Genomic DNA, 265,037 nt, shown 5'->3' on the forward strand with positions numbered 1-265,037 from the left:
ACTATAGGAATGATGTGGGTATGATAGATGCTGTCCTAGGTTTCTAGACTATAGGAAAGATGTGGATATGATGGATACTGTCCCAGGTCTCCAGACTATAGGAATGATGTGGATATGATAGATGCTGTCCTAGGTTTCTAGACTATAGAAAAGTTGTGGGTATGATAGATGCTGCCCCAGGTCACCAGACTATAGGAAAGATGTGGATATGATGGATACTGTCCCATGTCTCCAGACTATAGGAATGATGTGGGTATGATAGATGCTGTCCTAGGTTTCTAGACTATAGAAAAGATGTGGATATGATGGATACTGTCCCAGGTCTCCAGACTATAGGAATGTTGTGGATATGATAGATGCTGTCCTAGGTCTCAATACTATAGAAAAGTTGTGGGTATGATAGATGCTGCCCCAGGTCACCAGACTATAGGAAAGATGTGGATATGATGGATACTGTCCCATGTCTCCAGACTATAGGAATGATGTGGGTATGATAGATGCTGTCCTAGGTTTCTAGACTATAGGAACGATGTGGATATGATCATATGGATACTGTCCCATGTCTCCAGACTATTGGAATGATGTGGATATGATAGATGCTGTCCTAGGTTTCTAGACTATAGGAAAGGTGTGGATATGATGGATACTGTCCCAGGTCTCCAGACTATAGGAATAAAGTGGATATGATATAGATGCTGTCCTAGGTCTCAATACTATAGGAAAGAAGTGGGTTTGATAGATGCTGCCCAACGTATCCAGACTATAGGAAAGAAGTGGGTTTGATAGATGCTGCCCAAGGTCTCAATACTATAGGAAAGGTGTGGATATGATGGATACTGTCCCAGGTCTCCAGACTATAGGAATGATGTGGATATGATAGATGCTGTCCTAGGTTTCCAGACTATAGGAAAGATGTGGATATGATGGACACTGTCCCAGGTCTCCAGACTATAGGAATAAAGTGGATATGATATAGATGCTGTCCTAGGTCTCAATACTATAGAAAAGTTGTGGGTATGATAGATGCTGCCCCAGGTCACCAGACTATAGAAAAGTTGTGGGTATGATAGATGCTGCCCCAGGTCTCCAGACTATAGGAAAGATGTGGATCTGATATAGATGCTGTCCTAGGTCTCAATACTATAGAAAAGTTGTGGGTATGATAGATGCTGCCCCAGGTCACCAGACTATAGGAAAGATGTGGATATGATGGATACTGTCCCATGTCTCCAGACTATAGGAATGATATGGGTATGATAGATGCTGCCCCAGGTCTCCAGACTATAGGAAAGATGTGGATATGATGGATATTGTCCCAGGTCTCCAGACTATAGGAATGATGTGGGTATGATAGATGCTGCCCCAGGTCACCAGACTATAGGAAAGATGTGGATATGATGGATACTGTCCCATGTCTCCAGACTATAGGAATGATGTGGGTATGATAGATGCTGTCCTAGGTTTCTAGACTATAGGAACGATGTGGATATGATCATATGGATACTGTCCCATGTCTCCAGACTATAGGAATGATGTGGATATGATAGATGCTGTCCTAGGTTTCTAGACTATAGGAAAGGTGTGGATATGATGGATACTGTCCCAGGTCTCCAGACTATAGGAATAAAGTGGATATGATATAGATGCTGTCCTAGGTCTCAATACTATAGAAAAGTTGTGGGTATGATAGATGCTGCCCCATGTCACCAGACTATAGAAAAGTTGTGGGTATGATAGATGCTGCCCCAGGTCTCCAGACTATAGGAAAGATGTGGATCTGATATAGATGCTGTCCTAGGTCTCAATACTATAGAAAAGTTGTGGGTATGATAGATGCTGCCCCATGTCTCCAGACTATAGGAATGATGTGGGTATGATAGATGCTGTCCTAGGTTTCTAGACTATAGGAAAGATGTGGATATGATGGATACTGTCCCAGGTCTCCAGACTATAGGAATGATGTGGATATGATAGATGCTGTCCTAGGTTTCTAGACTATAGAAAAGTTGTGGGTATGATAGATGCTGCCCCAGGTCACCAGACTATAGGAAAGATGTGGATATGATGGATACTGTCCCATGTCTCCAGACTATAGGAATGATGTGGGTATGATAGATGCTGTCCTAGGTTTCTAGACTATAGAAAAGATGTGGATATGATGGATACTGTCCCAGGTCTCCAGACTATAGGAATAAAGTGGATATGATATAGATGCTGTCCTAGGTCTCAATACTATAGAAAAGTTGTGGGTATGATAGATGCTGCCCCATGTCACCAGACTATAGAAAAGTTGTGGGTATGATAGATGCTGCCCCAGGTCTCCAGACTATAGGAAAGATGTGGATCTGATATAGATGCTGTCCTAGGTCTCAATACTATAGAAAAGTTGTGGGTATGATAGATGCTGCCCCATGTCTCCAGACTATAGGAATGATGTGGGTATGATAGATGCTGTCCTAGGTTTCTAGACTATAGGAAAGATGTGGATATGATGGATACTGTCCCAGGTCTCCAGACTATAGGAATGATGTGGATATGATAGATGCTGTCCTAGGTTTCTAGACTATAGAAAAGTTGTGGGTATGATAGATGCTGCCCCAGGTCACCAGACTATAGGAAAGATGTGGATATGATGGATACTGTCCCATGTCTCCAGACTATAGGAATGATGTGGGTATGATAGATGCTGTCCTAGGTTTCTAGACTATAAAAAAGATGTGGATATGATAGATACTGTCCCAGGTCTCCAGACTATAGGAATGATGTGGATATGATAGATGCTGTCCTAGGTCTCAATACTATAGAAAAGTTGTTGGAATGATAGATGCTGCGCCAGGTCACCAGACTATAGGAAAGATGTGGATATGATGGATACTGTCCCATGTCTCCAGACTATAGGAATGATGTGGGTATGATAGATGCTGTCCTAGGTTTCTAGACTATAGGAACGATGTGGATATGATCATATGGATACTGTCCCATGTCTCCAGACTATAGGAATGATGTGGATATGATAGATGCTGTCCTAGGTTTCTAGACTATAGGAAAGGTGTGGATATGATGGATACTGTCCCAGGTCTCCAGACTATAGGAATAAAGTGGATATGATATGGATGCTGTCCTAGGTCTCAATACTATAGAAAAGTTGTGGGTATGATAGATGCTGCCCCATGTCACCAGACTATAGAAAAGTTGTGGGTATGATAGATGCTGCCGCAGGTCTCCAGACTATAGGAAAGATGTGGATCTGATATAGATGCTGTCCTAGGTCTCAATACTATAGAAAAGTTGTGGGTATGATAGATGCTGCCCCATGTCTCCAGACTATAGGAATGATGTGGGTATGATAGATGCTGTCCTAGGTTTCTAGACTATAGGAAAGATGTGGATATGATGGATACTGTCCCAGGTCTCCAGACTATAGGAATGATGTGGATATGATAGATGCTGTCCTAGGTTTCTAGACTATAGAAAAGTTGTGGGTATGATAGATGCTGCCCCAGGTCACCAGACTATAGGAAAGATGTGGATATGATGGATACTGTCCCATGTCTCCAGACTATAGGAATGATGTGGGTATGATAGATGCTGTCCTAGGTTTCTAGACTATAGAAAAGATGTGGATATGATGGATACTGTCCCAGGTCTCCAGACTATATGAATGTTGTGGATATGATAGATGCTGTCCTAGGTCTCAATACTATAGAAAAGTTGTGGGTATGATAGATGCTGCCCCAGGTCACCAGACTATAGGAAAGATGTGGATATGATGGATACTGTCCCATGTCTCCAGACTATAGGAATGATGTGGGTATGATAGATGCTGTCCTAGGTTTCTAGACTATAGGAACGATGTGGATATGATCATATGGATACTGTCCCATGTCTCCAGACTATTGGAATGATGTGGATATGATAGATGCTGTCCTAGGTTTCTAGACTATAGGAAAGGTGTGGATATGATGGATACTGTCCCAGGTCTCCAGACTATAGGAATAAAGTGGATATGATATAGATGCTGTCTTAGGTCTCAATACTATAGAAAAGTTGTGGGTATGATAGATGCTGCCCCAGGTCACAAGACTATAGGAAAGATGTGGATCTGATATAGATGCTGTCCTAGGTCTCAATACTATAGAAAAGTTGTGGGTATGATAGATGCTGCCCCGGGTCACCAGACTATAGGAAAGATGTGGATATGATATAGATGCTGTCCTAGGTCTCAATACTATAGGAAAAGTTGTGGGTATGATAGATGCTGCCTCGGGTCACCAGACTATAGGAAAGATGTGGGTATGATAGATACTGCAACTGGTATCCAGATTATAGGAAATATGTGCGTATGATAGATACTGCCCAAAGTCTCCAGACTATAGGAAAGATGTGGGTATGATAGATGCTGCTCAAGGTCTCTAGACCATGGGAAAGTTGAGAGCATTATAGAGTCTGCCTTAGGTATCCAGACTATAGGAAAGATGTGGGTATGATAGATGCTGCCCCAGGTCTATAAACTATAGGAAATATGTGGGTATGATAGATGCTGTCCTAGGTATTCAGACTATAGGAAAGATGTGGGTATGATAGATACTGCCACAGGTCTCCAGACTATAGGGAAGATGTGTGTATGATAGATACTGCCACAGGTCTTCAGACTATAGGAAAGATGTGGGTATGATAGATGGTGCCCTAGGTCCTCAGACTATAGGAAAGATGTGGGTAAAATGGATGCTGCCTCAGGTCTCCAGACTATAGGAAAGTTGTGGGTATGGTTGATACTGCCCTAGGTCTCTAAACTACAGGAAAGATGTGGGTATGATAGATGGTGCCCTACGTCTCCAGTCTATAGGAAAGTTGTGGGTATGGTGGATACTGCCCCAGGTATCCAGACTATAGGAAAGATGTGGGTAAGATGGATGCTGCCCTAGGTATCCAGACTATAGGAAAGTTGTGGGTATGGTTGATACTGCCTTAGGTCTCTAAACTAGAGGAAAGATGTGGGTATGATAGATGGTGCCCTACGTCTCCAGACTATAGGAAAGATGTGGGTAAGATGGATGCTGCCCCAGGTCTCCAGACTATAGGAAAGTTGTGGGTATGGTTGATACTGCCCTAGGTCTCTAAACTATAGGAAAGATGTGGGTATGATGGATGCTGCCCTAGGTATCCAGACTATAGTAAGGTGTGGGTATGATAGATACTGCCTCAGGTCTGCAGACTATAAGGAAATATGGGTATGAAAGATAGTGCTCCAAGTCTCAAGACGATGAGAAAGATTTGTGTATGATAAATGCTGCCCCAGGTCTCATGACTGTGTGAAAGATGTGGGTATGATAGATGCTGCCCGTTCGTCTCCAGACTATAGTGAGGTGTGGGTATGATAGATACTGCCTCAGGTCTGCAGACTATAGAGAAATCTGGGCATGATAGATGCTGCTTCAAGTCTCCAGACGATGAGAAAGATTTGTGTATGATAGATGCTGTCCCAGGTCTGCAGACTATAGTAAGGTGTTGGTATGACAGATACTGGCCCAGGTCTGCAGACTATAGAGAAATCTGGGTATGATAGATACTGCTCCAAGTCTCCAGACGATGAGAAAGATTTGTGTATGATAGATGCTGTCCCAGGTCTCATGACTGTGTGAAAGACGTTGCTATGATAGATGCTTTCCAAGGTCTCATGACTGTGTGAAAGACGTTGCTATGATATACGCTGCTGGACTAGTATTTGTCTCGACGTCAACCTTGAAGGGTTTATTTGTTTGGTTCTATCTCATTTTTTCTGGTCATTTGAGACGGGTGGGCCTACAGTATTGCTCTTTGTGGCACTTCCCTTGTGAACATCTCGCGTCTTTGTTGCACACATGCGTTTCAACTACTAGTATCTATCATAAATATAGTCGCGGTACACATATCATATATATGCCGCGTAATAGTCTGTTGTTTTCAATGGTCTGAGATGAAAAAACGCCTTGAATAACGTATTACATGAACAATAGCTATATAATAGCATTACGAAACACATGAGTTATAAACCACACTTTAGATTTACATAAAGCCTGAGAAACTTTGGTGTAATCGATTGCGAGTTAAATACTTCTACTTAGTTCAAAGGTTGCCGTGACGTCACACTATTTAAGACAGTCTGATGTGTACATGTTCAGTTTGAATGTTGCTTCCAGGAAACGTATTGTTTGTACTCATGTGTGACACACCTTACCTCGCACCCACGAGATCGTCAGATTACTGGTTTGTTACATTACTAGTATAGATCAAGCCGTCTTAAATCTGTACTTTGGGATTTCAATATTATTGCTAATATATCATGCCAAGCTACGAGTCTATGGTTGTTGCTGCTGTCGTTCTCGCATTGAGTCTTCCGGGTCATGTACAGAACTCGGACATTATCTGCCAACCACATAGTAATGTAAAGGAAAAAGGAACCACACCCATCAAACTCACGTGTACATGCGTAAATGAAGTATCCAATGATGGTATTAAACTTCATTGGAACAGTTCCAGTCTTAAAGGAGAGTGTTACATTGATTTTGAGGGAACTACCGGAAAACTGGAAAGTAGTTGTGGTAATTTTGCAATAGTTCCGGAAGGCGATTTTGTTGTTGCCGCCAACTGCGTATCCAACGGTGGGAACACCCTTCCTCAGTTAGGAAAAGAATACGAGACACTTACGAAGGTTATTAACAAAGATGTAACGAATTCCACGACTGTGGAACTGAATTTGACTCGACAAGTTACTACGGAAGACCATGGAGTATCACTCCGCTGTGTGCGAAGTCATCCGTTATTATCGAATGAAAGGGAGTGTGTCATTGGTCCTCTCAATGCTTTCTACAAACCGAAGGTTGAAGTAAAACCAATGGAATACAATGTTACAGACAATAATACCGTTATCACTGCAGAAACTATGTATAAATGTGTAGCTGATGCGTTTCCTTCTGTAACCATCTATGATTGGTTCGTTGACGGTGTAAAAATTGACAAAGCAAATGTTGCTGATGAATTTATTATTGAATCTAGTGGGACCATTCTACATGTTTTACATACGCGCCGACAGGACGTTAAACATGAGGACTTTGTTGTAATACAGTGTATGGCATATAACTTACGAGGTTCCGGAAAAGGAAATGTAACCCACAGAACAGTAACTTTTGAAACTTTACAAAAATCGACACTGAATACTGTTAGTGTTGTTTTGGGTAGTTTTTTTGGCGGATTCCTATTGGCTGCAATTATCGTATCCATCGTATTCTTGTGCAAATCTAGATTGTCATTTGGAGAACGTCGAGCTCGGCCCGGGTGGGCTCAGTGGAGAGCACATGGGCTTTCGTCGATGGTCGCCAACAGACGAAAAAGACGAGAAAATCGCTACGAGATGACACCGGTCTCTGATCCCAAGGAAAAAACACAACCAAGTTCTTCTGAAGCCAAGGATGGAAATTATGAGGATTTAGTTAAGGAGAAAGAAGGCAGAGATACAACCTATCAACCACTGGCACAACGTCCAAGTTCAATCGAACAACCTGTCTACGAAAATGTACAAGATACGTTATAGAGTCGCTGATACAAACGCGGAATTGATCGCATGTGTATGTATATATTTACTGGTAAGATTAGGGACTCACAGTGCAGTGTCGGCTCGCATATGCGATCATGTAATAATATAGACAGAAAAATAAAAGTACAATACATTTATTTTCACTGCTTAATAATTGTGTACTACATATTCAATTCAGCTTGCGGATTTCTTACTACTTGCAATCAATACATTGCCAAACATTATTTGGTAATACTATATGAGAAGAATTGTCAACGTTCCAAATCCCTTAGGAATGAATCAGATGTCATCAACGTCTTACGTAACTGATCAATTACCTGTCCTTGTCAAAATTACTAAACCCTCAACTGTTAAAAAGCACTGTAGTATTTCACGACCGAAACGTACTGGGCATTTGAAGGGACATTATTCTCGACAAAATATAACATAAGACTGGCATATAATTAGTAACTAGTCACACTGATTTTTTTACATCTTATCTTATTCAACAGAAAATTGAAATTGAATTTAGAAGCTTACCTTAAAATAAATAAAATAAAATAAAACGACCTTGAATAAAGCCATGCTAGAGGGGACTTCGATTGATAAATAGGTATATACTAATATAACTTCACAGACACAGTATCAACAAAGTTACAATACATATCACTATTATTGGGGTTAATCATTAATTCTATTCTGTGGAGCGTTGATTTATGATACGAATGTTGAACTAAGCAAACTTGAATTTTAATGCAAACATTGTAAAAAAATAAGTATATATATTTCATTGCGAGTTCGTTGGATGTTATGATGCGTTATTCATGTAAGTGTCATGAATTTGTTTTCGCGTATCTGTTGACCGACTTAATTAACTGATTATTAGCGAATTGCTGTGTTATGTCTGTCATCGTGTAGGCCTATTTGAAGTTTTGGACGGAACTTGGCTCAGTGATTTGGAACTAATTACAAGATACCGTCGCTATTCTGACATCCGTAGTTATTAATGTAGTGAACGATTAATCAAAAGATATGACGTATTCAGTACTTAGTTTGATTGGCTTTATGATTGAAGTTTACGCCTTAGAGTCTTTTTACTGCTTTGTAATTGGTTAGAGTTTTGAAAATGAATAAAGAGAGTTTGAGTTGGTCTTGGCGAATACTCCACGACAGACGCAGTCCAGTCCGAGAGAGTCCAGGGGCGAGCCTTGAGGCAGTCCAGTCTTGGGCGAGTCTTGGGTCAGCCTTGCGAGAGTCTTGGGGATTTTTTCCCCAGGGCGCTGTGTCTTATAGAGTGCTCGATTGATCGACTAAGACGAGAGCTGAAACGTATTTCGTTGTGTGTGCCTTATTTGACTGTACAGTTAAAGTGACTTTCCCGATCCCGTACCTCAAGGGGACGAGATATAGAGACGAGACGAGTTCCCCCCCCCCTGACAAGTGTGGAGAACCCCAGAGAGAAAAGATTTCCCCCTGATATAAGTATCATTGATGCATAGTATTTTACAATGAGTACCGAGGATATTTGATATAATATCATAGTGTCTCATTCCGAAAAAAAAAAATTTCGAGTTGCGAACATCGAGTTACGTAAACATTGAGTTATAAAAATGTCCACGCCCGTATTTTCAAAAAACCTACCCACTTTTGCAACTTGAACCACGCCCATAACTCGAACTGTAATTATCTGTTAACAGAACTTCGAGTAACCGGCAACATAGATTGTTTGTTTTGTTTAACGTTCAAATTTTTTGCCAACCTAGATTTGTAATGTTTTTACATTTGCGCCCAGCGACTACAGCCAAAAGTTGCAATGACCATGCTTACCACAAATCTGGGTTGTCAATAATCCAATATTCATATTAATCCGATGGGGTGCTGATTTTGATGTTACATGGGCGCTTAATATTGCGTTTACCTCCAATTTAGCTTAAATCCAGTTTACGACAAAGTATCATAAAATAAAGCCAGTAAGCGGGTGGCGTGTCAAACGGGGGGGGGGGTAAAATATATTTGAAATATATTTGAAATATATTTGAAATATAGGCTTGAAACCCGACTTCTAGTGCATTCTATCGTGGTTGACAACATTCCTAGCCGGGTGACACCTCTCTCTTGTTCCCAGAAAAACAAGTATTAGTACTTCATTAGTGGGTTGCGGTCTTTCTTCACGCCTCTCCTAATTACTACTGCCGTTGGTGGCGTTTTCGTACACCTATACTACGTACGTAATGTGTGATAATTGAAGAATGCGGTATAATGTGATATCTTTGACCGAGTACATTCTCAAAGTGATTCTCCTCACCGTAGCTATGTTGTTCTGTATTGTGCTATGGTACACCTTAGCTATGCTGTGCTATTCTGTATTACATTGTGTTGTGCTTTATGATGCCGCGCGCTGTGCTGTCCTCAATACTCCCCTAAATTATCATCCACCACATGACTTCAAAGGTGCTAGGACAAGTTTACTTTAGAGTACGTAGCGCTTGAAAATGCATTTTAATTAGCAGGAAAGGTGAGCTACCAAAATAGTATCAAGCCTCCTAGCCCTACGACATAATAACTTGGATGAATATTTAAACTCTTCCAGACACATACTTTTGAGAGTATAATATTGCATGTAAAGATCTGGAGTTGTGACCAAGAAAAGCGATCAACTCGTTCATACGAAGTTACGCGATATAATTGTGTTTTGGATCATCCTGTCCGTATTCGTTTTATTTTGAATACGAAAACATATTATTGGGTAAGTTAGCTCGATTAAAGTTGTATTGTCGACAAAACTGCATTGCAATCATTTTCGATATTGATTGACTTAACTGAGCGTCATAACTGAAAGTTGTTATGGCGTTCGTGAGTCATACTAATCGAAATATAACATACATTGCGTCATGTATCAATTCAGCCATTATTTGTCTACACTACAATCAATCCCGCCATGCATTGCTGTTCGAATTCTGCTTCGGGCGCGTAAACACAACCGACCACAATCTCCTCTCTATGGAAAGCCATGACTGTCTTAAGTAGCAAACTAGATTATCGTGATGCTCATTGGCATGTTATGATGTCCATTAAATATAACATGATGCCCATTCATCATATTATGATGTCCATTTACCCTATTATGATGCCCATTCACTATATTATGATGTTCATATACCATATTATTATGCCCATTCACTATATTGTGATGCCCATTCACTATATTATGATGTCCATTTACCATATTATGATGCCCATTCACTATATTGTGATGTTCATTTACCATATTATTATGCCCATTCACTATATTATGTCCATTTACCACATTATGATGCCCATTCACTATATTGTGATGTTCATTCACCATATTATGATGCCCATTCACCATATTATGATGCCCATTCACCATATTATGATGCCCATTCACTATATTATGATGCCCATTCACCATATTATGCCCATTCACCATATTATGATGTCTATTTACCATATTATGATGTCCATTTACTATATCGTGACGCTTATTTACTATATTGTGATGTTCATTCACCATATTATGATGCCCATTCACCATATTACGATGCCCATTCACTATATTATGATGCCCATTCACCATATTATGATGCCCATTCACCATATTATGATGCTCATTCACTATATTATGATGCCCATTCACCATATTATGATGCCCATTCACTATATTATGATGCCCATTTACCATATTATGATGTCCATTCACCATATTATGATGCCCATTCACCATATTATGATGCCCATTCACTATATTATGATGCCCATTCACTATATTATGATGCCCATTCACCATATTATGATGCCTATTCACCATATTATGGTGCCTATTCACTATATTATGATGCCTATTCACTATATTATGATGCCCATTTATCAAATTGTGATGTATAATCACAATATTATGTCCATTAGCCATATTGTGATGTGAATTCATCACAATTTCTTAAAGTATACACATATATAATCATGATGTGCACTCACAATTTCATATCTTGATACCAATGATTTTCCCATAATGCATTGCTCTGCACAAAGACAGCCATATTGAAAGCAGGACTGTAAATTTGATCTGTTGAATAGTAGTGTAATCATGGAAAAGCAGCATAGTATGTCAACCATTTTGGGTCAACTAAATCTAGGTGATTTAACTCATTTGTTTGAAGAAGAGGATGTAACTCCAGATATTGTGGGCTACTTATCCAGCTATGAACTAGATTGTCTTGGTGTACACAACCGTGCAGATCAAATGGCTCTACGCACAGCATGTGTCACATTTGGATATGAGAAACCGTCCAGGAGTAGACAAGGCTGTGGTGCACCACAATTCTCAATACCCAAAGACATACTGGAAACACATTTGGAAGAAGGATTCACAATACTTGAAATATCATCAATGTTATCTGTGTCAGAGAGCACTATTTACCGCAGAATGCGACAATATGGCCTTAGTAAAATGCTTTTTACAGATATTGATGATGACGGTCTTGATCTTTATGTTATGGAACTGACTAAAGACTTTCCATACTGTGGAGAAAACATGTTAAAACACATGTTACTGACAAGATTTGGTATCAGAGTGCAACGCATGAGACTCCGTGATAGTATCCACCGAAAGGATCAAAATGGTGTGGAAGCGAGGAAGAGAGGTCGATTACATCGACGAGTTTACAATGTCCAAGGCCCAAACCACCTGTGGCACATCGATACAAACCATAAACTTATTCGTTGGATTTTGTTGTAATTGGAGGTATTGATGGATTTAGTCGTCTTCCTGTAATGCTGCGATGTGAGGATAATAATAGAGCAGCAACGTTGATGCAGTATTTCTTGGATGCTGTGCATACTTATGGAATTCCAAGCAGAGTACGGTCTGATAAAGGCATGGAGAATGTAGATATTGCCGATTTCATGTTAGAGAAGCGAGGAGTGAACAGAGGAAGCATGATAACTGGCAAGAGTGTCCATAACCAAAGGATCGAAAGATTATGGCGTGACGTATTTGAAGGTGTTCTAGCCCTGTATTATCGTCTCTTTTATTTCATGGAGGAGGAAGGCTATTTAGATCCCTTAAATACCTCTCATCTAGCTGCTCTTCATTATGTTTTTTTAAGCAGAATCAATGAAAAATTGGAACTATGGAGGGATGCTTGGTGTAGACACAGAATGCGTACAACTAGGTCATCCCCCCTTCGTCTGTGGGTTGCTGGCCAGCTACAGAATCCAGTCATGTTGGAGTTAGATGAGAGTGACATAATGCATTATGGTATTGAAGGGGTTGTTGATGATGCTAGTGAAAACCACTTGGATTCAAGACCATTACTCGAACCACTGACATTTCAATTATCTGCAGTAAGTTGTCGAGTAAGAACTACTTTCACATTCGTAGAATTTGTCACGTGAGTTGTGTTACATGCATTCAAATGTGATTCGCAGTCCCATCTTAATTGAGGAAGAGGAGTACCACCGCTGGATACGCAGTTGGCAACAACAAAGTCTCCTTCCGGAACTGAGTATTTTAACTGACGCCCCTGCAGTGAACATTGTGGTGGCATGGGGGGATACACCACTTCCAAATGTACCCTCTCAGACCGACTAGTAGGCAGCCAGTTCGACGAGCCACAACTATACAATCCATCATGTTCCGGTCTGACATTGTCTATACACAACGTAAACTCAACAATTGTTTCGTTTTCGTTCGATAACGTCGCCCTTATGTTGGTAAAATTGCCACAATTTTCTTTCTTCTCGGTAGTTCCGTCATAGTCAATATGGCACCCATCTTTAAGATTGGCACTGTACCAGTGAAGCCTAATACCAACCTCGAATACTCTCATTACACAAGTTAGTTCAACGCGCGTCCCTTCATTTGCAGTAACATTGCGTGGTTGGTCTATAATGATTGTTTTCTGTAAGTTGACTGGCAGGGTCAACGCTAGCACGACCACCGCAAATAATATGAATCCGTTGTCTGACATAATTCACCGATAGTGTATCGTCACAGCGATATACAAGTCCCTGGTCGCAAATTTAGGACCAGCTGTAGTCTCTTCTACGTCGCATGTGTCTCTGTCATTCCGGTAATGGTTTGATGTACATTACTCAGTAGGTACATTGCTTTCATACTACGTCACAGGAAGCGTCACGCGGACTTTGAGTAAATGGTAAACTCCGATTTCCTGACTTCGGAGAAAGTGTTCAAATAAGCTTTGGATACGCCGTATATATTATACTTGCCGGTATAATGACTTGTGCAGAATTGAATGCAAACAAACAAACAAACAAACCAATTTTCTGTGTTCAACGCAAACTCGCCCAAATACTTAGAAAAGTCTCTAGTAGTATCCGTGCTCTGTGAACTTTTAACTTTGAACTACCGGGTAAACAAATCGAGGTCGCCTCGTGTTTATTTGTGTGTCCCTTTCGTTTACTCTCATAATAGAGTTACGGTGGACTCGGTTCCAGTCTCTTGCCGCCGGCTGCGGTTACTACAATTTGCCTGGAACGCCAGGTAAGCCGCTTGTGGCGTGTGTCCCAGTCTATTATTAAGGTAGAGATGCACTTTATTTGTGAATTTCAATCAAAAATAGTTTTTTTCGTTTTTTATATAGATTTTTATCTAAAGAACATTCTGTGAAAATTTGACCAATGAATTCTTATTGGAACACCGTTAACATTGCTGTTTATTTTCTGGTTAAAAATAAAAAACACTCACACGTGGCAATGTTTATGTCCAATTGCCTAATTTGCATGAGTAACCAAATAACAAGACCTTTGATTGACAATATGCAAATCGAGATTGTCCGGGTCATAGTTCATTCAATTCACGCGCATGTGCAATTATTCTCAAATCAGTTCTCGCTCGCTAGCAAACCAAACATTATATTTCCTCAGCGTTTTTTCTTAATTTTTATCATTACATTATGCGTGGTGTGAAAAGAAAGAAAGGTAGAAAGAAGATTCAGATGATTTCTATGTCGGAAGATGCAAAAGCTACACCGAAGGCATCAGCCCACCGAACGAAAAACAAATCGATGTGAGCGTCCAAACATGACTTTCCCTGAAGGCATGAATCCGAGTTTCTGATTGACTGAGAGATTTTATTTTTAAATAATTGTTCTCAAAAAATAAACTGAGCATGTGAAGAATAATTTAACATTGTTTACAGTGATAACAGCTCATTGTCGAAACGAAGCTTACCCATTCACGCTAGTCACAATAAACATCATACTCTTGAATAGGCGTCAATGACTACGGTAAAACTTAGACTCTATTTTAGGCATTAGGAATGATTGAAATTACGCCAAAATACACCTTAAAAGTCCCATTTTATTTTTTTTCTAAATCCCATCCCGAATTTACGGCAGAATCTGGTCCCTCAAATAAGGGACACGTGAGCTTTGATTCTAACCGGATATATTGCACTGGGTCGGGGAGATACAAACTTTTGTGTATCTTTCAAGTTGTCCAATGGGTACCTGTACTTCGATCATTCGCAAGTTTTGCTCGGTGGTGCGAGACAGCTTTGTTTGCAACCGGACGAACTCCGTTTAATTCAATGAAGCAAACAACTGACAATGCTAAAATAAATTGCAAAGGTACGCTAAAATTAATTGAAAACAACCAAATAATTTCAATGAAAAATAAATCACAGGGAGAGGTAACTTGATACATTACGGTAACAACTCTTTCGACGCGCTGACCGCTTCTCCGCGTCTGATGTTTTGCTTTCCTTGTCATAATACTTACTGATTGATGATTTTGTTTTGATTTTTGAGTTTTTTAGCCTGCAACACGGCCACGACCTTTGCTTTTTCCGTGAAAAATGGGGAAGTTTACGTAAATTTGACGGACATTCCATTTTTTTAAACTACCGAAGCACACTGTTTAGCACTCCTGTTTTTTTCATTTGCCGATTTCTATTCAGAAAAATTCGACCGCTCGAAAATGCACCTTAATTTTGCACTCTTAAAACATGTCAGATTTCCAACACTAATTATTTAAAACCGGTCGAAATTTTAAAACTTTTACGTTAGGAGCTGGAGCTCTCTTCTTGCAGGCGACCGTCGCCGGTAGTACAACAGCATGTTTTGTACGTACATCCGTGCGTCTTAGAAAATCCCTGAATAAGGCGTTGCCAAAATCGGAAAAATAAAAAAATGCCTCCTTAAAAAACGAACATAATTCAAATATTTCTTTTAACAAATATGTTGCAGTGGGAAAAATGGGATTGGAAACGATGAACAAAACTTCTGTGCCTCGCGTTTCGATTCTAGGATTACGCGATTATTCATTATTGTGCGTTCGCTTCCTGGAGTTGGTTCTCAATACTACATAAAAATCATCAAGGATAAATAATTTAATATCCCACTTTGTACTCTTCACAACTCAGAGGAGATGCCAACCCGCGCCAGATTTCTTCAATATCCATATTTAGATTTTAGTCTTTAATGTATTTTATTTTGTGTGTGTACTTGTATTTTATTATATTTAATGTCTTTTGACCTGTATTGGGATTACAATTACGATCTCTACTCGATACTTGTACTTATGTTGTGATTATATATATATAATTATATATGCTGTGACCTTTAATTTTCATTAAGTTCCTAGCCATTACCCCTTGTAGCCCAGTACAAAACATATACAAACACATACGTGATCAAACATTTTCCCGAAAATCTGTTCAGATGTTGTTAGTCGTATGTGGAACATATCCGTCATGCATTGAGGCACTGGCTATTTTCCCCCTGTAGCAAACACACATAAACTCATGCTGTGACCTTGACCTTTAACCTAAACATGTAGCAAGGTCTTATTAATCGCACATAGAATATTGTGTGCAAATTTTATTGACTCTGGCTATTTTTATTTTTCTTATGTAGTTATATGGTACAAAAAAACCCTGTGCTTTTGTCACAAAAAGTTTGCTCTACGACATATGCCAAAAGATGTGCCACGTTTTGTGTTATAATACGGATTGACATACATACATTTCAGTTTTTATTATATGTGTAATAATATAACATCCTCTATTTACATATTCAAATCTCAGACTGTTAATACAAAACCTATTAGGTATCAATATTTGATTACGAAATATTACGAGTATATATCACATTATGAATTAATCCATACAGGCATCATATAAAGCATAATAATATAATTATTAAGTACAGTATATGAAATAGAATTCGTAAAATTATAACAATGTAAAATAAGTTAATACAATAATAATATTTAAAAACACTACAATATTTATTAATAGCATATTGTCTTATTTTTTCCGCCACCGTGACTATCCAGTACATCAAAAACGTGGTATCTATCTATCCAGCACTGTACGGTGCCATTTGTACGCCACTGTGCTTCAAACACAACCATAGTTATAGGAACCAGAACTAGAAAATGATGACGTTCACTGAAGCAGATACTTCTAATACCTGGATGGATGGAGATGTCAGACTTTGGTAGTGAGAAGATACATTGAACAATAAAGAAATCTCTCACTAGGTGGAAGTGTAGATGTAGATCCATATATTTGGCCAACATTTTTTATTATTAACTACACTGAACAGATGACCCAAGTTTGCGTCGAGTATGTGGCATTAGTTTCCAGATCGTCGAACACTTTGTACCAATTACTATACCCCGGAACTGTCATGCATGTGTTATGGAATACAAAAGAACGACCCGAAGCGTTCACACTGCGTACACAATGTGCTGATAACTTTAATGAGGTTATGACGTAGACATATCTCATGAATATTATTTTAAGGTGCAATTATTAATAGAAAGCATTTAGTATGAAACGCCGCAAGCACATATTTTCGGTCTTAGCTTCCACCCTGTCGATTGTGGTTATTAGAAGACTGTACACGCTTTCTACCATACTCAGCTAGTCACCAGATTTAACAAATGCTGCTGTGTCTTATACTATAAGTCTGCCTTTGCGAGTCACTGCTGATTTCGAAACTATACAGCGCCACCTGTGGCTGTTCCCGGCTCTATATGTGCCCAGCGACTTGGTGAGCATATGGTAATTGTAGTCTCCCGTAATTCTGTGTTAGGCGAGTAGTGGGGCATTGTACCACATATACATCAGAATCATCATTAACTTTCTTATCTCTTGTAATGTGAATCGCAGTTTTCACCGCCACACAAAGGTAACATAGAATACAATTTGTTTGTGTTATTGCGTAACGTTTTGGCGGACCAAGAACGTAGTAGGAGACGGGTGCACTATCCAAACAAAACATAATAAGGACAATTGATATGAAAATGACAAAGATTCGTTTCAGTTCGCGGCATTCAAGAAAAATATGTAGCAAATCTTTTTCACAAAAACAGCAATTGTTAGTTTCTTGGATATGGGATATTTGCAAGAAGCTACTCGTGGGAGAGTCGTCACTGTAAGTCGCCATCATTTATACTATAGGTGTTAACTTAAATATCAATCGTAAAAAATATATATTTCTGTCCAAAAATAACTTATTTTTGTAACTTAAAAGAGTTGATAACGCAAAGGAATATCTTTTTCTACATCCTTGTACAATAATATAGAGAATTGGTGACAACGTGGGAGATAAAATTATCCCCGAGTTTTGCCAATAACAGAGTTAGTAGTATTAGTTGTGTAGTGATTCTCAAAAATGTTGGTAATTTTGCGTAAATTGTGCTGTTTTGATTATTATTGTATTTTCTGCCGGTGAAGTGAAGTGAAGTTGCGAGAAAACACTGTTTGAGGCGGTATAGTTCTGTGCAGTATATCAAATGAAACATGAAATAGCCTTCTCGAATATTGCAACAAACCCTGCATACCACTCGCAGTTCGCAATTTATGAAGCAATGGTTCCAATACACAGATAGAATACCGCTATCCGGATAATGAACAGCCTTTACTATAAGCAGTAAGATTGCTGTTCACTCGAACAAGAGACTGAGTTTGGTAGTATAGAAGTCTGATATATTTAGTGAAATTCTCACCAAACCAAAACGCCTTGAGATTGTTGAACAAGTACTCGTCAGTGGTGTACACGGTCAAAAGCGTTTTCCCAATCCAAGGACACAATGCCAAGAGATGAGTTGATATCATTAGCATACGTGATGACGTCACGTACAAGGTGAGAGCTTTGGACAGTATCTTTTAATCAGAGCATAGTATACTGGCCGGACGCCAATTCTTTAACAAATTATTATTTCCATTTTAGGTAAAAGAGTGATGACGGCTCGTCATCATGAAAACGGTAGCTCTTCATCTTCGATCGAGACTAGAATGACTTCACTCAAGTAGATGGGCCAAGCAATTGTTATACAATTCGCCTGGAAGCCCTTATATACCTGGCTTTTTAGCCGAATAAATTGATAAAACTGACGCAGTAAGCTATTAAAACGTGAGCTCCATGTCACACTTTCCTTTTAATCATCGTCATCAATATAAATATCTCGTTTCACAGCTACAACAAAAAATATTTGCCCCCAACAATAACAGATATTGCCTGTACACAAGCTTTCATTCCTACTTGCCATCAACATACTCGCACTCGTGCTTTCCGTGGGAGCGCCTATCTAGTAAAAATAAATTCAAAGCGAAAATAAAGTATTTCCCAGTACGCGGGGATAGATAGATACATGGACTGGAAATCGAGTCTTGAATTACAGTAAAGCCAAATCTACGTCATCCTCAAGAAAGAACGCGTGTTTCCGAGAAAGAAAATATTAACCTATTTATCATGAATAAGATATCATCTACTTTCTATAGAAAGTTGGGGGTGCAATCTTCATAATAGGAGAGGCTGTATTAATATAAATGTATGTTTATTACATTAATAAAAAACTATCAACGTCACAATTTACATTCATTACTTCAAAACTCGTCCACGTCACCTTAACAACGGTGGTTACAGGTCCGCTGTACGTCACGTGCTACGTCATTCCTAACAAAATCATTAAATATATGACATATTGGTATAAATGGACCAATTCTAATCAAATCGAAAATCTATCCACTGGCGTCATGATATTTCGCCAAGTTTGTGTATATCATGGCACAGTGACGTCGAGTGCAAACCCGTTCTGATTAGTCACTAGTTTAACCATATTTATAACAATAATATTGATATTTTCTTTAATCTCCTTGTGGACTCATGCTGTTTAAAATTCCGACCAAGTTGTTTATGTTTATTTTGGGAATTATAATCATGGGTACTACACCAATTCGAACTTCAAGACCTATCGACATATCCCTGAGCAAGATTGTTTTCCAGGCAATACAAAATGCGTAGATAAATGACAGATGTGTTTTAAAACAGTTCAATTTTAAAAAGGGTAGTAATCTTATTCCGGACTTCAGATTACTTAATGGTTAATACGTAATTGAGTCGCTCAAAAAAATTCTTGTAGTTGCGTTAGGGGTTAGAAATAAGATATCGTATACAGTAATACAGTGCACAGGACTGTGTACAGTGGTTATGTTAACCTACTACGTGACATGGAGCAGCAAATTAAGACACTGTATGATTGTATCTAGGTTGCATGATGTCATACCTATGTAAATTAGTCTGTACGGTCTTACGCGCAAAGTGTTTCTTGAATATATTAACGGTTTGATGAATATGCGTCATACGTCGTCGTCTGCATTTGTTTCAAAGATCGGATCTTCGTACTCGGCACCATCTGCGTTCTGATCTTCCACCAAGTCCTGATATACATTCGAGTTTGTCTGTTTGCGGAGAAGTGCGGTGTAGCCACTACTATCTGGCCCCTTTCGAATGATGACGGTCGGTTCAGTTTCCTCGCGACCTGGGTCTTCGTATATATGCTGGTCATCATCATCATCACTACGTTTAGATTCAGGTTGCTTAGTCTGGTTTTGTTCCCGATGGATGTACCCAACGTGGTACGGGGTCGCCGCATCAGTTGATCCGTTAGACGGCGGTGATGATGGTTGCGTGTATATATTTTCATTGCGTTTATTCCTTCGACGGAAAGAAACGTTCCTGGTTTTTAATAAGAACACAATGACTATTATTATAAATACCAGACAGATGCCGGCAAAAAAGGCACCTAGTAAGGGACCGATCAGTGATTGTGATGTCATTTTCTCAATTAGTGGTAATGGAGTTGCTCCTTCACTGAAATTAGACAAATTGTTAATCGGGTATTTGGCGTACCCACTGCCCACGATATTGCTAGCTTCGCAAACTACCACCGAAGAAGACAAACGAAGGTCACTGACAAAGGGAAGTATCAATTCGATTATATGGGGACTGTTCGAGTCAATTTGCATAGAAGTAACAATAACGTTATTCACACTCCATTTAAATTGGGTTGATTTTGGAGTGGCATCCACTTCACATAAAATTCTCATAAATATTGTGTTATTTTTCTCGCTGTAATCTATAGATGCAGTTTGTACACTTACTCGCGGGGCGTAGAAAACCGTCATCGGTCCCACCGTACAAACGTGGCTTTCGTCGAAGGTAGGATGTGACGCCACACATGTGTAAGTGGCATCCATGTCATCCATTGTTATTATGCGAGACAATGTCGCATTGTTTGTATGTAAGATGCCACTGACATTCTCGAGCATTTCACCGCTCTTTGCCGACGTCCGGTACCACTGTAGTTCAGGAAATGGCGATCCGCCGGGTAGATTGCAATTCAGTTCGGTCTCCATGCCTTTAATAAAACTGCCATTACTGGACGTAAACGTACACACTGGGTATTCCGCTGCTGGCCGTTGCATTGCCACTATCATCACCGGTCTGCCAATAGAAACATCGCCCTCCGTCGAACATGAATACACCCCGTCGTCACTGGAGTCCTGGAAGTTTTTTATGTGTAACGTATAGTTGAATGGAAGCAACGCGTCAATGTTACTCTTGTCATATCCACTGATCTCCAACTCGTGTTTACTAGGGGCTCGATCACATCGTCTGCTAAATTTACGAAACGGTAACCGCAGAGTACAGACTATCTGCCCGTCCATATTCCAATAAAATTCGGTCAAATCAGAGTTCGTATTAAGTGGCCCAGCTGTACACACCAAGTATACATCGCCTGTCATTGGAACATAATATGTACTCTTCGTGGCAGTGTCAGTGAGAACAACCAGCTGGCTGATCGACTCCCCAAACGCCAATTCTGCAAGTAATACGAGCACCGCTACAAGCAACATGATTTATCACCGGCCCAAACCATGGTGCGAACGGTACGATACGTAGGTGGACACTGCGCAGTCTCAGAACAACAGGAAAATCGGGGTCGTGACAAGCACCAATGGAATGTTTGTCTGGTATGACCTCTGACCCAATAGCTTACTTTGGTCTACTATCATGATTTATATTTCAGTCAGTTTGACAGTGGTTGTCATGACATATACTGATAAAGGTTAATGACAGACCAGATGGCGAGCTGGTCGAAATCAACCAAAAACATCTTATGACTCTGCAGTTTTTAAGATACAAGACAGTAGCTGTAATTCTAAACCAATGTTGTTTGTGATTTTAAATAAGGTAGTATCTTTGTGGAATGTTAGTGCGAGATTATTACCCCATCAATATTAGTTAGCGTTGACAATGTATAGAAATGTTTTCTCTAGACAGCTTGACGAGTAATTAATTGATTATGATGTGTAAAACTTTCATGTGATTGGTTGTTTGTTGGAAGGCAAGGCCTTGGAGTCTCTTATACTGATTGTAATTGGTTAAGGGGTGACAAGAAATAAAGATGGATTTAATGCTGTCTCGGGTGAAAACCAGGGACTTGGCAGAGAATCGTTTTGGGAACATGAACGAAGCTTGTGTGTGTCTTTTGTTAGCCTAGCGTGGAAACGACCGAATCCCGGTTACCTAAGTGAAAGGTTTTTAACCATCAAAAATACCTATCACACTACACTCAATAATAGCCTTTTGTTAAAACGGTATACCCAAATATACTTACAACCACCATTTCATTTTTATGTATGTACATAAAATACACTAAATAAAATACACTATAAAAATAAATATATAAATTATAATATAGTTTGCTAATATTTAAAATATTGTTACCAAACTCGCCCTGCCCTGATTGTTGACAATATTATGTCATTGACCTGTAGCTGTAGAGCAGTAGAGTCTAAAGTTCACATTTTGTTGCCAACGGAGATATTAAAATGAGGTTCCATATAGGTATAGCTAACTTAGCAAGTCTTATTATCATCAGGAATACACTGAATGTTGACACCCGGATTTGGGGGTTATCATAATGGCCTGGTCAGTTGCAGTCTATTGAATGTTTGTTTCATTTTTGAAAATCTATATATTAAAGCGCGGTAGTCGTCGCGCTGCGCATGTGCCACATTTGTGTTGATAAACATTGATTTTCCCACAATCCAATGCGCTCTTCAAATGGAAATCACAAGTATGAGGTTTGACCTGGGCGTGTCTTGCACTGATTACCACCGGTGACTCCTTCAATACCTTCCAATAACATGAAAATTACTTAATTAAAGCTTGGAAACGTCTCAGTTCGGACTTGTTCACCTGCGCAACAGTCGAAGTCGCCATCATCTCTTCCCTATAGTTTCTTCTAAAATAGTCGTACAAAGTTTTACGGAACAGTCTTAGGAGATTGTATTGCAAAATATAAAACAGAGCCAATTTTCAGATACAAAGAAAGATGATCCCTTGGGTCTTCACCACATAGTTCTCTGTGTTCGAGAGGAGATACAAATACGCCAGGCCTTACAAGAGGGGAGGCAAGGGGGTAGCTGGTACGGTTTTACGGGAAATAAAAAGGGCTTTTCACAATTTACGAAGAAAAAAAAGACGTTTTTACAGTTTACAGTGTTAACAAATGGAACATTGAATGGTCCGAAGAGCTCTCCGACTCAAATTCTCCGCCATTGCCGCGCCGTGTGAAGAGACGCATGCGCATATTACCCTCGTAATGCTCTTCATTCGGCTAGAGGGCCTTTTACGTCTTGACATTCAATTTTGTAGTGAATTGTGTCATCTAGTCGTTTTACAGTTTCTAAAATGTAATTTCCCTGGATTATTCTTTACGATTTTTTTATTTGGATGTGAATTTTTGTACGTACGAGAAAAATGACACATTTTTACAGTGTACGAAAAAAATATTTGATTGATTACGTTGTACGTCTAGCCTGTGATTACAGAATTACGGAATTTATTTTTTCTATTTACGTTGTACGAACAAAAAAATATTGCAATTACGTTGAACGAAAATAACCCTTGCCCCCCTCTTACAAATTGTGCTGCTATGAGCAGGACATTGAACATGATCAAATGAGACGTCTTCAAGCAACACTTGCAAAACATAATATAGATCTATGAAACCCTTGATGGAATGGATAAATTCCATGCTACACAAATAGCATTCCAGAGAGGAAAAGTGCAGCAACAACATAAACCAGATTTGGCACTGTGCCAGGAAGGGTTATTTGAGGTACCTGAGCTTTTTCACCAATTAGAAAATGCTTCCTACTCTTCTTCTCGTGTGCAACCAAAGTTTCATAAAGAGGTGCACACCAGGCAAAAGACATAGCATGGGTACACAGCAAATAACTTCCTGCAGTCCTTATGCATTGCATCAGAATATCCAGTATATTGAACCAAGGTCAATATACAGTGATAACTTTAGACCAATTGTACTGTGAAGCCAAAGAACTCGAGTGGTCCAACAATGAATTGTGTAAAACAATCTTTATTTTTTCTGTAAGTGTCCATTGGTAGGCATTTATCCGATTCTGGCCATCAAGAAATCTGGACAAAGAGTATTGAATTTGATAAAAACACAGCAACATTTAAGCTAAATCCTACAACAGAGCTATGCCTGCACACAAACTCACATTTGAGGCACTCCAGAGTCTACTATGGCTCAAGATAATCGATTTGAACAAAGAGTTTAAAGAGAACCAACTAAAATAAGCATAAACTCTTGCAGTACAGTCACTAGAGAATAATGAAGATTCTGAAGTGTTAGTGAATCTAATAGATTATTTAGCTATCAACTGACCAGGCACTAGAACATGTAGAAAAAGTAGAAAAAGTCGCTCGTGGCCTCATTGGGATAACCAGATTAGAAAGTGCAGGAGACTAATGGTGCCCTACATTCAATAAACGTAGCCACATTGTTAATGAGACTTTGGCAATGCTTGACATTAATGAAGAAGAATGTTGAATACTCGCCTTCAATAAATGATAGTGGACTTTCTAGAATATAGCGCGATAACCAGGATGTGCAAAATATTAATACTCAACTTGAAAGGGTTGGGGTCTACAACGAAGTTAACAAAGATGTAGTGAGTATGGCTACCCGTGGTATTGCCACTTTTAAAATCACTCCTGCATTATTGACTGCATATACATGTGGTGCAGTAAAGATGAATCACTTATTAAATAGGATCACAAAATATAGGATTACAACAATCCAAAAGTCCAACTTTGAAAACCATGTGTCAAGCTCAAAGCAAATCAGTGACTTACAAAATGGAGAAAACTATTAACGTATTGTTCCAGCGTTTAATAGTATCACAAGATGCTTGCCATGAAGTAGATCCAAAGCAAATTCTCTGTCATGAACTGTCACCAGTTCCACTTTCACTAGCGGATACTGCAGTGGAGCTACAGTACCAGAAAACATTCTTCAGTCGACAACAGATATTCTCCCTTCAACAGATTTCAATACATGTACCAAAAAAAGATGACCAAGTGCTAATACAAGCAATTGGTAAGCCATCAGATGTAGGATCATTTGGAGATCTTGCTGACATATTTACACCAGCTGTGTTCAATCACTTCACTGGTACTTATTTTAGAGTGGATGTAGAATTTGATGGCTATGATCCACACATGATTAAATATGTCACATAAGTTCGAAGAGCTGGCAGTTGCAAGCAAATTTGGCACAAAATAGAGAGCTGAATCATCTCATGGTACTGATATCAGCTTCTTAATGTCAAATCACGATGAAGCAGATACATGTATTATTTTGCATACTATAGAAGTAACAAGAACAAGTAATGTACGGACCATAATCGCATGCAGAGATACTGATGTATTGGTGTTGCTAGTGCACTTTTCGTTCTGATTTCACTCTGTTCGGGAACTGCAAATAAACAGTGATATATTCCAGTACAATACGCAGAAACCTGCACTAGCTTATCGCACAGTAACAAGATTTGACACTGTCAGTCTCTATCACTGTTATGTGGTCTTGGTAAAACGTCCACTTGGAAAATATTCCTTGAATATGCTGATTTGTTAGATGATCTTGGTGTTGTGCCCTGACTGATACGACAATGGTCAAGGTTTGTCTGTAGACTGGAACAACCAAATCAACAGATGACTCAATTAATGATGTCCGCTACAGACTCTTTCTTAGGGGTAGCAAATATCATGCTTGCAACTATGCTTGCAACAGCACATCAAACGTGCACACTACCAGAGCATGGTTTTGGTGTGCATCCAACATTCCACGGCCACTTATCTGTTCACCAGTAGGCACTGGATGGTATGCTAAAACTAGTGGTCAGTTGGAACTAATGGCCGATGTTCCTGCACAGAGCAATTGTCTTGCATTAATACATTGCAACTATAGAAGCTGTGACACAGTTACGTGTAGCTGTCGTGTTAAGAAACTGCAGTGTACTGGGCCTGTGGTTGTAGTGACTGTTTATGACTAGGAACATATAGCCACTACTGCTGCAATGATATTATCTGCACATGAAAGAACAATTTGAATATATATATGTATATACCATCATATTTTGTACATCATCAATTTAATTTTGTTGTGGGAAATAATATGTAAACATGCCACTAGTATAGATTAGTGATAACTATAAATGTTTGTTTGTAATGAATATGAATTTTATGTATTTCTGAAATTTAGCTGATATTTTTTTTGAAATAATGATTGGCTACTAGAATATCATGCATAACGCTGTTCGCTATTTTGAATTTGCTCTAATTTTCTCAATAGGGTTAAATTTGAGTGTCATCCGGGCTTAATGTATTCAGTATTGATCAAAGTCAATAACTAGCATGGATCACACCTGCTAACATTCCGTTCCCCCTAAAGTGAATTCTAGGGTCTTTTTCAGATTTCCAGTCTATATACATGAATTTATCTATTTAGAATAAATCAAAACAAGCCGCCCATGCGGCATTATACTGTCATGGCTGTGGTCGTACTTGAACACATCAAAATGTGGGTATCAATTGATACACATCATTATAGTGCAGAGTTAGATCCAGAGCCATCATTGGACAATGTCACACTACACTGTGCTCAATGAGCGATTATGACAGCTTTATCGCACGATAACATCTGCATCTGACTGTTATTTATACCTATATCCACAATACGAATGGATGATGCGATATCTGGAATGTACCGAATATTTATTAAATGCAATGTATTAGTAGATGCATTACAAACAGAATATAATATAAAACATTAAATTAGCTGGGAAGGCGGTGTCTGTATGATGCACGGACCCGTTCTAGCATTAATACGTTGTTTTTAACGTGTGTAGTTACACCTCCATACATACTATTAATATCTCATTGAAAGCACAACCCAGAAAAGCTAAATTATGCACGCGTGTAATCTTGGGTATATGTTTGTTACGTAACTTCTTTTGTATATAATGACAATAGGCAAACCTGATTTATGTTTATTAAAACACAACTCATTTGCTAAACTCGCTATGTGATTATGCGTCCACGTAGCTTGTCGATCTGAAAATTGGGTCCAGAGTACTGCTGCTCAAAAGAAAAACATCAACCACAGCAGCTAGAGTCGATTTCTGAATCTTTCAATTTTATTGTGTGTTATTTGGTTATATAATTCCAAAACACTCGCTCGGAAGAGTGGGTTTACAGATATAAACCTACATATTTGGTTTGTCTTGTAAATTGCACTCGAGCTGGCGCAATCGTGCATTTTTTGTTCTTTAGTTTGCGTATTAAAGCGGGAGGGTCGTCACTTGCGCACGCGCAGGAATTGAGTCCCAAGCGACGATAACAACACACGCTAAAACCGCAAAGGCTCATGGGTAGACACTTGTTTGTAAACAAAAACACGCTATGGCCATCTGACGCATGCGCAGGTGACGACACCCCAGTTGTAGCTCCATCATCAATTCACAATGAAACACTGCCCAACAAACAACACAACATCACTGTACAGTGCAATTCCTAAAATATTGAATAATTTAATATAAATAAATTCTACAGATTAGGTTTTGACCGCTCTAGAAACACTATTGTGAAATAAAACTACTTTAAAGAATATTTCATTATATTTAAAATGCTTGGCTCTCAATGAAAACCAGTTAAACGCTGATTTAAAATATTCTCTTTACGATAACCTAACCATATATTAGGTACCTGCAACTAGGACAACACACATGGCGGGGAGTAGCGTTGTACATTCACAACTTATTGTTATCCTGTCAAAACTCACTTTTAAGTATGCAATATAAATCAATCGTTGTGGAAAGTCAGACCGGCAACGCCAAAGTTAACCATAAATAAAACAAATCTGTTAATTATTAATAAAACAAATAGAATACAAAATAACTGCCATTGCAATAAAATATAAATAGTACAGAAACGTCTGCTCTCTGTTTCCAAAAAGGCTGTATCAATTCATTTCTAATGGTAGTAACACGAATATAACATGGAAAGTGATTTATGCGATTTTAAACCAAACTAAAACTTGAGTACCGTGAAATATAAAATGCATTCATATCGATTTTCGTTTTGTGTACTAAATTCCTTTTTGTATACTTTTGTGAGTGCCGGATATAATTACTATTTTTTGGAACTTACGTTACCTTCCTATTGACATACATAGAATAGCCACTCTATAGGAAACAAAAATCATGTTTTCTAACCCACGGAGCTTAATGTCAATTTGGGATACGATACGATTCGCCTAATTAACCAATCAGGGGTCGTTAATTTGGACCAATCATTAATGATATAATTAATAGGCGAATTACAATTGAGATTAAGATTTTCCACCACTTACCGAAGGTCATTTTAACCTATATAATCTGTGTACATGTATAATGTTTATTAGAAGATTTGCTGTCTCTACGTAATACACATTTCACCGTTTTCTATTGTACGAGACGAGACGCGATGTTCGTAAAAAGGTATAGCAGGCTGATCCGTGGTACATCGTGGCCATTTCACAATGTAATCTCATCCTTACAATTAATTAAATAAAAATTTAGTATATTAGTCTTATTTTTGACTCGTTGTTAACATAACTCTGTACTATGGTATTGGTGATATATGAATTGAGTGCCATAGGATGGTACTTGATGGCCAACCAACCTAATCAAATATGTATTTTGCATTGCACGAGTGCAAAATAAGTTATTAGGAAATTAGGATATTAGTACTAGCTGTTTTATACGCATGCGCATTGGCCGATCCTATCAAATCCTGTCATCTGTATCGGGGCGTGTCTGGTCGATGCAAAATTGCTTCAGCCATTGGGTAACGGAATTAACTGATGTCTGTGTGAAAACCGCTGTAAAGTGGCGTTAAAATGAATTTTCCGAATGATTTGGAGCAGCAAAGGAAGCCAACCATTTAATTGATAAAAATCTTGTCCAGAATATGATTTTAAATAGCCGACCTTATAGAGAAATCAGTCTCGTATTGGAAAGCATGTTTCCGGGTTGCTGCAGTTTATGCAGCTCTCTTGGTCGTGGTATACCTTGCGGGCGACCAGAGAGCTGCAGTTCCCTTCCCTAAAGAAATGCACAGATTTTTAAATATGCCAGTTATGTATCATTAAAATTGTGATTGTAATAAAATTACCTCGACTTGCAGGAAAAAATAGACAAATATGTTCTCACAAATATATCTGTTACTGATTACAGCAAGCTTTAAGCAAATTTGCCCGTGTAAATGAGACTATTTCACGTTAAAACTGTGCCGAAGTGAAACCTCCGATTGAACGCCACCATTTTGAAGCCGACCTCTATCACGTGACTTGGCTCTTTTAGTGACGAGTGTAATCACGTGACTACAGCAGACGGCCATCGGCGCCTGTCTGGGACAGCGCTTCATGTGACGAAACAACGGCAGACGGCTTTTTATAATTTTAATTTCATTTCACCATTAAGTGACTCATCTTTTTTTGAAAAAATCAAATCAAATAAAGTACATTATTAAAAATATTTTTTTCAAGCAGTTTTATTTATATATTGTGAAAAATCTAAAAATAATCTTGTAACTTGCCAAAGAGTGTTACAAGTGACAGGAGCAGACAGCAGACAGCATGGAATTCACAAAGGACAAAATTGTTGAGTCTTTTGACCAGAATCTGAAAGATATTTTTAAATTTGACCTAAAAGCTCAACAAGTAGAAGGTACTACTTGTATTTTAAATAATATACACACATTGGCCATATTACCAACAGGGTATGGCAAAAGTATGATGTATATTTTACCACCAATGCTCCTCAATATTATGCGGAAAGAGACAACAAGCCAACAGGGTAATGGGTTTCAGCTTTAGAACATTCACTAATGCATTGTCAACAGTTTCTGAGGTTTTAAGTCTAGATGCAATGGATTGCCTGCGATACCCTTTAACTTTCTTCTGGAACTCATCTCCACAATGAATGCAAGAACCTGCCATTCTCAATTTTCAGTTAAAATGTCAACTGCGCATGCTTCGTCATTGTCATGTGATCAGGTCACATGACAGAGGTCATCTTGAAATCCGTCGTTCAATCGATTAAATTACGTTCGGTCTAATTATACACAGAAATATATACTTTTCAAGAAGAAATAGTCCTTCATTTTCGGTCAGTAGATACCTAAGATGTTTGTGTTTGCAAGGATAACTTTTATTCGTTTTAAATTTCATTGAAATCGTTCGATAACATCAAAAATAGCGTGCGCCCCGGGATCCCGGGGCGGCGAACTGTGTGGTTCTCAATGGACGCGATCTGCAGCTCTATGGCCGCAACGTAATATCAAAATAGCTTAAGCAGCCAATAAGAGCTGCTAAACTGCAGCAAGTTTCCGGGAAGATTTATCGAGGTGGCATGGCAAGTAGATTTCCTCCCCAAGACGCCGAGTTGGGCGTCGGTGCCGAGAGGGTGGCGGTGAATATGGTTCGAGCGACCAACATAGTAAACCAAACTTAGAACTCGCGATACTGGTGCAGACGACTATGGCCGAAGAACCATGAAAAATAAATGGCGGAACTTTGGTGTTGCACATTTAGCACTGAAATAAAAGACACGCCCACAGTTGGACAACCAATCATTTTATTATTGGTCATGATTTATCATCGATCATCTCCTCATCCTTTGTAAACACCACATACACGATGTGCCGCCATCCAACGGCGGGATGAGCGGCTTCCGTTGTGCACAATCAGCGTCAACTTCATGAGAGAAACACGACGCACTTGCTAAGCCAGACCGTCTGGTGGCGCCCTACTATTTCATCAATAACCAAATATACTATTATCCTGTTCCCGAATTGGACATTTGTTTATTTGGAGTAATTTCCAATTCTACGCTAGGTCCTTAGTAATTAATGATTCCACGTATTTATTTGGCCGTTATTTGACAGACGTAAAATGCCATAATGTTAATTCGCGGAAATTTAAACACACTGATACTAATAGTGAATTAAAAAATTTTCAAAAAATACTAAATTTGTTATCCCATGGAAATAATTGAAATCAAAATATTTGGCAATATATTAAGTTTTGCATCGCATGCACACGATTGAAATATCATATAAAATGGCCCTAATATATTAATGTTGTATTTATTTAATTGTAAGAATGAGTTTACATCCTGGAATGGCCACGATGTACCACGGATCATTGACCCGCTCCATGCATATTTTGCCTCTTATTCGATTATCAGCCATTTTATTTAAATTGGACAGGCTGTAAGTTACTCGATACAGGACATTACACAACTCATTATAGATAAGACGCCCATTCAAGCTGGTATATTGAACATACAGTTATGCCGATTTTGATTAATATTGTTGTTGTTGTTTAAATTCATTTTTAAATGGACTTTTACCTGATGATCTCCGAATCACTGTCATTCGAACGGAGACTTGCAACGACACAAGTGTAGTATCCATTCATATAAAACATATTTAACTTAAATTTGTAAACACTGTATATTATTAGTCGTATTGATCACTGGAATGTATAACACATTGGGTTGGATAATACGAATCGACTTTTAAAAAAATAAAAAGTACCCTTTTCAGGTAATTCACGCATGCGTTCATATTTATTTTCGGTGTGTCGGTTTTATATTTAAGGACACACTGATTTAATTGTATGGATGACATCCTCTGCAGACCCCAAAACTAATGCGAGAGTTTTTGAGATTCAACATATCTGACTATTCACCATTAAACTAGAAAGCATTGAGAATATATAGATTGAGAATAAAACTTAACCGTACATTTTTTTAAGTAGAGTATTTTTATTTTTACGACTGCGAGAGGGCGAAAAAAAAATCCTGCCAAAAAAAAATGTTGCTAAAACCACAGGACTACAGAACTGTTATTACGAATTAAACCACAGTGTTTCAAAAAACAACAAGTCTTTATTTGTAGGAGGCACATGTTGATGTACACATCTCGTACTGTACTACTATCACAGGTATCATGACTTTTGATTTTGAAAAGGCAAGAGGACAAGGCAGATGTTAGCTTTGCCAAAGGCATACACATCAACTCAATAATAAAGAAAAATTTACTGTGTTGTATTTAAAAAAATAATTAAAAATGAACAATAAGTTTGTCAACATCAACCTGGAAATTGACTTCTTTGACATTCAAACTACAGCTTTTAAAGTGACACTTCAAATAGACTAAGTGTAGACACAAATGCTCTAGAACTACTTCAACTATGTAACTAATTATAAGAGGCTAGGTATTGAAAAAAAACCACCAACAGAGTGTCAACACAAAATTGGATGCAGAAAATTATGTACATGTGTCTTGATGAAAATTTGTCATATGATCAAAATATTACTGACTGTGTGTGCAAGCAAATTATCCGAATCAGATAATAAAACTAATGCGCGAGTGGATGTTATCCATAAAATTAAGTCGGTGTGGCCTTAGATGGATCGAACTAATTCTGTATGTTTTATTATTAGGTAAAACATTACAAAATGCTTTCTGTGCTACGCGCTTCAACACCTGTTTTGCCAAGGGCCAAGGTTAGTCATTGCTTTTCTCCACTAGTGTGTTGTTTTATTTTTGCAGATTTCTGCTACAACTAATGAAATGACTGTCGGGATTAACTGTACTGGCGCTGCGCATAGTGTGTGCACTAATATAACCCAGGGTTCGATGGCAGTGCAGAGTAAATGATTTGTTTACGATGACGGTAACATTGACACGCTATCTAGACTTTTAATTATTGTACGTGGATATAAAGTATTCAGTTATAAAGGACACATAAATACAGGCTGTGCTTTTTTATAGGTTATTCAACATATCTGACTATTCACCATTAAACTAGAAAGCATTGAGAATATATAGATTGAGAATAAAACTTACCCGTACATTCGTTTAAGTAGAGTATTTTTATTTTTCCGACTGAAATCGGGTAAAAATAAATGTGTATTTTTTACTATCAAAAATGAACAGGGGGAGCAGACTGGATTGAGATATGTTTTACCATATGGCATATGGTATGGTAACTTAGTTTAGCTTCATTTATTAAAATTACCTTCCTTGGTGACTGATTTGTCTGGTTGTTTATTAGTTCACATTCGACGTAGTCCGAAAACGTTGACTTATGGATTGTCCGCCCTGTGTCCGTATTCACTTGTTCAAACACAAAGATTAGTCGTTGCATTAAAAAGAGAGCACTTGTAATTGTTTCAAAATGCGATTTAAGGTAGCGGAACTATTATTTGCATACTTGTTTTCATCTTCTAATTGTGACTAAATGACTACAAATAGACCCGGGAAAGTATATATTTTTAGAATCGCCACACTTCAAGCTTTTCACAAGTGTATTTTGCATGCCCGTATCTGCATTCTATGACACGTTACTCAACCAAAAGTGAAAAATTACTTTTTCTGTAAAAAAAATAATTACGCATTCATGCTGGCGATAAGAAGTATTTTTTTCACTTTTCCTAGTTGTTCAATAGTCTGGTAAATTGAATGTGTCTGGTCAGTTTTATTCAAGCAACGCGTTTTAAAAAATAGTGTGCTGAATTTCAATTACTGTTTTAGTCGCATTGCCCCCAACTCAAACCACAACTCGTTGGTAAATAATCGATGAAATAGTTCCTCTCATTGTCACCTTAAAGCTGTGAAAATATGGTGTTAATCCAACGACAATAAGTATGAGTTATATTTTGTTAAAGACCTTGTATTTTGAAAAACATAAACTCCTAGAAAACGTCCATGAAGTAACAGCAAAGATTTTCAAGCTTGTTTATCGGCACAATCAATTTGTTTTCCCATCAAGGTCTGTTTTAACATGTGAAGGGACTGTCATGAATTTGTTTTTGCGTATCTGTTAATCGACTTAATTAGCTGGTTATTAGCTGAATTGCTGTGTTATGTCTGTCATTGTTTAGGCCTATTTGAAGTTTTGGACGGAACTTGGCTCAGTGATTTGGAACTAATTACCAGATAACCGTCGCGATTCTGACAGTTGGTATCCATAGTTATTAATGTAGTGAACGATTAATCAAAAGATATGACGTATTCAGTGCTTAGTGTGATTGGCTTTATGATTGAAGGTTACGCCCTAGAGTCTTTTTACTGCATTGTAATTGGTTAGAGTTTTGAAAATGAATAAAGAGAGTTTGAGTTGGTCTTGGGGAGCACAGCACGATAGACGAGTCGAGAGAGCAGTCCTGGAGAGCCTTGGGGCGAATGTTGACGCAGTCTAAAAGAGTCTTGGGCCAGCCTTGCGATAGTCTTGGGGACTTTTCCCCAGGGCGCTGTGTCTTATAGAGTGCTCGATTGACCGACTAAGACGAGAGCTGAAACGTATTTCTTTGTGTGTGTTTTATTTGACTGTAAAGTATAAGTGACTTTCCTGATCCCGCACCTCAAGGGGACGCGATATAGAGATGAGACGAGTTTCCCCCCTGACAAGTGTGGAGAACCCCGTGGAGAAGAATTTCCCCCTGATACGTGGTGTGAGAACCCTGGGCAGGTGTTTAACACACATTGACATCCTGTGAAGAAAAGTGAATGGCGAAGGTGTGTCTTTCTTGCGAACCAAACTAACTGGCTCGATGGCAGAGACGAAACCGTGCTTGACGACTAACACCGTTAACAGTATGGCACCTATGTACAACGCAGAAGAGATGAAGATTTCAGAGCCCCTTCGGAAGGACGAGTATCGTATAGGACAGTATAATTAAGAATTGAGCGACATTAAAGACAAGAAGATGAAGAAAAAGAATGACCCGGACTAACGCGACGACAAGAGAGATGACGCTTATAGACTTTGATTAGAACTTTAGCTATTTGCTTAGAGAACCGCTCGTTGGACACTGTAACTGACACTGTGTAACTCAAGGACGTTGAACTCTTTTCACAATCCTAACCCTATTGCTCAGTAATGTAATGTATTGCTTGCTTTTCCTATCGTTTTTACCGTTTTTTTTTGTTTTGTTTTTTGTGGTATTGAATTGTATGTTATGTAAGCGCCCAGATCTTTGTTTTGATCTGATATTTAGTGACGTGCGAGGTCCTTTACAACGATTTAAGCGCGCCTCAGTGGACAAGTATTTGCAACACAGTGTTATGAGTTTTGTGAAGTTTTATGGAGTTTTAATGAGTTTATGAGTATGGGATATGATGGGAGGAATGATGCCCCCACGTGTTTTTTTAAAGAGTTTTGAGATTTGTCGAGTACAGAGATACCGACGTTTTAAGAGTTGTTTTTGTTTATGTGTTGTTTCCGGAATACTTCTGACGCTTTTGGAGTTTAGAGCACCTTTGTAACGTTTTTTAATGTCTTTTTAAGGTGAGAGTTTGGTGCGCTTATATACGTATTGTTTGATATCGCAAGCTTTTGTTCATGATTGACAGGATTATATGTAACATAGTAGTTTCTATTGTTTTGCATTTTCCCGTCTTTTTGCCAGAGGAGTAATATGTGTTATGAAAGCGACATTGTCTTTGCATTCTGTTTCCACGCCGTATGACTTGTGTTTAGATTAACGACTTTTGAGTTCAGTTGAAGTTTATAAGCGTATGTGACAGGAGTTTGATTAATAGCTTTTTTTTCATTGTTTATTAGTTACCGCTTTGCAATACTTTAACTGAGAGACGCATCCCTGGTAATCACGTGATCATGCTGTCGACTGCAGCGATTGGCTGATTGCTTGGTTACACTGCCACGCCTTAGTTTTTTTTGACCTTTTGATATAGAGTTTGTAACCTTAGTAATGGAGACAGTGCAGCGAAGGGTTACCCTCAGCGAACTGTTTGAGAAAAGCGAGTCAATTGGTAGCCTTTCCCTTGTTTTTTTATTTATAACCATTGTATTTAGACTTTATAATCATTGTACTTAATCAGTGTGTTTTACTCTTTTGATTTATACCTTTTATCAGTATTGTATTTAACCCTATGACGATGAGTGGCTGACGGTATCTTTGATTTATGAACGTGTTATTCCAGGAGGCACAATCTCAGTTTGGGTGAAGGGATGTGTCATGAATTTGTTTTTGCGTATCTGTTAATCGACTTAATTAGCTGATTATTAGCTGAATTGCTGTGTTATGTCTGTCATCGTTTAGGCCTATTTGAAGTTTTGGACGGAACTTGGCTCAGTGATTTGGAACTAATTACCAGATAACCGCCGCTATTTAGACTATTAATTCTGACAGTTTATATCCATAGTTATTAATGTAGTGAACGATTAATCAAAAGATATGACGTATTCAGTACTTAGTGTGATTGGCTTTATGATTGAAGGTTACGCCCTAGAGTCTTTTTACTGCATTGTAATTGGTTAGAGTTTTGAAAATGAATAAAGAGAGTTTGAGTTGGTCTTGGGGAGCACAGCACGATAGACGAGTCGAGAGAGCAGTCCTGGAGAGCCTTGGGGCGAATGTTGACGCAGTCTAAAAGAGTCTTGGGCCAGCCTTGCGATAGTCTTGGGGACTTTTCCCCAGGGCGCTGTGTTTTATACAGTGCTCGATTGACCGACTAAGACGAGAGCTGAAACGTATTTCGTTGTGTGTGTCTTATTTGACTGTAAAGTATAAGTGACTTTCCCGATCCCGTACCTCAATATTCGATATAGAAACGAGACGAGTTTCCCCCCTGACAAGTGTGGAGAACCCCGTGGAGAAGAATTTCCCCCTGATAGGACATCCAAATGTGTAAGGCTATTGGAAACCAAAAAAATAAAGAAATGGGATAGCTATAATTGGATAAATTGGGCATATGAAAACACCAAAATCAATGATTTTTTTCAGTGGTTGTGTGACCTTGTGTCTGACACATTCATATGCAAATGACTAATCTGTGAAACAAACAGGGGCGGAGACAAACCACTCAAATGTTTGGAAACACTCATTGTGTGTCAGATAGCTACTGATAACACATCCTAACATTGCTTTGTCTTGAGTTTATCTTTGAAACTTATAGGCACACGGATTAAACCTGTGTTGTTGATTTTGGAAAACACTACTGAGGCTGCCTTGCTTCCCTTCAGAAAATTTACATTTTAACCAACTTACATGACATTCTATGTTATGTTGATTTTATTCTATGAAAGTTTATAGTGCATTTCATCAATTAATAAATAAATGTGAAAATCGTAATTTTCAACACAAATAATAGTCTCGCTACCTTAAGATGACTGAATGGCAGCAAGTTTAAGGTAGAGATGCAGTTTACCTGACAGGTATTTTAATTAGTTAATTAGGAACCAAGATGACCTCCCTTATTCACAAAAACTATATATTTTCGGAAAGCTTATTTTATGAATTTTATTGTTTTGTTAGTATTTTATTTTTATGAACACTGTAGTTTGGAATATGCACAAAAGTGATTTAAAAAAAATAGCTTCTAAACCATGCTTCTGCTTCCTGTCAAAATCGGTTTATGGGTACTTCTGTTTACTTTGAATAAAGTGCCGTCTTGAAAACTGTCAACCAGTTGTCAATTTTGCAGGGCGGCAGCTTAAATTTCACTACTTCAAGTTTATGCATAAATTAACACCCAGGCTAGTTGTCTGTACGATTGTTGTAACACTATTCAACTAAAAACAATGCCCCAACGGCGTTTTGAAGATAACCACATTGTTCCTCATTTGTAAAAATTTCGAAACAAAAGTCAAAGCGTCTAGTAGCTATTTTTTTCTAAAGTTCTGGAATGTGCACTAAAAAGAAGCTGAGATAATTGCTAATTTGCATACCAATTTACTCAGTAAGAAATTTGCTAATGCTCATAATTAAAATGGCTGTTACAGTTCTAAATTTAAATGTATTATCGTTTTGTAAAAAGTAAAATACAGTGCATAATATGGAGATCCCGTCATTTCTTTTTTTCACCATGATTTTTTTTATTATTTATGTACAGCCTTGCAAAATCTTGCTAAGCATTCAAAAGAGATAATGTTTGCACCTGTTATCTATATTTTAAAATCGTTTTTTTTTAGTATGTTACACTATTCACAATTCTACAAAATTTCAACAGTTCATAGCCAAGACATTTTGAATAATAAAAAGCAATTCACTCCCAAGTGCCCACGAACCTGCATCTCTACCTAAAGAACAAAATGCATAAAAACGCACATTTTCACCATTCCGGAACCGGATCTCAGTTGTGTGTTTTAAACTTAGCACATGCGTTGAACACACTAGAATCTTGATGCACGTCATTTTATTTTTTGGACCGGGTTCGAAATGGACGACTAGCGGCCATTTTTCAACACAAAGTGCAACTCAAGATTCATACATCTGAGATGCCTTGACTTGACTCAATCACTATGTATTAGTGTCTTAATTGTTCATACCTGTTTCTGAGTAGTGCCTCAACTGACGAGAATAAATAATAATGAATAATAAAGCACAACTGACACTATTGTGTATCATGTCTGTCAAATAAATGTCAATCAAAATAAATAATTCAACAATATCAAACTTTTGTGAAACCATATTTGGTTCAAATCTGTTGCATAAAAAAACAATTAATATGTAATACATTTCGACAGATTGCATGCACGAGACATACATGGTATGTATGTCAAATATACTTTACTTCAAATACACTACGCAACCTGTCAGTTAACAAGCACTACAATTAAAGTTTCACTCAAAAACAGCTTGGTATGATAAATGTTACCTTGCATACTTTACAATCTAAGTATAATATTTTTATTTCTTGCAGGCATCATTACCAGTACTTTCTTCATTTATCAGACATGTACATGCTGATAATACTGTAAGTATGGATTGTATAATGAACTCTTATCTCTGCAATTTTTTATCCTAACCATTATATATAATATATTATATAAGTGAGTATATCATGTCGTTAAAATAGATCAGACTACTTCGTATCTGCCTAGGGCGGAATGGCATTTTCTTCTCATTTCCTAGTTTAGAAACTAGTTTTCTGGAATGATCGGATTTCCACATACTACAGAAATTGTCATGTATGATTTCTAATGAACTCCCTTTATTGTCTTTAGTGTGTGCTTGTAAAAAGATTGCGTGGTGGTGTTAGAACCTGCAGTCATATGCAAATTCTGTGTCTACGACATCGACAGTGCTGAAAAAAGTTCGTGTGTGGGGTATCTACGTTTCATGTTCCATCCAAAATAAGAAAATTTTGGTCGGTTTAAGTGCTGAATTTGCTTTCTTGATACACAATATCAGATAGTCCCTTCGTTTCTGATACGATTACGATGATAGCCACGTTTTAACTCATAACAGCACCCTAACAGCATCGACAATATTTCAACCTACTACAACCTTGCTATGAAAATACCGTTCTTAAAATAGCCGTTCTTGATTAAAACTTGCTGAAAAATTACCGTCGAGATTCTAACCTCTCATGTTTATCCAAAACACTAGAACGTATTGCAGCTTATACCTTATTCCAATTCATCGTCTCCATCATCGTTTTGGTGTTACAAGCACAGTTCTACAATGGTACATTTCCTACCTTACAGATCGTTCATTTAATATCTCGTGTGACTCCTTGTCATAATCGTCACCATCTAATTTTTTATTCGGTGTCTCTCACGGTTCTGTCCTTGGCCCGATTCTGTTTACACTTTACACGGCCCCCTTAAAGGGGCACTTCCAGTTAAGCCTAATCTCACAACAAATTTACTTTCTGGATTAAAATTACAATGAATAACAAAAGAAAGATTAATTTTGTCCCATGATTCTTTGGCAATCCCTGGGTTTGGAAGTTTCCTCGTTAAGACATTTTTATTCGTTATGATATTGATTTTATGCTACATGCCGATGATTGAAACTTGTAATAAGCCATCTGATTCAATTAATCGCATCAAGATGTGTATTGAAAATATTCGTACGTGGCTGAAATCGAACATGTTGATTCTCAACCCTGGCAAGACGGAAGTTATACACTTTTTCAAAAGAACATTGAGATGTTGAACTCATTAAGAATCGGTGGGTCTTACACAAATCTTTCTAGTTCAGGCCGTAATCTTGGAGTCCATTTTGAAACTTATGGCGATTTGGGGCACCATATTAATCAGATTTGTAAGTCAGCCAGGCCCATAGTTTGGGGGGGGGGGTTCGGGGGGTTCGGTCGAACCCCCTAAATTTTGGAAGTGAATATATTTATTATCGTAGATTAGAACATAATAAAACAAACAGTATTACTAGTTAAAATAATTATCATCGTTTAAATCACTTGACTCAGTGAGGTAACTATCAGATTCAGCAGCTGATGTTAAATATTAAAACAACATTGAAACAATAATGTAATGGTAGTCACTCTCTGAATGATTTGGTGGTCCTGAATAGGGCCGTTTGTCTTGTGCGAGTGTTCGCTCAGTTAGTAAAGTGTCACGGTGAGGATCAAACGGAAGTGACACAACACGACACTGTACTTTCTTAGTTTGGTTCATTAGTTTTGTATTCTTAAATGATGGCATATATCCTGTTTTGTTTGAAGTATATCAGCCAAATGTAGTCAACTTATTGTATTAGTACGTGTAGCCTGTGTTATTGGACAATAGTGTATAGCTACGGATTCAACAGATCATTAAAAAAATGCCGAAGATTTATCATCACGAGTTGTATAGGTCGAAGAGCTCCTTGCAGCCAACAATTTACCCCCATGGTGTTTTTTCAGCACTAAAACTATGCGACGAATCATATTTTTCAAACATATTTTTTACACGTTTTTTGTTTTGATGTCTTAGAAAATTTACTATATTTTTAGTGAGTTCATAAAAATGAGATGTAGTCATTGAAGTCTATTGAGACCGCTGCTAAACTGCCACTATATGTATATTATTTTACCGCTCTCTAAAAACAGATTTACAATGAACCAAAACATTTACATACTGTAAGAAACTTGGTGGTATGACATTGGTTAGTGCATTTAATTTGTTTGATGCAATCATTGTGCCAGCTATTTCTTATACCGGTAGTAGCGATATGGGGGTACGAAAAATCGGAAATCGAGAGGGTACAGACAACATTTTGCAGATATCTACTTAGCGTTAATAGTTGTACTAACAATGTAGCGATGTTGGATGAATGTGGAAGGCTGCCATTATGCTGTCGTTATTTTAAGTGTTATATCTCATATTGGTTAAAATTAGTTGAAGTAAAAAATAGCTGGAACCCCAAAACATGTTATATCATGCTTAAACGATTAGACAAAACCGGCAGACTTACTTGGGATACCCACATAAAAATCGCCTGTTCAAATATGGTTTCGGCATTGTCTGGTTTGTAAAACAAGTTGGAGATACTATAGAGATATTTACTCAAACAATAAAAACAATTTGTCAGCAAGAACGCCATGCCTCAATTTTACAATCATCCAGGCTGTGTACTTTAGGAAAAATCAAAGTAGTATTATAACCTGGGAGATTTATTGGCAAGCAATTACAGACTAAAATATATACTGACGAGTTTTCGCTGTTTTGGCCATTAACATAATGTTGAATTAGGTATACACACAAAAATATAGTTAGATCAATAAATTTTTAGTTTTTGCAGTGATATGCTTGAATTTAGCATGGTAGAAAATGGAATTCACTTTGTTTTCATATGTCCATTTTAAATGATCTAAGGGTTGATCTTTTGTCAAATAATGCAATATGCAATTTTGCAAATACTGATAGTTTGGGCTTACTTCGTCGCTACACAAACAGCCACACTATATATCAACTAGTTCTGTATCTTTTAAAAGTTTTCAAGCGACGAGATGAATAGTAATCCAGCTTAGCTTAGTACCATATGTTTACATGGATGTTGTATTGTCTTTTCATAAAACGTGCTATGCACTTTTCTACTCATTACATTTTCTACGATGGGCTGAGGCCCTGTACAAAAATAAAATTACATAATACAAAATTGACCAAATACTAAAATGAATAATTGTAGACAGATTTCGACATGAAATCGTGTCACTTTTATGTGCGCTAACATCTGCGAAGAGCGAAACAACTCGTGAGTAGCATTCTACCTTAAAATGCTTAGACAATAATGCTAAGATACGTATAGTCTTGTCTTTTTGTGTTCAACATTTTGCCGTAGTGGATCTAGGGTGTCGGTGCGTTTGTCTGTGGGTGGGGAATAGCTCAGAACCCCCTTCTCTAAAATCATATGGTAAAATAGTTCAAAGACGTTATGTGAAATAACTTACCAACGTATCACAAAGTAAACCAATTGAATTTAAAAACGAGAATATAAAAATGTCTGTAACAGAGCTCATAGACACTTTTTTTAATATTATAAAATTCACACGTTTCACGTCAAATATATTTGTTTGTTTTCGAACCCCCTATTCAAAAGTGCTGGCTACAGGCCTGTCAGCTTACTTTGCACCTTTTCGCATAGTAATATCAGGGGGAAATCTTCTCCACGGGGTTTTCCACACTTGCCAGGGGAGAAACTCGTCTCGTCTCTATATCTCGTCCCCTTGAGGTACGGGATCGGGAAAGTCACTTATACTTTACAGTCAAATAAGACACACACAACGAAATACGTTTCAGCTCTCGTCTTAGTCGGTCAATCGAGCACTCTATAAGACACGGCGCCCTGGGGAAAAATCCCCAGGGCTATCGCAAGGCTGACCCAAGACTCTTTTAGACTGCGTCAACACTCGTCCCAAGGCTCTCCAGGACTGGACTCGACTCTCGACTGCGTCTATCGTGCTGTGCTCTTCAAGACCAACTCAAAACTCTCTTTATTCATTTTCAAAACTCTAACCAATTACAATGCAGTAAAAAGACTCTAGGGCGTAACCTTCAATCATAAAGCCAATCACACTAAGCACTGAATGCGTCATATCTTTTGATTAATCGTTCACTACATTAATAACTATGGATACCAACTGTCAGAATCGCGACGGTTATCTGGTAATTAGTTCCAAATCACTGAGCCAAGTTCCGTCCAAAACTTCAAATAGGCCTAAACGATGACAGACATAACACAGTAATTCGCTAATAATCAACTAATTAAGTCGGTTAACAGATACGCGAAAACAAATTCATGACAGTAAAATTCGGACTCTATTGGATAAAGCGGCTACGATAAAGTTAGTCCATGCATTTGTGACGTCCAGATTAGCTTATTACAGTAATATTATATTTTATGGTTGCCCTCAATTCCAGCTAGACAAACTTCAATCTGTTCAAAATGCAGCAGCACTCGTCAATTGTAAATAAAATATGACCACATTACATTTACACTTTATGGATATGCATTTATGAAATAATAAATTTAAATGTTGGCTGTCTAAAATTTGTAATAATTCTGCTCCAATTTATTTATGTGACTTGGTTGACCGTTGTGAACCGGGTCATACTGGCCTCAGGTCATCTAACACTGATCTTGTGTTAATGACAAGACATGATTGGAGTTCTTTTAGCAATTATGCCCCTTTTGTGAAATGAACTCTCCATTCCCCAGGCAATCAATATCAATGTTTTAAGAGAAGTCTGACAACGCATCTGTTTAGAAGACAGTTCTTCAATTAAATCCGATTTAATGGTTATGTTATTTTTAAAGTATTTTGTAAACTTTTTTTTAAATATGTTTATATGTTTATTTTTCTCTTAATGTGATTTGTACTCATGTATTGCACAGCGGTGTGTGTTTCAGTGAACATCGCTTAAGAAAATGTGTATTATTATTTATTATTATTTACTTTGTAAACAGTTCTATTACCCAATCATGTACAGTTTATAGACGCATGCATTTGTTACATGACTCTGACTTTGTGGCAAATGTTAAAATTGTTTCATTTTGTATTCATTGCATGTGCATGCAAAAGTGTTGAACCTATGTGAGAAAGTGTCATGAATTAGTTTTCGCGTATCTGTTGACTGACTTAATTAGCTGATTATTAGCGAATTGATGTGTTATGTCTGTCATCGTTTAGACCTATTTAAAGTTTTGGACGGAACTTGGCTCAGTGATTTGGAACTAATTACGAGATAACCGTCGCTATTCTGACTACGATTTCTGACAGTTGGTATCCGTAGTTATTAATGTAGTGAACGATTAATCAAAAGATATGACGTATTCAGTACTTAGTGTGATTGGCTTTATGATTGAAGGTTACGCCCTAGAGTCTTTTTACTGCTTTGTAATTGGTTAGAGTTTTGAAAATGAATAAAGAGAGTTTTAGTTGGTCTTGGTGAGTAGACCAGGACAAGTCCAGTCCTGGAGAGCCTTGGGGCGAGTGTTGACGCAGTCTAAGAGAGTCTTGGGTCAGCCTTGCGATAGTCTTGGGGATTTTTCCCCAGGGCGCTGTGTAAGACCGTATTTCGCTGTGTGTGTCTTATTTGACTGTAAAGTTAAAGTGACTTTCCCGATCCCGTACCTCAAGGGGACACGATAGAGAGACGAGACGAGATTCCCCCCTGGCACGTGTGGAGGACCCCCGAGAGGAGAAGAATCCTCCCCCTGATAAAAGCATCAATGCTGTAACTTTGCAACTGTAGAATACAGCAGATTTCAAAATCATTCAGAATATAGATTCATAATCTGTATGAGATATGGTACTCTTCAGAAAATGTGTGCAGTAACCAAGCTGACTATACTGTACTGGCATCAGTGGCCATAGTTGTATTTTATTTGCTGCTAAATGCCTGCGTGTTCTTTCCAAGGGAAACTTTTTCAGCTATAGATGCCAAAAAAGGACTTTATGTTGTCTACTGTAGACTGTTCACTTTATGTGTCACCAGTCTCGGAACTATCAGTATGTGGTACAAGGAAATCATGAAAGTTCACATTTGCATAATATGGACATTTGTTTGTAAATGCAGTTAGCCTGACATTATCGGCGATGGTTATTGTGCCCTCGCTGACACATTTACTCAGGCGTAAACACTACCATAGTTTTCCGTTATCACTAACACGACCTAGTCAGCACCAATAAAATTTCTGTTGATATAACAGCAATCACATAATAGTTCCTCTTGTTGACATATAGTCTGACACTCGTCCACAACTAATCCCTGTGAACAAATGAAAAAATAAATAGTCTGCTGACAATTGTCATGAGCCTGTGGATAGAATTGTTTTGAAATCAGTAGTCTGGTTATAAAAAAATCTATCCGTCAACAGAGCTCGGTTTACCGTGTTGTTAACCCCTGTGCACATCGTCAAATTTCGAGATAATGTAATAACGTGAACTCAACCAAGTCATCATAAATATTTTCTCCCTAGGACCTCAAAGATGAATTGCGTCCTTTAATCCTAAAACATTCTGAGGAAGTACGAGAATTTCGTCAAAAACATGGCAGCAAAGTTGTGGGAGAAGTCACTATTGATATGGTAAGAACATCTAAAGCGGGAGGGTCGTCACCTGCGCACGCGCGGGAATTGAGTCTCAAGCGATGATAACAACACACGCTAAAAACGCAAAGGCTCATGCGCAGACGCCTGTTTGTAAACATTGACACGCTATGCCCATCTGACACATGCGCAGGTGACGACCCCCCCTCGCTTTAATCAAGTTTCTTCACCAGACAGAATGTATACAATTTCATTAATGGTATACCATGTAAAATTTACTTAGCCAATAATATATTTTACAGATTAAATTGCAGAGATAGAACTCTGATGTGAAACTTGTTGTACAACATCTTAGAAGTCCAGTTCAGGCCTATACTTTTTAAGGAAGCACATAGTAGCACTTGTGAAATAACTGGAAATAAAATAATCGAGTAATTAAGATATGCATGTAGCCAAGGAAATATGTATCTGGTTCACTCTAGTTCAACCCTCGATGAATTTATATAGAATGATCTAAGCACTGTTGAGAATACACTGATATCACTTGATTAAATTCGGAATCAGTATTTCCAGTGCTTCAGCCCATCATACAAAATAACAATAATGTTGTTCAAGAAAGGTAAACACTAGTTTACAATATTGAATTAAAAAGTTATCGTTTTTGCGTTTGAAAGGATTGTGGGTAGTAACAATCATGCAATGCAATCATCTTGATTTTCAGATGTATGGCGGTATGCGTGGTATTAAAGGCCTTATCTGCGAAACTTCAGTGCTGGATCCAGATGAAGGTATTCGTTTCCGTGGACACAGCATCGCAAATTGTCAACTGGTATTGCCAAAAATACCTCGTGGTGAAGAACCGTTACCGGAAGGTTTGTTCTGGCTGTTAGTGACCGGTGAAGTGCCTACTGATGATCAGGTAAATATTAAGTCCTTTGTTCACCAATTGCGTGTTCATCAGCAATAAATTGTCAAGCACCATTTGAATGACTAGAAGTAAACTGACCATCTCAAGTTGAACAAGTTGATATGATGTTCTAAACATGCATTCAATTATTATTTTTGCAGGTCAAAGCTATCTCTAGAGAATGGGCAAAGAGAGCTGATTTGCCCTCACATGTTGTTACTATGCTGAATAACTTTCCGCCTACTGTGCATCCAATGGCACAGTTAAGTGCAACACTTACAACACTTAGTAGTCAAAGTCATTTTGCTAAGGCATACGCAGAGGGCAAACCTAAGAAATTATATTGGGAGGTAAGATTTGTCATTCCTTACTAATATCCCACTCTGATATGATCATATCAGCTGTAGACATATTGTGTGGTCCAGTCTCAAGTGTCTGTAGAGTTGATTCTCTTCAACTTCTCTTAATTCTCAGACATGGGGATATTGTGAAATATTTTAATAATGTGCATATGCATGTTTGTTTTGTGCATGAGATTGAACACTGCTTCAGCTTCATCATTTCTCTAACGTCTACAGTCTGTTGTTTCAAAATAAGTTTAAGTTCCAATGTACGAGGAGACAGCTATCTTAGGTCGGACAATATTATCTTATTACCAAACGCTTCAGTGTGGTATTAAGAATTTGTTTTCAGGGTTGGGTGATACCAAGGTGGAAAATGGTTGCACATATGGGGGTAATTCCTGGAATTGCAATAGAGAGGGTTCAGGCCAAAATACAATATATAGTGTTTTTATGTTTCGGCTGATATTTCTGTGGTATTCTGCTGCTGTAACTAATGCAAGATTTGTTCCGAAATTCAGTGTATTGTGTGCACTCAAGGGTTATTCGTTTTTTGCTGAAAAGACCCCTATTTTTTAATGGCAGATTCGAACTAGGTTCGCTCTTACTGGGAAATATACATTGTCGCTTGAATGAGAGCTAATTAAACACATTTTCCAGACCGGCGAAAGAGTATGTAACAGCCAATTGTAACAGCCTATCACGTGATTTTACTCAGAATGTCAACATGGAAAGAGGCTATTCCATTTTACGCAGGAATAATTGGGAGTAGAATATGTGAAGGATTGTATAAACAGAGATGTGTATACTGAAAAGTAATATCTATCCTTCTTTTGCATCGCTGAGCATTTCTTTTTTAGTATACTTGTTTAAAAATGCTATATTTGCATGATTTGCGATGTTTTTTTTTATTAAAACGACCCCAATGGTTGAATCCCGGGTTTGAAGGAGAATGTAACAGCACACCACATGGTTCGTTTGAATACAATGGTGAAGGGATGGCACGATAGGGCACCGTCCGATCTCGATAGAATGTTTCGAATCAGTCATACGTAGTTTAAATTGAGTTAAAAGTTCCTCCACAGAATTGTGCATTGGCAAACATGCCGTCACAATTGCGGTACTCTACTGACGGAATGACTTTCGTCGACAGCGGTCGTCGATGAGCTGCACGCTACAACTTCGCTTGTGATGTTGCTTGCTAGCCGTGGATTGAATGAATCTTGATTTCCGGTTAAAATGTCGCTCATTTGGCGTTGGTATCTTTATTTGGAACTGGGTAACGCCGCAACTTCGCCAGCAGAAACCTCCTGGTACTTTGATGTTGATGGTCTATGATAAGGTCTATGATGAAGCTCATTCAACATACATCAAATCCAAGTGCTCATGGGTAATTAACTCCGCCTCGGAAGAAGTGGGTGTGGGCAGCTACCCTTTCAAAAACTACAAAATACGTGAGCAAAACTAAAAGCAAAAATAAAATAAAAATTACCATGAATTCTAGCTATATATCTTATGGTCATTTTCTGAAAATTGCAACCCATTGCGAGTGGCCGTTTTGACAACACGGTAGAATAAAAATTGAAATATTTGAAAATCCTGGCAAGCGTCGTGAACGCGAGCGTGACCTCCAAATTTAACCCGGTGTTCTAAATCCAGTAAAGTTTGCTGCGTTTTCCCCGCGTTGGAATGGACCGTACGATTTTGAAAATGCCACTCAAATCAAGTAGGGGATGACAGCTATAGAATGAGAGGTGATAGGTGAGAATCGGCCGAAAATTGGCGAAACGGCAGTAAAAACAAAAGTTAAACGGCAATTTTCGTATCGACTTAGAAATTTCTGGCATATCTGTCATTCATAATTTGAAAAAATATATATTTTAATAGACAAAAATCTAGGTTTTGTGAGTGTGACATAAATTTAAAGAGTGCGACAAGCCCATTTTACAGCAATTCCAGGCACTGATTTGACGCTGAAGTAGTGCTAGATGTTGATAACTTATAGGTTACACACTTTGTTTTCAAATTTATATAAGTTGTAACTAGAAATATAAACATCGGCTACAAATCAGAGGAATGATTGACAGATATTGCCCACAATGTTTTCTATTTTTGCTACAAAGTCAGGTACACATATACTTTGAGGCGCGTCTGTCTTTCATTCACTTTTGGTCGGTCATCGTGTCGACTGCGTGTCTACAAATCGGCATTTGTCCAAGTTGTTTTAATAAGCACCACGATGGAAAAGCAAGGAGTCAAAAAACCAGTTGAAGTGAGAACAAGAGTTGTCGATTTGTATTTTCGTGGACTGTCATTTGCTGAGATTGGAGATCGAAATGGTGTTTCAAAGCAGACAGCTTGAATTTTAGAATATCGTCAAATGGTTTGTTACCACCGAGAGTATCCTGCGCGGAAACTGACAACGTTATAGACTATGTCGAATATTATAAAACATTGCGACCGCACATTTACTTGTGTGCGGGCTACGGCGGCAACCCTCCCCGGACGTGTGATCGTGTGTTGCCAGTGATAAGCTTTTTAAAGCGATTATTTGGTGGCACATCAACCTTTTGGTTCTCATCGTCGAGAACTAATCGAATAACACCCCCTTCTATGTATTCAATTTCATTATTGATATAGTGGATGAAGTCTTCATAGGACATTTGTTGCAGGCGTGATACGTATACTTCGATAGTAGGAATAATGCACTTTGATCAATAATTCTGTCATGATCAGTCGGTCAGCTGGTTCTGTAAAATAACGTTCTTTATAGTGCCACCACTTTATGCGCCCCTCTCACTGAAATAACATGTGACGCAAATTGAAGTACGAAACTAAGTCGAGAGCCTCGATAGTTTATTGGAGGAGAAATTCAAAACTAATGTACAGCCACTTTTATGGGCGGAGCTTTCTTCCGGCGCGCTTCAAATTGCAGACATGCTGTCTGCATTATTTGTAACAACTTCTATAAATTTGAAAACAAAGTGTGTAACCTATTGTAGTAAGTTATCAACATCTAGCACTATTTCAGCGTCAAATCAGTGCCTGGAATTGCTGTAAAAGTGGTACCTCCAACCCGATACTTTGTTTACATGGACTCCATTTTCATGTACGAAGAGAATGTTTCACTCCTTCACTTTTATATACGGCAAAATACGTTTATTTTGTTTTTAACATGTCGAAAATGCAGAGTAAATGCAAAGTAAAACAAATTGTACATTGTACAGCTGTAGAATTGAGATGATTCATTGGTTATTTTGATCATTTGAACACTGCTATTACAAGACTGGTAGGAAGTAATAAATTTGGGACGAAAGTATTAAAAAAAACAGATTTTGGCTGTTGCCATGGTAGTGGTGGGTCAGGATTGTTTTTCCAATTAGTGATGGTACAACCTACCTGTCAAGTATGAACAAAATCAGCCAAGCCACACAAAAAAATCACAGAAGAGTTAGTTAAAAAGCCATACCTGGTGAACAGTTACTCTAAATTTGGGGTCAACTTTCTCATTGATGAAAAAAGATATCAAAAATTCAAATAGTATCATTGTGCCCCCACTCAGGCCGAGTACAATGAGCTATGTCTGAGGTGTTGTATCCTAAATTTGTAGGAGATACATTTAGCTCGAAGCTATCCAAAAATCATTTTTTTACTGTTGCTATGGCAACGATGGACCAACATTTTTTTGCAGATTTTTCCTAATAACTAGGGTGAAGGTGTGACCCACCTTCCATGTTTTAGCGAAATCGGCCAAGCCAAAAAAATCACAGAAGAACTAATACGTGAAAACACTGGAAATCACACACACAAATGATTTGAGGGACAATCCTATTGGAGCGGATCGCCAATACCATGTTCACCTTGATAATAGCATATTGACCTTGAAAATACAGAAAACATTATTGCATGGGTGATATGCAAATTAGTTTTAGTCAAAATAAGTGACTGCCATTACTGTTGTTCAAATTTCATTTCACTCGGCAAGTATATTCATGTACCCCAAAAGAAAATATCGCACTTCTAAATATTGTTTATTTCTGCTATGTTTCGAAAACGCTACTCTTGAAAGGACTACTTTATTTGCATATGGGGTGTGGAAATACCGATTTCATAGACGAATCAAAATAAACTGCAGTACATAAGTAATAATGTGGTATACTTCATTTTCACTGAAAACATTTTTCCCCTGAAATAAATTCCAGTGAAAATGCCATTTACCTCATACTCTATTGAGACACAGCACAGGGAAAATCGGATTCACATGTAATGCTTGAAAACGTTTCAGCGAAAATAAATTAAGTGAAATTGTATGTGACTTCATAAGAGTTGGAAATGAACAAATTATGTGACGCCCGACCCTACCACTTCATACACAATGTAGACTATACCCCCAAGACATCCTTTCACTCACGGTTTCACCAGTGCATTCTATTTGACTTCAGAAGAAATTGAAATAAACAAATTATATGACAACGCACTTAATTATAATTTCAGCACTGATTAAATAAACTACCTCATCTTCATGCCAACTTGAAGTTATCATTCATTGCCTACATCAGTGACTTCAAAATACATGTTTCAATCCCAGGAATTTCACTTGCTATTAATTGCATGGGACTGCCAGTCTTTCATGATTTTCTATTGTAATATCAATTTTGCGATTACTCTGACCATGAAGCTGTAACCACAGATCGTCTAGGTGATGTAATTAAATCCTTGTATAAGCACCGGTTAGGCAGGCTTGAACTATGCATGTGAAGCCAGCCGAGAGGTATATTCAATCCTATAGATTTCTCATTGTTTGGTAACTATTTGCTGCAAATGCAACAAAAATCAATATAAAAATATTACCCACACAGCATTCTACAGGTTACTTGTGTAGTGCATTTTTCGAAGAACGTGGTGCATTTACCATGTTATGTAGTGCATTTACCATGTTATGTAGTGCATTCACCATGTTATGTAGTGTATTCATTATGTTATGTAGTGTATTCACCATGTTATGTAGTGCATTCACCATGTTATGTAGTGCATTCATCATGTTATGTAGTGCATTCACCATGTTATGTAGTGCATTCATCATGTTATGTAGAACATTCATCATGTTATGTAGTACATTCACCATGTTATGTAGTACATTCATCATGTTATGTAGTGCATTCGCCATGTTATGTAGTGCATTCATGATGTTATGTAGTACATTCACAATGTTATGTAGTGCATTCACCATTTTATGTAGTGCATTCACCATGTTATGTAGTACATTTACCATGTTATGCAGTGCATTCACGATGTTATGTAGTACATTCACCATGTCATTGCATTCGAATATAACTTGGTAAAAAAAGTACCTGGAAACAATGCATTAGTTTTGGATTGAAATTCAAGCATACTAATTTGCACAACGTGCATAATCATCACATTTTATTAAAATTTGGTTCAAAGATGCTTTGGGATAATCCACAGACGTGATTATTTTAATAATAAAAAACATGAATATCTAATTATTATTAGCCATTTTCTGGTATCACAAAATGTGTATCAACTAATGTATTTTCTGTAAGTATAATAAACTTATTACAATATTGTTGATCACATTGTACATCTCAAATAGCAGACTAAAATTAATTGCCAAGCTTCTTGTTTGGGAGGCTAATTAATTTATAATGTCTCACTAGAGTTCTTCCTATGCTTTGTTTGATTATTATATCATTTTTCAGAGAGGAATGCTATTGTTATTGTGGCCTGCCATCACTATTCCCAATGGAAAGGGACTTTGATACGTGTTATGTGATCAGGAAAGAATTCTTTTGATTTCATGACCCTCTTTAAAATTTGCCAGGTTCAAACAAATCGAAAAAGAATTGTTGAGAATATACGAGTTGAAAAACAAATTTGTACATTCACGCCTCCCCTTAGATTTTTTAATGTTTGACCTCTAATAAAGCCCTTCTATGTGACCTTGACACTGACTAGATTGGTATACCCACAAGACTGAAATAATATAAACCAAAGCAGAGAAAATTTCTTATATTTGACAGTTTGTGTATGAAGATGCAATGGATTTAATCGGTAAACTACCAATTATAGCTGCTACTATTTATCGTAATTTATTCCGTGATGGTTCACCAGTTTGTCCTATTGATGTTAAAAAAGACTGGTCTTGGAATTTCACTGATATGCTGGGATATGATGATCCTATGTTTACAGAACTGATGAGAATGTATTTGACGTTGCTCGGGTAGGTACAGTGCATGTATTTACACTGTAAATCTTGGAAGCACTTTCACGTTTTTTATTAAAACATACCGTTTTAATTGAAAGCACGCTGTTGCAATTGACAACATGTATAAAACACCTGTATTTTCTATCAAAACGGTAGTGTTTTAGAATTTTTAGAAAAGTGTTTTGCGGTGTTATTAAAATACTTTTGATGAAAATTAAGCACATTGTAAACACACTTTTTGTGTTTTACGGGTACATAAATGTGTTATTGAAGTGTTATTGATATGACATTTATGCATCCAACTTTATGCGAGCAGTATTAACACAATTGAGTGAAAAGTCTGGGGGATCGTAAGTAAACATTATGGTATATATACCAACTAGACAATCACAGAAGGTGACGTAATTCAACGCATGGTCATGACATTATCTTCAGAAAATAGTGTTATTTTAATTAATTTTATGTACGTTTATATGGTCTTACCAACCTATAAGTACAACTGCAAAACGAGACACGTGGTGAATTACTTAGTGGCCTAATGGATTTTGACACTCCGCATTTGGTGAAAGGTGGTTGTTTCAATTGCATTAGAGCAATCTCACAAGTGATTTAAACATTTTTCCCGAAAACTTTTCAATTTGAAACACTTCAGAAAGCAAAATCAAAAGCAAAGTGTTAATGTCTAAGACACATTTGTGTTCATGCGAATAATTAAAACACTTCTCTTTGTTTTACCTTGAAGCACTTCCTAAAACAAACACACATGTAATGTTTCAAGATAAAACACCCGACTATGCATGTTTTATAAGTGTTTGTGTACACGACATGTACACAAGTTCATAAGAGTAACTAAAACACTTCCAAACTGTTTCATTTTGAAGCACCTTCTAAAAAATGACCCCCCCATGTCACCATTGACAGCAGACATACTGTGCATGTAGCGATAAATTTATTGATGTTAGTATTTTCAATAATAAACAGCTTTATATATTCATATATTTTTCGAGTGTGCATGTACCTGTCACAAGTTTAATAACCAATGGAATTAAATATACGCGATGTTGTCAATACTTGAGTTAGTAAGCTAGATGACGTAGCACTAGACAGACGTTAATTCCCTATGATGTAATCATTAGATTCATTAAGATTTCTCCATAGCTATTATTCTATTGGCGGAGCGTCAATGTTGAATTCCATCTAATATGGTGATTACCACACACCTGCGCAAATTTGTGTAGAATTTAAACAAGCTCGTCCAAGTCTCTAATAATATATAACCATTTAACTGATATTTAGAAATTTCATAAATACAATATGAAAACAAATATTGAACAAAATTTTGAGATACCTTTCGTAAACGACGGTGTTCACGATGAACACTATTATATGTTACGTGTTCAAGTAACTCAATCAAATATTGAATTATACTATCGGGAGAAGCAACAACAACTTGGACCGAAGGATGCCTTTTAGATTTTCTGAGGAAAGAAGGGTACCGGAAGTTAACCTAAATGAAACTGAAGGTATGATGATATTGTTACTCCGTTACGAAACGTGTTAAGTTAAATTGATAGAGCCAGCGTCGGCAGTGTACTACATTGTTATTATGTGCAGGATAACTGATTAAAGGCAAGTTTATGCATTAACAGGACCAGAGCATTCCATCCTGCATAACTTCCTTACCGACTTCCCCCACGAGACATGATCTGAGTTACCAAATAAAATCATAGAAAAGTTGCAGAAATTAACAGACAGGAAAATGCAGTTCAATTCGTGTTAATGGTGTGTAGTCATATTTGGTAAATGTAGTTTTAAAACTACCCGTTTGAGGGAGTGATTTTAAAAGTGGTGAAAATAAGCAATCAGCCCATTTGACGGATAGAAAAGTGAAAGATGAATGAAATAGAATAGTGCATATATGCAGATTCGAGGATTGAGTGAGAATCTGATTGCAATATAGTGAATTTATTGCTACGGCGCATGTTTCTCTGAAACTAATGATTTTTTTCCCCATGAATTTGATGTGCGTGTAGAGACTACATTCGAGACAATACCACATGGGAAAAGATTGGACACTTTCATTTATGTAAATGAAGAAAGGGTTTAAAGATGTTATTGTTCGTTTCAGTTCATTACTCGTCTGTTTTTAAGTGCCAATGTTCACAATTATTGGGTATTGTATCTACAGTTTCACGAAAGGTTTGAATTTCAGTAAACACACTTATTCAGCTGCACTTAATTCTAGGACACTTCCTCTTGCGATTGATAATATTTTTTACAACAACTATATATATTTTAAATGTTATACTTATCTTATTAATGTTTATATTTAGGAATAAATACTACTTGATTATGTGATATGTTTATTGTATATTATGATTGCTGTATGTTATCAGTGGAAAGACATTTTAAAATGTGTCTCTGTTACAAGCACTTGTGGGTATGCGATGATAAACACATACATATTTCTGGTGGAGCACTTTTCAAAATGTGTGTCTTGTGAGATAACTTTTCAAAGTACTGTGATTGTAACCACTTCATTAAAACATGTCCTCGTGGAAACACTTTTCAATATGTGTTTCTATTGGAAACACTTTACATAATGTGTTATGTGCAATAATATCACTGAAATGTTGCAATAAAAACACTGACTGCAAGTGTTTCCATCATATACACTTTTCGCAATTATCCAGATAATATATTTTAAGGGGACAAGCTTATAAACACTTTAAATGTTTTTCCACAAAACAGTAAAAATGTTTTATTTTAAAACAGTGGTGTGTCACATTTTTAATAAAAGACTTAGATTTATATTGTATACAAGTAGGCTTTCCATATTATATCACTGCTGTATTGCAATGTACTATATTTTCAACAACATTTGAACCTTGTTATGCTGTCATCGCCAAATTTGGTGACACTTTATATTAAAAAAAAACAATATTTTTTTCACTTCTCATAATGATTATTAGATCGTTTACCATTCAAAAATCAGTTGTGATTCAGTCTTGACTTGAACGATATCATAACAATATCTATGATTACCAGCAGAGTTATATCAGCTTATGGGCTTCTATTTTGTTTTTTTATCCAGTATACCTAGTTGAGAGTTAAACGTTTTGGTCAAGGTTTTGTATAATAAATTCGTTATGATTTCATGAAAATGCTCTTGCTAATTTCAGTGAAACATATCTTTAGCTAAGTGGTTGCGTAGATTAATCTATTGGATTTGCTGTTGCATTCTGGTCAGACTTCTTCAAAGTAGTTTAGTTTTACATTCAAAATTTCCAGGTAATAACAAAATAACACTTTTAGATAAAAATTAAGACACCCATTTTTAGAGTAAAACTAGTGTAAAGAAAGGCCAATGATCAAGTGACACATACCTAGGAGTTAGGTTGGTCAAGACAGGGATCAGTATCTTGAAATTAGTTGCTTCACCAATTTACAGTATTCATGGTAATTCTCGTAATCTCTTCATAGTGATCATGAAGGTGGTAATGTATGTTCACATACATGTCATCTAGTTGGCAGTGCACTGTCAGATCCATATCTCTCATATGCAGCAGGTCTAAATGGTCTTGCTGGACCACTCCATGGGTTAGCAAGCCAGGTAAGTGATCATAATAATGTGGCACATGGGTATGGTACAGTGGCTAGCATGTTCACCTCACATCAGCCGCACACTCACTTAACATTGAAATAGAGTATGTTCACAGAAACAATATTCGGTTTGGAAGGATCATGGCATCCAATTGGATGGGCCAATAAGAACTCATCATGATTTGATGAACTTGATCATGTGCGCCGTTCACGTACTCTGTACACGTAAACCAACGTGGGATCTTTGCCTGTTTATTTGGGTAATAAATAAAATTAATCAAACAAGCAAGCAAGCTAGCAAGCAATAGTACTCGTTAGCACTAAACAACTTGTGTTATAAATTTGGGTTTTAGTCCCCTGGTAATGCCACATTTTAAAGAAATCCTTGATGCATAAGAAATTGAAGCTGGTACCATTGTATTCTACATTAAAACAAATATTTGATTGCTTCAATTGATATATCAAATGATGATATATATATATATGATTTATCACTTTATCTTGAATTATAGGAAGTGCTCTTGTGGTTGAACAAGCTTCAACAAGATATTGGAGTTGATGTGTCTGATGAGGAGATGCATGCTTTTATCTGGGATACTCTTCAGTCTGGACAGGTAGGTTGTTCCCATGTGCTAGATATCTCTTGTCTTTTTTATGCTGTGTACTTGTTTGTATACTAATTCGACTCATTCGACTTCATGATTTTGCTTTATTTATCCTATTCCCAATGCAATGGAAGGTTTGATTGCTTATTTTTATTTCTACTCTTTCCTTTTAGGTTGTTCCTGGTTATGGTCATGCTGTGCTGAGAAAGACAGATCCACGTCATTTGGTACTACGCGAGTTTGCTTTGAAACATCTCCCAGAAGATAAACTGTTTCGTCTTGTATCACAACTGTACAAAATTGTTCCAGACATCTTGATCGAACAAGGAAAAGCAAAGAATCCATGGCCCAATGTGGATGCTTGTAGTGGTGTATTATTCACAGTGAGTTTATATTATATGTTAATGACTTTATACCCTGGTAGCAAATCAGAAATTTAATATACAAAGTTAAATGTATCAAAAAGAGGTGTATGTGACCATAGCTATTTTGTTAGAGACAATTCATAAGCTCGTAGATTATTTAAAGGGGGACATACAATGGAGCTACAATACAGTGCAATTGTGACTGTTCAGTCCATATGGCTGGTTTGTGTGTTAGTGTACGATTCATGCCTGTTGGGTTGCATATTTATAAAATAAATATTAGTGATACAAATTCTGGCAGGATTACTGTGTTAGCAATTATGCTTACTAAACTAAAAAAAAATGCCATCAATTGAGAGCATTTTACATTTTTATATTTTTCCTTTACAGCATTATGGTATGACAGAGATGAGTTATCATACTGTACTGTTAGGAATCTCTCGTGCACTTGGTTGCATGGCATCAATGATTTGGTCAAGAGCATTGGGCTTCCCCATTGAACGTCCCAAGTCAATGAGCACAACAGGTCTTAAAAAACTTTGCCATTCAAACTAGGAATTAACTAAAAATATTATTTTGATGGTCTAAAACATTACGAACGTTATCATGAGTTAATAGCTTTCTTAGATATACTAGTATATGCCGTCATCAGATTGTGTCTAAATGGTAGTTGAGCAAATATAATTGACTGGGTGTGGATTTATTGATATACACTTGAGCAACGTGCAACCATTAATATTTGTAATCGTGTCATATTGAATTTAGAATGTGACCTGTCGAGGTCGTTATTGATAGGTACAAACACACTAGTTCGCCATGTCAGTTTCAAAATTCCTGCTATGACACAATTTGCTGTTAATAATGTCAATAGAAATATCAATGAATTATGATGAGTTGAGTCATTTTCATGTGATAGGCTAGTAGAACTTAAGATGGTGGCGTGTATGTCTTCTCAATGTATAGTGTTATATTCTGCTGGGAATTGTAATAAAAAGATGGGCTTCTAGCTCTGCCCAAAGCAGACAATAGACTAAACCGATGGAGTTGTGAGTATGAACGAGTTTTATCCCTAAGAAATATACCCAGTTGTTTGATAGTGTCCAGAATCCATCTGCTGTCAACAGTACAGTGTTAGCTGGCCAATCCGAAAAATCGATTTCACTTTACAATCAGTGAATCCAACACAACTTAGTCTACTGCCATAAGCATCTGTAACAATTCAAAGTCTATAGACAACGACAGTCCGCCAGACTGTCAACAGCAAACTATATACCAACAACTACCATTCTTTGGGATACAGCATTATGAGCAAATCGGTCAACAACCAGTAACCAGACCATTTAAGCTGAATTCAGCTACTTGTTTTATTTAATCACATTGCTGAATCTATCAACTGAATAGATAATATTCTTCATTATTTGGATGATTACCTTATTGCAAGCAACCTATCTCTCCTAACATGTGCTGAAAACTTAAATTCAATGGTGTCAGGCTGTAAAGACTTTCGTGTCCCTATTGCACCAGAGTAGCTTAAAAGTCCCACTACTGTACTAACATTCTTATGCATTGAACTATACACTGTGGACACGGTTTTATGCTTAGCATCTGACAGATTGCATGAAGTGAACTCTATCATTTAGAAATAATCTTTTCAGTCGGATCCGAACATGAACTCTTATCCTTAATTAGAAAACTCGGTTTTGTATGTATATGTGTCCCAGCTGGGTGAGAATCTTTTTAAGACGAATGATAAACAGCCACAGTTTTCCCTCTATGACAAATTGTCAGCAGCCTTCCACCTAGATCTACAGTTACGTACTGGCCCATTTATACCCCCTCCCAATCACCAAGATTTAAAGAGGAAAATCACCAATCACCAGGAATTGTTGAATATAAAAGCATTTATTGAAGATATTTGACATTAACTATTGCTGGTAAGACATAGTAGTTAGACATACATTTATAAACTGATCTTTCTGTTTAAAACTATCTATCTCCTCCGTTTCTAAACTGCTGTTCTCGTCATTACTGTAGTCGTCTCTTTGTGCAACAGTTTCCCTAGTTGCTTTCTGTTCAGGAGCCAACCTATCTTGCACACACTGTTTCTCTTTGTTCAGCAATTCATGAAATGTCACTTCTTTCGTGTTATCTACTTCCTCATTTTCTGAATCACTAGTTTTCATCACCACTATATTCTTCTCTTTGCTCATCAGTTTTCTCAGATGTGTCCTTCTCAACAGCTGACCCATCTGACAAATCATGTCTCTCTCTATGCAATGTTTCACCAATTGGTATCTCCTCGTATAGATTCAGTGGCCTTATACTTTGTGTTTTCTTGTCGGATTGATCTTTGTCTAACAACTTTCCCATTGTCAACAGCCCAATTTCTCATTTTCTCTTGATCCTCTTATCTCATGTTAAACTGGTAATGGTTGGAGCTTTGGACTGTCCCAAAATGAAACTATTTGTGGCTGGTGGATAAAATGATGACGGACTGGTGAAGTAATAGACTGACCAATTATATGACCTTTCAAACTTTCTTTAATTGTGTTCCCAAATGATCTGACATACTGATACAAAATAAACAACTAAATTAAGTAAAGATAACGAAAAGTAGTTTGTCAAATAAATATCAAAGAAAGCTTACAAAAACTCTTGTGTGCTGAGTAATGGAGACACATTAAAAATTAATTCAAAATTACTTGTACTTGAGATATTGATGGAAAAGCTTAAAACTAATTATGCAAAACAGATAATTAATATGAACAGATTTCAGTGTAAAACTAATAAGGTCTGTGCAATGTAACAGACCATCCATGTAGCAAGTTTCATTTAAATGAGATTAAAACCCAAATAAAATATTATGCTTATCACGAAATTAATATCAACAGATTTTAACCTAAAACTAATCAAGTTTGTAAATTGCATATATAGCCAAATAATGACTTTAACTTAAATTTAGAAATTAGTAAATATGAGGGGAAGGGGGTTCATAAGTATGAAAATAATTTGCACATTAAAAAATTTTCTCAAATGAATAATTCAAAATTAATTCTAATAATATACGTCCCTGTAGAACAGGGGAAAAACGCTTTGACATTTTTCCCTATCTACTATACATTATTAAAAGTTGTGAACCTTTTAATATTCCATTGGAAAACTATGAAATATTAAGGAAGCAATAAAACAATTTAGAAGAAAATTATAATTCATCATGTAATAAAGCGTATATGAAACCTCAAGTATTTCCTAGACACACCAGCAAACCACAGGCGCTCGAAACGTTTCGTGGATAATAAAAAGTGACCTAAAGTTGGGTCGGCATAGTTCAGTTGCCGGTACATTCGCCTACCACTCATATAATAACAAGACGGCGCCAGCGAAATTCGAAAGCCAACTGTTTAGTCAAATCCCAGGCAGTTAGCCAATTCGCTAGCGAGTTTGCAAATTGGCTGCCCCAATACTTCAGAGACTTGCTGTAATCATTATAGAACAGTAGATTTGATTGGCAAAAGATCACACTTCGAAGAATTGACCAATGGGAAGAACTCTCGCATACTACAAGTACACGAGTGTATAAAAACACTCAGGTGTACCGATTTTAAACTATTGGTGGCGCAATTCAGCGTACAATACAGAGAACGGAAAAGTCAAAGAACGCATAACGCGAAATTAAAAGTTGCGAGAACGTATCACCGGAAATTTTTTACAACCAATAACGAAGAACGAGAAATTAGCTGAGAACGAATCACCATGAATTAAAAATCCAGAGAACGCATCACCAGGAATTAAAAAGCCCTCATAACGGATAACGAAAAAAGTATAAAGGGGCCTGTACGTACCGTCCTACTTTCCAGCTTAATGTGCGACAATTCTTTGTTTGGTAAATGCATTATGTTTAATTGTGACAATGAGAGTGTGGTAGATATCTAGATTTCCATGTCATGATCATTCAGATCAAAAGAACTAATAACTTTATTGGTGATCTCGCCTACCTACATTTCAAGCGGTTTTACAGAGTCACTTCATAGCAAAAAAACATCATGTCAACACCAAAGTGCACATCTTCTTTCACTGAAAGAAAGTATCATGCATGCCATTCCCCTACAGGGTCAACTCGCCAGACATATGCAACAGATCATACTTGATACACATACTTTTGTCGAGCACATAGGATTTCTTCTAGCATGCTTGTAACACTTTTCATTACATACCTGGCATTTTTTTTGTGTGTCATACAATACCATCAAATTGTATTTCACTGCCACAATCGACTCCCCGTTATCTTTAATTTAATACGTTCTGTTGTTTGTATGCAGTCACCCTTTTAAGTTGTTCAACTTTTGATGTGGTCATCGTTTACCCTTGCCTTAGTTGGATTTCTTTGTGTAAGTGAATTTACTGCCCATTCACCGACAAACAACAATGATCCACTCAGATATTCACATTGACTACCAATGCAACAATCTCAACATCCACATCAAAGATTCTGAGACTGAACCATTCCAAATCGGAGAATATATTATCATTGCGGGTTTAGAAACATTTTGTCAACACAGTGCGTGTGTACCATCGATATTCCTCGATTTCCTTGCATCCAGCTCATACTCTCACCTTCTAATTCATTGATAGGTCCTTTTTAACGAGGCCCTAAATCAAACTTAAGATGAAAAGTATATTTGCACAAGCAGGCATACACAATTGTTGATATAATTTTGTGATATTTATAATGTCCCACTGTAGTAATTTAGTAAATTTTTTTGGGTAATTATTTTAACATTCCTGTCCTGCAACAAAAGTTAATATCTTTTTAAGGTAAGAGGGAACCAATACAGGGTATCACACTCCGTCGCACGTACCAGAGCCAGCAATCATCGTCATATGATATTATTAATATTTTTCAAACTCTTGAAAAAGGGGGTTGGGGCAAATTTTGAAATATTTTAAGGCTATTACAACAATACAAAGTATAGCATTAGATTGAAACAGGGAGTCACACCTTATGTTTCTTCTTACCTTAGTGTGAAACAGGGATGCAACGTCAATCCTACTCTATTTAACACTTACATAAATGGCTTTTGTGAAGAATGATGTTAAATTTAATTGTATTTTATATGTTGATGATCTATTAATACTGCCTACAAGTCAAGGGGGCTGCAACACGAATTAATGTTCTTTGTAAATATTGTCAAAGGTGGCAACTCAAAGTTAAAAAGAGCAAAGTGATGATTTTCAATGGATCAGGTAAAAATCTGAAGAATGAATTTCAGTTTTTCCTGAATTCAATGCCAATCAAGTATGATGATAATTACAATTATCTTAGAATTATTTTCCCGTCTAATAGTAAATTTAGTGCAGCTACCTCTTCATGACAAGGCTGAAAAAGCACTTCATCTGTAGAAACTGCTATGGGATTGTAATGAATGTTTTCTGTGGGATTAGCTAACAAGCTTTTTGACTCTGTGGTCAAACCCACTTGACTGTATGGGGCAAATATATGGTGAATTTTCCATGTGAATATATTTAACTGTTCAGGCAAAAATAAACCAGTTATTGAAAATTTTTCTGACAAGTTGCTACCTGAAAAGTTCCACATACAATTCGGTTTGGGTGTTCATAGAAAGTCTCCTAACAGTGCTTGCCGTGGTGAAATATGTCGATATCCTATCATGGTTGACATTTGTAGTTTGGTAATGAAATGTTATTGTCAACAAACTAATAATAGTATGCCTTTGTAGAAATTAGTTTGAGTCAGAATGATCCCTGGGTTCTACTGATGTAAAAATTCAATGTTCTTTTCAGAGAAAGAATAAGGAATGTGTATCAAAATAAGTTGCAAACATATGTACAGTATAACAAATACGTAGACATATACAAAAACATTAGGAATGATAAATATGTTTTTGAAAAGTATTTAGATGACATTACAAATAAAAAACACAGTTTGTTCGACACATTTCTTACCAGTTGAATCTGGGAGACATTAGTAATTAAGAGAAAGGAATCTATGATTGTACAATATTGTATAGTCAAAATAGCATTATCAAAGCATGTAGACAGAAATTTCTCCCAGCTCTTATGAGCCTCTTTTTCTAAATTTCAGTATTCGTTATATATTCATTGAAATTCTGTCCAGTTGTATTTTGGATCTATTTTAGTCTTTTAGTGATATATTTGGCTTTTGTGGACATTACCTTACTTTTGTTTGTGTACGTTCCAAAAAATATATATATAAAGTAAAATAATACAGCACAAGATAACACAACACAATACATATCGTCAACAGTGTTAAACAAGGAGTAACTTGTCTAGGTAGGAAAAAGTCAATTAAGGGCCAATTGTACACGAACGTGCATCTACACCTTAATTTGCTTATGAAAATTTCAGCTTACAACTTTTTCAAGGGGGATTTGGATCATAACACGAGATTAAGCTGTTTCTATTACATTGAGAGGTTTTTTTTTATACAGATCCATTGAACTTCAGTATCGAACGTACTGAGAAGCTGGCAGGATTGGTAGGTAGATTTGGAAGTTTGGCGAATTTTTTAAAAGGTGCAAAAGTCTATTACCGACAAAAAAATAAATATAAAATTCATTACAAACCTAACAACAATTTCGAATTACTCATAATATTACTTATAATAATACTCATGATGAACTTTTTTGATTCGCTCTGATGACTGAACCATGAATGGCAAATGTTAATTCAATATATATTTTAGAGACAGTACCGGTAAGATAAAATAAATAGAACAGCAGTATCAAACGCTGCTCTCTCGACTGGAGATACGTGTTGAAAAGTAATTCCGTATTGTTGTGGTGTACCCAAGATGATGATGAAAAACACACATTAACGATCTACTCCTGGACGTGATAATTTCATCTCAATTGTAAACAAATGTAAATCTTTCACAAATTGTTGTGTTATGATTCACATACATGCAAGTCATTCATGTTTAAAGTGTTTACGTAGAAAGTCTTCTAGAAACCGTGCATAATTATCCAAAAAGCGGCCATTTTAGAACATTTTCCATAGAAATCAATGTAAACATATTATTCCATGGATAACTTATAATATTCAAAAGCATTTTCCTGACAGCTATATGTAGCCGCATAACACTACATATCATTTTTGTTAGCATAGGTTACCGAACAAAATTTAGATATGATGGAATGTTTCTTTCATAGGAACCAATTGTAAACTTCTCAAAATACGCATTTTCGATGACCCTATATTTCAGAATTTTGAACATTACATTGACCAAATCCATCTTGCTGGATTTCGGCATAAGATGTGTTAATGGTCGCGAACTACCTTAAGTACTGCTGCTTATTTTACTAATTCTTTATTATACAAGTTCATCGTTCTATTTTAGTATTTTATTAGCTGTTTCGTATGAAAATGTGGAGTGGATGTTCCCCTAACTCTCTGTATATGGCCACTGTAGTGATGTTTCTACCCACTACTAGAACATATCTGCAAAAATGTAAATAAATAACTTCGACCACAGATTTGTACGCATTTTCATCTTTCTCTCTCTCTAAAGGTCGTATAGTAATAGTTGAGACCAAGTAACGATTTGTCGCGATGACGGTAACAAAACATCGCTACGATCCGGTTAGTGATAGAAAACACATTGCCTACCTTCTCAGTTGTCTTTGAAATTTCGAACTTTCCATAAAACAACATTTCAAAACTAATATAGCAGTCTGAAAAAAACATTTGCTCTCTTTGTTGGTGTTGAAGTAAGCAGAATAGGAGGAGGAATAGACATCTAAAAATTAAGTTTCTTGGATATTCGGAGAACCGAATTATTTGAGACTAGGTTACTCGACGGAAAAAATAGAACTGGTCACTTGGGGGCGCTAGGGTAAAAAAAGTGAAAATGTTAACGATTATATTGGCACCTGGAGGCCATTATTGCCTAACAAGGGACAAGCTCGGACGATAGTTGAAATGATTTCAGCTAGTTAGCTAAAAACATTCGGGCAAAAAAAACTAAAAACTAAAACAATGAACAATAATGAATTGTATAAAAGTTTCCAAACAGTACAGCAATATATCTAACAACAAAACTGCCTGAACTTTATTGGGGAATAGGTTTTATACTACATAATGGAAATAATATATGGGGTTAATACTGCAATGACTAGATTTTGTATTAGTTCATCTGTGATAGATATACATGTCAAAATTACATTAAATGTAAACTGGATCATTCAAATATTACTTATTTTGACCATGAAAAATTTGTCTCTCATTAATGTAAGCACATGAACTACTAATAGAGCAAATACACATCTTGGAGAAAGAGAAAGTTTAAACAAGTAATGCCATTACATGGTGCCTCTGAGTTCTCAAGTTTAAGAAATATATAAAGTTTGAACATGAACAGAGAATTCAGTGATATGGCTCCAAAACTGCATCGTTCATTTTGAATCTGAAAACACCGACTGCCATCTTGGATGTGGATGGGACTTGTTTAGATCTACTAAGAAGCCCAACTGGTGTAGTAAATCCTGTGTTAGTCTCACTTGCACGGCCAACAACCCCTTTTTTTTAATTGTATAACAACCAGTCGTCTAGGTACGGGTTGATAGTACCGAGGACTGATGCAGCAGCAGCACCACCACCTGATTCCACATTCTGGTGAACAGCCGTGCATAGCCCGAAGCGGAGAACCTTGAACCTTTTTTTAATTGTGTAACAACCAGTCGTCTAGGTACGGGTTGATGTGTACCGAGGACTGATGCAGCAGCAGCACCTAACTAACTAACTAAGACTAACAAGGCTAACTAATCAAAACGATGCCCGGAGAGTAAATCTGTGCTTGGTGTCTCCATGCGGAACCGATCAAGGGATACATGCTGATTTAGCTTGCTTAAGTCCAGAACTGGACACCAGCCACTTTTTTATCTTTTTTTTGTAGCTTTTGGACTACAACACATGTGAGTAGAAGTCTGGACTTGTCGCCTGGTCCTCTATCCTGTGTATAGTGCCCCTTCGTAAGCAAATTGTCTACCTCCTGTCGGATTGCTTCCGCTTAAGGGGATCCCCTGGCAGCGCCACCAATGGGGGATGGGGGGCGCCCTGTTGACAGGGGGTGGAGATAGCAGCGGTTCTACATTGGGGCGATCTATCCCATGATGAAGTGAGTCCCATCGAGGTTTGTAGGAGTTGAAAAGTTCATAGTCGGCCCCTTGTCGAACGTATGCTCACCCCCTTGTCGCAGACGGAAGTGTCAAACTAGCTTCAACCTTAACCTGGGTGGGAAACCACCCGAGGAAGAGGATTCACCACCTGGTCCCTTCTTCCTGGGGGCGCACCCCTTTCCTTTCTGCTTGCCCTTGGTAGCAGCCAAATTGACTTGGGGATTTCACCTGTACCATCTGTTCCATCTGGTCGGTGGCAACCCGAAGCACCGAGACTGCACCACACCAATCAGGTAGCGATTGATCCAGCGGTTAAGCAGGTTAAGCGCGAGATTGCCGCACCCTAGGGACTTAGGTCTATATTTTGCAGGGGACCAACATCCGCCCATCAACACCGTCTGTGTGTTCTCTGCTACGTCCAGCACTGGGTCGGACCAGGGGAGCCACGCAGTCGGTGTTGCTTTGGATACCCTCGTCTGGATCCCAGAAGCGACAGCACAACAGAGAGCAACTGCTTCAGGAGCGAGGGTGGGGGTATGTACATTGGGTCAATAGGATCGATGATTCCCTGCATCACCCCCATGCAGTGGCTCACAGAGTCGTTACGAAGAACAGACTCTGCGGGGCCACCAAAGGTTGTACCAACCGAATCAGATACACCCCCCCCCCCCCCCGTTACCAACGGTCACAGGAGTACCTCAGAAAACTCAGTCAAAAAAAAATAAAGACTGAATCGCCCTGTTTTGCAGAAACAGGAGAGTGATCATAGGGCGAGATGGCGCTGTCCTCTTAACCTTGGTCACGTTTTGCGTGACGTAGAAGAAAATCTATGAGGTTATGGGGCTGCCCCTGACCTAGATTTCTCTCTCCTTCATTGCCTGAATCGCAGATCACCTGCAGTTCAAAATTAGTCATTTTGACTGGAGTCTATGGTGGGTAACTGAACGTAGTGAAGTGACAGAAATGTTTTATTTTGATGAATTTTCAACATTAAAAATGGTTGCCATTCAGTCTTCTTGAATCTGATTATCTAACAATTATTAAATTGCATTGTATAACATGATGTACATATAAAGTTTGAATATGACCGGTCAAGGAATACTAGAGATAAAGATTATGAAAAGCATTTGGTCATTTTGAATGGGATCTCTAAAACAATATGATGTGCATCAAAGCCCCCATAACAAAATCTGTACATACACATCCAAGATACGGTTACAGAAGCAAGAAATGTTCGACTTTGATAAATTTTAGCATAAAAAAAAACGCCATTTGGCCATCTTGAATCAGATCATAAAATTATTGGACAGGCATATACCAGAACAGGTATGCCTGAGATACAGGTGGAGGTGCATGCATGTACAGATGTCAAAATACAAGTCCTTGTTTTCAGACCAGTTACGAACAGGAACTAATTAAAGACTACGATTTCTTGAACTCATGAAACAATCCATAAAATTAATAAATTTCAAATTACAATTAAATAATTAATCCTTTGAGCACCAAAGCCAACTACAGACATCATTCAAAAAATAGTTCCATTTGAATTTTCTCTTTTTTATACAGAAAATATTCAGAAAAATTTTAACTTTTTTTTTATCAGAATGTCACATTTTGCCTGTCTAAAACTGAGATTGAATTCTGTGAAAATTACAGATAATGTAAAAAAAATTTCCTCGATTTGAAGCATCTAGTTTGAAAAAATAAATATCAAATTGGATTAAAAAATTTACATAATGAGTAAAAACAAACTGTTTTAATGAAACTTCCCTTATACGCATATGTTCCAGTTTTTTTAGTATGTATAAAAGCCCCAACAGAACACAAGGTATAGTATATCATTTTTTTTCATTTGTACGGAACATCAATTTTAGTTTACAGGAAATCATAAACTAATTTGGCAATCATGTAATATTGAACAACAATTTGCATATTTCATCATAAAGGTGCATTATGGATGTATCAAGTATTTTTCAATAGTGTTGAGGACCAAAGTTGATTATTATATATCATAAACTAAAAACATTGCTCTTGCAAAACACTATAATATAACATGAATAACATTAGTACACATGTACAATAATTGTTACTGGTAGTACCAAAACATTCAGTACACAAACATATTAGCGACCTTCATTGTTCCATGGAATGAATACTTAACTATGTGCAACAAGAACAATGTTTCATTTCACGATAAATCATAATCTAATATATTCATCAACAGCACTATAACAATTCCTGACCTTTGACATTTATTGTATCTACAAAGGTTAACAGTCAAACCATATATATATATCTATAGTGCCAACTTTGTAACAATGGGGCTATTGGCAATGAAATCCATGCACTTTTAGACTGCAACCATACTGGAATAACAAATGCTCGTACTGAATTTATGAATGCATTTAATATTTATAATGAAAGTATACTTGAATTATCAAAACAACAAATGTTTGCAGAAATTTTAAGTTTGAGAGATGGGTTCATTGCCAATAGTGCTAGCAAATTTATTGACAGCATATTATTTCACTATAAGTAATTTTACTTAGACTTCAGTCTAGATTGTATTTCCTTTTGTCCCGTGTGTGTAATTGTGTTTTATTATATTTAATGTCTTTTGACCACAGATAATGTAACAAAATATATTATTTAGTATCAAATTAAATATACTATATTATACTCTACAATTTAGTATGCTTAAAAATACCTGTCAACAAACAAGCTGCTTTCTGATTGGTCTGACTGTCAGGTTTTAGTGTTGGTTAGCCAATCAGACACAGTCTTGTAAGTAGCTTCACATTGACTCCATATTGCAACAGAATATGACCACGTATATCATGGATTTGGTAATATATGATGCAATGACTAACTTTTGGAGGTTTATCATTTAATTTTTCTCAAAAACCACTAAACCACATTCCCATGAACACATAAATTAAAACAAAATTCATTATTCCATTTTTCTAAGAATATAAAACCAATAAATTTACTCAACATAGCAAAATAAGAAATTAAAGCCCGGTGAATATTCAAATATCAGTAACCATTAATGCCAAATCCAAACTGCAATATCTAAACAAAACTTCAATGGTATAACTAATAATTTGTGAAAAATGGCAAAACCTTTTTTAATTTGATGGGCAGCATAAATCGACAAAATTATAAGCTGTTCAAATGCATCTGCATGCACTAGAAAAGAAGAATGATACTCCAGTGTTTATAAAAGCTGATTGAATAAATACAAATTATTTTCAATTTAAGTTACATAATTATTCATATGGACTATTTCTTGTGATCAAATAATAATTGCCCACGTTCAACCCTCTTACTCCTAAAACAAACACCGTCATCCATCAAATGGTTTAAGTCATCCATACAGTGGTTATACAGTGTTTAATACCATTGTGTGACTCTCTTGTAAGATAAAACATCAAAGGCCATAGAATGAAATTTCTAACGTGGTGGTGATTTTTTTTGTCTCACACAAGCCATTAGTATAAACAAACCACGATACACATGCAAGTCATTTTCAAATGAACAGAATATAGTAAGTGATACAAGAAATGAAACAGAGGATTAAAAAAATAATTAGGTAGACACTTCCTGCATCTATTAAGCATTTTTATAAAAGTTATAAATTGTTAGTAGTTAATTTATATTACATATTGACATTCATGTTGTGGCAGGATTGTATGTTATTATTGTAGTTTTGACAGGTATGTATGTGAGGTTATTTATCCGCCCCAAATATGCCAATTTTACCTGAAGAAGTCTTACCTTCACTACCAAAAAAACCCTCACTTACACTCAGAAATTAATTTTACTAATATACTACTATCATAAGGGGGTGATGAAGAGCCATGATTTTTTAAAAACACCTAATAGTGTGATAATTTTGAAAACATAATCACCTGATTTTCACTATATTGTGTTATATAATTTCCATTTGGATTTGGGGTGTTACCCGGTATTTGTGTAAACTGGCATTTTGAGGGGTAATAATTTGCCTGTTGTGTAATGCGCGTTATAGATTTTGCATTCTGTAGAACATACACGTAGAGTACACGATTTTTTTAGTTGATATTTTTTGAAAACAGATATTTTTATGAAACAGGTGGCAGGCTTGGGGAGTGGCAACAATGTACATGTTGATGTCACATGTATCACTTGAATGCTGCACAGTAATGAACGCACACATTCCTCACAGGGAGTTTTCTCGCAACATGCATAATAAGTCTTCTAGTGCCAGATACAAGACCTTCCTTAAGCCAATCAGATTGCTAGATTCATACCAAGTTATGATGTCATAGCTTTCAACCACTCTTTTCTAAATTGTAATTTCTTGTTTATGAAATCATTATTTCTTGAACACAGTTTACTGACAGTTTATCATCAATGATTAAGGACATCATTCAGAGAAACATCAAACAATAATTTAAAAAAAAAAACAGATGTGGGAGTAATGTATCTGCGCATACGTAAATTATAAAATATGTTCAATGAAAACACACTGGTTGGTTCCTAAAAATACCAGAAATTTCTGAATTTCTACAATTTCAAATGATTTTAAAAGTAGAATACTGTAGTTTTTAGAAGAGTATCTTCAGTAGAAGCATACACAAACCAATAATTGCTTTTTTTTGCCGGACAGATCATATACTATAAAAGGGTTCACTGGGTTTTAATTTTTGGCTGACTGGAATATTATGCTATTTATTAAAACCCAGTGAATATGTAAAATTGAGCACAGAACACATTATCTAAATGATAAAACCGTGAATTTAAAACCCATTGAATATCCATGAAATGCTAAATCAGCGAAATTTAAACCCAGTGAAAATGAGTCATTTTACAGTATCTTATTTCAATTATAGCCTTGACTTTTATAGAAAAATTACAGCATTGTGACATTATCAAAAGTATATTATAGATGTTGTTATAAAAATTACAATAAAAGTTCAAACTGCTTTGAAGGACCAATAAGATGTAATAATATCTCAAGTATACATGAACTAAATAACCTGTCAATAACTATAGGTTTTATTCTAACAGTTTGGCACAGTCATTCATATCATTTTCTACAAAAATTTTATACAGATTGCCAATAGTAGCATCTGTTCTGCCTTGCCATGTCTGCAGAACTTGTTCTCCTCCATTACCCTTCTGTTGCCAGAGTTGAATTAAATTCTGGTAGTCGGGAAATTTAGCTATTTCAGCAATGATGCGCCAGTCAGAACCATCTGAAAACAAACAGATCAAACAATGAAGCTCAAGCCCTAATGTTCTTAAAGAATAATTATGAGACAGTTTATCTGAGGGAAAGGACTGGTTTGTTTATTTAACCAACTGATGACTGCTCCTGGTTGCTAGGCGCTACTGAGCATGCCCACATAATTAATTAGAAGACAAGGTCACAATAATACAGAAGTAGAATACTGCAGAAGCCTTGATTTTTTAGGTATCAAAATGAAAACAACAGGTCGCAAACAATTTTACTGTAGGTCAATTTACAATACTTGACTAGCAGTGTATGACATGATTTGAAATAATATACATGTATTTGTATTACTTAGGACAATTTAATAAAAGGACTTAGAAAAGTTTTTTAGAATTTATTATTTTTGAATTTATTATTACGCTATCTTGGGAAGTACACTTGTTCATTGTGAGACAAATTACATGTGGTCAAGGGTGGTTAAAGGTACTATAGGCGCAAGACAACCGTTTCTGCAGCAGCATCAACCAACAAAGTAGGATGCACTAAACTATACACATTTTGTGATTGAATGATGCCTTTGCTTGTACAAACTTGTCTAAGTTTTCATTCGATAAAAACATGTTATGTAAAACGATGTTTGATTTCAAGTATGAAGGCAAACTATGATTTAAGAAGCAAAAATGACAGGATATGAAAAACATTGCATTGGTGGTTTTGCATGTTATAGTTTTACCAAACCTCAACGGATGTTGAAAAGTACAAATATGCAGACTAATAAGGTCACAAATGAATACCAATGGGGAAACCTGAGTTTACTTATCGTCAAAACGTATTATTTTCCAGAAAAAGCCGACATAAGTCATGGATTGGTCGAGATATACCTGGCATATCTTTGAATTATCAAAAGAAGAAACCTGTACGTGGAAAGTGATTGTCATTGAGGGGGAATCAATACAATGCCTTTAAAGGTTCTCTCAACACCACAGAGGATTCATGTACCATTGCGTTAAGGGACAGTGTCAAAATATAAAAACCCACATACAGTTATTTCTTCATTTCTCATCCAGTTTTACTCAAATCATGTTCTTATTTATATTCAATATAATAATAGATGTGTTATGTTTGTATTGGGTATTGCCACTGTAAATCGTGTCCACCCTTCCACGCGGCTGACACCAGACTGACAGTATCACTCCAGTCACATTCAATGAACGACGATAAAAGTCAGTTATCAAGAACAAATGTGCCACTTAATCAGTGAGTTCTATTTTATTCCTTGATACAAAGGAAATCAATGCCTGGCCAATGCTGATATGATAAAGATCTTGTTGTTGAACTTGCATGTTTTATAAACGTGCACAAATTAGATATTATTCAGATAATGTGTGCATGTTGAAGCGGATGTATGAGTAGTGTCGTAATAGTATTTTGGGAAATGATCGACATAACTGTGAATATAATAATTTTTACATTGACATTCGCTGATTGTATGAATGTCAATTTGTCAGCCCTTCTTAATAAATTGGTAACTTGGATATAGATTGCTGTAGTTTTTACATTCACTAATTGTGATATTTGTCGTAAAACAGTGTAAATGTCTTTATTTCTACACTTACTAGTAATTTTTTAGGTCTAACAAATGTTTTATTTTAAGACAAATTTTCATGTACATCTTGAATAATATACATGCTAGTTTAAATTACAGCAAATAGGAAACCCAGAAAGTGTTAACGACAATCGACGATCACAACAACAGATGTGTTAACCTCTATACTTCATTTTTATTAAGTATATTTGAAAATTAATGAAATGATGATTTCAACTCACTGGGCTTTTCGATTGATAGCTGATTATTTAATTTGTTCCTCGTTGAAAATGGGATTTTCTGGAATGATGTCATGTTTGACATTGAAGGACCTGTGAACAAATAAAAAGATTATAGATTCTGTAGTACAGGGTAATAAATCATCAACAACCTCCAGTGGACACAAATTACAATCCTTGTGAATGTATTCAACAGCAGCGGATATAAGTTCTGTGTAAATCTTTTTTTTACCTTTTCACCACTAGAGTTTCTCGCCCAATTTTGTCTAATAATTCTTATAATATACATTGTGTATTTCTGGAAATGAACCTTAAATTCGGAGCCAACAGACAGAATTTTTACTCAAAAAAATTGGCTATTGCCAATCTTCTGAAGGAAAGTGCAGACTATGAACAGCACTTTCTGTGAATTTGTGATGAAAAGAGGGAATGGTGGTGAGAGGGTTAAGCTGATGATCAAAAATTAACAATAAGGGGACTGGGGGGTTGGAATACAAACTAGATGAATGGCTTAAGGACGTAGTCAAGGTTTTCAGGAAGTACAATTATTTTAATAGAAGAATTGTTTTAAACCATATCAAATAAATTATGAAATAAAAAATGTTATGACATACATAATATTAAAAGTGCAAACATACAGCAATGTTATTCAAAATATAATTATTAACAGTAATATCAGTGAAGCATACCTATGAGACCATTACCAGACCAGTATTTCTTCAAAACATCAACAATATCTTCTCTGGGAAGGTCTCTCATAACCCGAACAAAAAAATTGGTCTTTTTTCGTCGCTCAATTAGTGGCATTGTCATCGGTTTGTAGACCTTCTCCCATTCTGTACACACTTCAAATATTGGTACATCACTATCAAGCTACATAAGACATATATACAAGTCATTTAGTTTAGAATGTAAGCACTATAATGTCACTGGCAAAAGTAAAGGTTTCAAGGCAGTGTGTCAAAAGTTTGATCAGAATCATTAATTGTGATTGATACAAAGATTATCCCTGATCTAAACAAGTAATATTTGTCTTTATTTGCAAGTAACATTATCATTCTCATAAAAGTTTTAACAAGCAACCTGTCGGCTGAGATAGCTTCGCTGTTAGCAATGCACATTTCAATTAAAGAACAGAAGATATCATTAGAAAATGAACAATATGTATTGTATCAATGCACCAATAATGACAAAAATACTTATCAAAATTAGAGAATTGAAGATATCATCATGAAATGAACAAATCTGAGAGAGGTCCACATGTAGTACCTACATATGTAATATCAAAGCAATTGGATTTGTGGTTTTTAACAAGAAGTCAAAAATATTACTTTTTACCAAAAATGACAAAAATATTCATCAAAATTAGAGAATTACAAATATCATTACAAAATGAACAAATCTGAAAGAGGTCCACATGTAGTACCTATATATGTAATATCAAAGCAATTGGACTTGCGGTTTTTAACAAGAAGTTGAAAATATCACTTTTTACCAAAAATGTAAAAAAAATATTCACCAAAATTAGAGAATTAAAGATATCATTACAAAATGAACAAATCTGAAAGAGGTCCACATGTAGTACCTATAAATGTAATATCAAAGCAATTGGACTTGCGATTTTTAACAAGAAGTTGAAAATATCACTTTTTACCAAAAATGACAAAAATATTCACTAAAATTAGAGAATTAAAAATATGCATGCAAATTATAGCTAACTAGTATGCACAGGCGAATCTTAATAAAGTGATTGTTATACATTAAAACACCTAGGAAGTACATCGTAAGTTCTAATTCATTTGAGCACTATTAGAACACAAATAAAGCATGGTTGTCATTCCATGTTAGAAACATTCAGAATAAAAAAAAGAAGATACACTCGTATAAAAAAACTAAACTAAACTAAACAAAACTACAATATAACAACTTACAGTCAATTTTAGCCTTTTCTGCACTTTCCTCATTTCTTCTTTGTTAAAATATTCCCTATCCAAGGTCTCTAAGTCATCACAAATTTCGTCAGTAAATAGCAGAGGCTCAGATTCCGGTTCTTCAACTAAAACCAAAGTGACAATATGTGACAAAACTAGTATACATCATTTTTTTTTTCATTTTTTAGTAGGATTACTTTAGGGTTTGATAACATGTTCCTTCCATTAAACAAATCATTATCACTGACACAGTCCCAGTATGTATAGGGGGGGAATTAATATTTAAGGACACACAATTATGTCCTATCCCAACTTTGATTAAAAGCTTACAACGCAAAAAAAAATGGACACATTAAAAGAAAAAAAAACATGGCCACTAGTTAATGCGTGTGGTTGTTGGGACTCAATTCTCGTGTGTGCTCATGCGACAGCCCCTTCGCTTGAAACATTTTTAATCAAATCACAAAAGAAAATATCACATGGGTTGTACCTACCAAGTTTGAATAAAATTGGCCAAGGCAGACTCTGTTTAGAGTGAGATTTCAAAAAATTCCATGGCTAAATACTATCATATCATAATCCCAAAATACTGTTTTCAGATATCATGTTCAATTTGTGTACACTGTGAACCCTTTCTATTCAAATCTTTAATAAGGAAAGTTTGAAAGGTCAACAATATAATACAAAGAATGAAAACTTTAAAAATCAACAAACGTACCTTGTATACAGAAGTCTCCGCTACCACCAATAGCAGCCATGTTAGTACTCAGTGTTGATTTTTCTGAAAATGTAAAGATGCAATCATTAGAAGAGTTCCCACTGATTTTCACATGTTGAATACAGTCCTTGGTTATTTGCCCTCAAAGGGATGTATGTATGAAACCAACATTTAATAATTTATATTTTGTCCTGCATCCTGTGTGTATACAAATCAAAAATATGATTTTATACTTTATAACACTGGTTGAATATCAATATCTGTATAGTGTTCTAGATATGATAGTTATGCCTTTTTAATGAAGACACATGACCTGTGCTTATTAAATATGTTGATTAAATCTACTAGTACAAACATACAGACAGACATATGTACGGACACTGGTAATGACTATATCAACTGCTGACAATATGCAACGAGATAATTAAATCATCACAGTTGTCAAGCAGTGTGTGTTCAAATTTTGTGTAAACAAATAACATTTCAAACATGTGTTGTACACTTTGCATTGGACCAATAGCAAACACAGCATGGATCAATACCTGTGGGATACCGGTACTAGAAAGCTTTGAAGAAATGAGAATAAAGTTAATGCATACAGTCTTTACCTGAGATATTGAACTCCATGCAAACTTTGTCTGCTAACTGATTTAATTTGCATTCACGCATACCCATTACTATTCTAGTGCCAGTACATTTATCTAAATTTTCTTTTCTCCTCCATTTCACTAAGGCATTGCGTTTAGTTTCTCGTAAGTCACTTCGCGTATTTTCCTCCACTTCTTCAATTTCTACATCAGATAGGCCGAGACATCTCACAAGTGGCCTCCAATCGTTCTTAGGTAACTCATTCACAACAAACTCAATGATTTTATTATCTTCCTGCAAGACAAATAGGATATTTTTACTGTCATCAAGAACATTTCTGGTTAGGTCAACCCAAAATCAAAGGGAGACATCAAATGACTGAAGGACATTTTGAATAACAACACAGCTGGTCATTGTAGTCATTCCATGCTCCGTTTCTATAAATATAGCCAATTATGACAGTTTCATAAATATGTTATTCAACCATCTCATTCATTCAAGAGTGATTTAATAAAAATTAAGGATGTTTTCATGTGCAAGGGAACAGAACGATATAAAGTATTAAAAACAACTTGAGAATTTTACATGTATATTGGATCAGTGATGATGAATTGAAACGAAGCATTCCAGGAACACATGTTTGATGTTAACCACTTCAAATTAATAAACAATATAATATACCTTTGAAGAAGATGTGGAGGAACTGTCAATAGTAGCTTGTTTCTGTTGCATTAACACATTTAATTCCCTTTTTTTTATCAGCTTTAATTGTCTCTGCAAGATACCCACTTCTGATTCTGGTTCTGACTCTGGGATAGGTAATGCTAGTGATTCCTCTCGAGAAACAGCTTCTGAATCTTGGACAGGTTGTACTTCTGATTTCTCTTCAGAAACCGGATGGTACATTTTTGTTGTTACGCTAGCATTCATACCTGGCTTTTGAGTTTCACAAGTAATTATGGTTTCGCCTACAGGCTTCTCATCTACATTATTGTTGCTCAATCCTTCTTGACTGTGTACTGAAGCATCTTCAGTTTCCTCAGTAATTATTGGCTCTTCTTTCGACTCAATATTATATGCACCCTCGGTTTCAGTAGTTACTTTTACTTTTTTAGGGGGCTTTGAATTCCCTGACTCAATGTTACTAATTTCTTGCTTATTTTGTTCTGTTGCTTGATGAGAATATGGCTCTTCTTGCGACTCAACATCATTTCGCTTATTGTTATTCTGTTCTGATGAAGCTAAACTCTGGGTTAGTGGCTTCTCATCTTGCTGTTTATTGCTGACCAAGCTATCTTTACTTGATACAAATACATCCTGGGTTTCAGTAGAACCTACCAGCTTTGGATTCCCTGTCTCAATCTTGCTAGCTTCTTGCTTATTTTGCTCTGTTGCTTGATGAGAATGTTTCTCTAAATAATTTTCATAAAATTCAGCTGTCTCCTTCTCTTTCTTCAGCTCATAAGCCAAAGATACTTCAGTATTTTGGGAGCTTTCTATCCATTCTTCGTCTGGAGTTTTAATATTCTGCATTTTTTTCAGTTTGTCGTCTGCATCTTTTGAGTATTCAGCGCCAAGGGCATTGATATTTTTTTCATAGGTACCTCTTTTGAATTTTTGCCTCTCCAGCTGCAATCTCAACTCTTCTATTTTTTTTTTGTTATCATCTGATACTCCACTATCTTTCTGTGTGACAGCATTGTCTTCTGGCTGCACAGATGAGAAAGCTTTTAATTTCTCTTTGTTGTCTTGGTTACCAAAAGATGTAGTATCCACATCTAGTGTTCTATTATCTTCCTGTGAGGCAGCAGAATCTTCTGGTTGCACAGCCGAGGAAGAGGCTTCTGATTCGTCATTGTTGCCATGGCTACCAAAAGATTCAGTATCTACCTGTAGATCATCAGACGGCAATACATGTAGACCATCATTATCTTTAGTTTCCATCACAGCTTTTTTTACAGTTGGCTTGATTTCACTGGACACGCTTTTTTCTTCAGAACTGTCTTTTATGTTCAATTTGTTCATATCACTATCTAAAGTACTGTTAGCAATCACTTTCTTAAGCTCATGGTTTTCATTTTCAACTCTCTTTGTATTTTCTCTCAGTTCACTGTTTTCAATTTTGAGACATTCAACTTTGTTTTCCAATTCAACAAATAATTTTCTTGCACTTTTTTTCTCATCAGACATTTGTTTTCTCGTATCTTGTGTAGCTCGTAATTGTACTTTAAAATGTAGTATAAGCTGAGCGAGTAGCTCATCTTGAAAACTGTGATGTGGTGTTCTGTAAAACTCAGCACAACTGCTTTGAATGTACTCTGAAAAAAACAAAGATAGCGGGAATTTTTACTTTGTTTTCAGTATTTTGAAAGGCTACAGAATGGCACTATATCTGTTTATATATGTATTCTCTCAAACAGTTTAATATTTTCGCTGAAACTGAAAACCACATTAACTTTTTGAGTGCCACAATTTTCCTTACCACAAAGTATATGTATTGTTGATAATTTTGGACCAAATAAACACAATTCCCTATTGGTTATGGGTCTTGATATCATAGCATATTACAACCATTCCCATTGAGAAGTAAATGATAGACTTTGCGTTCAATACTGACAATAAAATGAACGATAATTCTTGGACAGCGTTTGTTAAAAGATTATTCACATTAACTAAAATTAGTGATGAATCTAACACTATAGAATTCAAAACCAAATTCAAACAAATTTACTATAATAAAGTCTTGCTGCCATCGGTATTTAAACCAGAAAAGAATAAGCTATGTACGTATCCATCCATCCCTCTATCCCTCCCTCCCTCCCTCCCAAACCCACTCAATATCTTGAGAATTGCACTTGTTACACAAAAATTTAACTTAGTTATCATTTCATAGTGATCCTCAAATAAAAACAGTTTGCATTATTGTAACCATAAGAAGAATTTTTACAACAGAGTTAATTACAACATCAGCGACAACATCAACAACAACAAGGACAGACATTTTCCTCTAATATACCTTGACCTTCATCTACAACGATATCAACAAGGCAAAAGGCAAAAATGAAACACATTTTACCTTATGAATAGCGACAAAATTTGAATTTAGCAATCAGAAAGTTTAGGGGGGGGGGGAGTTCTGAAACAGCAATACTAGTACCGGTATATGAAAAGATTTATGATAAAGAAGACTAATAATACAATAACCTATTCAATAAATTGTTATTATTATACATCTGTCACCATAACGCCATAGGTTACAGAATGCCATAATTTTGCGGTATTTTACGGGGTATTTTCATCCTACTATATTAGGAAATGCAAATTCCAGTGTAAGTGTCCTCTAATAATAAAAACAAACATGGCTGCCACCAGGATTTAACCAGACTCCATACAAAGAAGTTCGCTGATTCTGTTCTAAACATTTTAGATTTCAGCATTCCCATGATGTATCCTTGGTAGGAAAAGATGTATAATAATAAGGTTATTACGAAGATACCTCAAAGTATGCACTCAGACAGTACGCTGTCGCATCGATCTCCACTGCGTGTCGGTCAATACTGCCGTTGTACTGTCTTTGTGCATACTTTGAGGTATCTTCGTAATAACCTCATAGTATAACTCAGAGTTGCTCTAATTTTCAGACTTAATTTTTGGCCATGTTTTCAAAATTGATTTCAACTAAATTTTCATTGCTACATAATTACCTAAATCTCTATAACATGCGAAATTCACAAAAGAATTATTACATTAAAGCAATTCAATTAATTAAATAAAAAAAAATTAAATTGGGGATGTAGGTGGGCAATGTCATCATAACAAACCAAATAAACAGCAAGCTGTATATAAAGAAATGCACATACTGAAATGCACATACTGCACACCGGAAATTAACATGACAAAAAGACAGAGGAAGTAACAGAATGAGGAAGTAGAAACAAGTATAGCTGCTTAGCTTAAAAAAAAAAAAATAGGGTATATGTATTGGTATATCTTGAATACTAGCAATTAAAAGGAAATGATAACAGAATTATTCTTTTTATAAACTTGACTTCTCATTTAAACGCATTAAATGTATCATGCAGCGGAAATTACTGTAAATTCTGTCCGCATCTCTAATAGAAGTCGCACCCATTCTTTTTGAATAATTGAGAATCAAAAAATCATCATTTCTCATAAGGGTAGATGCTCTAATAGAAGCCGCATCCCCTCTGTTGCATTGTACCATTTTAATAGAAGCCGCGGCTTCTAATACAGATTTTACAGTAATATGCCATGTAAACTAATAAATGTATTTTATGGATGTTGTATACATCACATGATGCCACGATAACTGATTTACGATTATAAAATTTATAACTATGATTACTATCTGACCTGCAGTATTACACTGTGTTTTCAGGGTCTGCTTGTAATCTTCACCAATTTTGATACTGGTCACTCCAAGTTCTCTAAACACTGACTGCTTAGAGCTGGACAATATATGCTTCAACACAGGAACGGCTGTTTGGGAAATCCCAAATTTTATACTCGCTGAATCATTCCGATTTTTATTCTTAATGCTTACTGGATCATGATGACCTGCAAAAGGTCAAAGGTTAAGGTCAAACAGAAGTTACTTGAATAATAGAAAAAACTCAAGTAGGTCAAGAATACAGTGATTGAGATTTTTTTTAAATGTCCTAATTTTGTTAATCATTTCAGACAAAAAGCCTGTTAAATTTTTGTTAAATTTACTGTTTCACAACTAAAATACGGCAAATAATTAGAAATGTCTCATGATGCCAGTTACCATTTTAAACAAAATGTTCTAAGCTAATTTTGGAAAAAAATGAACCACTGGGAACATCATGAAATGATTCATCATAAACTTCCAAATATTAAGCAAATGATAGATATATTGTGTGCTCTTTACTTGCAATTATTTACTTACATAATGTACATGTATATTTCACGGTGGTTCTGAGAATTATTTGACGCATCAGTCAGAAAAAATGGCTTGAAACATTTGGATTTTGCAGTGTTATAGACTTGATTCAGTATTTTATGAGGATTATCAATATGATGATTATGCTAAACTAGTGTATGTATTAAATAACTATCTTTCTTGAGTATCTACATTTTTTTTGTGATTCAAGAATGGTTAAACAAATCAAAATAATTTACTGTAAAATGACTAATTTTCACTTGGTTTAAATTTCACTGATTTAGCATTTCAGGTTTTAAATTCATGGTTTTATCATTTAGATAGTGTGTTCTATGCTCAATTTTACATATTCACTGGGTTTTATTTTTAGCGCATTTTCCAGTCAGCGAAATAATCAAAATTATAACCCAGTGAATAATTAACCCTTTTACAGAATTCATATATTCAAATGAGTATGCACATAATTTTGAAAAACTGTGATTTAGCCTTGTCTAGTACGGTAATGGAATGGCGTCAAGTCTAGTTTGGAGCAAAACCAAAGTGTTTTTCAAAGTTGTAAATCATCTCGCTAACTGACTGTCAGAATTATACTCAGAATCGCTGTAAGACTATTGTTTGATTAGCAAAGCATAAACCAAACATACTGCTTTGGCAGCACTCTGTATAGTAATCGTTTGATGATCAAAGAAAAAAAAATAATGTTGTTATTGTGTACCAAAACAATAAGTGCACATCATCACATGTGTGATGTAGAAATTCATTTTTAGCACATGATAAAAACATAAACCAATGTATAAATAAACATACAGTGTCAAACTTTTCTCAATATTATCGATTTTGCAACTTTAAAAATAATCCTAATTATTAATACTTTACTGGGAAGAAGAAGAGTTGAGATTTATTTCCATCTATTCTACCTAAGGAAAGGTTTCGTAGTGATTAAAAAAAAAAAAAACAATTTTATCAACTTTACTGAGGAGAAGAAGAGGTGAGATTTATTTCCATATATTCTACCTAAGCAAAGGTTTTGTAGGGATTGAAAAGACCAATTAAATTAAAGTACATACACAACACTGAAATTGGATCTCATTCCCTGTATGTATGTGTATTACAGAAATAACAACAAAGGTGATAGTTACCTTCAGCACCAAGAATAAGTTGAAAGATAATTTGTACAGCATGTGGTGTTGATAATTCAACATCCCACTCTTTTAAAGTAAATACCACTTCCACACTGTCCGCCATGTTCTCAAATACTGTGAAACGCAAATAGAAGAAAACAAATACATTTGATATTGAGAAATAAAACAATTTTGGCAAGGTAAATCGTAACATTCATTTGAACACTTCATAAAATACAAATTGTTTATATGACAAATTTTGGTCCATTCTCACTTTCATGGCCATTATTTGGCATTTTTAATAACTGAAAATACAGGAAGAATGAATTTCTATAAAATGACTGCAGCAGTCCGAATGTTTTTAAGATCAATTGCCAATATACAGATGACGTTGTCTGGATGGCAGGTTAGAATTCAGAATAGTGCCAATATACAGGCTATACCACTCAATACAATACAATGTATTCCAATCACTGTAACATGTATTTTTATGGGCTCTGTGCGAGCTCCTGTGGAACGCCGGCCAAAGAGCAGGTGCAAAAGGCTATTAGCCTTTTTCATCTGCTCTCCAGTCAGCGTTCCAGCATGGGAAGATCCCTCAGCTATAGTCAAGAAAACAGCACAAAGTCAAATTTGAAGTAATCTTGTTACCCTGCTCAGTAGAGTCTCAACAACTATCCCAAAGTATTGTTTTCTGGGAATTTTCGGCCTTTTTTTTCACTGTGATGGTTGCTGATGGTGAAAATGCCTAGATATCTGACCTGAGGATACAGGACATTTATGGCAAAAAACAACTAATATCTCATCTAGCCATTATTTCAAGGTCACAACAGATATAAATATGTCTGTTTTAGTTTGTCCTAGTAGAACTTCCCCATAAATAATGTATTTTAAACAAAAGCTATCATTGAGCCAGGACCTTGCACTTTGGACTTAGCAAACTAAAATCTTGATACACAGCCAACATTTGCTGGCAACTTTGATTGCCGAATTCTCAAACATCTTTCACACAACCAGACCTGTATACTTGTTATTAGAACTATTCAAAAAACTTAAACCACATCTGTAGTCAGTGCGAAATAATTTCCAAAATTAACAATTAAAATGTTAGGAACACTCTAAATAGCATTTCAATTGACAGTTTTATTATTATTTTATCTTCCTAATTCCTAAATGGAATTCCTAAATGGAGTAAATTTGTGTAGTTTTCTTGATTTATTCTGCAGATATCGGTAAAATATAGGTAAGGTTTTGGCGTAATTTGAAGAAGCAACTAATATTCTTCAACCTGTTATTTTTTTATATTTTATTTTTCATTCTTTTCGTCTGTTTTTTCGAGTTTAAAAAATGTGAGCTGGCTGGAGCCTTCATCCCTTGTCTATTTTTTACACTAGATACCAGCCGATACCCCCCACCCCTCCCCCGCTCATAGAGACTGCGTATTACAGTTGATTTTCGTTCCTGGGCTCCCTGTGCTGTTATTGCAAAAAAATACTACGCGTAAGTCGTGAGAAAAAATTGTACATCTTACCTACTGTTTGTTTTCTGAACTCCGAAACAAAACGCGGTGAAATTGTAGAAAACTGTCAGGAATTACGTCGCACATTACTAGCTTTATCTTCTTTCTGTGAAAAATAGAAGTGGGGATTTCCCAAAAACACCTAAAACGTCACTTCCGCAAGCAAGGGTCAACGTTGGTGGCGTATACCTCATGACTTAAGCATGGCCACTGGTGGAAGTGATGCAGATTCGATTAAAAGACCACAATTTGGAACAAGATTACTTACAGACCGCAGTAAAGTGTTTGAACATAATGCTTGGTAACTATTAATCTCGTTATATATCAGTTACCCAATTTAAACACAGCTAATACGTCTGCTGTTGACCAGGAATTGGCTTAATTGGGGTGTACACAAGAAAAAAACTTAAACCTTGTAAGTTGTATCATGGAGGTAGAAAAGAGATTGGCACATATCTAGAAGCAGTACCTACACACGAATTGGTGACGTCATAAAATACATGACCTTCAATCGGGGTCGTTTCCTCGGTATATACGAATTGGTATATGCAAATTACAATAAAGATACTTAAGACATTACACATAAGGTAAAACAAATCACGTGACAATATAATGATAATAACGGTGATAAATCCTAGCTTAACAGTTGAACAGAACGATCATATAGCCAGTCGGGTCACGCCAAGGGTCACGAACTGTGTTCCAAAATGGCCGTGTGGTTGAAACTGGGTCATGGCGTGACGGGTGAGGCATCATTGTACACTCACAAAATCATAATAAAACGGGGAAGTGGTTGCATATTACGGCATAGCCAACATGGGAAATGAAAAACCGCCCAATACAAACGACATGGGTTCGAATCACACTAGATACACACTTACCAGAACCGAAGCAATCGAAAACTAGCAATCGTTTTGGCTTTTCCCTTCAACTCATCAGAACATTGAAGTAGTTAGCAAAATGAACACCACTCAACGACCAACGTCGTGGCGTGGTACACAAGCGTGCCGCATCATACTTAAACAAAATAGTAAAATGTTAGATCGTTCTAACCCCATCGTGAAAACAACCACGATAAAAATCAAACTAGGAAAAAATAAAACAAAACCGTCAACAATGTCAAATACACAAGATAAATAACACAGCGAAAACAAGATAAAATACACGAGATAAATAACACAGCGAAAATAAGATAAAACACACGAGATAAATAACAACAAAAACAAAACGTTTTAACTGCCGCCTCAGAGGTTTGCTATTTGTAACAAGTCAATTGATAAGGTTTAAGTAACACTTCGAAACTCCTGTCTCCAGCGACAACGTCGTGGCATAGTACACAAGCGTGCTATTAAAACGAAATAAAAAGCGAATAACGTGGTGGGTTCGAGTCCCGTCAAATAAAAAAGAAAGAAATCGAACACATTAAAATTAATACAAATTAACCATCATCGCAGTCTTCGACAGTTCAAGTTACGACCAAGCTAAAGCAAGAAAATAGAAGATCGACACAAGGTAAGTTTTGGCAAAGACAAGTAATAGTATTTTCAAACACATTGGAAAATTTTACAAATATACATAAACGATTTACTACTTAGACTTCAGTAAGCACTAAGTTCGTGAGAAAGTATTTTATTGCATTGTTTTGGAAAAATAGTGATGGCAATACAGGAGTAATTAGTAGTACCAACCAGTTGTATATTACGCCTCAAAACTGACAACATTGATTTCGCAATATTGACTATTTACTGTCAAAGTTTCATTTATGTGGATGTAATACAGTGAGTTAACACACGTATAACGAAATCGTCGTTTCAGGAGAATAGTACAATCGCTTGCAGTGTTTAGTGCAAGCATTTCTTACGCCTTAGAAATCACTTTTGGTAATGTTGGCTCCAGTGACCTTTTAACCATCAGAACTAACAACACAAGAACAACAAACCTGGTCAGCAATAAATAAATAGATAGATATGCGTCTGCTGCGGTTAGTCCGGCACGTATCAAGTTCAAACTATTATATTATTAATTAGCAGTCAAATAGCAAACAGACATTCGGACGCCACAAACAATGTACTTAGAAGTGGGGTGGGATAACTGATGTTCATTGGTCCAGCCCCGCAAACAGATCAGGCCACAAATAATAGAAACACTTGCCAAACAGATGCAACGAATTGCAGGGGCACATGTCACAGACGCACAGATATATAAAGCATCGACAAACAAGTAACTTTCGTTGCATCAGAAATAGAAACTTATTTCATGTTCAAGTTCTATACTACTACAGCAAGGACCAGTCTCACTCAAAAATGGCTCAAGCATCCATCAACAAGATTGGCCAGATCGACGGAAAACAGCCTACTCTGCCTGTTCTGTTTTCACTAACTTCTAACCCGCAGAGAACTGTGGAATGGTGTCAGCAAAACGGACTGATTGCGAAATCACGTTCCTGTGATGCATGTGGCAGAAACATGACTCTCTGCAAGCGCACACCAGCTCTGGAACCACTGGAGTGGCGGTGTAACCATCGCGCTTGCGGAAAGCGTGTTTCTGCTCGCAACGGAACGTGGTTTTCAAACAGCCATCTTTCTGTTGCTACATGTACCACTCTACAGTTACTGTATTTTTGGTGTATTAAGTTTCCGGTTACTGCGACTAAAACTCACTTGGGTGTTTCTGTTACTACTGCTATTGACTATTATAATTTCTGCAGAGAGGTTTGTTTCGCGATTCTGGCCGATGAAACGTACAATCACCAGTATTTTGCGGAGAACCCGGTGCAATTAGGAGGCCCTGGTTGTATTGTCGAAATCGACGAATCCAAATTCGGCAAAAACAAATACAACCGGGGCAGATGGCGAGAGGGGCAGTGAGTTTTTGGCGCCATTGAACGGGGGACGGGTCGTTGTATTTTAGTTCCCGTCAAACAACAGGACGCTGATACTCTCATTCCTCTTATTAACAAATTTATTTTACCGGGTACTACAATCATGTCCGACCAATGGAAGGCTTATTCTGCTTTGAGTTCTCCTGATTCTCCGTATTATCATTTAACTGTTAACCATTCAATGCATTATGTAGATCCGAACAGCGGCGCATGTACCAACACCGCCGAGGGCATGTGGAGTCATGTCAAAAAACATGTCACGACTACCTCTAAGGCATTGTTTCCTTCTTATTTATATGAGTTTATGTGGCGAAAATGTTTTGGTAATAATATCGAAGCGTGGTCGCCACTTCTTCAGCATATCCGTTTTCTTTATCCTCTTCATTCTTTGGAGGATGAGAGTTCAGACTAGTTTTTGTTCTAGTTATTGGCTATACAAATTGTATAGCCCTGTCAAGGTCCAGTTGGCCCGGCTGGTAGTCCCTTGTTCCGGGTCCCTACTCGGGGTTACGAGTTGTATATATATATATGGGGCCGTTTTAGGTCCCAAGCCCGTCTCCCAAACAATAAAGCCTTAACCCCCCCCCCCCAAACAAGAACGCACACGCAAACACACGCGGTTTCACCCAGAGGGTGGCCACACCAAATCAAATCCAAAAATAGAGTATAAATAACACAAGTTCATTAAGGTGCTTTGCATCCACATTTCCATTACATTAAATCCAAACGCGCACACACACACACACACACACACACTCACTCACTCACTCACTCACTCACTGAAAACAACTGCATTACATAAAGTCTCACGCAAGTAACATGAAATTAACACCGAATTTATACACAACTATAGAATAAGTGTAAGTGGCCATATTAAACATTTGCCCAAAGTTGAATTCCATCTCAAACAACACACAATAGGTTTATTCTCACAACCTGCAATGGTGACAATTAATTAAACATTGTGTCTACACCCAAATAAGTTCAAATTATGTCCACACATTTAGTGTCACAATTTAACCACTTGTTAATGGTTGAAATTAATTAAACGAGAGTTGTCTACACCAAAATCAGTCTCAAATATGTGTCCACTTATTTAGTCTCACAATTTAACCAGTTGTTAATAGTGGAAATTGCTTAAACGCAACTTGTTTAATCAGTTGACATCAATGCAACTTACTCACAGACAGTGCACAACAGAGTATCATTATTGAGCAATTATTAACAGGAACGTGTCTTGGCATTAGGATTAGGGTCGGGTCAGGTATGGGCAACGCAAATAGCAAACACCCAATTGGCAAGATGTACACTAACGGGTTATGGCATGCATATAGTTTACACAAGTAAAAACACAATATTGGCAATTTTTTGGACAATTGAAACTCAATAATAGAAATATGTTGTATTTCTATATATATACACACTATATAGTCTTATCAAATGCAAACACATCCAGTCAATCCATTGTGGTCTTGTGGGTCAGTTCTCTACATAGTGATCAGGAGGACCTGGGTTCAATTCCTTTGCCTGCCCATCTTTTTCTGGCAAACACCATTTGGCAATAAAGCTAAATATGACAACAAATTATTTAATTTGCATGACTACCCACATAGCTCAGTTGATTTGTACTATGTCAGCAATGTGAGCGATCGCTGGTTCGAATCCAGTATGTTTAGTTAGATTTTTGAATGCTAGTGAAGACAGTGCTCCTATGAATAGGACTTAAATCCTAATTCCTGTGTGAAGACACTCGTGGTACAGTGGACAAGACAGTGCGCTGGGAACTCAAAGATCGCAAGTTCGAATCACGGATTGGACACTCCTACAAAAGACATGAAAGACGTTAAAAACACAAACAGCGGATTCAAAAATTCAAGTCAGAAAAACAGAACACAAGAATACTACCCCACATGGAAGTCGTCGAAGAACGAACACAGTCGAAGAACGAACACAGTTGACAGCTGTAGGTCACGTGCAACAACAGACACGAGGAGCTGCTCTCCAAATGGGTCCCTTCTTTTGTATTGACCCCCTAAGGATTGCTAATCCCCCTTTCTAACTCTTCCCCCAAAAATAATATATCGCCCCTTTTAAAATGTATTGATTGACCCACAAATTAATGAATATTCATGAGCACAGAAACTGCTACGTCATGAATAAATTAGCATAATTTAAAAAAAAAATTGCATAAAGTGTAGGTACTCCTTCTGGAGCTCTGCCAAGAGATTCAATTTTATAGACGATGTTTAAACGGAATTTATTTTTTTCAGTTCTACTCTCGTTTTCTGTGTGTAAATAAGTGGCTCTCATCGTGTAGATAAAACGACTTCTAAACAAAAACAAAAACAATAAGTGGCTTAACCAGAGCGAAGATAAAGGATGTTTATAAGATTAACATGGGCTTAAATAGCGTCCTCACTCCTTCTCTTTTCTACCTCCATGGTTGTATGTTCTCTTATAAACCAAACTGTTTTCATCAGTTTCATTCAACTTCGAATTAAATGATTCGTGTTTCATGCTAAGAAAAGTAAACAAAAATTTGAAAAAAAAAAATATGAAGGGGGTTCCAGAGATTGTAATTTTTCAGAAAAATATAGTAAATGATTGAGTTCCATCTGCTTTCATTTGCTCAAGTGAACATGGTAGTCCAGATAACTGCATTTTTGTACCTCTTGGTTCACCATACATCCATATCACGTTCACTACAGGATTGAAAAATAACCTCATTGTTGATTAAAAATGGAAGTGGCTGGAATTACAGCAAAACCACGAAAGCTAATAAACTGTAGCTACGGTACTAAATAGTGGCTGTAGGCTAAGATAATATTAAGCAATGAAAAACATTATGTAATTAAAAAAAAAAATTATGAGACAGCTAGGTCTATGGCTAATGATGGCCAAGTGAATTTTTAATATTTTATTAAGCAATGAAAAACATTATGTAATTAAAAAAAAAAATTATGAGACAGCTAGGTCCATGGCTAATGATGGCCAAGTGAATTTCTAATATTTTTTGAAATCTAACATTTTGGTTTTTGACGTAGTTTTAATTTATAAATTGGCGGTATTTAATCACAATTTAGATTTTAGCTGTGATCCTAGATGTTATACCTGTGGTGGCAACATTTATTTTTTGAACGAACGAAGTATAACCAAACTTCACATTCCTATCTTACCAATATTCTAAAACACCCATATGATTCGGTTAATGTGATTGTCGTAGCTACGACATTGCAATAAAATGACTTGGTCGAAAAACATTTAGTTACTTCAGTCCAGGATCTTAGTCTACAAATTATTACGCACATAGAGCAAGTCAAAAGCGAAGGTTGTCTGATTGCAAAGGTGTAAAGTCATCATTCATCCCCTATTATCAAACAATTCAGAAAATTTTAGACAGCAAAATTAAAAACAGCTGGAGACATGAAAGTGCTGCGCAATGCTCAGGTGATCACGTCACTATCGAAATATTTGTACGGGATCTAGGAAGTCACAAACTAAACAGTCACCAGAAAGATAGTCAGAATCACTAAATAGCCAAGTGATTTTGTTGACGTATCCTTATTAGTCCCAGTTTGGACACAGTCCGAAAACGGGGACTTATGTTTTGACCTCTGTGTGTGTGTGTGTGTGTGTGCGTGCGTCTGTGCGTGCGTCCGGACCTGTATCTTAGAAATGCCTGGACCAATCACAATCAAACTTCATACATACATCATACATGATATTATACATATGAACGTCAATTTGTTTCAAGATGGCCGAATGGCGGCCATTTTTGTGCTAAAAATCATCAAAAGCAAGCATTTCTCAGCTGTTTACTAATGGATTTTGTTCAATCTTGGTATATACATTAGACATTATAGGACCTTGATGCACATCATTTTGTTTTACGATCTGATTCAAGATGGCCGAATGGCAGCCATTTTTGTGTTAAAAAATCCTAAAAATCAACCATTTCTTGGCTGTTTACAGATGGAGTTTGTTCAAACTTGGTATATACATTAGACATTATGGGACCTTGATGCAAATAATTTTGTTTTTCAGATAAGATTCAAAATGGCTGACTGGCTGCCATTTTGTATTAATGAATGTGGTTCTCGTGCCATATCTCTGACTTGCTTTCACTGATTATGTTCAAATTTTAAATATTCATTATACATCATGTCATAGATAGACAGATATATTGGTTTGACGATACTATTCAAAATGGCCAAATGGTGGCCATTTTTGTGCTAAAAAATGGTGGCCATTTTTGTGCTAACAAATCATCAAATATCAAGCATTTATGGCATTTATGGATGGATTTTGTTCAAACTTGGTACATATATTAGACATTACAGGTTCCTGATGCACATCATTCATTTTTCAGATTGGATTAAAAATGGCTGTCTGGCGGCCATTTTGTTTTAATGATTGGGCTTCTAGAGCCATGTCTCTTAAATGCTTTGACTGATTATGTTCAAATTTTATATATTCGTTATACATCATGTTATATATATACATGTTCCAGAGCAATATCTCTCAATATGGACAAGTACTTGTTTGACGATCAGATACAAATGTCAATCATTTTAATGTTAAAAAATCATATTTCTGACATGGTTATATTCCAGCTATATTACTATAAACAAAACTATATATCTTAAATTTGATAACTAACGGGGACTGTGCCATGCATGGCTTGTTTTCTGTAATCCACCGTGACAATGTGCTGGTCCGGAATCTGGGTCTTTAAAATGTGTCAGTGCTGAGCTTGAAACCTAAGTTGTTCTAAAAATTTTCACAAATGAGAACAGTCATAAGGTGAAAGGATTTGTAAGGAGAGGCCCGTCTCATTTGAACCATTGTAAATATATTCTTTGAAAAAAAAACTGCTGAAATATATATATTATTAAATGACTCAGTATTGTAAAAGTATGGTTTCCTGCCATATTTTGATATTTGGTGGCACATTTTTCAGAGGGGAGTCAGAAAAACTTGAAACAGTTAACTGTGCATGAATACAACACAAGAAATATCTGAAATTTACTTGAATATGTTTTATTATTTTTAAAAACAAATTAATAAATGTGCATTTCAGAGGGACACAGATCGAAAATGAGAAACATGTTTGTGGGCATTTCATCAACACTTTAAATTTTGTCAGACACAACTATTTGCTATGTGCATCTCAAGATCATTAACCTTTCACCACCAGTTCCCTCTTTTGATCATTTGGAGAGAAAAGGTCTGATAGTGAAAAAGTTAAGGATTTAGATGGTGCGTTGTTTGGCACTTGTAATGGTACATGTACTTGTGTTATGCCAGGTACTATACATGCACCAGTATTCTGACAAGTGAGACTGCATCAGTACTTACATTTTATTTATTCGCTGGAATCCTATTTGTTACACTGCAATTTAAATGATTGGACGGAAATTGTATGTAAATTAGTACTGTAAAATCTGTATTAAAAGCCGCGGCTTCTAGTAAAATAGTACAATGCAACAGAGAGGATGCGACTTCTATTAGAGCATCTACACATATGGGAAATGGTGAATTTTTGGGTCTTAATTGTTTCAAAAGAATGGATGCGGCTTTTATCAGGGATGCGGTTTTTAATACAGATTTTACGGTATTAATCTGTTGGTGTTGTTTTGCAGGGGTTTTTCTAGAAAAAAACTGTAAGTGGGGGAGATAGGGTTCTCCCTACCAGGGTGTGGAGTTTTTGATATTTTTAAGTTAAAATGGAGCATTCTATGACTTCCTTGGGGCCAAAATTACTATCAGACAGGTCACAGTTGAAGACTGTGGCCACATGTGGTCAATCCCAATCCCTGGTCAATCAGAATTTTATGGTTGCCAGAGGATCTGCTTCCGAGCGTAAAGGGGTGCATGGCCATGGCATGAGAGCCCTGCGCCCCTGTTCCCTTGTTTAAAAAAAATCCCTGTAAAGTCTCAATAACATATTGATCTTTAGACATGTCTAACAAACCAGTCAGCAACTTTCCTGGCAATGTTGCTCATTTTGGTGTCTGAAACAATGCATCAATGACAGTAAATTATCATCATTTCACAAATACAGCCAAGTTAGGAACTATTTTTAATAAATCAAAGTACTTTGTGTGAAATCCGTATTTTTAATTAACAATAGTTTTTATTTTTACAACAGATGTTGTAGTTGTTGAAACTTATTATGAGGAATTCACCGTGGCAGGCTGTGGTTAAAAGACGTAGTTTATTTTACATTCTAATGAACCAAAGACACTCTCCAAGGCTATATAGCAACAATAAACAAAAGTCATTAATTATTCGAAGTAATCGACCTAAAGGTGGCGCCAGACTACTAACAAATCATAAATACGTATTTCATTACAATAATTGGTAAGATTTTTGATTTGCAATATCCTCTCATAAAATTTGTAGGGTAAAACTGATTGGCTAGCTTTGTAAATTTTAAAATCCCTGTCAGTTGTCATGGTGACAATGTAATATTTCTCCAATGTTTTTATCATTTACACTTTTTTTTATTTTTTGTTCTCAAGAATAATATTGTAATTTATTACATACTGTAAAATGATAAATTTGTGCTTCTGGGAATTTTTTCCAATATTTCCAATATGATTTTATGACATTTGTGAAGACAATATTCGTGAAAGTTTGTTCCGTAGGAACCAGAGAGAAATTTTTACTGCTACTAAATGTATCGATTTTCACTGACAAAGAGTTGTCTCTTGTGAAATTAATGTATGTACTGGAGTATTCATAGTTACAAGTTTGCTTTTTATATTAAATCACATTCACTGGTTTTTAAATTCATAAATTTGCGCATTCATCAATGAGTTCTATCATAATTTTATAATTTGTATTGGTTTAATTTTGTGGATTTCATTTATGACTGACAGTAGCAAAATTAAAATCTAGCACTTGAGAGACTTGAGAAACCATCATTTAATATATACACATTTTTATTATACAATTTTTTTTATTTACACTAGTAGAAACTTTTGGAGTTTGACCTCAGATTCAAAATAGGTCTAATTAATTTTGTGTGAATGAAAATAAACAGTGCCCCCACCCACAATCATTTGATGAACAGTAGGTAAAAATGAGGTCATTACTGATTATATTTGGTTTTTACCTGTCAATAGGTGATTTTCCGTTTAACTGCAAGATCTCACGAGATGCATGAAAGACGCACGTCGAACGTCTGCCGCAAAAATCGAATGATTTTGTAGCTCACAACGACCGACCGATCTTCGACAGAGGAATATTGCTTTCGAATACCATTACTTCGTCAAAATTGTCTAGCATCAAATGTGTACAGCACATTATTAAGAATGGAAATATCCCCCAAAATACTTTCGCATTTGTCGAATCCCACGCGATATTTGACGCCGCTATGACCTTTGTTTGTCCTGTTTTTACGTTCGATTTCACACATAACGCGTGATTCTCGCAGTGAACGGAAAATGGTCAATTTGAAGACATTGTATTCTAATTTTTGTTCTTGAAGCCACTAATGTGTAATTTCAATTCAGTTGCTTTGCAGACACCATTGAGTTGGTTAGGTATTGACTGAGGTTTGGTCCACAACCACTCAAACTATATATGTTATTTATTTATTTGTTTGTTTATTTGTTTGTTCAAACAGGGATCATGTAGAGTGGAATGAAGAACAAGAAAATGCAGCTAAACTCAAAGTTGAAGAAAACTCAAAATCTGTAGTCGAGGATGCAATGAAAGGTACTATAGTATTCAAAGTCCTGATATTCACTTTAAAAATCACTTGATGAACAGTAGGTGAAAGTAATGAATCATTTGATGAACAGTAGGTGAAAGTAATGAATCATTTGATGAACTGTGGGTGAAAATAATGAATCATTTGATGAACTGTGGGTGAAAATAATGAATCATTTGATGAACTGTGGGTGAAAATAATGAATCATTTGATGAACTGTGGGTGAAAATAATGAATCATTTGATGAACTGTGGGTGAAAATAATGAATCATTTGATGAACTGTGGGTGAAAATAATGAATCATTTGATGAACTGTGAGTGAAAATAATGAATCATTTGATGAACTGTGGGTGAAAATAATGAATCATTTGATGAACTGTGGGTGAAAATAATGAATCATTTGATGAACTGTGGGTGAAAATAATGAATCATTTGATAACTGTGGGTGAAAATAATGAATCATTTGATGAACTGTGGGTGAAAATAATGAATCATTTGATGAACTGTGGGTGAAAATAATGAATCATTTGATGAACTGTGGGTGAAAATAATGAATCATTTGATGAACTGTGGGTGAAAATAATGAATCATTTGATGAACTGTGGGTAAAAATAATAAATCATTTGATGAACTGTGGGTGAAAATAATGAATCATTTGATGAACTGTGGGTGATAATAATGAATCATTTGATGAACTGTGGGTGAAAATAGTGAATCATTTGATGAACTGTGGGTGAAAATAATGAATCATTTGATGAACTGTGGGTGAAAATAATGAATCATTTGATGAACAGTGGGTGAAAATAATGAATCATTTGATGAACTGTGGGTGAAAATAATGAATCATTTGATGAACAGTGGGTGAAAATAATGGATCATTTGATGAACAGTAGGTGAAAATAATGAATCATTTGATGAACAGTAGGTGAAAATAATGAATCATTTGATGAACTGTGGGTGAAAATAATAAATCATTTGAAAAGTAGGTGAAAATAATGAATCATTTGAAAAGTAGGTAAAAATAATGAATCATTTGATGAACAGTAGGTAAAAACAATGAATCATTTGATGAACAGTAGGTAAAAATAATGAATCATTTGATGAACAGTGGATGAAAATAATGAATCATTTGATGAACAGTAGATGAAAATAATGAATCATGTGATGAACAGTAGGTGAAAATAATGAATCATTTGATGAACAGTAGGTGAAAATAATGAATCATTTGATGAACTGTGGGTGAAAATAATAAATCATTTGATGAACAGTAGGTGAAAATAATGAATCATTTGATGAACTGTGGGTGAAAATAATAAATCATTTGATGAACAGTAGATGAAAATAATGAATCATTTGATGAACAGTAGGTGAAAATAATGAATCATTTAATGAACTGTGGGTGAAAATAATGAATCATTTGATGAACTGTAGGTGAAAATAATGAATCATTTGATGAACAGTAGGTGAAAATAATGAATCATTTGATGAACTGTGGGTGAAAATAATGAATCATTTGATGAACTGTGGGTGAAAATAATGAATCATTTGATGAACAGTAGGTGAAAATAATGAATCATGTGATGAACAGTAGGTAAAAATAATGAATCATTTGATGAACAGTAGGTGAAAATAATGAATCATTTAATGAACAGTAGGTGAAAATAATGAATCATTTGAAAAGTAGGTAAAATAATGAATCATTTGATGAACAGTAGGTGAAAATAATGAATCATTTGATGAACAGTAGGTGAAAATAATGAATCATTTAATGAACTGTGGGTGAAAATAATGAATCATTTGATGAACTGTAGGTGAAAATAATGAATCATTTGATGAACAGTAGGTGAAAATAATGAATCATTTGATGAACTGTGGGTGAAAATAATGAATCATTTGATGAACTGTGGGTGAAAATAATGAATCATTTGATGAACAGTAGGTGAAAATAATGAATCATGTGATGAACAGTAGGTAAAAATAATGAATCATTTGATGAACAGTAGGTGAAAATAATGAATCATTTAATGAACAGTAGGTGAAAATAATGAATCATTTGAAAAGTAGGTAAAATAATGAATCATTTGATGAACAGTAGGTGAAAATAATGAATCATTTGATGATATCATGTGACAGCTTGTGACCTGTTAACAACAATTACACTAACTCATAACTATGCCAACTTTGTCTTTTTAACATGTATCAAAATAAACGTGATAATAAATTATGATTAGACATTGTGTTGAATTAGCATAAATTATGTGCTTCTTAAGAATAGTTCCGAGAATTTTACATTTCCATTTTTGACGATCAAAGTTGGCCATGTGATAAGAAGGATTTCACCACCTGATATATCACTTCTTTAAAGAGCTGGTGAAAACATCATCGACTCACCATTGGTTCATGGATAATAACAGCTCATGATATATCCCATGTCAACCAACTAACATCACCTATACCTATACCACACCTAGATTCTGCATCAGGGGTCACCTATACCTATACCACACCTAGATTCTGCTACTTTCAGAGATTACTTTGCAATGCCAATGTGCAAGTTACATTGAGAAGCCAGGTTTACTTATTCTTGTGATACTGTTTGATAGTGTTTGTTTAAATTAAATTAAAAAGAAATTATCTTTCCTACAGACCTGTATGAAACTGATGCAGGACGATACTGGGATGAATTTTACACACAGCATCAGAACAGATTCTTCAAAGACCGACACTGGTTGTTTACTGAGTTCCCGGAATTAGCACCGAAAGAATCAACCGAAACTGAAAGCATTGTCAAATGTGAAAGCAAAGAAATTGAACACGCTGATAACAATTGTTTTCCTGGAAGTACTTCAAACACGAGAATTTTGGAAGTAGGATGTGGCGTTGGAAACACTGTGTTTCCTGTTCTCCAGACAAATAAGTAAGCTATACGTTAGTATCAATTTATATCGTCTTCAGGTACACTGATAACCATACATACAAGAGCTGCATAATATATACAGTTGATGTTTCCTGTTGGAAGGGTGTCTTTAAACAATTTCAAAAGAGCTTACAGAATGGTTCTCCTGTACACATTATTGCAAGCAATTAGTCAAGCTATGCTATTAAAATCTATTCATTCATCAACGGTATTTTCAATTAAGAAAGCGATAATTATCTCCCATGTCTTGAGTTGTGAGAGTGATAGACAAGTGGAGTGATCATTCTCCTGATTCTGCCCTGATTACCGGTATTACAAGTTTTATCCAACCATTTATATGTCAACATCAAATCTTGTTAGACATCGTCATACTAGTATAGTGTCCTAGACGAACCTTAAAAGATGAATTTCTCATTACTTATCCACAATCACAAAATTTCATGGTATGTAAATTTGATGGCTTATCACAGATCTGCAAATTTAGTATCATTGTCGTTATCCTTGTTCTGATGACATTTGTCAAGCAGATACATTCAAACATTAATATTTATTGTTTTTTTCTTTCTTTCCTTTGTTTTCAGTGATCCAAACTTGTTTGTTTACTGTTGTGACTTTTCAAGTACAGCAATTGAACTGGTTAAAGTGAGTTTTCCTTTCTACAACAAATATACCTGGGTAGCATTTATTCTTTTTCATGGCATTTCACTATTTTTACATACATGTATTCTGTGCTATACCCGTATATTCTATGTATGCTGATGCTTGTTGTGACTGCTCAAAGTTGATTGATGAAAGAATGGGTGGGGTACATTTATAACAAAATCATTATTCATTAATAATTAAGTAAACAATAATTTTATTTTTGAAAATCAATACCTGTTTCACTGCAGGGATTGCGTTAACCCCATATTTTGCTTCCCTGACTCCAATTATTGAAGAGGGACCCAGTTTTACAGGCAAGCTGGGGTCCAATCTCTAATAAGGTTATCCAGGAAAAAAATTCTATTTCTTACAATTTTGTAAGTGGGACTCGTCTTGTCGAGACACTAGTGCAAACCCTGTGTTTGTATTTCATATTTGCTGTGATTTACATTTGCTGTGTTCACTTTGCATTTTTTTTCAGTAAAAAATATAAGTAAAAAATACATGCAATTGAATAATGCTTATGGCCCAAAATTTGAACTTAGAGGAATTAAAAACAAACTCTCCAGTCATTGGCTACTGTACTCAAGAATATCTCCATAATGAAATGTTTACTTGATAGAATAATGATATTCTTTTCCAAGCAAGTTTAAATGTTTGACATTTTTAGGAAATAAAAAGGTATGAGCTTATAGCTCAAGCAATAATTGTTTGAAATTAAAATAAATCTGAATATTTTATAGTATCTGCTATAGTGCACTTTTATTTTTTGTATTTCAGGACACCAATATTTCTATTTCTCCCAACTATAACAAGGCATTATGCACACATTATTTTTGACTCCCATGTGCGAAGCACATAATGGGAGTCTTTGCAGTTAGTGTGTCTGTGTGTGTGTATGTGTGTTCGACTGTTCCACTGCTATCTCAAGAACCATACATCGGTTTTTGATGAAACTTGGTGCATAGATGCTCTGGGCCAATGTGCAGATTTGATTAGGTTTTGGTAAAAATCCATGCTCGTTAATTACCTAATTTGCATGATAATTAGCTAATTTTTTAGCTGTCCTATGACTGTTCCACTGATATCTAAAGAACCACTCATTGGATTTTGATGAAACTTGGTACATAGATGCTCTGAACATATGCGCAGATTTGATTAGTTTTTGGTAAAAATCCGTGCATATTAATTACCTAATTTGCATGATAATTAGCTGATTTTTAGCTGTTCCATGATTGTTCCACTGATATCTAAACAACCACTCATTGGATTTTGATGAAACTTTGTACATACATGCTCTGAACTAATGCTAGGTTTTGATTAGTTTTTGGTAATAATCTGTGGATACTAATTACCTAATTTGCATAATGATTAGTCAATTTTCGGGTTTTCCACTGATATCTAAAGTACTAATCATCACATTTCAATGAATCTAGAATTATGCAGACCCAATTAGTTTCCGGTAAATATTTGTGCATATTAATCACCTAATTTGCATAATTAACCAACTTTCACTCTGATATCTCGGGTACTAAACATCACATACCAATTAATGTACATGGATCACATACCAATGAATGTACATGGATGCTGTAGGACAATAGACAGACCTTGATAATTGTGGGTTAAAATCTGTACATATTAATTACCTAATTTGCATAATTAACCAATTTTAAGCTTTCACTTTGATATTAATTCCCTAATAAGCATAATAATTCATAATTTTTTGGTTCTAATCACTTTTCAATTAAACTTGGAAACATAGATTTTCTGTTACATTGCGCAGACCTCATTAGTTTTACACTCAAATCTGTTCATATTAATTTTCTGATTTGCATAATTAGTTTTCAGCTAAGTAATTTCGAATTATATTTAATGCGTCTCCATTACTCTCAGCACATGGGAGTTCTTTCTAAGCTTTCTTTGATTTAATTTTTATTTTCTATGTAAGGGTTCCCTTGACAGATGATGAACATGTTATTATTGTGTCTTTGAAACTGAACATATCATGATGGTTTCGTAAATAAACATATTCAATAATCACAGGCAGATAAACTTGAACTATGTTCAAAAAACAACAATTTTGTACCGGTATGCTAATTATTCTTCAGATAAACAAGTTACCAAAAGCTCAGAGCAAATGAAAATTACTGTATATGTATCATAAATCTGATATTATAGTGTCACTCATGAGATATCCTCTATATATCTGTTGTTTAGAGTCATCCAGATTACCATAGCAACAGATGTCATGCATTTGTATGTGATATTGTAGATGATTCTACCACTCTACCTTTCCCAGAAAACAGCTTAGATATAATAGTATTGATATTTGTATTGTCTGCCATACATCCAAACAAGTGAGTATGAATGGTTGCTTTCAATTTATTATATCAATGAATTATTTGTAAAAATCTGACAACTATTTATGTCTCATTTTTTTGAGAAAAATTACACATTTATGATATTTTTTGTTTGCATGTAGTTTTAAATTCTGATTCCTTTTAGGTAAAACATACACTTAATATGTTTTGGGTTCTATCCATGCATCTGTGTACTCCTCTGTCTCGCATCATTTATTGGACATGCTGGGACCATTTTTGTTAGTAAAGTCACAGCACTGAACTTTGACCTTCCTTTTTGTTATTATCATTAATTAATTTCATTCAAATTAGATATTGACATTACCGATACTCGTGGTGGTTACTGATGTGCAGCATTTTGTTTTGTGATTTGATTAAAAATGGCAGACTGGTGGCCATTTTTTTTTTCATGTTCTGCTTGTCTTTCAGATACGCTTTCACAGATTTTGTTAAAAATTGTGGTAAAAAAGCATGCAGTTTTTTTTAAAATGTTTTTTCTTTTTGTAAGTGCAAATTGCAAGTACTAGTGCTGACACAGAAGTGGTTTCCTGTTTGAGACTACATGACAGGGCTGTGTGGCCATCTCCCTATCAAATAGCAATTTTAATGCGCTACCCTGGCATCAACCAGGCTCGGTTGAACACATGCACCTGTGGACCTTAACCAAGGTTCCTCCAAAGTCACATTCGTTAGTGAATGAATCTTGGCCAGTGGAATTGGCCTTCCCATTGAGTCTGTGGCACACTCACCCAGGGTAGGGGTCGACCCTTTTGATGTTCAGCCTAAGGTAGGACTTGAAATTGGGTCTACCAATCATGAGTCTGATGCGACAACCACTATGCTACCAGTGACCAGTCGCAGCAATAGTTTGCATATAGAGTTCCGACACCTATTCTTGTTCAAAAAAAAAAAAAAATTAAAATCATGTCTGTGTTAAAGGTGTATAATTTATGTTGTATATTTTAGTACTATGGCTACACACTATAGTTAATGGTTTCTTGGTAGGAGAACATGATCAATTGCGTATGTAACTCGTTGCAAAGTGCCTCATAGTTTTACCATTTCAAGTGTAATATTTGTTTCAAATGATTAGTCTACCTATTCTATGTGACATGATGTTTTTGTATATTCTATTACAGAATGCAGTATGCACTCAATAGATTATCCAAGCATCTAAAGCCAGGTGGATTAATACTATTCAGGGATTACGGCAGATATGATTTAGCTCAGCTCAGATTCAAGAAGGGTAAGTGGTACAACGCCCCCTATAGCTGACATTTATGGAACGTCCATAGCAAGTCTGCCAATAGAGGGCGCACCACACCATGTATGGCAAGTTGTAAATTAATGTTCAGCTGTTTGTAAGATACTTGCATAAATTACCCAGAAACTGAGAATAAAATGTGTCTATTTGATACTCAGACATAATACATTAAAGCCCAGTTTCTCCACAAAGGAAGGGATTGTGATTAATGGTTTTTGGAAGTCTTAAAATTTCTGTTTTGTCTAAAAATAGTAATTTAAGAATAATTTATTTTAGCTAGAATTAATTTTCGCTGTATAGAGTTTTTGGGTGTTTTGTATGGATTTTCACTGATTTTCGACAAGTTGAATGTAAAATATAAGAACAACGGTATATTCACAGAATTTTATTTTCACTGAATCATTTCTTCAGCGAAAACAGTGGAAATTAATTCCAAGCAAAAATAAGCATTCTACAGTATTCACAATGATATATGTCAATAATTTGCTATTTGACTTCAGTGACATGTTTGTTTTTTCTAATGGGTACCATGCGAGTTAACTATACTCCAATATAATGAATCAAATCAATCACAATGTGTGTTACAAATTAACAGTAAACAAGAAGCCCCAATCCTTGGAGAGGCATACACCTGCCCCCAAAATCCTCCCCTTGGACACTAATTTGCCTCGTTCATTGCACTATTTGGTCTTAAAAATGTCATACCAGGATATAAGGAAAAGAAAAACATTTTGAAATCTAAAATCTACATACATCTACATTCTAGTGCAAATTTATTATGACACATGTAGAATGAATTCAGGCGAAACCTTACGTAGCGGCATTTCTACCATGCTTGTTTATGTGTAAATAGCGCGAGTCATGACTATTGATAAGACAAGTCGCAAATGTCCTCTATGATGTTAAAGCAGTTCAGACCAAATTAAAGAATATTTGTCATTGTTTTCATTATATTAGACATTATGATACTGAAAATGAAAAAAAATTGTGGTTATCAAGCAATTTTTCGAACCTGAAATGTTGTGTCATAGTAAAAATTGGCATTTTTACACTGGTTTCCATGGTGAAATTATTTCTTTAATTCTCATCTTGGTGTCATATTATTATCCTAATATTGTTATTTCAAAATTTCAAAAAATATACATTCAATTTAATTACTCGTGCTCAATAGCGCAATATTCGGTTGAAACTGCCTTCAGTTTAGTCATGATATTTAGTAATCTGTCGATAAATAAAAAAAAAAAAATTCTTTTAATATTTTACAATTGCATTCTAGATGATGAACGACCAGAACCAACAAAAGTTGTTACTTTGAATGACATTGCTTTTTTATCATTTTAACGTCACAAAAGCGGTTCATACTTAAAGAGGGCACTGAACTCTTGTTCTGGGAGTAAACTTACCTTTGTTTTGGTATACAGGTAAATGTTTGTCTGATAACTTTTATGTCAGAGGTGATGGTACTCGAGTATATTTCTTCACTCAAGGTGAGAATTAATAAATCAACCGTAATACATGACTCTCATGTTCATCTTTTTGGGTAACTCACGATATGGAGGTGACTCTTGATAGTTCGCGATATGGGAGTGACTCTCGATAGTTCACGTTATGGAGGTGACTCTCGATAGTTTACGTTATGGAGGTGACTCTCGATAGTTTACGTTATGGAGGTGACTCTCGATAGTTTACGTTATGGAGGTGACTCTCGATAGTTTACGTTATGGAGGCGACTCTCGATAGTTCATGTTATGGAGGTGACTCTCGATAGTTTACGTTATGGAGGTGACTCTCGATAGTTTACATTATGGAGGTGACTCTCGATAGTTTACGTTATGGAGGTGACTCTCGATAGTTTACGTTATGGAGGTGACTCTCGATAGTTTACGTTATGGAGGTGACTCTTGATAGTTCGCGATATGGAGGTGACTCTTGATAGTTCACGTTATGGAGGTGACTCTCGATAGTTTACGTTATGGAGGTGACTCTCGATAGTTTACGTTATGGAGGTGACTCTCGATAGTTTACGTTATGGAGGTGACTCTCGATAGTTTACGTTATGGAGGTGACTCCCGATAGTTTACGTTATGGAGGTGACTCTCGATAGTTTACGTTATGGAGGTGACTCTCGATAGTTTACGTTATGGAGGTGACTCTCGATAGTTTACGTTATGGAGGTGACTCTCGATAGTTTACGTTATGGAGGTGACTCTCGATAGTTTACGTTATGGAGGTGACTCTCGATAGTTTACGTTATGGAGGTGACTCTCGATAGTTTACGTTATGGAGGTGACTCTCGATAGTTTACGTTATGGAGGTGACTCTCGATAGTTTACGTTATGGAGGTGACTCTCGATAGTTTACGTTATGGAGGTGACTCTCGATAGTTTACGTTATGGAGGTGACTCTCGATAGTTTACGTTATGGAGGTGACTCGATAGTTCACGTTATGGAGGTGACTCGATAGTTCACGTTATGGAGGTGACTCGATAGTTTACGTTATGGAGGTGACTCTCGATAGTTTACGTTATGGAGGTGACTCTCGATAGTTTACGTTATGGAGGTGACTCTCGATAGTTTACGTTATGGAGGTGACTCTCGATAGTTTACGTTATGGAGGTGACTCTCGATAGTTTACGTTATGGAGGTGACTCTCGATAGTTTACGTTATGGAGGTGACTCTCGATAGTTTACGTTATGGAGGTGACTCTCGATAGTTTACGTTATGGAGGTGACTCTCGATAGTTCACGTTATGGAGGTGACTCTCGATAGTTCACGTTATGGAGGTGACTCTCGATAGTTTACGTTATGGAGGTGACTCTCGATAGTTTACGTTATGGAGGTGACTCTCGATAGTTCATGTTATGGAGGTGACTCTCGATAGTTTACGTTATGGAGGTGACTCTTGATAGTTTACGTTATGGAGGTGACTCTTGATAGTTTACGTTATGGAGGTGACTCTCGATAGTTCATGTTATGGAGGTGACTCTTGACAGTTTACGTTATGGAGGTGACTCTTGATAGTTCACGATATGGAGGTGACTCTTGATAGTTCGCGATATGGAGGTGACTCTCAATAGTTCACGTTATAGAGGTGACTCTTGACAGTTTACGTTATGGAGGTGACTCTTGATAGTTTACGTTATGGAGGTGACTCTCGATAGTTTACGTTATGGAGGTGACTCTTGATAGTTCGCGATATGGAGGTGACTCTCGATAGTTCACGTTATGGAGGTGACTCTTGATAGTTCGCGATATGGAGGTGACTCTTGATAGTTCGCGATATGGGGGTGACTCTCGATAGTTCACGTTATGGAGGTGACTCGATAGTTTACGTTATGGAGGTGACTCTCGATAGTTTACGTTATGGAGGTGACTCTCGATAGTTTACGTTATGGAGGTGACTCTCGATAGTTTACGTTATGGAGGTGACTCCCGATAGTTTACGTTATGGAGGTGACTCTCGATAGTTTACGTTATGGAGGTGACTCTCGATAGTTTACGTTATGGAGGTGACTCTCGATAGTTTACGTTATGGAGGTGACTCTCAATAGTTCACGTTATGAAGGCTACCCTCGATTATTCATGTTATGGTGGCGAATTTTGATAGTTATTGGGGCAACATCACTAAGATTCACAATATGGAGGTGACTCTTGCATAGTTCTGTATTTTCTGTAGTTCTTGAATTTTCAAAATATTTTTTACAAAATTATTGACTTATTGCACAAGTTTCAAAGCAGAATAATATATTGAAGATTGTCGATAAAATAGCATGACAATACATACTTCTAACAACATTAGTCTCTGTTTTGAACTTCTTGAATAAAATGACAAATTACAACTGTCAAATCTTCTAGAAAAATTAACTAGAAAAATTAATTTCCAGTCAAGTTTGCATTCCTTTATTTCAATGTAACTTTGTACCCCAGTCACCATTTCTACCTTAGTCTTACATTGATATATGCAGTGTCAGGTTAGTCTGGTTGAACACATATCTAGAAATACTTATTTATCTTTTTATATCTGGGGACAGCAATCAACAACATTTCTAAATGTGTGCTGTACTTGTATCCAATTTATTGTATTTATTATTTTAGATGAACTACGAGAAATGATGACATCGGCTGGTTTGATAGAAGAACAAAACACAATAGATAGAAGACTGCAAGTGAACAGAGGTCGTCAGTTAACCATGTACCGTGTATGGATTCAGTGCAAATACAGGAAGCCTGTCAAAACGTGACATTTCAGAGTACACACCTACTCATACTAGGTGTCAATATTTCACAATTTAAAACTAGATCCATTCATTGTAAATGGCAACATCAAAGTGTACTAACTTTTTGTTCTGAATCTGTCATGCTTTTCCTAAGACATACAAATTATAATTATACAAATGTAACAGCCAGTTCGCAGAAAGTTTTTAATGTGTATTTATTGCCTTACATGGAAATACATTTATAATAATGAATAAAGAAATTTTAAGGAATATGCTTTCATTGTATTATTTAATAAGATAATACTGTTTGTCCAAACAGAGTAAGAAAGCGCAGTTGTATAACGTTAAAAGAAAGCCTTTATTTCTTGCATACCAGCAAACAAAATTCTGAAATCAAGTTATAGGCAAGACTTTCTCATCACCACTGTGATACATGTGACTGTAGTTTGTATCACATTTATTCATACCGGTATTGATACACTCGCTCATAAAAACCCTTTTATCCGCTTGAATAATTATGATACCATATTAACCTTTTCACCACCAGTTAATACCGTTTATAGTCTGCACTTTTCTTTAGAATATTGATACAAAAATAGGCTAATGTTTAAAGTGAAAATTATAATTTGCCAAATTTTTTTTGTTAGCTCCAAAAATTAGGGTTCATTTCCAGAAGTATTGATCTTCTTAAAAACTGCTGTTTTCAATAAAATATATCAGTATATATTAAATTGTTAAATGCCTTTGCCTTTGCATGTAATTTGGTCACCATGTGTTAGCTAATTAACATACTATATACCGGTATGTATATATATATATATGCGTACAAAAACAATAAAACTACAGCTAAAACTGAAAATGTTTATTTTGGGAACAGTATTTGCATGTATATCAATACCTTGCTGACATCACAGCACTTGTTGTGGTATGTTCAGTCTCTGGTCAGGTGGTTGATTGTTTTTACTCCAAATATGGGTAACTGAAATACCGAAGTAAGCTATAATGCATGTATAGCAGTGAGAATAATGGGGAAAAAACAAGCCTTGAAAACAACTTTCTGCCACTATGCATTCAATGTTTTATTTGATTGTGTATATTTCTTAGAAAACAAGGACAGCGAGTAATGTTTAATGACTAATTAGCTTACACAACGTAACGACAACGTGCGATTAGACAAACACAAAATTATTTTGGGGGATATTTCTATGTTTAATAATGTGCTGTACACATTTGATGATGGTCAATTTTGATGAAGTAAGGGTATTCTAACGGAATATTCCCCTGTCAAAGATCGGCCTTTCGATGTGAGCTACGAAAAAAGAAATTAGAGTTCAAAATCAAATCACCGATTGATTGCAGGAAAACAGTCATAAATTTAAGCACTTCAAAAATCAGTAAATCATTTTTGAGCTAAGGTATCTATCTACCTTAATGCATCAAATGCTGACACCATTTTTTGTGTAGGCTTTCACAAGGCGTATTTTGGTAGTAACTACAAAATGTATTTTGTAAGACCGACATGAATAGCTATCTTCTATACTTATAATTCTCAAGCTTTTTTGTGAAAATTAATGACCTACAGTCCTGATTTTTATAATATTTGGAATGAGAGTTTCAGAAAATATATATAATGTAAAATATTAGATGACAGACAAAACATATGAATATAATATCACACAAGTCCACAGTATCTTTAAGAAATATGTACATGTTAACAAGTGTGAAAAATTATATCTTATATCTTGTCCCAAAAAGTGCAATATGCTTAATCTTGGCTATATATATATATATGTATATACCTGTGATTACCAAAATAATTGCCAACGACGTCAACGACAACGGCAGACAGAAATTTGTCCCTTAATATATCTTTGATGGTATGGGCAAGGTAAAAACATACTCGTAGGAACATCACCAGTGGTGTATGTTATGATTTTGAAATGTATAATATTAATCTCTGAGGGTTACTGGCTGGCAGAAATATGTTGTGAGGTACAACAATTCCTGTAGATGATTGTACAAAATGAAGTCATAACAAGCGTCATCAATGTTCCTAGGAAACAGGTTTTCATCAATGCCTGCTGTAGCAGTGTGTCAATCTCTACATGTGCACACAGCAACACTACTGGGTAATGTATTTCAGTACAGCTTCATTTATATCCATCTGAGCATTTTTGATATACTCCTTGGCTACATCATCATCGTCCTCTCCAGTACACTCCTTAAACTGTGCTACCAGGGAGTCCATCACTTGTTTCACAGGATCATCTTCTACCACGCTATGAAATGAGCGTATTCCAGTCAAAGCGTTTGTTGTTGATTGAGTTGCGTATTCACCTAGAAATTTGAGAACATACAGTAGAACAAGAATTTGAAAATAAGAATAAATTTCACAACAGAAAAAGCCACATTGCTCTTCACGTTCATAAAATGTTTTTTTCTAGGGCAAAGTCGCGCAATAATTGTTGACTTTTAAATATGCAATAAAGGGAAAAAACATTTTTTGGATTTGAAAAATTGGATAATGATTATTCATAATCTAAACGTATTGCTTTTGAATGTCTAGCTCATTTGGAAAATGTGCGTCACTTTTACAATCATTTGTTCACTTTTTTTTGTTTACATTAGATGCAGAGCGCTATAATATGGGATGGAAATAGAATCCACCCATAACGTTTTTTGTTGTTATTTTGGACTTTTATTTCTACTAGCAGGAGAATGATTTATAATAACAAGGGTATCACAAAAATACCGCAAAATATGCACTCAGTAGAGGAATGCCTTTGTGCATATTTTGTGTAATTCCCGTAATAACCTCATGTCTGCTCAACAAAGAGTTTAAATTACTCATTGGCAATTATTAGTTCATGCACGGTGACAGTGGTATTCATAATCCTGAGAATGGTAACCAGTAGGATATAAAGCAGTTAGTTGTGCGTGTTTTTTATGTCAATATCTTTATCACAACAAGTACCAGATTACTGTGAGACAAACTTACTCTAATGAACTATCAATAAATAAAAATAATCACAAGGTTTCAAGTCGAAAGATAAATTACTGGTAGTTATTAAAGTTACAATCGCTGATTTCTGTTGAATATCGTTTATGCAACGGGAACACACCAGCTTTATGTGATGTCGCTATTATGTGTAGACATTAATAAATCGTAAATGCAAGTAAAACGTGGTAACACTAAATAGCAGTTACTGGGTCATTTTGTTGGTAATTGAGTCCCAAGCGACAATAACAACACACGCTAAAAACACAAAGGCTCGTAGGTAGACGCTTGTTAGTAAACAATGACACACTATGGCCATCTGACGCATGCGCAGGTGACGACACCCCCGCCTTAAACATAATCCTGCTACATTAACAACAATGTAGAATATCAATGGCAAAAAAACCTGAATTTTTTATCTGAACTTCTGAGATCTTCATCTATCTTTCTATAAAGTTTGATGCAATGAAGTACACTAGATATAAACCAAATGTACTCACTTTTATCAATCACATTATCATCATCAGCAGTGAAGAGTTGAAGATTTTCAGATGTATCATCTATGGTTTCTGCTACCTGTATTTCATCTTCTTCTTCTTCTTCCTCTTCATCTTCCTCCTCCTCTTCCTCTGGTTTCTTTTTACCATGTTTTCTTCCTATAGGTTTAGGCGGTGTGTCAGGAGTAAGGACAGCAGGTACTGGTGCAGAGGCCGGGTCGTCGATTGAACCATACGTCTCAGAGTAAGCAATTAGAAGGTTTTCAACCTGTTGTCATAAAATGCATTAAGGCATATGACTGCCATGTCATGCCATGTATGATAAGGGTCTCATGCGATGTATGTGTAAGTTGTATGTCCACACAAAATGTTAACGTGTGCTTTGCAGTGACCACAACCCTGTAATTCAACCTCAAGTAACGTGATTTTGTATCCACTCATATTTATCTTGATCAATTGTTATGGTATAATTTTTACTGCTTTCATCAATTTTTGAAACTTTCAACAAATAGTTCTGTCCAAAATGTTCTAGTTTTCAGGGAATTTTAATCAAATTTTTTTAATTTTGGGGGGGGGGTGTTTTTATAGTCAGTATCATAATAGGACTACAAAATTACACATGAATAAAGAGGTTATTACAGAAAATTTGCAAATATTGGCATGAATATATCATTATTTTCGGAGTAAGTCTTTGTGCACACACACAATATATAAATTTCAAAATGGCCAAGACTTTCTGGGTATCTGTGAATGTTATTATTTTTCTTTTCAAGATTGTACAAGGTGAATAAAATACGATGCGATGTATTTATCATTACTTGGTAGCTATTTCTGTTGACTGGGATGAATGGAAACTTTTATTATTCAAACTTGTTAGCAAATTTTCCCACCATCTCCATATTGTACAATCACATGCATCCATAATAACATTATTATATCTAAGACAATAAATGTGACGGCAGGCTGTGTCTTGGGACTCTTTAGTGAAATATTTATTGGTGTAAATTTGTATGAAATGTGGGGAATATGTACTAAACATCTAACTTTCATTGAGTTACTGCACATCCAATTTTTGGCAATCATTATAGACAGCTCTAGGAGTGATCTCAGAGAGCAGATGACAATGTATACAGACCTTGTTCAAAGCTTGGTCATCTGCTCCTTGCTGCTGTAATCGTAAATGATGACTTTTCAAATACTTTCGAATTTCATCAACTTGATGATCAGATGCTTGAACACACTTTCGTCTGTAAGCTTCTCTTTTGGGAGTTTCATTTGGGAACAATGACTCACTTGCCTAGGCACAAACAACAGGTTGTCATGACTACAATCATACAATGCAATATAACACTACCAGTACCACTATTACGTATCAAATGAATTAATATTCATGTTCCTAAAATAGTACTACATGTACAATATTAATCTCAATGTCCCTCATAGAATAATATAAGATGAATTATAAAAGTTCCTGAACGAATAATAGTACATCAAAATATCTAAGCTACAGTCCCTTTGGGACAATGCTAATGATATGCACGCTAATCTGCAGGTGGGAATCGTTTATTTACCCGCGACGAGCACTGTTTCAAAGAAATATGGTCAGTTTCCAGACAGGTCTACAGAGGGACTGTGTCTAAGCTAAAATACCAGCCAGATTTGAAAAGGGCAGAGAAACACAGAACATCATTTTTTATTTATACTCCTAACAACACATCAGTTTACTATACTTTACTATTTATTTGACACATACCAAAATTGCAAACTGGTTAATACAATACTCAAGTTTGAAAGAAATTGTTTGAGTTATTGTAACCATAAGAACAAGTCAATGACAACAACAATGGGGACTGACACTTCATCTACAGTGATATGGAAAAGGTATACATACATTAGACTATCAAACTCAAGGTACTGTAAAATAATTTACCGTATTTTAGCTGGAATTAATTTTGGGTGTTTTGTATGGAATTTATTTTCACTGATTTTTTATTGTAAAATGTGAAATACAAGAAAAAAGATATATTTGCTGGATTTTATTTTCATTGAATCATTCCTTCAGCGAAAATTAATTCCAAGCAAAAATAAAATATTTCACAGTAACTTAGGTTCAAGCAACCATGGTGCTTTCTGAGCAATGACATAAGTATAATAAATACCTCATCTTTGGTGGCTTTTTTTTTCTTCTTTTTCTTCAGTGTTTTTCTTACTTCTTCTAGTTTCTCATCATGTGATAAGGGAAGAGCAGACGCAGATGTCTGTCTCTGCACATTGGAACTTAAACTGCCCCCTTTATTCTTTGATCTCAATTGTTTTCTGACTTCCTCTAGTTTGCGGTCATGTTCATCAGCAGTTTGCACATCCCAGACAAGTCTTTTTGAATTACCAACAGCTGATTCATTTTGTGCCCTGGAGGATGCTCCAGGGGGTCCCCCTGCACCCTCAGTGGATGAGGCATTATAACTAAGCTCAGCTGAGAGGTCCTCGTTCTGCACAGGATAAAGACTAGCCTCAACTTCTGCTGAGATAGCGTCATCTTGATTAAACATCCATAGCTCATTGGACACTTCTTCAGCAACTTCATCCTGGATGGTTGTTATGGAAACTTCTTTTTTTGCACTAGCATCAACAATAGTTGAAACAGAGACACTGTTTGTTGCTATATTTTCAGAAGTTGTGCTGTTTAACTTGGATGTTGTCTCAACTGAGGCGCTTTGGTTGGTGTTGTTTTTCCTTGTAGTTGGCTTATAAGTGATTATATATTCTGGCATAACTCTGTTGTTATTATATAGAATATATTCATCATCTCCCATGATATTACCCTTGGAGGAATTAAGAATAAAATATTAGTATAATAATTTCCATTTTTCATGCCTGAAATCGAACATAAAATGGGACAAAGAAAGGTCATAGTGATATAGTGACATCATAACAGAGTATTTCAATTTTTGATAATGTGCTATACCGGTACACATTTAATGAGAACCATATTCCTGATTGAAAAATTAAAGAAAAAAAGGAATTCAAGTTCAAACTCAAGTCGTTCGATTTTTGCAGCAGAAATTCCGTCTTCACCTTTCGCATATTCACACAGTGAACAAAAATCATTTATTGTCACTTAGTTCAATGTGTGTTATAAATCATCTTGCCAAATAAAGCTAGCTTATTATGTCTGACAAAATATGCAATTGTAAAGTCAAGATTAAATTAACCAGAATGAAATGTACACACCAGCTGGCTTGCAAACTCGGCATTTTTATGTTTATAATTTCACCTGCTGAAGCCATTTTTTTCCCATATATTATGAACATCTGAGGAGAAGTTCAGCCGGTGGTGTACATTCTAGTCACATTATCAAAAATTAATTTACATTTTCATTCAATTTTGTTATTTGGATAAGTTGAACAGTTTTATATTTACATATTTTCTATATTCGATAATAAAAAAATTAAGATACAGGGTCAGCGAACGCAACATTTAAATTCAAACAGTAACTGACGGTTCTACATGAATGTTGTATCTTTGACTTTGCTATGCGTTTCTTGTACTTTTATTCATTGAGTTAGGGTTACATAATCACGTGTCATGACAATGACCTTATTAGCTAATCACATTACGCCATGTATGTTGTCATGAGCTGATCACAATACGCAATAAAAAGTGGCACTTCACCGCTAACCTACAACCCGGTAACAACGAGCTACAAAAATTAAAATAGACGATAATTCATACATTCTCCTTTAAGATATTTCAACCACAAAACTATGTACATAAAGCTCACATAAATAATCAGTTTCCCAGAGGGGTTCTTACAAACTTTTCGGCAATTTTTCATGGCTATATAGTGTTTATCTCTAGAATCACTCAGGGTGAATTGCATTCAGGCTTCTAACATGTTAAAATTTTTACAACATTTATTGAATAAATGCTAAATACCCTTATAACATAATTTTTTTATTGTCTGAATCTAAGCTACTGTAACAATGTTTAGTTTTTGTTTTCTGATTCAGTGACTTCTTTCCATATTTATAGAGCTTCACTCTATCAAACTTGATCAAATACTTTGGCCAAAATTGTTAAACAGTAACTGCGAAGTGTTTTCACTGATCTTCAACTTTGTGACCAGGTATTTCAGTGATGGCTTTTTATAATGGAATGCAATTTTTAAAGTTTAAAGATATAATATACAACAACATTTCTGACCACAAGATTTCAGCATTAATTTTTCATAAAACCAAACAAAAACCAGACTGTGGTCCATTTCTGTCACTGATTCAAATCAAGGTCATGACGCCACTGAAAACTACAGCATTACCATCTAACCGAACTATTTATTCTGAGCATGCTCAGTTGTTCTCCCAGTGTTGTTGGAAGAGGTAATTGGATGGATGGATGAAAATCACAAAAAAAACACTTAGGATTTTCAGATTTTGGAAAAAAAATTATGCGCATATTCAACAGAGACTTGTTCATCAACCTGTTAAGTTTCATTGATATCTGCTGCAGAATTTCTGAGAAAATGTTAGAGATGTAAAGGAAACAGGACAGACGGAAACTGGAAATAAAAAACTCGTATACTCCCCTTTTTAGTTTGCACCTGAACAGTTACTAATAAATACACATTATTGGTGTTCTTAAAATATTTCGCCATAGATCACAAACATAATTTTTTTTAAAGTTAATTCTGCAATGTTTTTACATTATGCACTTTTGCATTATTTGATTCTTCTATTTTCAAAGAAAATGCAATCTTCAATTTTGTTAGTTTCACTTTTTTTCACAAAATCTTTCATCCACAAGAATTTTTGGTGATTTTCTTCTGCCTTGTTCAATATCTAAATTGTGGTAACTGAGTTATGAAAAACTTGAACCTACCTTCACAGAATCATAATACTTTGGTTGCCCAGGTAACCGATTTTCTCGTATTGGTTCTGTTTTCAAATCTGGATTTTTCTCTCCAGGGGCATATTCCTGTGTGAAATTAAAAAAAATTGTTATAACAAAAAAAAGTTCTATGATTCAGACATTCTCTTTTTAAATTAATCATGCTACCGGTATTTTAACAATCTATACACCATCTGAAAGCTTGACCAACTCAAAAACTAGATAACTACAGGCATGTTACCGAAAATCAATGGTAGTTATTCAGTTAAAGTTTTAAAATAAGCCAGATAAAGAAAACAGCGATGCAATTGCCTGTTCTACAGTGTTACTAATATCTTGTGTAATTCACAGGTCAATCACATGTGCTTTCAATAGTCAGAATAGTTAAAAAAAACACAATACCAATACTGGCCATCACATAATCCCTTAAACATTGCTTATGCTTATGCACAGGTGTATTTGTCTATATTTTAGCTTTCAGGTGATATATAGGTTGTTACAGTAGAATACTATATCTTTTAGGAACTTTTAAAGAATGTTCCAATCACAGTTTAATTTTTTAAGTTGTGTTTAAACCCTGCTGCTACCTTAATTTCATGAAAGGCAAATATTCACAAATTTTGTACAATTTGATACCACTGTATCCAGTATCCAGTATTCTTGCTCAAGACTGTTTACATATATGACTTTTAATGCCGAAGGAAAGATGGGTCTAAGGCTGAGGAAGAACACACTAAAGGATAATGGATGCTAGCTCCCAAACAAAAATATAGAATCAACGAAGATGTTAATGAGCACAAATAACTCACTCAGAATAACTCACCTTAGTATCACCAAGCAGAACTCTACATTTTAGAATATATGGAAACTTAGATGGACAGCTTCCGTCTGGATTAACTGAATATAACATACACTTATTTACATTATCACTGAAATAAAAAAAACATCAGTACACAGTAAGATTTAGTAGATAGACCAACAAACAACTGTGTTTCATACACTATCATTAATAAAAAAAAATCTTAGAAAAAACACTGATGTGCTGAAGGTATTAGAGGCATGAAGTAAAAATAAAAAATACTGTACCTACTATATTAGAAGCACACAGTCCAGAAACAATGTAAACTGGATATTATGATCCATATTACAATATCCCAATTGGAACAATGGGCCTAGTGTAAAACACTTTAGTTTTGGACAAATTTTTTGAAAGTCAGTGAAAATCACAACGTTCTGTAGCAGTGACAATTTATTTAATGTTCTATGATATCTAGGGGAGATTTGATGCTTTTGACATTGAATCCATTACTTATTATTATAGTTGGTGCATTCATATTACATGTAGTTTTCTAATGAATTTATGATATCATCTCACCTGAAATATATTCCTCTGCCAAAAAATCCAATTTTTCCTCTTCTTAAATCCAGTCCATCACTACATATCTCAGCTATGTCAACCATAGAACCATGATACAAGTAACATTCATTCAAGTTAAATTCTGTAGACACATAATATATAGTAAGTACTTTGTACGCACTTTGTTTTAAAATATGTGCATCCTTCCCAGTGATAAATAAATATGATTTTGGGAGTCATTGTTCAATACAATGTCTTCAAATCTAGTGCACCAACAGTGAGATGTCATCAAATACAGTGCACCAATAGTGAGATGTCATCAAATACAGTGCACCAATAGTGAGATGTCATCAAATACAGTGCACCAACATTGAGATGTCATTAACACTAGTGTATCAAATGAGATGTCATCAAATCCAGTGCACCAACAGCAAGATGTCATCACATACAGTGTACCAATAGTGAGATGTCATCAAATACAGTGCGCCAATATAGAGATGTCATCAATACTAGTGTATCAAATGAGATGACATCAACTCCAGTGTACTAAAAGTAGATGTCATTAAATACAGTGCACCACGATGAGGTGTCATCAAATCCAGTGCACCAACAGTGAGATTTCATCAAATCTAGTCCACTAAGAATGAGATGTTATCAATATTAGTGCACCAAAAAGTGAGATGTCACAGTCACCTACATGAAAAACTATCATACATGTCATCAATTTGAGCATAGCCTACAAAACCACAATTGAATTCACCTATTGGTCTGTTCTTTGACATGCGCTCCCTTTCAAACTGAAACTTCCCCCATAAATCCAGATTTTCCAATCTTTCAATCCGATTGATTTGTACATTGGTGTTAGTAAACTCTGTCCGAATACTACAATATTCATAAGAACTGGTTTCCAAGGTGACCAGATAATATCCCTCTTCGCTTGACCATCCATCGGTCTTCCAGTTTGACGGGTGATCACTGTCACCCGTTTCAAATGGTTTAAGTGGTTTGTAATGTGTTATAGCCTTGACCTTTGAATCAGAATCAGATTCTACAGTGTCAACAAGAGGGGCAGATGCCTTCTCTGTAAATTGTTTCTTTTTAACTTTGTCACTGTGATTTACAACATCAGTAACGTTACTTTCCCATGATGAAGAAGACCAGGCGTTGACTGGGGAAATATGCCAGCCTGAGTTCTGATCAGTGTCGAATTCATTTGAACTACTCGCTTCATTCTCAATATCCAGATTCACATCAGAAGTTACAACTTTCCACTTCTTTTTCTTGGGATGAGTTTTATGTTTATCTTCAGCACTCAGCATCATGTTTTTTTCCAAAGCAACAGTCGATGCTGCTCCTCTGCACAATAGAGTCTTGTTTTCTAAACTGCCTTTTGGTATACTAGTATGATTTTTCAATTTTTTATTGTTTTTTAAATCATTTAAAAACCGTTCTGTTTCCATGGCTTTTTTTTGAAGTTCTTCCTTTTTCACTAATCTCTCTATTTCATCATTATCATCATCAGCATTAGTTGTAATTTCTATGCTATCACCATGGTTACCACTTAATCCAGTATATGGTATTTGCTGCCAACCAGTACCAGTCAGGGAGCCAAGGCTGTGTTCCATATCTATTGATAAAAATTTACATAAAAATGTTAATGTTATGGTAATTGCATCATATTGTTAATTCAAAATTATATCTCTGGGTAAAACCATGTGCTTAAATTAATATAATTACATAAATGCTACATATGCATGCAAAAGAAAGATTATAATAACATAATAAATATATATAATAAATATTTCAAATTTTTGAATTTTTTAGCCTCATCGGTAATACCGTTCATGATGCTTATTAAATCTTGACAGTTTTCAATCATACCCAGCACCTAGTCAGAGCTTATATGCGTATACTGATTTTTGTTATTATATTGTTTATATAATATATAACTAGTACTATATATGACCATTTACCTACACAAATCACATTCAAATCTTGAAACATCTACCAATCAAAAATCGTGTCAAAGAGTGCTCTAATTGGTTAAAAAATCGCCTTTTGAGATGAATTGCCTGTACATGATTTGTACAGTTATTTTGTAAGATGTAATTTGAGGTGATCATGAAATTCCACAACCAAAATGACCACAGCCTTTAATCAGATTGTACATGTAGTAGTATAATAAATGTATTGTATATATATATATACACTTGTACCTTCACTATTAGCTGAATTAGACAATAAACTTTCACCCTTGACTTGTTCCACAAGTGTCTGGTCATTTAAATCCCCATACCGGTACTCTAAATCAACCCCTCTCAAAGGAAGAATATCAACTTCATTGCTAGCATCATATAACCTGTCATCACATGCTTCCTGCAATAGTTCTTTATCATAAGACATTGCAGTTCAATGTTTAAAGCTCTCTGAAAAGTAAAAAAAAAAAAAAAATGATAACTACTTAAAATTGTTCAATTTCAATTTTTTACCTGCTACATATTTTCACTGACAGAAATGTTTACTTGTAAAAGTAAGACAGTTTACATATTCTGTAAATGCGTTAATTATTCACATGTTTTAATTTTTTCTGGCAAGTAAAATCCGCTAAATTAGATTCACATGAACCTAAAAAATTACAATAGAAAGCATTGTTCCACTGAATTTGCTCAAAAATAGCAAAATTAAATGCCAGTGAAAATAACTAGTATTACAGTATTAGTTCCAAGACCTAAACATGCATAACAAATTAAAATACAACACTTTATATATTTTTTATGTATGTAGAATGTATCAACATTATATTGAGTGTCGTCTAATACTACTTCAAAGGAATTTTGTAAATAAAGAATTACAATTAGCATTTAGTGGAATGACCATAACTAATTAGATAACTTTAGGCTAATTTGCATAAAATATATGATGGCATGGTTGGTTTACTGGAAACACAAGATTTATTTTTATTGGCCTTAATACGTACATGTAGTACAGTGTAGTTCCATTTGACCAGATAATGGAATGCCGGGAATAGTCTTCTGGATGTACCTTGAGGAAAAGTGAATCTTTATGCAAATTTATAACAGTAACTCATTTTGCATAATATTTAGATGATCAATAAATGATGCATTTACTGGGTGGTGGCGAACACTACCGAAAAGGTGGGCTCGATTGTCTTGTTCACAAAATGTAGAAAAATGTTTGTTAGTTTGTGCATTGTCTGTTATATATTTTTATCATGTATATGTAGACTTTGTACCTGTGACGTTGGGCCTATAGGTTTTATGATTCTTGGCAACAATATACATTTAAAAACAATTGTATGACTTTTATTCAATTATTAATTTACCAGTAATACTATAAACTAATTTACAATATGTTTAAATTCACGCCAAAGGTGTTGTGTAAGCGACAAAGTGAAATCAAAGCCGGATGTGTATTAAATGCAAGTGCTGCCATTGCTGGCACCTCCGGAAGTACACCTAAACTCGAGCCATGTAAGGCGGTGATGCGATTTCCATCACGACACAATGTCGGTTAATGTTGTATTTATGTTCAAAAACGCTTATAATTTACCCATTTGTGCATACATATATATGTGTGTGCGTGATAACGTCAAATGTTTACCTGGGCTTGTCCAAACAACTAACGACACAACTTATACCCGGAAGTAAATACTCGGGAAACTCCTGGTCACAGATACTCAACTCTGATTGGATGATAAATTTAGATTCAACTTGACAAGTTGAAAAAAAAAGGTTACCACATGCCGAAAATGACCGACTAGAACCGATTTCTTCCAAGTGCATTTATAAGACTTAAAATTCATATTTTTCTTCGGATAACCTTCTGTTGTAAGGAGAATTCACACAATATTTTGAATATATGAGACTAGGTTCGCTGTGCTTATTTGACGAGCATACCACTTTTCCCTGAAACGGTTTCCGGAAACAACCGAACACGCGATGAATTCCGACGATGACGTCATTTGGCTAGGTGATTTGTGATAAATACACCAAGAGCGAAAAAAACAAATGAATTTGAAGAAAATTGTTGCAGGTGAGATTTGCATATTATTTTCGTTGCTTTTCAAAAAGTGGGCGACCATGCTGTCAACAGCTCATCAGATTCAATTTTCGGTGTTTGTGTTCAGTTGAGTACCGGTAGCCTGTGCAGCTATGTCGTGAATGTGGGGGGTACTTTGGGGCATGACACTAGATGGGTACGCGCCATCTTGGAAAACGTGAAGTGTGGACATCCCACAAGATAGCTATCGCATTCGACGTTGTTCATATGCGAAATCGATGACTATAACACATACAACTCGCCTTCCTTCCCACCGTTAAAGACCGAGTTTCTCGATTTGTTTGTCCACTGTCGGATCGGCTGTGAGGTATGTTGTCATCAAGAAAGTGACCAGCTTTTATTTATGTTGAATATTGTTGACAATAGAGTAATTTACATTCACCAGTCATCCTTTAAATGAACTTTGTATTCAACATATCACTTTCTATGGCCGTAGTAATGCAATTGTCACGTATTTTTTATCATCAGTCTGGTTTTTCATAGACTGCATTTGCTCGCATTGTGTCAATTTTCGGTGGCAAAATCTGTTTTTTATCACCGCTATCATTATATGCAAAACAAGACTAATGTAAACAAATTATTTTGCCACGTTGTTTACCAGCATCGTAGATGAATAATTTTTGCGCAAGGACATTTTTGACTGACAATAATTGCTTTGGTTGGATATTCCTTTCTGAATTATTTAAAAAAAACTGTATCGGCAGTGTATTCTTGTATGGATTCCACAATGTTAAATAATGGGTGCAATATATTTGGGGAAAACCTTTAGGACTAACTACTTGGGGATTATGCATTTTTATGTATGCATATTTCATTTAATTATGAAATATTTTACATGGGTCATGCTGTGCATTGCTGAAACTGCACTCAGCTTGATTACAGGTTTATTCAATGTTTGATTGTGCAAGAAGTGTATGCACTTATTATCTGTACTGTACAGTGATAAAATAATACACATTCTTGTATTTAGTCAGTATTTCAATCATGAAAATTCCCCTGGTGTAATAAAATAATGATAATAAAAACATTTCTAAACTTGATTGTTCAGTTCAGTGAATAATCCATACTGCAATTTCTAGATTCATATTATTATTTTCTGTTTGTAAATTTTGTGATTGTTGATTCTTAAAAATCAATCTTTTTTTACAAAATGGAAGTGGTTTTCAGCAATTTTAAACTTTTCATTACATGTATCGGTAATTACAAATGTGTGTTATTCTCTGTTTTTTTCAGAATAAGTATTATATGTAGCATTTCTAAATTACAATAGATTTTGAAACAAATACGTTTGTGCATAGACCTTAATGTCTTTTAAGGTCTATGGTTTGTGGTACTGATTACTCATTCAAATATGTTTATATTTCACAAATCCTCTGTGATGTATACTGATTTCCATGCAGTGTTCTGTTATGTGCATCTTTTTATTTTAAAAGCACATGTTAGGGTTAGGGCTTTCTGTGTTGCAATTATGCAGTCGGGTGGGGAACTGTGGTTACTGTATGTGCATTGTATGTAAAAGTAATCACCATTGGGTTTAATATATAATTGAATATAAACCATAATAGGAATACACTTTCTTTTTTTTACCTTATATTATACTATGAATATTCAACTTTTATTCATATTACTGGATATTTAATGGGAATGATAATTATATAAAAACTAGTCATGTTGGTACATGTAACTACAAACATCAAATCGACTAATTCTTCAATGTAAATTATTTCTTTTTTAGACTTAGCGTGACTATCAAGTTGAATTATATTATTTAAATCTTAGCATGGAGGAGCTAAGGAACTTTGATCCACAGAAACTGGAACTATTAGAAGCAAGATTTTTAGGTTCTGGTACAAGTAGGAGTTCCATGCGGGATGGAAATTCTCTTTACTCCAAAGAAGATTCTAATCTTAGTCATACCAGTCAAGGTTCAAATAGTGATATCGATGTAAGTCAAGTGCTCAGCTTTATCTCCTATTTTTTTTATTGTATATATTTTGTGTTTTCCAACAAGTGTAATCAGTAGTGTTTCTACATGTAGTTACGTAACAGTGCTTTGGTAGTATGAATTTTACATTTCAGTCATATGAATGTCGCCTTTCTCCCCATCTCTATATGGTAAAAAAGAATAATATTCACTGGTTTAGATGTTGCTAAGTTTGTTAAGGTCCCATTCACATTCACCACAATCTAAACTCTGTATTTTGTTATGCCAGGCATATTAACTTGTTTCAGTTTTGCCAAACAAGACAAATTTAAACACATTGTCTGCTGAAAGCCTTTATGATAGCCAATTTAAATATAAAAAATACAGAGTCACTAGGTGACGTGTTAACCCAGTGTGCAGTTGATGACTCATTTTTGCTGATGTTGATGTATTTTTATTACAATAATAAGATTTGTGTGTCTGAAAGTTTGTTGTTTTTCTTGAACAGTTATCAGAGTGAAACAAAAGCCTTATAATCCATTCCCTCTATAGAAATGTCTCGCACCCCTCAAACAATGAACATATCAGGACTGGTCTGTAAAGTCAATGTGCTATTGTTCAGTTAAAAAAAGTTCTCACACTTAGAACAATGTACCTTGAGAATGATTGCAAGATTGACAGTCTCTCTATTACTGATAGAGCCTAGAGCGACTGTGGTAAAATATCCTATTAGAATGTCAATCATGTAGTGTTATGTTTATGTGCACTTTATTCTCAAAGTCTTTGAGAATTACTGAAGCCCAACAACATGTTTGCAATCATTCTTTTGTCTGTGTTTATCTTGCTTGTTATGTGCCCAATTTCCTGTTGTGAAAGACAATAGAATTTGGCAACATTTGTCAACATCTATTGTCTTCCTCTGAAGGTGGATAATCCCTCTATTGTTCACATAAATGATATACACAATCGGAGTACCATAATGTACATTCTGTAAGACCATGGAGGTTATCCATGGTAAGACAGAGCTATGTAATGGTCCCACAAGATTGCCAGCACCACAAACAAGATCTTGCAATGATTTTTTGGATTAACCTTTTCACTTACCACTCGGTAACCAACTTTCTCACCACAGTAGCGCAAAAATCTGTTGTTTTGGTACTTTGTATTCCTGCCTGTCTTAGTTACAGTGGATAGGGCTCCATTTATTAATGTAGTGGTAGCTACATCCAGCACATTAGGGTACTTGCACAGCTGAGGGTGTTGAAGGGCAATTAGCCAGTACACAAACGCATGTACACGTAACTACTGTGTATCAATTTTAGATCTAAAAAGGTAATTGGCACTTATTGCACATTGTAATTATGATATGATATATCTTTGCAGACACCAGAAAAGAGACCTGGTTCAGAAAGGAAACGAAAGAGAAGGGCAGATAATTTTGACCACACAGCTGCAGGTAAGTCAAAGTAAAGTTCATAGTGAGTGAATGCAACCATACGTGTAATATAACAAGCATCATCCCTAGCTTAATTTGCTCACAATACAGGCTTTTCTGGGAATCTTTTCAAGAAAGGACACTGGTAGTTACGTAGGGAACTACTAGTATATCTACAAACTGTTGACAATTAGAGAAACAAATGTCTAAATAAATCCTAATGTTATTTTGTAGGTCAAGCAAAGAAAATTAATGAATATTTTAGGGTATGTACAATATAAATTGTTATTTCATATTTCTTTAATTTGAGAATGTAGACCTAGATGTATAATCAGGTCATAATATTGAAAAGTTACTGCACATGTCGTATATACACTCACTCAGTTAACAAGTTGGCCAACAACTGTAAAATACTTTATTTTAGCTAGAATTAATTTTTGCCCAAAAAACATTTTTGGTGTTTGTATGTTATTTATTTTCACTGATTTTTGACAAGTTGAAAATAAAATATAGGAAAAAAAATATATTCTCTGGTTTTTATTTTCACTGAATCATTCCTTTAGCGAAAATTGTAAAAATTATTTTCCAAGTGAAAATAAAATATTCTACAGTATGTCAATTGACATCTGATAATTACCCCCCCCCCTCCCCAGCATTTGTAGATAAAACTATAATTATAAATACAGCTTAATTTGTTTGTTCTATATATATATATAGTGTGTATGTTTGTTCACAGCATTCTTCAACAAGCCCCAGTAGGAATCCAGTTATGATGGGCAATCCCAAGTCACCTAGCAGTAGCTTTCATATGGTACGTATGTCAGCACAACCTAACCTGTATACTGTAAATGAATAAATAAATAAATGAATGAATGAATAAATAAATAATTAATGAATAATAACCTTCCATGTTTCTATCTTATTTGCAGTTTCAAAATTCACCTCCTAGTAACAGTTATTCGCTTGCTAATAGTTATCCCCATAGCAACAACTTTCCGGACAATAGCGTTGATCTCAGTAATTTTTCACCACACCATCTCTCTCAAAGGCGAATGACTGAAATGTATTCAGTAGAAACTCAGGTTTGTAAATATTTATGTGTCTCTTTACTCCCTCAGTAGATCAAGATAAATTGGTGAAAATCCAGATCTCTTAATTCCACAGCCACAATGTAACAAAACAAGAATGATTCTGTAGAATTCTTATTTGTTTTTGTAGCTGAATTGATGATGCCATGCATTTCACTTTCCAGCAATGTAAGGACATGTTTCAGTATGACAATTTTTGTTTGGTTTGGTTTTCAGAGTGATCTTTCAATTCATGATATTCATCATTTAGAAACCAAGGTATCTAATGACTTACAGAAGAAAGAAAGTAGAATTGATGAATTACTTAGGGTGAGTTTTGAATGCAGATGTAATATTTTTCATGAACAGTAGCTTCTAAGTCTAATTCTAATTTTCCTGTCATGGAGACATTTCACACGCACTCAAACATGCTGGAACAGCTGTTTTACAACATTACATTAGGTCATTTATGAGATATCAGTCAATGTGAAGTTATTTACAAGATTGTGCCTGATTGGATTGCTAACTCTAACAGTTGGACCAATGAGAGAGCACCTTGTTTGTTGACAGGTATCAAATTCTACCTTGTATATGTGTTTTGACTCATCTGCCATCTTGAGGTGATTAGTGATTTCCAACTGCATAATAGCTAATTTTCATTGATCACATGTGATGTGTCGGTGATTCCCTCAGATATTTGTTCCAATCATGTTTGTTTCAAAAATAGGGCAGGAAAGGTTAACCATTAAAATGACTACTCTCATTTTCAGGCAGCATTTTTTAGTTGTGAACTTTTGTTGGTATTCATTTGCCAGCATGTTGTACGTTACACACATTTGTTACTTTTATCACACAGACGAATGTACAGTTACGACAAAGGATTGACTCGCTAGAAAAAGATTTAGAGAAACAGAAAGACACATGCAAAAAGTGTGTGGCAATGAATAAACAATTGTTATTAGAAAAGGTGAGTTATATGATGTGTGTGCAAGATGCAGTTGTGTGAGCTGTGTTACATCATTGATTCTGTCTTTAATCACAGTCATTATTATGTACAGTCAGTGTTATCAATCAATAATACCAGCAAATGCACTTGAGTGTTAATGGATATACTCTTAAAGGCCCAATTCACTTGCCCTGGGCAAGTGTGAATTGGAGGTGTGGCTATGTTAATGAGTGTTGTTAATCACTTGCATAGCCTATGACGCATCCTGTTTCAGCGGTCCAATATCACGTGACTTTGACTGACAGTAGTTAATTATTCAAGATTACTGGTAGTAGCGCGTCCCTTTCCCCGGTTCGTGTTTTATCCGCCAAAATCTCAGCTCGTACACTATTTATTGTCATAAATACTACACACAGTCACTGCTGTGATATTTATAGTCACATACATCCACTTTGGCATGACATAATCGACCTGTAAGTTTGAGAAAACGCGTTTTTATCTGAGCTTGGCTGGAGCTGTTTACTACAGCGTGACAAGCAAGGAAATAATCCCTATTGTTTAGGGGCGTATTTATAGTATACCTGGGCCTTTAAAGGGAAACCTTCCAAGCCCAAAAATTCATGGGACACTATTGTTTCAATGTTTGTGTTATTTACAAAGTTAATCTATCCTTTGTTATCCATTGTAATTTTAATCCAGAAAGTAAATTTGTTGTGAGATTGGCTTAACTGGAAGTGCCTCTTTAGCCACATTAATTTTGTTAGCGACAAAACGTCGTAAGCTTTGCCAGTCAGTGAAAATTCCTCAGGCATTCTATAACACGTATTTTCATTGACATTTGTGAAATTTTGTCTTCACAAATGCCATAAAAGTCTTGAAAATTCCTATCAGCAAAAATTAAGCGGTTTGCAGTAGATTTCACTCAGTGTTCTCCCCAGAAAAATGTATCAGAGTGGCGGCTAATTTGCATATAATTTACATATCATTAGCATTTGTCTGAAGATAAAGAAAACAATAATGACAGGCTTGCATGGATGAAAATGTGTCTTTATTTTTTAACAAATGTATGTAGAAGATTAAATGAATCTGCTGCTGTGTGATTTCTATGTAATGTTGATTCTTCGGACTTTCATGGAAGCCCAGTGATCTGCAGCTTTTGAGAACGCCGTGATTTTCTTTGCTTCCCACTTCTATTAAATGACATGGCCTTCTTGTGCATCTCCGAGTGTGCGTGTTTATCGATAGCATATTTCGTAATAGTTATACATGGCATAGAATTCCATACCAAAGAACTATTTCTGGATGTTTTTAAGTTGAATTTTCCACATATGTGTCACAGCATTCCTAAAAGATAAGAAATAGGAGCGAATCAATACTTGTATTTAAAAAATATCGTCACGATCAACACGAAAATAAACAAATTGCCGCCATTTTGAAAAGTCGCTAAACTTAAAAATTGCCACGATAAACTTTACCCAACTATTTCAAAACACAATACTAGTATTAGTTACTTTGATAAATCGTAGCCAACAATTTTTGAACTTCCAGAAAGAAGGTCGTTTCCAAAAAAATGTTTCGACGATCGGCAAAAAATGAAGCCATACAAAAATTTACTAAACTAGGTCAAAACTCGCTTCCAAGTAAAACGCTACAAATAAATACTTTTTTAGCTCCGCTGTCGACTTTGTCGAGCGGAGCTTATCATATGAGTGATTGTCCGTCGTCGTCCGTCGTCGTCGTCCGTGTCAATGTTTTACTTTTTCGACTTCTTCTTGAAAACTACAAGCCTGAATGCTTTGATACTTGGTGTATATGTACCTTGGGTAGACCTCTCTTAGATTTGTTCATTTCATGTTGATATCTTCAATTCTCTAATTTTGGTGAATATTTTTGTCATTTTTAGTAAAAAGTGATATTTTCGACTTCTTGTTGAAAACCGCAAGTGCAATTGCTTTGATATTACATATATAGGTACTACATGTGGACCTCTCTCAGATTTGTTCATTTCATGATGATATCTTCAATTCTCTAATTTTGGTGAATATTTTTGTCATTTTTAGTAAAAAGTGATATTTTCGACTTCTTGTTGAAAACCGCAAGTGCAATTGCTTTGATATTACATATATAGGTACTACATGTGGACCTCTCTCAGATTTGTTCATTTCATAATGATATCTTTAATTCTCTAATTTTGATGAATATTTTTGTAATTTTTGGTAAAAAGTGATATTTTCGACTTCTTGTTGAAAACCGCAAGTCCGATTGCTTTGATATATTATACATATAGGTACTACATGTGGACCTCTCTCAGATTTGTTCATTTTCTAATGATATCTTCTGTTCTTTAATTGCCATGTGCATTGCTAACAGCGGAGCTATCTCAGCCGACAGGCTGCTTGTTTACCTTTGCCATCGGATGTTTCTCTCAGCCACGTATATTTTGTTGTCCATTGTGCATTAAATCTAGAGTTTATTTTTTTGCACTTTTCGTTGTAACATCATCTTGGACACGTTTAGTACCACTGCCGACAGGGGTACCGGTGACCGCGTTGCTGGTGGGTTTATCGCTCGCAACCAGGGGCCCAGCAGGGTGTTCTACGCGGAACCACAACGTAATATTTCTGCTGTTTGACATCGTTGCTTCTTCCAGCCAAATATGCTACTGAGAAAATACTCGCTATTACCCCAATTAAATAGGGCGAAAGTGTTTATTGTCGAAGTACGAAGCTGTATTAGTCCATTGTCTTTGCGTAATCACTGACATGTTTCCATTCACACCTGATTTGGCTCACAGTACCGGACGCTGATGACGCTGACTAACAGATTCGCACATGTATTAACAAGATAAAAGAAAGAGTAACAGGAAATGCCACAGAGTAGCGGGCAATCTCTCAGAGTAGCGGCATAAATAATGGAGTAGCGGCCCCGCTACGCTAAAACGCTTTGGGGAGAACACTGTCACTATAGCTGTGTTTCCTTCATATTGCACTGCTTGGATTTGAATCATTTTGCTTCTTTAATATCAGTCATAATAAAAATAATTTCAGCTTGTGTTATTTAAGTAGTGAGCGTTGTAGGCTTCTCTTCAGAACCACTACTGCAGACAAAATTGTCAGCTGAATCATTGATATGTATTTGGTTTTGCATTTCAGTCATTACAAGAAAAAAAAGAAGTGAGGAAACGGAGCATGGAGAATAGACTACGACTTGGACAATTTACAACCCAACGGCAGGGGGCATCGTTTGTTGAAAGCTGGCAAGATGGCTTTGCATTTACTGACCTCATGAAGTATGTGTGCTTTTGAATATCTTATTAGTGTAGGAAATTTGTCCAGATTACATACCAGACATCAGGGCTGGTAACTTTCAAAAGTTACAAGCCCTGCTAAAATGTTACCAGTCCCGCACATTTTTTCAATTATTTTCGCACACACACACACACACACACAAATAAACACAAGTTGTATACAATATACTATGCACGGTTTATTTTAACAACAAAGTAGCTGTAGAGAACATGCATATTTAGAACATGATATATCAGACGTCTGTGTCACTGTTGCTCTCGGCTAGATCAGAAAAATCTGAACCATATTCAGAATCTAATCCAGCTACCAAATGAGCATCACCATCACCATCTGTTTCAGCTTCTGCAACTTCCTCCTCATCAAGTGCTTCAGCAGCTCTCTGCTGCTCTACTGCTTCATCTACTGCCTGTATAGCACTCAACTTCTTTCTCCTCTGTCCTTCCATAAAACTTGGTTTTTTAAAAAATTTAGTATTTATTGATTTTCAGCCCCCAAGTGACTGTGGGTGGAGCATTCTTTGCGTCGAATATCGATTTCGCTTGTTTATGACCAATTGACATTTCATGGCATGTGAGGGCATCATGTCTTAAATTGGTACAGCCGGTTACAAACGATCCCTTTCCGTACTTATGGAGTTTGTCTGGTATTTTGCGGTTTGATAACGGCCCGTAAATAGCCCAGCAGATACGGCAATACACCGTATGATTACCGGTGTCATCGGTGACTAGCCCTGCGTACAGTGCTGTGTGTACGGGGACGCGTTCGGTAAACACAGCACTGTACGCAGGGCTACATCGGTGACCAGCCATTCTTTGAACTCCGTCTTCCAGCTTGGAACGATTTTGCGAGTACGTTTTGACTGGTCATACTCCTTATTTGCCGCAATTCTATCGATGCTCGACTTCTGTTTCTTTGTTGGAGGGTCTATCCCCAAAAAACGATACATGTTGTACGCGAAATGAAAACTTTGTAAACAAACTACTCAACGATAGAACTGGTCAGGGGTCACCGGAAGTGTCACTGCACCATGGGAGGTCACGTACCTATTATTATGTTAATAAGTCAATGGATTCCGTGTTGTGGGTTGAGAATGCGTGTCGGCAAGTCGCGATGTGCGACGGCAGTGCAATATTTTCATAGTTTTGGCTGATCACGTTTCTGTTTAAAATGTTTAGAGCACATATAAAGAATGGTAGCTTGTTTTTATTTTAATTTCGGCGGAAGAATGTGGTAACATGTTACCCGACCACCGGACAGGGAAGTTTGAAATTCAACCAGTCCGATACGAAAGTTACCCGTCTCGGGCGTGCGGACGGGCAGGAATTTCCTACACTGATCTTATTGTCTTGTATTGTCGGTAAACACCTCATTAGTTTGCAGCCGTTGGCTTTATGCCTACACAAGTAAATTTGCAAGAATTGTAGTAAATATTTGATGATTCATTATTGCTCTTGATTACTGTGGGCCGTAATCGGTGTTCTCCAGAGAATTTTAGGGCAGCAGTCAGGCAGCATTATATGGTAACAGGGTCACTACTTTGAGATCTTTCCCATAAAAAGAAATTCTACCTCAACTAATCTAACCTATGATTGTCAAGCTGTTATTTAACATATATAGCTAAGCATAAAAGCGGTACTGGTACTCGCTAGCTGGATATCAAATTAACATGGTTATGCGCTATGCTGGAATAATCGCTGAACTCAAGACTGCTTGAAGTCGATTATAAATTTGTGAAGTAAATTCAGTATCAATGAGTCTGTCATCACTTTTTAATTAGTTTTGAAATATATAGAATACTTAAGAGAGACAGTGTCAGAGAGGTCATACTACCACCACATCCAAGACTGACAATGCATGCATGTTTCTATAAATGACTGTAACTTACTGATCAAGCCGGCAATTCAGTTAAAATGTTTAGTAAGCACAATTAACCTGCATATTGAATGAGGAAAATAAATCACAAATGTACTATGTCCGAAACTAAAACAACTGCCATTTTTAGCTCCGCTGTCGACTTTGTCGAGCGGAGCTTATCATATGAGTGATTGTCCGTCGTCGTCGTCGTCCGTGTCAATGTTTTACTTTTTCGACTTCTTCTTGAAAACTACAAGCCTAAATGCTTTGATACTTGGTGTATATGTACCTTGGGTAGACCTCTCTTAGGTTTGTTCATTTCATGTTGATATCTTTAATTCTCTAATTTTGGTGAATATTTTTGTCATTTTTGGTAAAAACTGATATTTTCGACTTCTTGTTAAAAACCGCAAGTGCAATTGCTTTGATATTACATATATAGGTACTACATGTGGACCTCTCTCAGATTTGTTCATTTCGTGATGATATCTTCAATTCTCTAATTTTGGTGAATATTTTTGTCATTTTTGGTAAAAACTGATATTTTCGACTTCTTGTTAAAAACCGCAAGTGCAATTGCTTTGACATTACATATATAGGTACTACATGTGGACCTCTCTCAGATTTGTTCATTTTGTAATGATATCTTTAATTCTCTAATTTTGGTGAATATTTTTGTCATTTTTGGTAAAAACTGATATTTTCGACTTCTTGTTAAAAACCACAAGTGCAATTGCTTTGATATTACATATATAGGTACTACATGTGGACCTCTCTCAGATTTGTTCATTTTGTAATGATATCTTTAATTCTCTAATTTTGGTGAATATTTTTGTCATTTTTGGTAAAAACTGATATTTTCGACTTCTTGTAAAAAACCGCAAGTGCAAATGCTTTGATATTACATATATAGGTACTACATGTGGACCTCTCTCAGATTTGTTCATTTTGTAATGATATCTTTAATTCTCTATTTTTGGTGAATATTTTTGTCAATTTTTGGTGAAAAGTGATATTTTCGACTTCTTGTTAAAAACCGCAAGTCCAATTGCTTTGATACTACATATATAGGTACTACATGTGGACCTCTCTCAGATTTGTTTATTTCGTGATGATATCTTCAATTCTCTAATTTTGGTGAATATTTTTGTCATTTTTGGTAAAAAGTGATATTTTCGACTTCTTGTTGAAAACTGTAAGTCCGATTGCTTTGATACTATTCATATTGTTCATTTTCTAATGATGTCTTCAGTTCTTTAATTGAAATGTGCATTGCTAACAGCGGAGCTATCTCAGCCGATAGGCTGCTTGTTTTTACTGTTGACATGTGGTAATGCAAATTACCAGCACTTGCATAAAGCTGTTAAGGGGGAAAGTAAAACAAAGGATATGTTGATTTATATTGATGATTGTATAGTAATGAGTATTCATAAGTACAAAGTATTGTAACCAATTATAATAATATAAAACAATATTTTTTTAATTTAAAGGGTGTCATTAAATATAGTTTATCAATTTTTTTTTTCGTACGTTATGTTAATTTGTATGCAAATTAGCATAAGACAGTTTTTTGGGGAGAACATTGCTGTAATCAATTGTTACAGAGGAGAATCTTTGCAAACACTATTCAACGGCGTAAACAATAAAATAGACGTTGAAATGGTCACAGACATTCAGATGCTTTTTCGTAATTCATGCAAATTCAGAGCTTGGTACTTCACATAATAACCACATGGCTCTAATAAAGCTTCTTGGATGCTCCCACATTGTTACTCAAATAATAATGCATGCATAGGTATACAAAAACATCCGCAGCTAGAAATATTTGTAAATGACAAAGCAGACAGCTTTATCACTATGACTCCCTGTCTTGAAGATCTTGGTGAAATGTCTGCTACCATCTTTAGTTTGTATGTATGATAACCATTCATTTACATTTCAGACAACAAGAGAGCATATCTTCTGAGAGAGAAGAACTTGAAAGACATCGTAAATTGCTACTCAAGAGAAAACCAGGCAGTGCATCACAGTCTATTAGTAGTAAAAGTAATAAACCAAAAGCAAATGGTGGTGACGATGGTTTTCTCAAACCACCAGCACCATCTTTAACACTCCAAGAATACTATGAACAAGAAGAGATTCTAAAATTAAGAGCTGCTTCTCTTAAAAAAGTAAGCAAATCCGTTCTTCACTTGGGAGGGCTAGATTATATATTACATTTTCACATTTTTTAGCTCCGCTGTCGACTTTGTCGAGCGGAGCTTATCATATGAGTGATTGTCCGTCGTTGTCGTCGTCCGTGTCAATGTTTTACTTTTTTGACTTCTTCTTGAAAACTACAAGCCTGAATGCTCTCGTAGGTTTGTTCATTTCATGTTGATATCTTCAATTCTCTAATTTTGGTGAATATTTTTGTCATTTTTGGTAAAAAGTGATATTTTCGACTTCTTGTTAAAAACCGCAAGTGCAATTACTTTGATATTACATATATATGTACTACATGTGGACCTCTCTCAGATTTGTTCATTTTGTAATGATATCTTTAATTCTCTAATTTTGGTGAATATTTTTATAATTAGTCCCCGTTCGGACGAAGTCCGAAAACGGGGACTTATAATTTGGTCTCCGTGCGTCCGTGTGTCCGTCTGGAGTCATATCTCAGAATCCCTTGGACCGATTCTGTTCATTCTTTGCATGTGCCTAGTACTTTATGTGGGACATATGCACATGCAGTGGTTTAGCGATTCGATTCAAAATGGCCGACTGGCAGCCATCTTGTTTTTTTGAAAATGTTGTATTTTGGACATACTTTGTCAGTTTTCATTCAAACTTGGTACATAGATTATACATGTTAGGATACATGTCCATGATGATTTATTTCACAATTGGATCAAAGATGGCCGACTGGCAGCCATCTTGTTTTTTGAAAATGTCGTATTTTGGACATGCTTTGTCAGTTTTCATTCAAATTTAGTACATAGATCATACATGTTAGGATACATGTCCCCGACCGTCCGTGAGTTCCTGAGGAAGTCCGTCCGTCTGTCCGTGCGTCAGTCTATCCAACGTCATATTTCAGAATCCTGTGGACCAATTCCGTTCATTCTTTGCATGTGCCTAGTACCTTATGTGGGACATATGCACATGCAGTGATTTAGCGATTCGATTCAAAATGGCCGACTGGCAGCCATCTTGTTTTTTGAAAATGTTGTATTTTGGACATGCTTTGTCAGTTGTCATTCAAACTTGGTACATAGATTATACATGTTAGGATACATGTCCATGACGATATATTTCGCAATTGGATCAAAGATGGTCGACTGGCAGACATCTTGTTTTTGTTAGCTCCGCTGTCGACTTTGTCGAGCGGAGCTTATCATATGAGTGATTGTCCGTCGTCGTCCGTGTCAATGTTTTACTTTTTCGACTTCTTCTTGAAAACTACAAGCCTGAATGCTTTGATACTTGGTGTATATGTACCTTGGGTAGACCTCTCTTAGGTTTGTTCATTTCATGTTGATATCTTCAATTCTCTAATTTTGGTGAATATTTTTGTAATTTTTGGTAAAAAGTGATATTTTCGACTTCTTGTTAAAAACCGCAAGTGCAATTGCTTTGATATTACAAATATAGGTACTACATGTGGACCTCTCTCAGATTTGTTCATTTTGTAATGATATCTTCAATTCTCTAATTTTGGTGAATATTTTTGTCATTTTTGGTAAAAAGTGATATTTTCGACTTCTTGTTAAAAACCGCAAGTGCAATTGCTTTGATACTACATATATAGGTACTACATGTGAACCTCTTTCAGATTTGTTCATTTCGTGATGATATCTTCAATTCTCTAATTTTGGTGAATATTTTTGTCATTTTTGGTAAAAAGTGATATTTTCGACTTCTTGTTAAAAACCGCAAGTCCGATTGCTTTGATATTACATATATAGAGGTACTACATGTGGACCTCTCTCAGATTTGTTCATTTTGTGATGATATCTTCAATTCTTTAATTTTGGTGAATATTTTTGTAATTTTTGGTAAAAAGTGATATTTTCGACTTCTTGTTAAAAACCAATAGTTCAATTGCTTTGATATTACATATATAGATACTACATGTAGACCTTTCTCAGATTTGCTCATTTTGTGATGATATCTTCAGTTCTCTAATTTTGGTGAATATTTTTGGTAAAAAGTGATATTTTCGACTTCTTGTTAAAAACCGCAAGTCCAATTGCTTTGATACTACATATATAGGTACTACATGTGAACCTCTCTCAGATTTGTTCATTTTGTGATGATATCTTCGATTCTATAATTAATTTATTTTGGTGAATATTTTTGTAATTTCTGGTAAAAAGTGATATTTTCGACTTCTTGTTAAAAACTGTAAGTCCGATTGCTTTGATACTATTCATATTGTTCATTTTCTAATGATGTCTTCAGTTCTTTAATTGAAATGTGCATTGCTAACAGCGGAGCTATCTCAGCCGATAGGCTGCTTGTTTTTTTATGCGGTATCTTGGATGTGCTCTGTCAGTTTTCATTCAAATTTGGCACATACATGTACTTTATACATGTTAGGATGCATGTCCATGACAATTTGTTTCAAAATCTGGTCAAGGATGGCTGTTTGACAGCCATCTGACTTTTTGGCCTTACTACTATATTTCCACAATTTATGTACCATTTTCATTCGTATTTGGCACATATATCATACATATCTGTGTTTCATAATCAGATCAAAGATGGCTGAATAACGACTGTTTTTATTTTGGCCATATTACTATGACACGAAACACGTGTTTTCATGTAAATAAACAATCTGTTGTATACGCCACTTGGAACTCAAGTTTCAAGGACACGCTTGCGACAACCCCTCCGCTTTAATATGACAAGCACAAAGAGAACTTAACGCGGACTGTGTCATTTTCAATGACTTGTTTTTGGTAAAAAGTGATATTTTCGACTTCTTGTTAAAAACCGCAAGTCCAATTGCTTTGATACTACATATATAGGTACTACATGTGAACCTCTCTCAGATTTGTTCATTTCGTGATGATATCTTCGATTCTATAATTTTGGTGAATATTTTTGTCATTTTTGGTAAAAAGTGATATTTTCGACTTCTTGTTAAAAACCGCAAGTCCAATTGCTTTGATACTACATATATAGGTACTACATGTGAACCTCTCTCAGATTTGTTCATTTCGTGATGATATCTTTGATTCTATAATTTTGGTGAATATTTTTGTCATTTTTGGTAAAAAGTGATATTTTCGACTTCTTGTAAAAAACCAATAGTCTGATTGCTTTGATTCTTACATATATAGGTACTACATGTGGACATCTCTCAGATTTGTTCATTTTGTGATGATATCTTCGATTCTATAATTAATTTATTTTGGTGAATATTTTTGTAATTTCTGGTAAAAAGTGATATTTTCGACTTCTTGTTAAAAACTGTAAGTCCGATTGCTTTGATACTATACATATTGTTCATTTTCTAATGATGTCTTCAGTTCTTTAATTGAAATGTGCATTGCTAACAGCGGAGCTATCTCAGCCGATAGGCTGCTTGTTTGTTTTATATTTTCACTTTTTCAATGGAAATAACAAAGTTAAAACCTTGTAAATAATTAATGCATTTACAGTTTATCATTAGAACGTATCATGTCAAATAAAATGATTAAAGTTACTTGGTGATGTATTAACAAGTAATGGTTGTCTTCTAGGAGGAACAGGATCTACAAGTAGAACTAGAAAAGCTGGAAAGGGAACGCAATTTGCATATACGAGAATTAAAACGTATACACAATGAAGACCAGTCCAGATTTAAAGACCATCCTGTACTAAATGAACGTTACCTATTATTGCATTTACTTGGTAAAGGTGGCTTTAGTGAAGTTCATAAGGTATTCACAAAATTCTGCCTAGTTCAATGTGTAACAAAACATGAGTCATGATTGCAGAATGATTTGTTCTTGTCACCAGTGCATGCTCACACAAAATGTAAACAAGTGTATTCGTCTGTATCACTACAGACAAAATTAAACGTCTTGATAACAGTTAAGGATCCTAACATACTTCCTGTACTTACGTGTTGTTACAGGGTTTTGACCTGAAAGAACAAAGGTATGTGGCATGTAAAGTTCATCAACTAAATAAAGATTGGAAGGAAGATAAGAAAGCTAATTACATTAAGTAAGTATCTTAAGTGAATGTCATTACAAGTTAATGCTGGATAATATGTCTATGCCAAGATAACGATATTCTAAAATATCTTCTTCCAGGCATGCTTTAAGAGAATATAATATTCATAAAACGCTGGACCATCCAAGAATAGTTAAACTGTATGATGTCTTTGAAATTGATTCAAATTCGTAAGTATTTACAATAATAATTAGTGTATTGTGAGAAAGCAGGAATTCAACATACATTCCATTCTTGTATCTTCATTGTGCATTCAACATGTATGTTGTGTATGCATTACCACACATATCTGTTTTCTTATTGGCTCACATGCAATGATTCTAACATTACAGCATTTCGTTTAAATGCAATTGGTATGTGAAACTTGAATGCCTAAGCTTTTAAAAAATAATGTTGTATTGTTTTTTGCGCACCTCTTGTCTGCAGTGCTGTTTCTGGAGAAAGGGTGACAGTATGGGAACGGGGCAGATCTCAGTCATCACTCTCAGGGTAAGAGAAGAGATAAGTTGAGATAGACAACTCATTTCATCTTTTGCTTTCTACTCATACTTAACTGAATTGATGATGACTGAGTCGCAACCATCTGTAACTTGCAAAATTCCTCTTAACAATAGAAGGGTGGTACAAATAAAACAATGTTTCTGAACTTGTTTTAACTTTAAGTTGCATTCATGAAAATTAAGATTATGGCTTATCAAAGATGTGTCAGAGAATACGTTTATGAAATTAGTTTACAATCAAGTTGACTAGTGATGTTTCATTAATGTTTCCAAAAAAAAAAGTTTACTATTAAAAATCATCCCTCACAAACTGAACAGTGAATTAACCACTGGACTAGAGCACTTTAAACAGACAGGTCAAAGTTGTTATATACCTCGTATTGATATTAGGAAGGACATTTAGATGGTAGATAAGACTGGATAATATCACTATGGATGGAAAATTTCAGCATCATTGTAATCATATATTATAATTTTATTTGCACATCTAAAAATGTTAAACAAAATAGCTTTGACACACATTTTTGACATAAGCTTTTAATTAATTTGATAAATGCAGCCAGAAAACGACTGAGAGCATTATGTTAAAGGGGAACCTTCCGAGCTCAGGGATTGCACCAAAAAATCATGGGACACTAGTGTTTATGTTGTTTACAATGTTAATCTATCTTTTGTTATCCATTGTAATTTTAATCCAGAAAGTAAATTTGTTGTAAGACAACTGGAAGTGCCCCTTTAACACATGACCTTCTGACACTGCTATATACCATTCATATTGACTATCCATGGCGATGTTCAGCAGCCGATGCTTTAATAGATAACCACAGCTGCAATAATATTCCATTAATATGTGAGGGTTCTATCATGTGTGGTTGTCAATATGCATTTTGTACATATTACACTATTCTATCAGCTTGTATTATTTCATAAGATAGAAATACAAACATCCAAAGCTTCTCGCCGAATTTGATAATTACGACTGTCACTTTGTTATGATGATTATGCATTATACAACTGGTTCTTGGTTTTTTAGTCACAAACTTATATTATGAAATCATGTAGATAAATAGTTGCGGCAGTTTGTACAGTCATGTAGTCATTAATTAGCTCTGTTATAGGGGACAAAACTGTCTGCGTATTGCAAATAAACATGTCAGAAGATCATTATGTAGGAAAAAAGCTCAGTGCAACTGTATTAAGGCACATCACTCATGCCGTAGTCTGATTCACTGGAATGTAACAAAAAATGTTGAAAATTTCAGTAGACAGCACCAAAAACTGTAACAACTCTACAGATTTTGAATACCATGACAAATCAGTCTTGGGTGGCACTTGTTAAAACCTGGGATGTGATTTCAACTGATATCAACATGGCTGCATACAAGTTAAAAATCATTGCTATGTTTATCTTTAAATGTTTAGGATCCATTTTGAGCCATTTGCAGTATAATTTTGGCTTTCTTATTGTGGCTAGTTTTTGTACATGTATGTCATGCACAAGTGTAAAATGTTGTGGTATTGCGGCATTGCTTTAAAAAAAAATGTTTGCTCTATATAATTATATGTGGAATAAAAGTATTGATTGTGTGCAAGGGGAACTATGTTGGTCAGTTCAGAGGTCACACACTAACGAGTTACTCAATTAAAATCTCATTTGTCAATTATTAATACTGATGTGGGGGGATTTAATACTATAGGCTCACTAATCATTCCATAAGTCAACCTTTTACTTTTTGTTTTTAAAGACTTATTTATGAATTATTAAAATTTAATTTAAATGAAAACATTACATATTAGTCAGTAAACATTGGCTTTGTTCAGTTAAATTACAATGGTGAATATTTTATGCAGTCTTTCACATGGTGTTTTCAAGTAAAATGGGAAGTTATTGGTTTTTTTGTCTCATGGTTTGCAAGGGTGATTACTAAATTCCAATTAACACATTGAAGCTCACACAAATGTTATTCCATTCAAATATGTGCAGCATGGTGCCACTATATGATAAGTGTTAATGTTTAATGAAACACATGGTGTCTGTTTTGTGTATCAATGGCCACACCAACAGTTGTATTCAGTATATATTCATTCAAATATTTTGACTATGTGTTATTAACATAACATAGAACAAATGCAGATTTTTATTTGAGATCTGGGTGAATTATTGTGTCGATGCAAACCTGCCAGCTCGTAATTTGAAGTGAAACCATTACCGTGTTGACTAACTCCTTAACCAATATGTGAAATATCCATTGATTATACATTTACTTGGTCACCCTGGGTGCTTTAACTATTTACTTTATGGCTATTTCTGCTCACAGCTCAGCTCTGTTTTGACGGTCATGGGTGTTTTTATATACAGTGTAATTACCAATGTAATTGTAGGAATTTCATTATTTTTCTCTCTCTCTGTAGATTTTGTACAGTTCTAGAGTACTGTAATGGCAATGATTTGGACTTTCATCTGAAACAAAACAAAATGGTGCCTGAGAAGGAAGCCAGGTCAATTATCTTACAGACCGTCAGTGCCTTGAGATATTTGAATGAAATCAAACCACCTATTATACATTACGATTTAAAACCTGGTAAGTTGTGAATTCTTATTTATATCGTTATTCTTTTGAGCATCCAGATACAGCTATGCTGATCCTTGTAACCAATACCGGTAACTTAATGATGGTTTGCTGGTTTTAGTATCACATGATATTTTCGTCAGAGTACAACATACATTCTGCTGTCTCATTCATAGCCTGTTGTAGTTGCACTTGTACGTTTCAAGACACAACACTGTTGTAGTCAGGTTGAACATAAAGCTACAGGTTATTGATAGGTCATCATGTCATACTATATCCCACATACCTGCAGTCATGCTATGCTGTGTCACATACTGTATAGCATAATTAGCTTTCAGGGTAAACCCAAAATACATCACTCAACAAAGCTTGTGAATGTTCTCACTATGTTTGTAGTACTGATCTAATCAATTGATTTGTAGGTAATATACTCCTGGGTAAAGGATCAGTCAGTGGCGAGATTAAGATTACAGATTTTGGATTATCTAAAATTATGGATGATGATAATTACAATTCTATGGAAGGTGGTATGGATTTAACTTCACAAGGTGCTGGAACATATTGGTAAGTCATTAATCTACCGTAAAAACCTGCAAATAAGCGCCACCCTCAATTAAGAGCCACTCAGTGAAAATTTGTTACATTTGACCCTCCATTAAGAGCCACCAAGAGTTGAGTGGTTTTGTCAATAAGAACCCTGAAATGTGCGCCAGCCGCCCGGTTGTTTACAATCAGGCAGACACCGAGCTTGTCGTGCCTCACTTCCACCCTGCATTGTTTATTGCCCCATAGAAGGTGTGAAACAAATATAGATTATCCCCATAGCTTGCCTGATGTCCAGTGTAATTGAGAACGAAAGAATGATAGACGAAAGAAATGCACTGAGAGCGTGAATGTGACTGTCAACTTGTCCATTTTATATTTCTGACACACAATCGACCAATTCACAAACTATTCAGTAGTAACTACTAGTATGTTTTTTGCCGAAACACCGAAGGACACGTTGAGATATTCATTGTCAATGTTGTCTTTATAACCAAGTAAAGAACGTCACAATTTTAGAACACCTTTATCGGAAAATCAGAGGTATCGAAAATACATTCTCACAGACGGACCGGAACAGGAAGTCAGCAGAAAACAAAAGATTTTTTCCTTAGCGTGGGGGAAATTTGGTTAGCGTGGGGGAAAATTGGTTAGCGTGGGGGAAAACAGGTTAGCGTGGGGGAAAACAGAGGTGTTAATCCGGTCCTGGCAATGTTTGAAGGATTGTGACGTAGCTCCGACTGTGAGAATGTAATGATTACGCAGCCCACTCTCGATGATCGTGATTTTGGGTTATTTTTTGCATTTCATTTGAGACGTTCGTTTTGGGGTGATTCGAGACAAAATGTTCAGGGAAGTAACAAAATAACTGGCATTAGTTTGGGGAGGACTCTTGCCGAAAATAATCAAAATTGAAGTCGAATGGAATAGTTCCACAAACTTGCGCGATCAACTTGTCTTACAGCAAAGTAAGTCTACGTGACCCGCCTGACCCAAATATTTAAATTAGCTACTTGTGAGAATTGAAAATAATCTGAACTTGTACCAATCAGAAAATGCCTTGTAACAGGCCTGGGCATTCGTGAATGATTTCGTCTCTCCGATTGGTCACAGGAAATTATTTTTAATACATGTAATTGTAACTTTCTCGGTATCGTTTCGTATTTGATTATATAGGGGTGGGGCTATAGTTTGACCCTGTTTGCGTGGACTGTGAAGTACATGAATATCATTAACATATCATTATAAGCTGGCTTGATTATGACACAGGAAATATAAACCAAAGCTGTACTGTCATACGTCTAGCGCAATTAAAACAATGCCCAAGTACCCAAGCTGTAAAAATCTATAGAAAAACGTGTTCTTATTTATTGTTTTTGCCATAAATACAAGTGATTGGGCATCATTTTTTTCATTCGTTCCATGCTTGCTTTGCAAGTATGTCTTCTCCTGTCGCTGTTGGTCAGATCAATTCTATCCGAAACTATTTTATATCGTCACCAAATCAACAGCCACAGCCACACAAGTTATTCCCAGTTTTCAAGAAAAAAGTTGGCCGTACCAAACTTGATAAACAATTGTACAACGGAAGTACAAGTGATTCGAGTTTTGGGTCAGACACTGAGAGTGCTACCAAATCCAACTTCAGGCATCGCTACGCATTGTCAGTGAAACGTGACTTCAGGCATCGCTACACATTGTCGATGAAACGTCGAATCGTCGTATTTATTTGACATTTGTTATTCCTATAACAGTATTTTTACAGAATAAATTAATTGCAATGATACATCACTAATAATTACTTGTCTGTTTTGGTTGTGTGTGTGTTTGCCTATCCCTAGACTGGCGCAGTTGAGGCGATTAATTTGTTTTTGTAGTTTAAATAAAATGAAAAAAAAATCTGAAATGGAGGGTGTTAGCGCGAAATCACCCCCGACTGGTTTATTCTGCAGGAAATTCATTGCTATTAAATATTCATGATGCACATATTATAATGATAAGGGCGTGGAAATACGTGCATAATGAGGTCAACTTGGTAAAGGTCACACTGCAGGCCCAACATGGCGGCACGTTGAAATTCAAGTTTGTCGTAGTCGTTGTTTCTAATTCATCACAATGTGTAAAAAAGTAACTTGTACTAGTCGTAGAATTAAAAAAATATTGACTGCTACAATCAGCCGACGTCTTCTCGGTCAGAGGTCAGTTGAGACGCTGTGATTGGCTCAGATGATTGTCAATTAGAACACTCATTAACATAATTACCCGTTGAAAAATCTATGGGTTCCTGCAGCGTCAATAGAGGGCCATGCAGAATAAACCAGTCGGGTGATTTCGCAGTTGCAAGGGATTTTGCGCTAACACCTCCATTTCGCAATTTATTTAATTTTATTTAAACTACAAAAACAAATTAATCGCCCCGACTGCGCCAGTCTAGCCTATCCCCTTCCCTATTTCACAATGAAAAAGTTTGATGACCCTGGTTTAAGAGCCACTGGCCAAAGTTGTCAAAATATTACCTCAAATAAGTACCACCCAGAAATGAAAATGTTACAAAGTGGCTCTTATTTGAGGGTTTTTACGGTACCCATCATCATTCAAGTAGATATTTCAATTGCATATTACATTGTTATTGACTCAGATGGACATATTGAATTATAATCATGAAATTATTAAACTTAGAGCAAATACTATAAAATCTGTATTAGAAGCCACGATTTATATTATTAAAATGTACAATGCAACAGAGGGGATGAGGTTTCTATTAGAGCATCTACACATATGAGAAATGATGAATTTGTGATCCCCAATTGTTAAAAAAGAATGGGTGCAACTTTTTTTAGGGATGCGGTTCTAACAGATTTTACGGTAGAAGTTGCAGCTCCTACTAATATGTGCTACAATACAACAGGGGGTATGGCTCTTAATACAGCACCTACATGACATTATTTGGTTTTTGACTCCCATGTGCGAAGCACAAAATGGGAGTCTTTGCAGTTAGTGTGTCTGTATGTGTGTGTGTATGTGTGTGTATGTGTGTATGTGTGTCCGACTGTTCCACTGCTATCTCAAGAACCATTCATCGGTTTTTGATGAAACTTGGTGCATAGATGCTCTGGGCCAATGCGCAGATTTGATTAGGTTTTGGTAAAAATCCATGCTCGTTAATTACCTAATTTGCATGATAATTAGCTAATTTTTAGCTGTTCTATGACTGTTCCACTGATATCTAAAGAACCACTCATTGGATTTTGATGAAACTTGGTACATAGATGCTCTGAACATATGCGCAGATTTGATTAATTTTTGGTAAAAATCCGTGCATATTAATTACCTAATTTGCATGATAATTAGCTATTTTTTAGTGGTTCCATGACTGTTCCACTGATATCTAAACAACCACTCATTGGATTTTGATGAAACTTGGTACATAGATGCTCTGAACTAATGCTAGGTTTTGATTAGTTTTTGGTAATAATCCGTGGATACTAATTACCTAATTTGCATAATGATTAGTCAATTTTCGGTTTTTCCACTGATATCTCAAGTACTAATCATCACATTTCAATGAAACTTGGTACATAGATGTCATACGACACTGCACAGACCTGATAGTTTTTATGGTAATATCAGTACATATTAATTACCTAATTTGCATAATTAATTAATTTTCAGCATTTGATATAAGTAGTTAGCATTACATTTCAATGAAACTTGGTACTTACATACTCAAGGACTATGCAGAGATTGATTGTTTTCGATAAATATTTGTGCATATTAATCACCTAATTTGCATAATTAGTTAATTTTCAGCTTTCAAGTACTAATCATCGCATTTCAATGAAACTTGGTACATAGATCCTTTAGGACTATGCAGAGACCTGATTAGTTTTAGGGTAAATAATTGTGCACATTAATTACCTAATTTGCATAATTAACCAACTTTCACACTGATATCTCAGGTACTATACATCACATATCAATGAATGTACATGGATGCTGTAGGACAATAGACAGACCTGAATAATTGTGGGTTAAAATCTGTACATGTTAATTACCTAATTTGCATAATTAACCAATTTTAAGCTTTCACACTGATATCTAAAGTACCGTAAAAACTCCAAAATTTCGACCGGTTTTAAATAATTGGTGTTAGAAATGTGACGTGTTTTTAGAGTCAAAATTAAGGTGCATTTTCGAACGGTCGAATTTTTCAGAATAGAAATCAGCAAAAAAAAATGGGGATGATAGACAGTGTGCTTCATTAGTTTTTAAAAAATGCAATGTCCGTCAATTGACGTAAACTTCCTCATGTTTCACGGTAAAAGCAAAGGTCGTGGCCGAGTTGTAACTCAAAATCTAAACAAAGTCATCAATCAGTGAGTATTATGACAAGCAAAACAAAACATCAAGACGCGGAGAAGAGGTCAGCACAAAACTAATAGGTCAAAAGACAAAGCTGTCTCGCACTACCTAGGAAAACTTGCGAATGTTCGAAGTACAGGTACCCATTGGACAAAAGATACATGGAAGTTTAGCAAACTATCTCCCCGACCCAGTGCAATGTATCCGGTTAGAATCAAAGCTCACGTGTCCCTTATTTGAGGGACCAAATTCTGCCGTAAATTCGCCCTTGGATTAAAAAATAAAATGGGATTTAAGAAAATAAAATGGGACTTTTAAGGTGTATTTTGGTGTCATTTTTCGGACATTTCAATCAATCCTGCCGGCTAAAATAGAGTAAGTTTTACCGTAGTCATTGACGTCTGTCTATTCAAGAGTACACGTGTATGATTTTTATCGTGACTAGCGTGAGCAGGTAAGCTTCCTTTCGAGAATGAGCTGTTATCACTGTGAACAATGTTAAATTATTCTTCAGATGACCAGTTTATTTTTTAAAAACATCAACATCAAAATCAAAATCCAAGCCAAAATATCGTACTACAACATCAATCTCTTCCACATTGCGTTCAATAACATTAACATATTTAAATAAGCTGTGGTAATTTGAACACGTCGGCATCATCCAGCTTTTTGATTGGTTAATTAGCGATTTGACCTATTTGACCTAAGAGAACATGGCGGATATCCTACAGCATCAAACGTTTATACGAGACCGGAATCATTCGCTTACGATGAAACTAAGTTGACTTTTATTTGTATTTCATAACCATTCAACAAATTTATTTTGCGTACATTATTATAATCACTACTGAGTACAGTAATAATCAACAATTCAGAAACGCAGCATGCCGAGATTTTTGTGTTCGTTTTTATTTGAAACTTCGTTTATTTAGAATATATTTTCGTTACCAATAAAATAAAAATCTCTCAGTCAATCAGAAACCCGGATTCATGCCTTTGAGGAAGGTCCCGTTTGAACGCTCACATCGGGTTTTTTTTCGTTTGGGGGAAAACTAAAACTGGTCGCAATTTTCGAATAAGAATGAGTCGGCAATTTTTAGTGGAGTCGAAAATTTGGAGGTAAATAAAACACCGAAACCCGGCAAATAAACAGGCGACCGAATTTTTAGAGGGGTCGAAATTTTGGAGTTTTCATGGTACTAATTATTCCATTTCAATGAAACTTAGTACAAAGATGCTCTAGGACAATGTACAAACCTAATTAGTTTGGGGTAAAAATCTGTTCATATTAATTCCCTAATAAGCATAATAATTCATAATTTTTTGGTTCTAATCACATTTCAATTAAACTTGGAGACATAGATTTTCTGTTACATTGCGCAGACCTCATTAGTTTTACACTCAAATCTGGTCATATTAATTTTCTGATTTGCATAATTAGTTTTCAGCTAAGTAATTTCGAATTATATTTAATGTGTCTCCAATACTCTCAGCACATGGGAGTTCTTTCTAAGCTTTCTTTGATTAATTGTTCACAAAGATTGGGTGCTGCTTCTTTTTGAGATTTACCTTCTAATACAGATTTAACAGTACTTCTCGCTGGCATTACTGGCTATCTTACAAACAGGAAAAGTATGTGTATCTCGATAAAATCATCATACTGCTTTCCTGCATACTTCACAGTATTTTCTCATTAACATTGTATACAATATGTTTGTATATCATATGTTGTGATTTTTTCTTGTAGGGTAATGTTTTATTGATAATTTTGTTCTTTCTTCTCTAAAACTACTCTTTGCTGTGAATTATTGAGTAAGAATAATGAACTCTAACTTATTCACAGTTACTTGGATTATATAATATATTTCTAATATTATACTTAATAATTTTGTTCATGTTTTTTTCAGGTATTTACCGCCAGAGTGTTTTATTGTTGGTAAATCTCCTCCCAAGATATCGTCTAAAGTCGATGTCTGGTCGGTTGGTATTATCTTCTATCAATGTTTGTATGGCAAAAAGGTAAAATAACCACCATATTGTTTCTTCATTAACACAGATTTTCTATTCTCAACAAACATAAAAACAATTGATAAATGTTATTGTTGAGTCCTGATATTATTTTATTTACCTTCTCATTTAAGTTAGTATTTTATGGCATTTTTAAAAATATGATCATAAGCAATTTTTGAAATATTCTTCATTAATATTATTTTTAAATGCTTAACATACATTTTGTATTTGTTCTATTACAAGTGCATCTCCTGATAAAGCACACTGATTACATTTTGTATTTAATATATTACAAGTGCATCTCCTGATAAAGCACACTGATTACATTTTGTTTTTGTTCTATTACAAGTGCATCTCCTGATAAAGCACACTGATTACATTTTGTATATGGGATAATAAAAAAAGGCTTATTGTAAAAGGGTAAATTATTCATTGGGTTTTAATTTTGCTTATTTCGCTGACTGGAAAATGCACTAAATTAAAACCCAGTGAATATGTTAAATTTCGCATTAAAACGCGTTATCTAAATGATAAAACAGTGAATTTAAAACCCACTGAATGTGTCTGAAATGGTAAATCAGCGAAATTTAAACCCAGTGAAAATTAGTCATTTTTACAGTAGTTTGAGTATGGACATGCATTGTTATTTATATAAGCAGTTACACAACTAATAGATCACATAAGATTTGAGAATCTATTCACCACATCTTTAGCATTAGTTCGCCATCTATCTGGGTTGTGTGATGTGATTGTGCTGTTTTGTTTGTCACTCTCACTGTTATCACTATTAATGGCATCACTATTTACTTTGTTTCAGCCATTTGGCAATAATCTTTCCCAAGCTAGTATACTAGAGCAGAATACTATTCTTAAAGCTACCGATGTGGATTTTCCATCCAAACCTGTTGTTAGTAACGAGGCCAAGGTGAGTTGACATCCCTTTTTCAGAATAGTTTGAGTTCTCTGTTTATGTGTGGTGAGGATGAGGGCATTTTTCAGCAGATACTCATAATAAGCGATGCTTTTTGTCTGCTAAACACAGCACACTCGATAACTTGATGCAACACAACAGCACTTTGATATTTTCCTCTCATACATGTAAATATCTTTGAACATTAGTATGTTGCCATGGTTTTTCATATTATATGAACTTAATTTTCCGTTTTAACAGATATGAATTTTGCCAGGATATCCTGATTTGTAAAGTAAATAAACAAAATTTGTTTAGTGGTATTTTTCCATATAGCAACAAATAGCTCATTATTACAATTTTGTTGATTTATCATATCAAAAATAGATAATTTACTTCAGTACACATTGCCTGAAATTAAATATTTTTTTGGGTATAAGTTCAGGGTTAAATATATCACGTCGAGCCCACTCGGACTCTATCTGGATGGCGCGAGGTGAAACTTGCGGAGACTTGATATATTCCATTGCTAAATTCAGTCTCTTTTAGCAATACACCAAAGTAATGCAATTCTTTTGTATTTGTTTGTAGCATTTCATTAGGAGATGTCTGGTTTACAAAAAGGAAGAGAGAGCAGATGTACCCATACTATCAAAAGACCAGTACTTACAGCCGGGAATTAGGAGAACACCATCTACTAGTACAGCGGCTAGTTAATAACAATAGCCAACCCTGTTGGTTATTGACACTGCCACTCTTCCATTTACTGATTTTAACAAGATGTATCATTTGACAACCTCCTATGGAATACGAATGGTTTCAAATCATTTACATTAGTTTGTTTTGAAAAAAAAAAGAATTATGCTGCAATGGGTGGGATGTACATGGACGATGCACAGCATTGACTGTTAGTGTGCTGGATTGATCAGCTGAACATGTTGAAAGTCGGATTGGCCTTTCTTTAATGTACAGTTTCTACTCGTTTACGATACCCAATACACACGTTACACAACATGCAACCCCCACACCACCAACCGATGCCTCTCCAATATCGTCATCTTGTACACAAATCAGGTTTATTATGTGCTAGCAGATCACCACGTATCAATCAAGACATCATGCCAGCCAGCCAGCACCAGACACCAATTTGGTGTGCTATAGAATCTATGTCTACCACAGCCAACCAGCCAACAACAAACAAACAAGCTCACATTCAGTCAGCAACACACAGCTGCAAGCAAGCCAGCAATAGCATCCAAGCTAAATAGCAAGACACACACACAGTCAGTCAGTCAGCCAACCAGTCAGCAACACACAACTGCAAGCAAGCAAAAGCATCCAAGCCAAATAGCAAGAGACACCAAGTTGGTCAGCAATAGAGACAGCTTGTACAGCAATTCCTGTCATGTATCAAAGGCTTTGAATATAATTGCAAAATTCAACACATCACTATAGTGTGTGTATGTTGGACATTGTTGTTTAGATCAAACCTCATTGTTTTCCAAGAATGGCGACTTTTCCAATGACCTAATAGAAAAACTTAACTACATAAATGCCCCCCCCCCCCCATAATATTTGTTCTTTTGTTTTGTGCTCTTCATTTGTGTGAAAACTTTCAATGACTTGAGCAATTATGACCATAGAATTTCACATGGTGCATGGTTGAACCCAGTCGTGCTCATAATCTTAAATTGAGCAGGTATCAGGTCACATAGCTAGTGGCTCTCTTCGCTTAGAGTATAGTAACTCATGCAGCACTTGCATAACTAGCCCAATAAGATACTGTGCATATTCATCTTTATATATTGTTTCAGCACCGTTCACCGGATTTGGTGGACTTCAGATTTGTCACAACACAGAGTTCATTTGTTGAGGTACCGGTACTTATTGTCAAACCTCGCTGTTGATGAGGCTGAACTAAGAGGACCAATAATTGGCAGTAAATGTATCCATGAGGAAATAGTTCTAATAATCATAAATTTGGATAATTGAAGTTGTATTGAACAAGAAACAGACTCATTAAAAAGTAATAAATCTACGTTATCTAGATTATTGCACCACCATCTGAATTAAGAAATTTCATGTTTTATTTCATTTGCTGAATTGAATCTTGTGTCAGTTGACTGATTAGATAACCTTAACAGTAAAGACAATCAGAAATCGTCCTCTTTGTCAAATCCTGCCTTAATTATAATCTTGATTTGTCTGCAGAGTCTGCCTACATGTATTTTTTAGAAAAGCACTTGTGTCGCCAGTATAACTGTACCTGGTGCAAGATCTGCATCCTTTTCATGGTCAGATTGTTTCCGATCTAAAATCTCGATACAAACTGTTTTATGTAATTTCACCCAAGTGTGGCATTGCTTGCATTTTGCTGAAGCTCATCGAGTGTGCAAACAAATGATAACATGTCTGCTTTGTGGAAATCAGTGAGGTTAATGCGATTGAGGAAGAGAAGTATTAACTTATGTACGCAGTATTCTTGTACTAGCCTTGTATTAATTCTAATTAAGCCTGTAAGATATTATCTCAAGAATATAACAAAGTATACCTAAATAAGTATGGTGATTGTACTGACAAATGTGGTGCAGAGGACGATGTCAACCCTTACTGCCTAAGTTCGTACTTTGCGGTGTACTCGTGTTAAGCCTATAATTATGCATCTTTCTTTGCAGAGACTATAGCCCAAAATGGTAATATAAATCATTTTGCGCTGTGTAAAAGCTGTTGCTGCAGTGCCTAGTGTCATTAAAGGAATGTGTTCAAATGTAGAAACATTAGTCTGGAACACGTTCAATACTTGTGCAGTAAACTCCATCAGATTGATGTTAAAATGATTCTTTCAGTCCGTTTCTAATATGAATACAGTGAGATGAACATGTAATATTTTCAATTGCTGAGCTAGAATTGACAAAATGGCAGACAGGATAAAAGACTTGTGCATGAAAAGAGGTGGTTAAATACAAATTTGTAAATAGACTTGTGGTGCAATTTACACCCCCTCCCCTTCCCCTTACACATGTCTCTAACCAACAAACAACCTATTCATATTTGATGAATGTATATATTACTGTGGGTGGCTTTATTTTAGGTTGAAATAATTTTTTCTAAAGCAAATTTAATTGACGCACAAAAAACTACAAACAAAAATAAAAGTATCGTCGCTGGATATATTTGTTTAGCAAAAATGATGTCCAAGTGAAAATGTTTTTTTTTAATAGTGATTCTGTTTTATTTATTATTAATATGCAAGAGTGGGCCATTGGTGAGTTGTCATTCTGCAATGAGGTTCCACTAATTTATTGGTGCTGTACTTGTGTTTTGAAGCCAATGGTTTTACAAGTAATTTACATAATTCAAATGGTGCATTCTCAAATTAGAGTATTTGTGTTAATGCAAACTATTGTCCTTATCAGGCTTTCATCTATGCTCCACCCCAAAATACTCTCCATTGTTGTCCAATTATGTCATTTTAAAATTAAATTTTCTGTCATGAAAACATGCTTTTAGGTAAATTAGTTCACACAATTTCAAGCAGTTCTGTTTTGTGAATGTCTGAATAAAGCTGTATCTATATTTTAGATTTTATCATAGAATAGTTCTTATATTAGAGTTATTAGTTCACTGTGTACACGAGCCTGGTTACCCTCCTATCTTGTGGGTCTATCAGCCTTCTCAATAACAGTCTGAAAAAATGCTTGGCAATTGCCTCTGCAGTCAGTAGGTATCCATAACACTGATTGGTTGATAAATATAGCACAACTTTCAGTTGTATATATTTCTCCAAGCACTGTTCCCATTGGTAGTTGTAAATATTAGTTAATGAGCCAAATCTAGACATTTCCAGACCGTTATGGAGAGGGCCAAAAACCAACAAAATAGCAGGATGGTTTTTTAATTTGGTGCAATGTATTATTAACTGCGACTGAAACAGTACTGCTTGCCTTATTCAACAGTGAAGCAGAATGAAGGGTGTGATGACATTTTTGAATAAAACATTCTGTCTTTCAAACATTCATTTTCGATCCTCTGGATACAAAGAAACACATACAAGGTAGTTTTTATTATCTTACTTTAGAAGTAGTCTGAAAACTGGGACTTGAAATTTATCATAATCAAAGACACTAGATTCTCCAGTGTCTTTGTCATAATCAAGCATTTCTGCAATTCCAGAAGCAGATCTCGGTCATGCATAGACATATTTTATTCACACTTGGTATGTCTATTAAACATAATGGGTCGTTAAGGAATGTCATTTTTATGCACGTCTTTGAAGAGAAAGTATGTATTAGGGGCAAATGTCGTGGCTGGTCCTAAAGGAATATGCACTGTGGTATGTGTTCAATGTCACTAATTTATCTTGTAATCAATATCATTGGCAATGTATCTCCAAAATCCCAGGGAAGTACTAGACTGGCTTTCAATGTAAACTGTGGATGAACTGTTGCACAATTTACTCAAGGAGTAATTTCTAATACATATTTGAGAACATGCCAATAAAATACAAACTGTCTTAACAGAATACAAATCTCAGTTACTATAAGCATTCCCATGAATACCCTTTTGGGTACCAAGCTTTTAATCAAGATCTGAAGCCAATAGAGAATTATGTCTGTTCAGTCCAATCAGTCCAAAAATGCATAATGGCCAAAATGTTGCATCCACATTTTGGAAGATAAAGTACACTTAAAAAATAAGTGTGATGTATTTGACATACAGTTTATGTGACAATGGAATGGGTGTTGTAACAAAACATTTTTCTTGTAAATAACTTTCAAAATTTATACTTTAGTTCATACAAAACAAGACACAAATTGAACTAAAAATATTTATAGTAGAGACTTCTATCTAAATACATTTATTCCAACTGTCCATCCATATTTTTAGTTTGTTTTGAAAAGGAGCATTCTGAATTCTTATAAGGTCACTAAAGTTTAACTATGTTTTTTTATTCCCATGTACGAAGCAAGCAATGGGAGTCCGGTTAATGCATGTGTGTGCGTTTTCCACTGATATTTCAAGAACCAATTATCAAATTTCAATGAAACTTCATACTGAAATACTCTGGGATAATGTACATTTTTTGTGCATATTAATTACCTAATTTGCATAACAATTACAATGAAACTTAATACAGATTCTCTGGGATAATGCACAGTTCTTATGTTAATGAACTAATTTGAATATAACTTAGCCAATTTTAAGCATTCAACAGATTTGAATGAAGCTTGGTACATAAATGCTCTTGGATAAAGCGCAAACCTGATTAGTTTTTGGTTGAAATCCGTGTATATCAATGACTTACTTTGCATATAAATTAACAAATATTTAACTTTTGCACTAAAATCTCAACCATTCATCAGATTCAATGAAACTTGGTACATACACATGTATATGCTTAGGGTTAAGCCGTCTACATGTTCAGTTTAGAGTTAAAAATTGTTATTAGTTTCATGTGTGTTTCTTACTATACATGACTGCAGTGTACTGATACGGATAGAGACATGCAACCGGTGCTTCAAATTTATGACCAAAATACAGTGACCCCTCGCTATGTCGCGGGTGTCGGGATCCAAGTAAAAACCGCGACTTACCGTTTTCTTCAATGAAATACATCACAGCGTCCGTGCTCAAAGATCGAGCTTCGCCTTGAACCAAGAATTTTTTTGCCATCGCAACTAACGCCATCTACCCCGAACTGGCCTCAAATTCAAAGTCGTCAACTTCATTCGTCAATTTAATAAATACAATACACGCGGGAGCTCTTTCTAAGCTACAGTAGTTTGAGTTGTAAATAGCTGACTGTCGGCCATTTTGTTTTAACAACTGCAGTTCCAGGGTAATATCTCTGACATGTTTTGACCAATAACCTTTATACATACTTTATACGTACTAAAAATTCGACAAAAAACAAGCATTTCTGCCATTCCGAAACGTGCACGAAATGGCTGATTGATGGCCATTTTGTTTTTAATGAATGCTGCTTTTGGAGCCAAACTGCTAACATGGCTGATCATGTTCAAACTTTGGCATTTAAATATGACAGTCACTAAAACTGGACAAGGACTTGTCATTGCTATCAATAAATTTGATATACAACTAGTATTGTTGGGTATGAAGATGTTTGCGTTGATAACGACCTTTAAAACATGTTTCGTTCAATGTAAAATCTTGTTTTTCACTTTCGAAGGTATTATGGTATATCACAGTAACAAAAATATATTTGAACTGTATTCATATTTTCAAATTTAGAGCTGCGTTACCAAGACTGCGTTCTTTTCACAATCTGCGTGAAAATGAAAATGAAACATGAAAATGTCCCAATTGATGAAAGGTTTTGTGAATACTGAAGCAAATACCTTTCCCATGTTCCTTTATCCTCACTGTAACAATATTAGAACCCTGGCGAATACTCCCGTTATGTATATGGTTATGCGCCGCTGTTTTGAACCTTATTTTCACGGTCGAGCCAAAAGCGTTCTCAACGTCCATCTTTTTGAACCAAGTTTTCAACTGACTCACCTGGACTTGGGGAGGGGTATTTATTTTGCCGTTAAAAGCCGAGTTTGAATTTATTTCACCATTATCACTGTATATAATTATTGTATAATTATAAATAAACTAAACAAGAATGCTCAATTAAAAATGAATATGTAATGAATACATGCACGGATTCATTGAAACTGAAAACCCTTGTTCGAGTGACGAGAAGACACAAAAATACGTTTCACTAAGTTATTCTATGGAGGTATATGTTATACCCCACCCATCTCCAGCAGATGTTCGCATTTCGTGGCAAAGTATCATTTGTTTTAATTCTCCTCGGCTATGGCAGTTGTGCCCTCAACGACGACTGCAAGCTTACAAGCGTCAGTTGCAGACTGGTACATGTTATTTGCAAGTCGATATTGTCTTTCTAAATGGTCACGCGTTTTATTAAAAAAATTATTAATATTAGTCATTTGAATTACATTGATTCTCATTGTGGTGATAAATGTTAGAAATAAATATCGTACTTGTATGATCACTTTTATGAGTCACGTCATGTCCATGTCATGTGAATTGCGCCCTCAACATACAGGCACAATCAAATTAGACATACTCTCTGCCGATTTTCACTGTTTGTCACTGTATTATTATTATCCTTGCCTCATTTACTGGCCATTACTAGCCTGAGTCTATTCAGGTCGTACGTGTAATTATAGTTCTTTGAAAGAAATCAAGTAGAATCCACATTGTTTTTCTTTGTCTATGTATATTTGAAGGGCGGCAGTCGTCGCGCCGCGTCCTGTTCGGTATGGAACTCATAGCGACGTATACAACGCGTGTAAAATACATTGTTTATTTACATGAAATTCGAACACGCGCTGCGCAACGACCACCGCGCTTTAAACCGTTGTAAATGTATTCATATGCAGAGTGTCATCACGATATAATACAATATAACAGAAATGTAAGACCAATCTGATTCGTTTATTTAATTATCCCAGGCCTGAACAAATGACAATTTGTTTCAATTTCTGGCGGCGGGATTAAACTTTGTTACTAGAAAATTGCATAGATTCGAGTACTTTGTTCGTATGCTAAATGACTATTTTTTTGACTGTTTTACTATCGACTGTTTGTCAATGTAATTCGGGGATTCTGATTGGTCAACTTGTCTAGCCAAGTTATAATTAACTGTATATAAATTGTGAATAGCTATTGTTAATCATAAACTTTGAACAGTGGCTGAGCAGCATTTATTCAGCCAAGATGTCACGTGTGGAAATAGCGAGGAGGCAGGGCTCTTTCTAAACTATTGAAAAATTTACTCAAGAGTGCACGAGTGGATTCTGTGACGTCAGAATGACGTATATGGATGAAGGCAATATCGTTCAAGTCGACAACTGTGTTTAGTTGTGTAGTCGTTCGTTATCTAGGATTTTAAAAAAATCTACCAAAAACAACATCTCCATTGATGGATCAAAACGACATCGAAGCTTTCAACGACCTTCATCTCACCCATCTACGTCATAGCATCTCTTTATCCCTAGAGGGCGTAACATACATGCGCGGTCACCATTTGTGGGTTTCTGATGCACGCGACATCCGACAACTACAAATGGCATATTATGTACTCAATTTTTAGAAGATAATAACCGGGTTAAAGAATACTTTGACGAAAATAAAAAGTACAACGCAACTCGTCATATTGTAAAACAAATACACAATCACAAAATAATATAAAGCATATGAATTTATTAAGATTTTAAAGAAAAATATAAAAGTAGTTGAATTATTGGTGATTATTATTTATAGAATTGTCTCTCTTTCAACTGTGTTTGTGAATATACGCTTATTGGAATAATTCTTCCAGGTTGTTGGCGTGGAAACATCGGGATTACAGCCACAGTGTACGATGCAGTCTTGTGCACATGGCTTCTGTGAGTGGCAAGGACAACCTTGATGAATTTGCGTGAAGGGTTGTTGGTGCGAGCCTGTAAACGTATTAACCACAGATGGCGCTGTATTAAGTAAAGCACTGCGTTCGGCAGAATGCTGGAGAACGTGCACTTGTACTTCGATGTCCTTTTTCTGTGTCTTTTCATTTATCCGTTTAATAAAACAAAACAACGTGACATTGACTGCTAGGAGAATACATGTTGCTATAACGGTGCCGATCAACACACAATAAGTGCTATCATTGTCTACATGCTGCTGGCTTACGTGCGCCTGCATTTGGTGTCCTGGCATTACCGTGGCAGTATCACCTGTACCATGTTTGTTGCTATCGTCTTGTATCATTTGCATATCTTTGTCACGTAATCCATGTCTAGCATGCGCGTGTGAAAATGTCATGTTATTGTGACTTTCTTGCATCATGCCCATAGTTGGTTCATGAACCCCGCCACCGTGTTCTACGTCCATCATGTCCTGTTTTCCAGACATTTTGTCCATATTTGGCATTTTGTTACCATGTCCCCGTGTCTGACTCAAATCACTCACTTCATCTTTGTGACCGTGCATGTCACTCAAGGGTTCATCGACCTTGTTTTCATCCACTGAATCTGAACGGAGTTTACCATCAAACTGGCCTTCAACAGGTTGTTGTTGGAGTAAGGTCACAATGAGAAAGAATATCACACAATATTGACGAACCATGGTGGCAATGCTAGATCTGGATATACAAAATGGTCACCATCTACCTGTCAAAGACAATAACAATAACAGTTCATACACCTCAATAAGTTAAACTCTGTGTTACGAATAAGCCAAATTTAAAGCTGACCACTACACTGACCTCAACTATCAAAACAATTGTAACCGTGGTAGATGGGTATAACTCATTTGAGATGATGTCCGATCCATGACCATCTTATCAATGTCACGCTACTAACACGTGATTAACCCGTGATTAATACATCACCGTATGTAGATATAACTTATATTTGCCACATTTACAAAGTTCAAAGTTTACTGACACGCCTGGTGCCGGCAGTGCCGACGCTTAGGATTAGTTGAGAGTATAGCGACTTCTGCCTTCCAATCACCGTCGCTCTTTCTTTTGACCATAACAAGTATCCAATAATCCCATTGTTTACAAGTAATACGAAATGTCATTATCTGCCCAAAGTACACGAATACAAAGTTCAGAAAAAACAAGCTATATTACGTAACATATGAATGTTGGAATATCATTTTACACACAATTCACGAGAACGCAGAAATACATTTCTTCCTAGGTGACTCGAATACTAGTATATTTTTTACGTCACAGTTCGCACTATTCGAAATAAATTCAACGTCTTCAGAGGCGGCGACACGAACTTCTACATAGAGGGAGATCTGCTCACCAACCAATTGATCTTACTAGGGGTTTCGGGCAACCCGCCCTTGACAATTTTGAAATCTAGATCCTCTAAAACGCTATTTCCTGCATTTTGAGGGGCAAATTTTGCTGACACAAAGGGTTTCAGTTCGATTTTGGAGGGGCGACGTCCCCCAACATTTTTTCGAGGGGTGACCACCCCCTGTGCCCCCCCCCCCCTGTGCCGCCGCCACTGGGCATTATTTTTTATACGTCAATCAGACTCATTGTAAGTCGAGATGGGTTGTCATGCATCATCGGCGGTCCAACCGACGAGCAACTATACGTACAACAATTACTCAATTCAGCAATAAAATGTATACATTACCCATTCTCGATTTCCACTGTGCGAAAATGAATCGAAATTTGACACTAAACTGCATACGCCCCCGAAATGATATCAATGTAATGACAACTATATATACCTTTTATACAACAGTCTGGGTACAGTTACAGAGCAGTTGCATCCGTTTCAGATATATGTAAAGTGCCTATGTCACAACCCAATAGGCAAGCGTTGTATGCGGTAAAACTAACTTGCTAACTGGCCGTGTTGATCGTAATTAAAGATGCATTGTGGGTAAAATAATCCTGACCCGGAAGCCAAAATACCCGTCATGCGTATATGCATTACGACATAACAACCGTTGAAAATACGAACTACGTAAACATGGTTTCTACTAAGACGAGTTTACAGTGGTCTGTACTCTTAAACGATATTGCTAAAGAGTTTCGTGATGAGGATGTCAGAATCGCTAAGCAGCTTCTGTATTCGCGTTACAAAAATGATAGTCTAAAAATTGCCGAGAAAATAGCACAGATTAAGAACTACGCTGATTTGTTTCTCGTGCTCCAGCGCCTGAATATACTCGGAATTGATGACACCGACCTACTTCGTGAACTGTTGGAGCAAATCAACCCCTCGTTGCTGGAATTCCTGGAGGAATTCGAAGAGGGGCGCCAACGAGAGATACGAGAAATGGGGAGCGTTGCCGGTGTGACTCATTCAAAGAATCTCGAACCATTCATCGGTAGAGAAAAGGCCATGTGTGCCATACGCGACACGCTGTGTACACCGACCACTCGGATAGGGGGCGTTTGTATCGCCGGGCTACCGGGAATGGGAAAGACCCGCTTGGCCAGAGAAGTGTGCGTAGACACGATGAATGACGGATGGGAGGTGTTTCCCGTGGACCTAAAAGGGAAAGATACTATAGACAGTATATTGCCAGCTATTATGTATTCGCTTAATTTAATACAGCGTGAAAAATCAGATTCAGAAGAGGATAGATTCAGGGTACTTCACAAGATAAAAAATTACAAGAAAGGTGGGTGTTTTCTTCAAACATCGACATTTTAGGATGCGGTGGATAATGCTTCCATAAGAATCTAATAACTTTTTCACAGATATTTTCCAAATCATAATCATAAATTGGTAAAATAGCCAGCGAGTTTGATAACAACAAAATCAAAGCCGACGTAAAATATATGCCCCAAACAATAGTTAGTTTATCGAGATCAAAAAGGCGATACATTCCATAAAAATATTCTTATTTAATTCTCATCGTAAATGTCAATTTTTCGATGTGTTATATATGTTATTTAATTCTATTCTGTTGTTATGATAGCGACTTCACGTTCGCACTTTCGGTTCACACGCCGTTAGACTATTGAATCACCAACTTGCATGTTCAGGGTGGAGATTATAAACATATATTAGAGGAATGACACTGTACCTAAAGCTGTGTGTAGGTAGCTATTCTTGCTTAAAGTTTAGTGAGTCTAGCAAGTATATTGTGTTTTCTCACCGAGAAAGAGTCGCGTAACCATGACTAAAAGATCTAATTAGCAAAACATCAACAGTCACTGAATGCATATGACAAGTCCCGACCACAAGTGTGTTTTCAGAAAACGCAATTAAACAGTTTAGTTTTGGAGCGATTAATTATTATAATAAATTGATGTTCTGTGTTATGTACATATACCTGATTCCAAGCTGATTGAGTATTTGTTTGTTACGGACACGTTGAGAACAACCCCAAAATAGGGTCACGGTCATTGATGTTACGATAACATATGGGCAGGTTTTGCTTTTTTTTTCATATAGTTTTTTCTGTTAGATCATTCAGTTCCACAAGAATAAGATTTATTAAATATCTGCATTAGCAAATAACATATATATGTGAGGTGATTATTGTACGAATTGTTATCATTATACCGTATGTGGCGTACTTCACCGGAAGTGTGCGAAATTGCACATGTGTGAGGCTCAGGTTCCCAACTGTCGCATACAGTGACGAAAAGCAAACCTTTTTTTTTACAATATAATACTCTTTACTTTATTTGTTACTGTATTTTCCATTTTAAGCACAAACTGCTTAACAATATTCTGACACTTCTAATTACAAATCCAAATTAATTTTTAATTCGACCTTCCTTATGTTTCGTTTTTCTGTTAGGCTAATAATTTTAAAATATGTATTTAACATTTTTAAAATACTTGAAACTAGGTTCATTCACTTTTATTTTCAAATTCTGTTGACAAATCAATATAAAATCAAATGATGTGCGCTCATAAATTTGGGCGCATCCTCTTTAAATCGTCGTTCATTTCATCTGGAATTCACTTCGGATTCATGCATATAACATCTGTTTCACTACAATACAGGTCGTCGTATGATACTTTGGCTTGACAATGTGGACAGACCACTCGAACCAGATAGTGACGGTAACACTAACGTGTTCAGAAAAGAGTTTTTGACATTCCTTCGTGATTTGGTAGATTTGAGCACCCCACGTGTTAAGCTTATCATCACAACTCTGTATGGAATACCAGAAAACGAAGATACACTGAACGAAGTCTTGCAAACAATTCGTTTAGATTCGTCAGAACACTGTTTGACTTTGGAAGAGGCTTCACAGTACATTCGAGACTACAGTAAAGAGCGCCAGTTCACTAAGCAAGACTCTGAGAGCCTCGCAAGACAGTGTGGGATGTGTCCGCTGCTTATGAAAATGGTTGTTGGAAGCCTCCAGGGATCGGAAATCAAAGTGAAGGAGATGGTTGCCAAATTAAAATGTGAACCGTCAGACACCTTGCTTTCTCTCCAGAAAAGAGGTTTCGCTGCAGATCACAAAATTGAAGCCGGTTTTCGGAGTGTTGTTGAATTTTTAAACGAGGGCGAGAAAATGGACTTAATAATGCTGGCCGTATTTCCGGGGTCATTCACCGCGAAAGCAGCAGCAACAATCCTTGATACTTATTACAAGAGCACATTTGGCGGGAAAACAATCGATAAAGATGTTGGAAAATTTAAAGCAAACAATAAAATTGAGATGCTACAGAAGAAAAACTTAATAGAAACGAGCGAGACCACTAAATATAGCAACAGAAAACCAAGATACGTCATCCACTTCCTTATAAGGACATACATCCGGGATATTAAAATGCAGGAGGACAGTAAGGTGAAAGAGTGGTATGAGATCGCCGAAAAGCGATACGTACAATATTACATGACAAGACTAAAAAAGATGAATGAACTGGTGTCTTCCAATTTTCAAGATGCTATGAAACTTCAAGCCGAAGATTCTGGAAACTTCCGCAACGTGCTCAAGCTCATATGCGATAAAGCTGGTTTCTATGGCGACATCCAGGAAGTGGCATCGATCGAAGAAATACTGAATATATTACTAAACGCAAATGAACGATATCACTATTACAAGGATCGGGCTCAAGCAGAGAAGGCTGCTGGGAATGAAGCACAGTTTGCGGAGTTACGGTGCCTCGAGGTGATGCAGCTCCTAGAAAAAGGTTACTCCGAATGTCATTTGTGTGCTATGGTTAATGACGCGCTGCATGTACTAAGTAAATTGCCAGATCAGACTGCTAGAAATGTCCAACTAGCAGAGGCACGCTGTTATCATTGTATCGGTGATATATTCTTTGAGCGAAACTTTCCGAAAGAATCCAACAGATACTTACAACGAGCATTGAGAATATATGAAAAGTATGATGACGATATCGAAGACCGAATGGTCAACCTGTATTCATCGATAAGCGTGACGACCCATAAACTTGCCATCGATGATTCCCAGCATACGATCCTACCCTCTATTGTGAAACAAGCACTGACATATGCTAAGAAAGCCTATGACTTAAGATGCGAACTGAATGGCGGCTCGGAAGTACACTTCAATACACCGGCACTCATTCAAAATATGGCTGCTTTTCACCACGATCTTAAGAACTACGACAAGGCCGTCAGTCTTTATAAGCACGCGCTTAAAATTCAATCTGAGTTAGGAATTGTTGCGTCAACCAGTGGATTCTCGATCATGAAGAATGTCGCTACCACCTACCGTAGGATGCATAGGTATGTAATACATCATCAAAGGAAAAGGAGTGCACTCTTTATTCCCACGTCGCATGTATACGCCTTCAGTGCCATTCCTTAAAATGTTTTGGTGGCGTGAATTTAAATGTGAATTTAAAACAAAAAAATAGTACGTACCAGCAATTAATATCGCATGTATTTTTTTACCAAACGAATACATGGGCGTTAAAAGTACTTGATACTGCATGGAAATGTCTGTATGTTCAAAACATAACCCTTGAACCCCTTCATTTTTTTCTCAACCATTTTGGTCGAACAGTTTGCATTATTAGCTTTGCGGTGGCATTGATATGACTAGTTATTCGTCCGCGTCGTTCCGTCGCTTGTCTCCCGGCGTCAACCTTTTTCATAAATAACACTTCTTCTTAAAATTTACTGAAATTGCTTGCATATTTGATGTGTTAGTACATGAGATTACCTAACGCCTATTTTTAGCGATTTTTGTTAGTCCCCGTTCGGACGCAGTCCGAAAACGGGGACTTATGTTTTGACCTCCGTGTGTGCGTGCGTGCGTGCGTGCGTCGTACGTGCGTGCGTCTGTGCGTGCGTCCGGACCTGTATCTTAGAAATGCCTGGACCAATCACAATCAAACTTCATACATGATATTATACATATATTATACATATGCACGTCAATATGTTTGACGATCTGATTCAAGATGACCGAATGGCGGTCTTTTTTGTGCTGAAAATCATCAAAATCAACCATTTCTCGGCTGTTTACAGATGGATTTTGTTCAAACTTGGTATATACATTAGACATTATGGGACCTTGATGCAAATAATTTTGTTTTTCAGATAAGATTCAAAATGGCCAACTGGCAGCCATTTTGTATTAATGAATGTGGTTCTCGTGCCATATCTCTGACTTGCTTTCACTGATTATGTTCAAATTTTAAATATTCATTATACATCATGTCATAGATAGACAGATATATTGGTTTGACGATCCTATTCAAAATGGTCAAATGGTGGCCTTTTTGTGCTAAACAATCATCAAATGTCAAGCATTTCTGGCATTTATTGATGGATTTCGTTCAAACTTGGTACATATATTAGACATTACAGGTTCCTGATGCACATCATTTATTTTTCAGATCGGATTCAAAATTGCTGTCTGGCGGCCATTTTGGTTAAATGAATGGGCTTCTAGACCCATATCTCCGACTTGTTTTGACTGATAATATTTTCAAATTTTAAATATTCATTATACATCATGTCATGGATAAACAGATATATTGGTTTGACTATCCTATTCAAAATGGTCGAATGGTGGTCATTTTTGTGCTAAAAATATCATCAAATATCAAGCATTTATGGGTGGATTTCGTTCAAACTTAGTACATACATTAGACAATACGGGTTCCTGATGTTCGTCATTTTATTTTTCAGATTGGATTCAAAATGGCTAACTGACGGCCATTTTGTTTTAATGATTGGGCTTCTAAAGCCATATCTCTTAAATGCTTTGACTCATTATATTTACATTTTATATATTCGTTATACATCATGTTATATATATATACATGCATTCAAAATGGCTGATTTTGAATGCTGTTCCAGAGCAATATCTCTCAATATGGACAAGTACTTGTTTGACGATCAGATATAAATGTCAATCATTTTAATGTTAAAAAATCATATTCCTAGCATGGTTATATTCCAGCTATATCACTATAAACAAAACTATATATATATTAAATTTGATAACTAACGGGGACTGTGCCATGCATGGCTTGTTTATTTTCGAGTTTTTGAAAATTCCGATTACATTGATACGTCATATACAGAATCCCTGAGTGACCTTCATCAGATTTACTCATTTTGTGGCGATATCATCAATTCTCTATTTTTAGCGCATATTTGTGTCATTTTCGATAGAAAACTATTTCGACGTCTTCTTGAAAACTGTCAGTCTGATCGTTTTGATACTTTGTATGTAGGTACTCAGGGCGGAGTTATTTTCATGGCGATTCCATCAATTTTCTGGATATTTTTGCCATCAAGATAAAACATCATGTTATCGACTACTTCTTTTGAAAACTCAGAATTATGGATGTTTCGACCGACAGGTAGCTTTGTTTTTGACAAAAGTTGACTTTGCGTTAAAGGGGTTAACACTTTAAGTGCACATCCGTACATTGGATTGTTTTTGTTTTGTTTTAAATAACTTGTCATAAATTTCACCTACATGCACATCAACGTGCGAAAGTATCAGTACTAATGAATATACTTAGTATTAAACGTATGTGGGTTAAACGAAGATGTCACTGCCCGCACCAACAATGCAACATTTACCATCTATCGATATAGGTTTGAAGATGCCTTGGTTTATGCGACAGCGGCGATGAACGGCAGAAAGGAAATCCTTGGTGACACACCCTACACCGCGAGGAGTGTTTACATGGTAGGGACAATCTATCTAGAAATGGAAAGATTAACTGAATCAAGGAAATATTTAGTGGAGGCTCTGGAATTAGAGGAGCGACTTTGGCGTTCGGGTAAACCGCACAGTTATGACTGGGGACATCTGAAAACGCGATTAGAGGAGGTAGCTCTACTGTTAGATCTACCAGATACAGTGATATATAGTTACAAAAGACGATTTGAAGTGAGTTTATGTAAATTTAACTTAATTTTCGATGTCATCTTCCATATAATCACATTATTGTACGTTTGTATACCACTTTCATTGTGTCTAACTAGGTTAAGAATTTTGAAATATTACAGGCAGCAGAGGACAAGAAGAACTTTGGGAAACCTGCTCCGAGGAAAGATTTTCGCGATAAGAATGAATCGTCGTCGGAGTCCTCGGATGATGACGGTATTTGTTAATTTTTATCAAAATACTACTTAAAGCGCGGTGGTCGTCGCGCAGCGCGTGTTCGAATTTCATGTAAATAAACAATGTATTTTTCGCGCGTTGTATACGTCGCTATGAGTCCCATATCAAACAGAACGCGGCGTGACGACTGCCGCCCTTTAAGATATGATTTGATATGATTATATACCTTAGAGAGGGTTAAGTGGTCGTACATATTTGCCAAAGCGTGAGTAATAATGCCATATTTTATTGGGTATTGACACAGATATTCCATCGGTGGACATCAGCGAGCTGGTACACAGTAATGACGATCTGACATCACTATTGTGCAGCAAACACTGGGATGTCACAGAAACAGGTAAAACAAGTCTGTCTAGCTATGTTGTGAAAGGTACTCAAATGTAGTGGGAACATTTCAAATTTATGACTCTTTTAGGCGTACTGGCACATTCACCCAAACACAAGAAGGAGCTGTAAACGGTGTCCCGCTTCTCTCGAATTTGAGAACAGAACATGTTGCATCCAACAACAAAAATTTCACATTTCATCAAGTTATCTATATATTATATATATTATATATGCCTCCATTACATTTATTCTTCTTTAAGCAATTATTATTTTCTGTGTATCGATGTACCACTTTGATAATAAAGCTAAGGTTACGATACAATTTTTTAATACTAACAAAGCAAATAAAACGATAATACAACATTTAGGCGTGTCCGTCATACGAAAAGAAGAGTGTAACACGTTTGACAAAACAATGCAATAGGCACATGTCTGTAAGGAGATTTTATCCAATAGCAGGAGTCAGAATCCGACCCTGGACAATAAATTAGTGAACTCTTCACATACTAACATTCCTCAAAGTGTGTACATTAAGCCCTTAACGACAAATTAGAAAAGCGTTATCCAGTGCCAAGGTTTACTATGCGCAAAATTGAATATGTTAAAGCGGGAGGGTCGTCACCTGCGCACGCGCGGGAATTGAGTCCCAAGCGACGATAACAACACACGCTAAAAACGCAAAGGCTCATGAGCAGACGCTTATTTGTAAACAATGGCATGCTATGGCTATCTGACGCATGCGCAAGTGACGACTCCCCGGCTTTAACTACAATTCATGTTAATATGTTATTATGGTCGACTTGCTTTAACAGCGGTGCATCATTTATTTTTCGTAAAACGAAATTGTATTATTGACCTTAGAAATGAAACATATATTCACTAGATGAACATATTATTAAAGCATTCAATTCATTAATAAGCATGGTCACTACTTTCATGGTATACGTGTTCAGTAAGAGTGAACTGTCATTAGATACAATAATAGTAGGGGATTATATTGTGGATATTATTTGCCTAATTCTGTTAAACTTCGCCGGGTTGATTTTATTTCAATTGTTCAAAGTACAGTTTCGCATTCCACTACACCAGCGACCTTCTGATCAATAATCATGTCAAGTTCGATATATTTTTTTTTCAGGGGTATTCGACCCAACACAATACATTATGATTGGTTCTTATTGCTGGCTTGTTGTAATAGCTATAGGAGTAGCGATGTACTACATGTTATACAGTGGGTCACAGTAAGGCAACGTATACGGCCACGGTGTTATTTATATATTATTGGTAGATGATTTCCAAGTTCCGGCCGGATTCATTCTGTGGGCAAATTCCCGTATTGTATTCTACTTACATTCCTGGCATATTTGCATAATGATTTACATAATGCTTAGCATAAAATGTACACAATGATTTGCATATAATTTACATAGTGATTTGCATACAATTTACATAATGATTAGCGTAAAATGTACACAATGATTTGAATAAAATTTACATAGTGATTTGCATACAATTTACATAATGTTTAGCAAAAAAATTACATAATGCTTAGCATAAAATTTATACAATGATTTGCATAAAATTTAAATAGTGATTTGCATACAATTTACATAATGCTTAGCATAATATATACACAATAATTTGCATAACATTTAAATGGTTCTGTGCATCCAATTTACATAATGCTTAGCATAAAATGTACACAATGATTTGCATAAAATTTACATAGTGATTTGCATACAATTTACATAATGCTTAGCATAAAATATACACAATGATTAGCATACAATTTACATAGTGCTTAGCATAAAATTTACACAATGATTTGCATAACATTTTCACAATGATTTGCGTACAATTTACACAATGATTTGCATAAAATTTACATGTGTAAAACCAATTTCACCTAGTATATATGTAAATGCGTGGTAAATATGTGTAGAATCACAATCCAAATTAATTGAGTATTTGCTTAATACCTGTATAGATATTATAGTGTTAGTACATTTGCATTCCCACTTTTCACATCTGTGAGGTACAATACACTGATCAATATATACACCATCAAACTGTACGTGTATAATGATATTTTAGCAATTACAGCGAGCGGTAATTTTGCGGTATTGCATTAGGTATTTTCATACTACCGTATTAGGAAACGCGAATTCCAAATATGGAACGATTACGCGCGTAAGCGTCCTCTAATACTAGTAATAAAAAACAAACATGGCTGCCCTCAGGGTTTGACCGGACCCCACACAAAGAAGTTCACTAATTCTGTTCTAAAAGTTTTGGATGTCGACATTCCCATGATTTATTCCTGGGAGGGAAAGATGTCTAATAATAAGGTTCTTACGAGGATACTGCAAAGTATGCACCCAGACAGTACGCGTTCGCATCGACCTCCGCTGCGCGTCGGTCGGTACTTCCGCTGCACTGTCTTCGAGCATACTTTGAGGTATCCTCGTAATAACCTCATATTATAATGCCTCATAAATTCATCAAAATTTGTAACCAAAAGAGACTCTGAGTCAGATATGTCTAAGGATAAATAACATTGGCGGAAAAGTGAGCGGGACGGACGGGACATCTACTTACACATTGTTTAGCTAAAACACCATCAGCTTGTTCTGGTATTAATGTTTCACGTATTTGCAAAGTGGGAATGCAACTTTAAGATTATTGCGTGATTAACTTTAAGGGGCGGTATTCGTCGCGCCACGCATGCGCGAGATATATTGGTCTCATATAAACAAAGATGGCGACTTTGTTTGTTGCGCAGATCAACAAGTAAAAACTGAAACGTTAGTAAGCTTTAATTATGTATTTTCTTAGGTATGATTGGAAGGTATCGAAGGAGTCACGGGCGATATTAGCGCATTAGATTGTTGGGAAATCAATGTTTATGTACACAAATATAGCACATGCTCAGCGCGACGAGCACTGCCCTTTAAGCAAATATTTGTACTTAACTCCGTTCATTCTTCAAGAACAGAACTCAAGAACCACCATGGCGGGTTTGTCTAACATTTAAACAAACAATGCAAAATGAGCAGTTTATATGTCGCATGAATATAATCACTATTATCACTGTATACATATGAAATTGTGTGACTTTCCTTTTCCTTTTAAATTTTGTTTTTAACTGATTTATAAAGAAACATTCTCAATGATAATAAAACTTAACTTCGTCTTTTCCAGAACAAAACTATATTAATTTAGTTTGTTATGTGTGTGTTTTATTGTTGGCTGTCGTGTATTTAACTGTGGACTATCGTATATTTCATTGTCGACTCTCGTGTATTTCACTGGGGACTGTCGTGTATTTCACTGTGGACTGTCATGTATTTAACTTTGGACTGCCGTGTATTTCACTGTGGGCTGTTGTTTATTTCATTGTAGACTGCCGTGTATTTCACTGGGGACTGAGGTGTATTTATTCCACTGTGGACTGTCGTGTATTTCACTGGGGATTGTCGTGTATTTCACTGGGGACTGTCGTGTATTTAACTGTGGACTGGTGTGTATTTCACTGTTGACTGAGGTGTATTTCACTGTAGATTGTCGTGTATTTCACTATGGACTGTCGTGTATTTCACTGTTGACTGGTGCGTGTTTCACTGTGGGCTGTCGTGTATTTCACTGGGGACTGTCGTGTATTTCACTGTTGACTGGTGTGTGTTCCACTGTGGACTGTCGTGTATTTCACTGGGGACTGTCGTGTATTTCACTGTGGACTGTCGTGTAATTCACTGTGGGCTGTTGTTTATTTCATTGTCGACTGAGGTGTATTTCACTAGGGGACTGTCGTGTATTTCACTGTGGATTGTCGTGTATTTCACTATTAACTGGTGTGTATTTCACTGGGGACTGTCGTGTATTTCACTGTGGACTGTCGTGTAATTCACTGTGGGCTGTTGTTTATTTCACTGTTGACTGTTGTGTATTTAACTGTGGACTGTTGTGTACTTCACTGTGGACTGTTGTGTATTTCATTGTAAACTGTCGTGTATTTAACTGTGGACTGTTGTATATTTCACTGTGGACTGTCGTGTATTTCATTGTGGACTGTCGTGTATTTCATTGTCGACTGTCGTGTATTTCACTGGAGACTGTCGTGTATTTAACTGTGGACTGTCGTATATTTCATTGTGGACTGTCGTGTATTCCACTGTGGACTGTTGTGTATTTCATTGTGAACTGTTGTGTATTTAACTGTGGACTGTTGTGTATTTCACTGTGGACTGTTGTGTATTTCATTGTGAACTGTCGTGTATTTAACTGTGGACTGTTGTATATTTCACTGGGGACTGTCGTGTATTTCACTGTGGACTGGTGTGTGTTTCACTGTGGACTGTCGTGTGTTTCACTGTGGACTGTCGTGTATTTCACTGGGGACTGTCGTGTATTTCACTGTGGACTGTCGTGTAATTCACTGTGGGCTGTTGTTTATTTCCTTGTCAACTGTCGTGTATTTCACTGGAGACTGTCGTGTATTTAACTGTGGACTGTAGTATATTTCATTGTGGACTGTCGTGTATTCCACTGTGGACTGTTGTGTATTTCATTGTGGACTGTCGTGTATTTCATTGTGGACTGTCGTGTATTTCACTGTGGACTGTCGTGTATTTCATTGTCGACTGTCGTGTATTTCATTGTCGACTGTCGTGTATTTCACTGGAGACTGTCGTGTATTTAACTGTGGACTGTCGTATATTTCATTGTGGACTGTCGTGTATTCCACTGTGGACTGTTGTGTATTTCATTGTGGACTGTCGTGTATTTCATTGTGGACTGTCGTGTATTTCACTGTGGACTGTCGTGTATTTCATTGTGGACTGTCGTTTATTTCACTGGGGACTGTCGTGTACTTAACTGTGTACTGTTGTTTGTATACCACTGTGGACTGTAGTGTATTTTACTGTGGACTTTCGTGTATTTAACTGTGTGTTGTCATAGATTTGATTTTTCATTCTGTTCGTCTGTTTTTCTAGTTTAAAAAATATGAGCTCGCTGGAGCCTTCATCCCTCGTCTATTTCTTACACTAGATACCAGCCGAACCCCCCCCCCCCCCTCGCTCATAGGGAGTGCGTACAGTTGATCATAGTTCCTGGGCTCCCTGTGATTTCACTGTAGACTGTCATGCGTTACATTAGGGACTATCGTGTATTTCGTTTGGGACTGTTGTGCTATTATATACTTATTTCCTAATATAATAGCTACATGTTTTTTGTATTGTTCCACAATAATGAACTTGTAAAGGGCGGTGGTAAACAATGTGGTCAGTTGGTAACTTCTACTGTTATTCAACCATTGTTTAGTCCATTATATACTGTAAAGGGGTAATTATTCACTGGGTTTTAATTTTGCTTATTTCGCTCACTGGAAAATGCGCTAAATTAAAACCCAGTGAATATGTAAAATTTAGCATAGAACACATTATCTAAATGACGAAACCGTGAATTTAAAACCCACTGAATATGCCTGAAATGGTAAAGCAGTGAAATTTAAACCCAGTGAAAATTAGTCATTTTACAGTAATTTATACACTTATTGTATATGTCCTTTGACAATGCAGGAATCTGCGTGAAATTACGGATAGAACAACATACCCTGTCATTGCTATCAATAATAATAATAATAATTTAATTTAAAAACGGACCCACATCATCATTTTCATTCAAGCGAGTCACGAGTGCCATGTTTTGTCCCATATGAATAATTTCTGGGGTCATGGCACACCGTTTTGGCATTAATATTGCATGCTTTTAAACCGTTGGGATGATTTAGACGTAAATATTTTAAAAACGGTATTTTACCAATAAGCGCAAGAGCCAGGAGTAAACGTCACTGTGAGGGCGTGTTGTGTAAGCTACCATACAGTGTTACTGGTAACTCTGAAGTGCATCTAGAACATGGCTGATTACATAGACCTGTGTTATAAACAGTATGTATGTCCACCATCACGTTATAAATATATGCACGTTGCGGAACTAGGTGTATTTCCGTAATTCTCATATTTCAGATAATTTACCAGATCTAATAAGTAAATGTTGGCATTGTTTGAAATTAGAAAACTATACAAATGTGATTGTAAATCTTATGGAAACCGTTTTTCCGTTTCTATATTGTTTTAGTTTCATTTCTCGCAACTATGCACCTAAAATGAAGTTGTGTGTGTTTATAATCCGCTTTACTTCACCGCCAATGTAACAACAAAATTTAATCATAGAATTACATAAAAATTACTCGCAACCGTCAAGAGTACATTATACACTTGAAGATTCTATCGAGGTAAGTTACAACTTGAAATAAAACACACATACAATATATTTTTAGGGATAAACGTCATTTATTAAATCTAGTATATCTTATATTTGTCTAGTAATAATATCTATAACCCCAGAACTTCCGTTACGTCTCAGATCAGTGGTTTGATGTTACATGTTTATGAAAACACCTTCTATAAAAAGCGCCCTCTCTAGTAGCGTAGCGCTTCGATGACGTGACTTGCGACAAAAGCCTCGCACGTAGGGGCTTGTCAATTGATTAGGGTAGCGTTTTTGAGAAATTTTACTAAATTCTAGATGACGACTCCACAACCAAACACAGTTGCCGATTTAAACTAAAACTCCTTTATCTATATACGTAATGTTGACGACACAAAAGCGCTCCAATACCAGAGGGCGTGATTTATAGTAGCTCCTCCCGTGATCATAACTATGCAGTGTACCGCGTAGTGTAGTGTACGGGACTTCTGGGGTATGATATCTCACAAAGGCGCAAACAAATACAGGTGTTAGAAGCAGCAGTGACATGAAAAGTAAATTTAATGTAATGATTGAAAGAAAATCAATGTATAGAAGGCGGATGTGACTACCCTGCGTGGGAACGATAGAAACATTTTCAGTAAGGACGACACAATGAGATGACGTAATACTCAAATGTCTTGAAAAAACAGCTATGTGACGTCACGCATTCACGGTGTGTATTATTCTAAGACGGGCATCCTCCATCACAGCCACAGGAATCACCGCAATCATTGTGAACTAAGGGAATAGATTGTTGAGAAATACAATCTGTTATTAAAAATGATAAACTATTTTATTATGTCGCGCACAAATAACATATACACATTGCTGCTAAATTCCAGTCGAGTCCATTTATGTTCGTGGGGGTGACTGAACTAGCAAAATGTAATTGAACGCGAAATTTAACTTGAAAACAATATTCAGGTTCTCCACGTACGTTTATTAGCGAAGGAAAACGAGAGCAATGAATGTAAGCAAAAAACAAAAACACTTACTGAATTTCTCACAAATATATCCGCGTTCCAGTATGCAATAGTTGTCGTCCATTAGTCCGTTCTTCTTTGACCTGTTTGTATAATCGTATAATAGTAATAGTAATAAATATAAAAGCATTCCAAAAGTGGCAAGAATCGCGCCCTCTGACGACGTCCCTTATGCATTGACAGAAGGCGCGTAAACATGGCCTAATGTTTCCACTCAATCTATTCACACTTATTCGTGTTGTGTGAACTCTTCATTTTTTTTTTTTTTAAAAGCTAAATCATAAAAGTCCATTAACTTCATGAATTGTCCAAGTAAAACTGTTTTTCTCCATACATGATGCTATTCAAATAGAAGATTAAAAAAAAAAATCAGGCGGGGAGATATTTATTTGAGTATAGATAACGATTTCATCACCTAATATTTTGTGACAACATTTTAATTCAGGCAAAACAGTCCCATTCCTCACTCTTACGTCATAACTTACCAAAGACATACACAAGCCTGTCCTGCAACATTTTGCTTTGTGTTGTCATCAGGTTGGAATGGTTCCCATTCAAAGTACTTCACACACGGATCATTGCTCACCCACTGCAAATCAGCCTCCGTGTGAGGAATGGCATTGGTCGTGTCTGGGTCGTGCAAGCCTATCCAGAATCCACCATTGTGACAATTTTGCTTGGTCCATTGATTGTTGGCGACGATGTCCTTGACGTCTTGTATCATTGTAGACGACCGTATCGCGGCTAAATCATCGAAGCCGGCATCCCGACACGCCTGTCGCGCATCGTCCCAATTTAGTGATCCACAGAAAACTTTGTACTCCCACCCAAAACACGTGTACCTCACATCCCCACCATCTGTAAACATAACATACATTGTCGGAGTCTAATGTTTAAAGCGGGGGAGTCGTCACCTGTGCATGCGTCAGATGGCCATAGCGTGTCATTGTTTACAAACAAGCGTCTACCCATGAACCTTTGCGTTTCTAGCGTGTGTTGTTACCAACGTTTGGAACTCGATTCCCGCGTGTGCGCAGGTGACGACTCCTTCGCTTTAAATTATTAAAACACACAATCTTAGCGTTTAACCTTTTCACCACCAGACTTTCTCATCCAATTTTTTCCTTCTATTCTTCAATATTTCTGGAGATGAACCCTAAGGCCAAAAAAAAAAACTTATGTTGCCCTCAAGTCGAAAAATTGAAAAATTAGGTCGGTCGGTCGGATTTTTTTTTTAAATTCGTGAAAACTAAGAGTATCGTAAATAGCCAAGGTATATACACTTCTAGTATTCGGAACATGTCAGAGAAATACAGATCAACCCGAGGATCAAAGCCGCCACTTACGGGGACTCTGGGAATCAAACAACAGTCCGGAATCCTTAATTTTTAGAGGAAACACTTTTTTCTGCTTACAGTGGTGAGTTTTTAATATTTGGGCCTAATATTTCAATTCATATTTTTCGGTCGGTCGCTGAGGGCAACAAAACCATTTTTTTTGCCTAATTGTGGAGCCAACAGACAAATTTTGAGTAAATTTTTAGTTTTTACCCAAAATATTTGACTACTTTTGTCCGAATCTTCTGAAAGAAAGTGCTGACAATAAACGGGACTATTTTGTGGTGAAAAGAAGGAATTGGTGGTGAAAAACTTAAAGCAAGTAAATGTGTGATACACACATTGTTGTTGAACACCGATATCGTCGGACTACAACGTCGATTTTTTTCTGTGTAAATATAAAGAGTATATATATATTTAAAATCACCTTTGGAATGCGTAGTGACAGTGAAAGCAGCTAACCATGCAATATGTACGAACAGTTTTCTAAACTCCATGACCAGCCGTTATAATATCCCTGGAATTAACAGAGTGATCAGCACAAATTATTCAGACATTTGTAACTGCCTGTATCCATGGTTATGCATACATGTACTTGACGTTTTTAAGAAGTGCATTTTAGTACCAGTTTGAGACAAATTCGAAAACGGGGTTTATCAATTATGATTTCGTCCTTGCGTCCGTATGTGCGTGCGATTTCTCGGTATATCTCAGATTTATGTTAAACGGACAGAAGCTGGTTAGAAATTTGTGATGATATTATCAAAGTTGGTAAAATTCAAATCTTAAATATGCAGGTGTAGCAGAGGACTTAATTCATTCATAGAAAATAGTTCTTTGAAAACTACAGACGCAGTTTAATATAACTAAAATTTTGATTTACTGTCTAGTTCAGGAGCTCTATTCGTAATGTGTCAAACCTTGCAGTTAAAGGTGAACTTTGTAAATTTTCGGTACATACGTATAGACTACCTAGAATTGTGAAGTATTGACCCTAATGACTTCGTTCAATAAATAGAAAAAAAGGAAGGTTTTAATTAGTCAAAGGTCTAAAAGCACTTGTTCTCACAATGTATGGGAGAAGCATGGTACAACAAATGTGTGGATGATGTTACAACGTTTCTGGAATTATGGAAACAACGATGTATGGGTGTCTATAACCAGGAATAGCAATCTGAAATAAGGTTATCCTCAAAATGTGTTTGTAAATTTTGTATATATCGTAATTTTTGTTCAAAGTTTGGTAATTATCATTAGTTGATAGAGCTCATCGAGAAATGCGTTATTCGGGTTTGTTTTGCTAGTAGAAACAGACAACTGAGAGATACGAAATAATTAAAGTGGTAGGATAGACACTTGTTTTCAGCTGTATTGTGGTGACGAATGAATTACTTAAATTACGGTATTCCAATTTAGACTGTTATCGCCCTATTACAATCAGAAAAAAATGTAAAATAATTGTCAAAATATTCAAATTTTATATTTTACAACAAAGAAATGCTCAGATATGCTGGTGCCAATCGCCTGAGTTTACCAGAGTAATTAATTAATAATTATTTATTTATTTATTTTGGTAATGTTCGCACTGAGAAAAACATATATGAACGTGAATTCAAATCATTGTTTGTGAAATGCTAACATAAATTGCTCTTTGAGAGCATGGGTACATCCACAAAAAGTAAGTGTAACTATCATGATTAGTTGTTGTGTTACGCTACAATCTAACGACTACCGGGCACATGGAAATCAGAACTAGCTAGCATATTTGCAAGAGTGGATACACTTTATCACACGGTCAACTAGAAGTAGCTGGAGGAAAAAAAGATATTCGACATTTAAAAAGTCTACCAGGACAAAACGGTATGTGGTAGTGGTTAATTAAATTACGGTATGTGATAATGGTTAATTAAATTACTAGGAACAATGTACAACAACCTGAAATTACCAGAACGATTAAGATTAGGATTAGGATTAGGATTAGAACAAACTACTAGTTTATGTATAATAGCATACTTACTTCTGGTTGATACAATGACGCAGTATACACAGTGCCTCAATCTAATGAATGGAACATTTACTTTTGTTTGTTATTTTAAGTATTTTTTTCAAATCCGGGGGATGTCTACCCTATTTGGTAACTTCACGTCTCGCATATGGTTATACGTTATTTTGTTTGTCACGAATGTATGTATGAATTAACATTTTAATTGCGTGAGTTTTTTTCTGATGGATGAAATGTTTTAACAAAACATATGCCGAAAGTAATCGAGTGAACTACCAGGAACCTGCGAAAAGCATTTGTGCTAATAATTGGCACGGATTATATCACGATCAATATAATTATATTGAAAGTACTTCTTTTCACGGGAATTGAATAGTGTTATTATATCGCACTTTGTCGCTTAGGGTAGTGCGTGGAAAGATCGGAGGCAGTAGAACTCTTGCTGAGATCTAAAATAGTATATAGTGTGGTTGACAATATGCAAATGAGATTCTCAATTCAAAATCCTACTCGCATAGTACTAGTTTGAATGAGTAGATCATTTCTTTCTTGTAGGTATAATTCAGATAATTAAATGTAAGTATCAAGATCTGAAGAAATGAAGAATTTATACGTATATTGAGCCACTCCCAAAGTGGATTTTGGTTTACACAATAGCCCATTTAATATCACAATTGCTAGTTTCAGTCTAGTCAAAGTTATTCACGTAAGTGAAAGGTACAAATAGAGTACATGGCCAATGTTATAAATGCGTTATGGCTCGTTCTTCTTAAAGGTCTACGCTCTGTCTAAATAGTGCGACATATATCGTGCAATATAGAAAAGCAATATTTTACAATTACTTCGATATTGCCTGAGAGTTCAACCATAACCATAACAATTATGTAATATTTTAACAATAAGGAACATAACAACATTATTTATTTGTGTTGATTAAATTTGACATCGCCAAAATTCACTTCATTTAATCAAAATGTATGCACGCTTTAAACTAATTTATTTCTGAATAAAACGATCTATGACAAAGATCATTATACAATTAAATGTGTTTTTCAATAGCGCGCTATTATTAGAGAACGATCTATCAATTGTACATATATCATGTGTATGTTGAAAGCGGAATGAAGCTTATACCACAGGTATACCTTGTCATTATTATCAATGTTTTACTCTATCCAAAAAACTGTATCGCACTATTAATTTCAATTTTGTATATTTAGTTCATGACGGAATCGTCTTTAGTGCCTACACTAATCAGGTCGAACAGTTAACATTTTTTGTCCGTAATATAAATTACTAGCATGTGGTTTCTTTCTTCTAAGGTTCATCATATGATACATATGGGAGTGCCATATGAACACGCCTTCATCAATCTGACTTTCCTAATGAGTATAGTGTTTCCCTTTTTACAACATTTATGTTCGTTTACTAATGGTGTTATAAGCACTAAACACTTATACCGTAATTCAATAATACACAAAGGAACCAAACGCGCGTAATTTATATTACAGCCAATAAGTCACAATTGTTTAACTTAAAAGCAGATGGCCCGACAGAATTGTTATTTTTGAGAATGTTAATCTAAGTCATAACTCATATGTGGTCATGGCAGGTGAGTGGTCATTGTACATAGTGATGGCAAATATTAAAATATTTGTTGATGTAGACTTAAAATTAGAATGATGCAACCAGTGAATAAGTAGGTAACACCGTGGGATACCGGAAAGGTGTTTTGGGTTACGTTCATACAATATCCTTCTGTCCCGTGGTGTTACTTACACAAATTGTTGAATACAATGTAAACAGTACTTTCAAGCAATATGGAATTGTTATGTCAATGAATAATTCATTTCCACAGAAAAAACGTGCACACATAATCAAACCAGCTGAATTAACAAAATTTAAAATTTAAACCAGTAAAGATATCATAGTATAATATCATCATTGTGAGACTGAAGTGTTTTCATTATTGAAACCAGTTTGGCTCAATAATAAAAACAAGTCAGTTAGTTTATGGATAGATGTTCAATTCCTACGTTTTGATCACACTGTTATACACTATAACGACGACTATTTGTAGTGGTAAGCATCTTGGCAGGACCAACTGGTGTGGTAATAAAAATATGGACTCTGGCTTTTTTATTTGTTTACGCATTTACATTTACACAGATAGCACCGCCCAATTTAAACTAATTTCAATAGTAGTTGCCAAAACTAATACTTTCAAGGTATAATCTAGAATCTTATCCACCACTAAAATTACTGTTATTATTAACATACCTGTCTTCTGGTCAACAAAGCTGTTTAGTTTTCGATGGCAAACTGAAACGTTTTGAAGAATGTATATATTATAAGATCGTGACAAACTAGACTTATCAACTACCTTCCTACATATAATGATAATACGTTACCAAAGCATGAACAAAATAATCATTTGAACGACGTATCATGTTGGTGTGATGCCAAATGCTTAACGATAAATCGTTCCAAAACTAACTACATGATAATCAAAGGGCGTCGTAAATCGTTAGACGTAGAAGGCTGATTCTCCATCAACTATATTCATGTGAACGAGGCTAAATCGGTTACATTTGTTGGAGTTAAAATTGATAAACATCTTACTTGAACTAATCACATAGACGAAATACATTACGTATTTTGCTAAGGTTGTGGCGCTTTGTTCCCAGGAACACTCTCTTACATCTTTATAATACACTGATTCAGCCTCACCTCGCATACTCTTTAGAAATCTGGGTACATACATATTGTTGACATTTGAAAAGTAACAACTAAGGAAATGATCGCCAGAATTCTAACATTCTCTGATTTCACCGCGCCCTCTGCACCCATTTTCAAACAACACTAAATCTTTGACATCTTTAATTTCACCGATTCGTACTTTCTAACTTTATTTATGACCTTATCTATGGGAACACTCCACACTCTATGCCTTTTTATCACTAAGGTAGATAGTTGCCGGGGAACGCCCCACTAGTTGTGGGTCTCTGTGCCTCCCTAGATCAGGCCATAAGCTCGAATACTTTGCAAGGGAAATTGCGTCTTGGGGTATATATTGTATTCAATGATTTGAATATTTATTTGTTGATTTCGATCGGACTTGGTGCGATTTCAACCTTGATCTACGTAGACGAATCGGCTTCTTCTGCTTCATAAATTCGGTAGTTATCTCGAATTTGACTCATAATAATATTCCCGCTAGATTGTATGACAACAGAGATGATTCAAGTGTAAGGTAATTAATTGTCAACCAGTTCTACAGCAACACTATACCCAGCATATGAAGCATGCGAATATGAACAACGATTTACGATTCAGCAGGTTCATGTATTTTTTTTCTCTCGGTAAATTGATCACGTATTGTGTTTCTGCATATTAATCGCTCGTTTATTGTCGCGAAATCTCTATGAGTTGGCAAACACTGTATTTGCTATACCAGAAGACTTATTTGCTCTGTTGTTTTGTTGTATCATATAGAAATGCCAGTGTTTTCTGTATATGCTACTTTGACATTCCTACTATGGATCCCGAATGACACAATGTCACATGTTCGATGGCTTTAGATCTCTAGCAGGAAATATTTTATCATTATTAGATTGATGTACGAGGGTGACATATGATCTAATAATGCACTAACTCTTTTCGAAACATGTAACAGTTTTATGGAATCATTGTATTGTAATGTGTTCTTAAAATGATAACAAAAACTCGCAGAATATGAATGTGAATAAAATCTTGATAATAATGTTATTTCCACTACAATTCCATTCCCACTTACACATGATTACATCATATTCCACACGTTACATCGAAAGGGCCATATTTTGCACGTATGCGTGCAGTGCATTCCAATAAAACATCCACGAAATATGCACACTCCACAAATCAGTTGATGATTCAAGTCAGTAAGGTGGTATATTTTCAACAAACAGATACAACTTACAACTTTTGAGTTTAATGTTTTATGATAATTTTAATAATATTGTGACATAGTAGCGTGCGTGATAATATAAGCGACGAATAAGACTGAAAAGTACGAATAATTGACGAGAAAACTGACGTCATAATGCCTTGTCGGCGATTCCTCGAAGTATAGATTAAAGAAATGCGCTACGCAAAACATGATCCATTGCAGCCGCAGTCATCCCCGCAATCATGACGAACTGTGGATTTGTAAAAATAGAAAACAATAAGAACGTATAATTAGTTATTGACAATCATGTCTGGTTCAATACTATATATACTACACTCGTGGTATGACAACCCGCACTCTGTGTAATTAGAGAAAACAGAATATTCCACATTGCCAGGAATATAATAAATGCAGCAAAAGGCCCTCTTCATCTGCAAGTATTGAACCCCTCCCGGTTCATATCCAATCACACGTGACAGTCCAGTGTGAATAACATACCCAGTGTACCTCCAAGATACACGTTTGACAAGTATAAACAATGATAGATCACAATCTACTTAAGTAAGTATAAACTATTATTATTACTTACTCAATTTCTCGCATATGTATCCCCGCTTTCTAGTACAATAGTTATCGTCATACAAACCATTCTTTGAAAGCCTGTCCAATCAAGAATTGAAACAATTAATGCACATAGAGAACATTGTAAGGTAATCTGTTTCGTCGATTAAAGAAAATTAATTAGAACTGTTTTTGACTCAAGCATATCTGTATTTAAATATTATTTTTTAATTTTTTTTTCATAATATTGAACATTATGAAGTTGTGCCCTTTACTCTGGCCTTGTACATATATATCGTTACACTTTATACACATATTTCTGATATCTTTTGGGTATGCTAATTATTCTACATGACAATCATCAAATAAACTGATCGAAGATTACGTATATGACTAACCAGAGGTCTGTACATGACTGTCCTGTCGCGTTTTTCTTAGTATTATCATTTGGATTGCCCGCTTCCCATTCGACGTACTTAGCACAGGTATCAGTGCTTAACCACTGAAAATCAGCCTCCGTGTGTGGAATGGCATTGGTCGTGTCTGGATCATAATAACCAATCCACATTGCACCGCCATGACAATTTGCTTTGGTCCATCCATTTTCATCCACAAATTTATGTATATCTGACAGCATTTCTGCCGATCGTATTGTGGCTAAGTCATCAAACCCATCATTTTTGCATGCCTGCCTTGCATCCTCCCAAGTCAGCGAACCACAGTTTACCGAGAATTCCCACCCAAAGCACGTGTATCTTACTGCATCGCTTTCTGTTACAAAATCTGTACAAAAATGAGAACATAAGTTTTAAAAAATGAAACTGTTTTGTACACCACCACCACTTTGAAATAGACTACTTTGCCATGCTTACTCAGTCAAGTTCATTTCCAAGTATGTTCAGAATGTGTCAACCTGGTGACAACATGTGTTTTAGTATTGTGTTTTTAAATATGTTTATAATACATTCGTCACCTTTGACCTGTTACGCTAGTTCAACTAATAATGATTTTTTTAAATACCTTCACAGCGAGTGGTGACCAACACAGACATCAACACAAACAGTTTGCGGAAGTCCATGACTAAAGATGACATTTCCCTGCAAAAAAAAACGATTTTAATTCATACATATTAGGTCGAATATAACACAGAGAGTATATCTCACTGTATTTAATTGTGACTATTGATATATAACAAAAAAAAATATTATCATTAACGTAACAGTGACCTTAACCTGAGATGCGGATTGTGAATGCAGGGTAACATGTAACTTGAAGACTATACCTAATACTAGCAAGCAGAAAATAATTTGCTAACTATTGAGGCACAGTTTATACGTGTATAGTCGCTATCACTTAACATTTTACTGTTTGTATTAATTTGGTATGGTCATGTTGGCTATACGAGTAATACGTTCACGATAAAGGGTAAAAAACATACTTCATTGTTTATGTATATGTCATATTCATGTATACTTACTTCGACAAATGTGTTCTCTGGTCTCAGTCAGCCAGTCAACTTACTAACAGCTTTTCGGTTCATAGTATAAGCAGTTTCCATACCAGGGGGTGCCTTCCCTATCTCACATTAATATCCTCGTATATAATTAATTTTACATTTCTTCGTGTAATACCCTGAGTAGGTAAGAAATGATTGATGGTCAATTGTACTGATTAAGATATATTCGTTCCATTAACAGCTCCCATTTATCCATTGTGATAAATGTATAGGTTTTACAAGACAAACATATGTTTTATCTCCGTTTAATTAATTTCGTTGTCTTCAAATACAAAAGATGATATTTAATATTGTTCAACCTCCATATCCTTGCAAGTATACTCGACGTTATTTACAGCAAGTAGTAGAATGATGTTCTCGTGGGGGAGTGAGCATCGAGAGAAAAAATAATGAATACATTCAGCATAAAAATGGTTTCAGAAAAAAACAATTAAACTCCAATTAGTTAAAGATCTATCTACGAAATATAAGCCCTGAGTTAATCCCGTAAATAATACAGTAACTAGCTTACTTGTATATATATATATTTAAAAAAAACTGATACACGCATTTTATTTTTAAAAGATTAAAACTACCACGACTCGATGATGGCAAGTTTCTCTAATGCGTTGTTGGATTATTTACTCAGGTTAAGCATGGGGTGCAAGGATAGTGAATCAAAATTGTAAAACGTATTTGTTTAGTATTTATATGGATGATAAACTTTGTGTATCGTTGCTTAAGTATGATTTCATATGTATATAAGCTGGTCCTTTTTGTAACACATAGATTGAAAGATACTATAAGCATATTTATAGATAGTGTCGTAGACTCAGTGCCCAAGACAATATGTTACTGGCAAATTGTGTGATCAGCTGAAACTGTGTATACAACTAATTACTTATTGTGCTCTTCTAAACACAGTTCACCAATGGGATAACTATATTCAAGCTAGTATTAATAGACGAGTTGTGGCGTATACATGCACCATGTAGTAGTATGTTGTTTGCAAGGGAGGTTAATGTCCCAACGTTCTCGGGAATCTATAAATTGTCTCCATAAATCAAATAGTATAACATTGTATGATTTGTCGATAGTATTATCAGTTGTTTGAAATTTCGGATTACTAGTATATTTGCTTTATTATACCAGAAACTTAGACAGAGCGATGTACTCTGCCTCACAAAGCATTATATAGTGCAAGTAAGTATTTCCTGCTTTCTGCGTCGCTTTTGTTTAACATCGCGCCTATATTGGCACATATTGGATGTACGGCAATACTTGATGAAATATTAGAAGTGCGCCATCAAACTTTAACACACAGGTATGCAATGTACCGAATACATTTTTGTTAGAAAGAACCAGTAATATTGCCCATCTTTTAATTCGACAATGAATGAATAAATGAATGAATGAATGAATGAATCTACGTCCCACCACAATGGAAGTTTCGGACGACCGCGTATTTCGTTAAATCAATCGTTAACGCCGTGTGAATCCTCCATCTATTGGGACTATACGAATGAAGTACGTGAGTGGAATGTTTAAACTAGAGCGACTTATTGGGAGGCCGGCGTCACTATAAAATTAGACTTGAAATGCGAGATGCAGATATTGAATACGTCGTCAAAAACCTGATTATTACGAAAAAAGTTGGTGTGGTGTCAATGACGTATATTAGTACAATACACGGTATAAACAGTTACAATTGTGTCATTTACTCCCATTGCATTTCTCAAAAATAACAGCGAGATATTTACACGTTTGTATACTATTGAGTGTAGTATGCGATCGATCGAGGTCCAGTTAGGTAATATATTTCCTTGAGCCAGTTGAACGCATTATCGTCTACCTTGGAGAAATATACCCAATGTACAATGAAACATACGCTCCTACAATAGACCAACGTCCTTTGGCCTCGTTCATGCGGTCAGTGACCCGAACTCAAGCAAACAGTACTTCCGATATTATATGCACGACACCGTTTCACTTGCTATTGGAGTCTTCAGCATTACGCACAGTACGGTAGGTAAAATGGTTTTATTAATTCCATCACGCAAATAAACAATTATATATATTTCATTGTACCACCTGAGTCCACGTAAACATGTACGTAAATACGTGCGCCAATATTAACTATTTACAGTAGTATTTACACTAGATTAGATTTGGGATTTGCTTATTTATCCCGCTTACATTGCCGATAATTTCTCGAATAATAAATAGACCCATACGTATATTTTGCGCAAACGCAGGGATTATTTTTAAATGTTTGCTTGTATGGCACCTGGGCGTTAGTGGGTAAATGTTTAGTTACAGCGAGGCCAGCGCTACTTCCGCCATCTCCATGTTTATGAGGTTCACCCAAGGACGTTCGCCCTACAACAAGACACGAGGTTCGACACAAACACGCCCAACAACACATACTGCAATATAGATATTATATTTTAACTGCAAACATTTGCGTGTTAATTGCACAATCAGCTACACTGGTTTGAGATGTATGTGTATGTAATATTTAATCCATTTGAGGTTATATACCGGTAAATGTTCATTTGAGACTGGGTAACATTGCGTTTGTCATTTTATGCGATTTAATGTAAATATATTATATTACAATACACTATAACTGACTTCAGGGGCTTCGCTGGTTGTCGAACTTCATTTGACCCATGGAGGTGAAAATATGTTTACCACCATCCATGATTTAACCCAACAAAGGAATGAAGAATTGTGTCTGCCGCTAGGGGGCGTTCCTAGTAATGTAACATTTGTATTGTCACGTTATAATCTGATTAAGATCCCAGTTTGTTTTTTCTCATTTTTTAAATACGTCTTTAATTATTTATTTTTATCATACTCTTTCTTTTACGTTATTTTATTTTATTTTATTTTATTTGAATTTATTATTTATTTGCTGGCTGTATTTTGGTAATAGTTAAAGCCGTATACAAATTAAGATGTACTTAATAATAATAATAATAATAAAAATTACAAAATAATAAAAATATATTATAAAAATAAAATATATAAAATAAAATCACGCCATACAATATATCAGATTTTATTCGGATTTGTCACGGTAGTGGTTATTTCAAATAATATATGCAGAACAGAAAATATAGTTAATCGATCATGATTCTAATTACGTGTTGCATTAAATAGTGGGTATTACCATATATTTATCTACGCAATTAATTAATTCGGAGAACGGATAAAACAACCATTCTTGTTCCCCTTGCGGGATAATATGAAATATTACAAATTAAATAATTTTCAAATTTTATTTTTTTCTATTACTTCTGCTAAGTGAAATCTGCAATTGAACTCATTAATGTAAAAGTATCATGTAAATTCAAAATCCAGTAAATATGACTACATTATCTATAGAAGAAACGCCACATCGTCCTAGTAGGAATTTTCTTTGTTTACCGTTTTCAGCTGAGAAAAAATGGCGAAAGAAAATTGCGAAGTACGAGGGAAGCCTGACGATGACGTGCACCATGAACTGTTATCATTTAAGAGATTACAACCAACGGGCAGCGGCGACAATATCTATGTATTAGATGAACATGTAGAGGTGGGTGTGCATTGAGTGCTCCATGGACCTTTACAACAACAAAACATCTTTGAAACGAAAAACGAATACGAAACACTGCAGTGTTGCGTGAACATATTTATTCATACTCAGGAATTGTCATTACTATCCTCCATACCCCTCCTCGTCATGCACACACGTCGAATGTCGTCTGTTATATCGTGTTAATATTATGTTTATTTTCTTTGTAGTTGACATATCATTCAGTTTTCCACGAACCGTTGGGGTCCCGTAATTGGCCGGTAATAGACGGATTCTTTTATACAATATTTACCTACACACAGGTGAGTTGTATAGATTGTATGTAATTGTTTATTGTGTAATAATAGTATGTGAGGTATGTGTGAGGCTCGAAATCGGTACTCTGCGCCACTGGAATGCGCCGGCGCATTTCCCAAAATAAGCATTGTGCGCCCCTAGTTGCGCCACCATTCTGCGCCATCCAGGACATTCGTACTTTCGCTGGTTCCCGGCGTCCTTTGCGAATGGCAGGCAGGAGGTACGCCATGACACTTGAGGCGGGAACCAGCATACTGTGCCCCATTCTGGGTCCAAAATGAAGTTACGGCAATGATTTTTAATTCTGTTTATCAACGCAATCGGGATGGTTTTAGGTGAAATACTGTTATAACTGTTGTAGGGGCAATATATTTATGTTATGTGCACAATTATTCCATGTTTTCACTCAGCTACGTCACGGACGTTCTACGTTGCTAAGACGCGCACCACTGTACCACGTATTTCTATGGGGCTTTGTGCGCGCTGCTGTGGAACGCCGTGGAGCCGGTGAAAACTCGAGAAAACAACACAAACTCAACTTTGAAGTAATCCTGAACAACCAAATTCATATATGTTACACACGTAGGGCTAATCTTGTTACACTGTTCAGGGGACTCTCAACAACCATCGCAAAGTACCGTTTTCTGCGAGTTTTTGGTCTTTGTTTTCACCGTGAGGGTTGCCAGGCGGTAGAAAATGCCCGGATGTCCGCCCCCGAGGATATGTGAACGTGTAGTCGTCGGCAGATGGCGCAATTCACGCGATCTTGTTTATGCGCATCGGTTGTCCACTCACCCGGGTCCACTCGGTGTATTCCACTAGACATGTGGGTAATTATGCAACATATAAGTTTGTAAGTCTCAGGTCATTTGCCAGAATATATATTGAACAAACGGACTGATATGAATTCAATGGAAAACAAAGGACACTGTATGCACGAACCGTCAAGTCTATAAATTCTTGTCCTATGCAACTCACACATCACGGTCCCGGGACTGCTGGACTGGTTGATGTCCTTTCCAACACACAGACCCCGGTCCCACAGACAAATGATGTCCCATACATTCCATATACCCTGGTACAACAGACTCCTGACGTGGTTGATGTTCAGCATATCCCGGTACCACAGACATATCCCAGTAGCCAACCAAGACACCCTGGACCCGCATGCCCCCTAGCTGCTGACGCGAATGATGTCCTGCCCAGTCAACATAACCCGGTACACATACCCCCACATATTTCTGACGTGGTCGATGTTCTGCCCAGCCAATATACCCCGACCCACATACCCCCACAGACTTGCAAGATCATTATGATACTTACAGTGTACTCTTATGTTCTAATTCCAGGTATACACCTATCGTATCATGAGTTTGTTGTTAGGCGCCATCTTCGGTGTGGTGTGGGGAGTTTCCTTTGGAATATTAAATTCCGTCATCGTGTGGATAGTGCAACCTTTGTTGAAATTACTCTTCGTAGGTATTCGAGTGTTTTCCAATCCGTGGAGAGTCGGTATCAGAGCCGGTATCGATCCATTTTTTCAGTCTATCGGTCTTGCTTATAGTTCCATTAAGGCATCGTTTGATGTACGTTATTCGGGGCCGTCATTGCCTCGAGGTAACCAACAGATGGATCACGTATAGAGTGATCACTATAGTAACAGGCGATACAAATACACGGACTTAGGATGTACCAGTATTATCGGTATTGAAACACAAATGTGCCAGTGTCGTTTTTTTTACTAACAATTTCCAGTATCCTCGGGGGCGGAGCTACGTCACAAAACGTTCCACGTTGCTACGACGGGCACCACTGTACATGCATTTCTATGGGCTCTGTGCGCGCTGCTGTGGAACGCCGGTCGAGCCGGTCAAAATTCGAGAAAACAACACAAACTCAACTTTGAAGTAATACCGAACAACCAAATTTATATATGTTACACACGTAGGGCTAATCTTGTTACACTGTTCAGAGGAGTCTCAACAATCATCCCAAAATACCGTTTTCTCCGAGTTTTGGGCCATTGTTTTCACCGCCTCCGGTTGCCAGGCGGTGAAAATGCCCGGATGTCCGCCCCCGAGGATAAGTTCACATTTCTCAAGAAAACTGTTCTTATCTTGTTAAATTTCGATAATGCATCTTTCAGTTTCATCAACTGCATACTAAGTTCAATTCAGGGAATGTGTCCACCTGATATGATAATAAAAACACGGTATGTAATGGTTTGAAATAGACTAAAGTAATGTAATGTAATGTAATGTAATGTAATGTAATGTAATGTAAGTCTGCGTGATGTAACGAAACATCATAATTTGTTCTGCAGTCAAATATCGTAAAGTGTAGTGTACTAATTTAGTCCAATCTGTTATGAAGTGGAAAAAACATACTAATATCTTATGTAAACAGTTTTGATGGTATTATATATTTATATTTTTGTACATGATTTGTTTGTTTCTTAAAGAAACGCACTAGGTAGATAAACATGATGTAAATTCTCCGTTTGAAATTTAGAAGAAATAAAGACGTTAGTGTGTAGAATACTCGGGATATAATATATAATTGTTTTGTCATGGGAACGTAAAGGGAATGCACAATATCGATAATTATAGACGACATAGGATTTGGTTAATTTTGTCATAGTTTCAACGCTAAAAACGCCTATTTCGTATGTCCGCTTTGATTAAAATAGTGCCGAATTACTCAAGAATTTGTACGTAAACTCGTTTATTAGTTAAATACTTTTGAAAGTTTTTTCTACTATGTATTGTTTTGTCTTAAAAGTATATTAAAACGATTTTAACTTGTTATCGTTGTAACTGGCGGAGAGTTATATACATCACAGGATATATAGTACTTTATATTAATACTTCTTCTCAAATTGTGACAGCCTGCGTTTAAAAATTATATAAATGCAATAACTTAACGATTAAGATTGTGGTTTTGAGAAATTTCACTATAATCTAGACGACAAACGACTACACAACCAAACATGGTGGTCAGTTTCAATGACATCGCCCCTACTTATAACGTCATTTTGATGGTGTATCCACGAATGATTCTTGGGGCATGTGAGGGGAAGATGACCTGTATAGAGAACGTCGCGGTAGTTGACAGAGTCGAGGGGTGAGATGGGTTATTTGTGAATTTATTTTCAACGAAAACGCGGTCATGAACCAATCTGTTCGTGACATCGTGCAATCGAACTATATTCCGAACTTTGACTGAACTGAACTGAATTATCTTATCACTCGTAGTTGATCCTTGTACCACTTGCATGCAGTAATCAGAAGAGTTCACTGAGTGCAACTCCCATCCGAACTAATTCATAAAAGAAATCACATCATTTCTTCTAAAATGTTTATGAAAATCGTAGCCAATACAGGAAGTTATATCTATTTGATTCAAATTTATCGATTTTTCTTTAGAAAAAAAAACCCATAAAAATAGTCAAATTGTTACGCCGACATTTTGGCGGGAATAATTATCATCATGGCGACCATAAGTTAAAGGTAGCATTATAATGTTTGAGAAAACTGGTCGTATATCGCATGACAATGTTTATTGGTCCATTGTAACATGAAACAGCAATATTTTGTGGGTATCAATTACTAGTCCGGGGTCAAAGTTACAAAAAATGATTATTTAAGATTGTCGTGACCCGACTAGCAAAACATAGAGGCCACAGTATGGTGTCAGTTTGAAATCAGTAGAAAATACAAGACATGACTTGATTTGTAAATAACTTAAAACGTGATGTTGAATATTTTTAGAGGTTTTTGTATACGCCATTGAATAATTAATGCTTTGAGCGAAGTGCAACTTAAAATAAATAAGATTATCAATTGTTTGTAAATATTCACTTTTGTTTTTTTTAATGTCATTTTATTATTATATTATACTTTATATTATACTTTATGTAATAAAGATTGTTTGTTTGTTATTGTTGTGATCACAAAGTATCCAATTCATTTTTAGCCGTTAAGCTAATACTTGAACACAAATTTTTCCTAATAGATTTTTGTCTTTTGTACTTATCATTATAAATTGATGATAGTTTCAAACAATTAATTATAAGTACCTGTCCCCTAAAGTTCGAATGCCAGCACCTTGTTACCCTGGAAAACATTTATTATTAGAAATGTTGATAAAAATTAGTATGAAAATTATGAGAAATGCATATGCAAAAAATATTATTGACTTTAGTTGTAAAATATGAAAAGCAATTCAATAGCGTCAATTGATAAACATGATGATCGAAGTATTACATACGCGGGGCGATATAAGCACGAGTGACCCATCATCCCTTTGTCCCCTTTCATATAGATCAGTCTCTTAAAATACCTTAGAGACGGTTATGGTAATTTGGTTTGTTCATATCAGCCGTTATTAATACTAATAATATTTACAATACTGTTATTGGGGAAGGGCAGTAACACATATCTTGATTAAACAGGCTGTATTTTTAAATCAATTTTAACCTCGGTTGTTTTCCTCGTATATTTCAGTATGGTGCATTTTGATTGTTTGTTTTGACGAATAAAGCTAATTTATGATCGTCCTCAGTTCTAGTAAATAAAACATTCATGTGTTGTATTTTAGAGAGACCCGACAAAGCTAATAAACATTTTCTGTAGGAGCATACCAATTAGGCCAATTACATTGGTCTAATGTAAGTTTGTACAGTTCTGAATAAATATGACATATCGTAATATGATACAGTCAAATCATTCATTGTCTTGAATACATCGAATAATTTAAATAAGATCCATAAGGTTTTGCCTAATACTAATACTACTTCAGGTGGGTTCGTCTAACAACCGCCGTTCGCGCCATCTCGATAGTATTGTATTATTTGTTTATCGATACTAGAATCGTTTATCTATTGATGTATCTACCAGCTATTTGGGGCTTGCGAGGCTTATCGGCACGGGCAAATAAAAACAAAGACAACATATTTAAATAACAAAGTTGATGATCAGGCAGGGTCAAACTGCTCTGATAATTGTCGGGATTCCATAACAACAACTTAAAGCGCGGTGGTCGTCGCGCGGCGCGTGTTCGAATTTCATTTAAGTAAACAATGTATTTTACACGCGTTGTATACGTCGCTATGAGTCCCATATCGAACAGGACGCGGCTCGACGACTGCCGCCCTTTAAACTGTTTTTTTGAGGCAGACGACAGTTCCAAGCATTGAACAACTCTTGTCTCTCCTAACCGTTTATGGGCACTTTGCCACTAAAATGTCACAGTGGATTTGGTCTCCCTATTGAGTCCGTGACATACTCGTCCAAAGTCACTTCTTATTATTATTATCACAACTAAAAGCAATCAAATTGCAAATAAAAGACAAAGCCCTGGATTGTTGATTTCCATATGGGAAGATTCATGCACACTCATCAAAAGTTGTTTGTATTGTGCTAGTGGAACGATTTTCAGATATCTAAGTGCGCCGCACACGGCAAAATATGACATTTCTGTATGCGTCTCGATTCAAAAATTTTTACTTTTTATTTTCAAAATTTGTGCCCGCGTGCAGATAGAGTGGATAATGACAATGGCAAGTACGGAAAAAGCGACATGTATTCAAATTATTGTTCAAGTTATGATTAATTTAACATACACCACTTGCACCCAAAACCGACTACGTGTGCGAAAATACGCTATTGTAAGATTATAATATTTGTATTGCATATGAAATCACACCATGATGTGGCGAATGTTCGCACGTGCTTGATTTGTACGCTAAATTTATTACAACACAATTGTTCGGAACACAAGGCTGCACAGAAAAAAAACAACTATATATTGATTTTTTGAAAAAAAAATCATGATTCGTAGACTAAATCGATAAAAAAAGTGAAGAAACAAGTTTGCACAGTTTTTATACCATCGCCCTTCCAGATTTGTAATGGTTGTGTTTGAGTATTGTTCTTTTAATTATAAATAATTGCAAATATATTTGCAACATACGAACTCAAATCACGGGATACTAAAAAGGATTAATTGTGCTCAGACCAAACTGACGTGACGGGTGGTACGAGGAAAATAAATGTTCGTCTGTCGGTGATTGGCCATGGGCCAGAAGTCACACCATTACAGTGACCCGAAACACACAGGTATGTGTGTGACCTTGTTTCGAGGTTGATTTTCACTGATTCGACGAAATTAAAGACCGAAAGCATGTGACCGACTTTGTAATCATGCGATGTCATCCGACAAAATTTATACTGGTTGCTGATTGGTTAGTGCCCATCACCTCACCTTCTCACGCATGCGTGATTAATTACTTCCGCCATTTCGATATGAGTCAAAACAACAGCACGCTTTAGCCGGGTAGCACTGTAATCGAAGTTATTGGTTTTCTCGCATTTATCTACCTTATATTTTGGTATCTACAGCTCGGAAACAGACATAAGGACCACCACACACAGGTAACATTTTGATATTTTCATGAATTTGACCAGTGCACGTTTTTCAGCATGTGTAAAACAGTGTGAGTAGTGTATTATAATTCTGTGCATCACTTGTCTGAGTTGGCTTGTGTGTTGTGTGTTGTTGACGTCCTTGGGTCGGAGTCGTGCATTAAAAATTATCGGAGGTAATGTACGTGCACGTAAGCATGTATTATTTCCTGTTCTCTGGCAAATTAGTGAGTGTAAAATAGTAAAGTGGAATGCCTAATAACGCGTTTTTAAATCATTGGCCTTTGAAAACGAAAGCAGCATTTCACAGCTGTTTCGACCTTGCGAGTGATAATATATCCAGTTAGGTCTTTGTAAAACCAGAAAGTCAAGACATTCTTAGTGTAAATCGGGTAGCCATAAATAAACATATCTTTAGCGATATATTTTCTGAACGAAACGCTCGGCTTCCGAAGCTCTTCCACAAAAGTATCAGGCGCTGTCACGGTAAAGTACGTGGCAGTCATAACATTGGTGCTACTGTTCTTTAGGTATCGCACAGTCTGCGTGTCACCCACAGGGTGTTGTTCAGTGAATCAGGTTACATGCACCCTTCAAAAACAAGGAACTTTAATATTACATACAGCGACCATGAACAAGACCCCGGGGATATCGTATCTACATGCATTATACAAAAGCATACTAGATTTCATTGTTTGACGTTGTGATATTTGTTTATTATTTTGAGCGTAGTAAATTGTAAATGACTAGTGCATATAAATTTGATACCTTCATCTCAGTGGTCCATTTGTTGATACACTTTACTGTATTTTAGCTGAAATTATTTTTTGCTGTAATTAAATCATGCTGTTTTTGAAGTTGTATTTTTCGTTGATTCATATTTTCATTGTAAACAGCAAAAATATATTCCATTTGAAGTAGATAAGACTGTCCTGGTTCTGTCAAACAAAATGCTATAGTCACATGTAGTAGTCTGGAGTAAATTTAGAGAAATCCACTGACATGTGTTGGTATCAAACCATCACAAAATGTTAACATTGTAGCATTAGGAAATTTCACATGCATGGAGTTAAAGATATGCCATAATATACATAATCATATTACTTGTATGTTTTGACATCATTTTAAATTTGTAGGTGCTGACTAGTTTAAACCATGTACATAACCCTCAACACATAGATTGACCTTCCCCTCATCTGGAGGCAAGAACCTAAAAGTGACCCTCCCCTCATCTGGAGGCAAGAACCTAAAAGTGACCCTCCCCTCATCTGGAGGCAAGAACCTAAAAGGGACCCTCCCCTCATCTGGAGGCAAGAACCTAAAAGTGACCCTCCCCTCATCTGGAGGCAAGAACCTAAAAGGGCCCATTTGAGCAGAATGCATCAAATAACTTTCTCTGCATCACAATCCCTGCTGAAAATCTCTGCAGCTATGCATAGTAATCCTACATACAGCAGGCATGATGTCTGAGTCTTTAATAAAGCATTCCTATGATAAGCCTACTTGACACTTTCAATGTACATGGTAATTTTTTTGTTGGGGTTGTTAGTTATGGAACACTGATCATCTGCCAAGAGATCAATACTTATTTACTTGTATTTGCAGTGAGGTACAAGAGAACAACTGTGTCCTCAAGGATACAGCAGATAACAAGATAGTTAGCGTGAGAATAGACTTTGTTTTCTAAGTAAGGTGTATGGCGTGAGCCACACTTTTGCTGCTTTGCATCTTGTGATTGTGTGGGTGGTCAAAGGGTCAGGGTTGTATCTTGTACTGTCAAGTTCAACTGTACCTTGTACATGAATGATAGTAGTTGTCACCTGAGATCACAAGGTTGCTGTATCATCTCAGCTGGCTGTTATCTCCATTGCTTGGCAGCCAGTTACTGCATCTCTTTGTAGATGCTCTTGATTACATGGGTTAGATACAAACAAGGTCGTTATTTGTTGCAATCTACATTTGTACACACTCATACATGTAGTACTATTTTGTTTTCACAAATTAATTTGAAAAATGTTGTATTTTCAGAATCTTGCTGTAACCATGGTTACCAGACCTTACAGAGACTAAGTTGAATGAACAAAACTATATCACTATTTACTACAATAATATATATATATATATTAAGATGAGAGCTGAAATTATTTCCAGGCCTACTATGTACATGATTATACGAGGTATTGTCCTGTTCGCTGTGGGTGTCTTTTTTGCATTGGTGCTAAATCTGTTGCAAGTACAGCGTAATGTAACGTTATTTCCGCCCGAAGTGTTAGCCAGCGTCTTCTCATCAGCGTGGTGGGTACCGCCATGTTGTGGTACAGCAGCAGGTATGTAAATTTTTTATTCTCGTTATTCTCGTTTATTTCACAAAGAAAACATTGACATACTGGTCATAGATTGCTAGTGAAGAATTGAAAATGTATTCTGTACGTCTTTATTTCAAACTTGATCCCTTCCAATTTCTAAATTGAGTGATGTCCTGGATGCATAATTTACAGCTATCAATAGACGTGAATATTATTAACTCAACAACTCAACTTTTGTTGTGTTTTAATCACCTTGGATAACATGATGTTATTCATGTCTAAAGTCTACCTGTATAACATCAACTTCTATAAATAAATTAGTGTCGTGTCAATATCCGGAAGAATTTTCTTTATACTTTTAGGATGGTAGTTTCAAATATGTTCTAGGCTGTGACATCATTGTTTACATTTTTGTCAACATGCGTCACGTGAATGATAAAATTATCGCTTGCTGATCAACACTAGCACGCAATGTGCTGTGACAACGTTGCCCATAAATAGTTTTATTAACAAGAACACATACTTGTGTATTTAATAACAGCAGCAGTGAACAATGCAGTTATGCCAAAATTCTGCTTCTTTTACAACCAATAGCAGAGAGAGACACTCATTGTGGAATGATGCTCTGATTTGTAATAAACGATATGAAGAATTAAATTTTCATATCTTAAATGTCTAATTTCACTAAAATGTTAATGCAGTTACTGCTTTCTGCAACCAATTGCCACTTTCAAAGTCCTGTATTTTATTGGAGGTACAGTTCCTAACACAGTTATTGGCTTTAGCAGGCAATGTGTATAATAATAAATAATACTGTAAATTCTGTATTAGAAGACGCATCTCTAATAGAAGTCGCACCCATTCATTTTGAACAATTCAGAACCAAAAATTCATTATCTCTCATATGTATAGGTGCTCTAATCGAAGCCACATCTCCTTCAGTGCATTGTACCATTTTAATAGAAGCCATAGTTTCTAATATAGATTTTACAGTAATAACAATAAGTGTTTTTTTTTTCTTTTTGACTGCAGCTTTAGTTGGTTTGTTGTATCCATGTATGGATGATAGGCTTGGAGAACCACAAAAAGTACAGCAAGAATGGTCCACTGTTATGAGATGTGTAGCTGTCTTCGTTGGTATCAACCATGCTAGTGCTGTATCCTTTTAATTCTCACTCAGGTCATAGGTCAATGTTGTGTCAAACCATACATTATTAGTTAGGTTTCATATCAGCAGCTTCTGTTATTACCCATAATCCATTATTGCAAGTGAAGAAGAAATTATCCTAGATGCTAGTCCTGCCTAATTTGCATAAAAACAGGCTACCTCATTTACATATGGGATACATATTACACTTTATATTCACATTAAAACATAAATATGCGTGAGAATAAACCATTTACAGCGTACATGTTTTAGTTTTCTTAACTGTGAATTTTTCAGAAAATTGATTTTGCCAATAATTTACAGTTTTCGCTGACACTAGCTGCATTATCCATTGGATTATGGTGGTTATTTGACAGATCACGCAGTGGATTTGGGCTTGGTATTGGTATAGCGGTCTTAGCTACATTTGTTACACAGTTACTTGTTTACAATGGTGTTTATAGGTATGTATTATGTACTTAATTCACATTCTTATTTCACAGTAGGAGACTAGATAAACAAATTTGCAGCTAGGAATTTTATGGCATTTGTGAATACAAAATTATGCAAAAGTTGCAGTCTCTCAGCATGTACTAATCCCAGAGACATTTTCGCTCGTACAAACTTTTGTGATTTTGTGACAAATCTGTGGCATTCGATAAAAAACATTTTTATAAAACAAACCAGAAACTCAACTCTGTTGTTTTTATGCTGTTCAGTCTAATAATTGCTTTTTTGCAAATAAACCTCTCTAATGCATATAGGGTAATGTTAATCATATTCTCAAAAAAAAAATATTTGTTTAAATTTGATATTTAGTACCGGTATGACTACTGTTCATCAAATTCCTCAACTTTTCTTATATAACACTGCTTCTTTCAAACTGAATTGTTTCCATATGCAATATGTACCAATAGGTTCCTTGGGATGACCTGTTTTGTCCGACATATCACTTGTTCAATGACCCTTGTATTACTAAGGAGGAAATTCAGGTGCAGAACACTGCATAGTTCTTAATTTGATTTACCATTCAGTAAATACTGAATGTTTTGACAATGAGTCATATGTCTATATGGTAATTAACTCTATTCTACTTCTGCCTTTCACTTGTAGGTACACAGAACCAGATTTCCTTTATGTACGATCATGGCTGCCGTGTATATTCTTCTCAGGTGGTGTGACAATAGGCAACATTGGTAGACAACTTGCAATGGTGAGTTGACGTTATCGGCACAGCACAGAATTCTACAGACATGACTTACTAAGTCATGTCAAGACTCAGAAGAGCTAATCGTCACTCTTTTGAGTGACAATCCATACAATTTTGAGGAGATTTAAATAGCACAGCTCTTTTAATTATCCCCATTGTGCCCGGGAGAGCCATTTTTAGCTCCAAGAGAATTTTCAAAAGACAAGGTCTGAGTTTGACATCTGGAAAATGTTTGTAACGAACGTTCTTTATTATTAGTAGTAATTACCGGTAGTAATATGATTGCATATTCAGAATTTGTGCGAGTTTGCTGCAAAAGTAGGCCTTGAATTCACAAATAAGTGGCCTTAAAAAGTACATAAATAGGTCTGAATTGAGACCGGTAGGAACACAACACAACACTTCAATGGAATCTTCAGTGTATAGTTGGGGGTGCTAGTTGTAACACATTTATGAGCAACATAAATATATATGGCTGATGGAGTGTTGTGCACAGTACATCTGTGGTGGGTGTACAAAATAACAAACAATCATGTGTTATGATAATTTTATCCAAATTTGAACACATAAATCATAATTTCAATTGTGAAAAACACAAATGTTTTGAGATATGGGATAAAACATTATGAAATGAAACCATGTTGGATTTAATTTATCACAACCTATCTTTATCATTTCAGTGGGAGGTAGAAACACAAAAGGAACATTTGGATTAATATGTTGTAATATGAAGTCATGAAGAGTACATTTCAAGAATATTGGTGCCTTTATTTATTATACAAACTATGTCATGTTGCTCTGCGAGACATTAAATGCCAACAACGCGTGCCCTGTGAATTGAAGTTGTGTAGAGAGCTACATTTTACCAAATGTTCAACTGGAAACAATTCTTCATAACCATGATGTGTTAACAGATTATTCCGTACTCTTATCATATGACAATACTCCAGACAAAGACAATTCAAAACCTTGCCATGCTGTGAGTGGTCGCTTTCTTTCAACCTTTTAACAGAAACAATGTGGTTGTGGTTGGACACTGGAGGAATATGTGGATAAAGTCAAACAGTTACTGCTTCATCTACTTTAAGATGCTGTGCAAGGCAACAAAGTAGCACAGTGTCATCTATGTATTCTATGTTTTGGAGGTACAGGTTTTGTAACAATCACAGATTTTTATTTTATTTTAATGATTATATTACCGGTATATATAATTGTAAGTTAACTAGTCGTTACCTGTGACAAAGCAGTGCAATGTCAACTCCATAGTGTACACAAACTATACTTGGGTCTTGGGATGATCTAATCTAATCTACATGCACCTATAATTCAACTAATTGTTAGTTTGTTAATCTGTCATCACACAGTACATGTGTATGGTGGACTACCTCATTAAGTATAGGACAGGCAAGGGTCGTGTTGTGTAATAATTGCTAGGTAAACTATGGCAAAAAACATATTGGACCAAGTGGGAGATTTTTATTTCTCAGGGTTTATGCAAATATTCTGTGTGAATCAGTATTGAGTGCTTCAGGTATCCAACCCCTATATCATGCAGACTAAGTCTTAGTTTGTTACCATTGATATTGAATTTGATTCAGTGGGTATGCTCATGCATTCCTCAACTCAAATGGACTAGATAATCCCTAAGCATAGCTCCAAAATACCTGATTAGTTTAGTATGTATTCAATCAGTGGAAAAAACATAAAATGAAACTAAGCATAAATGAACCCCTCTCATGAAAAACGTTTTTTCCCCAGTCACACTAATTATCAAGCATCTGGCAGCAAAACTGTTTCCATGAAAACCTGTACAGACATGTTTGAAAGCGTGGTTGCAGTTGCGGTAACACAATGCAAAGAAGTGTACATTTCATAACCCAATATTGGTTTCATATTTTATTTGATGCAAGATATAATGTGCATGTCTTCCATTTAGACATGTGCACCAACTCTGATCCTGTTTTGTTGGGGGTGTAGAATGTTAAGTACTAGTTAAGAAATACTGGGGAGGGTTGTTACAGTTAATTTAATAGTTCTGTTTTTTGAATCTGGGAATTTAGTGTATACTTGCATCAATTTCAAATTCTAAATGCATATTGCCTATATATATATATATATATATATATATATATATATATATATATATATATATATATATATATATATATACACACACACACTATGGTCTGTTAAGGCAAGCGAGTTTCTATTGAGTTGGCAATTTTTCCATTTCCTTGACTTTAAAAGACTGCCCCAAGTGTTAAGCTCCAATGTGCATCTTGCATATAGTTTAGTTTTCAATCAATACAGTTGTACTTTTGTTGAACATGCTAAATTGCCAGACAATATCAAGTATGTCTCAAATCCCATCCCTATTTCTGGCTGTAGAATGTTTGTATTGCAGTTCAAATCAAACCATCCATTAGCTTAATGTGTTTAAAAAGTGGCTGAAATTTTATGATTTTAAAGAACTGCAAGTTTCTATCAGCGCTGCCAGGTTTGTTTGTTTTTTGAAATAAAGTTGTATATATATATTGTGTCTTAAAGAAAAGGCAATAAAGTGTTTTCTCAAAATGACTTTTGCATTCTGAAGTATTGTTCATATATACCAGTGGACGGGCCAGTCTTGTGGGTCAACTGATTGGATAACATGCAGAGGGTAAAATTTAAAAAAAAAAATACCTGGTTGTTCACATGCAAATATAGTTCAGACAAGTTTGTGTTAAAACCCCTTTCTACATCAAAGTCATTGTTTGCAAATTATAGCTGAATCTTTTTGGCTACAATGTCAAATACAATAAGATCTAGCTTTCCAAACAGCTGCTAGAAGCTCTTTTTGGTATTCAGTGTTAAAGTTATATAATGTACCGGTATAGTCAGGATTTCTGGATGGCTGTCTAAATAGGCACCCATCATATTAGACTGCCAAATGACAAAAGTGGTTGTCCGGACTACAGACAAATTTGATCCTTGTGATGGACCTATGATCGGAAGGTCCAGAGTTGAGTTTTACTTCAACAGTGTGCACGAACTAGTTCTATTCACATTGTACTGTGATAAATAAACACTCATACATGCACCAGATCTTTTTCGGTAATCTCTCACTGGTTGTCGTTGAGGGCAGTATATATCTCGTGAACATTGTCATTGAGGGCAGTATATATCACCAATGATCTAAACAAATATTTAAAACTGACTGAATCACAGAAACCATTATTTTCCTCTCACTTTTATTTACATAAAATATTTTCATATAAAATTGTGATTATTGCAGTGTCACAAATTAGATAAAATCAACTTTCCTCTCAAATATAAAGGCACAATGTGAGGCACTGCAGTGTAATTCGTTACATGAATAATTAGAAAAAAACATACAATTTAAAATGGTTCACTTAACATGACAGAACAGTCAGATGTAATAGTGTACAAAAAAAACTGCAAGTATTCAGAACATATTTGGCTCTGTAGATCACACTGATCAGAATACCTCAAACAATTTTCTAGAAATATGTGGTTTCAAGCTTGAATTGGTCTACTTCAAAGGACCACGTGTAATGCGTTGTTGGTGAAGAATTGGGGTTGTTTTAACCAACATTTTGTTGTTTTCTGTCTTTATCCACATTAGTTGTAATTCTAAGTAATCCTAATTAGATATTTTACATAGTTGAACATAGTCAAAATAGAACATAAGAGTACAATATTGACATCCAAACAAAATTACAACATATAACAAACCAAATTCCTTATTTCATTCAGAATCAATATGACTGTTATTTCTATTCCACAAATGCGTTGTTTTGACTCCAATTTCTCAACATACCGTAAAATCTGTATTAGAGGCCACATCCCAAATAGAAGTCGCACCCATTCTATATGAGCAATTGGGAACCATCTGTGCAGATGCTCTAATAGAAAACACTTTTGCATTGTACTATTTTGATAGAAACCACAGCTTCTAATACAGATTTCACAGTACTATGAAATATTGGTTGGATTTCACAATATAAATAATTATCTACCACCACAGGCAAATGACTATTCTTTCAATTAAAAAGTATTCAAGTACAGTGATTTGATGTCATTTTTAAAAGCAACTCCAACTTTTAATACATTTCAGATAAAATGAATTACAAAAATAATTGTGTCTACACATCAAATTTGTAATTTTTTTTTATGTTTTAGTTTTATGTTGAATCTTGAAAATACGACATGAAAGCATGTGAATAACATGTCATTATGAGGCAAGGGAAACTGATCGTTGTCTTTGAATGCATCATGTTTCCCAGCAACATCTCATTTCAATATTTTGCTAGTGCATATTACAGAGATCTGCACAAAAAATGATTAAAAATATATTTATCATTGCAATTGATACCTCAGAAATGGTTAAACCTGATTTTATACTGGAGTGAATCAGGTAGTAACATGTTAATAGTGACAACAAATAAATCAATTATTTCTAGACTTGAATGACTGTGCATGCATAGACCAGATCCATTGTCATGGTTACACTGTTTGTATGGTACAAAAAACAGTTTCAAAAAGAATACTTATAACAACTAACTTGATCAAACATGATTACTAAAATGCTGGCTTGGCCTGCTGTAAATAAACAAAACATATATTTTAAAATCTTACTCAACAAAAAAACAAAAACAATGGAGAATATGAAGCTTGTATTTCAGAGAAAATCTTACTAATGCAAAGCTGCCCATCTGTGAGTACCAAGGGTAATTTGTTTATGTTTTCTCTTTTTAATGTACATTGGTGTTTTCTCTGTACATCAATGATGAAAAGTTTACTGCATCAAGTAACTCACTCCAAAACCTTTATGGAACAAGTCATTTAATTGGTTCCCTCAGAACACAGTGCTGTTTTCATGCAGCAATCATCAGGTGCCAAAAAGACAACATGAAATTATGACGATGAATATATTTCATGATGGCTATTCACCGATTCATGCTGTACTTCTAATAGGAAAATGTTAAAAATACAAGTTAATGTAAAATTTAGTACACAAAGGCACCAAATCTAGACATCAACCGGTAACTCACGGTGAAAAACTAAATAAATAATGCTTCCCACCACTTCAAATGTAAATATCAAAGCTATTTAAATGCACCTTAGCAATTGTAAAAACTTTAGCACCATTTTATAAAAAAATTAAAATCTATTAGATTTCATATTAGTGTTTTTACTGTTGATTGTAACTACAAGCAAGAGGTGGGATGAAGAGATTTGTTAACAAGAATATCTTGTAGTTTTATTTAATTCAATTTACAATTATATGTCATATTTTTACAGTAAGTTAAAATTTGCACTGCTCAGAACATTGTGATACACATGTCAATATCAAACCAGTTGTCCTAAATCACGCAAGTAGACTTTCAAAGTCAGGATTTTTCTGGGTAAAATCTAAATTGACAAGTCTTGAATGTGTTTTTTTTTCTTGAGGTTTTTAAAATGTACATTGTGATAATGAATGGAATCCAAACTGAATCATATGTAAATGCCTTGCAGTTATATTCATTCATGTATGTTATAAAAAGTATAACTCTACCAGTAAGAACATTACGGCAAACTTTGAATAATTAATGTTAATTTTTCAGTTATTTTATCACTGCACAGCGCCTTCTGTTAACAAATTAATTAAACATGCAAAATGTGTACGTCGTCAAATATTTCAGCTAAAGAACAATTTGACAAGTAATTTTTTTGTGCAAAGCCTAATTGATGAAGTTACTTGATAATTTGTGACTTGTGTGTCCCACTGTCACTAATCGAAATATCCACTGGTTTTTGATACTGGGTACATGCAAGACGATTCAGTCAAGATTTATTTATGGTAATAATATTAGATACTTAAAAATGCTTGTAAATAAAACTAAAATTTAAAAATCATGTAAGAGTAATCCTGACTTGTAAAAGTCAACCCACCAAAGTATATACAAGTAGACTCCACACCATACTGTATTGGTTCAGGTACAGATGGCAGTGGTCAATAATATGATGGCAAGTTCAGCACATGTAATTACTACCTGCTACAAATACTTAGCACCAGTATCCTATAATATTGCTTTTCTTCTCAACTTGAGAAATACTGTGAAAATTCCCAGATTTGCGTTGTTTTTTTACTATTACAGCTCATCATTTTTAGGCCATCGTTATCACCAGATCTATCCAGACACAGCCCACTGGATTTGTGACGTATAAAACCATGCTGGACAGAGAAAAAGAGAAAGAAATACAGATATGTAACAACTGGAATTAAAACAAATTTAATTCTATTTTCTATTTCAACAGAATTTTTTGAAAAATATCAGATCAAAGAAATTGGAACTTTAAACTACAATAAAACTGTAATTGTGTTATCCTTTGACTGTTATACATGTACACACCCATTGAATGTGATTGGTTAAACATACCGGTATACTGGAAAGAATGACAATGGAATAGCGCCCTCTACGAGATCAACATCAAACACTTTTGTTTGCATCTGGTTAGATTTGCCTGAATTTGTGTGAAAAAATCTTACATTTTTTGTACAAACTAAATTTAAGTTTTGAAGTATAGTTTACAGTGACAGTGTTATTGGCTGGCCAACTTAAAAGAGGGGTCGTATGAAAAGATATCTTGTGCAACAGAAACAACATAAACAACCAACATTCTTGAAGGAATTTCCATTTTTTTAAATAATGCTAGAAGGCGTAACAAAGTATCTGTGATTGTAAAAAGAGCAGAGTGAGGTTGATTGCAATGGCAGTGCAGTTTTATTCACTGAACCATGCAAAGTGAAGAATTTAAATGCAAAAAAATCCTGGAGCTCTGCCAATATCTACAGAGGCAAGGTATAACTTGTACTAATGGATATAAAGTTGAAACTCATTGAACCTGTGTCTGTCTTTTGGCTTCCAATCCATATGCCATAAAAAACATGGGAAGATGACTGAAAGCATATAAACTGGACAATGGCTATCTACTATACAGAGATCATCAAATCGTTTCCATTAAACTACATCAAATACAAGACACAGATTATACTTATAGCATGGTAGAGTGTGTTCAGGAAACTTCCTAAAGAGAAAAGCTGCATGAATGCTGTTTTTTTTCTCATTCAATCATTAAAATTCAATTAATTTTTGGTGGCTGTAACCATGGAATCATTTCATTAAACAAATGCATTTTGCTCATATTCTGTGATACTTCAGGTCAGGAATGCTCAATATTTATTACTAGGTATATGTATTTCTTTGGTTTCCAGTCACCATTTTGTCAAATCACTGAACCACCGTCTCCTTCAGAGGTTAACTTTTTTTCCAATGGAAACTCATGTAATGTTACGTCGTTCAGACATTACTATTAATTTTTTTCTTTTAATGGCATTCACGAGCAATATGTATGTTGATATTTTATGAATTGAGAGCAATATTGAATGTTGATTGCTGACTTTCTGTGAATCAATCAAAGGTACACCTCCATTCATATCACTGCACTCACTTTGTTTACATCAGAGTATTCTGTTACGACCTTGAGATCAACAACGTTTTGTTCATTCAAAAACCAGCAACTCGAAAGCCATTCAGGATAGATTCATTTGAGTGGCACGGGTTTTGAATTGAAATCAACCTTGAAAGAATAAAATAGAAAAACAAACCTTTCTATGTTCCCACATCTGATTGCCTCCTAGAGCATGACATTGTTCAAACACTGGTGTCTCTCCAACTTTTTTGGTTGATACGTCTAAACATAACTCCTCATGTCTAACTTCACCAAGTTTAGTATAAGAAAATACCTACAATAAGAATTATGTAGGCTTTCATAATGTATTCTCGTAACTTTTACAATATATTACCTTAACTTTTACAATGTATTCCCTTAGCTTATTCCCTTATTTCAAAATAGTCATTCTGAATTTCATCATACTGGTATTCCAATTACCTGATTGCCACCGCCACCATGGCATATATATAAACCAACAGGTTGTCCAGCTTCTCTCATTAAAGTGTCCAGACATACATTACTGGCAGCATTTTGGCACTAGTAAAAAAAAAAGTTAAAAACACATGAAACATTATTCTTGCATAAATAGCAATGAAAAAAATGTTTTGTCAATGCATCATGTTTATTGGATATCTCTAAAGAAAATGCAATCCATACAGAAACTTTTCAGCACAGTCTATTCCTAAAACTGTCCAGGTATGTTCTGTCAAAAAATTTGTGTCACTATTCATCAAGCACACTGTTAATCAGACTGTGCAGCGAGTCCGTCATGAGGCGACTGTCGGTCAAAATTTTCAAGAAAAAATTCTCTGCCATGCTGCTGCTTACTAGTATATAGCTGGTATACTATTGACACAACAAACCTGTTCCTTCATTTCTATAAATATTTATAAATTTTAAATGGCCAACCAGCCAATCAAAAAGCATTGTGCTAAAGTTTAAATGTTATTCCATCAGCCACTGGGAACTTTTTGTTTCAGTTTGAATTAGGAGGTTATAAATATTTATAAAGATGAAGGGATTGAGTTTGTTATGTTGATAGTACAAACAAACATACATTATATGCACGTTTTACTAAGCTATCGGCATATATATAATAAACTATATTGATACTATGGAGACAATCAAAGGGCAGATAATAGATAAGGGTTTGTAACTAGGGTGATGTTCATGAACACAAATCTTTGAAGGAAATAGTTAAAAATGAGTCATGTACAAGTAGGATTTACAGCCTATATAAGCTTGATAAGCATTTTGATACTGTAAAATACTTTATTTCCGCTATGAAGGAATGATTCAGTGAAAATGAAATCTAGCGAATATACCTTTTTTTCTATATTTTACATTCAACTTATCAAAAATCAGTGAAAATAAATTCCATATAAAATACCCAAAATGTCTTTTCAGCAAAAATTAATTTAAGCTGAAATAAAGGCTTTTACAGTAATTTAAATACAAATTTTTCTGTGACCAGATTTTGTTTTTGATTAAACACATTTATGAAGATCATTTTAGATATTTCTTAGTGTCAAATTAAAGTGTAAAAAGATTAGAACCTCCCTGTTTCTAAGTAAATATACGTTTCTTGAGTTCCGGTAATGATGATTCTAATTCATTTGCAGGGTTGATCTCGGTGACAAAACAATGACAGATCCTTCAAAAGAACACTGGCATCAGACCTGGGCGTCCATCCTTTTTTTCTCTTGTTCTCTAGTTGGTATTTACTTACATTGTGCACACAACTCAAACGCAATATCCCTCACACCTGATCTGATTCAAATTGTATTGAATAGACTGCAAGTATGATTAGCTGATTGCCCCAACAACTTTTGTATTTTTTCCAATTGTTATATTTAATCACCCAACATATTATCAGCCCCAAAGATGTGGTTATGTAAAGTTTCCAGATGGATGGGGTTGAACACATGCACACATACAGTTACCATGACACTGTCCTGTACACACAAAACTACAAACATCACACTCTAAAAACTAACAGTGCCAACAATATTTCTTCACACACCTTTTTTTCACAAATTTAGTAATGCCATGACAGTGCTATAAACAGTAATGTAGTTAGTACAGAATTTAAACTGTACTATTTAAAGTCTGCCATGAATTACCAGATAAACACAAACAATGTTACTCAGAAATCCACTGATCTGGTATCATAGCAACAGCAGCGTTCTATCCACATACAGGCAACTAGATAATATTGCACACTGCCAACTACATTTCATAGCTAATTTTTAGTGCGTTACTATAGCAACAGCACACATCACAAAACAGTTATCATACTTAACAACAATGCTTACCTAATAACTGATATTTCCTAGTTGAAAGTATCAAGAGGGAATCATCATATTGGATACATTTGACGGAAAAATGTAATATCATACACTGAAGTCAGCTAAATCATGTACGTAAGCTATTCTAATTTATTTCTGAATGTGACAGGAACACTTTGCAAAAGAAAGGGAGGGGACTACTTAGCCAATCCAGTGGCTCATTTAGATTTGAATGAGACTGATTTAAATGAAAACCATAAATTTGTATAACAATATTAAGAATATACATGCCTTTGCTGACTTCGGTGTATAACATGTATATATCTCATACTGTCAATAACTGAGTATTTCAGCAATGGAAATGTTCACAATATAAATCCAATTTTATTCCAAGAAACACTACAAATATATTGCCAAAAAATGATTGTAAATGTAAACACACACATCGCTAGTAATGTATTGCTGATTCTGACTAAGATCTCATACATATCAGTGTATTTTCAACTCACCTCTCCCCATGCATAGGCATTTTCATTAGGTACACTCAACTCTGGATACACATTATCTAGATACCATTTAAAATCCTTACACTTGAGTCGACTTTTTAGTTTCAGTCTCTCTGATAGATCACCGTAAGTTTTACCCTGCAAAGAGAAATGATAATAGAACAACTGAATAATAATTCAAAGGTGGATGCACTTAAGAGTAAGTGACAATGTGTGATGAAGATCTCATTGAAATCACACATCAAACTTCCTGTCAAACTCGTACATCTCGTGAGACAAACTACATGATATCAAGGGTAGAAAAAGATAAGGGTATGCAACTTGGTTGAAGATCTCGGTGAAATCATGCAAAGAACTAACAAACTTCATGAAACAAATCACATGTAATCAAAGGTAGATAAAGATAAGGGTATGCAACTTGGTGACATATGATAGAGATCTTCATTGAAATCTCACATCGCACTTCATGAGACAAACTATATGATATCAAGGGTAGATGAAGCTAAGGGTATGTAACTTGGTTGAAGATCATACAAAAGAACTCACACACATAATGAGATATTATAGGAAGTCTACAGTGAATAAATAATAAACTAGGTTTGAGTAGAGAAATAACAAACCTGAGCATCTGGTCTTGTTGCATAAAAAAATCTTTTGTAGTCATCCATCCATACCTCGGCTACTCTTATGGAATTATGGGTAAAAACATTTTCCATGCCACCAGGTATAGTGTAAGGGTGGGATTTTCTAAAAATATGACCAACTCTGGAACAAGGTACAATCTCTAAAGTTCCTCCACACTGCCATATCTATGCCAGAAATAAAATACATGTGTATTTAATAGAGAATACAATTATAACACTGTGATGAAATAGAGTAATTTATTTTTAGCTGTGATATAATAATAATAATGAAAAAGGTTCAATAAAATAAAATAAAATAATGCAAGGTAGAAATAAATGTTGCGTTTTAGTTAATGAATTACAAGTTTTAGTTGAGCTATGTGTAAATTGTTGGTGTAGTTTCTAGAATGGAATGTAGGAATTTTATTGCTGAGTATTTTTGCACAAAGAAAGACATGGACAAAATATTTGGGAGTTCAGATGTATTTATGATGGCAGTCCTCAATGACAGGAATGCAGTGGTCAAAAATGTTACTACCGAAAGCTACCTAATTTTATCTATGTCTTATATTAGAGAGTTGATGATGTATCATATTTTTGCAATGCATTGTGGAGAATATATGTCTTAAGGCAGTTCAGAAAGCATTGTAGTTTATAAGTCATCCTTTTAATGTTTTCATGAAAATGAATTAATGCCGTTATGATACTGTAAATTAAAAACTCAATTGAGTTCAGGATTAAAAAATATAATGAAAAATTAGCATTTTGACACTGGTTTCAATGGTGAAATTATTATATTACGTATAGAAATTTGCTTGATGAAATTAAATGAAAAACTTGTGTATTTTGTGTATTCCCTGTGTCATAATTACCAATTACTAATAATGGAAAATTCTTCCCCATAATGCATTGCACATGTGTAAGCAACATGTTCTGTAATTCAAAAGTCGTTTTATTATAGGGTAGTAAGCATTTCATTGTCACAGTCATGAGCACAAAATCTCCTCCCTACAAATGACGACAAATTATCATATTGCGACAGCGTAAATCAAAACCAAAACATCACAAGATGCATGTAATTTTAAACCTGCGCTCCACAGATGATATAGGTTTACTGTCTATCTGCTTTGTTCATCGTTATGCATCACAAATCATTTGCGTCAATCATTATTACAATACAAAGCCATTTTCTCACAGTAATGTCTGGGAATGCATCTCTTGCCACATTGTGTCGACCTTTTACCCTGCACATGTATGTACAAAATGCCTTGTGAAATCACTAAGGTTATGTCTGGCATGAATGGTATACAGCCATGAATAAACACAAAACTACATGTACTTGTGTTTACTATAAATTATAACTAAGTTAATAAACTGCCAGTGCAATGGTGCTTGGAAACATGATGCAAAAACAAACACCAGCGCTGCCCATTCATGATATACGCATGTTAATACCACTGCATCTTGGGTAATAATGTGTTTTCCTTTAAGATACTGTAAAATACTTTATTTTCGCTTGGAATTTATTGTCGCTATTTTCGCTGAAGGGATGATTCCGTGAAAATAAAATCCAGCGAATATACTTTTTTTCCTATATTTCACATTAAACTCATCAAAAATCAGTGAAAATAAATTCCAAGCAAAACGCCCAAAAAGCCTTTTCAGCGAAAATTTATTCCAGCGAAAAAAAAGTATTCCACAGTAGATGGCAACCATTAAAACTTATCGCCGGATTTCCTCGACTTGTACCATATGGCCTTATTTTTTGCTATTGCTCACAAATTCCAAATAAAAAGTATGGTTACCGAGCAACTTTCCACAAGTTACAAGAAAGGTACTTTATAATTGTACCTAAATTCTGACAAATACTACAGGGGGTACTGGTATTAATTTTGTAGGAAATAATGCCTTAACATGAATAACAAAAGTGCTCATGTTTTTTTCCAATAAAATATTTCAAACTAAGTAAAATAGACTAAATTATTAAGTATAACACCTTTAACACAAAAAAATATCATAAATTTATTTACTCTTCTGTAATAAATGGAATGGCCATGAATGACCTTAAAAAAGTGTGGTCCTCATGAATATATAATTTATGAGCCATTTCCTGGTAGTAATTTTTCTCCTTAATTATTTGTATTAGAGAGTTTCAAAGTAGGTTCGGAAATGAGCAAAAGAAGGATGTATCTAATAATGCATTTAATATTATTCTGATACGACCCATAAAATAAGAATTAATAAATAATAAATAAGTTAGTAATAAATAATTGCATCAATTTGTTTACAAAACCACACACTTTTTTTAATTGTCCTTTTTTTAATTACTTTTCTTCCCTTTTTTTCAAATTTTTGAAAAAACCTACAAAATATTTTTGTGCCAGGCGACATTTCCAGACATTGCTTTTGCTGCTGTCTTTCCTGACTTTTTTAGTCTCAGGTACTAATTGCTAGACCAGTTTCCCAAACCTACTGTATCTATCTGAAAGATCACCCACTGCAAAAGATCGCCCATGGAAGACGTTTCAGTTCCTGGATGATCTTTTGGTGATGCGAAAATTAACACAGCAGTAAAGATAATTGTTTTTTCAAGAGCGTGATGATACAAATCGGCATCAGCAGGATTAGGAAGAATTTTACACATGCAACAATAGTCTGATGGAAATTTGTAGAAATATAACTTAATTAATAAATTGATGCTTCTTATAGATTGTTTTTCTTTTCTTTTCTTTTCTTTTCTTGTTGTTGTTGACTTGTATGTTACTATCAAAGTTGTGAATTGACATGCTGAATTTATGCCATCCATACATGGTAGTGATGAACTTTCAACAACCTGGCACCGAAGTCATTCAAGCAGTCAAGCAATGCTTTTGAATTCTATCTGTGTTGCCGGAGGAAATGTTTTTATAAATTTCAATATAGTATGAATGAGTCCATGGACTAATAAATTTTGCAGTACCATGTGTGAATCAAACTACTGTATGACGAAGCCAATCCGTGTTGATGCCAGGCATGAACATGAAAACAGTTGATGTACAAACAATGTTAAGAAAAAAGTGCCAAAACATCGCCCTGGTTCTGGTAATCTCCAAAAATATAACCCATTATCCAAAACACAAAAAGGTCTTTTAGATAAATGCGTTAATACCACATGTTTGGAAGGCAGGGCAGACTGTTCTTTGATTTAAGTGAACACTTGGCTTCAGGAATCAGACCTCCCTAGTGTGAGACGAACAAATTTGTAATTGCCATGCACAATAACCAGAAACTTGAAAAAAAAAATGAGAAAGCCTTTGATAATTTGTAGCTATTTCCAAATATATTGCTATAAAGTGTATACTTTAAACCTTATAACTCACCCTAAATGATAACTCAAGATGTTCACCTCCCCATATCTGCATGTCTTTGTCATAGCTCCCAATATGCTCAAAATAATTCCTATCAACTGCAAATAAGCCACCAGCCATTATCGGAGATCTGTACAATAGATTTTTATTTTAAATATTTTATTAAGTATATGGCATCAAATTGTATGACAGGAACCACTTGATGAATTGCAATAAATTACATTACCATCACAATTCACATCTCAAAGATTCAGAACAGTGCAATTACCAGTGAATGACATTCCTACATTTTTGTAGGTTCTGCAATTACTAGACAAGTTTTCAAATTTTTCTATTAACAGGGATTGCGTTAACCCCATATTTTGCTTCCCTGACTCCAATTATTGAAGAGGGACCCAATTTTTCAGGCAAGCTGAGGTCCAATCTCTAATAACGTTATCCAGGGTCAAATGTCCACAAGTGGGACTCGTCTTGCCGAGACACTAGCGCAAACCCTGCTATATAGTAAACAGAATTGTGCTTATTTCACACTTTGATGATAATAAATTGGTTTCCATGGGAATATTAAACTTCTTACTTACTTTATTGGTTCAATTTCACTATTTCTACGTAACAGCTCTACTGGTGGTACATTTTTCCATTTAAACTGTAACCCCCAATTCACCCCTCCTCTGACTAATGGGGAGGCACTGTATGCAAATGAATCAGGATCTATAATATCTATGACAGGACACGCTATTGTGCTGCTATCTCTATAAATTCTTTCAATCAGTGGTTCCAACCTGTCATAAAAAATGAAAAACAAATTGTGAACTTGTTTAAAAGGGAAACAATTAAAGGCAGTGGGAATACACTGAAAACTGTTTTATTTCTCTGCTGGGAATTCCATGATTAGATGATTTAATTCTTTAAACGCCAACAAGAATCATCCTTGATCCCAGGTAAAGTAATGTAGAAGCAGCAAAAGTCTGCACCCCTGGATTTCCATTTGATCAATCTGCTGATCAAATTGGGAAGGGGGAGGGGGCTCATGAGGTTATCTATTTCAAGATACTTGAGTGATTTAAAACTACTCATTGCAAGGTTTTCAGCATTGAGGTTAAAATATAGATCAATATTAGACAAAACAATCTGTTTCTAGTTTAAAGTACATCAACATTACGAGTGTGAAGTTACACATTACGCCACAGGCTGTGTCTGTTAGAATAGTGATATGGCTTAATGCCAAACAAGACACACAGCTATAATTGTACTGTGTAGACTTCATACCAACACTAGCTCTGTATGAAATAAATACAACTTTTTATATAGTTACAAAAATCTGTATGGAACTTTATAAAAGCAGTTAGTATAATAATCCTGCAGTGAAAAACATTGTTTGAATAAATTAAATTATTTATTTACTTAGCGATGTTGATTATTAACTTTATTACATTTTAAATGACAAATTAGAAATGTAAAATTGATCTATTTATCTACATAGAGTATGTTTTTGTCAGTTGGAATGTGATTATAGATGTCATTGAAGGTAATTTCTAACAGAAATGAAGTAAAAAAACGAAACAAAACACAGAAAGACTTTGTGTTTCATCAATAAAGAAAAATATCAAAGTCTATTGATAGCTTGTAATTTCCTGTCAGGTGATTGAATTGCTTTATGAAAAAAAATAAAAATTGTGTTAGCAAAAAATCAGGTGGTCTTTAAACAAACGACTGCTCTTTAAATTGAGTATTTTGAATAACATTCGCTTGTAGATTAGTATCTAGTGTAGATCTCGGTTTCAATCCTGATTTCCATTAATTCTCGTTACTTATGGCAGACGCTGAAGCAAAGCGAAATATACATAATGTTTTCTATGAAAACATGGGCAATGTAACCATGTTGAAATTGCAGTTTATAGTATCTTAGGAGAAATTAATCTGTGGCAAAAAATAGATTTTTGTGGATTTTAACATAAAACTATTATGAGATACAGAGTGCCCGGAATACTTTAAATTTACACTATTCACATATAAACATTTAATGTGTAATGTTCCCATATTAGTAAGTGTTAAATAGCTGCAGACTCCCTTCCATAAAAAGAATGTTTCAACATATATAGCTAATAGTTATTCTACTCATGCATGCATTGGCCATTAATAGAATGTAGTGAATACAGGAGGTGACCTTAAGGTCAATCTCTACCTAATGATTCCAATACAGAACGCTTGTCGTCATTTAGATCACGTTTATCTGGTTCCTCACAATAGAGCATCCCCATTGTGTCACAGACACAAACATTTCGTGATTGCATTAAAAAGTGCAGACATAAAACGCTTTAACAATTAAGATACAAAACAGAATAATTGACACAATTACGAACACACTCAGTCCCCATATGGAATTAGTTAACTTTGTGAGTGAATATAATCAAACTGCGGTCAAAATTCATGACAAAAATCAACAGTTACATAAATATTCTATAATCAGGATTTCTACAGGTCTCAGCATATGACTTTTCAAGACTTTAATTTCAGCAATTTAAGACCTGTTTTTGCTTAAAACTTCACATGTTCGAGTTGAAGTCAGCAGGGAGCATTCCTAAAAATTCCTTGTATTTTTAAGACATTATATAACATATTGTAAAAAAAATATTGTATTCCAAACTTTTTCAAGAACTTAATAAAATAAAAATAAAATTTCATTTCAAGACTCTGTTAGAGCCCTCATGATTTAAAAGTAATTTATTCTGTAATTAGATATTTATTAGATTTTGTTACAATAATGTTTCAATAAAAACAGTTAATGCATGAAACAGTAGGGCAATTATGGACAAACACAGAAAGACAAAAAGAATAGAGACTGAACATTATTTAATATTTTTTTTGGATACATGCCTCTACCATATGACATGTAATTTTTATTTCCCACATTGGGGTCTAATAGATCAACTGTCACCAATACACAGTTACCAATTAATGAATTAAAATGCAACTTGAATTGAAACCTAGTCTGGTATTGACAAATTCAATCTACGACTTACTATTTTCATCTCTTGATGACATTATATCATGAAATGTTATCTACTTTATATTTGTCGGATATATATATTCATCACTCCAATATCAGTATGTGGTACTGGGGTTATTTTACCTACCAGTTATAATTCACCTCGCAGTGGGAATCTAAAAATACCAAAATTTTCCCTGTAGCTTTCGAGGCACCAATCAAACGAGCTCGGATTAATCCTTCTCTTTCCGTGGTATGAAGTATTTTAACTTTATTGTTGAAATTGGACTGTATATATTCATCCAGCGCGACTTTCAACTCATCTATAAAACAAAAATAAAACACATTTATACTGTATACTGTAGGTAGACATATATTCGCTGTATCCAATAAATTTTAGTTGATTTAAGGTTGCAGAGATATTCACTAAATGTTGCATGGTCTAATAATTTTTATTTTTTATATGTAAATGAAAAAACGTTCAAGAACTTACCTCTATCACTATAATCATCAACTAAAATAATTTCTTGTAAAAGTTTAATTTTGGATCTATTGATAACACTATATATAGTTCTCAAAAGAGTGGACCAGGCTTCATTGTGGAATGATATAATTACACTTGCAGTGGGTAAATCTTTATTGTACCGAACAGTGTCACACCTGACAAAGAAACAAAAAATAATTATACTATATTATAATAATTATACAATATGTACCTTAATTAATAATCATAAAAACAGACATAACATATGATGTGTGGTCTTCAACTTTCATATTTAAATTTCTCACATTCTATTTTTAAGAAATGAAAAAAATAAAATTGAACAATTATAACATTTGCCACAGAATTGTCACTAAAAAAAGAATTTCTAAATATAATATGGTGAGAATAGGTGGTCCTAGTTGTAGGATATGTTGTTTTTTTCTTCTAAAATTAGCAATCAGGAATAGGAATACTAACAAATGAAACACAGCACCATATGTGATGAAAAGTTGATTTCATACAAGATGCAGCAAATATTGCCTGTTTTGTCCTGCTTTACACACAAAACCTGACTGGTGCACTGACTGTGTGGGTAAAAGCATAGAATGCTGTGGCCAAAGATAAAACACGCAGTTAACATACCGAGTTGATAGTGAACAAATATTAGAAGTTGTAACATGCTGCATGAGAAGTGGTGCTTATTTGAGTGTGTGTGTTTTTCATAATTTTAAATCACAAACCCCACAAAAGCTGATTTGCAAATGTTAAGTCAAAATGTTATGTATATTCAGGGACATATTATGCAGTACAACAACATCATCTGATTTGACAGGTCAAGTCTGTTTACCCATAGACCCTAAAAATTGGTTGATTTTGTTTGACAACTAATTGTATGATTTTTAAGGGTCTATGGTTTACCCAACAAGAATGCTTTGTTGTACTGATGCAATTCTCCATGAATTTTCAATTACTGATGATGGCATTTCAATTCAATGCAATGTGGAAGCGAACTACCAATGTTGACACTGATTTTAATCAAAAAAATCAAGATTTTTTCTTAAAACTGGTGATTCGCAATTTTTGTGGAGGAAAGACAAAATAAATTATTCAAAATCCTTCATAGCTTGACAGGTCAAGTTGAATTCACTATTATTTACAATAGTCACAATGGACACTGTGATTATACATAAAAGTGAAAAGCAGTACGGTGATCAGGTTTCATGACTTGACAACTAAGCAGGGTGTTTCGGAAGAGATGGGTGCTAGGTTGAACGTGAACAAGAAAATAGAAATCCTACACCATTTGGGAGAGCTTAGTCAAGCATGGGTGCTAGGTTGGACAAGTATGGCATAATAGGGCTGTGAGACAGACAGACAAACAAACAAACAGACAGGCGGACAGAAAGACAGACAGATGGACGGACAGAACAGATGAACAAACAGACTGAAACTAAAATTACTTTGGTGTTGTTAAAGTGAAAAATTCCAGTAGGTCTAATAAAATCTGGATACATGTTTAGATAAATGCTCTACACCTGATGGAAAGTAACTTTATGTAAGGGGGACATCCTTGAGACGTGAGTAAGGGTGAGATAGGTCAATCACACCCAGCAATTTAATCTGTGATTAATTACCCTCAATCAAAAGGTCAACATTGTTGTAAACAAGACAATCTCTATTTGAATACCACTCAGACATGTAGATGGTAAACCAGAAAAATAAACCTCAGCATACATAACTATTTTTCAAGTGATAAACTTTTTAAAACACAGTAATTAGAAAAATAAAACAGAATTTACTGCTACTGGTTTGAGAATCTATTTTATTGTCAGGGTAATTATCCATATATGAACTTTAACACATTCAAAATACCAATGAGTTTTACGATTGCTAAATACAGTTTTGTGACATTTTTTTATATTTTGCGATTAGCCCTGAATCAAATTATTTAGAAAAACATGATAACACCTAATGAGAGCTATGGAGTTAATACATAGGCTTTTATGGGAAAGACGTAATACATGGTCTCTTCAATTGAAAACAAATCTTAAGGTGTTAAAACAATGTGTCCTAAACTATATTTAAAAATAAAATGGGGTACAGACCTACTCTATTTGTGAAGCTACATCATATTTTGCCTTATGCTAATACATGGGTAATAGAACATGTTAGAACTCCTGCACGTCCACTTCAAACTCACTCAGGTTCAGGAAATTGTATTGATCAACCTCAATTCCGACTTGAATTAGTAAGACTGAAAATCATTAATTTTAAATTTTTGATATTTAGATTCACAGATTAGACAGAAACTATGCATTCCATTGTAAAGTTCACGTTCATTCAATTTACTGACCCAGTGAATAATTTACCACTACTAAAAAATAAATTAGAGCTAAAAGTAATAAAGAAAAATAAATTACAAATTTATAAAGGATTGCAGAGACCATGTTTTTTAAATTTAATGACTTTGTGTTGGCCTTTTTTAATCTTATTGTAGTCATAGTTATGATTTTTTAGGAGTCCAAATAGCTAATAAACAAAGATGTTATTATTATTATTATGGCTTTAACACAATGTACACCATTATACTGTCCCAGTAGGAAACTATCGTACTCAAAGGATGTCTGGGGAACACACATCCTGTAGACACACTTGAAATCATAAGTTAAAATGTACAGACTCAAGACTGAAAAAAAAGCACTGCTTACACTATTGCAGCCCCCCCCCCTCCATGATTACAAATGGTTGACCCCTTACTTGCCAAATAAAACACTATGATCCAGATGTGCATTATTGAAGGAGGGGAATTGAATGATACAATTATTAGCAACTGTTACAGACTACAGTGTGACCAGTGATTTTTGCATGTATTATTCTATACTGTAAAATACCTTATTTTATCTGGAATAAACTTTTTTTCTATGGAATTTATTTTCACTGATTTTTGACGAGTTGAATATAAAATATAGGAAAAAAGCATATTCACTAGATTTTATTTTCACTGAATCATTTCTTCAGCGAAAATTAATTCCAAGCGAAAATAAAGTATTTTACGATAGTCCTGCAGATGTATTAAAATAACTGTGTACTGACAAAAAAAGTTGATAATAATTAAATAAAAGCTTTTTACTCAGTGTGAGTAATTTTTTAAGAAAAACTGTCTGAAAACAAGTTGTAGTAAAAAATAGTAATTGGCAAATTTTTTCAATAATTTGGGAAAAACCAAAAGTGCCCATCTTATAACTACATATGACAACAATGATATCCATTTGGTCCATAATTATAAAAAAAAATGGTAATCCAAAATTTAGAACCAATTTAACATAACAAGGAATACAATATAAGTCATTATCATATCCTATTGTTATGTAAATTAGCTTACACTCAATACTCTGGGGAGAACACTGCAGAAAATACCTAAAATAGTAACTTTGATATCTTGAAATCAAGGTGAGAAAGAGAGGCGATGCAGAAGAAAATGGCCGCTAATAATACCAGGTACAGTAAATGAATGAAAGTGAAATCAGTGTATGGTGACGTTTACTGGGGTGATCATGCATATAAAACACATCGTCAATGAATGAACTATTACAGGTTTAACTTTGGACAGCCTTTAGAAGTGTAATGGCATGTAATCGGTCTGGCATGCGTAACAGCGGTGTTCAAGGCAAAGTCAAATTACGACTGACTGTGCCATGACATGTGTTCTCGGTTCAACAAATAATCGTGGCTTATTCTTGACAACTTAACTGAACTATTTATAGCAAACTTAAAACAGAGTAAAAAAATAGTTGCACTAATTGGAATTTCATAAATTTCTGACAAGAAAAGTCGAAACAAATAAAAATAAAAATACTAAATGGCTCGAAGAATTGAAACCGAACGATGTTTATCATAATCAGCTGACCAAACAATAACAAACCACTGTAATGTTAGTGCATATTCTCACTGTCGGTCGATTCAGTCAGCCGCCGGTCACGCGCGAAACTTTTATATATGGAATCATTCACTTATTTACTTACAGTGAGTGTTTCACGTCGGTAATACTCCTCTCAAGTGATATCATATCACTGACAACAACATTAAAACCATGCACATCAAAAGTTTCGTCGGCTTCTTTCTTCTGTTCTCCGTACAGCAGAACGGGTTGCCCATTTTCACCTGGCCCGAAGGCGAAGCGATGTCGATCTGTCCAGGCCGAAACTCCCTCACCATCATCTAAAACTCCGGCCAAGTCTCGATATTTACCAAAGTTCCTCCTGCCTAAATATTCGTGACTGTCGTTTCTGTTAGCGTGATACATGTAAATGGAAACCATGACAAACCAAACAAGCGACGTGACCACCACACAGAGGAACAACTTTTTTGTCGCCATGTTTGATTTTACCCAGAAGGCTTTTGCGGGCGTGGGCGCGTTCAATGTTTATCACTTAATTAAACTAAGAGGGCGTGAAGCAATTAACACCTGTTTAGTCAATTAAAGCGCTAATTAAAACGCGATTATATGTCTCTTACCAATGACTTTACACCCACGTTTCAAAATTAACAAGTATATAATTACAACTTATAAATACCAAGATTAGAGCAAAACATTGAATTGTTCACATGTACTAGTAAGCCAAATCAGTCAAGGGCACACAATTGATGCCGTGGGCCACTATTGTCTAGTTGATGTAGGATAGGCTTCTATCTAACAAATATTCTATCATTTACCACAGAGGACTATAAACAACGAGATAATTACGTAATTCCCGCAAAATAAAATAAAACTATTAAGTCTAGGATTTGAATAAATCCAGAGCTGACAGCTGGGTTGAGCGCGTTTTGTGCCACAAGTTAAACCACGGTTACTAGAAGAAGTTCTTCTAGTAGTTAAAACATAGCTTTTTTCAGTGCCTGTAAGTAACAAAAATTGGGTAAATTCTGAATGAAGGGCGAGAACCTCACCAGATGCCAATCTACAGGCATTGTGGGAGATTACTAGAAATAGTCATTATACAGGCCAGTCTGTTGGCAAATCTTGTACCCACATGTGTTACCATCCCGGTTGCCGTACTTGTGCCTGGTGACTACAATTTGTTTTATTTAGGTGCACCGTTTTCACAAGGTAGGCTACATTCACTTTCAGTTTAAAGTTTGAGAAACTATCACAAACAAACAGAGCCGAGTCTGTTTTACTTTTTATCCACAATGGACCAAGGACACAGTAAACACCCGTTAGTGCGTCCATGAATGGACTATTAAACATCCATGTTCTACCTGGTAAAAAAAAACCTTTGTACATAAAAAGACAATGCTACTAAAACACAAAGTTTTACTGAGTTACTACCTCGTTGATACTGCCTAATCACATGATATGACACAAAATGAAAAGTTACAAGACAGAGATGACAAAGTATTACCATGATGGACATCGTCAGAGACTAACATTGTCGTCAACTGTGAGTAATTGTTAGGAAACCGTAACACGACACATTATCACGCTAGTGTCTCCCCGCATGGGACTAAACTAAAATGTGTCATGCTTCCTGTATGAACCATGAGCCACCGTAGATAATCTAATGACCATGTATTGCCACTATGTTTATTCGCGTTACAGCTCAATTAACTCGATATCAGACGGGATGTACAAAATTGTCTGAATAGCAAGCACATATTTGCAATGATCGTCACACGGTCAAACCGCATTTCTCACCGTCCATGAATCAAATCTCCGTCGATGATATAGTTATATAATACCACCAATTACTTAATTGTTAGATATATGCATGTATTGCCAGAGTCATATTACCGAGTTATACGAGTATACTGTTCGCTAACTACACATGCACATACAGACGAAATCGGAGCGGTATCATCCGATTGTTCGTCGTTGTCATATAATGCAGCGTTTTATGGTGACTTTTGATAACGATTCAAACGCTGAACACGCTGCTATTTTTAATGTTTGCACAACGATACAGATACGATAAACTATGTGTTTTATGGGGTTGTGACGATCACTGTAATAATATACAAAATCTAAACTAAACCCATCGATAACCTTTGGTGCGTGAGTCGCATACCATGTATAGTGTTTCAAACTGAAAGAGCCACTGTCTCCAGCTGCGCAGCTAAAAGGAAATGTAAACTATACTATGACAGTTAAATCATATTTTAATGTGAATCTCGAACACATGTCGCGTTCCTATTTATTTGATTATTCACTGATACAATGACTGAATATTATAACAAAATAAAATTCACAGAATTAGATCGATTGATAGTTTTTACACTCGATTTCCAGGTCCATACCGTTTCCGTCAGCTGCGCTGTCTAGTTTTTATAGCGATGTAATCACCGTGGTCTTGTGTATTCGAAGATCTGTGATATATTGCTTTTATTTATTACAAATCCGCCAAATGTTCATACTTGGATCTGCTTCAGTTTTCGTTACTGTTTGTTTGAAATATAACTGAGTAACAACCTCTTTTAAAATAGGCGACTTAAAATTACGCAATTAGTGTCGATTTCGTGTGCATTTTGTAAGTTTCTCACAAATTTCGAGAAGCTCCTGCTTTCAACTTATTTACACAAAAACCTAACTGGAGTCAGTCTTGGGCATAATCTACGTTTCCAAAACATTTCATCATTTTAAACTTTTTGGAGTGCGTATACTCAAAGTTAGAGATTATGCATACTCCTATCCTCGGTAGTTACTCCGCCCGATAGAAGCGCCACCACACTACTTTCGTAATATAATTGGTTTCGGTTTCATTAAAAAAAATAATCACAGATATCGTCACAAGCTACCCACTTCTCACTTCTAGTTGAAATATATCGTGTATTATAGTGAAATAAAAACCATACCGGGGGGGGGGGGTGGCATACCCAGTGAGTTATAGAGCGATTGACGCAGCCGAATGACGCGTTTCCCAATAATTGTGTCTCAATTATGCCAACGAGAGCATGTGAATATTTAACAAATCTACAGAAAAAGTGCGAGACACAATGCTCGGCTTTGATAGAACGTGTCAAAATGTTCAGTGTACAGTAATGACACGTACTCCAATCGAAATGAAAAGACAACTGATATTTGTACCAATTGGTTGCACAGCGCCCTCTAAGTTTAGCCTTGGTGCGATTTAAAAAATAGCACATATTGCTGTTTTAATGAATTCAGAGGTAGGTGCGGAATTGCGCTTTTTCACTAGTATACCAGCTAATGTCTATGTATTATCAATGGGAGCTAAATTAGATATTTCAGATTAACACAGATGAATATAGCCATTTCTAACTATCAGCTAGATCTAGCATTAGTTAGATATATATCCATTCATAACTACCAGCTGGATTGAAGTCCAGTGTATAGTTAGAAAACCAGTCATCCCCGATGAGAACAAGATTATTTTTTCCGAATATATCCAGATATATAGCCATCTATAACTATCAGCTAGATCTAACACCAGTTTGATATATATCCATTTATAATAAGCAGCTAGATCTAAGTCCAGTGTTAGAAAACCAGTCATCCCCAGTGAGAACAAGATTATTTTTTCCGAATATATCCAGATATATAGCCATCTATAACTATCAGCTAGATCTAACACCAGTTTGATATATATCCATTTATAATAAGCAGCTAGATCTAAGTCCAGTGTTAGAAAACCAGTCATCCCCGGTGAGAACAAGATTATTTTTTCCGAATATATCCAGATATATAGCCATCTATAACTATCAGCTAGATCTAACACCAGTTTGATATATATCCATTTATAATAAACAGCTAGATCTAAGTCCAGTGTTAGAAAACCAGTCATCCCCGCTGAGAGAAAAAAAAATCAGAATACATCCAGATATATAACCATTTATAACTATCAGCTAGATCCTACATTAGTTAGATATATATTCATTATAAGTACCAGCTAGACCGAACTCCAGTGTATAGTTAGAAAACTAATCATCCCCGGACAGACCAAAATTATTTTTTCAGGATATACCCAGATATATAACCATTTATAACTATCAGCTAAGAACTAAATCCAACGTATAGTTGGGAAACCAGTCGTCTATGGGGTCAGACCTGCGATGTTTGTTTTTTTGTAAATGGATATATATTAAACCGGTGTTAGATCTAGCTGATAGTTATAAATGGCTATATATCTGGATATATCGTGAAAAAAATGTTGGTTTGCCTGAAAAAATAATTTTGGTTTGACTCCAGATACTTTTTTTAACTACACACTGGATAATGTTGTATATAACCGTTGCGTAAAACTAAAACCTTTTATTACAACTGATTAATACAATTTAGATTGAAAGAATATGTTCGACTCATGCACACCGTGTACATTTATGCGTGTACGGTTAGCATCTATAGTTTCCATATGCAAAATGTTACAATTTCGATCAATTTATATAACACTAGTAACCGTATGCAAGATAACATATCTATACAATGGTATCAGGATACACTAATATGATAGACCATTTAGTAAGTTGATTACACAACTATTCTTATAAGGCGTCCAAACAATAACCAACAATAGCTATCTCATAAAATACATTGTTTTTCTATATAATTATACTAATTCTATCTAATATTATTTATTATTTTTTATCTATTTGTTGGCGTGTTACTTTTTCGTTCATTCTAACTAGCACAAACAATCATGCACGTGTTGATGATGTCCAAATCTTTGGTAGGTCCAGTGAAATCTAAGTTGATATAAGTTGTCCATTAATCACAGTTTAACTTTCCCACTTGTGACTTTCATACATCGGACAGCATCATTTAAAGGTTGGAATTGGTGAGCATCGCCAACATTTCATTAATTGTTTTTTCTAAATTCTTTCTGTAAACTACACAGTCGGTTGCCTTGTCTTTCTTCCAGGACGACACAAATAATATTAGCCTATAAAAAATACTGATAGTTTTAGAAACATCTTCAATATCTGAAATTATAAAATAAGTATGACCTTTCTGAATGTATTTTCTAGGGATTTGAATTACAAATGTTATCCTTGTTCGAGGGACTGTTAATCTTCATTTCCCCTCGTGTCAAACACAAAATACTCAATACCTGTAAACATCGAACTAGACTACAATTAATATTACACATTGAACTTACGCGTTCTTGGGGAAAGAGTAGAAAACACCATATCCGTTTTCGCACATTGGTGGTATGAAAGCTAACACAGGTGAGTATCCCGACGAAGAAGTTACCAGAATGTAACTTTCATTTCCACCGCTGTCGAAAAGATATAATTTCACATTATAGCACATCTGGACTAGATTATTAATATATATTAGGTCTTTCCCCAATAACACACAGTCGACTGTCAACACGTTTATCCAAAATGTGGTTATCACTGAAAATTCAGGGGCAATATCCGTCCGAACCGTTTGACACTATTCTATACCTAATATAATTCATAATGCTTAACTGGAATTTAGGGAATATTACGCGACATATTAAATAATATATATAAAATATTTGTATTATAAACAACATTCCGTTACAGTTCTGGTGAATAATTTCCTATTTCCTATAACGTCTTTCGATCGGACATGCCACTGTACCATGCTTGCTGTTCATTCAATTTTATGATCACTTCATTTCACACGTAATTATTATATAAACCGGATAAATTCACCTCATAACAATCAATACAAGTTTTACCTTTTCATGTAGGAAGGATCTTTATATAATTCTGGAAGCGGTATTCCATTCTCTGCTGCAATCATTTCTAATCCATAGAGATGCCGATGACAGCCCTCGTTACGTTTACATTCACCCATCAACTGCACATGCTTATTAATCGCCGTAAGAAACAAGTTTAAAGTTTTCGATGGCTGGAAAACAGAACAAGGTCGAAAATATAGAATTAAAGATATCATCACGACATGAACAAATCTGAGAAAGGTCCACATGTAGTACCTATATATGTAATATCAAATCAATCGGACTTGCCGTCGAAAATATCACTTTTTACCAAAAATTACAAACATATTCACCAAAAATAGAGAATTCGAGATTTTGACATGAAATGATCAAAACTGAGAAAGAACCATCCAAGGCACTTGCATATCAAATTTGAAAACATTCTGACTTGCGCGTTCGAAGTAGAAGTTGAAATTGTAAAGTTGACGACGACGGACGACGACGGACAGTCAGTAATATGAACAGCTCCGCTAAAAAAAAAACATTATTTAAAGTCGCCACGCAACGCGCAATCGAAGTTATGGAAACAAACCATGTATTTTACACGCATTGTATACGTCATATGGGACACACGGCGAACAGGGCGCTATGCGAAAGACTACAACTGCACACGCTCGTTCTTACAATATTAAAAGCTCTATATTTTACCAGGAATATTACACGTTCATGCATGCACGTTTAATTTGAAAGTTTAATTGTCTTAATTTAAAAGGTGACTATTCCTATGAAGACTCATGTACACTTTTTTTCTCAGATTGCCAAGAATATTATATATTGCTCGACTTACTTCAATGTTTTCACCCGTCATATACTGACACCATTGTATTGCCTCCACAGTACATGCCCTCACTGTTTCCGTTCTGCCATGGTAAAACTGGCGGGTTGTAGCTGCCTCATTTGTTGGGGCAGGTCTGTACGGTAAATAAATAAATAAACAATTTTCCACACACAAAAAATCCCAAAATTTCTTGTAGGGTTACACGCCAATCAATCAATGAATTAATGAATCAATTAAACGACAGACCCATACATAGGCATCAAAATAAATGAATAAATTAATTAAAATAAATAAATAATTGAGAAAGAAGACACAGTCTAACACCTGACACAATTACCTTTAAGTCTTTAGTACGACGTTATGTCGGTATTAGTATGTCTTAGTATGACGACATAATAATGACATAATGTCAAAATACTGAAATAATGTCATTAATATGTCGTCAATATTCAGTCACGTGTTCGTTGTTTAAATAGTATGCTATTAATAATAATTATTAAGTTAGTTGGCCTTTATTTTCCATTTCTGTTGTGTAGTTATTTTGAATATTATGGTATAAGGTTGTTTTGACATCTGATTGTCTCGACAGTTGGTTGTCTTAAAGTCTGACTGTCCTAACAACATTTTATTATGACAACCACTGATTAATTAAGTAATAGAACCGAGTGGGTGCAATGTTATAACAAAGTTTTTTTTTCTGCCAATGCCACCATGGGAGTAGTATTATTATTCGTACATGATCTAAATGAGAAATCATTCGTGAACATTTGTAATTAGATAATCATGGTCAGCAAAATACGAGAAATATTTGGGTTGAGTTTGAATTACTTTCACTACTTTCATTACCTTCTGTACATCTTGTAGTAAGTATATTGTATTGCCAATTGCAAAAAGGCATCTGGGTGAACTTTCTTGCATCTCAGCAATTCTCGATCGAAGTTCATTTTGTTGATAGACGTTTCAATATTTTCCGACTTGAAAAAACAAACAAACAAACAAACAAACAAAAACTAATTTTAGTGAATCATTTAAACGCAACTACTGTGTTAATTTAGGTATATTCACAAGAAAACAAACTAAATCGGACAATGAATAATCGAATTAATATAAATATCTAACATTCACCTCCTCCCTGGATTGTTCAACAGCCTTACGTACAGTGTTTGTTATATGATCATCCACGATAAACTTTAACTCTTGTGGATTTGACAATTTTCTCACATCGGTTGAGCCCTGCTTAATATGATAGCAAATAAATATAAATTATGCATACAGTATTTTACAAACATATTAATTATAAATTAAAGGTTGAGAGACGTCCGGATATATTATAGATTACGTTTTCTATGTCCATCTAAAAAAAAACGCTGAAGCTGTTTCCTGCTATGGTTGGCACATACTTGTGAACACGTATTCCTAATTTTGACTATAATATTTTTCTCGTCATTCAGTGTAAACTGATTCAGGAATTACTACGAAATGCAGAACAAAACACAATTTTTACGACAAATATAAATTTAGGTTCTGTTTATTCTGTGGGGCTAAAATTGTGACCAGAGAAAATTAAGAAAAGCATAGCGTGCAAAACATAACTACAAACAAAAAACAATCAGTGCCATCATGCAAAAAATAGACAGTTAACATCCTAAATACTTGAATCATAAACACATTTTAAATTCTTAAATTATTAATACAATTCATCTAATACTATATTTGTTTCTCAATATGTCGTTTTCGAAAATTATTAGAAATTAGAAATTATCTCTAAATAATCGGCTTTTTGTCAGTGTTATTAAGGATGTAGTAGAGGTTATTGCATAGCACATTTCTGAAGTAACATATTATTTGAATCCCATCAAATTGTTAAAAACGTCGTAAACGGTCGTTTTGAAATATGATACCACGTGTCAGAGTTCACAAAGGGAGAAGTTGTGTCGTATTTTCTAAAGTCAAAAAGGTAGACAGACTATCTTTGCCAAATTTCATTAGCAGCTATGAAAGAATACCTATGCCAAAAATCACCGTCTTGGAGCAGCTGGGAGTCTAGATCAACTCTCTAGACTAACCCCAAATACCGATGTTTTCCCATGCGTGAACAATCACAAAAAACATAAAACACACTGTATCTCAGATTTACTCAAAATGTATTACCCTCTTAAACCATCGCTACAATTGTTTTTTTCTAGTTGAATGCATACTTTATATATTCTTATAAGAGAATGTGAAAAAAAATTATATGTTCAAAGAAAAAAACTCTACTACATCCTTAATGTATATATATATAAAATACTACACCATACCTTCCAAATGCCATCTTGGGCGATAATTTTGGAATTCACATGTATCCAATGATTCACAGGACATATTGCATCCACTTGGACGTGCTAATAATTAAATGTAGAACAATATAGAATGTAGAACCATAATATAATCATAATATCTAAATTACATAAAAAACAAAAACAATTAATAAACCAGTCATGGCATATCTGGTCTATTGAGTTACATTAGACATCATCATTACTAATGTATCTATATTGAGCTATGATATGACGATTTCGGACCATAATATTCCATATATATGTCTGAAAATGATTTTATGTTTTTCCAATTAAGCTTATATACTATAGAAAGACAACATAAAACGTGTGCAGATTAGTCCATGCAATGCACTGCTAATATAATATATAGTTTATTTGTAAGAATTTAAAATAAAATGTACAAACGTTTTAAAAGTCTCTTGACAATAATCGATTCTATAATTCAAACCTATCAATTAATATGACTATATGTTTGTTAGTAGTTTGTTTATTTTCCAGACATGTAAGACCTTTACTGTCCTAAAAAACAAATTGAATTATGTATATGGACATTTTACAAAACAGGAGAAAAATAATGGAGACTGGTTAGATTTATAACGTAATTACATATATTATAATATATTGATAACTTTAATAGTTATGAACAATTACGAATCAGAAATAATGCGTAATAATGTAAAAGAAGTAAGGTTTTCGGAAATGTACAAGTACTCATGGTCATATATCACGTGGGCACGCTTTGAGATGTATTATATATTTATATAATATTATGCATAACTCAATATTGAAATATGCAATCCTAATTATATAGATATTAATAGTTTTATAGTATATGCATAAATTGTACCATTACGCACAAATTAATATTAAAATGATATCATAATTAATTATATATTCATATTTATATAATCATTCAAATTACATGGTAATATATGCAAATTATATTCATGATTCATGAATATGCAAAGTGATCTATACTAACCGGGTAACTACTTCGCATATATGTTATTATTACTTGTACTCCAGCTGTCTGTGGCTTATTTGCCCGATATCAACGAATGTCTGCCCACCCATCAAAATTCAATCCGAGAGTATGTTGGAGATCACTACTGCCGTATATTCAAGAAAGGGATGCCTGGACGTATGCACGTCGTAGCAGTCGTCTAAAAATATATTGACCTTTATCAAGTGAGACTCCATGCATTTATAGCGTTTGCCGGTGGTGCATTGTAACTGTTTCGTGAGAATGGTAATACACACCTGCTGTTCTAGCACAATTTATTTCAGTGTTCACTTGTTTGTTTGACGTTATATTTCCTGCACGTGAAAAAAAAATATTTACTGAGAGTGCTGTCATACAAATATGCCCATACTTACATCTATGTTTAATCCAAAGGTCCCATTCTTAAAGCTGATAAGTGTGTACCCTTTATCAAACCATCGACCATGGCCAATACCACATAAAGATTCTTTGGCAATCTGGAACAAGGCAAAAATAGTCAAGTAAATTTTGAAAAGTCATAGGTTCCAGAAAATCTATTACTTTTTTCGTAATAAATCGGTTCTATAAATAGTTATGTCGCATTTTAGATCAATCAAATTCCCAAGTGTTCGGAAGTTGTTTGTTGTTAGAGATATAAACGTATACAAATATATCGAGCATAAATATTGTGACGTTTGCCGTAACACATCACATCACAATATTAGTGAATGACAGAGAGGCCGTAGCCAGGTGATAATAATACCATACCGATTGTAGTGTTTCCGAAGCTTTGTCTTCAAGCCTTAGTATTAGCAAACTCGACTCGATTTCATCTAAGAACTTTTTATTCCGTGGATCCAGGGATTGTAAATGTGACCTCGCCTTAAAAATAAAACAGTCTTGTAACTTGGTATGATGTTTATTTTTTTACAACACAACACACTGTGAAATATATTACAAACAGTGTATATCTTTTTGCGATATGGTATAATGTCGATTTACCTGTGCCCACGGTATTCTGTCTAGTGCTGTCAACATTCCCACGCTTAGTATAGTAGGTTGATTGTCGCTTTCTGTTTTGACATACTCTATTTTCCTGAAAGAATAAGGAATTCAATCAGTTGTCTTAGTCGAGCTATAATTCAAATTAGAAAATAAACTCCTACTGTGCGAATTTAAATACTAATACCTCTTGAGTGCTGGTGCAGACAGTATTTTCCCGTCATCGTCAGTGGCATTGAATTTATAAAAGCGACCTTTTCTCATGACGATAAGATGACTCGGGCAGTTACCTTCTTTCGCTGGAAAATATAGAATGTAAAACTGTTTATAAAAGTTATTTCCAAAACATGTACCAGAAAAAAACAAAAACAAATGTGTATATTGCGACGTGAAATTGTGACAGGACCTCATTTGTGAAAGTGAAAGAACAATTATGCCAAAGGTCAAAGGTGTGATATGTATTCACGTTAATACTGTGTATAATAAAAACCGTGCAATTGTTCTGTTGTGAGTTGATGTAGAAATTTTTCGGGCACGGTTGTTGTTATCAACTCATTGGCCCAAGGATCTTTGTTTTAAATTGTATTTATCGCATAATGTCATAATTGATGTTTTGACTGTAATGTGTTATGATCATCAAACACCTGAAGTCAATTGAACTGTAATTTTGCTCACCAAAATACACATCATAGTAAAATTGTATAACAATATAAGGGGCGGACCATTTGATATCCTGGGGGGCTAGGAAGATTTTGTGAAAAAAATCCTACACGGTATGCATGTAAGAATTAGAGACAAGGTCTGCTAAAAAAAATTCCATATCAGATAGGGGAATATCAAATGGTCCGCCCCTAAACTGATTTTGTCTGAACTGTCCAACCTCTCGCTTGAAGATAGCATACAATATTAAAGCGCGGTGGTCGTAAATGTTAATAAACAATGTATTTTACACGCGTTGTATACGTCGCTATGAGTCCCATATCGAATAGAACGCGGCGTGACGACTGCCGCCCTTTAAAATTGGCAGAATGATTTTAGCCAGTCGCAGTAATGCAACACACTCATATTTTCGAAATGGACACTATTGAAAAATCACGTGATAGAAAGATATATATTCAATTACGGTAATCAACTACTTACCAGTTTTAAACCACTGTACAAAAGTGTCTTTTTGCACACCAGGAACTCGGCTACTATTAAACAAACTTCTATATTGATACATAGATAATGTTGTCCCATTGCGATCAATATCTAATGGCAAAGTCTCTCTGATCAATTAATTATAAAATAAAATGTATAAAAATCAATATAAACAAGTAACTTGTAGAATGCTGTGTGGGTAATATTTTTATATTGATTTTTGCTGCATTTGCAGCAAATAGTTACCAAACAATGAGAAATCTATTGGATTGAATATACCTCTCAGGTGGCTTCACATGCATAGTTCAAGCCTGCCTAACCGGTGCTTATACCAGGATTTAGTTACAGCTTCATGTTCCCAGTAATCGCAAGAAATTGACATGACAATAGAAATTCATGAAAGACTGGCACTCCCATGCAATTAACAGCGAGTTAAATTCTTAGGATTGAAACATATATTTTGAAGTCACTGATTTAGGCAATGAATAACTTAAAGTTGACATAAAGACGAGGTAGTTTATGATTTAATCAGTGCTCAACTAGAGGCTGAAATTATAATTAATTTGTTTATTTCAATTTCTCCTGAAGTCAAATAGAATACACTGGTGAAACACGATTGTACCCATGGGCGAAAAGATGTTTTGGGGTGTAGTTTACATTGTGTATGAAGTGGTAGGGTCGAGTGTAATTTGTTCATTTCCAACTCTTATGAAGTCACGTAAAATTTCACTTAATTTATTTTTGCTGACATGTTTTCAAGCATTACATGTGAATCCAATTTTCACTGTGCTGTGTCTCAATAGAGTGTGAGGGAAATGGCATTTTCACTGGAATTTATTTCAGGGGGAAAATGTTTTCAGTGATAATGAAGTATTATGACAGAACCCCCATACCCTCCCCGTGGCTTTCATTGCGTATGGAAGTTATTTTCACGAGTGATGCGGTGTATCCTGCTGCCGTACTTTCACGAGCGAAGCCACTGGGAGGGTGTGGGGTTCTGTTATTATTACATATGTCCCATATTTGATTATTTCATATTAAAGAAAGAACGTGCAACAAATCGGGATAGAAATTTAGGTCGGGGAACCCAATTGCCCATTAATATGCTCCAAGACAGTGCTGCGACCTAGCAACGCGTGTCAGTGTAGAACGCGTGTCACTGTACGTGTGAAAATAAAATAATCAGACGTCTAAACTTGAGTCATTGTCCGAATAAATACTGCTCAAATTGACTAAGTGTTCAAAACGTCATAAAAAAGACGCCACCGACGATGCGCGTCGCACAATCTTTTTGCTAGCTGTCAAACAACTAGTCAAGTCAAAACATCTACGCGCCAAAGTGAAAAGACTGATTTTACTGCGGGTCCAGGCTGCGGGTGGATGTTCAGAGAGCCCTTCAAGATTGATAAAACTCAGTTTCCAGGTGGTCAACATACATTAAGTTCTCTCAATCCTAGTATTCTATGTGATGTACATCTAACATGCCAAAAATGAACGATTGGTGAACGATTTGAACCTGACAAAAATAGCAGACGGAAATGTGTTTACAAAATAAAAATAGTGATTACTTGATTTAGATACCAGGAAGGGGAGGGGGTAAAAGAAAAGTTATATAACATTTTATTATTCAATAATTTATTAAAATACATAAGTTTGTCCAATTCCCTGTGATACAACACCTCAGATATAGCTCATTCTACTCGGTTTGAGTGTGAGTACAAAGTTACTATTTGATTTTTTTATATCTTTTTCATTAATGAGAAATTTGACCCCAAAGTTAGAGTAACTGTTCACCAGGAATGGCTTTTTAACTCTTCTGTGATTTTTTTTTTGGCTGATTTTGTTTAAACTTGATAGGCAGATCGTACCATCACTAATTGGAAAAACAATCCTGACCCACCGCTACCATGGCAACAGCCAAAATCTGTTTTTTTGAATACTTTTGCCCCAAATTTATTACCTCCTACCAGTCTTGTAATAGCAGTGGCCAAATGATCATGCCTTTTATTCTGGCTACGTTGCGCACTGGTAAGAGATCACTGGCGCCGACATTGTTACACTGTCAACGTAATCCCAATTGAACTTTGAATAAAATCTAAATGCTGCCTCCAATCTAGAAAATACTATCGCAAAACGGTTGGAAATAATACATTTAACGGCTGAATACGTCCTAGCAATAAAATTAAGTGACTTCTAAAGACTGAATGTTATTTTGCGAACCTCGTATAAGGTGCCTGGTTTTAGTTATAAACCGACGTTAGCTTCACGTTCATGTCCTACCATGGTAACAGCCGAAAACATATTGCTTGTTTTTTACCGGCTTGTTTTCATTGGCAACCGAAGTATTTTTATTTTGTAAATAAATGTTCGTCTGCTATTTTTATCCAGTTTAGCAACATTTTTTGCATATTAGGTGTACATCACATGGAATACTACGATTGACAGAACTTGGTGTATGTTGACTGAGTTTTATCATTGTACGAAGTACCAGGAGGTTTCTGCTGGCGACGTTGCGGCGTTACCCAGTTCCAAATAAAGATTACCAACGCCAAATGAGCAACATTTTAACCGGTAATCAAGATTCATTCAATCCACGGCTAGCAAGCAACATCAGAAGCGAAGTTGTAGCATGCAGTACTAGTAAGTCATCCCGTCAGTGGAATACCACAGTAGCACGGCATGCTTGCCTTCAGCATTGTATTCTAATGAATCACGTGGTGTGTCGTTCTCGTTCAAACCCGGAATTCGATCAATAGGGGGAGTTTCAGTAAAAAAAAACACATTGCAAATCATGCAAGTTCAACATTTTCAAACCAATATACTAAAACAGGAATGCTCAGAGTGCAAAAGTATGATAGTTATTACTTTCCAGTATACACATCTCTTTTAATACTATCCCTCACATATTCTACTCCCAATTACTCCTGCGTATAATGGACTAGCCACTTTTCATGTTGACATTCAGACTAAAATCATGTGACAGGCTGTTAAAATTGGCTGTTGCATACTCTTTCGCCGGTCTGGGAAATGTGTTTAATTAGCTCTCATTCAAGCAACAATGCAGATTTCCCAGTGGGAGTGAAACTATTCGACTCTGCCATTAAAAAATAGGGGTGTTTTCAGCAAAAAACGAATAACCCTGGAATGCACACAAAATACTGAATTTCGGAACAAATCGTGCATTACTTACAGCAGCAGAATACCACAGAAATATCAGACGAAACATGAAAACACTATATATTGTATTTCGGCCTGAACCCTCTACATTGCAATTCAAGGAATTAACCCCTTATGTGCATCCATTTCCCACCTTGGTATCACCCACCCGTGAAAACAAACTCTTAATACCACGCTGAAGGGTTTGGTAAAAATATAACTAACACTATAATATTTTTAGAGATATTGAGCAACTTACTCTCTGAGCATTTTCCAGAATTGTAACACGTTCCACAATACCACTGCACACCTTTCTACTTGGCTGCCTTCTTTAGATTGCCAACATTCGTCTATAAACGGGATAACCATTCCATAATAGCTAGCACTATAATTCGGAGAACCTCTTGCCTTTAAATAAAAATCCATCCACCAGTACTCAAACTTAAAATAACAATAACAATAACATTTATTATATATCAACGATTCAAAGTAATTTTGACAAATTCAATCTATTACTTTGAGACCAATTTAATATCTATATACTATATACTATCTACTATCTACTATCTACTATATACTATATACTATATACTATATACTATATACTGTTATTGGCAGCTTTACCGTCTGATATACTAGCTAGTTTACAACAGAATAATCGCAAACCTAAATAAAAAGGGCAAACTTGTTCTACAATCTTGGTCTGGACAGCCTGAGAATGTAGGTCTGTACATAATTGTTTTTAGGGGGTGCCAGTTGACGAGCTGAAAGCGCGGTGGTTGTCATGCAGCGCGTGTTCGAATTTAATGTAAATAAACAATGTATTTTACACGCGTTGTATCACAGGGAGCCCAGGAACTATGATCAACTGTACGCACTTCCTATGAGCGGGGGAGGGGGTATCGGCTGGTATCTAGTGTAAGAAATAGACAAGGGATGAAGGCTCCGGCGAGCCCATATTTTTTAAACTGGAAAAAACAGACGAACAGAACGAAAAATAAAATCTATAAAAAATACCAGGTTGAAGAATATTAGTTGCTCTTTCAAATTTCGCCAAAGCCTTACCTATATTTGACCTATATCTGCAGAATAAATCAAGAAAACTACACAAATTGACCCCATTTATGAATACTTAACGGTTTGCCCGAACGCACGGCACAGTTTGGAGGCGTGGCCTGTTCAGCATTTGTCAACAACCAATCACAAGACTGATTACGAACCAGTTGAGCAAGGCTAACCTCGATGTGGTTCGTAACCAGTCTTATTTGAAAGAGCAACTAATATTCTTCAACCTGGCATTGTTATAGTTTTTATTTTTCGTTCTGTTCGTCTGTTTTTCCAGTTCAAAAAATATGAGCTCGCCGGAGCCTTCATCCCTTGTCTATTTCTTAAACTAGATATCAGCCGATACCCCCCCCCCCGCTCATAGGCAGTGCGTACAGTTGATCATAGTTTCTGGGCTCCCTGTGGTTGTATACGTCGCTATGAGTCCCATATTGAACAGGACGCGGCGTGACGACTGCCGCCCTTGAAGGCGCGTCGTTTCCTCTGGCTAGGTAATTTGGTGCCGTACACGAGCATCGGTTCCAGTCACAAAAGTAGTACATGTTTATTAAGATTTAACAGAGTACAGTATTTAGCTTACAATGTATTCCGTCTAATTTACTTTCTATATGTACGTATAGATGGTGACATGCATAAACGTATATGACATATAGATACAAACAACGTTTGGAATTAAAGCCGCGATCGGGTAGTTTAGATCGTATGATATTGGTAGTAACCTCACTAACTTATCTGTTCGAAACTATCAGTTGCGCTATTCGTAACCACGATGCATTGCGCACACTGCCAACATTAAAAAACAGCCCCTCACGCGTTAAAAATGACTATAACTAGGAGTTTCTGGTTACATCGGGGTGAGCATTAAATGTTACCCAATTCCTTTCCTTGCTTGCTTTCTTCAGTAACTTCTCATGAAGCTCTTTTCCGATACCGTCATAGAATGATTTCACGATGCGCCGCGTGTTCTCCAGTTCTTCCGATGAAACGTGAGGTTTAACTAATGTTGAAGAAACGAGAATATGAATATTAAAATTGCCAGTAGCATTACTGATTACAAGAATTTTTTTAAAAATGTGTTTGGTATATGTAATCTGCTGTATTTCTTGTAGCACTCAACACAAATATAACATAGCTAAGTATAATTAGATTCTGTTAAGACGCAGCCTGAAAAGGGGACTATAGTTTCCATTTTCCGTCTTCAACATTTTTTCAGAAATTCTGTAGCAGATATCAATGAAACTTTGAAGGTTGATGAACAATATTCAGCTGGATATGCATTGAAATTTTTTTCCAGATCAGAAGTTGGTCTTTTTCATGATTTTCATCAAAAATTACCTTTGCCAACAACACTGACAGAACAAGTGCACATGCTCAGAATAAATTAATTACCAGTAGGTTAGATCTGTAAGTAAGGCTGCTTACAGAACGTGATCTCTCCATTCGACAGTGCAATGTATTATACTCATTTACTAGTTACTAGAAGAACTAGTAATTGTGTTTGATTACAGGAACATCAAGAAGGGGACATAAGAGACGTGTTTGCAATGGTAGGTTCTCCATTTTCATTAAAATTGAATGTATTGGGGCAAATAAACGCAACAACGCACTATACCAGAATTACCATAACACAAGTCAAGTTCGGCCAACTGAGACTGCTTGAGAGCAATGATGAAATGGAGAAGTACCGTAATTCAGTATCAATGTATCTATTATCACTTTCAAATTAGCTTTGAAGTATAAGCGATACCCGAGAGTGCCGGAGAAATTATTACATCTGTGACCGACCTACATCGTTGACTGTGAAAGGCTTGCCACAACGAAGGACGTTTATCGGTAAATCGAACCATATACACATTCTCCTAATCAGCTATTTATTTTCTTGCTGGTCATGGGTAAAATTTAAATGTTCAGCTAGCACAATAGACCATTTTCCGTTCATTGCGAGAATCACGCGTTATGCGTGAAATCGAACGTAAAAACAGGACAAACAAATGTCATAGCGTCGTAGTCGCGTCAAACATCGCGTGGGATTCGACAAACGCGAAAGTATTTCGGGGACATTTCCATGCTCAATAATGTGCTGTCCACATTTTATGATAGGCAATTTCGATTAAGTAAGGGTATTCCTCAAGCAATATTCCTCTGTCGAAGATCGGCCGGTCAATGTAAGCTACGAAATAAAGAATTCTAGTTCAAAATCAAATCGTTCGATTTTTGCGGCAGACGTTCGACGCGCGTCTTTCATGCATCTCGCGAGATCTCGCAATTGTACGGAAAATCACATATTAACTTCAATTTTGAGCAAGCAAATAAATAACAGACTCCGACTGAGATAGATTATACCATGTTTTTTTACTGTTGACATGTATGCTAATTACAAGCATGTTCGCAAAGCTATTAGGGGAGTATTAAAACAAAGGATTAGAGAGGGAGGGAGTCAAATTCACGTAATTCTCAATTTTAAAGATGATTTCATAGTTATAATTTTGTTTTCAAAACTTCAGATAAAAATAGTATATAATTGTAACCAATTAACTATATTGACTAATATATTATAGGCAATATATTCCATTTAACTAAACGTGTTTCACTGTATACAGTAAACCATGTTTATTTAAAAAAATATAACTATACATTATGTTAATTACTATGCAAATTAAAATTGCAAATTCGCCGCAACCCTGAGACAATTTTCCGGGGAGAACACTGGAAATAAAAAAAAATATCAGAAGATAATGTATTTACAAAGAAAAATGACTAGATTTAATTTGTTCAAATGTTTCAACAATATTAGAATTTATATCAATAATTATATGACTTTTTTTTATCTAATGTCACTGAGCTAAGCTTAGAGATATAATGAAAAGACAATTCTTGTTTTTGTTTCTCAAAAAACATATTTAGTTAACAGATACTAATTTCTCGAATCACTGAGATTGGCACATGTATTTAAGTGCTGTGGAATTATTCAATACTGATACTAATGTGAAATTATTGCTCTTTCACTGTCCAAAATTTATTCCTTGTGTTATATTTACAGTTAGTTAGTATCCTTGAAATAATTATTTTCTATGCCATGTCTTACATGTATGTACCCACATGTTTTTTTTCAAAACTATATTAGTTATACTTAATTATAACTCTCAACTGTTTTTATTTTATTTTATTTTTTACAGTGGTGCTGTAAACTGCTTCAGTTTTGTGAGAGCCATATTTTCTCAAATTACATACGTCTGTGGACATTTTAATATTTTTAGCAGTTTAAATTTGTCCTGATAATATACAAAGACCTGAATTAACAAAGAAGTTAAGTTGTTATTAAAGGTACATTAAAGTTTACTCAGATTTATTAATGCAGTTTCTTGAGCATGTATACATGTATGAGACATAGTTTGGTTGCACTTGTGTACTCTGAGATTTTGGACACGGGTCAATGAAAGTTTTCAGTTATCAGTACAATACTAGATTCAGGGAAATCACTTTATGATGAGTTGTACCCACATAGATTACATATGCAATCTGTGTAATATTTTAACAAGAGTATATTATAATTAAATGAAGTGGACTGTGACATTCATGTCTTGTTTTATTAAAATACTAAGCCAAGTGGAAAATCAAATTTCAGCTCATCTGTGATCCAGATATAATTTTTGACCGCAAAAGGGCGATATACTAATTGGATATGTGTTATTTTAAAGATCAATTTTAATTTAAATTCAATCCAATATTGCTACCGAAACAGACAGCAGCTTGGCTGATCAAAATTATTAATTGAGGCCATACTACCTGACTAATTTTTAAGTCAATCGGTTAAAGCACTCATGAAAAACAAATGCTAAAAATGTTTGCTAATGTTGACGGTCATCCAAGATGGCGACCAAGTCATGTGACTGATTCGAATATTTTTTTGCTGCCTGTGGACCGATTAGCTAAATGTGGCATTAGTATAAAACTAGGTCTTGTTTAGAAACAATATAAGTTAGTGGCCAAACCACATGACCAATCATAAAGAGATTTGTGAATAGTTAATTAATAATACTAATTTTCAAATAAATCTACAATTACATAGTAATTTAAATTAGTCAAGTACTTACGATCGTAGAAATGTAAACCATGTTATTAACCATGACTAACAATAGTTTACATAAATGCAGCCATCACAAGTGATCATTTAGGGTTCTTAAATATATATAATATACAAACTGAACATGTTAACATGTAGGAAAGATGTACTGAAATATACGAGGTTGGAATGACCCCAGTATCGCTAGGGTGGCTTCTAGTTTAAACTCTTTTACAAGTAATCTTAGTGAAAAATTCTAAAACTCGCACACAATAGCAACACATAGTAATGTTACATGACATATCGCATATATAGTCATTTGTCCTGTTTACTTTTTTGTTTTTGTAACTTGTTTGTTGGGTGTACCTATTGTATGGACGTCAGCCCTAACTACAACCCAGACTGTGACGGACTTTTTTAAAATATAAAAAAATAGTAAGTAAAGAAAAGTACTCCGTGAGTGTGAAGAAGATGATTTTTTCGTAACATTCAATGTGACGTAGAAAAGTCACGTGGCATTTGAAATAGCCCATGTACCAATAATGCCACACCAAATAATCATAAAGCAAAAACCCGAGGAAAGGGTTCAATATGACCACTTCCGGTTCAACTTTATTCCAAGACAGCCGCCATACCAAGATAGTGGAGGAAATTGTTTGACTCTGTACACATTCAAATCAAGTTCCACAAGTTTCTGATTAATCGCTTTTTTTAAAGATGTGGATGGCTAAATAATCCGTGGCAGAGGAAAAAGAAGACACAAACTTTGCTTGTAACTCTTATAATGGCTGTAGAAACGGCAAACTGTCGTAAGGTTGCAAAAATAAATAATATATACCGGGGGTATATATAAAAACAGCCTCGTGACCATCAGTGAAGAACGGATATGTTATTCTGTTAAATGTATGATTGCAGAATAATAACACTGAATGTACACTGAATATAGTACCATCATCCACTACCAATATATATTTACAATATATTGATGAACAAATGTACACATAGTACTTTTGCATTATAATATACATGCGCGTTCAATAGTACTGGGCGATCATATTTATATAAATAAATGTCACATAGATGTGTATTGTGATCATATTATCTCATATTTATGAATACATACCGGACTCTATATATTTATTGAGCGTCTGTTGCAATGGCGGTACTGGTAAAGATGGTAGACTATCTTCATATTGAAATGTATGGAGTATGCTCGAGAATGTCGTATTTCTTCGTGTTGTTAATCCAATCAGTCTTAGCCCAGACTGCAAATGAAACATTACAAGTACTAGTACTAGTACTAGTATACGAGTGTGTAAACAAAAGAACATCAATAACAAAGAAACACCGAGTCGGGAATAGCATGTTGAAGTCACCGCACTGTGTTGTTCATAATATATAGCTAGTAATTATTTCCCTTGAACGAGGAATTCCCAGTAGGCGCGAGTCATAAGCTCGTGTCGATTACGTCCCTGCCCTTTGTACACACCGCCCGTCGCTACTACCGATTGAACGGTTTAGTGAGATCTTCGGATCGGCACGCGGCGGGGACTGGTTCTGCCGGCCTCGCTCGCGCGCCGAGAAGACGATCGAACTTGATCGTTTAGAGGAAGTAAAAGTCGTAACAAAGTTTCCGTAGGTGAACCTGCGGAAGGATCATTATCTTAAATAAGATAAAAAAAAAACGCATCCCGCGAGGTTGCAAGTTTACTAAATTTTCACTTTCAAATTCAGGGAATCGGACTTTGGACAAACCTCAATAAATAAACCAATCATCGCAAGTCAACAATTTCGACAATAACATTTGTTAAGATTGTGGGATATGTTTCTTTCTTCTTCAAAATCACAATTTTTATATAACCACTCCTACTTGTTTGTACTTGCGTTATGTGTTTCTCTATGAATTGACTCTGATAGCAGTAAATTATGTATTAATTAATTATGATTACGAATTTATTGTTTATTGTACTTTCGATGGATGCATCGGATAAATCTGAATTCACATAACTACCGGTATATGTATTTATCAAATGTCTGTTAAAAGGATAAAGTTTGTTAAAATCGAATAAATAGTTCAGATACTCTCACCGAATGAAATACGACATTTTCTCTACTAGATAAAATTCAAATGTTCTATTTTTATGAGGATAGAATCACTAATCCTAGGCAGGTGGGTGAAGCAGTGTTCGACAGTCCGAAGGTCAACACAAAACTACAAATGCTTTCATTTCCCCGTCATCAACATATCCGTCAAATGGTTTTTACTTGTAATGGTGACATGCTCAGATGGTAAAAGCAAACACCACCACCATATACCTACTGTAAACATTGTACGACAGTATCTTTATGAAATCTGTGCCAGCATTTGTACCATAAAGTCCTTCCAAATACTGAGCTGTAAATAAATATGATAGACCAAGTCACTACGACTATTTACATATGCTGTATTAACTCAAAATAAGCTGCTCTAAAAATAAGCCCGTTATCTTTCATGACATCCGTTCCTATTAAAGTGTAACTGAATTGGGCCAATTGACTTTTTGTGTGCAAAAAATATTTATAAACAACATTATGAAAAAAAATCAAGTGAAAATGGTATATAAATTGGGTAAACAGTCAATGATATTCCAAAACCGGGCCACGCCCCCCTCTCCCGTCACATTCGAGGTTTTTTGGCATTACGAGTGTTGCCGAAATGGCGCCACCAACGGGACCATAAAGCAGGAGATTGCTAGCAGACAAGATTGTTAACCATTTTCCATACGCAAGCGTTTAGTAAACCAGCATACAGTACAGTTCTCGCGAAAGCTTTGGTCTTTGTGGCATCATTGTCGCCTACGCATGGCTTCATTGTCGCCCCAGCATCGCATCATTGTGGCATCAGCTTCGCGTCATTGAAAATTGAAGCTGTGCTCGCCTCGCTTATTTTGTGGCATTATCGTGGCCTCAGGTTCGCAGTCTCATGGCATCAACTTCAAAGTATTGTGACATGAGTATGACCTCATTATTTTCACACAGTAAAGAAAAACACATGTAAAGAAGTTAGATATATAATCGATTTGAAATTCAGGGCGGTAAGGGGAATAAAATAATAAAATAATCAAGAGTAAAATGACATTTTACTAAAAAGATATCTTGTTGAATTATTTTAGTGTTGCGAGTATTGGGCACCAACAACTTTGTGAAGTAAATTACAATCGGCAAGGTGACGAGTGTCGTGTTGGCTGCAAGGAAAATTGTGATAAATTTGAATCACACGATGCAATCGTCGTTCGGATACAACAAAATTTGCTATATACGAAATGAAACTGTTCTTGTTATAAAATTACCTTTTTTTCACTCATTTCATTTGCTGGTATCGGAAGTCCTCCGATACTGAAAATCGTCGACCCCAGCCTAGTCTGGTTTATCTTATTTCCCAACTCACAAAACTGATTTGTATCTCAGCCCTGTTTTTTTTTCTTTTTTTGAACTGAGGTCAAATCCCATCCGTTTGTCAAAACATGGAGCTCCATGGTCAAAATATGCCGATGTTTTTTCAGTGAATAATTATGAAGCCTGTATCACAGCGCAAAAAAACTTAGTGAATCGACGCCGGAGATTGGATGGTACGACGACCCTTCAATTTGCATCAAATATGCTTTGTTACAACACCATTGATTGGATGAGAGTCACCTGATCGGGGCACGACCTGGGTCACAGAACCATATTTGTCCGTATTACAGAACTTTGCGAGAGAACCACACCCATATTTTCATCCATTTTTAGCGCGGAAGTTGCCAACAAATGTCGAAAAACTCATGAATTTTATGGATTCGAATAAAATAAAGCTAGCGATTGGCAAGACTGGTTAATAATATATCCCCCGATGCTCTTCGATTTTTTTTTATTTCAAGGTGAGAAATGGATAGTTGAAGTTCCATCGATTTCAAGGCGACTATTCCACTGCAATAACTCTACGCACTGTTGTAGTTTCGAGAGGTAAAAAAATATATAATAAATAGTACTTGTTTCATTATTTGGTTTTACAGCAAATTACGGAACATGATCCCGGTGAATTGCTATAAATAAATGCTGATTGTGTTGAATGGCGGACGTCGGGACCGTTTGGAGAAACCAACGGGGATCGATATTCCAAACAAATTATTGGGACACGGTCGGTGGACCTTTCAAACAAATGAAATTATTAACGAAAGACGAGATTTTTCTAGATATATACGAACATATATATACCAAATATATGCAAAATTGACAAATACACAAAGACGTGTAATATTATGCTTTTATGGTCCTTCGGCTTGTCTTCTCCTTGGGGGGGGGGGACAACAATAATTCGAATTTACGGCATCAGTGGACCAAAGCCGTCAAGAACACCAGGAAATATTGGAATGGACCTTCTCCTCATAACGTTATCTGCAGTGCCCGAATCATTTATCAGTACGTATCATTTACAATTTCATTTGTTTCGATCTTGCAGTTGTAGGTATTCGCGTCCTACCGGACGCACACAAATTTACATTTTAGAGTGCAGATTTTCTAACATTATTGATACATTGTTCAGGTGGAGTTTAATAAAAATAACAACGTTAAGATTTTCGGTCACGATGTTCAAACTCTGTGCCTGTGCCTTAACCGGGTGCCTGAATCGTCATGGTCATTTTGGGGAGGTACACGATCACCCACATCGCGTATTTTCTCGCAGGTTCAAACCTGTATGGGCCACTTTGTCCCTGGCACTGTAAAACAAAATAGTGACATCTCTCGTTGTCATCATATTCCTCGATCTCATAACTCTCGTCAGACGATGATAAGATAGATTTCGTGTCGCTTTCCGAGCACTGCATGCGTATAGCGGCCATTGTGAAACGATGACAAGTTCCCCCCGTGACGTCACAAATCACCCTTGCATGCTAATTAGGTTCTCTAGCTGAAGCCTCGTTCTGAGTCGGCCAAGAAATTGGACGTGGGCGTTTCTTTATCCAGAACATTATTATTGATCGTTTATTTAATTTATGTACATTTTTCACTTGTTTTTTTTCATAATGTTGTTTATAAATAAATTTTGCACACAAAGAAAGTCAATTGTCCCAATTCAGTTACACTTTAATTATATATTGTGAAATAAATATTACACGATAGTAGGTGATCACATACTCACACACAACAATTTTATGAAAAGGCAATATACTTCGAATAACGATTAACGAGAAAGCGAGACACAAAGTCATTATTAGATGTTTATCACTATGCACATGTATTCGTTATATATGTTCCCTGTTTGTCACATAAACAATATTGAATTTTAGTTTACGTAATTTCAGACATATCATCTCCATCCCTGCAGTTTATTTTCTAAGCGAAAACAGCCAACACTGGTACGTAGTGTCCGGGTAGTATCGCCCGTACCCTCCGGACAAACACTATATAATGTACGAGCGCATATCCCAAACGACATTTGTGGAAAACACACACCGGTATACGTGAATGGCTTGTAGACACGTGTTTCAGCAAATTGCCTTGATTACAGACTGGTTATGTTTGTCCACTAAAAATAATGCAAACGATTCCCTGTACTATTACGTCCAGTTTTGGGACACCATTATCCTCAATGTTGATGTACTATTGCAAGTGGACTGAGAATACAACTCCCCCCTCATGGATTTGAACACGGTTACTAAAATGAACCGTGATTTGATTTCCAGATGGACGAGGGGTGGACTCGCCTGACAAGTTGGCGTAGGTGGCGCCCAGGACTGATCGCAGCAGGGGTGATCATGCTGTAGTTTACTGTGATACGTCCAATCATCAGGTGCGATTTCTACAGCAGATCATTAGGGGCGGATCATTTATCATTTGATATCCTGGGGGGCAGGAAGATTCTATGACAATGCTTGAAAAAAAAATCCTACACTTTATGCATGTACAAATTAGAGACCAGGTCTGCTGAAAAAAATTTACATATCAGATAGGGGGAAAATTAGACTTTATTTCAATTTTCCTGTCCCCCAGGATATCAAATGGTCCGCCCCTTAGCAGATTGACTGTAATTGAGACATATGTAACTCACTTTCCAGTACGCATGAAAGCTATAACAACAGAAGAGAATAGAACATTGTTTTATTGATACCGTGAAGAAAAAAATACATTTTAATTTTGGTTATAAAGCCGATAAAGCTTTAAAAACGAAAAAAATAAAAACAGCGTCCGGATTACTTTCGGAAATTCCGTCGCGTTTCGGAAAGTTTTAATTTTCAAAACTTTTGAATATTTATTTGTGCTTTTAGGTTAGTGAGAAGGTTATAATAATTCTTCATTTCACTTTAACACTGTTTTTACACCCCTCAGACCCCTTTAAAAAGTCACTTCTGGCCATTATAATGGCCACTATTTTCTTAATGGCCAGAGTATTGACCAGAATTTTTTAAGTGGCCAAAATATTTACCAGTGTTTTTAAAATGGCGGTTTTAATGACCCATGTTTTTTATACTGGTCAGAATAATTACAATTGCTTTTTAAATGATGGAGTTGATGAACTTTTTTTTTTGATGGGCAGTATAATGGTCATTTTATTTTTCATTACATACATAAAATGACCAGTATTTTTGTTCATGTCTCTAAATATAATGGCCCAGAAAACAGCCTGCTACCTCGTGTGAGCTCAATATACGTGTGGGAATTTATTTTTCCCAAGTTTTACTGAAGCTTGCAAGTACACTTAAATGAAATTTCGCGAATATTGCCTCGATCCCCAGTGAAATTTCATAGTAACGCTGATGCCAGTGACTGCTGGTGGACTGCATAACCTGCGGAGTATTTAGATGGTGTTGAATCATAGGACGATTGCAGTACTGCAACTGGCACATCAAGGTATGAATTTGTAATTATTTTACAATGACTTCAATACAATATTAGATACTTTTGTTGTTGTTTATGTAGCAGGATAGTCTTTTGGGGCTTTCGTTTTTGTTCAGTCATGGCACACTGTGTAAGTAATGCTTCATTATTATTCATAATTGTCAAACAACAAGCTCAAGTAGGTGTTAATGAGGATTAGCTCCTATGTTTGTTAATACAAGAAAAGTATAAACAAAGGTTATTTCCAACTCCTGAAATCTGCAAAAAAACATCAACGTAAATTTGTTTCCATTCATGGCAATGTTTTCAAATTATTTTAATAAAATAATTTAACTGACTGCAAAATGTTTGTTTTTTTAAATTTTCGAAGACTATGTATATTGTTTTTTTTTTCTCTTCAGACAATACCAGCAATAGTGTACTGTACACTGGGAAATCTAATTTAGTAATCATGTATTAACTATACATGTATATATTATGCCCATAACATCAAATACCATACAGAATCCCTTTTTCCTGTAAACTAGTATAGATGATATATGCCTACAGTGTGCAACAGTTCATTTTTCTTTGCGCACAAAAGAAAAAAGTAAAACTCATACTCAAAATAACTTTTAATTTAGCATGGATTTAAACTAAATTTCAATTGAATCTAATATTCTTTGCTCATCTTTGAGCCCAATTTGATTTGAATGAGTTGTAGAGATCAATATAAAAGGGAAGTGAACCTGAATGTATGCACCTAAAGTAGGAATAAACAGAAGACACTTATTCGTAGCATTCACGTAGAGCTCTTTAGCAAAGGCTAAGAGGTCCAATACATTACCCTGTGCTAAAAAAATGTGCATGAATACAGGCTAAGAAATACTAGGTACAGAGTAAATCTGGTCAGTCCAAAGCCTTAGCACAGGCAAAACAAAACATGCATGAACGCTTAGCTCGGCTAAAAAAACCATTGTATTTAATGTTCATTTAGGAGATTTACTACTATATTCATAACTTTTTATTTTGGTGTGCCATTTCCTGCATGACAATCAACGCTAACACATATAGAGAGATTGACTCAAGAAAAAATGTACCGATGATGACTGTGCTACTTCCTGTTATTCTGCAATTTGCACTTTCTGAATTTGCTTTGGTATTGTTTTATAACTGTAGAACTAACTTTCCTAGTTACTCTTACTGAAGATTTTGCCTATTCTTAATAAGTTTGGGCGTTCCTTACCCTGTGCTAACCATTGTTTCCTTCTGTGCATGAACTCAAACATATGAGATTAGCTTAAATCTTAGCCCGTACTTTGTGTAGCATGAACACTACTATTGAAGATACAGGGGGCAAATGGGCGAGACTTAAACAAAATATAATGAAGGTGTAATATTCAGTCAGTAAATGTCCTGGGCGTTTCTGGGTCAGCCAAATTGATCATGAGTACTCTGGCTCAACTGGGACAAAAAAATATTTAGTTTATACATGTATAACATTACTTAAATCATAGACCTTAGAGAACAGGGACATACTACTGTGGCTACCCCTTTCATGTAACCTTAGTTATAATCCTCTACCCAAATTAACACCTTAGAGAAACTGATAATAAAGCTATGTCAACACCACTGTTACATCTTTTTCTATTTCATAAGCCAAACATGGCTGCCAGGGTGTAGCTACACAAAATGAGACAATTTTGTGGTTGGAATATAATCAGAAAAATTAAATTTGATCAAAACTTAAATAGCCAAGTCCATTCTATTGATGCGAGTGAAACTAAAAATTAACAATTTTTATTCCACTATGAAATCAGGAAAGGGAAACAAAAATGGTAAGTTTTCTCTGCAAGGAAACAAAACTGCCTAAAAGTAAACAATGACCAAGAAAATTTGTGTCATTATAACAAGTGGATTTTTCATCATATTTAGAACAGATATAGCATAGTGCACTTGTTATACACTGACTAATGGGAATACTAGTAAAAACTGTTTCAGATGTATAAATCTTCTAGGTACATGTATATGTATTAATGAGATTATACAGGAGGTTATAACCCACATTGCAAATTGTCTCAGACAGAAGTTGCATGACCCTGTTTTCTAAGGTCATGCTTAAATCATAACCATCCGAATACCATTATTTCACTTTTCAAACTAAACTGTTTTAATATTTTTAATAGCATTTTTTTGATTTTGAAAAAAAAATATAGAAACAATATTACACTAAACATAATTACTCTATTAGCAGCACATGCGCTAAGGTAAATTACAGGGATCTTCAACGGTCGAAATATGTAATATTTTCATGATTTAGTATCCACAAATGTAATTTTAGAGCAAATATGGTATTGTATTGGATCATAATTATAATACAATTATTTATTTTGTGAAAGTACCTGGGGATCGATGAAGTTGTACATGCATGGTGGCATTCCCATTGTGGAGGGACTCTATAATTTTGTATGTACACAACTTCCTACTTTGAAAGACAAAATCATGCAGCTGCATTGTTACATAACATTCTTTTGTCTCTGGTAGGAAGTTAAATCCCCCTATTGTTCTCAGAAATTAGGTTCCCAAGTACAGCAATGTACTGTCCACAGAGGGACTGTGTACTGTCCTAGTCTCTCAAGAGATGAACTGTGTGTATATATGGCACAACCCCTTAATATATTCGGTTAGAAAACAATTTGATGTTATTCTGTTTTATTTGATATTTATATTTTTTCAATCAGAATGTACCGGGTATCATCTTTTTGGAAGTATATCTGAGTTGCATAGGGGAAAAATTGACATATCACAAGATGTCATTTTATCCACATTGTTATTTGCGAGGACAGAAATATGCCAGAATACACAGACACCACACATTTTTGTTTCCAAAATTGATTACAAAGTGTCTTAATTAAAAACTGGTCATTGTAAGCTAATAGCAATCTGAATTATTTTTTGCAGATAATGACAATTTAAAAAAAGGAAATACTATATAAATGGAACGTAAGAAGTTGAAGAACCAGAATTTATGGACGTGACGTTAAGGGGAAAAAAAAGTTTAACCAGTATTGATGGATGCAATGGTTTAGCATTTGCATGTTTATCAGTTTTACATTTGCACACAGATTTTGAAAGTTCCAAGTGTGTAGAGTTACTGTACATTCCTTTTTTTATGTTTTCCCTCAAATAAAAGTGACATCTTTCAACTGGTATTTCATGATTTTCAGCTATCTTATATAGTTCTTCTTGCTGACCCTTTTGTACACACCCACACTCACTCCACAATCTTTCATCTTCTTAATAATAATTAACAGGAAAATATTATTGAAAAAATCCTGTAGAGATCAAAAAAATTTGACACGCCTACATCTTTGACAAAAAAATATTTTACACTAGAAAAAGAATAGCACAAAAACAAAGAGGAGAAAAAACATTTTGCACAGCCCCCTCCTTAAGCTAATCGCCTCTCAAGAAAACTTGATGAATATCTGGAGGAGTATGACATTGCAAACCTAAAATATTATTATCCACTAAAACAGTCTGTATGGCTGTGCACTACATCATGATTTTTCAAAAACAAAACAAAACATGGCATACTTTTAATATTGCTTACATATTCTTGTTTTGTCTAATGTTTTCATTAATTATCCAATTTCTGTACTTTATGTGTTTGTACACTGAGCTGAATAATTAAGATGATGTTTTGAAGCACAGCGATAGAGGGACTGTGTTTGAAGCAATGTTTTAACCCCCCCCTCCCCCATATGACTTTTTTACTTTGGAAAGCTGTACCTCCCAGATCTTTAGTTGTTTATGCATAGATGGTCTTTGGTTATAAATTATTTACTTTCCAGTCATTTTTGAAGTGTAAACCTTTGTCATACTTTCTGCTGTGTTGACTTCCTGTCACTATGCTTTTGTTTCCCTTTGGTTAGCTAAACATATGAACGCTTGTTGAAAATCACACTTGGAAGTAAGAGTTTCTAATGGAATAGCAAGCAATCTAATCTATTCCTGAAATTGTTAAATTATATATAGTGTTATTTGGAAATGTCAAAATAAACTTCTAGGAATCTGTTATTCAGTTCAAAAAATAAACTGGTTGCATGCAGAATCTCAGAGAAACAATTGCATGTATATGCAAGAATGGACGGATGTTGCAGCAGCAGAAGTTTGGGCCTGGACATTCCAGTCGCATTTTTAAAATGATTTTAAATAATGTACGTATTCTTAAACTGTTACATGAGAGGGGCCAGAGCATGAAATAATATTTTAGTTTTGGAAACTATGCAAAGATGTGTGTTCAGTAATTCAATACCTTTGATGAGCCATTATTAAATTAGCATACTAAGGGTTAGATTTGAATAGATTCCTAGTAAGATTGGTGCATTCTTAATTCAAAAAAACTTAAAAAGTTTTAATACTACTAAATTATACATATGTTTGATATAATTTATTGTAAAACATTAATGTTGTTGTGAAGATAGTTTCATACAAAACGGTGAAAATTTGCCAAAATCCTTATATGTGTTGCCAGTGATATGCTAGTTTCCATTGTTATTTAAATGTACTCATCAGGGAGGTAATCCATTACAAAACATCACTAATCCACAGTAGTCTGGTTTCAGGCTACACCAAGTCATAGTCATAAGAGGGACTTTGACCAAGTACAGGCTAAGATATAAGTGAATCCCAAATGTTTGCATATCAGCTATACCCAATTGTGTTCACTCACAGGAGGGCCCAACAGTTATAGCACAGGCCACAGTGTTGAGGGTCTCTGCACTGGCTAAGAACACCCAAACTTGTTTCCCAAGGGAGGCAGCAATTATGAACAAACAATTAAACAGCAATGGTACAGTGCCATAACTACACTGTTAACCGAAATAAACCAACCACAAATTATCGAAACAACCACCATATATTTCTCTCCCTTAATATTTTTTTTTTCATTCCTTTTCCATGTTTTATTGATTTATAATGCTTATTTTTTTTATTAATATCATCACCAGTTTTTTCAATTGTTTTTTTTTAAACCATTGTGGTGCTTCCGATACTAGTTTGCTGATAGTTGTTAGAAGGGAATTTTTGTGATGTTGATTGGTACACTCAAAAGCAATATCACATGTGCAATTTACGTTACACCCCAAAACGGCATGCGTGCGCATGCGAAACACCATATCTTCGACTTCTGGGGAAGTCGTCTACTAGTATCCATGGAACTATAAACCCCAGGAAGAACAACGAAACTAAGAGGATTAAAAAAACCTTTGTCTTAGTTTATCTTACAGTGCTTTCGCTTTTGTTTCCACAACATTAGTCATACTCCATGTTAGTTGCCGCCGATACGCCTGTATCAACCGCTTTGCTGGAAACAGAAAACTTGAAAAAAAAAATTCATATCTGCGCAGTAAAATATTTCATTCACTACGCATGCGCAAACAAGTCGGTCTGCAGCGTGACCTTCAGTGTACCGGAAATCATGCAACGGGTCGGAGTTTTAGCGAGTTTTCATAATTTTCAATGTCGTTTTTAGATTATTTATTGCTTTTTTCAATCCTCAAAAAAATAAGGTTGCGAAAGTTTGCGAAACATGGGGTTTGGTATGCTGTTTGTTGTTGAGATATCCCGACTTATTCCGTGTTTCCCTTCGATCGCCAGAAGTGGCAATGTGTTTTTTTTTTCCCGTTGAATGTCGCTCATTTATCAGTGTTTTTGTCTTGGCGCCATTGTTTTTTATGCTATAACCCACGTGGCTATAACCGAAACAACTCGATCACGTGATATCCCGAAGTCGCTCGATTGACTCCGAAAATGACCGATAGCCTGAGATAAACGTTCATTTGCGTAAATCGGCTTATTTTTTAATGCGACGAAATAAACAGTCAAAATAAACATTCGACATCGCGGCAACTATCATAGTTCAAAGGAAACGAAGTGGTTGTTCTTCCTGTGGTTTATAGTTCCATGTAGTATCCCACCAGTCATTAATTACTCCGTACACGCTTTCACACTGATTGGGTCGCTGTAGTAGAGCATACAACAACGCCAATTTGGTTCGCTGTCTACGACATGCACTAATAAAACTCTGCATTCTGTAACGCCGTTATATACTGTTCCTGTGCATCCAAATAAGTCGCTCTGTCTACGCTCGTGTTCCAGTGCACTTCGCTTCATAAATTAGAATGAAACATGTCAGCAGCAGAAATTTTGCGTTCGTAAACAGCGCCCCTTAGCCCCCGTGCTAAGGACTGGCCCTCCCAATGCATGGATGCAATTGGGTCTAGTCAAAATGCAAACATCAGCTAAAATCTTAGCCAGTACTTCATGTAGCATGAACACTATTATTGTCCAGCATTATAATACCGTGAACAAAAAAACATGCCATTCACTGCTAAGTCAGCTAGCGCTACACACATGGAGCTCTATGCTAGACCCCCTCCCCCATATAACTTACTGAACCACCCAACCCAGTTTTGTACACATGCAGTAGTCGTGGAATATTTTTACAGATAATTTTCATATCACATTAAACCATTCATAATAGAGAAAATAGCAAAATATAAAAATAAAGCAGAGCATCATGGGTATTTTTTAGTTGACTGTGTCTTAGCCACTTTAAAATCACCTTCCATCAACCCTTCAACATAAACTTCTACAGTTTATAACACATGTTATGAAAAGTTTCAATTTAAAATGTTATAGTTTGGGTGTATTTGAAGACTAAACTTTAGTTTTTTGTCATTATTAAAATGGGAATTTTGTTTATGTTTGAGCTTAACCCCACTCATAAAGACAGGCTCTTTTTTCGGATTAATAACTCGCTGTTTATGTGACTTTTTGGAGTAACCAGCTGTTTATGTGACTTTTTTTGGTGGAAAGTCAGTTGCTGAGTATTTTGGGGGTTGCACACTTTTCAAAGGTTCAGTAGTGAATGTCTTGTTTGTTTGTTCAAGGTATTAAAATGCTGGATATTGCCTTTATAAGAACAGGATGTAGTACAGAGTCTCATTGTCAGTCCATTTTTATCTCAAGAATAATGTCACAGAATGTGCTTGTATTGATTGTCAAGTTTAGTATAGTTATGAATAAGAATAGTTATGAATATAATAGTTAAATTTTCAAATGGACATCAAGTACAATGGTATTTTGGGTGATTAGCCTGGGCTCAATGTTTGCACACACTTCGTTAGCGCCCGTGATAAGGGTCTAGGCCGAATTTTGAAAACGGGTCATCTTCTATGTTCAATAATAACCTATTGCATTATACTATATATTATTAAGTCAACAGTATCAAGTGCATGATTTGTTGTGATTTTAAAAACAAATTAACCCAAAACGTCATATTTTTTCAAGATATATAATTCCATATTTCAAATTTTTCAAAATCTTGTATTTTACGTTTACCTACAATTTTACTGGCTTAAAATTGAAGCAAACTGAAGCGAGTGAGGAAAAAGAGGAGAGCTGTCAATCCCCATGTGCCATTACCGGGTATATCTGTGACATGAAAAAAAAAATGACTATTTTATTCATGTAATGAAAAATAAAATGATCATTATAATACCCATTAAAAAAATAGATTGTCACCCACTCCATCATTAAATAAAAAATTACTATTATTCTGACCAGTGTAAAAATAGTGGTCATTATAACTACCAGTTTGAAAATACTGGCCAATATTTTGACCATTAAAAAAATTTCTGGTTGGTATTCTGGCCATTAAAAAAAAAGTGGCCATTACAATGGCCAGAAGTGACTTTTCAAAGGGGTCTGAGGGGTGAAAAAAACAGAGTTAAAGTGAAATGAAAAATTATTATAACCTCCTCACTAGCCTAAAAGTATGAATAAATATTCAAAAGTTGTGAAAATTAAATCTTTCCGAAACGCGACGGAATTTCCGAAAGTTATCCGGACGCTGTTTAAAGTAAATAACAAAAAACAAAAAAAATACATTTTGAGCCATATGTATTATAACATTAATGGCTGTACCACATTACATGTTACTTGTTGATTGTTACATGCCCTGCCCTGAATGTAAACTAATTCGGGCATCGAACATTATTAGCGAAAAACGTTAACAATTCAATTTTCTATCTTTATCGTAGAGGGCGCAATACATTGTTATTTCGTGATGTGATGTACTCAATACTGTGTTACAGGTGTTTGTTTAATACTGTGTTAAAGTGTCGATTTTTGAATGGTGGACTACGTTTAGTGTTGTACAATGTTGCCGATTTATGATCAATAGTTGCTGCCGAACAGTAGTGATAAACTAGTCGACTAAACAGTGCCAGTGGTTCCTAAAAGGGGTTCTTGTAACTTCTTCGGCTGTTGGACACACATCTTGATTTCTGGACTTCCTTGTTGTATTCAAGTTTTACATGTAATCAGACAAACCCGGATCTTTATTAAGGTTTGTGAAAGTGTTCTTACTAACCATGTGATTTACATTATGAACGCTAAACAGTGACTTATGTTTAATAAGTTACGTGTACCTAATCAGAGCGTGGCGTCCACGTTACGAAAAGTAGATTTAACACGGGAAACATCTTGATGGAAGAGTTGGCCTTTTTGTTTATACTGTCAGTTGTCATGCCCCTTGTATCCCTACTCATCCGGTCGATAACGTATTGCTGTTGTAGCGTGCCACATAAAATAAAATTACGAGATTACGGTAAACTATAACAGTGGCGGATCCAGCAAAATGTATTGGGGGGGGGGGAGCTTCGCATGCATGCCCCCCCCCGCCCCCTCTGGATCCGCCACTGAACTAAAGCGGTACCCATTGATATTATGTGGAATCTTGATGCACATTATGAAAACACTTTTCAAACTATCGAAAAAAATGATAAAGACACAATGTATTTAGAGGCAGTCAGTTGTTAAAAAATAACAAAAATATTATCTTAGTAGAATAATAATAAAGAAACAAAATTCCCATCCCCAAATTTCAAATGGATTGAAGAGGAACAGTTTTTGATCTGGTCATTGTGTACCGGTAATTTACTAACATAATAAATACCCCGGTACAATAAATATACCCACAGTAGTGATACAATACAACAATAGAATCTACACATTTGAGAAATGGTTCTCATGTGTTCAAAAAGAATAGATACTGCTTCTAATTCAGATTTTTCTGTACCTACACTATGCGATTGTCAAGCATTTCTGTGATTGGTCAATAACACAGTCAATAGACAGTGAACATTTTTTATGTCATTTGTAAATACAAAATTTTCCTCCATATGAGTAATACATCTATGTATTTCTTTGTTGTTTGATAGATTATGCAAGGCGGTGACACAGCTGCAGGAGGGGATGATGGGAAATCAGGCAGTTCTGCATCGGGTGGTCTCAACTCGGAGGCTATAAATGAAGCATTGAATGCATCAGCTGACGTAGAAAGAAAATGTATGTTTGTGATTATTAATCTTCGTTTATGTTGTAGTAAAGTACGTGGGCTATGTTATTATAAGAGCCCTTTTATTGGAACATCACAGTAATATATTGCTAGGAACATTGTTGAAGATTTTTATTTTAACTTCTTACTCCCTTTGTTAATGGACATTGGCATTGTTTTGTTACAGGGAAAGAAATGGAAAATAAAATGGCCCAGATACAAGCAGGAGTTGCTAATATGTTGGTACAGTTAGTAGCAGGGCCAAATGAGCCAGCAGAAAAAACTCAGCAATTGTTGGATGAACTCACACTTCAAGGAGTAGCTAAGTACATTCATGATGGAAAATGTAGGTAACAAATGAGTGTTTTGTGTGTTGTATTAATTGTGTTGTAATTTTGTTGTTGTATTTCTGTGTGTAATGTATTTGTGTCTTTTATTTCTGTGTTGTAATTCTGTGTTACGGTGTTGTATTTCCGTGTGTTGTAATGATGTGTGTTGTAATTCTGGGTGTTGTAAGTTGGTGTACTGTAATTTTATGTGTTGTAATTCTGTCTGCAGTAATTTTATGTATTGCATTTTATGTGTTATTTCTGTATTGCAGGCTGTTCTAATCTGAACCACAGAGGTAAAAAAAGACCTCCATGTATGAGCTTATGAATAATGTAAACAATGTTTAAAAGTGTTCAATATTTCAAAATTTATGTCACGTTTATGTCACAATAAACACATTCTTATGTTTACATCAGACACAGATCAAAGAACTCAAATTTTTTTCTTTGCCACTTCGAGCTGTTATATCTCATTACATTATTTCTACAAGCAAGAATAATATGTATAGTAATAAGGTTATCATGAGAATACCGCAAAATGTGCACTCAGGCAGTACAGAAATGCATTGACCTCTGTTACGCATCAGTCGATGTGTTTAGAGAACTACCTTTGTGCATACTTACATATTCTTAAGATAATATTATAGTATTTTACCTGTAACAGGTCGTAACATCATCACAATGGTAGGTGCTGGCATATCAACATGTGAGTATACCTTCAATCAAGAATAAAAAATCTTGCATTTTTAATCTGAATTAATTAAATGCATCCCGCAGCACGATATCACCGGATTTGGGGGGATAATCATTTCATTGTGTTTACATGGTGCACCAATTTGGTTGTGGTGTGGAGGTATTCCACATTGTGATGTGCTGGCTCAGGAACACACAAAACATCAAAGAAACCAGAGAGCTTTCAAGTTTAACTTCTTGTTTATTCCGCAATTTACAGTTACACCAACAGCACTACTTTTTACATATCAATACACTCGGGTGATCAGGTGACATATAACACCATTACAAAATTATGTAGTCTGATGCATGCAATAAAATAGTTCCAAAAAACGTCACACACATGAATGTAGCTATTGACCCAGTGACCTTTAAGGAATAATAAACTTAAACGTTTCGCTGTAGCTGCTGGCATTCCTGATTTCCGAAGTAAAAATACTGGTTTGTATGATAATTTGAAAGAGTATAATCTACCATCACCCAGCAGTTTATTCTCCATAGATTATTTTAAGGTAATATATAAAATACAATTTCGTTAGAAAACTAGTTTGACATTGATGTTTAGAAGGTAGTTTGAAAAATATAATTTGATTCGAGCATTTTTGTTGAGACATGCAAGGAGTTCACCGAGTGTCAATAAATTTTGTTCTCAAGAATGCTATAAAATCATTAAATTACAAAAATTCCAAGCAGAAAAAATTAAACGGTTTAAACCATGTGCCATAATAGTAAGTTTTTCTTTTTGAATCACACACAGAAAAACCCAGAACCTTTTTTCAAAATTCGGGTGCGTGATTTCTATATGAAAGTTGGTGAATATCAACCAACACCAGCACATTATTTTATCAAGATGCTAGCAGATAAAGGATTGTTACTGAGACATTACACTCAGGTATGTTGAGAGAATTATGTTTTTATATTATTCTCACTCCTGCCAATAATGTGATTTATAGATGTATTGCTTGTGTAGTTTATAGTTACAGGTGGAAAAAGGTGGAAAAATGAAAATTAAACCTTAATTAATTCGTCATTAATTAAGTCATCAAAAAATGTTATGCAAAAATGGCTAAATTTTTCTTTTAACCGAATTTTAATTTGTTTATACATTGGTTTCTATAGTGAAACTATTTAATCTGATCTGGGGATATGAGTTGGAATACTTACATATTATTATTTTGATTCTTGGGAATTTTAGAAAATTCAAGTGAGATTGTAAGGGAATCCCATGATGCATTGCACATATGCTGAGTAGATTCAGAATTCAACTCAGACTCCCCAAAGTAACTGTTTGATATTTTCAGAACATTGACACGTTAGACACAAGAGCAGGAATACCAGAAGATAAGACAGTCCTGGCACATGGGTCATTTGCATCCTGGCATTGTCTTGGAGAAGATTGTAAAACATCTTATACTTTGGAATGGGTCAAAAGTGAGTAGAGCCACAGCACAATTCTTGTGAATAGTCCTGATTGCAAAGTTTAACCGAAAAATTCATAAGGACTACTAATACAAAAACACCTCTCATTAACAAGTATAATAATAGTTTTTATTTTTTCATTTTATTTCCAGAAATAGTAAATGATGACAAGATTCCGAGATGTACAAAATGTAAATCTGTTATTAGACCAGGCAAGTTTGTTCAGTATCTTGTGTTGTGGGAGTCCTACTGTTGAGGAACCATCAGGTTCCTGTCTCAGTGGGGGTCCTACTGTTGAGGAACCATCAGGTTCCTGTCTCAGTGGGGGTCCTACTGTTGAGGAACCATCAGGTTCCTGTCTCAGTGGGGTCCTACTGTTGAGGAACCATCAGGTTCCTGTCTCAGTGGAGGTCCTACTGTTGAGGAACCATCAGGTTCCTGTCTCAGTGGAGGTCCTACTGTTGAGGAACCATCAGGTTCCTGTCTCAGTGGGGTCCTACTGTTGAGGAACCATCAGGTTTCTGTCTCAGTGGAGGTCCTACTGTTGAGGAACCATCCGGTTCCTGTCTCAGTGGGGTCCTACTGTTGAGGAACCATCAGGTTCCTGTCTCAGTGGAGGTCCTACTGTTGAGGAACCATCAGGTTCCTGTCTCAGTGGGGGTCCTACTGTTGAGGAACCATCAGGTTCCTGTCTCAGTGGGGTCCTACTGTTGAGGAACCATCAGGTTCCTGTCTCAGTGGAGGTCCTACTGTTGAGGAACCATCAGGTTCCTGTCTCAGTGGGGTCCTACTGTTGAGGAACCATCAGGTTCCTGTCTCAGTGGAGGTCCTACTGTTGAGGAACCATCAGGTTCCTGTCTCAGTGGGGGTCCTACTGTTGAGGAACCATCAGGTTCCTGTCTCAGTGGAGGTCCTACTGTTGAGGAACCATCAGATTCCTGTCTCAGTGGGGGTCCTACTGTTGAGGAACCATCAGGTTCCTGTCTCAGTGGAGGTCCTACTGTTGAGGAACCATCAGGTTCCTGTCTCAGTGGAGGTCCTACTGTTGAGGAACCATCAGGTTCCTGTCTCAGTGGGTCCTACTGTTGAGGAACCATCAGGTTCCTGTCTCAGTGGGGGTCCTACTGTTGAGGAACCATCAGGTTCCTGTCTCAGTGGGGTCCTACTGTTGAGGAACCATCAGGTTCCTGTCTCAGTGGGGGTCCTACTGTTGAGGAACCATCAGGTTCCTGTCTCAGTGGGGGTCCTACTGTTGAGGAACCATCAGGTTCCTGTCTCAGTGGAGGTCCTACTGTTGAGGAACCATCAGGTTCCTGTCTCAGTGGGGGTCCTACTGTTGAGGAACCATCAGGTTCCTGTCTCAGTGGGGGTCCTACTGTTGAGGAACCATCAGGTTCCTGTCTCAGTGGGGGTCCTACTGTTGAGGAACCATCAGGTTCCTGTCTCAGTGGGGTCCTACTGTTGAGGAACCATCAGGTTCCTGTCTCAGTGGGGGTCCTACTGTTGAGGAACCATCAGGTTCCTGTCTCAGTGGAGGTCCTACTGTTGAGGAACCATCAGGTTCCTGTCTCAGTGGAGGTCCTACTGTTGAGGAACCATCAGGTTCCTGTCTCAGTGGGGGTCCTACTGTTGAGGAACCATCAGGTTCCTGTCTCAGTGGGGTCCTACTGTTGAGGAACCATCAGGTTCCTGTCTCAGTGGGGGTCCTACTGTTGAGGAACCATCAGGTTCCTGTCTCAGTGGGGTCCTACTGTTGAGGAACCATCAGGTTCCTGTCTCAGTGGAGGTCCTACTGTTGAGGAACCATCAGGTTCCTGTCTCAAGTTTCATGGTGCACCAAGCCAGTAACTATTCAGACTTTTGGCATTCTGATTGGTCCTTCATGTTCTCATTCTGATTGGTCCTTTATGTTCTCATTCTGATTGGTCCTTTATGTTCTCATTCTGATTGGTCCTTTATGTTCTCATTCTGTGTTCCATTTCCCTTGGTTAAAGCAGTGCTTATGCTAATATGGTCATTCTATATTTAAAGCAGGATTTTCCTTTTATTCTCGCACCATTAAAAAAATTGTTCCCTTTGTTATCACAAAAACAGCAAGAAATAATAGAGAGATCGCTAATGAATTTCTTGTACATGTCTTATGATAGTCCATTGTGTATTTTTCTAAATTTTTGAGATCAAATTGATATAATTGACTACAAAAGTCAACTTTGACACTCAAAGTGTTAATTAAGCTCCAATTGTGGAATAGTTTTAGTTAATAAAAAATCAAGAGTGAAACTATATTCAGATTGCTTATTTTTCAGATATTGTATTTTTTGGTGAGTCTCTTTCTGCCAATTTCCATGAATCTGTTGAACAGGTTTGTATATTTTTAATTTTAAGCATAATCCATAACTTGTTATTTGTAAGTTTTAGACAAGAGACATGAGATTTTACATGTACATCATCTTCTTTGAAATCATCGCCTCTACACTTTTCTGGTGGTGACATATTCATCATTGGTACCTGTGTTAAACAAGATTTGGCTGTGGCTGTACCACAGTTTACAATACTGTAAAATACTTTATTTTTGCTTGGAATTAATTTCCAATATTTTCGCTGAAAGAATGATTCAGTGAAAATAAAATCCAGCAATATACCTTTTTTCCTATATTTAATTTTTTCCCCTAAACTTAGTGAAAATAAATTTCATACCCAAAAACATCCAAAAAGTTCTTTCAGCGACAATTAATTCCAGCTAAAATAAAGTACATGTATTTCAAAATTGTAAATGTGAAAGGAGCCTTTGGCTTAAGGTTTCAACAAATCTGTAAATTTTGATCAAAAATGAACAAAGTAATAACTTTTACAGGATTTTGAGATTCACACCATGGCCGTCTTGAATTGGCCATAGTGTTCTAGAAATTCCTGTGGTTATACCGGTATTCTGTAATTTGTTTATGACAGGTATATAAGGTCAATGTACCAACAATTTAAATACAAGAAAGATTAAACTATACATATTCACAATGATATTTTGATTGGTCTCAACCTCCCTTGATTCATGATGACCATTGTATAGATTATTTAAATCATAGTAAAATGATGATTATAACACATAAACCACTCATACTCATAGTTTATATGCTGTAACCATGACATTATTATGATAACATTCACAGTGTACAGACGATAATGACATTTTTAACGTAAACTTTGGTGTAATTTTTCAGTTATTTTTAGTACCGAGGAAATGTAAAGAAGGTTTTTTGTTTAGACTAAGACGTAGCTTAATGCCTCAAGTGAAAAATGCATCTGTTACAATGCTCGTAAAATTTACCTTGCTTCTTTGAATCAAATGTTCATGAATAATTAATCACATGACATAATACTTTGCGACAAAGAAAATCAAACATTGTCTAATGAAATGTACAAATCTGTGACAGAGCTATCTATAAAGTCACATGCATGAAAAATTTGAAAGCTGTTCATGTAAGTTGAAAAAAGTCAAACAAATATTCACTAAAGTTTTATTTTATTTCAGGATTTTGGTAAATGTGACTTATTAATAATTCTTGGTACATCTCTGTCCGTTCAGCCATTTTGTTCTCTCATTAACAGGTAAGTATTATACATTAGTAGGCTTTAATACATCGACCTCCGTTATGCGTCGGTTGATACTTCTGCTGTACTGTCTTCGTGCATACTTTGAGATATCCTCGTAATAACCTCATAATATTAAAACTAAAAAAAAAACTTTTCTGTTATAAAATTTTCAACCTGGGTTAATTTAAACTGCATTAACTCATCGAAAATAGAAGCAGCCATGTTTGTATTGCATCGTCTAAAGCAATGAACTAATTGCATTATGTTTACAGAGTACCCGTCAACACCCCAAGACTAATAATAAACAAAGACAAACCTAATGACACACTTGTGAGTACAATCTTCCGGTTATGAGTTTCATTTTATTATCACATATTTGTTAGATCCTATTCGGTGAAATCAAGAAATACAATTTTATAGATACGCGCTGATTGGATTCAAAATGGACGCCTAGTAACCATTTTATTTTGAATGCAAATGCTTGACTGATTAAGTTAAAACTATATATATACATCATGGCACACAAATACATACATGATGGCAGAATGCAGTCATTTTAATGTTAAAATGGCATCAAAATCAATCATTTTGGATCTCATGGACAGTTATTTCTCAAATTTTTTACATATATTGGACTTAATGAAACAAAATTTTTCAGATTGACTTAAAAATTTGGTACCGTATTTAACAAATGTTTGAAATCCACATCACTACATTTTACGTCACGTTACACTTTTTAATGTGCAATTGTTTCAAGTTCTGATTTAAAATGGTTTCAGTATATGCAACAAATCAATGTTATAGTTATTGACACTATCATGTCCACTTTATTTATGGATTCACTCCATTCTTCACCTCAATAACAACCATACATAAGTGAACCGTTTTTTTGCAGGCCCAGGATGCAGTTGGTTCATTTCTGGGAATTGACCTTCAATTTCCCTCTCTGCTGTTTGACAAGGATGATAATTATCGCGACGTTGCTTACATTGGTACATGTGATGATGGTTGTTATAAGTTGGCATCTTTATTGGGATGGCAGGTATGGAAGTTTCCGTCATGCGTAAATGTATTAATTTTAGACTATGCTCATACAATAGTGCATGTATTTTAAAGTGGCTGTCTCAACTCTTTTATCTTTTGAATATCAGTCACCTTTTTAGCCCGCTGTTGACTTTTTACTTTTCAGACTTCTTGAAATCTACAATTGTTAATGCTTTGATACTTGGTGTATATGTACCTTGGGTAGACCTCTCTCAGATTTGTTCATTTGGTGATGATATCTTCAATCTTCTAATTTTGATTAACATTTTAGGTAAAAAGTGATATTTTTCAATTTTTGTTGAGTCTTTTTTATTTCGTGACATCTTCATTTGTCCAATTTAGATTAATTTTGTTGTCATTTTTGTTAAAAGTGACTTCTTTTTTGATTTTCTTTCTCTTACAAAATCAAATTAGTTATCCAAAATATTTTCCTAATATATGCAATAAGAAAAACATAATTTTTATTTATATACACACATTCTTCATGAATACTCTAGTACTACATTTAATTGTATTTTCAGGACCATTTAAAGAGAATGGTTGAAAAAGAACATCAAGTGACTGATGAGGCAAGCCGAGGAAAAACGCATGGAAGCAAATGCCATAGTCATGGAGCCAACCAGCTGGAAGGACCATCAAAATAGAAGCTAAGCTAGAAAGAAATTACCATTCTATAATCACAATGACTATATTCTCCGGATCAGAAACCATGATGGTTGTTTGTATGTGTGATATTTTTAATCATTATTGTATTCTTCGAAAATTGGCCATATTTATTATGATAATCAAAGAAATTGTTTAAATGATTACTAGTTTATTCAAATTTTCAGTGCAGTGCCGATTCTTATTTATTCCAGTTGTTGAGCATTTACAATTTGTACATCCACATACAATGGAAGTATCACTAAGAATAACACAAGCTTTAAATAGAGATGACAGAGCACTTAGATTAATTGCCCATACACATATTTCAAACTACCCTAGATAAGAAATGTATTTGCTACATCACTTGGCCAAGTCAGGTAATTTGTTCAGTCTAGGAGCAATGAGTCATGGGATGCATGCTATTCCATGAATGTAACATTTCTATTTGAATTAGCCAAGCCATGGTCATTTCAACCGCAATCTAGGATGCGTGAAGTACATGTAGTGAAACCCACTCAGAACATCTTTCTAATATAGTGTCAAGGACTTATTCCAGGTGATTCATGTAGTGTATTGTGTACAGATACTATAATGCATCTATAAAAATGCATGATGTTCATTTGCAGTTACTTTTTTACAAATCTGATAAACTATTTTTAATTTGTTTTTCTAGAGTGATTTCTGTATTGTAAATAATTGTATAGTATGTGAATAAATTTGTTTTTCATCTTATTATTTCATACTTTTTAATAAGTTGCATAATAACATAGCCAGCTCAAAGTCTCCACAGATAGCCATATGAACAGCATGCGATGTGTTATTTTATATGTTACATTTCATTTTCAACGATTAACTCGTTAAACAAGAAAGCCATCAGAGATGGCAGATCCCCTTGCAACCTTTTTTTCAAGCGCATGACCATATATGGTCATTAAATATGTTAATCAGATCTAATGTGCAAAGTATTCAGTAAAGCACTGGTTGAATGTCTGTATCTGCAATAGTATTCCTGACATGACTTTGTGAGGATGCTGGTAAACACTATATCCCATGCCTGCGCTATGAGCTGGGGAATAATAAAGAAAATATTCAGGTGTGAAGTACTAATTAGTAATCACTATAATTTAATTACAAAATAAACTTTGTTATTTCTACCACATGAAATATATGTAGAATATACAAGACATGCAATACACAGACACAATGTTACCTCTAGAAAACCCTATCTCATTTCCATAATTATATGAACAGTGTTTCAATGTCAGTTTACTGACTGGTTGTAGTAACATGTTGTCAACATTGTGAGACAACTATATCAGTGGTCATTACACAACTCCCCAAAAACGAATCCTGTGTCACACAGGGTTTTGACACAACTAGTTGGAAACAGATGCTCATTAGCATAACATGCAAATAAGAAAAGTGCATCTATGGTTCATTAACCTTTCCAGAATTCCTTGCTAAAATTTGTTTGCACTTTTTGCGTATATTCTTTAATATTTCTGGAAATGAAACCTAATTTTGGAGCCATAAGACAAAATGAGTAAATTTTCCGTTTTTACTAAAAATATTTGGTTATTTTTGTCCCAATCGTCTGAAGGAAAGTGCAGACTATAAATGGGACTATTTTGTGAATTTGGGATGAAAAGAGGAAACTAACAGTGAAAAGGTTACCGGTAAGTCATATTTTAATGATCCAGCATACAATATGCAAGCTGCAAGATCACGCGTGACCACGGTTTATGCACCTTAGCAACCAATTGAGTCATGTGATACAGGTCAAGCTTTCAGTTCAATATGGTAGCAACCACATTGTCCTACGCGTTGTAAACCTCATCTCGAAATAATATCTGTCCCAATGGGAGTCAAACAGTGCGCTTACGGCAAATGTAAGAGTGATTCTCGCTTTCAGTACAAAAATTATATGATTGGTGGGTTTTTTTGCGATTCCCTAAACCAAAAACGCAGTCTGAAAAGTGTGATCGATAGAGCAGTGTCTGTTCTCGGGCAGGCAATTTTCGTTGACACAGA

General features: G+C 35.6%; 15 protein-coding genes and 2 long non-coding RNA genes across 20 annotated transcripts; 8 read left to right on the top strand and 9 right to left on the bottom strand.

Annotated features, from left to right (window-relative positions):
* The first annotated feature begins 32,712 nt into the window (after positions 1-32,712).
* On the top strand, positions 32,713-58,636 carry LOC100376089 (citrate synthase, mitochondrial-like). Its single transcript, XM_085501656.1, has 10 exons — positions 32,713-32,816; positions 38,980-39,033; positions 45,486-45,593; positions 46,276-46,473; positions 46,623-46,811; positions 52,844-53,043; positions 56,512-56,641; positions 57,144-57,245; positions 57,410-57,619; positions 57,992-58,636. Exons 1-10 carry the CDS (start codon positions 32,769-32,771, stop codon positions 58,154-58,156), a joined length of 1,404 nt encoding a protein of 467 aa, XP_085357782.1. The 5' UTR covers positions 32,713-32,768; the 3' UTR covers positions 58,157-58,636.
* Positions 58,637-68,184: 9,548 nt separating this feature from the next.
* On the bottom strand, positions 68,185-84,736 carry LOC100376242 (uncharacterized). The gene is made up of 10 exons (XM_002730372.4): positions 84,612-84,736; positions 83,099-83,215; positions 81,410-81,613; positions 77,717-79,353; positions 77,056-77,329; positions 76,448-76,510; positions 75,730-75,854; positions 74,488-74,671; positions 73,802-73,891; positions 68,185-71,996 (listed from the first exon to the last, which is right to left on the bottom strand). Exons 2-10 carry the CDS (start codon positions 83,202-83,204, stop codon positions 71,797-71,799), a joined length of 2,883 nt encoding a protein of 960 aa, XP_002730418.1. The 5' UTR covers positions 83,205-83,215; positions 84,612-84,736; the 3' UTR covers positions 68,185-71,796.
* Positions 84,737-84,763: 27 nt separating this feature from the next.
* Positions 84,764-106,874, top strand: LOC100376396 (tRNA N(3)-cytidine methyltransferase METTL2-like). Of its 3 annotated transcripts, XM_085501095.1 has the most exons (9): positions 84,808-84,900; positions 93,632-93,843; positions 95,114-95,205; positions 97,847-98,117; positions 98,699-98,759; positions 100,980-101,119; positions 102,262-102,368; positions 103,808-103,873; positions 106,483-106,874. In XM_085501095.1, exons 2-9 carry the CDS (start codon positions 93,656-93,658, stop codon positions 106,626-106,628), a joined length of 1,071 nt encoding a protein of 356 aa, XP_085357221.1. In that variant the 5' UTR covers positions 84,808-84,900; positions 93,632-93,655; the 3' UTR covers positions 106,629-106,874. The 3 variants fall into 3 exon arrangements, with proteins under 3 accessions (XP_085357223.1, XP_085357221.1, XP_085357222.1); XM_085501097.1 differs by lacking the exon at positions 93,632-93,843 and having other exon boundaries at positions 84,764-84,900; XM_085501096.1 differs by lacking the exon at positions 103,808-103,873.
* LOC146740246 (uncharacterized) lies at positions 92,840-97,957 on the bottom strand. The gene is made up of 2 exons (XR_014929893.1): positions 97,849-97,957; positions 92,840-92,872 (listed from the first exon to the last, which is right to left on the bottom strand). It is a non-coding gene; the product is annotated as an uncharacterized LOC146740246 (long non-coding RNA).
* On the bottom strand, positions 106,235-120,028 carry LOC102802910 (uncharacterized). Its single transcript, XM_006811110.3, has 10 exons — positions 119,962-120,028; positions 118,557-118,766; positions 117,101-117,967; positions 116,359-116,482; positions 115,807-115,912; positions 114,975-115,070; positions 112,259-112,921; positions 111,235-111,396; positions 110,103-110,367; positions 106,235-108,941 (listed from the first exon to the last, which is right to left on the bottom strand). Exons 2-10 carry the CDS (start codon positions 118,741-118,743, stop codon positions 108,727-108,729), a joined length of 2,685 nt encoding a protein of 894 aa, XP_006811173.1. The 5' UTR covers positions 118,744-118,766; positions 119,962-120,028; the 3' UTR covers positions 106,235-108,726.
* Positions 120,029-120,307: 279 nt separating this feature from the next.
* Positions 120,308-152,071, top strand: LOC100376549 (serine/threonine-protein kinase tousled-like 2). 2 transcript variants are annotated; one of them, XM_085501098.1, is made up of 18 exons: positions 120,308-120,393; positions 122,156-122,365; positions 123,728-123,800; positions 124,014-124,045; positions 124,516-124,590; positions 124,709-124,861; positions 125,084-125,176; positions 125,703-125,813; positions 128,945-129,081; positions 132,897-133,125; positions 136,687-136,866; positions 137,064-137,155; positions 137,245-137,334; positions 140,077-140,246; positions 140,657-140,798; positions 147,047-147,158; positions 147,967-148,074; positions 148,651-152,071. In XM_085501098.1, exons 2-18 carry the CDS (start codon positions 122,201-122,203, stop codon positions 148,774-148,776), a joined length of 2,088 nt encoding a protein of 695 aa, XP_085357224.1. In that variant the 5' UTR covers positions 120,308-120,393; positions 122,156-122,200; the 3' UTR covers positions 148,777-152,071. The 2 variants fall into 2 exon arrangements, with proteins under 2 accessions (XP_085357224.1, XP_077864827.1); XM_078008701.2 differs by lacking the exon at positions 120,308-120,393 and adding an exon at positions 120,508-120,727.
* Positions 152,072-156,285: 4,214 nt separating this feature from the next.
* LOC100375197 (uncharacterized) lies at positions 156,286-158,462 on the bottom strand. The gene is made up of 2 exons (XM_002730365.4): positions 158,335-158,462; positions 156,286-157,247 (listed from the first exon to the last, which is right to left on the bottom strand). The coding sequence occupies exon 2, from the start codon at positions 157,201-157,203 to the stop codon at positions 156,355-156,357; it is 849 nt and encodes a 282-aa protein (XP_002730411.1). The 5' UTR covers positions 157,204-157,247; positions 158,335-158,462; the 3' UTR covers positions 156,286-156,354.
* A 50-nt stretch (positions 158,463-158,512) lies between these two features.
* On the top strand, positions 158,513-168,683 carry LOC102801497 (uncharacterized). The gene is made up of 6 exons (XM_006811100.3): positions 158,513-159,237; positions 160,578-162,282; positions 164,617-164,914; positions 165,034-165,127; positions 165,393-165,485; positions 166,614-168,683. The coding sequence occupies exons 1-6, from the start codon at positions 158,535-158,537 to the stop codon at positions 166,718-166,720; spliced, it is 3,000 nt and encodes a 999-aa protein (XP_006811163.3). The 5' UTR covers positions 158,513-158,534; the 3' UTR covers positions 166,721-168,683.
* A 3,605-nt stretch (positions 168,684-172,288) lies between these two features.
* Positions 172,289-176,178, bottom strand: LOC102801611 (brevican core protein-like). Its single transcript, XM_006811101.3, has 5 exons — positions 176,125-176,178; positions 174,535-174,624; positions 173,256-173,628; positions 172,783-172,853; positions 172,289-172,525 (listed from the first exon to the last, which is right to left on the bottom strand). Exons 2-5 carry the CDS (start codon positions 174,602-174,604, stop codon positions 172,473-172,475), a joined length of 567 nt encoding a protein of 188 aa, XP_006811164.3. The 5' UTR covers positions 174,605-174,624; positions 176,125-176,178; the 3' UTR covers positions 172,289-172,472.
* A 3,895-nt stretch (positions 176,179-180,073) lies between these two features.
* On the bottom strand, positions 180,074-182,233 carry LOC100375347 (macrophage mannose receptor 1-like). The gene is made up of 5 exons (XM_006811102.2): positions 182,079-182,233; positions 181,622-181,698; positions 181,000-181,384; positions 180,630-180,700; positions 180,074-180,290 (listed from the first exon to the last, which is right to left on the bottom strand). The coding sequence occupies exons 2-5, from the start codon at positions 181,692-181,694 to the stop codon at positions 180,238-180,240; spliced, it is 582 nt and encodes a 193-aa protein (XP_006811165.1). The 5' UTR covers positions 181,695-181,698; positions 182,079-182,233; the 3' UTR covers positions 180,074-180,237.
* Positions 182,234-184,037: 1,804 nt separating this feature from the next.
* On the top strand, positions 184,038-188,778 carry LOC102801837 (caveolin-3-like). The gene is made up of 4 exons (XM_006811103.3): positions 184,038-184,121; positions 185,538-185,676; positions 185,886-185,978; positions 187,323-188,778. The coding sequence occupies exons 2-4, from the start codon at positions 185,548-185,550 to the stop codon at positions 187,614-187,616; spliced, it is 516 nt and encodes a 171-aa protein (XP_006811166.1). The 5' UTR covers positions 184,038-184,121; positions 185,538-185,547; the 3' UTR covers positions 187,617-188,778.
* Positions 188,779-192,267: 3,489 nt separating this feature from the next.
* Positions 192,268-199,638, top strand: LOC100376700 (insulin-induced gene 2 protein-like). Its single transcript, XM_002730375.4, has 6 exons — positions 192,268-192,407; positions 194,427-194,725; positions 195,737-195,861; positions 196,149-196,315; positions 196,965-197,064; positions 197,742-199,638. Exons 2-6 carry the CDS (start codon positions 194,527-194,529, stop codon positions 197,775-197,777), a joined length of 627 nt encoding a protein of 208 aa, XP_002730421.1. The 5' UTR covers positions 192,268-192,407; positions 194,427-194,526; the 3' UTR covers positions 197,778-199,638.
* A 636-nt stretch (positions 199,639-200,274) lies between these two features.
* LOC102803164 (polypeptide N-acetylgalactosaminyltransferase 13-like) lies at positions 200,275-219,181 on the bottom strand. Its single transcript, XM_006811111.3, has 10 exons — positions 218,821-219,181; positions 214,808-214,974; positions 214,463-214,637; positions 211,907-212,107; positions 211,338-211,455; positions 207,976-208,164; positions 207,359-207,493; positions 205,000-205,098; positions 204,716-204,853; positions 200,275-203,281 (listed from the first exon to the last, which is right to left on the bottom strand). The coding sequence occupies exons 1-10, from the start codon at positions 219,171-219,173 to the stop codon at positions 203,147-203,149; spliced, it is 1,710 nt and encodes a 569-aa protein (XP_006811174.2). The 5' UTR covers positions 219,174-219,181; the 3' UTR covers positions 200,275-203,146.
* Positions 219,182-223,100: 3,919 nt separating this feature from the next.
* On the bottom strand, positions 223,101-226,202 carry LOC100376850 (peroxisomal carnitine O-octanoyltransferase-like). Its single transcript, XM_078009056.2, has 5 exons — positions 226,127-226,202; positions 225,290-225,413; positions 224,461-224,633; positions 223,909-224,028; positions 223,101-223,692 (listed from the first exon to the last, which is right to left on the bottom strand). Exons 1-5 carry the CDS (start codon positions 226,135-226,137, stop codon positions 223,572-223,574), a joined length of 549 nt encoding a protein of 182 aa, XP_077865182.2. The 5' UTR covers positions 226,138-226,202; the 3' UTR covers positions 223,101-223,571.
* A 7,934-nt stretch (positions 226,203-234,136) lies between these two features.
* Positions 234,137-243,868, bottom strand: LOC146740247 (peroxisomal carnitine O-octanoyltransferase-like). Its single transcript, XM_085501778.1, has 4 exons — positions 243,689-243,868; positions 240,133-240,274; positions 235,819-235,943; positions 234,137-234,322 (listed from the first exon to the last, which is right to left on the bottom strand). The coding sequence occupies exons 1-4, from the start codon at positions 243,866-243,868 to the stop codon at positions 234,137-234,139; spliced, it is 633 nt and encodes a 210-aa protein (XP_085357904.1).
* A 4,523-nt stretch (positions 243,869-248,391) lies between these two features.
* Positions 248,392-249,049, top strand: LOC146740248 (uncharacterized). Its single transcript, XR_014929975.1, has 2 exons — positions 248,392-248,526; positions 248,805-249,049. It is a non-coding gene; the product is annotated as an uncharacterized LOC146740248 (long non-coding RNA).
* A 4,904-nt stretch (positions 249,050-253,953) lies between these two features.
* Positions 253,954-263,738, top strand: LOC100377002 (NAD-dependent protein deacetylase sirtuin-2-like). Its single transcript, XM_006811113.3, has 13 exons — positions 253,954-254,259; positions 255,134-255,260; positions 255,437-255,595; positions 256,243-256,284; positions 256,716-256,822; positions 257,068-257,202; positions 257,612-257,741; positions 257,882-257,941; positions 260,036-260,091; positions 261,256-261,332; positions 261,590-261,647; positions 262,213-262,359; positions 262,883-263,738. Exons 2-13 carry the CDS (start codon positions 255,137-255,139, stop codon positions 263,003-263,005), a joined length of 1,218 nt encoding a protein of 405 aa, XP_006811176.1. The 5' UTR covers positions 253,954-254,259; positions 255,134-255,136; the 3' UTR covers positions 263,006-263,738.
* Positions 263,739-265,037: the final 1,299 nt, after the last annotated feature.

The sequence above is a fragment of the Saccoglossus kowalevskii genome, chromosome 7 (genome assembly GCF_978046115.1).
Source record: "Saccoglossus kowalevskii chromosome 7, keSacKowa6.1, whole genome shotgun sequence".
Classification (NCBI taxonomy): Eukaryota; Metazoa; Hemichordata; class Enteropneusta; family Harrimaniidae; genus Saccoglossus; species Saccoglossus kowalevskii.

Bases quoted from the DNA above. Each gene is read 5' to 3' on its own strand.
- LOC100376089 (XM_085501656.1), top strand. From the start codon at position 32,769: ATGCTTTCTGTGCTACGCGCTTCAACACCTGTTTTGCCAAGGGCCAAG. The intron at 46,474-46,622 runs GTAAATATTAAG...TTATTTTTGCAG, and splicing joins AAGTGCCTACTGATGATCAG to GTCAAAGCTATCTCTAGAGA. The intron at 57,246-57,409 runs GTAGGTTGTTCC...CTTTCCTTTTAG, and splicing joins ATACTCTTCAGTCTGGACAG to GTTGTTCCTGGTTATGGTCA.
- LOC100376242 (XM_002730372.4), bottom strand. From the start codon at position 83,204: ATGGCGGACAGTGTGGAAGTGGTATTTACTTTAAAAGAGTGGGATGTT. The intron at 79,354-81,409 runs GTCAGATAGTAA...TGTTTTTTTCAG, and splicing joins AACACAGTGTAATACTGCAG to AGTACATTCAAAGCAGTTGT. The intron at 77,330-77,716 runs GTATATTATATT...TTTGTCTTGCAG, and splicing joins CCTCCACATCTTCTTCAAAG to GAAGATAATAAAATCATTGA.
- LOC100376396 (XM_085501095.1), top strand. From the start codon at position 93,656: ATGAGGAATTCACCGTGGCAGGCTGTGGTTAAAAGACGTAGTTTATTT. The intron at 93,844-95,113 runs GTAAGATTTTTG...TTGTTCAAACAG, and splicing joins GTATTTCATTACAATAATTG to GGATCATGTAGAGTGGAATG. The intron at 98,760-100,979 runs GTGAGTTTTCCT...TCTGTTGTTTAG, and splicing joins CAGCAATTGAACTGGTTAAA to AGTCATCCAGATTACCATAG.
- LOC102802910 (XM_006811110.3), bottom strand. From the start codon at position 118,743: ATGTCTTATGATAAAGAACTATTGCAGGAAGCATGTGATGACAGGTTA. The intron at 116,483-117,100 runs GTGAATTCAATT...ATGTGTCTACAG, and splicing joins GTCAAAGAACAGACCAATAG to AATTTAACTTGAATGAATGT. The intron at 112,922-114,974 runs GTAGGTTCAAGT...AATTCCTCCAAG, and splicing joins AGTATTATGATTCTGTGAAG to GGTAATATCATGGGAGATGA.
- LOC100376549 (XM_085501098.1), top strand. From the start codon at position 122,201: ATGGAGGAGCTAAGGAACTTTGATCCACAGAAACTGGAACTATTAGAA. The intron at 124,591-124,708 runs GTACGTATGTCA...TCTTATTTGCAG, and splicing joins CTAGCAGTAGCTTTCATATG to TTTCAAAATTCACCTCCTAG. The intron at 124,862-125,083 runs GTTTGTAAATAT...TTTGGTTTTCAG, and splicing joins TGTATTCAGTAGAAACTCAG to AGTGATCTTTCAATTCATGA.
- LOC100375197 (XM_002730365.4), bottom strand. From the start codon at position 157,203: ATGGTTCGTCAATATTGTGTGATATTCTTTCTCATTGTGACCTTACTC.
- LOC102801497 (XM_006811100.3), top strand. From the start codon at position 158,535: ATGCATTACGACATAACAACCGTTGAAAATACGAACTACGTAAACATG. The intron at 162,283-164,616 runs GTATGTAATACA...CTATCGATATAG, and splicing joins ACCTACCGTAGGATGCATAG to GTTTGAAGATGCCTTGGTTT. The intron at 165,486-166,613 runs GTAAAACAAGTC...TTTTTTTTTCAG, and splicing joins CTGGGATGTCACAGAAACAG to GGGTATTCGACCCAACACAA.
- LOC102801611 (XM_006811101.3), bottom strand. From the start codon at position 174,604: ATGGAGTTTAGAAAACTGTTCGTACATATTGCATGGTTAGCTGCTTTC. The intron at 173,629-174,534 runs GTGATTTTAAAT...TTATGTTTACAG, and splicing joins TGTCACTACGCATTCCAAAG to ATGGTGGGGATGTGAGGTAC. The intron at 172,854-173,255 runs GTAAGTTATGAC...TTATACAAACAG, and splicing joins CAGGCTTGTGTATGTCTTTG to GTCAAAGAAGAACGGACTAA.
- LOC100375347 (XM_006811102.2), bottom strand. From the start codon at position 181,694: ATGTCATCTTTAGTCATGGACTTCCGCAAACTGTTTGTGTTGATGTCT. The intron at 181,385-181,621 runs GTATTTAAAAAA...ATTTTTGTACAG, and splicing joins GGTCACCACTCGCTGTGAAG to ATTTTGTAACAGAAAGCGAT. The intron at 180,701-180,999 runs GTTAGTCATATA...TTGATTGGACAG, and splicing joins CAGTCATGTACAGACCTCTG to GCTTTCAAAGAATGGTTTGT.
- LOC102801837 (XM_006811103.3), top strand. From the start codon at position 185,548: ATGGCGAAAGAAAATTGCGAAGTACGAGGGAAGCCTGACGATGACGTG. The intron at 185,677-185,885 runs GTGGGTGTGCAT...TTTTCTTTGTAG, and splicing joins TATTAGATGAACATGTAGAG to TTGACATATCATTCAGTTTT. The intron at 185,979-187,322 runs GTGAGTTGTATA...TTCTAATTCCAG, and splicing joins CAATATTTACCTACACACAG to GTATACACCTATCGTATCAT.
- LOC100376700 (XM_002730375.4), top strand. From the start codon at position 194,527: ATGAGAGCTGAAATTATTTCCAGGCCTACTATGTACATGATTATACGA. The intron at 194,726-195,736 runs GTATGTAAATTT...TTTTGACTGCAG, and splicing joins ATGTTGTGGTACAGCAGCAG to CTTTAGTTGGTTTGTTGTAT. The intron at 195,862-196,148 runs GTATCCTTTTAA...TGAATTTTTCAG, and splicing joins GTATCAACCATGCTAGTGCT to AAAATTGATTTTGCCAATAA.
- LOC102803164 (XM_006811111.3), bottom strand. From the start codon at position 219,173: ATGGCGACAAAAAAGTTGTTCCTCTGTGTGGTGGTCACGTCGCTTGTT. The intron at 214,638-214,807 runs GTAAGTTCTTGA...TTTGTTTTATAG, and splicing joins TGATGATTATAGTGATAGAG to ATGAGTTGAAAGTCGCGCTG. The intron at 205,099-207,358 runs GTGAGTTGAAAA...TTTTTTTACTAG, and splicing joins ATGCCTATGCATGGGGAGAG to TGCCAAAATGCTGCCAGTAA.
- LOC100376850 (XM_078009056.2), bottom strand. The intron at 224,029-224,460 runs GTAAAACTTGTA...TCTTTTCGACAG, and splicing joins GATCCTTCCTACATGAAAAG to CGGTGGAAATGAAAGTTACA. The intron at 223,693-223,908 runs GTAAGTTCAATG...TATTTTTTATAG, and splicing joins TACTCTTTCCCCAAGAACGC to GCTAATATTATTTGTGTCGT.
- LOC146740247 (XM_085501778.1), bottom strand. From the start codon at position 243,868: ATGGCCGCTATACGCATGCAGTGCTCGGAAAGCGACACGAAATCTATC. The intron at 240,275-243,688 runs GTGATCGTGTAC...TTTCATTTGCAG, and splicing joins CGAGAAAATACGCGATGTGG to TCTGGGCTAAGACTGATTGG. The intron at 234,323-235,818 runs GTAACATTTAAT...TGTTATTTTAAG, and splicing joins CAAGCAAGGAAAGGAATTGG to TTTGAGTACTGGTGGATGGA.
- LOC100377002 (XM_006811113.3), top strand. From the start codon at position 255,137: ATGCAAGGCGGTGACACAGCTGCAGGAGGGGATGATGGGAAATCAGGC. The intron at 260,092-261,255 runs GTTTGTATATTT...ATTTTATTTCAG, and splicing joins TCCATGAATCTGTTGAACAG to GATTTTGGTAAATGTGACTT. The intron at 261,648-262,212 runs GTGAGTACAATC...GTTTTTTTGCAG, and splicing joins ACAAACCTAATGACACACTT to GCCCAGGATGCAGTTGGTTC.